This window comes from Chelonia mydas, chromosome 14 (assembly GCF_015237465.2).
Source record: "Chelonia mydas isolate rCheMyd1 chromosome 14, rCheMyd1.pri.v2, whole genome shotgun sequence".
In the NCBI taxonomy this organism is placed as follows: Eukaryota; Metazoa; Chordata; order Testudines; family Cheloniidae; genus Chelonia; species Chelonia mydas.
This window is the reverse complement of record NC_051254.2, coordinates 11,469,924-11,758,281: the sequence shown is the minus strand read 5'-3', so window position 1 is coordinate 11,758,281 and position 288,358 is coordinate 11,469,924. Positions and strand designations below refer to the sequence as shown.

The window sequence follows — 288,358 nt, the reverse complement described above, 5'->3', positions numbered from 1 at the left end:
TGACTATCTCTGCTTCCCTTCCTGATTGGTTCATCAGAAGGGAATAACTTTAAGTTGTACCTCTGACTTGATCTCCTCTTAGAATAACAGATGAAAATCAAAAATTAATATCCATCTGAAATTCACAGTGTTAATGGAGAAAATCCGTATGGTGGGGTGCTAATTTGTCACTGATATTGGGCTTATTAATTCTTCCTCCGCCAGAAAGAACAGTGTGCTCCGACAGTGTTCTTAGAATGGTCCACAAAAATCATGCCATTGGCTTTCTTTAAAATATTTATTGGGAACACAGAGGTGTTTTCCTCTTTATAATAAATATTTGGAGTTGAGAAGACAACAGCATATCACAACAATTAGAATGTTTCTGCTACATGGAGTTCCTTTAAGAGACAGCATTTACAGTATGCATTATCTGTGTGCAGTAGATAATGAATGGCCTATTTAAACAATGATAATATATCAGCAACCAATATAATTGCATTTACTTAATTTTAAAATTTACTTTTTTAATTAAAAATGGCTTCCTAAACATGTCTGGAAACTTTTATATCTGTAGTCACTTTGTTATTAATGGTTTCTTATACAGGTTAGCATAAGATTAGCAATAGCCAGAAAACATTATACATATTTTATATGGCATATATAGTCACCCATTCATAATTTATAACTTATGTTGCCAAACATTTATTAAACATTGATAGCTGGTTTTATGTTGTTACTAGTGTGTATTATAAATAGAATAAAATTTCTCAAACATGTTCACAACCTTTCTATCAAAATTCACGTATTGTTAATATTTTTAATTAAAAAAAAAGGTTGAAATGTGAAAATTTTCTATTGGCTGTAATCACTATTAAACATTCAGTAGACAAGAGTTTTTCCTGAGTGAGGTCTGGATGTTCAACCCCAAGTTGCCAAGAACCTTCTGTCTCACTGCAGTATCAAAGACAAAATAATTGCATTTCTTTTTGATTGCAGAATGTTACCTGCATTCAAAGGCCCTACAAACAGGGGGTTAATTCCATATGTAGCATCTATGTGAATAGGAAAATGACTTATTGTTATCCAGCATTAGGAAAGTGTAGGTTCAAAGTTGGAAGTCTGCTGGGTGGGACAGTGAGACTAGACAATCATGCAAGTGGCATGGTCATACTAATTATAAATCCTCCTTATCCTCAAAGGGACTGATCAACAGTTATGAATTAATTCTTACAAAGCTGAGGCTCAATTCTGCTGCAATTGACTGCTCTAGAGCAGGCTTGGGGCCTCCTATTTTAAATAGTGAATCGATATGGGTATTGTAGTCACACAGTGCGTGATTGTCCTCTCACTTAACCTCGCGTTAATCGGGAGTAACTCCCCTGGAGTTGATAGAGGTAAAATTGTGTAAGCAAGAAGAAAATTAGGTCTATGGTCATTGATAATGTTGGGAGCCTGAGGATAAAGAGTTCCCAAGAATTTACTAGTATATTTGTAGTATCGTTGTACAGAAGCCTGAAAGCATCAGAAAGTGGCATTTATCTATATTTTCAGTGTTAACATCTGTCAGAATTGAGCCTTGATTCTCTGATTTCATTCGGAGCTTGACATAGTCTTGCACCTATGTCCCCAGAGTTCTGAAACACCTTCAGCTGCAAGGTAAACGCCATCGCCAATGCATGTACTAATGCATGTCCGTGCACTTTCCAGCCTTATCAAATTGGTTTCTTCCTGTGAAAGGAAAATCTCACACCAATTTCTGCCACTTAGACAAATTGGATTCAGATGAACAGCCCCTTTTTTTCCTCCATCATCTCCTTAATGGGATTCAGAATCGCATGCACCTTACTCATGAGTCACATGCAAGATTAATGATCTTCCATACTTTTCACGTTCCTCCAGATCTCTTTTTTTAGCTAGTACAGTCTAGATTGCTTTGTGGCCTTTGCCCAGGTCCATGCATCTTGATTCTGACCATCCATTTTTATGAGCTCTGCTTTAATGTGCCTTTGCAAGTTTAAGTTGTTTTGCTGCAGTTTTGATTTTATGCCTGCAGAGAAAGAGAGTGCTTCTAAGGCCTGTGTAGGTAATTGGTAGATTGTGTATCGATGCCTTAGCTAGCTTCCAACAATATTCTTTCTACTGGGTGTTGGCATCTTGCTCCTTCATTCCTGTCAGAACACCTGCTGTGTTATCTCTACAATGGGGAGTGGGTATTTTGACAGGGTGGTCCTTTGGTTTTTTGCTATGTGCTACACCCTTTCAAATGCTTTTACCAGTGCCCTTGCTTCAATAATAGCCACTTTATGATAACATTTCAAAGTATTGTGCTGAAATTACGATAGATGCACATCCTCGGTTATTATTTTAATGACATCAGTGTGGATGCATCAACTGCTTTGGGAATATAACCCTGTTTTTTCATGCAATTAATCGGTGCCATTTTATGCTGTTCCAGTCCAATGCAGCCTCTCTGAGAAGGAAAATGCCACTCTGACAGGTGTTGATGGAGTTGGGACATAATGAAAACAATATGTATTCTCCATCTTCTAGGTGCAACTTCCTGCATCCTCTTATGGGCCGGGTTTAGTAGTTGTCAGAGCAGGGCTTTGGAGAGTAGGAGCCAGTGGAACTGGCTGGTATGGCCTCATTGCATGTGTCCCCTGTGCACTGCAAAGATCATGGGGGACTTCCATGGCTTTCCCCATGCAGCTGATGGGTCATACTAGGTGTGGAGGAAGAATGAAGAAAAGGAATGGGGAAAGGATATACACTATCCAGGTCCACTGACTGTCCACAGATCCTGTTATTGGAGGCAGAGCATGAGAGAGGTAAGAACTATGGTGGTCTAAAGGTACTGAACCGGTAAAACACCTAAACATGTGCATAACATTAAGTACCTGAGAAATCCTATTAAGTGCTTTGTTGGACAGGGGTCCAAGAGCAACAGTAACAGTCACAAATACCTTTGATTCTGTTCTCTAGTCTGCTTGGGAAGATTCCTCCCATCTTCTCCTGGTTACTTGCTCTTGGCATGGGAGAGTGGATTGAGACCTAAAGGAACTTTAGATTTATGATGAAAATTTTACAGGTTGTGACAAAGTTCCTCCTCTACCTTGGTGGATCTTGCGCTTATTGGCGGATTTGCTCACCTTGGAGCTTCATGGCAGCCCTCAGTTTGGCCGTTTCATGAACCCACAGTCCAGGTCAACTCCTCCTGTGTCTGACCAGGAGTTGGGAGTTTTGGGGGGAACCCAGGCCCGCCCTCTACTCCGGGTTCCAGCCCAGGGCCCTGTGGAATGCAGCTGTCTAGAGTGCCTCCTGGAACACCTGTGCGACAGCTACAACTCCCTGGGCTACTTCCCCATGGCCTCCTCCCAACACCTTCTTTATGCTCACCATAGGACCTTCCTCCTGGTGTCTGATAATGCTTGTACTCCTCAGTCCTCCAACAGTCCATGTTCTCACTCTCAGCTCCTAGCGCCTCTTGCTCCCAGCTCCTTACATGCACACCACAAACTGAAGTGAGCTCCTTTTTAAACCCAGGTGCCCTGATTAGCCTGCCTTAATTGATTCTAGCGCTTCTTGATTGGCTGCAGGTGTTCTAATCACCCTGTCTGTCTTAATTGTTCCCAGAAGGTTTCTGATTATTCTGGAACCTTCCCTGTTACCTTACCCAGGGAAAAGGGACCTACTTAACCTGGGGCTAATATATCTGCATTCTATTACTCTCCTATAGCCATCTAGCCCGACCCTGTCATAAGGTGTATAGGTGGGATGTTGTACCTGATAAGCACATATCCTGCTTGTAATAAATATGTTAATTATTGCTCTTGTTCAGTTGAGGTGATGTAGTTTATTCAAAACAGGGGAACTTAATATTAAAGTTGGATGAATAGTTTGCAACAGGTAACTTATTGGAAGAATATAGCACATTTTCCTCTTCAGAAATTGCATGGAATATGATTGTACTGATTTGTTCACTCTTTGAAATGGTTGGATTGAGGTTTCGTGGGAACAAATTTTGTCCTAGGGCTGCTTCTGAAGCATTTGCTATGTGTATTCCTTCAGATACTCACTATATACTTCTCAATGTGCAAGCTGTATTAGGAAGTAACCTAAGTCACATGGTACAATTTTGTTTCCTGATTTCAATTAAAATAAATTGAATTTAACCACATAATAAATGTGTAACAGGCCTGACACTTATTTTCTGCCCACACTGGTGTCAATAAACCTTATCTCACATGAATGTTATTAAAAGGGAATAAAAATCAAGTGTGATATATTTAGAAGTCACTGAAATGTTTGTAGACAGACTCCTGCCCTATTCTCCTTGTGTTGTTTACAGATGTGTATACATTTTAGTTTTTTTAAAATACCTAAAACTCGTTTGTTTTTAATTTCTCAAGAAATAAAATTTAAAAGAAGCCAAACAAAGAAAGGAAAGGAAATAAATGTTTGTATATTTTTCCATAGATTTGTTTAAAACAAATCACTTTCTTATGACAACACTTGCCTTAATTAATATCAGTTGCTGATGCTGTATCAGCAGTATTTCTATAAATCTCATCTAATGAATATAAAATGAAGTCTTTTATGTGTTAACTAACTGCAGGTTTGGGAACAAGGGTCCAATCCTGCAAACCCTTAACCATATGAGTAGTTCTGTTAAATTAATGGGACTACTTGTGTGTGTAAGGACATGCAGGACGGGAACTTTAATCCCTTACTACTCATGTAAGTAAGGGTCTGCAGGAACAGATCAATATTTGAGAAATGTCTACATTTTTATACTCTTCCATATTTACCAACATGATCAACCATAATTAGCCTTGGTGCCAGTACCTTAAAATGACTATTTATCACAGAGAGACAAGCAGCTGTATATCTGTCATTTGATTTTGTCTAATTGATTTTATCTAATCTATTTATATTACACTAATCCCCATAGTCCCTGATCATCAGTAAGAATTCTGCTTGGGGAGGCTGCTGATAGGTATTGGCCTCTTGCAACCTCATAGAGAGTTTTGAATTGGGTTTCTGTTTTTCAGCTTGTACCTAATTTTGCTAAACACTGAGAAATCTCGTCCCATAGATGCTTGAGGCGCTGATCCTCTATAGACATACACTGAAGTCAATGAGACTACTCACAGTTTGTAAAGATAAGCGAATGTATAAGTCTTTGGAGGCTGGGGGCTTAAGAATGTATTGAAACTGTTGGGACCCAGAATTTGATTAGACGTTAAGCTCTTGATTGCTAGACTAGATAGTAAAAATGATACTTTCTATCTCTAACAGATCACAGCTCTGAAATTTTAAAAATGTAACTATTTTCTCCTCTGCTCCCTTTTGCCCCGCTACACACACTGTGGGTTAACGCCATGCACTTGTCACTGGTTTAGGTTGCATTATTGTTGGTTCTGTGCACTGCAGTCCTCTCTGAACAAACATGATCTGTGCCCCTGGGCACACAGAATGCAACACAGTTCAGACAAACACACTTCAGACACATGAGATACCTCAGTAGATGGTACGGGGCTGAGGTGGTGAGGAAAGCCTGGCATGTGGCAAACTCTATTGAAAGGCTTCCACACGTTCATTTGTTTTAAGGAGACAGTTTCTAAAGGACAGCTCCATCTTAAGGGCAGTGTCTTCCAGTGGCTCTCCGGGTTGCTTGGTCGACACTTCAAAGTTTTGCCAGCATATCTATGTCAGTTAGCAGTGTGACTTTTTTACAACAGATCAATGGTAGCCGAAGCCCTGTGTCGATGCAGTTATTCTGTCAAATAAGTGCTTTTTTCAGTATAACTTATTTGGCATGCTGAACTGGAATAAAGTATAGCAACAAAAGCCTGTTTTGCGGGTATAGCTGTGTTTCCACTAAGAACATTTTGCCAGTAGAGCAATAGCAGGATAGCTACACTGGGAAACTTTTAAGTGTAAACAAAGCATAAGTCTTTTCTGAATAAGGAGCATAGTGTTCACTTCCATCAAGAAAGCTGGTTGAATAGGAGTCACTGAGAATTTTCTTTGTAGAACATCATATTTTCAGATAAATTATTCAGTGGATGTATTTTTCATTATTCATCCAGGTTCTACAAGGGTGGACAAATTTGTGAATAATTATGAGATTTGGACAATATTTCAAATAACACATCCTCAGATAACTTTGTATTTATTGATTTTGAAGTAGGGCTCTGGAGTGGGGGGAGACTCCCCGGTGCCTCCTGCTGGTCATCCAGGGAATTAGCTCTTCATCAGCACTGGAGCGCCCTCTGCAGGCCAGTGTCTCACCTGCTGCTGGCCTCGTGTCCCTCCCGGACCCCGGTGCCTCTTTATCTCAGGGTTCTGCCCCAGCAGTACGCCCTTGCTGGGTCTCACCACCATCTAGACCCACCTCGCCTCAGTCTTTGGTTACTGCCAGTCACCATCTAGCCCCCGCTACCTGGGGTGGACTGCAGTATAATTGCCACTCATCATCAGCAAGGAGGGTCTGGACCTGCTGCTTCTGCCTACCCCTGGGCTGCCCTCTGCAACCCCTGTACTCTTTTCCTAGGCCTTCATCAAGGCCTGCAGCCTGGGGGTTTCTCAGGCTGGAGCTCCCCAGCTCCTCTGGCCATTCCCCAGCCTTGCTCCACTTTAGGTACCCTGCTCAGCTCCCAGCAGTCAGGCCCCTCCCTCTCAACATCTAGAGGGAGACTGTGTCCTCCTGGCCCACTGCCCTGTTATAAAAGCAAGCTGGGCCCTGATTGGGGTGTGGCCGCAGCTGTAGCTGTTTCCCCACTCAGCCGAGCCTTGCTGCTTTCCCTAGCAGCAGCCCCCTCTCAGCCTCAGCCCTCTCCAGGGCTGATTTCAAGCCCTTCTGGGCACCAGCGTGTGACCACCCCGCTACAGGCTCTAAGGAATTATTTTCTTTATCAAACTTTTCAAAATATGATGTGTTTCTCCCTTGCCCCTCCTCCTCCTTGACATTAGGACATCTGTATTTATTTTCCTGGTGTTTCCTTCTCAGACTTGTCTGTTGTCACTTGTTCACAACTCCTTGGGGCAAGTTTGACAGCCATAATTTATTACAGAAATCCTGGTTTGGGTATATTGCTGATGCCCAAATTTGTCTGGATATTTCTTCCTGTGTCCCCTGTCTTATTTTTGAACAGTGTATTAATATTCAAAAGGATTTCTCTTTGTATTGCTGCGTCTCAACAAAAGAGGTGGAGAGTTGCAGACAATTGTACTGTGATCTTCAGAAGCATGAAGCCATTCATAGTAAATGCTGCCAATTAATTGTACTTTTTTTCCTTACTTTTTATGGATTTATAGGTATCTCAACTGATTAATGGTTTAGAGCAGTGTTTCAGTCATTTGTTGGGGACAGGTTTAGCACTGAAACAAACCAGTGTGCAATCAATATGGATCTCCAAGAGATGAATCTATCACTGTCAGATATGTGCTGTGCACAGGATTTTCAGCTGGCATCTAAGTAGTTAATGATTATATATTGGAAAATATTTCAAACAGATTGATTAGAACACCAGCTGCTGCTGCATTGCTACTGGTTTGAAGAGTTTGGGAGTGGACAAAAGACACATTGTTGCAAACAATTTTCTCGAGAGAAGAGCAGGAAGAGGATGCTGGCTTTCAAAGTCAGTTAGATTGCTGGTTTGGGACCAAATCCTCCTCTGACTTTCCATGCATTGCAACTCCATTGGACGTATCTCCAGATCCCAATGTCCTTATAATCTATGATTAAATAGAAGCATTTAGACTCATTGACTCAGACTTTAAGGTCAGAAGATTTAGTGTTTGTTAAGGAAATCCTAGTGGGTTCTTTGTGATACTTCAGTACACAACCATCCCTGTCTAATACCTCACCAAACTTGGTACTTTAAAAATTAAAATATTTCATTTATTTTTATGCCAATGCTGAACTATAGTAATAACACTGAAGAGCAGGCTAAAGGATGTTTGAATAGATGACCAGGTTTATTCTGGCAATACTACTATGAATAAAAAGAACCATTATGTGATGTATTCCATTAACAATACTTGCCATACATGTAATCCAAATAATAAAATTGACATTAATCACTGCTATTGTCATTCCATGAACACGAACCATTTAGCATCTCCAAATAGGGGGAAATGAATGCGTTACTTCAAAAAAAATTAATTCTTGATGTCTTCATGCCAGGATTGAACTAGTAATAAATTGCATATTGTACAGATTTTTCAATGCTATTAGCTGTCTAGTTTGTGGAATTGCTTTAACATGAACGTCTAACTCCCTCAACAAAAATCATCTTTAAAGGGTCATCATCATGATCGTTCCCATGCTTGGATTGTGTTTCTCAGATTTCTAATCCTTTCTGAATTGTGCCTTCTTTCAGTAGTGATGTAATATTTGTGAAATCAGGTGTTGGCTCTCCTATGTGGCTGGGGAACAGCTGTGACAATCAAACCCTTAATGGCAAGATACAAAGGAAAAGGGAGGACTTGACAGCAGAGAGATTAATCTATGTATGGAATTAAATAAGATCCTACAAATGCAGAGTGCTAAATGTCTTTTTTTTTTTGAACATCATTGTGTGCTTCACAAAATTAATCTGATTAAGTCTGACAGCAACCATATGGAGTAAATATTTACTCCCTCATAGCCATTGTGGAGTTGTGAAAACTCAGGCACAGAAAGATTAAGGGTCAGATTTTTACAGGTATGTAGGCACCTGAAGATGCACGTAGGTGACTAGTGGGATTTTTGGATGTGCCTAGGCACCTCACTCCCATTGGAAAATCCCATTAGGCATTTATCTGATCTCTAGGTACTGGAAAAAATCCGGACCCAAGTGTCCAGTTCTTGCCACTCCTACTGACATTAAGGTAGTAGTACTGAAAGCCCTGATTTCTCAAAGCGTTTAGGTCTGGATTTTTAAGGGTATTTAGGTACCTAATGCCTATTGATTTCAATGGGAGTTAGGCAACAAAATACGTTTTAAAAATCTGACCCGGAATCACTTGCTGGAGCCCATTCATACTGAGCACAGCACTGAAGCATGTGCTATTGAAAGTGAAATGGAACTTAAACACGTGCTTACATTTAAGCACGTATTTAACTGCTTTGCGGAACAGGGATGGTTCTCTGAATCAGGGCCAAAGTCCTTAGTGACTTGTCCAAGGTCAAAAAGCGAATCAGTGGGAAAGATGGGAATAGAACCTTGAACTCTTATCTTCAATCTCTTACCAAAAGACTAGACAATTAAATTAAACTCTAGCCTTCCTTACTGCTTTTCAGATTAATAGATTTCTCTAAGGGTTAGGCCAGCCAGTATGACTTATTTTAAAATTTATTTACACAGCTCTGCTAGCCTGAATTGCTGGTGGTAGCAAACTTTGCTTGCCTTGTTTTTTAGAAGATTTAGTGGGACCTATGAAATCAAGCCTGGAAATTTTGTATGCTGTGATTAGAAAAAGGATTGGGTTCATAATAACTTCATTTAACACCCCTTCTGACTTGGAAGAACAAAAAGTAATGGGGTTAAGTAGTAGCAGGGAAAGTGTAAGAGTAACTTTGTAGATATAAGAAAAGTTAAGCCACAGAACAGGCTCCTAACAGAGCTGGTGGGGAATCTCCTTCACTGGAGAGATTCAAGGCCAGCCCCAACACCCATCTGTGAAGGGTAGTTTAGGGATAACGAAATGAATCTTGCTGCACTGTAAAAGGCTGCAGCAGATGATCCTGCTTGAAGCCAGTTTTGGGAGGAAGTTAGGCAGGGAAATATCTTTGTACCCGTGAACTTAAAAAACAAGCTACTTTTCCTTGACTGAGAAGAAAGAACGGTGAGCAGCAGCAGATGGGCCACTACTCTGACCTGCCTCTGCAGCATACAGGCTGCCAGGCAGGTTTGTTCTGAAAGAGAATGAAATAATCTAGGGAAAATCATTGTAGTGGGTTGGGATCAGAAGAAGAAGCTGCTAGAGTCTGCGTGTGCCCTAATGGGTTCAGTGATGTCACAGCAGTTGCTGATGTGCCAGAAGCTACCTGTTGAGAGCTGCCATTGTATTAGTTTTAAAGCATTTTTTACGAGTTGGTTTTAATGATGTGTGGGTAAGTGATGAAGCCTCAGTGAGTCTTGTGGTCAAGGCACTGGACTGGAAATCAGGAGAGCTGGATTCAGATTCCACTTCTGTAGGTTTGCTGGGTGACCTGGGGCAAGTCATTTAGTCCCTCTCTGCCTCAGTTGTACATGGGGATCTGTGATGGGGTGTCCACCCCAAACAAGGCTTAAAAGGGTTAAATTGGCCAGGTAGGCCAATTACCTCCCTGGGCTGAATCTGAAGGAGGAGCCAGGGATATAAGTAGAACAGGCTCAGCTGGGCAGGAAGAGGTGGGGCTATATGAGCCAGGAAGCTGGCAAAGGGGGGTGGGTGCAGTCACTCTCTGGGAGAAGGGAGGTGTGTTCAGGACTATAGCAGGGAGTCCACAGTGACTCCCTGGGAGGAGGGAGTTGGGAAGCTAGCAAACCCAGAGAGCGGGAAGCCAAGGAGGTAGGAGAAGGCTTAGGGGAACAGCACTAAGGAATAGGAGTGAAGACCTGGGCTGCTGACTAGAGGGACCCTGAGCTAGGGCCTAGAGTAGAGGGCGGGCCTGGGTCACCCTACCAGCCGCTGATTAAGTGGCACTGGCGGGGCAGTGAACAGGAAGACTGCTTGAGCCCATCTGTCAAGAGGGTCTTTGATACCCTGGAAGGGGAGAACACGTATGGTGACCCAGCCAGAGGGCTGAGTCAGGAAGAGAAGGCTGTGGTTTCTGGAGTGAGAGGGGTCCATATGGCAAGAGGACAATGGGAGAGAGACTGCCAGAGGAGGGTGCAATGCATGGCAGAGCTAATCCCCAGGAAGGCCAGGAGGAGGCGCCACCTGCAGTGAGTGGACCCCATGAGAGGGTCATAATACTTCGTTTCCCTCTCCCTCTGTCTTGCCTATTTATATTGTAAGCACTCTCACTATGTGTTTGTGAAGTACCTAACTCACTGGGTCCCAAATCTCAGGTGGCTCATTTAGGTGCTACTGTAATACTCCTAATAATAAGGAGTTTCAAATCCTTTAATAAGTTTCCTCCTCTCTGCTAATCAGTGAAAGCTGGTTTTATAGGGTTTCCTGGCTTTTCCCTTTGCATTCCCAGCCCTGCTCTGTTACTCTAAGCTGGCACGCCTCTGCAAGATTCTAAGCAGGGAATGAAGTCTCTGTTTCCCCATGAGCAATTGGAGTATCGGCAAAGCAGGAGGAACAATGGGGCCAGAAATTGGCTGCAGCTGATGAGCAAAGAATCCTCCTGTCAGAAAGGCGCTCCTTAATAGTGCAGGCACCGCTTCCTGCATATGGACAATGCCAGGGGCTGGTACGGATGGGAAGTGGGTGTGATGGAGAGTCTCTAAGGCAATTTGTCACTGGTGGTGGGCCAGTTAAGGGCCTTGCTTCAGTGGCCCAGGTTGGTGCTGCCAGGAAACAGTTCTAACTCACTGAGCCTGAGCCTGGCCCTGAGAATGATCTGGCACTGGATCCCTGATTCACTCTGATGGAGCAGAGAGATTGTGCGCTCGTAGAGAAGGGGTAAAGGGGGCTTATGGGCCAGGCTAGGCCTGCCCTGGTGCACCTGCAGCCAGTGTCAAGTCGAGGGGGGGGCGAGGTGATAAAAGGAGAGAGTCTGGCATAGTTGAGGGCTGGCTGGTCAGGAAGGAAGATGGAGTACTGCCTCTCCGTCTGAAGGGAGCTTTGTCTGTGGAGCTGTGCAGGGATGGGCGTGCTAGCTGGAACAGCCACGGAGTGAGTGGCGCCCAAGTAAAAGACCGTTTGGGAGACTAGCCTGAAGGGAAGGATTAGCGTACCCTCTGTACGACTGGGGGGTGGCCCCGTATTGAGTAAGGTTTGATTGATTGTTTTTGCACTGTTTGGGGCTGAGTCCTTCCAACCCCCCAGAAGGGGATAAGACTGAAGGGACAATTAGCTGGTGGGCCAGAGCCCACTGAAGTGGGCACTGGAGGCAGAGACTTCTTCTGCCCCGGGAGACCTGCGGCCATATGGGGGCACCTGGAAGATTTCCAAAGGGCTGCTGTTCCCACCATGATACTACACACCCTCACAAGATGAACGAGAGAATCAAACTCAATAGCCTTCTTCTCTTCTTAGGGGAGTGTGGAGATCACACAGCCTTGCTTGCTGGTGCAATCATTCTTTTAAAATGTGAAATAAATCTGAGATTGTATAGCAGGTTACACTGATTACACGACGTACAGATATAATATGACATAGTTACTTATTTCCTATTGAACTCTTTGTAAACGTGAACAAGATTCAGAATTTAATGTAATATCCTTAAGTGGGCTGGAGATAAAACATATTATGTTCAAGTTAATACCACTCATTTGTTCCTGAGTTATATTAAAATGTCCTCTATTTTGTGGCCCATTCAGATGTACCTATGTATCTATTGTCGCCAATTCCCACTTGTCGCTTGCTATTCTGCCAATACTCCTTGTCTCACCCGTTAACAAGAGCTGGTTGGGATGATTTTTTTTTCTCAGAACAAATGTTGATTTTTTTTGGTTTTCATTAAAAAATGACTTTTTTCAGAATGCTGAAAAACTGTTGAGTGGTGTCAAATCTGATAATTTTGGAGAGAGCAAAATGGATTTGGGGGTGGAGGAGCAAGAGAGGATTTTCTCTTTTTATCAAAAAATTCATTTTGTGCCAAAATGTTTTGATGGAAAACTTTCAACCAGCTCTACTGTTGACATTACCATGTGATGAACGTCTGTATTCTAAATCATGTTGCCTCTTTCCCAGTCTGAGAATGTTGATACTTGATGGGGCCCTCAATGGATGCACATGCAAATTTATCATGAGCACAAAATTGAAGCCGTTGGAGGAAACAAACTCTCCCTGTGTCTCTTTGAGAGAGTGAGTTTGAGAAAAGTTGAATGATACTGCTTGAGATGCTCCAAATATACATACTTGACCTAGTAGCTAATGCAATGATATTTGTAATGGAAGGGCAACATCAACAACGTTGGGTAGATAAACTCTATATATTAAGGGTAAATTCAGACTTCAGACTCACTGAAATGTTTGATGTGAACAAAATGTATCTACCATCTGCCACTATGAATGGTTTGAAAAGAATGTGGAAGAATGGACACAATCCCATTCTGGAGAAATGGTGGGACAGTACTGGCAGGAGGTGTTGGAGAAAATTCTGAAAACCATGGGAATGTATTCTACCTCTTCCCTTTTCATGAAAAGCCAGTGAACAATATGGAAACCATGGCAACACTGGTTCCTGAAATAACGTATGCCACCAATGTATCAGTGCAGAAAAAGTTAATGCAAGATGGAACATGTAGTAACCTTCCTTCAACCCCCTTTCACTCAGGGTCGTCCCTTCAGGGCTATAGCAGTGACACTGTATTTTATTCTAAAACAGTCGGTCGAGTATTTCTTGGAATTACAGATTCTGGGCCATTGTCTTTTAATTATCTGTGTGTACATTGCCTCATGCAATCTGATATTTTTTTAGTAGGGTCGCTAGTTGCTACGGCTTTACAATTAAAGATAGTAGTAATGTTTTGGCTTCAAATATACATATCGCTCTGAAACTAGACGATGTGGCTCTGTATTTGCACACATTAAACAAACATAAATCCAGCTCCAGAGTTGAGAGAATTTTACTTCTTAAATTTTAAATGTAAGAATAATAAAGGCTTGAAAGTTCAACTTCCACTGAGTTATTTTCCAGAATTGCAAAAGGGTGAGGCAACCAATGAAAAACCCATTAAAAACAAGTAACTTTAGAACTTTACTGGAATGATACAAACATCCTGAGGCAGGGTGTTCACTCTGAAGTAGCCTTGCTTAAAAAGGTATCTTGAGATTTTCTCAGTGCATTCACAGATATAACTTCAGAACTATCTTTCACCAGCTTGACAGTCTTTTAGGTACCTGGAGAACACTCTGTGTGAGAGGATAGACTGTAAAATGTCTGCCAAAAACTTTTCCTGTTCACTTTCAAACTACCTTATCTTGCCAGAAAAGAAGAGATCTTTAGGTGGCCTAACAGAATTTGTGGAATTACAATGGGGATTGTTGAAGCTGAGAGAGAAGACACTTTTTAAACAGGTAAAAGTTTCAAAAATCCTAGGGCATAATGTGCAAATGAAGGACCCTGTTCAGCATATGAGCATGTGCTTAATTCCATCCCTATTCAGCAAAGCACTTAAGCATGTACATAAATCCTTTTGAAATCAAAACACATGCTTTCCCTTATTGTCCCCTCTGCCTATTTTAAGCAACGGAAATTGAACCCACAGAATCCTGCCTGGAAGGGAAATAAATGGAAGTTCGGAGTCCCACCTGGATAGGATTGTTTCCCTCTTTCCAAATCTTGTGGAAGACACTCCACATGGATCTGCACTGTGGAGAAGAGGGATCAGAGAATCATGTACCTCAGAGACCTGCAAAACTCTGCAGCCAAGAAAATGAATTTAATAACTAGCAGGAAACTCTGTGTGGAATGCGACGGATACTTGTCAATACAGTGAATATGGGATTACAATATTTAGGGAGTATGGGATTAGAGTATTTAATATTAAAAATAATGAACATATGGATGAACTGCCATTAAAACAAATAGTAATAATAAGTGCAAGAGACAGCTAGAGAGTATTTTGTTTTTTTTCTGGGCAAGGCAATTAGTGGGTGTGATGAACAACCAGGAATGTTGGATTCAGATAAAACTCAGTACTATTCTCAGGCCGCATTATTATTCTCATCTCCACATTGCTGAAGGAGAAACAGGCACAGAGAAACAAAATGACTTGTCCTGTTTCCTGCAGATAGTCCTGGCAGAGCTGGGAATAGAAGTCAAACAGGTTCTTGGTCCTACGCTATTTAACATTTTTATTAATGTCCTGGAAAAAAAACACAAAAACATCTGTGGTATAAAGTTTGCAGATGACACAAAAATTGGGGGAGTGGTAAATAACAAAGAGGACAGGTCATTGAGTCAGAGCAATCTAGATCAGTGGTTCCCAAACTTGTTCTGCCGCTTGTGCAGGGAAAGCCCCTGGCGGGCCGGGCCGGTTTGTTTACCTGCTGCGTCCACAGATTAGGCCGATCATGGCTCCCAGTAGCCGCAGTTCGCTGCTCCAGGCTAATGGGAGCTGCTGGAAGCAGCATGGGCCGAGGGACGTACTGGCCACCGCTTCCAGCAGCTCCCATTGGCCTGGAGCAGCGAACCGCAGCCACTGGGAGCAGCGATTGGCTAATCTGCGGATGCAGCAGTAGAGAGGTTATTTTCCCTCTGTGTTTGGCACTGGTGTGACAGCGCTGGAATACTGTTTTGTATTCTGGTGCCCACAATTCAAGAGGGAGGTTAATAACTTGGAGAGGGCTCAGAGAAGAGCCACAAGAATGATAAAGTATTAGAAAACCTGCCTTATCATGATAGACTCAAAAAGCTCAATCTATTTAGCTTCACTACAGAGGGTTAAGGGGTGACTTTATTACAGTCTATAAGTATCTTCAAGAGGAACAAATATATAATAATGGGGTCTTCAATCTAGCAGAGAAAGGTTGAAGCTAGACTACAGAAGTTGAAGCTAGACAAATTCAGACTGGAAATAAGATGTATATTTTTAAAGGTGAGGGTAGTTAACCACTGGAACAATTTAGCAAGAGTCATGGTGGATTCTCCGTCACCTACCATTTTTAAATCGAGATTGGCTATTTTTCTAAAAGATCTGCTCTAGGAATTATTCTGTGGCCAGGTCTATGGCCTGTGTCAGAAAAGAGGTCTGACTAGATGATCACAGTTGACCTTTCTGGCCTTAGGAATCTATGAATCCTGGTTAGTCAGCCCATGCTTTGGCCCTTTACCAGCTTACACTTCAATTTTCACTTCAGCTTCAAGAAAGCTTTCACACTCTTCAGGGGAGCGTATACTGTTCAGTTGCATTTCTCCAATCAGGGAGGTAAAGCAGCGACTATGCAAACAGTCTTTTTTTTTTTTTTTCAGGTGTGGGGATGGAAGTTGCGGCAGAAAGTGTCCTTCAGTGTGAATATTGAGCACATTTTTTTCCCTACGAAGTCAAAAGAGGATGGTTTTAGACATAAACTCTGAACTGAAGGCTTAGCTGTGACTCCCCTCCACCGTCACCTCCTTGGGTTTGTCTCTAAACCACATTATTGTCACATAGCTTTTGCTATGTGAACAGTTTTCTAAGATGGCAATTCAGATTGTGATTTTTTTTCCCCTGGGGATAGATGACAGCTGTGTGTATTCTTCACATGTACCAGTTCACAAATAAAGCCAGTAGCAGTCTTAGTCACTTTCTGTACATGAAAGGTGTTAACACTCTTTTGAAAATTCAGCTTTCACTGAATTATTGTCTAAAATCCCAAAAGGGGAAAGAAGACACCAAGAAAAAGTCTATAAACAACCAAGTTTGGCACTTATTCTCTGGAAAGGATACAAACTTCCAGAGGCAGCATGAATTCCAAGCCTGTCCACTCTAACGTGGGCTTTCTATAACTCTTCAAAGTTTTCCCCCAGAGTATACAGTGTATTTCTAATAGAGTTTCGTATCCAGCTTTCAGCAAACTTGACAGCCTTTCACATTCTCAAACTGTAGACTAAGAAGAGGTAGGGGAAAATCTGGAAGTTTTTCTGAACAAATTTTCCCTCTCCATTTTCAAACATTATGTCAGACTAAGTAAAATATGACACAAAATGCCCTGAAGGTAAGGGTGTTGAATGGTAGCAACACCTTGCAGCATAAGATAACTAAGAACAGCAGATAATTCCAGGAACAACTAAGATACCCTAGTATTGCAACCTTATAAAAATGAAGTAGATAGACAGCTTGATTCTGATCCTATTGTAACTGGATAAGCAAGTCATACATGGTTTGGCCTTTTGTGGCCAATGGTAATCCCTAGGCATGTGCATATCAGTTTAAAATCAGCCTTTGTTTGCCACAGGGCAGTTAAATTTCTTTCTTCCAAGCTACTTCTCACACACTCCCAGTTTAAGCTAACATCTAATAGCCTTATATTTTTAAGGCTCTTGACTGGCCCTCAGAAAATGGTTGTTTCTACATCTAATGTCTGTTCCATTCACAACTGTCTCACATAGCTGCAAACCGTATTCATATGCAACACTTTCTGAAACAATGTAATTTGTTACAATGATTTGGACTGACCTGATTTCATAGCAAAATTGGCCTCAAAAAAACCATGCTCAAATAGATGCACAAATACTAACTGAATAGTATTCTTCTGTTACATCCAGGGGACCTGGAGAAATATACTGAAATCAAGAGAGTTATGTATTTCGTCCGGGTCACCTCTTAAGGGTTTGTGATTAATAAAATGGCAATTATCCCACTGAGTCCAGAGTAGGAAGAGATGGATTTATGATAACTCTGGGATCTGAGGTGTGTGTTTGCGGTGAACTCACAAAGAGAGCCTGACTTAGTCGCTTTTATTGATGGCTTTCAGCGGAACTGTAAATGAATGCAAGCTGTGCTTTCTATGTATGGAAAAGAACAGAGGAGGCCAAAAACACTTCTTATTGTCTGGGATTTCAGAGCCAGAGAGAGTGCACAGCAACCAGTTTGATTACTCAGATCTCTGGTCCGAATTGGTAAAGGCACGTAACTCTGCCATAGCAAATATGCAGATCGTTAATTAAAAGATATCATTACTTCAGCTTGTGAAATTTGACATTGCAATGGTTTGGGCTAATGGCAAGAATTGACGGGATGGCAATTTGAACATGCTTGCAGAGACTGCTTTGCAAGGGTTTAGTCCTGCAAGGAGTTGAACATTTTGCTCCTTAGCCAGCAGAGCACTTCACCATGAGATTAATGAAAAGCAGATGAGTAGTCCCAGTAAAGCCAGGGGGGTGACCCCCATTTTTAACATAATGCATGTATGACAGATATTGCAACCACAGTCAATGATCCTTGGGGACCCTATTGTCATAAAACTGTGAATAGTTTATGTATGACTGTGTTCTACTCCAGCGGTTTAATGTATGGTGATGTTCTACTACCACAGTTCTTACAGGAACTGAAAACCGTGCAAGGTGATTAAGGTGAATCACTGAGACTAAAACAATCGAGAGGTTCCAACTCCTGGAGTGGTTTGCACAAACTGGTTCAAGCTGGGTGTTCCAGAGACTAGGACAAAGAAAGGGCTTTTGGTATAAAAGGATGAGCTTGAATTGACGCAGGACCATCTTTCTGACCCAACAAATGAAAGCACCTTCTGTCGAGTGGAATCACTAACACTTGTGGATGGATTGGAAAGACTTTGGCCTACTCTGGCCCCATAAAACTGATGGGTGACTTCTGGTAAGCTTTTCACACGTGTATAGGAATTTTTATTGTTTCTTACATGTTTTCTCTGTGATGCTTTTACCTTAAGAATAAAAGTGCTTACTTAGAAAGAGCTGTATGGTAACTTGTAACTGCTGTCAATACACTGTTTAGGATCCCCAGAGAGAAAGCAAAGTACAGGCGCTGGCTTTTAGGCAGACTGGCTTGCTGCGGATATCACAGTATAAGGCTGGGAGCTGTCCAGCCTTAAAACTCTGGTTAGGAGAGAAAGATATTAATGGGTCTGCATCCAAAGATGTGATGTCTGGGAGCAAATAACTTTGAGTGCCCTCGAGGGACCCTGAAGGGGGAAAACAGGTCCAGTTATCCTGAAACTGTGGCGGCATGCATTTAAATGATTTGTGGAATCACTCTGAGTGCTCGGCAACTTGCAAGATAGTTCACTGCTCCAGGGGCCTGATCCAAAGCTCACTGAAGTTAATGAGACTTTCAGTTGATTACAGTAGGCTCTAAGTAGAGCCCCAACCCTCAAGTATAGGGAAGACTGCCAAATTATGCTGCAGAGAACAGGAGCATCATTTGCTATGGAGCGGGCGGGGCAATTATTCCCACCACCACCACCACCACCACCCTGGTTCTCTGCTCCTGGCTTTTCATAAGTCTATAAGCTCCATTATGTCTTCTGTTTTTTTACCTTCCCCTTTCCCCCAGACATTGGATGTGCTCATTATGAAAGCAATAATTGCCTAGTTCTCTCATTTGTGGTGCTGTTTAGGACAGAGAATGTTCTATGTGCTAACAACTTTGGACCCCCAGAATTTCTCTGAAACGATGCCCCTGCTACAAACGTCAAAGTTGTGATGTTGCTATGGTTTGGCCTCTTAACTTCTGCATATTAAAACACTTAATAGTAAAATGGAAACCTACCAGAGCTCATATTCTTTCTTATTTGGCAACATTCTTTGTCTTATCTGTTTATTTTGCAATGTATCATCTTATTCCTCCTTCGTGCTTGAATTTCAGATTTAATTTTTGAGATTCCAAGGTTTTTTTTATGCATTTCTATAATTATTGATTAATTTGTTACTCCACGATGAGAAACATTTTCTATTCTGACTGCTCTGTAAATTAAAGAGGTAACGAACCTGACCTTTTGTCTATAAGTAATCATTGATTTATTTGACCAGAATGCAGGCTATACAGGAATGTGGTGTATAATAGAGAACATAGTATTTTCTGCAGTGAATCTTCATTTTAGGGGTTAGGGAATGTTCATCCACCCCACAGCCATGTAACTTGCTGAAAATCCCCACATTGTTTATAATGACTCTATAGAGGGATTTTTCAAAGTGGGACAAATTTTGGAAATAAAGAAAATGTGTACAAATGGTAATTTACTCTGATAAAATCCTTCAGATAGCACCCGGAAACAGGTGGGAGGGGTTGGGGGGAGTGGGAAAAGAGCAAAGCAACTAAACTGTTAACCTGTTTGAATAAGCCCTTTTTCCATTGCAAACTAGCCTAGATTTTGCACTTGTTATAATTCTGAGTTTACGAATCACAGTCTATTGCTGTGCAAATTATTGTGCCATTTCATATTTAGCCCTAAAATTTCACTGCAGGAGTAGGCTAGAGAATCTTTGACTCTCTCACGTATGGAGATTGAGTATCCTGTAAAGAATGTACCATGAACTTCAAGAGGTGGGTTTTTTTGTACTGAGCTTAGCCGACATTTAGGCCTAAATTCTGCAGTTCTGTGTCAAAACTCTCATAGACATCCATGTGAGGATGTGAATTCTAGAACCAATACAATTCAGATCCTTTGTGTTCTGCTTAATTCTCCCATCTCTGTTGTTGCTCTTATGTCTGCCATTGGAACTTTGCTGAACAGCCGCAGTAGCACGGGGGGGAAGCTCCTAAAAATGGTATCAGCTTTTGAAAACCAGTAATACTGCTGAACAAAAAGGCTCCACTACCCTTCTCCTTTTCCATGCCAATAGTAGTAATCTGGGTAGCAACATGGAGAGGGCACTGGTCGAGGAATCAGGAGGCCTGGATTCTCTTTTCCTGAGTCTGCCACTGACCTCCTGTCTGACCTTAGGCAAGTCACTTCACAGCTCTGTGCCACTGTTTTCACCCTCCCAGCCTTTGTCTTTTCTACCTGCTGGGCAGTCTCTGTCTCTAACCACTAGGTAAGACTGCTCACACCTTGGTCCCTGACAATGCGTGTTGGTTAAACTTACTTCTAGCATTGCATCTTTCCTAGCTTTGCAGGCTTTTCGGGGCACATATTGTCTCTTAGTGGGTGTCTGAACAGTGCTTCGTCCTGATCCTGATTGGGCCTCTAGGCACTGCGCTAATACAAATGTAATAGCAAATGGGACCAATATAGCAGCTAAAATAATTTCTCACAATTAGAGCTGATTGGAAAATGGTCAGTTTTGATTGAAAAAAAAAACCCTAAAGATTTCCCCCCAAATGTCCTTTATTTTCTTGGCCAGCTCTGCATGCAATCCACCATTCATTAACGCTAGTCTCGTTTATTAAGGTCCTGAAATGGGCTGGCCTGGACTAGGAGTGGAGCTGAAACTCATGAATCTTGTGAAGGCTCCAGAAGGGATTATTCACCTCTTTCTTTATCTGATTCTGCCCCCAGCCACCTCCTCACAACTACTTCTGTGTGGCTAGCATCCTAAAGCAGATTAGGAGGGAGCACAGAGACTACAGTTGTTCCCAGACCCTATGCTGAGGATGCAAAGGAGTGGAAGAGTTCCTTACTCCCAATTTTCTTCTTCCCCACACCCATATAGACACCCCACAAAAGAGCGTGCTTGAATAATCACAAATGAATTTTAAATGCTTTATGGTTACCTGCCAGAAATAAATATTTTGTTAACCACCACATGCAAGCAGGGGTTTCAACTCCTCTTGTCTCTATTTACTATACATGTATTAGAAAACCAAAAAATCTTAATACATTCCCAGGGCAGAAGGGACCTCTGTGACCATCAAGTCTGACCTCCTCCATAACACAGATCATAGGACTTCCCTGGAATAATTCATGTCTGAACTGGAGCATGATTTTAGAAAAGCATCCAATCTTGATTTAAACCAATCAGTGATTAATTACCCCCCCCCACACTAATATATGAAACACTAGCACTACAGATTAACAGGATTAGCTGAAACTGCTGTGTGTGTACAGTATAAACATAGTACAGTATAAAATACTGTAAATACATTCAAACATCAGGGGTTGGATTATTGATCATTAATAGCTATCTTGATTCAATGGGCTGGCTTGTTTGGATATGCGTGATGGTGCTTTTGAACCATTTGGAATTCATAGCTTTGGGGACCTTCTGACAACTAGCCGCTGAGCACTCAAGGGGCCAGTTCCCTATTGTGTTGCTGCAGTTTTATGCCCATGCAGTGGTGAAAACCAGCAGAATACGTGGAGCATCAGGCCTGAGAACTTAGATTTTTTTTTTTATTTCCTGCAGTCCATGTTTAAAAAAATGGAGAAGAAAAGGAGTAAGCAATACATAAGCAATGCAAGAGCTACTGGCTCTTCATCTTGAGGGAGTTTATAGTTGACAGAGACACGAAAAGGTACAATTGTAAGCTTATTTACTACATTTGTCAACCATCTGGGATGTAAAACCTCTGAAGTGAAGGAGCTGTCAGATTTCATTCTAGTTAACCCAGTGGAAGCAATATAGGTGATTTTAATTTGTTTGATCAGGCATGCAATTAAGTAACATCCTTGGACAAACTGGAGTACGGGTGCATTGTTTTTTTTCCTGGGACTTCCAGACTGTTCTAGCAGCTGGTTATTGACAGACATATTTGTCAGTAACCAATCAGATCCCTGCTGGAGGGTTGTTGCTAAGGTGGCATCGTTCCCATCCTTGACACCAGTACTGGAGTGCTCTGAAAGGCCATGGGGCCATGACGGAGGATTGTCCAAACTGGGCAGGAAACAGCAGCGTCCTCCTCCAATCCCATGGGTCTTCAGTAAGTAAATAAATGATGACTTATTAATCATAAGGGTATTCTGAAGCTGATTAAAACTGATTTAATGCTTACTGTAGAAGAAGGGGCATTAGGCTGCCACTTTTCCTGTTAAAATGGAGCAAATCAGTACTAGAGACCTTTGATGGAAACTCCAGAAATGGGGAGAGTAAACTACAGAGGCTGTTTCTTGCCTTGGATAACGTTTATACTCCCCTTCAATATGCATACAAAATTAATGGTCAGGATTTGTCTTCAGAGTTCCCTAAAGATAAAAATGCAAAAAGTACGAAGAGGAAATACAGAGGAGCGTGCTGATCCGAATCATGACAACCTAATGTAGCATAAATGTAAAGACAAATAAGCTCATAGAGATGAAAAGCTTTGGTAGAGAGGGTTGCTAAAACTCGCTTTGCTTTTGATTTATACCTGCAGAAACTGAGCAATGTTCTCCTTTTGCTTGGTGTTTTGCTCAATAGTTTTAAAAAATATATTAGCAAGGCCAGCTGGCTGTATGACTTTCCCTGGCTTCTTGAAGAGGCCGTCGAACACGTGTGAGTAAAGCTATTGAGCCAGGGAAATGAGTTAAGGAGAAGAAAAAGAGGGCCAAATCCTCTGCTGGAGTAAATTGGTGGAGCACCATCGACTTCATTGGAGCCGCTCCGATGTACCCCAACAGAGAATTTGGCCTCGGATACTGCTGCTTTGGGGGAGGGCGAATAGAGTCGAGCGGGGATTTCAGGAAAGAACGCTAATAGGATGGACTGATGTGGAACACATGGTCACATCGCGCACCGCCTTTTCCAAAGAGCACCTTGTTTGACACTGGGTGCCTTTTGTGTGATCTGTGCACTGGCAGCATTTGGCCTGTGGTCAGAGCTGTTTCTTTCTATCATGACAAAAATGTGCTCAGTGATGTGCAAGTTCTAAAACCAGATGGGAGTGGTGGGGCTGCTGCTGCAAGAAGGAAAGAAAGAGTGGATGTTTTAACCCTTTGCTGCATGGAAGTTTTGTGTGTTCTGCACCACTGAAAATCAGGTCACTTTACCTCAGGTGTCAAAATATACAGGTAGGTGCTTAAATGTAAATCTGGCCATGTCCCAGTTTTACGATCTGTGAAATGTGACACAGCAGTTTCAGCAAATCCTGTTAAACTGTGGTACTGCTAAGTGTGGTTTCACCACTAATACACCTACAAGGGCATGTATCATGCTAGCTTTACCCCATGGAGACTGAGGAGTCTGGAGCCACTGGAATTCTGTAGCTAAATTTTTAGGTTGACTGAAATGAAGTTATGCCAATTTACTCCAGTGGAAGATCTGGTCTATTCTTTCTGTGAGACAGCGTGAGAGACCCTCTGTTCTAGGGTCTTCCATCTCAGAGCCCTTCCAGATAGGTTGCAGGCCTGGGGGCTTGTCTACACTTGAAAGGTAACATGGTTTAAGGTAGGGTGTGGATTTAAAGCACAACAGCTCTTCCTGACCAGTTCCTTTTGTGGACCCCTTAGTCCGGAACAAGATTCGCTCACACTTGTTTATCTTCACCTGCCTTGAAAGTGGAACAGGATCAGGGATGACTCTGTGTAGACAAACCCTGACATGAGCAGGATTTGGCCAGAAAGCTTCATTTCTCTTTTGCATGCTAGACCTGTAATAGACTTTTATTGTTTCCTGTGACCTGGCTCATTTGCGAAGTGCAAAGACTCTGTGGGTAACCAAAAGACTTCCTGCTAGGCAAAAAAGAAAGTTTGAGAGAGATTTATAATTCCTTCCCTACAGCATTCTCTACCATTTAGTGTTTCATTCAACCTCTCAGCTGAGCTGCGGTTGTGTGCATGATAAAAGGAAATTTGTAACGCAGCCACCCTTCGTAGATGATATAATCCTTTTAGTAGGCAGGATGTAAAATTGGTCCCATAACCCATCAGGATCTCCTCAGAAATTCGGGCCAGGATAATTAATTTTTTCCTAACCACTGAGCAATCGTTAACTCTCCCACTGTCACTAAATGCCTCTGACCTTCAACCGTTCTACCATCCTCCTACAGAGGGTACACCTACAATCCTTCAAGGACACAGGCTGTCTCAATTACTGTTTCAAAGTGTATCTTCCCCTTAGGGGAAAGAGTCTTGTTTGAAGCAATTTCTGCTTGCTCAGTATATCCATCAAGGCCAATAATATAACATACTTTCCAGCAGCATAAGAACCTGTATTATTAAACAGAATAAAACTCAATTTTATTAACATAAATAATTAATAGTATATTAACAGTAACACTGTCGTACTGTAATATTGAAGGTATATCTAAAATGTTAATAATAGGAGAGGTGTAGTCTAATGGTTGACGCACAGGACAGGGAGAAGTAGGTTCTATTCACAGCTCTCCCCCACAGCTGCATGACCCTGAGGGCAACATTTTCACTAATATGGGTGGTTCAATTTTTGGATGCCCAGCCTGTCTACTTTGGGTCTTGTTTTCAGAAATATTAAATACATGGAATTGTTGTTTGTAGCCACTGGGAGTTTTGAAGGCTTGGTACCTCGGAACGTTCGGCCCGAGGGTTCTCAAGTTAAAGTATCCTAAATCAGAAGCTACTTTTAAGCATTTTGGCCTAAACCTCTCTGTGCATCAGTTTTCCCATCCCCCAACGTGGGGATAATGCTTGCTACCTCACTGGGGTATTCTGATGGGGTGTTGAGTAAAAGACTGAGTCATGATTTTCATGACTCCGAGCACCAATAAATCCCATTGACATTAATATGAGCTACAGATGCTTAGTAGCTGTTGAAAATCAGGCTAGGAGTTCCTGAGACGGAGAGTGCTGTAGACATGTACAATATTGTTTAAACTGAGGGTTAATATGTTATAGTTAGAATTAGAAATACAACACCGCTGTATGTTAGATGGTAAAGCAAACTCCATAATGAGTATGTCAGGCTAAATCCTCAGCTGCTCTCAGTTGGCATAGCTCCATTGACTTCATCCCTATGCCAATTTACATCAGTTGAGGATATAGCCTATTATATTAGTCCCTTTTTAAAATTAATTTACTTTTGAGACATTGATGCAATTACTTTAAATGATATGTATCATGCAGGTGCTGAGATCTTAATAGTCAGGTCACCCTGTTATCCAAAAATATTTCTACCTTTCCTTTTTGTTGTGTTTCAAGCAAAGCACACGGCAAGCCTTAGCACACAAGTCAGGATTTTATTTGCCCTCAGATCCATGCGTGAATTGGTCAGGTGTATCATATCTGCCATGTCTTCTGTACAAGGGGTTCCACTCACTGGAAACCTATTTCCTCAGCACAATGTTTTGCTTCCTTTTCAAACACTAATTATTGCGAGATGCAAAACTGTCTCTCAGCATCTCCAGAACATAGGAGCGGGCCTACAGTGAAATGATTAGGATTCTCAGACCTGCATATAGGGCATAGGAAGCCAAAGCTCCAGAAAACAGGCTCTTTGCAGTTATAGGCACATTCCCAATTGAAACATTATTGTAAAATGTCTGACTACACCATTTAAATAAATAATCACTGGAATCACATTTCCACTCAGTTGACAGACTGCTCCTTATCTCAGTAACTTTTATGGTTCCCAAACCAGAGATCCATGCACCTCATATACAAAATAATCGCATTAAGGCAAAGCGTTCTTTGCTGTCTTTATGAGGGGTACATTTTTTTCTACATATTCCCTGGGAAGGAATTCTAGTTAGAAACCTGGAAACTTTTAGTGCCATTATATTTGTTGCAGAAATTGTAATGAAGCAATTAAATATTAAATCATCAATCAGACTTGCTGCATTTCTATTTAGTTAGACCAGGAGCATCCCAACTCAAGGAGAAAAAATAATGAAACCATAACCAGCCAACACAGAGTTTTTACAGTGCTGCCTGCCTAAAAATAGGGCAGGCTCTGGTGAGTTTAGTGCCACCTATCTATTTGGATATAATGAGTCAGGACAATAAGCAAGCGACAAACTCAGTAGCACCTTACAGGACTTAGCACAATGGGGTCATGGTCTATGATTGGGGGCCTGTAGATGGTACAACAATCTAAATAAATAATCTCTATCTCTGGCTACCTCTACACTAGGAAGTAGGGGTGCAATTCCCCTGCTTGTGTACAAGTATTTGTGTGATCTCAACTATAAATAAAACTGTATTACAAAGTAAACAACTAGCCTGTGTCAAGGCTGCATAACAATGCTGGTTTCAGACCCTCTGTGTTGTAGTGTAAACACAGCCTTAGGCCCCCATCTCCATAATATCCAAGCACTTCACAATCTTTAATGGACTTACAAGCCCACCCCTCTGGCGAAGTAGGAAAGTAGAGTTTTACAGATAAGGAACTGAGGCACAGAAAGGTTAGGTGATTTACAGATGGGTCTACAGGAAACTTGGGGCAAAACAGGGACTTGAATGCAGGTCTCCCATATTTTAGGCTACTATCCCAGCCACTAGACCATCCTTGCCCTTGTAAGACTATTCCTAAAAACTTTGTCATAAAGACAGTATTGCCAAGCCCAAGAACTCAAAAATCATGCGTCAGGGCCCCCAAATTATGAGTGTGTTTAAAAATCGTGAGATTTTTAACTCAATCAATGAATTCCGCGTTCTTTTTATTTCCCTTTTAGTTTTTGAGCTGTCAGGGTTCACATTCTCAAGCTTTTTCTCTGCAACTGTGAGGACTAGATATTTACTAATTCTTTTAAAATGAAAGTTGCGATTGTCACATAATCTCACCCCTCCAATGGGTGGGGGCTGGAAGAACATCACAAACCTGTTGCCAGACTCATTATAAGATTATGAGAGCTTGCACCATTGTAGTGTTGCTCTTTTTGAGGCAGTATTCTTTGCCCAACCATGGTGCAAGTTAGTGTTCATGTCTGCCTGCTGGAATTAATCTTCATTTCTATTATAGATTTAAAAAACAAACCCACACACATTCAGAAAATTGGTTGAGATTCAGAAAATTCAAGAATATCAATTTTTGTGCTGTAAAAACTTTGACTTTCTGCATACTGGGGCAGATTCTCACTTATACTTTAGCTGCTTTACATCACTATGGCAGTGTAAAGGGCCTTAAACTGGGAGTATATTACATTTTCACCCCCTTTCAAGACTCTTTACGTGCCAGAGTGGTATAGTGAAGCGTTGGTATACATGAGCATCTGGCCCACAGGCATTATAGAAAAATACTATCAATGTTCATTTTAAAAATTTCAAATATACTCAGAATAGTGTAGTTTATTAGCTATGGGAGTGATTTTTTTCTATTCTGTTCATTGCACATTTATATTTCTGAGAACTCTTCCTCTACACACAGTTCAACAACCATTTTGAGAAGAGTTGCTGTGTAGCCTGTTATACAAGTGAGAGGGGGAGAGAGAGAGACTGTGCTCTCTATTTCACAGAGACTTTACTTATTTTCTTTCTCGTTGTTTTCCTTAATCGAAAATAACTCCTCTTAGACTGGAAGTACATGCTTTTTATAAGAAATAAGACTCATAAGAACGGCCATACTGGGTCAGACCAAAGGTCCATCTAGCCTATGCTGTCTTCCAGCAATAGCTAATGCCAGGTGCTTTAGAGGGAATGAACAGAACAGGTAAGCATCAAGTGATCCATCTCCTGTCACCCATTCCCAGCTTCTGGCAAAGGACAGCATCCCTGCCCATCCTGGCTAATAGCCATGGATGGACCTATCCTCCATGAATTTATCTTGTTCTATTTTTAATCCTGTTATAGTCTTGGCTTTCACAACATCCTCTGGCAAAGAGCTGCACAGGTTGACCGTGCATTGTGTGAAGAAATACTTCCTTTTGTTTGGTTTTAAACCTCTTGCTTATTAATTTCATTTGGTGACCCTTACTTCTTACGTTATGAGAAGGAGTAAATAATACTTTCTAATATATTTTCTCCATACCAGTAATGGTTTTATAGACCTCTATCATATTCCCCCTTAGTCATCTATTTTCCAAGCTGAAAAGCCCTAGTTTTATTAATCTCTCCTCATATGGAAGCTGTTTCATACCCCTAATCATTTTTGTTGCCCTTTTCTGAACCTTTCCCAATTCCAATATATCTTGTTTGAGATGGGGTGACCACATCTGTATGCAGTATTCAAAATGCATGGATTTATATAGAGGCAATATAACCTCTGTCTTATTATCGATCCCTTTCTTAATCATTCACAACATTCTGTTGCTTTTTTGATGGCTGCTGCACATTGAGGGGATGTTTTCAGAGAACTATCCACAATGACTCCAAGATCTCTTTCTTGAGTGATAACCGCTAATTTAGACCCCATCATTTTATATGTATAGTTGGGATTATGTTTTCCCAATGTGTATTACTTTGCATGTATCAACATTGAATTTCATCTGCCATTTTGTTGCCCAGTCACCCAGTTTTGTGAGATCCCTTTGTGACTCTTTGCAGTCAGCTTTGGATTTAACTATCTTGAGTACTTTTGTATCATCTGCTAATTTTGCCATCTCACTGTTTATCCCTTTTCCCAGATCATTTATGAATATGTTGAGCAATACTGGTCCCAGTACAGACCCCTGGGGTATACCACTATTTACCTCCATTCTGAAAACTGATAATTTATTCCTTCCCTTTGTTTCCTACTGTTTTAACCAGTAACTGATCCATGAGAGGACCTTCCCTCTTATCCCATGACAGTGCACTTTGCTTAAGAGCCTTTGGTGAGGGACCTTGTCAAGGCTTTCTGAAAATCTAAGTACACTATATCCACTGGGTCAACCATGTCCACATGCTTGTTGACCCCCCCCCCCCAAAGAATTCTACTGGATTGATGAGGCATGGTTTCCCTTTACAAAACCCATGTTGACTCTTCCCCAACAAATCATGCTCATCTATGTGTCTGATAATTCTGTTCTTTACTATAGTTTCAACCAATTTGCCCGGTACTGAAGTTAGGCTTACCAGTCTGTAATTGCCGGGATCACCTCTGGAGCCTTTTTTGAAAAAAATGGCGTCATGTTAACTATCCTCCAGTCATCTGGTACAGAAGCTGATTTAAATGATAGGTTACATACCACAGTTAGTAGTTCTTCAATTTCTCATTTGAGTTCCTTCAGAACTCTTGGGTGAATACCATCTGGTCCTGGTGACTTATTACTGTTTAGTTTATCAACTTGTTCCAAAACCTCCTCTAATGACACCTCAGTCTGGGACAGTTCCTCAGATCGGTCACCTAAAAAGAATGGCATCCCCGACTCCCAAGAGCAATGAAGAACAATTTCCCTTTGGTCTGGAATCCAGTCCAGATCACTGCAGAAAATAACTGAAATGCGTTTTGTTTTCTCTTCTGTTGACAAACTCCGTCTCCCCACAGTAAACAGAAGAGTTTTCCCATCCATGCCCTTTGTCAGAGATTTCTCAGCTTCCACCTGAATTGCTACACACCTAAAACCAGCCCCTGGTTATGGTTACAAAGGGTAGGTTAGGGGATTAAAAATAAGTTGGGAGTTCAGTATAAAAGGAAAATAAGGAAACTCTTTCATTGTGGTTCCAATACCCACGCGTCTCAAAATGTAGTTCTTTATGCCATTGCACATTCTCTTTCAGGGGAAAGAGCAGGTGACTCTCCTGAGTTTCTGTAATAATTCTGGGCTCATTGAAGTTTAGAGCACAGTGTCAGCAGGAAATCCACATTTCCTGAGTCCTCTGCTATGTGTATCCTTCTTCTGTCCTTTCTCACTGCTCGCAAAATGTGGTTATCATTGAATAAGAGAGTCAGTGATCAAAGATCATAATACTTAGCATTTATATAGCACATTTTTATCTTCAAAGTGCTTTACCAACATTAATTAAAAGTAACAAATGAACAGGAAAAAGTTCACAAGCATTTTGATGAGCCCTATGCAAAATTCCAGTGAAACAGTTGCATCGTGGCTGGCTACATCACAGTACCAATAGGTGTCAGCCAAGTGCCGTCAAAGTGGTTTGTTATCCCGAGTGAAGCTGCGATCACCAATTTGTTTCCCCTCCCTTGCAAGTCAGAGGAGTATTGTTTTGGGCAGAGAAAATGTGAGCCTCTGGGATAATAATTGGGTGAGATAATGTGGCTTCAGTGACATGAAATTAGAAGAGATGTAAGGAATTGTGGGTGCTGCTGTGCAAATTGCCATAAATGGTGTTGGGTTAGGCTATTACCACTGCATTGCTGAGAGGAAAGCCTTGTTGCTTAGTACCCTTCTCTGAATGTGTTTGCACATTTGTATTAACAATTAACATGTTAAATATTCGTTCTCATAGAACTGACTCTGACTTTCCCACTTTACTTGTCTTTATCTTTTAGTCTTCTCTGTTTATGGAGTCAGATTCTGATCTCAGTTACTTCAATGTAAATCCAGAGTAACTTTTGTTTGAAGTGGAGTTGCACTGATGTCACTGAGATCAGAAACTTTGCCTTGCAATACGATAGATAAAATAACATGAGCTAACTCAGGTTATAGTTTAGAGACTGCTTCATGTCACAAAATCTGATTCAAACATCCTGGAAGGTCCCTTACCAAAGGCTCTTAAGCAAAGTCTGCTGCATGTCTCAGCATGATAACTTGAACACGCACTGTGTCTCTGGGGAGAGAGTGCATTCTGTTCACTGCTTCTTTCATGTTGATTCTGTCACAATCGATAAGAATAACTGATCACATAAAAATTACTTGCACACAGTTCATGTGTGCCTGTTGGCCATAAAATAGCCCCAAAGCATTAAAAAGCATCCATGTCTTCCCTACCCTAATAAAACTTTAGTTTGTATATTTAATACTGCCATCTTTGATGGCTAGAAGTAGGCCAATACTGTATGTGGAAATGATAGATATTAATCCAGTTGAATTTTAGCGTACACATTAGTGGGAAATGTGGCATACAAATCTGAATATTTTGTGCTTCACTAGTTTCTTAACAGAATCTTAAAACCATCTTGATTCTATATAACATGATTTAAAATATCTTAAGAAATTACTTTTTAAACATCTATGCAAACAACAAATTTAAATTACACATATAGATGGTAACAGAGAGACTAGAAAGTAACGGATGTCAATCTGACACTTTGGGGCATTCCAACAGGCCTCTCTAGAGGGAGACAAGAGCTACAGAAATTAATCTAATAACCTATAGACTTCAGCAGAACATTTTCTCTTACCCTCCCCCCCCCCAAGGTTTTTTGAACCATCATTTGGAATTTTCCAGTAAGGGATATAATTCTCTATTAATTTCTGTATGGTGGCTTAGAAAACCTATGGAAAGGCTTTTAGTCTCTATTACATTTTGCAGAATAGACCCGGCAAGCAATGACTTTGTGTCCTGCTCTAACTAGAAACTATTTGAATAACTCCTCAATGTGTCTAGGTAATGGAACATTATATGGAGGCCTTCAGCACCAAGAGTGAAATACACTCCTATGCAGAGGGCCAGCTCAAGATTTATGTGCCTCTTAAATTCTGGAAATAGGGCTTTTGTGGGACTTAAGTGGTACGATCCCTCTGCATGGAGGGGAAATTCCTTCCGATAAGCGCACACTTTCACCATTCAACAGGAGGAAATAACTTTATTAGCAGCTTTCCATCCTGTATGTGGCTCTCCCATTGTGTGGAATATATGTTAACCCACTGTTTTACCTACTCCCTCCTCTAGACAAAACCAGCCCTGAACATCTGAGGTTCATGGACTTTCAAATGCCATTTAGGGTCCCATTTTACAATGAATCTGTGGTGACATACATACAAATACCATGTGTTGTGGGCAGGGGCGATCCACAGGACCCACAGCAAACCCTTAATATTTGAGCTAAAGAGGTAACTCTGCTAGCTGTAAACAGCTGGCTGTTATCTTTGATGTGGGGCTAGCAATCAGAAGGTGATCGGATCACACACACTTAGCCAGAGTTTTATGTATGGAATGTCATCAATACTTTCAGCCTAAATCAGAGAGTGTAATATTTAATAAAGAAAATTTACACCAGCAGAAGTTTAAACTCAATTCAGGTCATGTTCACTAACGGAGGTAAACTAATAATATGTATTTAGTGTTGCTCAAGATACAACATTATTGAGCCTTCTTCTCCTTTGCTCTCCTTAAATGTTGTTATGTTTGAAGGGCTGTTGAAAGCAAATGTTCTGATGATAGGTTTTTAGGTGCTTGGTAATTGTATTGTTGTTATAGTAATGGAACTCCATTCTTGCATGGCATTTACTTCACGTTATACCACAGCAACCTTCCTGGAGAGATAAGATGCCATATTTTTAAAGATCACGCTGTGTTGTTGCATTACATTTCCTGAGCATTTTGAAAAGAATCTTAGTCACGAAATACAAATGTGCGGCATATATCTGGAGAGTTTTCTATTATAAAGATTTTCATTGTGTTTGCATTTGTTGCTCACGAATCCTAAACTGTATTGATTCCTATGAAAGCATTTGGAAATTTACAACAACAAACATTGACTTATGCAACTATATAACAACTTGTGAACAAGGACTTGTGTAACTTGCTGTGAATGCTTTGGTCCTGGAAGATATTTGTCGTAGTAAAGTGTGAAAGGAAATTAATTACAAATTTATAGCAGAATACAACACATCAGTTGAGGCAAATCCAGCCCTCTCCTCTGGGGGGACCCCGATTCAGGAAAGCACTTGCACACATGCTTAAGTAAGTCCCTAATCAGGATCGCACTTAAGCACTTGCCTTTAAGCACGTTTCTGTCTCCTTGACTTCAGTGTGTACGTGCTGTCCTAAATATGGACAGACTGCTGTATCAGACCGTGGGTACATAGATCCCTCCCACAGGAGAAAGGTTCAGGAGTGGTTCTGCTCTATGGTGGGGGATTAGATTAGGATTGGCCAAGCAGGATCTGGACCAATTTCTCTGCAGAGGGCTGTCTGTGAAATGGCATGCCAGATTGGTGGAACCAGTCTACTGCTGCTCCACAATCTGTAGGGAGGAATCCACTTTACTTTCTGCTACAGAGAATCCCAATATGCAGTTGAGCTCCTCAAGCTAGGTGTTGGGGAGAGGATTTCCCCCCTTAATGCCTGTTACTATAGCACCATATTGTTGGTGCTTTTGTGTTACTTTAATGTAATTTTAACCCTAAAACTATTTGTTGTTTTTATTGTAGCTGATTTCAAAGACAGGCTTTCTGCTTTTACTTCCAAAATCAGCTGGAGAGAGAAATTCCACTGGCCATATACTCCAGTAGAAGGATTTCCTTTACAGAGCTGGGTGTCTGTGTAAGATGCTGGGACCATCAGTGACTTTATTCTGATACTCTGTGGAAGGGAAATTATGACATATGCTGTTGGCAGGCTCTCCAACTAGCTTGTTGTCTCTAAGGGGTGGGGTGGGCTATCAGAGTGCTCGCCCTGAAGATCCTGGTGGGTTTAGTAAGCAGTAGCCCACAAAGGATCTCTGTCCAGGCACAGTGTCACACATGTCTGTATGGGTAGTTTATTTGCAATTCAACTGTAAATGTGCTTTACCACATCCCAGCATGTAATCTCATCACATGGATTTTGCAGTGGATGCAAAAATCAGCTCAGATGTTCATTCTACTTTGCCATTCTATCTTAAATATGGCTGCGAACAAGTGTCAACATTCTGTCTTCTGGCTACGTGGCTGTCTAGGCAGCATGTGAGCCCATGTATCTCTAGGCTGTTTTGTACTGTAAATCTGAAACCACCATTTGAGATGATAGTTCACAGTCAGATTTCATGAAAAGAAGAATAAAGAGGTTGTGCCAAATTCTAGAGCTGAGCAAATAATAGTAAAAGTTTGTCATTATGACTTATGTGTTTGTGCGTTTTTTAGAATGTATCCAAAACTATTTAGACTTTTTTTTGTTTTTTTTTTCGTTTTTACAAATTTTGTTTACTTTGTTCTTCACGCTTCGAAATCTGACATTTGTGTGATGCTTAGTGATGCTCGGTCACATCAAATTGTTTCTGTTCCTGATTGGACGAATGTTGCAATCCTACAACCAGAAAGTCAGGTGCAAATGCTTGTGGAAAATGTATTTAAATACCCTTTCTGCAATTGCTGGGGTGTCTAAACTTAACATGTGTGGGATTTTTTGTGAACGTTTGTGGTTGTAAAATTGGATCACACAAATCTTGGTGGAAAGGGGGACGGTGATCATAGTGGAAGTGCATTTGTTTAAAATTCCGAATTATTTTTCATGGAAAATGCTTTGCCATAGTCTCCCATCTGTACAGAATGCACAGGAGTTATGCAAAATGGGGCGGCAAAATATGATAAAGGACTTAGCCTTTTTATATATGAGATAGAAAGAAGTAATAAGAATATTTTCAAAGTGCTTGACAACTATTAACTCATAAATTCTCACCACACTCCCTTGCAGGGAGGGAAGTATTATTGTTCCCACAAATTAGGTGGCTAGGTTACATGACTTGCCCAAGGCCAAAGAAGAAGTCAGTGTCATAACCAGGATTATTATCAATAATAATGATTTTTTAACAATGACAGTGCAACTGCTGGTTTCTATCCTTGTGCTGTCCATCAAGCTTTGTAGAGAGACAAGGTGGGTGAGGTAATATCTTTTATTGGACCAACTTCTGTTGGTAAGAGAGAAAAGCTTTCGAGCCACACAAAGCTCTTTTTCAGGTCTGGGAAAGGTACTGCCAGCATCACAGCAAAATGCAAGATGGAACAGACTGTTTAGTGTAAGTAGTTAGCACATATCATAAGGGGTCATTCAAGGTAGAGTTGCCTGTTAACACCCCTGCAGTCATAGGACAAAAAGAGGGACTTAGTGGGTAGATTGTTGTAATAAGCCATAAACCCAGTGTCAGACCTGAAGAAGAGCTCTGTGTGGCTTGAAAGCTTGTCTCTCTCACCAACAGAAGTTGGTCCAATAAAAGATCTTACCTCACCTATCTTGACTCTCTAGTATCCTGGCACTGACATGTCTACAACTACACCGCATACCTCAGACTTTTTTATCAGATGCCAGTGCTTCTGTCAGATGATGCTCCTTCAGAAAAGATTGAAGCTATTGTACAGACAATCCCAGCTCGTTAGCCAATTGGGTTGCATGTTTGTGACTTAGCAGAACGTGACCCATTGTCTGTTTTCACTGACAAAACAGTGGTTTTTGTTTGTTTGTTTGTTTGTTTGTTTGTTTTAACAGCAGGATAATTAACACACAATAGTTATCTTGCTATAAAATCCTAGTGGAGACAAGGCACAGCTAGTTTTTCCCATGATGTAGCTAGGTGAGGTCAACATTATACCCACCACCCATGGCTGACCTTGCCTAGCTACACACAGCGAGGAGATTGGTCTCCACAAAGGTTTTACAGTGACAAACTTAACGCATATTAGATATCTCGCTGTAAAACACGATGTTTTTGGCAAAGAATATATGGCCAGTATCTCTTATCCGTTGAGGAGTCTTGGGAGTACTGGTGGATACAAATTAGCCATTGATGAAACAGGTTACAAGAAGCTATAACAAAGCTGTCCAGTTTTAATCTCACTGGATGTATCTGTTTTTATAATGAATTGTATATCTACTGATAGTTACTCCCTCCAAAACTGTGTTTGTGTACCTTTTGCATGTTAATGTAGCTCTCCATGGGTGTTTCCGTGATCTTTAACAGTAGAAAAGACTGGCTAATTGAAATTTATTCAGAAAGGTTTATTTTCCATTTGGGCTGGGGTAACAATAGGAGCACGTGACAGCTGAGGTTGGCTGCAATGCTTGTGTTAGTAGAACTAGATTTTAACACTGAGTCTTGTCCACACTAGAAAGATCAGTTGGGATGGAGATTGATTAGTTTACACTGATTTTTCCACTAACATCCACATTAACTACCCTAAGTGAGTGACTTTCCAGTTTGTTTTGCTGATGGTGCTGGAGCAGCCAGAACAGAAGACCAGGCTCTCAGCCTAGAGATACTGCTTTGGGCTAAGAATGATTACTTCTTTCAATTGTGATAATACCTGGGGCTTCCAAGCATAGACCAGGGCCTCATTGTGCTAGGTGCAGTTCAAACATATAACAATGCCTCTCCCCTGCCCCCTCTCCCCAAAATAACCCAACACCACTCCTTGCCCCAAGGAGTTTGCAGTCTAAGTTGGCTAAAGAGAAGGCAGCTAACCCTTTTTAAAGGAGTGAGGTTACGCCATTGCTTTCATACACTTCATTGTTTTAATTTATTTGTTTAGTGACAGATTGAAGGGCCATGTTGTAGATTATCTATACATAGATCCTTGGGTGGTAGAAAGTGGCATAATTCCATTGCCATCAAATGACTTCAGGTAATTACAACAGAACTATGCTGATTTATACCATGTGGGGATCTGCCCCTCCATTTTTAACTAACATTTATTTTCTGCTTTCTCTCTATCCAGTAAGTTACTAATAAACGCAGCAGTACCCTACCCCATTAACACTTCGCTAATGTACCTGTTTTATAAAATGCAGTGGTCTCTGCCCACCTTTTAGCAAATACTTAATTGCAGAGTGTGCTGTAAAGAGGTCTCAGATTCCTAAGGGTTCATTTTTTCCCAAAATATAGCTCACAGTAACCTCACTAGTACAGGATGGTGTATTATAAATAATTAAAAGCAAACCACAGCTGTCAAAATAAATGAACACAATGTAATGTTGCCATTGCTTTTTAGTGTGTTTGTTCACAGACTCATTAATTCTCAAAACGCAGCAATCGAAATTTGTTCTCCCGGTCATTAGTATGAGTGAGCAAGGTGCTACTGCACTTTTAATCTGAGTCCAATTGGATTTGGTCTGTTTCATCTGGGGACACAACTGACTAATGCTTTTAAGGCAACAGAGCTCTCTGTGCTCTCCGGGGAGGCAGGGAACAATAAATGTGACAGCCTACGAATAGGTCAAGGACAAGGCTGTGGAGGCAAAAGGGTCTGTAGGTAATAGTGTGGGTACCAGCGCGCCAAGTGATCTAAGGGTACAGAACGTTCTCACATTGATAATCTTGCTATCTTAAAACAGGCTCGTTGCTATAGATCTTTCAGGAGGGCTCAGTGTAGCTCCATTATATTTAGAGGTAATAAGACATAAGCAGATCCTCAGCTGGTATACATTGGTGAACCTCCATTATGAAGCTATACCTTTTTACCCCATCTGAAGATATGGCCTAAGATCTAATCCTCTTTTTATTTCATGCCTAGAGAAATATACTTGAGTTTCAGGAGAGGCCTGGACTTTACAGACCGGGAGCCTTATAATTCCACTAGTCCTGTATTAAGAGAATTATCCTCACCCAAGCCTCGGTAACCCCTCAGGATAGCTGGAGATATAAAGGCTTCAGGACTGTGTACTTTTATGTAGCTCTTCATAAAAGCTATAGGGGGCAGCATGAGATAAGAGACCAAGGAAGGTGCCTCAGAGATGGTCCTTCCCGCCTTTCCAGACAGGCAAGGTTCGATCCGTGAAGAGAGTGTTTCTTTTGCGCACAGATCTGGGTGAGTTCCTGGTATACTCCTTTCAGAGTAGCAGCCATGTTAGTCTGTATCCGCAAAAAGAAAAGGAGTACTTGGGGCACCTTAGAGACTAACAAATTTATCTGAGCATAAGCTTTCATGAGCTACAGCTCCTGTGATTATGAACGGCAGTGTCTGAGGTTCCATTGGTGACCACTTGGATTTCACACTCTCTCTCTGTGGCTTGTTAAATCAAACGTGGACCTCGTTATTGGCATTTTCATACATTAACCTTTAATGCATTGAGATCGAACAATGTGTCATTATTTGACCTTTTCTGTTTGCTACCTCTTGTTTGTCATTTTCTCTATTGGGACTTCTTCAGATTGCTCTACAGAGGCCAAAATTAACACATTATTTTGGTGTGTGTATGTGCCCTTGCATAAAAACAGGTTGGTTTGGGGGTTGTTTTGTTTTTGTTGTGGATACTTTATTTTTTCAGAAGCACTTTCCTGCACAAAATTCTTTAAAAGCCACCACAAAGCTTTCTAATGTCAATTGCGGCAGGTGCTGTAAGAAAGTACTGTAGAAACTCCATGGCAATTGTTTCCATTTGTAATTTCGAGTTAGGAATTAGAGATGTGTGTATAGCTATACTTTTTTTAAAAATCTCCTTCTGTCCCTTTTTATATAAATGTTACTTCCCAGCTAATACTGCACATGGCAAAAAACAAAACAAAACAAATCCTGCAGTGAGAGATTAAATCTGAAAGCAAAGAAGGGATATGCAGTTTAAGTGTTTCTGCAACTGCAAAATTTGGGGCAGAGTTATGGCTCCTTTGGAAATTTGACCTACTCTTCCTAATTTTCATTTGTGTAATCTTTACTTTTGCTTTTAAGACCATAAAAAAATATCTTGAAGAGCCGTTCCTTGTGCCCTCAACTGCTGCAATGGAATCCAAGGACATGAAGGTCCCAAGATAGGTACATAAAAGAGGAAAGAAAGAGATTCTCTTGGAATCAGTATCTGCATTTCTTTTTCTTGTACATGAGCTTTTAACTTGGGGTTCCATCTATTCCTTCGCCCCCACCCCTGCCTCCTCAAACAAATCTTTAACTTATAAACTCTTCAGCATTGTCTTGGGCATCTTCAATTCATTTAGTCTGGGGCTATTCTCTGTTAAGAGTCAGTTATGATTCATACAAGCCTGAGCCACACTGAGGAGTGAGAAATGGATCCACAACTGAATGATGATGTCTGGAGGTGTTAAGTGTATTGGGCCAAATTCAATAGAGCTGCTCCGAATTTCAACAGAATTTGGCCCTTTACCTCTAGAGGTGTGTTGGAGTGCAGAGAGGGGCACCCCTTGTTACATCTGTTCAATGGGTGTAGACAGCATTTCCTGTACAGCAGCGTAGTGGTCTGAAGCAGGGTCGGGCAATGTCCCGCTGGCAGCATAAACTACACCAGTGCTCTCCTGTGCTGGGAGATAGATTCTGATTATCCCTACTCAGGCCCCACTGGCTGATAGAAGGGCTCCCTGTGATTTATCCACCCACTAATTCACCTGCACAGCGGAGGAATAATTAATCTCTTTCCCTTGATCGGTACAGCTTAGCATGGTGTCTATTCATCCTAGAAAAACCTAAGCTTTCAAGACAAACAGTGAAAGCGAAGAGAGTCAAATGTTAGTTCTTTGCAATTGCTCAAGTCAAACGTGGTAGCCGAGATGTTATTGGATTTCATATTGCATAGTGGCAGAGTGTCCCGAATCCTATTTAAGACCTGGAGAGTCATTTTGAAAGAACTAATTGAATAAGACCAGTCACGGCAGAAGAAGAGAATCCGAGACGGGGAGCCTGATTCTGAGAAGGAGGTAAGTCAGGACTGTTGGGAGGCCTGTAATGAGAAAACAGAGCAGGACACAGAGCATGAAGCAGGCATTTTAATGGAATGGAAAGTTACAAGGGTTGGGTAATGCTTTGGGATGATATGAAAGCACCAAAGCTGCAGCTCCAGAAGAAAGGTAGAACTAGGTCAAGAGGAAATTCAAAAACAGATCACAAATTATGAGAGTTGAGTCCAATGGGGTCCCTGATGACAGAACTCATAATACAGGTCAGACAAATGGACAGAGTGAAATGGGAACTATTGGGGGGCTCCTGAAAAACATATGGGTGAAGGGGCCAATGATGCAGCAGGGAAAAAGGGAAGGAGTCACAGATTTCTGGGGATTATGGCAACTTGGGCTTTATCTAGGCCAGGAGTAAAATCATGCAGCTCACAGCAAGTGCTTTTGTCTGAGTTGCTGTGACCAGCCTTCTCCAGATTCACTGAATTAGCACTTTGAATAACATTGGCATGCAATGCTGATTATTTTTTTGCTTCACTGTCAGGATTTCTGGTATCAAGGGAGAAGGAGGGACTAGCATTAAATATGCCCAATACTCTAACAGGAAACAGCTCTATTGCTTTCTCTGATGTGAGAGACTGGGACCCTAAAATATGCTGTATGAAAGGCCTGATTTTCAGAGCTGCCGAGCATCCAGAGCTCCAGCTGATTTCAGTAAAAGTAGCTGGTTGCTTAGTGTTCTAATGAGCAGGTCTCTGGGGCCCAATCCTACATGGTGCTGAGGGCTGACTGCCTTCAATTCGCAGCGACTTCAGCTGGACACCAGGTTGGTGAGCACCTGTAGCCTATAGAAATGATGTTTGTTTATGTTAAATAGAAATGTGCTCCAATGTAAGTAGAGAACAGGTTTGGGGACCTAAATTTAGGCTTGACAGTAATGAAGACTGGCAAATTGTGGGTGAAATAAAGTGAGACAGCTGAGAGGCAAGTTAGAGATAAATTAGGACATAACCCCAGGTCACATTGTAAACAAGTTTGCACCGACCAGGTTTTAACAAGCGTTTCAGACAAAATGTGAATGTTCTGGAAGAATGCTATGCATATTGATAGTTACTGAAATGGTATTTATGCAGATGTTAATTAAGACAATGTTTAATATTAGACTGCCAATGAGGGAGTTGAGGGTATTTTTAATTATGGTAGCGCAAGTACAGACATAGTAAAAGGCAGGCTTACTGCTAATTAACGAAGGGTGTTATTGTGAATGATTATATAAAAGGTAGCGCACTAATTTTACATTGGTATGCTCATCAAGGTACCATTAGAGAAAGGTTTATATACCCATCTTTTTCCTCCAGGGACTGGTGCACCATTTCGTCTTGGAATGTGAACATACAGTACACTCTGTGGTTATATTTTAATGTCTGTTTAACCAACTATTTTATGTTTAATAAAGTCTTTAATTCTATCACTCGTATCATTAGCAGTCCTCCACTGAATTACATCTGTAAATGCCCTGGAGGCTCAAACTTAAAGAATTCAATTTGGTTATTGATGTTATTATTTATATTTAAAATACCTATTGAAATAAATGTTACACACCTCTCCAGGTTGGTCCCAGAGGTACCTGAGTATTAATTAGTCTTCACACAGAACCATTTGCAAGGGATGGTCAGGGATGGGATGAGCAATAATGGGCAAAAGTGGTATCATACAGACTACCAACCTTTCTGAATGTGATAAAGTAGTCTCAGCAACATGGCAACAAATAAGCAGGTAAGAAAGCATTAAACTAACAAAAGGCTTGTTGGCCATGAAGGGTGAGAGGATTTATTAAACATTAATGAAATGATTAGCATCTGCCTCTTCAAAGAGTGTCTGAAAGATGCAAGAGGACAGCAGAATATTAACAGCTAAATAGGTTCATAAGCTTTGAAAGCCCTTTGGAATTATTTTTTAGAGAGAGAATGTGGTAACCCTTAAACTGGTCTCAGGAGTGAGCTACACAGGACCATCAGATCACACGGAACATTCAAATTTGTCAGAGTTTTTTAACCAGCTGTGGCTGGAAAGTGTAAAATTAATTTTCATCTATAACGTAAGTTGGGAATGTAGTTGTCGTCGCGTCAGTCCCAGCATATTAGAGAGACAAGGTGGTGAGATAAGATCTTTTATTGGACCAACTTCTGTTTGGTGAGAGAAACAAGCTTTCAAGCCACACACAGCTTTCTTTCACCCCTCCCCCGACTTTGCAGGATATAAGATAGTCACAAATACTCTTCTATATGCTGACACTGTATTCCCTCCCCACCCCGTGAATTTTTCTGAAATAATGCCCCTGCTTAAACCTCTCCTTTGCTGTGATGCCTGCAAAAACTTGACAATGGTCAGGCTGTTGGTGGGCGGATATCATTGCCCATCATGCTGATCAATATTGTCTAATTTTTCTCTTGTATTCCCCCTCTGTTTATCCATCTCTGGTCTTCGATTGCATGCTCATTAGGGTAGGAACCATCTTTTTCTTTTGTGTTTTGTGCAGTGCCTAGTGTCCTGAACCATGTCTGAGACTCCTAGGTGCTACGGCAACACAAATTAATAATAATAAAAGGGGGCCTAGTCAGTTCTCCGTTCTCAGGTTCAAGGCCCCTTGAATTCATTGGGACTTTAAAGAGTGCTGAACAAAGCCTGGAATCATGGTTCCAAAACAAAGCACCTGCTTCTGCAGTCAGAACCATTGCATTCACTGGACACATCCTTGTACGCATGTGTACCCCCACTGAAGTCAGCGATGTGTGCTCTCTCCTGTAAGGTGTACCAACATCTCTCGTCAAAGTCAGTTAGGTCCCAATGTGGGCTCAAAGATCCTCCTCTGCAGCTCTAATGTCAGGACTGGGGCTTGGTTGTATACTCCACAACGGAAGTACTGATTCTCATTTGCTAGAGAGCCAAAATTAAGTCTGTAGGAGAACGTCTTCCTTCAGAACAGGTTCTAATTGTGTTAATTCTAGTTCTTCTAGGAAGAGGAATTAATGTGTGTAGGAATGTGGGATTATCTTTTCCCATTTTCCTGTAAGTCTGAATCTTGCAGCTGAAATCAAATTGAATGTTTATTTTTTCAGGATATTAGGAATAAATATATGATTGAAAGGAGCAAGAGACAGTCCTTCATACCGACATTTCAAAATGGCTCATATGGAAATTTTGAAAGCACTGTTCTTCAAATATTTTAGCTTAATAATTGTCCATGCGTCCTTCCTAATAGTTGATTTTTAATGTATGTTCCATTGTTTAGCTATTGAGTGGTTGTTATTAGGTATGTTTTTGCCTGACAGACAATGACATTGAAAGTTTGACAGCAATCTGCGGCGCACATGTAGAGTGGTTGATTAAATTCCTTTGCCACTTCCATTAAAGTTCTCAAGCTCACCTTGAAATTCTGATCCCAAGATCCTCTGCTTCTGACGCTTGCTTGCTTTGACAGCTAGGAGCTCTGACTCATCATACTCTTGATGTGATTTTTAAATGGCATTTACACTGTGCATACGAAACACACTTGTATGAAACTGTGAGGAAAAATCAGAAAATTGTCCAAGCCAATTTTGCAAGAAATGGTAAATAGAATCACAATAGAAATGCATGACTAAAGTCAAAGGGTATTGAGGGGGAGCTATTCACTCTTCTCCATACACTTATGTGAGAAGCCAAGCAGTTCTAGTTTTTGAAGGATTATAAAATGTGAAAGAGGAGCTAATAAACTCAACCCCCATCTCTCTTTCTTATCTCCCTCTTCACTCTCCTGTTGCTCTACTTTCCAAACTGCAGCAAGATACCCTTCTTTCCTAGATAGCCATCATCTGGCCCTGCTCTCCAGAAACTTTACAACAGATCCATTTGGCAACACTTCCATTCCTAATTCTTGGCCAATTGTGCTGCACTGAATTCTAGCACCATTCACCACCCCCGACTCATGCTACTCCTGGTGTGAGGTCAAATGGGGAACCAGCCACTGGAGGAGCTGGGCCAAACCTCATATGAAGACCAGGTGCCTGGTGCGGTGGAAGTGGGTCAGCTTTGGGACTGATACTTCCCAGGAGACCTTACCTAGTCACTCATTCTCAGCACAGCGTTTCTTAGCAGCCTCACCAACAGTAGAGACTGATCAGTCTAATAGTATTGAGGAACTCAGGACCTGTCAATGCCCGGTAGGATTAATCCAACTGTGGCCTAAAGTTGTCCTGAAAAATTGTATCTATGATAGTAGGCAAGTTTAAATAAATTCTGTTTGATTTTTTGGTTGAATTTAGCTGTTATAAAGACAGTGACAGAGTCAGACACACATTTCCAGGTGCCTTGCCATGCCATTGCAAGGATCTTGGCTAAAATCTTCAAACACGGTCATTAATACTGGGTGCCTGAATTTTGGGGTGCCCAATTCAAGAGCCCAAGGTCCTGGTTTTCAGAGATACTGAGGACTCACAACTCCAGGTGAAATCTAGGTGAGCTGTGGGTTCTTGGCACCTCTGAAAATCTGGCCCGAGGAATGTCAGGTTGGTCCCCAAAAATTGGAGAGCACTTTTGAGAATTTTGGTGTTTGGCTTTGGAAGGCGGGAAGTTATAGGGCAGTAGATCTGTGGGGACAGAGGTGAAAAATAGTGCCAACAGTTTTACAAATATGCTGGGCCAGATCCTCAGCTGGTGTAAATTGTCATTGACTTCAGCTGAATTCAGTTTTGTCTTACTGTTCTTTCATAATACTTATGTAAATGCTTTGGATACAATGACAGGAAGTACTCAGTGCCCACCACTGAAGCCAATCTGCAAATAAAAACAGTTTATGCCAGCATCCAATTGATTTTTGTTTTAATTAGAACATGTTTTGATTCTGCAGAAGCTGTTGCATTTGTGTGGTGGTGGGTAGGCAGCAGTATTTGCTTTGTTGCTTCAGGATGTGTCCTATCCTGCTAAAGCAAGCATTGGTTCTGTCTGGCTTTGGCCGGTAGCATCTGATAAGGGCCCTTGCTCAGGCTTCTCAGTGAAAACCAGTGGCTGACCCAAAGGAGAAAGGAAAATACTCCCCAAATGGTGGTGAAGGCAGATGAGCTGCAACCTCAGAACCATCTGCTTCATGTGGAAGGGAGTCAGGAAAGGGGGCTGGTGCCCTCAAACAAAACCACTATGCTACATCTTCCCTGTCCTAAGGAGATAGAGTGAATCAAGGGGCATCCGATAAAACAAGGTCCACATTTGAGGCTGAACTCCATAATAGAGTCTACAATTGATTTAAGAAAATCCACTGCATTTGCCACTTGGAACGTATTTACCCTAACTTAGGCCTGGTACCAGGTTTTGTTAGTCTGAGTGAAAAGATACAACACTGCAGTTGCTGGCCTAACCGAAGTGAGATTAATGAAAAATGGTCAATGTTCTGTGGAGGATGCAAGCTTAATGTACTCTGGAGGAACCACCCACCTAAATGGGATGGCACTCATCCTCCGTCTGCCCTTGGCATCCACATTGTGGCACCTTATTTCTGATTGACTGCGGTATGCCAGGTTGCTGCTTTGCTATGGGCAGCTGTCTATGAGTGTAAACTTGCTCCTACTGAGGAAGCCACAGATGCTAATGAAGATGAATTCTATCAGTAGGTAGCTGCAGTGATGCAATCTGTTCTGCCACATAATGAACTTATTATACTTGGAGATATGAATGGCACACCAAATTGTCTAAGAAAATAGCTTTGAGACCATTGGGCCATTCGGCTTAGCAACAATAAATGACAGCTCCATGAACTTTCTCTCCCTTTGCATTTCTCATAATATTACCATCACTGGCGGTTGGTTCAGGCACTTAGATATCCATTGGGAAACCTGGATATCCCATGACAGCTGGATGGGGAAGGAGCTCGATCATATATTGGTCCAGAATTGAAGTATAGTACAGTTATATCACAATAACAGAGGTGCAGAAGCCCTGGCAAATACTGACCACCATCTCCTTGTTGCTAAAAATGGCAATTACCTCCAGGTTTAACAGAGGAGTGCACCTGTTATGCCACACAAGGCACAATGCATCTGTGAAAATTCAGCACTTGCTAACAAGTACTTTGTCACAGTGCATAACATTCAATGCACTAGGCGCTCTCCCAGGTGATGTGGCATCAGCTTGGACAGCCCTAAGCAGAGTCATCTGAAAAGCTGTATGTGCCATTTCAAAGCTGGAATGCTACAAGTGTTGCCCTTAACTATCTGATAAGACATTTCAAATTCTGCAAAAGAAATTTGAGGCTAGAAAGTGCCATGCCGCCACTGAACATAAATGTTTACCAGGTATTTTTCGGGTGAGCGCAAAAGTGCAAAGTGAAGCTTACTTTGAGAACTAGGTGGAAAAGGGACTAATAGCTAATAAATTACAACTTCATTCAAAACTATTCAGTCACTTTGATCCAAAACTGGACTTTGCCCAGAGTTTATGCCAATAAATATGGCTGATGGTAAACCGAAGAAGCCCTGCAAAGATGGAAAGAATATTATGAGACTGCACGTAACCGTCCTGAAGCGACTCCAGGACCACATCTGGCTGCGTTCGTAGTAGATGCAAGCCCTGACCCCAAACCTCTGTAGATGTACCCACACTGGAAACAGTTTGCTCTGCCATAAACTGAAGTGGGCATGCTGCTGGACCCAATAGCATAACACCCAAACTCCTCAGGTGCCCCATAGAACTTGTAGGTTTAGCATTACAGCAACTTTTTGTCTGGGCTTGGACTGCTGAGAAGGTATCAGTGGAGGGGAAAGAAGGGATCATCACCCTACAGATATAAAACCACCTTTGTCTCAAAAAAAAGAAAAAAAAAGAAAAAAAAAAGGCGGGAGTGGGGGACTGCAACCACTTTAACAATGCCACTGGTGTTTCAGATTTAAACTTTGTAGGTTTTGCAAGTTTAAACCTGGCTACTGTTGTTTCAAAGGTAAGTGATCCCTTCCCTTCCTTCTGCCCATTTGAATATAATGCAAATCTCAGCTCCCTATAGAATGCAAATGAAAAAGAAATGCAGCCATTGTACTTATTTCCAATAGTTTTAAACTCCTGTTTAGGGAGACAGGGTAACACATCAGTGTGCAGAGAGCACCTAGAGCTACAATTGTTTTATTACCCCGCACGACACCCGTACGAAGAATTATTAAACATGATTTTCAATGCAGGAATTTGGTATTTAAATCAGGATTGAAAGGACGGGGTTTTATGTGATTTATATGCCATTGCCACTTTTATAATTGTTTCTGAAAATGGCTGAAGGAGTTGAATCACTTAGGATCATTTGTTTCAGTGGAAAAAGCAGCTAAATTTTAAGCTGGGTTTATTTACGTGGATAGGCAGGTGATTCCTCAACCCTGAACACACCTCAGATTTAGGGTTTGATTGCCACTCTAGAATTAGAAAAGGGACATTTTTTTTTCAAGCAGAAGAACAAGCAAATACAAATCACAATTGATAAAAGCTAGGATTTATAAATGCCTTTAGAAATTTGGGCTTTCTATAGCTCTTCCATTCATATATGCAGGCTAAAATCTCAGCTGTAGCAAATCTGGGTAGCTCCAATGACTTCAATTTGCACCAGCTGAGGATCCAGCTTGCACATGTTTGCATTTTAACGAGGAGGCTGAGAAGCGAAAAAGACTTTTTGCTTAAGGGCTTTGTAATCAAATGCACAGAAGAAGACAGAAGCCTCACCGTGTCTCCTTATTAACAGGACTGAGATAGGGACAACTTCAAAGAGCATCCTAACCGGATGCTATTGGTACCGGATGTTGAGTCAGCATTTACTTTGGTCTAATGTGGAAAAACACGTACTCTTGGAATTTATTAAGTGCATTGTTTGTTTAGGGTCTTCAGAAGTGAGCAGTGGATACCTTTGAAACAGAATACAAGGTTTCAGATCCTCAGCAGGTGTAAATGGGCAAAAATCCACTGAAGTAAATAGTAGCTCCACTGATATCACCAGAGCTATGCCATATTACACCAGTTGAAATTCTATGCAAAAATGCACTTGATTTCTTAAATTGCTGTGTTCTGAATGAGGCTGAATTAAGTTTAAAGTTCATACCTCATTAAATCTCCATTCCAGTTTGAACTGTTTGCTCTGTGTGCATCTTGGTGCATTTTTTCTTTCATAGTTTCTCTTGCCACAGCATGATCTTTTGAGAGTTAATGTATTCAGTTTATGTGAAAAAGAAGCTGAGGTCCCAACCCAGAGACGGTGAAGAACCTCCAAGTGAAAGAATTTGAGAAGGACATGAAATTGCCAGAAACACAGCAGTGGAAGGGAGTATGAGCCCTCATAAAGGCTCCAGAATCAGCTCACTCACAGAGCCAGCTCATAGCTGCTACTTCTCCTCTGAGGAGGAGCTGTGATGCCATAGCACTGCTTACACATTTTGCTTGTATGCTCATCCACTTGCCTTGCCTCATTTGTGGATGCCCTACCTTTGCCAAATTTTCCATGTGGAACACCACCTCAGGCTTCCTTCCATTGCATGCAGATCCTCCATCGACTCAACCCCCATGTAGAAAAATTACAGTTTAAAGATGTGAAAATAAAAAGGAATCCTGCGAAAAGTGGAAATGTGGACAAGTTGCTAAGGCCCAGTACAAAAGAATAGGATAAGCATGTAGAATCAAAATCAGAAAGGCTAAGGTACAAAATGAGTTACACCAAGCAAGGCATATAATGAGCAATCAGAGCAGGTTCTATGAATACATGAAGAACAAAAGAACGGCAAAGAACAAAACATAGGTCCTCTACTTATTGTCACATACTGAGGTGTAGGTGGTGCACCGTAGTGGTCAGAACAGGATTCTGGCCTAGGGGTGAAGAAGTAACCTAAGGGTTAGAGCAAGGAGTCAGAACAGAACCAAAGAGCAGAGTTAGAGGAGTTGTCACAAGACAAGCCAGGAGTCAGAACAGAATCAAAGAGTTAAGCTGGAGTGATGGGCAGGAGACAAACCGGTGGTCAGAACCAGGAGTGCGGAGACATGCAGGGGCAAGGAGCTGTAATGGAGCAGGCAAAGGGTAGCAAGAGCTGGACAGGGAACACATGTGATGCAGCTACAGGTATGGAATGTATTGAGTAGCCAGTGGGTGCTCTTGCTTCATGGCTTAAATGGTGATCTGTTGGCTCTTCTGACCAATTAGAGAACACAGTCACTTAGTGTGGGTTTATTGGGCCCAGCCAAGCTCACTGGGTTGCTAGTTAACCGAGCCCAGAGGCAGCTGAGTTCCTGATACTTAGTGAGGGCAGAGAGCTAATAACAGATGGCATCAAGAAGGCTGAGGTCTTAATGTCCGTTTTGCTTCAGTCTTCAGTAAAAATGTTAATGGAGACCAAATACACAACATAATCGATATTAGCAACCAGGGGGAAGAAACGCAAGCCAAAATAGAGAAAGAACAGGTTAAGGAATATTTAGATAAGTTAGATGTATTAAAATCAACAGGGCCTGACGAAATTCATCCTAGGATACCTAAGGAATAGGTGAAGCCATCTTGGAATTGTTAGTGATTATCTTTGAGAACTAGTGGAGAATGGATGAGGTCTCAGAGGACTGCAGAAGGGCAAAGGTAGTACCTATCTTTAAAAAGGGGAATATTGAGGATCCAAGAAATTATAGAACAGTCTATAATTCAATACCTGGAAAGGTACTGGGACAAACTTATTTAACAATCAATTTGCAAGCATGTAAAGGATAATAGAGTAATAAGCATTAGCCAACATAGATTTGTCAAGAACAAATTATACCAAAACAACCTAATTCCTTTCTTCAACAGGAAGAAACTGTAGATGAGATACATCTTTTAATAAAGGATTTGACACAGACCCACAAGCCATTTTCGTAAGCAAATGAGTGAAATGTGGTCTAAATGAAATTATTATAAGGTGGGTACAAATCTGGTTGGAAGACCGTATTCAAGGTGTAGTTATCAATGATTCATTGTCAAACCGGGAGGATGTATCTAGTGGGGTCCTGCCAAGGTCTGTCCTGGATCCAATATTAGTCAATATTTTCATTAATGACTTGGATAATGGAGTGGAGTGTATACTTGTAAAATGTGTGGATGACACCAAACTGTAAGGGTTTGCAAGCACTTTGGAGAATAGGATTACAAATCAAAACAAACTTGACAAATTGGAGAATGGGCCTGAAATTCAATATAGACAAGAGAAAAATACTTCGCTTAGGAAGGATAAGGCACATCCACAACTACAAAATGGGGAATAACTGGGTGGGTGGTAGCACTGCTGAAAAGGATCTGCTATAGTACTGCTGAAACGTTATAGTGGATCACAAACTGAATATGAGTCAACAATCTGATGCAGTTGCGAAAAAGGGTAATATAATTATGGGGTGTGTTAACAGGAATGTCATAAGTAAGACACAGGAGGTAATTGTTCTGTGCTACTTGGCAATGGTGAGGCCTCTGCTGGAGTACTGTGTGCAGTGCTGCATACCACACTTTAAGTGTGGACAAACTGGAAACAGTTCAGAGGAGAGCAACAAAAATGATAAAAGCTTTAGAAAACTAGGCATGTTTAGTCTTGAGAAAAGAAGACTGCGGGGGGAAACCAGATAAGTCTTCAAATATGTTAAGGTCTGTTATAAAGGGCATGGTGAGCAATTGTTCTCCATGTCCAGTGAAGGTAGGACAAGACGAAGTAGACAAGAAGTAATGGGCTTAATCTGCTCTGTGCCTGCGTGGGTGTGCTGACTGGCATGCAGGAGGCAGTGGAACCAAGGCACCACCTTGGTTCCTCTACACCATTGCTCCTCCCTGCCCAGCTGCGTGGGGAATAGTGCCCAAAAATGCTGCTCACCTCTCTCCACAGCTACAGGTGTTATGAGTCGTCTTGGCAGGAATAAAAGAGGGATCCTTATGTGTCTTTACTCCAATGCAGGGGTGCATTGCAGGGCCACAGTTATGCCTAATTTTAAGAACTAAAAGAGAGAGTCTGAGTGGACTTTTTGGTTATGTCATCTTCATTTTTAGCCTCTAATTACATTTAATAATCAGGTTTTTTTTATTAATTGTCTCACTTTCTGCTGCTATTAAATCCTAAAGTGCTCACCAATTCACTTTTTTCTGAATCTGTGGCTGTAGTTTTGCAATGCAAAAAACTAATTACTCATGTATAGTCTCATGCATTTTGGTCAGTGATAGGGACAAATCCCCATGGACTGGCTGTATGTGTATGAAGTCACTTGAGCACATACTTGAAGTTTAATGTATATTTTTTTGTTTGGCTTATTCACCAACTTATTTTACTGGCTATTTAAATTATTTTATATATAAAGAAGAATAAAATCTTACTTTTAATTTGAGTAGAAATCTAATACAATGCATGCTATTATCTTTGCATGTAAAGAGAAAGTTTAATAGTAAATAATTAACATTAAGATTTATTCATGTTTCTCTAGTGGAAGAGAATTAGCTTGCTAGACACGGCAAAAATATTAGTCATTCTCTTATGGTAAAAACAGGAAAATGGATATGAGAATGTTTTGGCATGAACTATAAAATCTCATTAGCAGCAACATTCTGAGGCAGTTTAAGAGGTGAAATATCTGTTTTAGCCAGACTAATACAGGATGGTGTCATGAAAAAGCATGGTATCCTCTTTTTTTTAATTATTATTTTTTTTTATTTCAAGGTAGTAGATACACTATTAAAAACAAGTTCAGCTAAATGCACAATCTCGTAAGCAGACCCCACATTAGAGAACTGACTAATTTCCTCTGCAAAAATGGTTTGCAGACTGGCTTTACTCAGTGGCTTCATTATCTAGGACAAACCTCATCGTTAGCCATTGCTCTGAGTTTTAAGCTGCCTGGTTGGCTACACCCCTATCTAAGGATACATCTACCCTTGGAGCCGGAGGTGTAACCTGCTGCTTTAGTAACCATATGCCTGCTAGTTCTGATTACACTACTGTGCTAAAAAGAGAAGTGTAGCTGCAGCAGCAGGGGAGATGGCCATCCAAGTACTTATCTATGGTCCCAGGTGGGCTTGCATTTGGGGTGGCTAGTCTGTCCTGCTGCCCATTCTGCTACAGCTCTTTTTCTGAGATAGAGGTAATGTGCACATGTCTACAAAAGCTGAAAACTACACCTCCAGCTAGGGTGTACATGTACCCTTAGATTATGTTTAATACATACCACATTGTGGTATGTGCAGTCATGAGCCTTTAAAATTCTCCCCGTCTAGTAAGGGATTTCCTTTTGTTCTTCTGGGTGAATTCCACTGAGTAACATTAAATTCCTGTTAAAACAAAAGCAAGCCATTTCCTTCCCTTCCTGCCCCCAGGTCTTTCCTAAAGAACAGGGTGAATTGTAAAAGGCCAAGAGTGCTGTTACTAGGTCCTGCTCCTCTTAGTTATAACTAATAGTACAATGTATTCATATGTCGTATCATCCTTCCCAGGCGAGCTCAGATGCTACTAAACTAAAGTCCTGATTCTGCAAATAACTAACTTTATCCATTATGGATAGCCCCACTGAGGTCAAAGGGGCTATCTACAGTACACAGATCTTTGCAGGCCCCGATTCTGCAATTCACTCTGCGCAAGCACAGCTAGTACCCATGCACAGTGGTTTTTTTCAGTCGACAGGGCTTTGCGCAGATGCAGGAATGCCGCTGTGTGCTCAGTTGTAGGAGTGGTGTCTGATGTACTATCTGGCAGGGTCATTTTGACCACTGAGACCCAGGCAACTCTTTATTAAAATGCAGCAGAGACTTTATAGCATGCAGCAACATTAGACACTACTTAGGTCAAAGTGAATAACTTACTCAATAGAAACTGCATCAAGATATAGGTAGGAAAGTGTACTTTCCTGACCTGGAACTTACCTAAGACATAAGGGGTAATATTCTTACTCGTGTGCTACAGAATTTAAGGACCACAACTGGTTAGGACCCGGTCTTCTTTCTTGTCTACAGTATGGCATATCCAATAATATAGGTGTTTTTGGTTCAATGTTGATCGAGAGAAGCCTTCCTACTTCTGAGTCACAAACAAATACTGCTTTTGTCTTATGCATGTACAGCACCTAGCACCTTGGGATGCTGATATCAGTTGGGTCCTCTAGTCCCGATCATAATAAGGATGAAGAGGTCTCCTGCAGCAGGAAGATGTTCCATGGAGTCTCCCTGTTGGGCAAAAATATAATTACCTGGACCAATTTATAAGCTTGATATATGGCAAAATTCTCTCCACAGAATACAGTGTCATTAATCTGACTTTTTGCAAAGATATACTGATATATACAGTGATGTAGGCCCTAATCCTTCAGTGAACTCTACGTTGGCAGATGCCTTGGGAGAAATCTGGGCCCTACTGGGGTCAACAGTAAAACTTGCATTGACTTCAGCAAGGCCAGGAATGCACTTCGGAAGTCGTGGGTACTCCTTGAGGTTGCAGGTTCTGTCTGTGTGGAGCTTATGGCAGGAGAACAAATGTATAAGAAGCACCTAGATATCTAGGTATGAAATTAATACTCAGAGCTTTGTTTAAAAGTACAATAACAAGAAAATTCAGAATTGAGGCTAAGATTAGCCTCGGTCCTTAACCTACATGTTTCATAGAAGCACAAAATGGTATATATTCCACACACTTATTTCATACAGATTTAGCAGTTGCCTTTTTAATTCCTCTGTATGCTACATGGTGGTAGAGCATCATCTTAGCTGCCAGTAGTTTAGTGAAAATTGCATCAGACATCTGAGCCTGTAATTGCGCCTCTAAATACAGTTTTCAGAGTAGCAGCGGTGTTAGTCTGTATCCGCAAAAAGAAAAGGAGTACTCACCAGCAACCACACACCACACAACAGAACCACTAACCCAGGAACCTATCCTTGCAACAAAGCCCGTTGCCAGCTGTGTCCACATGTCTATTCAGGGGCACCATCATAGTGCCTAATCACATCAGCCACACTATCAGAGGCTTGTTCACCTGCACATCTACCAGTGTGATATATACCATCATGTGCCAGCAATGCTCCTCTGCTATGTACATTGGCCAAACTGGACAGTCTCTATGTAAAAGAACAAATGGACACAAATCAGACGTCAAGAATTACAACATTCAGAAACCAGTCGGAGAACACTTCAATCTCTTTGGTCACTCGATTACAGACCTAAAAGTGGCAATTCTTCAACAAAAAACCTTCAGAAACAGACTCCAGTGAGAGACTGCTGAATTGGAATTAATTTGCAAACTGGATACAATTAACTTAGGCTTGAATAAAGACTGGGAGTGGATGGGTCATTACACAAAGTAAAACTATTTCTCTATGTTTATTCCGCCCCCCCCTCCACACACCTCCCCCTCCCCCCGTTCCTCAGATGTTCTTGTCAGCTGCTGGAAATGGCCCACCTTGATTATCACTACAAAAGGTCCCCTCCCCCTCCTGCTCTCCTGCTGGTAATAGCTCACCTTACCTGATCACTCTAGTTACAGTGTGTATGGTAACACCCATTGTTTCATGTTCTCTGTGTATATAAATCTCCGCACTGTATTTTCCACTGAATGCATCCGATGAAGTGAGCTGTAGCTCATGAAAGCTTATGCTCAAATAAATTTGTTAGTCTCTAAGGTTCCACAAGTACTCCTTTTCTTTTTTCTAAATAGAGTGTTACATTATGTGGTTAGATGAACTGCCTGGTGCTAGACTGAATTTTTTTTCAAGCAATCTCTGGTGCTGCTCTAGAGCCTCGTTTTCTGAGGTCAAGCTGTATCTTGAGTGTTTCAGAAAACCCTGATAGAGAAGGTACGCCAGTCACTCACTCATCCAGCTCTGCTTCATTAAAAGTACTTTATACAGACTCCATTTCAATGAAAATTAAGCCTGATCTTCCAATGTTACTCATTAGTAGTCCTTATTACAGCTAACATTTTAGTCACATGAATAATCCTGTTGTGATCAACCAAATGACTTGAGTGCGGGTTGCAAGATCAGACTCAATCTGAGTTATTTCCTTACTAAGGACTGTTCGTATAGGGCCCCATGTCAATTTCAGTTACAGAATGTCCAAACTGTAAGTGTGTCTGTCTTTCTACAATGTACAGGGCAAAGGATCCTGATTGGTGGCTCTGAGAGCTACTGTAATATAATAAATACTATTAACTGTCTTATGTTAACATGCATCTTACTTCCTACTATGTCCAGTAATATCAAATCTCCGCCCTCTCCTTTTTGTTTTTTGCCTGCTTTTTTAACAGATATGTTTCCACAAACCTCTCATGAAGGACCAAGCTACTGGAAGTATTTTCATTGACTTTATTGGGTGCTGCATCAGGCCCCAGGCTGTAATCCTGGCTCCGTAAAGGTCAACTGGAGCTTTACCATTGACTTTAGAGGGTTCAAGTCTTCACCCAAAGACATTTTGACAATACCATTTTAAAATACTGTTGTATTTCTCCTGCCAGAGGTAGGAGAAACCTCCTGGGAGATGGTGGGCATAGGAAACCTTCCATGCAAGCTAAATGGGGGAACAGTGAAGTGCTCCCTTTGTTACAGAGAGCTAAAACTGGGGCAGTCACCATGCAAAACAGATCACGTGTATGGCTGCTCAAGCCTCTGAACTATATGAGGGAGGGGTTTCCGTGCAATATAAATGCAATCACAGGGGTTGGGGACTGATTTGGTTGCAGCTGTGTCTGTGAGTGTATATGAGAGAAGGGGCAGAAACATCACACAAGCAGCCACAGGAGAGCAAAGAAAAAGCCTAGAGAGAGATTTTGGGTAAAGTGCTGGTTCAAAGAGGCTTGGAATTGTGAGCAGAGACACGATCTCCTGTTTGAGTCTTATTGTGGTCAGGGAAACAGGACTTTTAACCTTCTCTGTAGACAAACTGGATTGCACTAAATACCTGACTCCATCATCAATTCCCTCTCTTATCAGACTCCTGAAAATTGATTAACTGCTCAGGTCAAAGGGAGTAACCATATATGGTATGAGCATGTTACAGAATCTCTTGAGAGAATGTCACATTTAGAGATTGCTTTGGCAAACCCTCTAGAAAGGTTGTAATGAACAGCGTGCACCTGTTTGGAAAACAGATCTGCTTTTCTGGAAGAGTTTTGTATTTCATCTAAGTAAGCATTAATCACACACACCACACATCTATATGTTTAAGAGCTGGAGGTGAGAATATTTAAAAAGAATTGCAGGTTCGGGGGCAAGGCAAAGTTTTCTCCACCCAGGGGCTCCCTTTCCTCAAGGAGAATCAGCAGGGAGTTAGTTACGGTTGCTTGTGCTGATAGAGCAGCCCCAAGAATCGGACTCATTATTACTATAGTATAGTATAGTACCCCATAAGATTGAGGGCATTTGCTTTGGCAAATGTAAGCATCAGCCTTATTTTTCCATCATGCTTATTTTTAAACAGAGGGGAGACTTTTCGTGAACTTTTTTTTTTTTTTTTGTGCAGTCTGTTTAAAATTTGCATGTAATTGACAGTTAACTTCAGGGCTGTCTAAACCAAAACAATCACTTCAAGCTATATTCTTAAAACATCCTCTTCCCTCCCCAACCTTTAATGGAAAAGCAGCTATTTGAATACATTGCCTTATTACTGTCTGACACGTCTCTTTCAGCAGCTTGTTCACCATCCACGTAGACACAGCAAAGTAAAAACAGAACAGCTATTTTGCCATTTTTCATCACTGACAACATGGCTAAACCTTCCATGAAAGTACTGTCTCTGGAAGAGCAGGTGCCTGACAGAGAAACTGCTTCTGATTGAAATGAGCAGAATTGCTTTCTCAGTTCTGTGGATTTTTATTAGGACAAAAATTCAATTTCCAGACATTTGTCCAGACACCTTTCATAGACCTTCCACTGCTCAGTGGCCATGAAGAATTCTTCAGTGTGTGGATAAAACTGCGTATGACCGACAACTACCCATGAGCCTTCCCTTTTAATTTAGGATTCACGGTGCTGGAAATATAATTTTACAAGTACAATTTTCAACAATCAAAGTCTTATGTGACTATAATGTGTAACAATGTCTTGGGTTCCTATAACATCACATGTACCCTGTGTGAGCCCGGGAAGATAAATGGAATTAATATGCCCACATCATCCTCCGCTTTGAGTGTGGAAATGATTTTTCTGCTTCTCAGGAACGCAAGCAAGTATGATCTATTGAGAGAAATGAATCAAACAAATTAGAAGATAGAGCCTCACGCAGCAAACCTGTATGATGTACTGGTGACTTTATAATTGTCATTTATGATGATACAACTAATCTGGTTATGTTGAATATTTTTAAGAACCATTTCCTCCCAAAACACACTGCATCAAATTCATCCCTGGCCTAGTACTGTAAAATCCATATGGTTGTAATTTTTAATCACTTCAGAAATGGGATCAGGATAGGTTGGCTGAAACATATTTATTATTACCTGCTGCAGGTTGCTGTGTTTTCTGTGAGGTTTTTTATCTTTGTATTTATTTTCCCCCAATCCAAAGTTTACATTTCATAGAACAGATTTTTTTTTCCCTGAGAATTTTCAGGTATTAATTAGAATAACGCTGTGTCTCAAAGCTTGATTTCATTTAGGCAACACTGAGCCACAATGGCTTTATAAGATATCTTGGGGAAACCTGTGGCTTTCCCTTGTTCCTGTGTATTAGACAGATTCTATCAATGTCTATCATTTGGGGGTGGGGGAATGGTTCCTTCCAACCTTGACTTCAGGCACTATCCTCCCTGTTTTTCATCTTGTCTCATGTTCTTTGTCATTGTGAATTTTAATCCATAGTTCAGACTGTAGGCTACGAAGCATGTCCCATGCCAGAATTTGCCAGAATTTTTATATTGATTACATCCTTGCTCTAGGAATTTGTTTTCCCTATGAGTCTAGAAGGGGCAAGATAGAAACTAGTTCTGCTTTAAGAACCTAGCATGACTACCCCAATCTTGAGATGTTGAGTTCTTGCTCCTCCTATTGAGAAGTGCACTCAGAACCTTTCAGGAGCAGGCCCTTCCTCCCCACCCCTCAGAATGTAAAGGTCCTATCACAGAGAATAATACCAATCCCTGCAAGTTAGATTGTAAACTCTTTGGGGCAGGGACCTTTTTATGTCCTGTGTTTTGTATGGTGCTTTGTGCAGTGAGATTTTGGTCCATGATTAGAACTCCTATGTGCCTCTTTCAAGCTGTGTAAGGCCCTCAACTCCCATTAACTTCCAGCTGAACTCAATAAAAACTGACATCTGTGGGAAACGAAGGCAATCAGAACTATGCAGAAGGCTTTAACCAAAGAGAATGGGGCCCTCAATCAGGGGTCTAGTAGAAATTTTCATCTTTCTCTTGTTCTGAATACATGTGTAGCAATAACCATGAATAAATATAGGAAACACTCAATCTGCTAGTAGATACTCCACAAGGAGACTCAACTTCATTGGGTAAATTACTCTTTGCAAAGCTCTTTTAATGAGTACACTGGAACAAATCAGTGGAACATTCTGCATGGATCTCAAAGAGCTGCTCTGTATAAAGTTAAATCAGTGAATGGTTCCCAGAAAACATTTATTGTAGCCTGCGCAGCATAGGACAATGCCCTTGGTGACAGAACCACCATGGTCTCCAGTCCACTTTGATTGTCTCTTATCCCCTTCAGCTGCCTGTGTGTTGTATGATGCTCTAATACAATACAAAAGCCAAGATGTAGTAAGGGATGGGGCTAATATTGTTGTTGTGATTTTTTTCCTGTGTACAAAATGATATACATTTGCATGGTCAGAGCACCTTGACATTCGAGGTCAGGGATCACTTCCTGTGCTGTGACTGCTTCCCTGATATGCTAACACACACACAACATGCATTACTGATGTTAAATGAAATGACATCTTCACATCAGTTTTCGCTGCAGATGATGATGGGAAGATTTCTACCCCGGGCTTCTTTTTCCAGGTAATAGTGTGAGGCTCTGTCAGGCTGAGGTGTTGAAATGAAGGTTTGGAGCAAATTGGTGATTTCAATGGCACTAAGTCAGCAGCACTAAAGTGTACTCATCCAAGAGTACTTGAGGTGTTACAGGACTGGAATCCTGAAGGAGTGGAAGACAGTCAATGTGATAACTATCTCTGGAAAAGTTACTGGGGCTAATGCTGGAAATTACAGACCACTCAGCATTGTATCTGTAGCAGGTAAATTAGCGGCTTAAAAAATAACTAAAGAAAGTTGTTGCTGGTCACCTAGATGAGCATGATATGATACAGATAAATTGGCATGGCCTCTTTAAAGAACATTGTGCTTTTTCAATCAAACAAACTACAGCTTAAGAGCACTGTCAAACAGCCTTGGATAGAGTCCCTCAGAAGAGTCTGTGAAGGAAATTAAAGCTCTGACATAAATTAGAAGCTGGTTAATAGGCAGGAAACAATCAGATGCAAAGTAAATTCCCATGGACCACCTTTGGATATTTTCATTCCCAAAAGGCTGGGAGAGGGCCATAGGGCACGGACAGCACTAATGAACGAGAGTATCTTTATTTCTCCAAACTAGGGTTTGCAGTATGTAAAATATAAGCTGATAACACCCTGTGGAGTTGGATGAAGGGAGGCAGTTTAAGTGCACGCGAGAGAGAAACACCGAAGAAGAAAAATTAACAGCTTTAAACTACATTCTTTCCCTCACAAGGCCAAGCTGCAGGGATTGACTCTTTCAACTCACTTTCTGGTGTAAAAGTAAACTGCATGCTGTTCAGCATCTCCAACTCACTTTTTTAAGAAAAGAAAATAAGGTAAAATTGGCTGCCAAATTGCTCCTGGAAAGCAAAGTGAGACTTGGGGGGTATGGAGTGGGGAACACGGCCCAAAAAGCTCATGGAACATTAGGAAAAAGAAAAAGGAGGTTAAAAAAAATGACAAAAATATTCAAATGGGTAGTGGGAAGTTATTCCCTATTGTCCTCATTCTACTATGAGCTACTTGCCATAATGAAAGGCTTCATTTGTACAAATCACCATTAACCTGTTTTTTAAAAATGTAAATATAATGAACCATAATCTAGTAGGGCCCGATTCAATACATTATCCCTGTTCAGGATAGCATTTAAGTATGTGTTAAGGCTAAAGTTAAACTCATTGAAGTCAATGGGATTTAAGCATGTGGCTAAAATTCAGCATAGGATTAAGTATTGTCCCAAAAAAGGGACACATTTTAAGGACACACTTAAAAGCTTTCCTGAGTTAAGGCTTTAGCTACAAGCCACTTCATTTATACATTAGTAGGTTATTGGTGCACTTCTCAGGTAGTTGGTGCATTATGAGACCAGGTATATGCCAGTAATTTACTATTGAATACCCTTTGGGTCTTCTTACTATAGTGGTTTGGAATTTGAAATTTCACGTGCACTTTACAGTAACCAGAACAGTGTATGGAATTTCCTTTTATCGGACTGTGGTGAAACATGCTCTCGCGTTATTCACACTTACACAGTGTGGGTCTCTTCCCCATTCCAGTAGCTACTGAGCTATGAAAACTGGTTCTTTAGCTGATGTAGTAGAGGCTCATATTTTTTTTTCTTATTTTTTTTTAAAGATCTAGACACCTCAGATTCAATCTCTGTTGCCCCCATCCCATCCAGTGAAAATTGCTTGAATAGAAAGTATTAAAATTTCACATCAGCTGTTCAGGACAGGCTGTGCTGGCAGATATTACTGTTCCAGCAATTATTCTGAATAACTAATACATTTGACAAAATCATGCTCTGTTCATGGACATTTGAGGAACATAAAATGAAGTGTGATGTGTCAAACAATTTGATACAAATTATTCACCTTCCTGTACTTTAACCATTTATGGAAATAAGTGAGTGGATACATAATAAATTTTTGTACTAATGGCACTGAAATTTGCAAATTAAGTAATTTTTGCAAAATATGCCATCAGATTTTATATAATTCCACTCCATTACTTTGCAAATCCAACAGAGAATAGAGAACACTTTCCCGTCCTCAGCACACGGCCAGCAAGGAGTTCATGGACAGAATGTTCTAATGTCCCGATAACTGCTGATATTAAGAGGGCTTTTTAATTAAATAAAGACAAAAGGTGGGCCCCAGCCTGTTCCTGTGTAACGGAGCAGCCTGATCTTTCCCGTGGTGCCATTAGTTACCAGTCAGTTAGAGCAGATGATTGATTTTTATAGGTGACCTAGCTTCAGATTATCTGCCTAGGTCCTTTTATTGGGATTCATAGACTCTGAGTGTTGTTATGCTGGGTATATGCAAATTGTTTTTTGCTTTAGCCCGTATCAGCAAAGGGAGAAAAAAATCTTCCCAAGATGAAATGAGGGACATTGATTGGAAAATTCTGCAAAGAAAGTGCTAAACTCTGGCATATTACATACACTTCTACTGTGGGTTCCTTTGTGTTCTTCAGTGCCCTCTTTGGAGCTGCTCTTTCTATCCATAATTCATTTGAAATGTTTCCTTTTTACTAAGTACACCTAAAACCCAATGAAGAAACAACCCAAAACTAAATAAATAAGTGAATTCCACTGCGTTCCCTTCCCCACAATAGGATTAGTGATTATGGAAGGGATATTTTGTATGGTCAATAAACACTTTTTGTGTGTGTGTGTGTGCTGTCACTTCCCACATGTGACTTTTGCAGTGATAGTGAGTTATTGCTCTGGCTTCTGTTTCAAATTACGTTAAAAGTCCAACTGTGCAAAATCAATATTTCAGTCAATCACATTTTAAGCTGTACTTGATAGTACATGTTCTTTCTATAATAATCTGGGTTATCGCCTTCAAAATTTGATAGCGCCAAAGCTCTGGGATGAGATAAGAAATATTAATGTAGTATGCAGTTTAAACAAATCAATGTAGCACTGTGCCCTGAATGCTGGCAAAGTAAACAGTTGATACTCATTTGGCATGCAGCAGTCCCACTACTTAGGCTGGCGAAAATTCTTGCTATTTGTTTTCATTTATGTTGAACAAGTAAAATCCTTTGCTCTGCCGTTAGTTGTTTGGAACCATTAAGAAGGCAAGTGAGATGGATTCAAATCTGTATAGGTACAAAAGCAAATTAATCTTCTTTGTAGGTAAAAGGGAAATTCTGAGAGGCTCAGAATTCTTCAAAGTCCTTTCCCAAATAAATTGTAAAAAAAAAAAAAAAAAAAAAAAAAAATCATCCAAGCACTGTTTTCTGCTTTATCTTAGCCTGAAAAGGGGAACTTTCTCTTCCTGACATGAACATTTATTTTACATTCCAAGTAGAGTGCAATGTTTTCTCAAACCAAACTGCCATTTATTCTTGTAGCTATATTTGGGGAAACTATGATACCCACAAAATAAATAAAATGCTATACATGGGAAAATATAGGGCAACACAGTCATTTTGAAGTCTCAATGACAATACAGTTAAATACCGTGTCTCAAAAAAGTGTTTTCGAGGGTGGAAAAAAAACCCTGAGTTCTGTGTCCTATTTTGCTTTCAGTGCATGTTGTCAAGCTTGGTGAATTTTTTAGCAGCTGTCAAAGTAAATTTATTACAGAAGAAGTCTAAGTTCTTGTGTAATCCAGAAGGGAAAAGCCCTGCTGGCTGGTTTTACTTCATCCTTGTCTTTACAACATTTTAAAAGCCTTGCCTAGTTAGGATTTAGGAATAGTATTAGTTGGACAACTTTCAGCTGCTAAAGATCGTAGTGTATGTATTTGAAAAAGAACTGCCTGATGGCTTAACTTCCAAACTACCTTCAGCTCCATACTGATAGAGAAGATAGCTATTCTAAATGTATACCCTGCTACGTATACATACTGTAATTAAGCCCACATTGGAATGGAATTCATTAGTTGGAAAGAGCACACTGGAAACTATTTTGAAACTTTGTGGATTTGTGCTGGAAATGGCTCTACTTGAGGATCACTTTAGATAAGCTGTTGCCAGCGGGGGAGTGAGGTGGGAGGAAGTTTTGTTTCATGGTCTCTGTGTGTATATAATGTCTTCTGCAGTTTCCACGATATGCTATGCATCCGATGAAGTGAGCTGCAGCTCACGAAAGCTCATGCTCAAATAAACTGGTTAGTCTCTAAGGTGCCACAAGTACTCCTTTTCTTATTTTGAAACTAGCCTTTTTACCGGATGGCAGTGATTCATCTTTTTGCTTACTCTAGTGTTAACCACTGTAAGACCATTGCCTTAATTGGAGTCACACTTGATTTACATTGGATCAGGCCCTTATGCTAATGGAAAGACTCCTCCTAATTTCATTGGGATTTGGAACAGGATCTCATGTACCCACACGTGAATGTGGAATAACACTTTTAGACACCTAAGAATTTTTTATGGATTCTCCACTGTCTCTTTTAGAGGTTGGTCATTATGGGTCATAACAGCAGAGGAGGAGGAACATTCAATTACTAAAATGTTGTTTTTACAGTCATGGATTTGCAGGCCTATTATTTTCGGACTAAAAGGAAATAGGCATGGCATTTTCAGGCTTGATTACTACAATCCACTCTTCCTGGTCAGAGGGTGAAGATCATATGTAGATTCTAGTTTGCACACCAGACAGCAGCATGTTTATCAAGCAAGAAAGATCAGTGAGGAAGCATTGTTCTGACTCCTTATGGTTCCAGATCCAGTTGACGGTCCTGCAGGACAAATCCTCAGCCCACATAATATGGTAGAAAGGAATGTTTTCCACCAGGCCTCAGAGGAGCTGAGCTGTTGCCTTCATTGTAGCCCTGAGGTTCCTTATAGAATTACATGCACTCCCTGCCTCCATGCAGTGGGACGCAAGAAGCCATCCCTTGAAGTTCTGTATATCCCCTTTGCACTGCAGGTCTGCTATGAGGACAAAGTCCACAGTCAAGAAGGTAGGAACAGGATCTGTATCCACCATTTATATTTTAAGAGTACTCCTGGGCCCCAAGTGAGGACCAGGGCCCCCCGTGCTTGGTGCTATACAGAACAAAGTTTCTGTTTTTTGGCCTGCTCTTCTCTTGATTTATGCTGGTGTAAGTGTGATTGGCATGAGGCCGTGTAATTCTGAATGGCCAATGCACTTAGAAACCATGGCCTCAAGTCTCATTTACATTGTCCCCTTTACACTGCCAGTGATATAAAGGGTCCTTACTGTAAATAAAAATCACGGCCTACCACACAATATGTGACCTGTTTTATACTGCCTGCCTGATTAAGGGATGGTCCTGAGGGTGAAACTCTTCTGTATGTTGAGGCTCTAGCTCCCAGCAACATTCCCTAGCCTGTGGATTTGTTACTGTAAGAGGTCAGAATGAGTCTCTGTCTAATTGTGTTCAAGGTGTGAGTCAGGAATATTTTTGCAAAAACCTTCCTACAGAATTAAAGTACAACACCTCATGACTCCTAGATCAGTGGTTCTCAACCTTTCCAGACTACTGTACCCCTTTAAGGATTCTGATTTGTCTTGTGTACCCCAACTTTCACCTCACTTAAACTACTTGTTTACAAAATCAGACATAAAAATACAAAAGTTTCACAACACACTATATTACTGAAAAATTGCTTACTTTCTCATTTTTACCATATAATAAAATCAATTGGAATATAAATATTGTACTTACATTTCAGTGTATAGTATATAGAAGAGTGTAAACAAGTCATTGTATGAAATTTTAGTTTGTACTGACTTCGCTAGTGCTTTTTATGTAGCCTATTGTAAAACTAGGCAAATATCTAGATGAGTTGATATACCCCCTGGAAGACCTCTGTGTGCCCCTAGGGGTCTGTGTACCCCTGGTTGAGAACCACTGTCCTAGACAGAAGGAAATGAGAAAATAGAGGGGGATGACATAGGAAGTGTGGGAGAAGAGAGGTGAAGAAAAAGCAGATAGTGTCTTTGGTTAAAAATAATTTGTGTTTCTTAACTCTTCTTTGTACATATGCCTAGATATTATGTGTTTAGATTGTACTGCTATCTAAGGCAACATGTCATCCGTGGGTAAGTCACCAGGAGCAGTGAGTCAACTTCTGGATTTAAAAGTGTGAGCTACCTATGCTAAATGACTCGGGAATGTTAACACAAAAGCTAGTAGCAGACTCATAAAACTTTATACTGTCCAGCCATTAGAGGAAGACAGATAGCCATACTGTGTAAGCATGTGTTACACTAAGTTCTACCTGCCTCCCATGTCTTTCAAATTTCAAGATGCCTCACAACATTAGGATTAATAAATGTTAAGCATAAAATTTTAAAAATTACTTAAGTGATTTAGGAGTTTAAGTTCCATGTGGAAGTCAGTAGAGCTAGGACCCAAGGTGAATTAAGCACTTTTTGGAAATAAGACTTAGGTGCTTTTGAAAATCTTACCTAGGGTTGCTACAGACTGCAAAATACAAGACTGAAGTTAAAGCCAGAAAACAAAGGGCTAAATTCAGCCTTGACCTAGGCATGCAAAACGATATGAACTACATTAGACTGAATTTAACCTTAGGTTTAAAATATAATTTGGAAGTTTGAGGTAAAATTTTACAAATTGTTCAGCGGTAATGGTTGCTTGCTCATTGATTTTAATCAATCAAAGATATTTCCTAAATGATGAAGTATGTACATGACAGTGCCTCTTCATAAGGTTGTAATGGAATTCCAGGTGCTTTCATTAAACCAAAAAGATCAGCTGGAGTACATCATCTTAAATACAGGAGCCTCGTAAAAGGGAGGTTGAGGATTTCTAAGAGAGTGGAGCCAGATTTTCATTTTTTGAAGACTTTTATTTCTTCTACACTCTTTTCACAATTTGCTTTCATAGCTACATTTTTCTCATCTCATAGAGCCTCTAGAGGACACAGGCTCTTGCTCCCAAGTAACACAAAAATCTATTTCCAGCCCTTAGTAGACTTCAGCATTGACACTACTTGCACCCACTGAACCTGCCACAACATTTTCCACTCAGAAAAGGATATTGGACTTGAAACTATATTATGTTTTGTAGAGACAGAGACATGTTTAAATGACCAGGCAGCCAGGCTGCTGGAAGGAAAGAATTATGCATATTTCTTTATATATAAATTCTATAAACTCTTAAAATGACTTGGCTCCAAGGCAAAAACAGGAGACACTGCTATCTGTTGAGGAAATAACCCAAAAAGTAGCAAACCCATGGGTCATGTCCCCCCAAATTCAAACAGCTGGTCAGGGCTTTTTAAATAATTACAGTGACTTTAACTGGTTCAGGGCAAGAAAAATAAGAAAAATGAAAAACACCATAACCAAATCAAATTAGCTGACTGGATCCTTATTCACCAGCTGCATCCAGCCCACTTCATTCCTGGATTCAATCCGCAGCCACCACCAACATGGTATCTTTTCCCACCCAGCCAATCTTTCTACTAAGAATGGTTGTGACAGGGTTACCAGAGTGCAACCTGGGCTGTGGGGCTGCTGGGCCCTCTGTCCCACCAACCTGCGGTATCCCTCTCACTCTGTGATGCTGTGACAAGTCCCACACCTCTGACAGGTACTGCAGTTACACAGACATCCACAGGCAGGGACATACCCAACTGAGTTACATGAATGCTTTGCCAGCCACTCATGAACCAACAATAGAGAGGCTCCAGCCAATTCCCCCCCCCCAAGCCTTGCACCCCAGAACTGTACCGTCTTGCCCTGGTCAGAAGCCTGGCCCATATAAGATCATTACCCAGTCCGTCCCACCCTGGATGTGGGGAGGACACACACTAGCCTTTGTAAACTGAGCTGATACTTCCCAAACACTTCAAGCAAAACGCACTGTCTTAGGTAAAATACAAAACAGATTTATTAACTACACAAAGATAGATTTTAAGTGATTTGTAAGTAGCGAGCGGAGAGATCAAAGTTGGTTACCTAAGAAATAAAAGTAAATTTGCAGACTGAGTTCTACACACTAAACAGGATTTGAATCAAGCAGTGTCTCGCCCTGACAGATGGTATACTTCCTCAATACACTGGCTGAGACTCTTTTCCAGTCTGGGATCACCATCCCTAGTTCAAAGTCTTTGTCCTCCAGACACGTTTCTAGGTATTGAGTTGTGGGGGGAAGTGAGGCCCAGTAATGATGTCAGTTCCCCTCTTTGATAGTTTCTTCTAGCTTGCTGGAAAGATCTTTTGTGTGTGACTTGGGCATCTGACGCCATTGGTCAAGCAGTCTTCTTTATCTACCTACTCTTTCTGAGAAGTCCTCTGGGATGGCTGTTGGAAAAGTAGATGACCTTGAATGTGCGATCATCATGTCTGGCTACTCCATTTTTGTATCTGAAAGGCTGGTTGTGGGTATTCCCAACCTCACGACATATTTCAGTAACCCACACATAGCAAAACTTCATAACTTCACATACAATGATAGCACATAATAGCCTGTTGGACTGTAATGTTCAATGGATCAAAACTTCTAAAATACTTCACAAGGCATACTTTGTATGCAACATGTAATTATATGGCAGTGGTGAATATGGTTTGGGTGGCAGGGTGTTGCTTTGAGGTACAGAGTGCCACAGTGGTTTAGACCAGTGGTTCCCAAACTGGGGTTCATGAACCTCTATGGGTTCATGAAATGTTACAGGGGGTTCTCAGGGAAAAAATTCCCTAATGGCGGACAGAGCTGTCCCTAGGGACCCCGGGGCCAGCAGCCCAGAGCCCCTGGACTTCCAAGAGCTAAGCAGATCAAAGCCAGCATATCTATCACACTGAGGAGATTTAAACTTCAAGACTCCTTATAAGAAATGCAAAAGGAGGTGGATATTTTTTTCTGTTTTTAAAATGAAACAGGCAGCTAGTATTGTTTTAAAAATGATGATGAAGAACAAGTTTAAGCTTTGTTGTAATGTGCATGGTTTGCCTGGGCTGCTCAAGACCTGAATGCTTGTGTTGGAGGAATTCTTGATTTGAGCTGGCTTTTTAAATCCCTGCATGCTGTTTCACATCTGATAGTCCTTGATGAAACCTAGGAGCCTTGTCTTATAACAGGTTTATTCAAAGTGATACAAGCGATGGAAGTGAGATCTCGGAAGAGTGTTGCCGTTTTCATAATGAATAAAGATACTGTCATGATAAATAATAATTAATAATACATAGTGTGTAATCAGCACGTCATAAAAACCAATTTTATATTTCCAAGATCACTGCTTTTCTAATTTATACTCACATAAAGGAGAAAACCCCTGGAAATGTTCATTTTTAGGAGGGGGTGCACGAGACTTGACATTTTAGTGAAAGGGGTTTGTGGGTTGTTAAAGTTTGGGAACCACTGGTTTAGACCTTAGAGATGTAGTAACCATTCACAATGGCCACCAGTTTTTAAAGTTTCATACACCATAGGGCTACTATAGTTATGCCACAGAATGTGAACGTCAGGAGACACACACAAAATGGAGAAATATAGGTATAACCCACATGCTTATACACAGCAGTATTTTGTGTGTGTGTGTGTGTGTGGAGGGGGTTAAGTCTAAAGAATGGGAGAGAAACAATAGTGAGGAGACATGTATTTTAGTTGAATCTTCTGGTCTCTCTGCACAGATGCTGAGGGTAGGGCAACTAAGTTAAAAGAGCCCAGAAACATCCAGAAGTAAGGGCTGGCAGTCGGTAGGAATACGTAGCTATTTCTGAAGCTGTGCAGAGGGTTTCTGTTGAGGGCAAGCAGCTTTGCAGATTCCAACATTCACCATCTGAGAGCTGAGTCAACAGGAGATGCCAGGAGGAGGGGGTGATATGGTGGATCAGCATAGGACCAAGGGATGTGTCTTCTGTGAAGGCTGCATCCCAAAACCTGTACCACTTTGGATGCACGCTGCAGATTCCCAATCCTGGTGGAAACGAGACAGTTGTCTATCAGCTTGAAGTCGGTAGTAGGGGCTGGCTGTGAGGATCTTCAAACTGTTTTGCTGAGGCAATTCTGGAGTCTTTGGAAGGGACTGAGAGGCAGCCATTCTTCTAAAGCTCTGGAGAATCCAGGTCAGAGACTTGTACATTTTGAGGTCACAGTCAGTACTGAGAGATCATCTCTGTAAGATCAGAAGGGGATATGTCTTTGTGTGTATAACTTTTTTTTAATACACTATGTTTTGTAAAACAGTGACATATGCAACAGCAACAAAATGGGGAAATCTGCTTTTTAAAAAACAATTTACTGGCTTATAGCTTTTGTTTTAAATGTTGTTCCTGAGTACTTTAAATACTATTTACAATGTTTGTGTGTGTATTAAATCTTTCCTTTTATTTACTAAGAAATTGCAGAACTTTTCAGAGTCAGATTCAACATGTAAATGCCTACATTCGGGGGTTTTATCATAGCTCTGAGGCTAAATTCTGCATAATACCGTGATATTTGGAGCTGCTCTTAATTTATGAATATAATATGTTGGCCTGGTTATTGGGGTGTTACACTATGAGTATATGGAGTTAACTCAATATAGGTCCGTTTGAAGGAGAGAAGAAACAGGCAGGGAGGAAAACAATAGCTTGAGATAGTCACCCCTCAGCACACACTTGGGTCTAAGGACTCTGCCCTGATTTCCTGCTGAACCTACTGCACTGGTTTTGACCAGAGGGCTCAAAACCTGGGAATGCAGAAGAACAAAAGAATAGCTGGGCTTAAAGATCCCCTCACTAGAAAGTGGTGGTCATTATTTGAGGGAACCAGACTGAGATACAGGACCGGATGGGATGCCTGAAGAAATTAGGCCTATCTGGGTTACCATCAAGGAAGTAAGACTTTAGGTAAGATAGGCATACATGTAGCCTGTGTGTTGTATGTAAGCGGGGGAATAGTCCCGCTATTGTGGGGAACTTTCCTGGCTTCTGCACTACCCCGGTGAAGTGGGCTAGCGAAAGGATCTGAGTCCTCGCTTCCACTTCCTTTACCCAGTGGCCTCCCTGCCCTTGAGGACTCCCCTTCCACTCTCCTGCCTGGCAGAGTCCTCGTAACCCCAACAAGGCTGGGCCCAGGATTCCTGGGGGGCTCAACCCCCAATCCTGCTGTGGTCACCTAGGACAGGGGCTAGGGTGTCCCCACTCCGGGGTACTCTCTCTGCACTGGGCACTTCTCTGACCCACTGACCATTATGTACAATTTAAAGCAAATGCAAGTTATTTAATCAACAATTAATTTTAAAAAGAATAAGGAAAAATGGGAAAGGTTAAAGGAAACCCATCACCCCGCTCTGTGGCAGGGAACTTCACAAATAGTGTCTCTGGAATGTCCGGGCAGTTCACAGTCTGTTCCTTGTAAGTCCCAGGCCTTCTTCTCAGGCCCTGGCTGGGCTGCAGGGATGCTGTGGGCTGGACACTCGCTCTGGTGGTGACCACACGCTCTCAGGCTCTCAGTGGTAGGACCCTTCTTCCCAGTGTCACCCCCGCCCTGTCGGGGTTACAATCCAAGCCTGGCCTGCAGAGCCTCTTGGCTGAGGCGTCTCCCTGTGCTGGGCCCGCTGCCCAGGGTCCCCCTCGCTCTCCCCAGCTGCTCACCGCACCCAGCTCCGGACTGCTCCAGCCCCAGCTCCACCACTCCGTCTCAGCACTGCTGCTGCTGCTCTGCCTCCAGCTCCCTGGGCTGCTTCTTTGGCCCCTCTGCCTCCGGTTGCTGCAGCTCTGCTCCCAGGACAGGTCTGCTCTGCAGGCTGCTTCTGTGACTCTGCTCCCAGCACTGACCTGCTTCCTGGGCTGCTTTCCTGGCCCCTCTGGCTCTGGTTGCTGCAGCTCTCCTCCCAGGGCAAGTCTGCTCTCTCTGGGCTGTGCCTCTGGCTTTGGGGCTGCAGCTCTGCTCCCAGGACAGGGCCTGCTCTCTCTGGATCTGGCACAGCTCTGCTCCCCAGCTCAGCTTGGGCCCCTGCTTTCTCCTTAGCTCGGCCCCACTCTGTCTGACCCAGGCACATCCAGCTCACACAGAGAACGGGACATCCCTGACCTCCTGACTCCCTGATTAGCCTGCCCACCCTGTCACTCAGGCTGACTTGAAGCATTGGCCTCTCCCCATTGTTCCTGGGGGCCGTCAGTCTCAAGGTCCTGATTCCCCATTGACCCTTCCCCTTTTAGTACTGGAAGCTAGCAACCAAAACATCCCCACTGAATGTTAGTAAGGGGGCAACAGTCCCCTTACATGTATTTAAAATCCCCTTTTTTTCCCTCTGAAAGTTTTGTCTCCACTGCAAAATAAACACTTGTTTTAAGAATGCTGTTTGGTCACTCTACGCCACTGTCTGATGGGCAGGATAAGAATAATGGAGACACAGGATACTGTGGCCCATGGCCTGGTCTAAGTGGGAGAACTGCAAAATTCTACCCGGCGATAGGTCTTGTGTCTTTACCTTACCCTGAGGGGGGTGCATGTAGGGACCAGACAGAGGTGCACTAACCCAGACAGAACTTGGGCCTGTGGCTTCAGCAGAGAGGGAAACTGCAATGCAGGAAAAGGCAAGGGTAATCGTTTTTATAATAGTACCTCCACATTCCTCTTGGCTGCTACACAGAGATATATAACTTTTATTAGTAGCAGTTTATGTGGGCATCATACATATTACATTGGCTCATACATATTCATGCATACGGTGTGTATGTGACCGTAATCTTCTGCCAGTTTGCCAGGGGCAGCAATAAGGGCCAGGTTCCATCTGTCTAGGGTCTCGCTCTTCCTTCTAGTCACTGTTTCCTGGAGGTTTTGCCTCCCTTGCAGTCCTTGGGACTATGGAGTCACAATTGCATTTTTGATTTTTGAGAAGAGGGGAAAAGTCAAACAAAAGACACACTAATTGGGTTTGTTCATTGTGTTTGTATCAGGCGCGTGGTCAACAGGACAACTTCTGGGTATTAATTGTCCAGCTTGTTGGGATCCAGAACTCTTAAGCATACAGCAAACCATACTTAGGAATCCTGTTAGACACAGTGATAGTCAGGGAGCATGAGGGGTGGCTCAAGGGCTGCTCAAAAACTTTCTGAAGGAACACTTCCGTTGGAAAATACCAGTTCAATGAAAATGATGCAGTCCATAGGAAAATGCCAATTCTATTGAAACTTGAGGGGAAACAAGGCAGGCTAGCCAGCCTTCCTGGTTTTCTGGTAGCCTGGGCTTGTCAAGCTGCCCTGCTTCTTGGGCAGCTGCTTCCCAGGGCTGCTAGACTCCTCAGGCATTTAGCTCCCTGGAGAATCAGGCAGCTGGGCAGAAGTTTTTTTTTTAAAAAAAACCCACAAAAATGTTCAGTTCTGCTGAAATAAGGACATAAGAATGGCCGTACTGGGTCAGACTAAAGGTCCATCCAGCCCAGTATCCTGTCTGCCGACAGTGGCCAATGCCAGGTGCTCCAGAGGGAGTGAACCTAACAGGTAATGATCAAGTGATCTCTCTCCTGCCATCTATCTCCGCCCTCTGACAAACAGAGGCTAGGGACACCATTCCTTGGCTGATAGCCATTAATGGACTTAAAATGGAAATGGAACTCCTTCCCACCAAAAATTGATTATCTGCTTTTGGGATGAATTTTTTTCCCCCAAAATTGAATTTTTCATTAGGAGGGAAAGTCCATATTGTGGATAACTCTAGTTAGCTCTTTTCTACCTCTACTCGAATCCAGAAAAGCCCGCACCACCAAGCCCTGCTCCAAAGTGCAGCTACCTCGGCCAATTCTGCAAAGTCAGCTCTGCCCAAACCTGCCTGGCGGAGCACTGTGAAGTCAGCTCTGCGCAATCCTGGCTGTTTGCTTAAACTTAAGCAAGTGCATGAGTTGTGCAGGATAAGGGGCAAACCAGTCAGCTTTGTTAAACCTGGAAACAGAGCATAATTATAATAAGATGGGCAGAAAAGACTGAACATAGAATTTACTATGTTCCTGTGGAAAAGTCACTAAGTACACTTCTATCATAATTCATTTAGATGAGTATATACCTGTGTTCCTGCCAAGCATGAATTTTGCAGGTACTGTATAATGTTAGAACTCCCTCTACTTCCCCTCCCTCAGAGGAAAGAAGATTAAGTATTTCAGTTAAGCTAAATGAAAAGAAACTGAAGAAAGAATGAGTAATTTGGATTCTAGGATGATGATCTCTTTGATGCTTGGAGGGGAATTGTATTTGCAAGTCCCCCATGCGCTGATAGGATTGTGAAGAGATCATGTGAACAAACCTAGACAATACAGTTTGCTCTTCAATAAAGAGTCCAGCACCATGGAAAGTTGCTGACCATGTGCTGAAGCCTTTTATCTTGGTGCATTCATCCTTTGAACATCTAGATGGATACCCCTGCTTGACAGCATTTAAATTTTTCATCAATGTCAGCCTTTCAGAACTTGAAACACCCTACAACTTCCCTTCTGAATTTACAGTTATCTGTGATCATCATACTTGGGTGACTTGAAGTTTGCCAGTTCATTTTGATAGTAGGTTTAATTTAAATGAAAGCAGGTCAGTACAATCAATCCGTCTCAAACTGACTTTTTCGTCAGCAGGAGGTATGAATGATTGGTGGAAAAAAGATTAATTCTACATGAAAGGTTGCATAATTTGCTATCCAACACTGCTAATGAGATTAGCTCATTATTTCCCCCTCCTCCCCATTTACCACACTATATCTCTAAAAAAACTGAACTAACATGATTTCAGAGCTCTTTTTAGTACTCGTTGCAATTGTAGGTAGGGGAAATTGTCACTTGCACAATAGTAGTATTTCTTTACCCTTATTGTTTGTATCGTGGAAATTTGCCGTGTTACATGTAACTAAAAGTGCCTGTCTGAAAGGCTGAACTATATTTTCCTAAAATCATCACTTGAAAAGTTGTGTATTTCACTGATTTTTCCCCATCTCCTTAGATAATGGTTGCTAAAATATTCACAGTGTGAATCTAACTTATAAGGATGGAATTTTCAAAAGTGCTCTGCACTGATCAAATTCTCTGCCTATTGGAGTCAATGGTAAAACATCAATTGATTTCATTGGGAGCAGACAGAAGTCAACACTATTGAAAATACCACCGTCGAGGAGAATAGATGCGGTAAAATATTCCAAACCACCTAAGTAATTTAGGAGTATAAGTCCCATTAATTTTCAATAAATCAATACCTACCTTGTACTGGACTTGTGCTGAAATAATTTAAAGTTTGAAATAGACATTTCACTATTTATTGTCATGAATCTAAAATACAGGAAAGTGCCTCACACACATTTGGCAAATGGACGGTGTGGGGTGGAGGGGGAGACTTTTTACTGACTTCATTGGGCGGTAGGCATTATGTAAATGACAATTATAATATTGCCAAAAAATAATCATGGACTCATCTTTCCTTCCTTACAATTACCCACACAAAGGGGATGCTCTTGGGAGAACTCTCCTATGCCATGGGGAGGTGTTTATGTACCCTCTGGTTTGTGTGTATTATGTATCCTCCTCTGTGCCTTATCCACAGAGGATGACTGCCTGTTCCACATTCTTTAGCTCAAACTTGAGAGAATTGCGGGTTTAGCTCTGGAGGTTCCATGTTCAAACCCTAATATTGGCCAAGATGGCAACTTGAGAACCAGCTGTCACACTTGGACACTTTTGCACCACTAAGCTGTCCTGGAACCTGTCATACGTAGATAGAACTGCAAGGAGGCAAGCTTCAGATCACCCCACTGATTAATCTTATGAAAACCCTGTAAGGAGAACTGTTTCCTTCCCTGTGCTGATCCTTGAGCAGTGAACGAATGGGTGACCTCATTCATAGGGTAGGTTATAATTGCACCATCTGCCCAAAACATTTAGGGCAACATTCAATTATCCTTATTCACCTTGAATATCATGGGACTTCTCATGCAAAAAAGTACCATTCATTGTGCGGAAGGGTGGCAGGATGATTGTTATTACTGTATGCATTGTATTAACCTGGGGAGACTGGAAGAATGACTTGTCTAATGTCATAAAACAAACTTGCCCATCAGCCAGAATTAGAGCTCCAAATCCTTCCAGTTTTCAGGGCAGAAACTCCCAGTGAACTCCAAGAGCCAAATTCAGCCCTGGTGTAACTCCATTGACAGTGGCGTAATGGCTACTTACATCTGGGCTGAATTTGACCTGTTGGGTCTGATTCTCATTAACCTGAGAGCCATTTTACATCACTCTAGCAGTGGGAGGAAGATGTAAGCAGGGGTCAATGGTATTTACAGCCGCCTTAGGACTCCTTTACAATGGCAGAGTGGTATGAAGAGCCATATGTAAATGCAAATCGGGACCATTGTGTTCTATTCAATCTCAGTTCATAGCCCTGAAAGTTATAGATTTGTGTCCACTGTTTTCATCAACTCCTCACTAAGTTTCCCCATCCCCTGCTTTGTGTTATATAAATTTCCCATGGTTTTGTCCCTAACCTTATTACCTCCGATCTCTGTCTTAAATTGCCAGAGCCCAAGCTGCTGTCTAAAAGTCATTCTCAACTTTATTGCCTTCCAGCTGTGTACTGACTCCCTCATCCTTCCATCACCCACATTCACCTCCACTTTTGCATCCTCAGCAAATTTCATTCCTTTACTGCGTGTTCCACCTGCCAGGTAATTAACATATAAAGTGAAAAAAATTGGTCTTAATACTGACCCTTGTGGCATCCATTTGTCAGCTCCCTCAATCTCAAATGGCTTCTACACAAGCGCTCTTTTCATATCGTACAGGCAAAGAGCATTTGGTGTAGAAATTGTTGGCGATTTTTCATTGAAGGGCTCAGTTCCTACTTACACTACACTTAATGCTGTGTGCATTTACCAAACACTGTTCACTCTGAGATTTAAAAGCATAGACATTGTAACCCTGAATTAATTCAGTCTCTGAACAGTCTGGTAAGGCAAGTAAATTATTATTCCCATTTTACAGATGCAGATGAGATTGGGAAACCTGCATCATGTGACACTGTGCCTGCCCCATTAGGCATTGCAAATCCTTTCCAAAGCACGCTGCAGCCACTTGCACACTGGGATAGCTACCGCAATGCACTGTTCTCTGTGGCATTGCAAGAGCTGCTAATGTTGTCGGACATGCTCCACAGTCACAAGGAGCAACTGTTTTTGTCAGTAAATTCAGAAACTGACAGTGTATACCTGGGGTTGGCAAATGCCTGTTAAATGGCTTCATTACCACTTGAATGGCTCTTTAACTGTTTTGGTGTTGTGCTGATAGGTCTGGCAGACTGGAAGGCTTTTTCACTTTTAAGTTACTAGATCCCCTCCAGAGGAAGAATCACCAGGCTGCAGCAGGGTCAGAACAGGGATAGGTGGGAGGGTGGACACTAAGACGCAGGGGTGCCCCAAATTTTTGGGTGCCCTATGCAGCCACATATGCTACATATGCCTAAGGAAGGCCCTGTACCTCAGTTTACCTGCTTGATATTCTGTCTACATGGACAGACAGGATGCTGTTAGGAAAAAAGCAGGAAATGAAACAGTGACAGTAATAAGATCCCTCCACAGACCATACCAAGTACTTAAGCGAACACTCGGTGGGCTATTAATTGGTAAATGCCTACCTGCCCGGCTCCAGTCAGTCTAAGAAATTATTTTTATAGGCTGGGGACTTGAGATCAAGCCATGAAAACCCTACCTAGTGCCTATAGAGGAAGAGGAAGGGAGGGGATGGGCAGCAATTGTTTGATGTGGGGAGAGTCTGTGGGAGGGACACTGGGAGAGGCAGAGAATGCAGGAGGCCAGTTTGCGTCTCCCAGCCCAGCAGTAGGAGTAGCTGGTTATGATGTGCTATACAAATCCTGCCCCAGGCAGGAAGGGGTTAAGGAGTTGCCCTGTACCACCATACCTGCAAAGCATGTCAGGACCGGAGAAAGTTTAAAAGGGGAGAATCCCTGCTCAGCAAGAGGCATCTCTGGGAGAAGAACAGACCTCGAGTCCCTTTGGTTCCTGGGGACAGGCCTGATGGAGAACTGAGCATGCTCCCATGCCTATGGACTGTCTGAGCACCCTGGGAGAAAGATGGGCCAGATCACAAACAATTACCAAGCCACATTCTGGTGGCTGACCAGAGAATATTGAGCTGGATTATGGCTTGCCCAAGGCCCTCTGAAGAAAGAGTGGTCATTGGCTTTTTTGACAGGTTGGTGGTTCCTTTTTTCCTTGTTGTCTGTCTTTGTTTTCTCAGAATCTCAGAAATGGTAAATTCTGGAGGTACCCAGATAGAAGGCTGAGTTTCCATCATCGAGCTGATGATGCTACCTGTCCCAACCTGCATGACAAGAGCCAAAGTGATTACATGACCCCATCACAGCCCATGGGCTGCAAACCAGAGATACAGTTTTAGAAGTAGTTCAGCTGTGGGGTTCCACCCTAGAGACAAATGATGGAAGGGAAGCTTGTCACCTGAGGGCTGTACTTAAGAGGGACTGGCAAGGGGGTAAAGTGCAGTTTGCCACGTAACCACCACAGTGCCTCTTTTCAAGTGACTGTTCTGCCTTTCTACACATCTTTCTGTTAAAAAGCTATTGGACTATATCTCTTGCTGTCCACAATTCTCTCCCACTGCACATCTTTGTGAACCAAAGGCCTATTCACAGTCACACCTATCTGATCTACGCATGCACAGATTTTACACACAGGCAGAAAACATACTATCTACTGTGGTTTGAATGCATTTTAAAAATACAATTCCCATTTTTTCATTTGTCCAGCCTGAGCCTCTTACCTCACATCATTTGAAACGTGCAGCAGTCATCACATTATTAAAAACCTTCCCTTTGAATTATTGGCTCGCTCTCTCAGAGTATTAAAACCAACCAGCCAAACCCAAGACACCAACTGTACCACTCTAGTGACTACAACTTCATCATCTAATAATCCACATATTTCCCCAAACCCACCAAAAAAAAAGTATGCTTTGCAGTATTCCTGAAAGGTTGAAAATATAGCTCTGATGAACTGGAGAGTCCTAGAGACTGCCTCTCTACCTGTGGAACAATACAACACTTACAAAGATAACTGCACTACATTAAGCATGTGCTTTACTGAATAGAGATGTGCTTAAACATACACTTAAGGTTAAGCATATACTTAAATTACTTTGATGAATTGGTGCCGGACCCTTAAGAAATAGCCATTGCTTGCATCTCAGTAATCCAGACCTCACCCAGAGTGTTGATCTGGGTTGAACAACTGATGCACCTTTGATGAGAAAAAAATTAGCCAGCTTCTCAGCTGGTGTATATTGGTGTAAATATACATCAGCTCTGCTGATATGAATATGTTCTTAAGACCAGATTTTCAAACTATCTTTCAATTATGCAAAATAGTTAATAACAAAATGGGAATGACAACATTTTGACACCCAGGCTCACCAAGAAACAACTTGGTAGCCCATAGTGCAATTTATGATCTAGCCTATCACATTAACGACGTATTGTGCTAAATAAACTACCTGCTCTTTTTTTTCCATTTTGTGCCATTGGCATGAACACCTTGCAGACAGGAAAAGTATCGAAATTCGTCAAATGAATTATTCACTCAGCTCAAATATTTATTTGAAACAAAACTCAAAGCTGTCTTGTTATAACACTGGAAACGGAGTGCTGTATTAGAAAACAGTTCTTTCTGGACAGATTGTGAAAGGGAGAACAATGCATTTGACGGACCTCAGAATGTAATATTTGTCAGCAGATTGGAGGGAAGTACACATTGTTGTATACTACCACAATTAGGAGCAATGGGATGATATTGGATGGGACTAGTTCTGACATCCATTCTGTGTGTCCAAATCTCATTGATTTCAAAGGCAATCACATGCAATATCAGGAAATTTGGTCGAATTTTTCAAAAATGGCTAGTAACTAGGGGCGTTTATTTTTTTGGGTACCTAACTTGAGACTGATCTTAAAGTGGTCTGATTTCACAGCAAATGAGTTCCCACCTGTTCTGCAAGTCAGGCTCTATTAAGGTGCCTGCAGTTGGGTTCCCAGAAATGGAAGCATCCCAAGTACCTGCTGATAATGTAGGTCCTTATGAGATTGTGGGATGGCCTTCCAAGGAAAGTAATGGAAGCCAAATTACGTGAGACATTTATAACTGAATAGGAGGAAACACTCAAAAGTAAAAGGTGCAATTTTCCAAAGTGACTAAGTTACTTAGGTCCAGATCCTCAAAAGTATTTAGGTGCCTAACTCCCATTTATTTCAGTGGAACTTAGGTGCCTAAATATGTTTGAGGATCTAGGCCTTAAGTTCCACTGAGACTTAGGCTCCTAAGTAATTTAGGAATCCACTGCACCACAGCGGTATCGTGGGGGTGTGAATTGCAGATTGCATTGAAGTGTTGCAATCTAATTGCCCATGTGGATGCTGCTGGTGCAAACTAAAAGGTACCAACTTCACGACATGCTATTAGATGTTATCAAAAATGGGACTTATGCTATTGTGTCACTTTTGGACTTTTGAAAATTTTATGCAAGTTGTAGGGAACAATCATGCAATGGCAGGGGGTGGCCAAAATGGCTGTATATTTCTGGTTGTGTCCATGTCTGTGATTTCTTGCTCACTTGCAAAGGAAGAAAGAAGAGCCAGTCAAGTTGTTCTTTTAAGGCTTGATCCAAAGTCCACTGCAGTCAATGGGAGTCTTTGCATGGACTTTAATGGACTTCCCTTATTTTACATAGATCATCTGTAGAAAGATGTTTTCCTTCCCAAATTATTTCCTTTTCAAGCATGCATAGACTAATTTATTGTATGGATTTTTGCTTTTATTCATAATGAGCCCAATCCTGTACCCGTTGACTCCAATGGCTGCAGGACTAGCCTTGTGCCAATTTGAAGCCACTTTGACATCTGTGAATTTAAAAGCTCGTGGCCTGACTTTGAGTCCAGTTGGCTTGAAATGGAGGTGTGAGTGCTCCAGCACCTCTGGAAAATCAGGGTGTGCTGAGGTAAAAGGTAAGTGCTTCAAGTAATTCCTTATAATTAGTCTGTCTTGTTTCTTACACTGCATAAGGCTTACATAATGCAATTACACAGCATAGGATTGTTAGTTAAAAATGCTTATTGAACAAAGGATTGATTTGGTGAGGGGCCCTATAATATCCCCACTTATTCCCCAGGGAAATATTGTGAAACCCCCTTGAAATAGGAGGAGGGAAACTACATCAAAGACATGCTGCAAACAACTTTAAACTCATAGCTATCTTTCTACTTCATATCCCAGAGGTAGATACAACAGAATTTCTCATGCATTGAGTTTTTGACCTATTTTTTGGCTAATAGTAAGTGCTTAACTGTTATTGCAGCATGGAGAGGGAAATACTGAAGTAATTTACTGGCTTGTCATTCTGCCTGAGGGTTACTTCAGCATATTCACTCAATAACCTGTTTTTGTTTATTACCTCAACCATATTCTGAAGCATTCTTCTCCCCGCCTAAATTACTTGCACATCAAACTTTTATGCACAGTGGAATATCCAAGCAAGCTGCAGTCTGTGAAGATATGCCTTGCAGTAAATTCTGAATAAATTACCGATGTAGTTCATGCACATTCATACGGGCATTAAACTGAGAAGTAAATTTATTGTAAAAGAAGGGGAAATGTATATGCTTTAATGCTAAGTACACAGGTTGGCATAGTATTATGTTTAAATGTATTGGCTTACCAGCCATGCATATATTAAAATGAAAACCTTCAAACAGAATTTTAATACCGCCCAGTTTAGAGGTGTCATTACATGAAGTCAAACATTTATATCTCTAAACTAAAATGTCTGATATTTAGATCTGTGTTGATGTAGAAAAAAGAGCTGTAATTCCATATATTTTGTTGATATTCCTGTTCATTTTTTATAAGCTAGCCAAATTGTTGTGCAGTACCTATGGTTGCTCCATACAATGTGTAACTTTATACTCTACAATCTACTTTTGCAGTGTATTGACTGAGTGGGATTTTAAAGACTGAACATTTTCCATCTATCTTTGCTTATGTACTTAATTACTTAGAATAATTTAAAAAGACATGTAAAAAAAGATTAAAAGGAGACATCTTTGTAGTTTACATACTATGAATGTACAATAGTTATCTCAAAAATCTCTCATTGCTGGGTTAATCAAAATCTCCTAAGCCCTGATCCTAAAAGGCGTTGATCACCTGTAAATCCCATTGAGGACAACAGAGGTTGGAGGAGATTAACACTCCCCAGGATCATGCCTTTACTTTGACACTGATTTTATTTAACTCTGAAGTAGCACTGAACCAATTCATATCCTCAGTGACTTGGCTCCTCCCACTTTCTGCCTCGGTGGAGTCCATACGTCCTACCAGGAGAAGCAAATCCAGTTGTAGGCCGTAAATGCTTTTCTAATTTAGAGCAATGCTTTGCGGCACTTTGAGTAAGACTGGATGGATGTCTTTGTAACAGATACACAGTGCAGGCTGGAATTTTTTTTCAGCAAAGAATTGAAAACTGAACATTTTTGTTCGAAAACGTTGACATTGGAAACACCACTGCATTGCTCACCTGAACTAGGATTATTGTGCCTAATCCCTCTTTCTCCAGTATGGCTGAGATCCCTGGCAAAATTACATCTCCCAGGGTGCACCTTTTTTTCGGAGCTGCTACAGTGCATCGTCTAAGTCTCTTTCCCTGTTGTGCTATGTGAAATGTAATTTGGCTGGGGAACTCCATGGGTTAGATTAGCAGCATGATGAGGCTGAATTTCCAAATCAGTTTTTTTATTATTATTATTTTATTTAGGCAAAAAACTGAAAGCTTTTCAGTATTTAGATGTTTGATTTACATCAAAAAACAGCTTTGACAGAAAATTATCAACCAACCCTACAGGTATGCTCTAAGCCACAGTTCAGTGGGCTAGATGCAGTAATTACTGGGAGAAATGTGTGTTATGCAAGGGGTCAGACTAGATGATCATAATGGTCCTTTCAGGCCTTAAAATCTTTGAATGTGAATTATTGAGCTGGTTGGAAAAGAGAACAAATGTTCTTGACATTGTCTTCCTGTTTTTCATTTAGATCTAAACTTGCCAGAGACGAACCTTTCACAAAATTAAGGTGGAGAATCTAGCAAAGAAGCTGTAACAGTTACGATATTAAACAAAACCCTTAAAGATGCCAATTTAAATAAGTAAATAGGCTATGCATGTCATATTTTTTCAGTGCCTGATTGGATAACAATATTACGCAAGGTGAGAATTCTTGCGATCTTTCAGTAATTTCAGTCTGCACTGCATCCGATTATGAGATGGTTGGTATGAGTTGAATTTGAAATTGGTATGAGTTTAGCTATTGTAAGTGAGATTGTGTGTAGTCCTTTCAAGGATAACCTCTAATTCCCTTTCCTTTTTGAGAATGTTGGGCATCATATCTGTTTAAATGAAGTGACATGCATTCGCTTTCTCTGAGTTATCACAATGTAAAGTATGGGCTTCTCAGGTTTGAACTTGCTCGCTCACAGTGCGTGGTGTGATAAAACATTCCTGTGGAGGAGGAACATGAGGTTTTTATTACGCCTGCTGAGTTCCAACATGCCAAATGCTAAGGTTAAACCAAGAGGAAGATCATCCGTAACAAGCAGCGGAAACAGCTGGTGGCCTGAGCCCATCACTCTGTGCGGAGAGCTGGCTGATTCAGACTTCACCACCCCAGCTGTATGCTAACAAACAGTAAAGGAGAACACATTCTTTGTGGCTAACAGACAGCACGTGCGCTTCAAGATCCTGCTACCACTTAAATTAATATAGCCCATTCTTACATAACTCCTCCTGGTAGAGGGTCAGGCAGAGAGTTTCTGAGATCAATCACTTTTGCTTTTTACAGGAAAAATGGGTCCTACTGTGGTTGGAGTTTGTCATCATATTCAACGTCTTTGTCCCACAGGTTTGTTTTGAAATGTATCATATTATAATGTAGCTTTTTCTTTCTTGTGACATTATCCTCTTTTCTCACAGTGGCCCAATGGAACATATCATTGAGATCAAATTAGCGGCTTCAGAAAGTTTTGAAAACTCCAACTCTGATACATTTCCATTGAGAATGAAGTGATAGTGGAAGAATAATTTATGTAGCAGGAACACCAATGGGATTTTTTCCCCTGTTCCAGTTGGGCTGTCTGCTTTCTTCTTTGCTTTTGTATAAGTATAATAGTTTGATCCTCTTTCAGGATGAAATCCATAGTGAATTTTTGGGCATCAGTCCGATCCAAAATGAACTGATATGTCTGATTAGATGATATTTCGTAGCTTAAGACTGGGGTTTGGCTTGTCCTCTAGGTATCTCAGGAACAAGGTGAATAACTAGTGCCCCATTCATCACTGTCACTGGATAACTCATATGTAGAATAATACATAACTAGCCTGTTGTTTGGCTTTTTCCCTTAGTTCTTACTCAAGGAAAACCCAGTGGAAGTAATTATCACACTGTCTGGAGTGGCTCATAACTATGAGTGCCTACCTTGGGGCCGACTGCTAAAAGCAGGCCAGACACCCCAAACTAGTAGTATGTTCTATAATTAGATTCCACTAAGTCAGTAACAAATGTGAACTTCTTCAGTACTACAATATTTTATAATGGAGTGTGATGGGGCGTCTGCCCCACACTAGCCTATAAAGTTAATGGAGCCCTAGGCAGCCTGTGTGAAAAGCAGCCAGTAGGAGAGGGGCTGCAAGGAGCAGTCAGTCAGGGCTGGACAGACCTATATAAGAAGAGCTACAGGGCAGAGCAAAGGCAGTAGCTTCCTGGAGCTCAAGGAGGGAAGTTCAGGCTCCTAGCAGGAGGAAGGAATGCCAGCACCCTGGACAGAGCAGTGCTGTTAGCAGCGACTGGGAGAAGGAGGGGCTAAAGATGCTCCTAAGTGCCTGCAGGGATTCGCAGGCTGAGGCCCTGAGGCAAGGGCAAAGAGAGTGCTGGGGGGCTGTGGAGAGGTAGCCCAGAGAAATAGACTGAGAGGTTGGAGGGGACACAGCATGTGGCTACCATCTACAGGGTTCCTGGGCCACTACCCGGAGTAGTGGATGGGCCCGGGTTCCCCTCCCCTCCCCCATCCCCACTCGTCACTGAGAAAGTGGCCAGACAATAGGCTGCGGTTGCCACTGAAGGAAGTGGCTGGACAGCAGACTGCAGTTCCCCCAGAAGTGTGGCACAGCCAGAGGGCTGCATCCTGAAGAGGATGTTGTGGTCCTTGGAATGACACGGATCCAGAATTGGAAGTGATGGCGGTGAGACATTACCAGAAGAAGGCACACTGACTAGCAGAGCTCATCCCCAGGACAGCCAGCAGGAGGTGCTGCAGTGGTGAGTTGCACCCCATCATATGGAGTCACAGACAATCTCCTTAGACTAGACTATCTATCTTGTCACCCAGGCAAGCTGGACTATGTGATAAATGGTCATTTACACCAAAAAAATCAAAAAATATTTCAGGTTGCAAGAGGCCAGTACCTCCGCCAGGTCAATTTGCATCCTAGATCTCATACCAAAGACAACACTGTAGCCTATTCTACAGTAAGCTAACTAAAAGTTTATTAGCTAAGAAAAATAAATGAGAGTTACTGAGAGGTTAAAGCAGGTAAAAATATCTGTACAGGTGAGTCAGTCTATAATTCCAAATTGTAGCAGAGATGTAGTCATCTGCCAGTTTCCCAAAAGTCTTTCAGGGCTACCCAGAATAACACTGGGGATCTTCGTCTTCTTGTTCAGTTATTCTTCCCTGTTGGAATCCAAAGAATCCAGAGATGAAGAATTTCTCCTAGTGTCCATACTTGTAGCTTCTTCTCCCAGAAAACAAGCTGGCAGGGTAACTACCCACATGGGCTCTTTCTTTGATGGTGGAGTGTGAGGAATGTATTTAGAGTCTTTGATCTCTGATCATCACACAGAATGATCACTTACTTTGAAATCAGCACTTTCCTGTTGAAGTTCTTCATTTGCATTACACAAGCGTTCTTTCTTGTTTGATGGGTTGTTTAGTTACAGGGGTATTTGCAATGTACATGTTTGCTATTCCATTATAACAGGGTACAGATAAGTAAAAACAACGCATGCAGCATCTCATTCGTTTGAGTGAAATTTAAACACTAAATATGTTCTTATACATTTTCAGATTATTTTGATCTACACTAATACGCAAGTGAATTGGCTTGGCTTCCAGCTATGCATTTGTAAGTGTTCAGTGAGGCTTGGGGCTTTGGCATGAGCTGGTACCTGGTCTGCCAGTGTCATATTGTTATTCAGCACCTCTAAGCATTTCCTCCATTAACTTCAATGGGAGTTTTGCTTGATTCAGACCTAGAGCTGATTGAATACTATTTAAGTAATGTATTCAATGAATTTTGCAATCTTTTAATAACAAACAATTCTATGAATACTCACTTAAATAAAACACTTCGTTATATTAAGGGCTAATAGATTGATCTGCAGTTTCTAATCAACAGAATCAATTTTCCTTATTCACTTTGAGTAGTATCTTCCTTTGAGTAGGACTCCTAGTCAAGTAAAATGATGAGATGTGGTAGAATCTGCCCCATAACCTTCAAAGAGCTTCTATAGGACTCAATCTTGACGCCCCCCCCCCCTCAGGAAACTCCTTTTGAAGTTAATGGGAGTTTGACTGAATAAAGACTTAAGAATTTACCTTTAGAGCTTATAATATATTTATAAGCTCTATATTATATATATTTTTATTTATATATTTATATTTCTTAGTGTGTCACAGGAGCTAATATTACAGTAGATTTAATTAGAAGTGAATGCATACTTTTTGTGGCTGTACAGGTGTAGAAGAGGCATGTCTGGGTCATCCCTGTGCCCTGGTGAGTTGTTAGTAGATGGTCCAGTTTAGATCTGCAGGGACAGACCACCGAATGTGTCTCACTCTGTCTAGCTTCCTACTCTATATTTACATTCTGATCCTGCTTCCATTGAAGTCAGTGGGAGTTTTGCCATTGATGTAAATCAGTGGAGGCTTGGTCTCTTTATGTAATTATCTTACAGTGGTATAGACCTTACATATGCAAATGAGCAAATTTACATATATTTGTGTAATATATTTTATCAAATACGGAACAAGATTTGGGCAGGGAGAGACAGGGACATGAGAATTCAATAGTGCAGTAAGAAAGAAAAATGATGCAGAATAATTAAAACAGAAAGTAGTAGATGACTAGACTAGAGCACAACAATGGTCCAAGAACTTGATCCAAAGCCCATTGAAGTCAATAGGTGACTTTCCATTTACTTCAGTGATCTGGCCCTACATGACACAACAGGATGATTTCATGAATGCAGAGGAGGCACTTGAGCAGGGACAGGGTGAAACACTTTGTAGCATAAAGAAAAGGAGTACTTGTGGCACCTTAGAGACTAACCAATTTATTTGAGCATAAGCTTTCATGAGCTACAGCTCACTTCATCGGATGCATACTGTGGAATACATCCGATGAAGTGAGCTACAGCTCACGAAAGCTTATGCTCAAATAAATTGGTTAGTCTCTAAGGTGCCACAAGTATTCCTTTTCTTTTTGTGAATACAGACTAACACGGCTGTTACTCTGAAACTTTGTAGCATGTCATATATTGTGTTTGGAGGCACAATGACTAGAGGTTATACCAAATGAGCAGTTTATGATCTACTGCCAGACTAGACTCATTTGGTTTTTTGAAGGCCAAGAGGAGGATAGCTGTAGCTTATGCAAAGGCAGATATGTTCAGTGTATCTTGTCAGGATGAGGCATGGTGCAGACTTTGGTCTGGAATCTCAAGAAACAAAGCAATGTATAAAACTCATCAGCAGGCTTTTTAAATAAGAGAGGGTGAGATAAAGTTCCAAAAGGGGGTGACATTTGTTAGATGTACAGCAGAAAGGGAATAAAGTTAAAGGCAGTAACCAGCCTCTGTGTGTAACCTTTATTCCTGACAAGTTAATTTAGGACAACAATCCCAAAAGCAGAAATATGGAATGCATGGGAAGAATGATATTTCCCCATTCACATCTACTACCACTGTGATGCTTTTGGTTTCCTGATTAATTTTTGTTTCACCTTTAAATTAAGCACCTTCCCCAATTCAGCAAAGCATTTAAACACATGCTTAAATCTATTTCTATTCAGCAAAGTATTTAAGAGCATGCTGAATAGGGATGTACTGCTGAAACAGAGCCCCTGTGTATAAAATTCTGTATGCAATCCCTTCTAAGAGATGCCGCAGTCTATCAGGGAAAAGAATACACTCTGTGGTCGCTCATGGATACATTTAACTTTTGTTCTTTCCCATATTTGTTTTCATTAACATAAAACAAAAAGTCACTCTTATACTGAAAGTATAGGCTTTCTTTTTGTGTGTGAAAACCCATCATTATGAAACCAGATATACCTTTACCACCAAGAACACTGGGGAATATTTTCCCCCTGAAAACATTTTTGATAAAAATTGCTTCGATCCACATTTTTTTAAACAATTGGCTTTATGTTAAAAAAACAAAACAAACAAAAGAACCCACCAAACCCCCAAACTGATTATTTTGTTTTTGGCCAAACCAAAAATTTTTCAGTTCAAAACAAAAACTTGTTGGTTGCTAAAAATCAAAATATTTTCATTTTAAAGTTTGTTTGATGAAAACCTGAATGTCTTACAAATGACCATTTTCCCCCCCATAAAAACTTCGTTCATCAAAATCATTTCCTTTAGGAAAACAAGTTTTGGAGGAAAATTTTCAACCAGCTGCAGCTACCTTCCTATGTGGCTAACGAGACAACAGTTTGATCTCACAGTTCTGGGAGGCACCAGAAAGTTTTACCTGACAGTGGTGGATTGCACCGGATTTGGACTTCCATATCATGGAGATTAAGAACCAGCTCAGAGGCTAATCCCTCCTTAACAAAATGAAATCTGAAGCTCTACCTGGTGCAAATCAAAGTAAAGTTCAACTACAGATAAAAAACAACAAGTAGGTATAAGAACCTAAAGGCTAGAATGAACCTTGCTAAGCTATTGCTAATCTAGTGTATGAATAGGTAACCATATCATTATTTTTATTCTGTGCCCTTATTTCAGACACGTGTGCAGCACCCTACATGTAGTTTTAATAACTCTGGTCCATACGTTGCTATCCCTGCCTCCCCGTGAGACCAATGGAAAAAAAGAGTGCAAAAGCTCTATTGCACTTCTAGAGCTGAGGGCTGAATTGCTTTAGTCTAACTGAAGTCTGTTGGGGCTTGTTATAGTGGCAAATGAAATTTAATAGTCTGTGATATGTAGGTCAGACAGATGATGAAAGACACGATGCTGTCATGGTCCTGTGTAGCCTTAAACTCTATGAGGCTGTAGTTCAGGTACATTATCCCCCAAGTCCAGGTGGCTGATGTGGGCAGTGCAAAGCAATATAATGGAACCACAGGAAACCACCAGTCCTGAAGACTTTGGAGAGACTATTCCTTGGTATTCTAGTCAGGCACCTTCCTCGCAAGGATGGGGGAGATCAAGAGAATGGAGGATATGTCAATGCTGCTCTAACTCTGTATTTTTTTAAGAGAGTAACAAACAAAGAGAAATAACAGTGGTATCTGAATTAAATAGTTGTCTGAAAGTTTCCCATCTAACTTTCCTTCAGTAAATGTGATGGAATGTCCTGTAGCCAAATGTTCAAGCAGCCAAACAGTATTACTGTCTAAAACGAGATTTATGGGTCTGGTAATAACAATCATCCAGATTAAATGTGTTTAGGAAGATGAGGTGCAAATTCCAGATCCTGCTAATACTGAATAATTCCAGGATTATATTAAGTTTGTGATTTAAGATGAACACACATAAAGAGCTTCTGAAAGCTTTTCTTGAAAATGTACTATTAATGGGTATCTGTCAGCAAGTGGGATCATGGAAACATGATTTAGGAGGCAGCTACTAAAAACACAGATGAGAAATGACTTAGTCTTACGTATAATTTTCAATATAACAGGATAAATCAAGATTTTTTTTAACATGTAGTTCATTTTGCTAATAGGTTGAAATTCACACCCATATGTAGCACAAACATGATGCCTATCCCCCACATAAATCCTAATTTAATTGGATTCAGATGGAATTTAGTGATTTATGCTGCCCATCTGCACAGGGGTGAATTTCACCTACATTCCCTTTATCTTGAGGCATGACTTTCAAAGTCCATACCAATGGTAGAAATTCATTTTTCTGAATAATCTCCCAAGGATGACTAATGTAGTTAGGCTAAATGCAGAGCTCCTTTGGGCTTGAGTACCAGTTGCCCTGTGCATTGCAGGGGAATGAGAATACGTTATTTTTGACAATTGCATTCACTCTTCCCTTTAAATAATTACATCAGTTGAAGACACTGAGGGCTTTGTCTCTTCTGATTCCCATTCAGGTAGGGTTTACCCATAGTGCCTCATTGACTATAAACTGGTAGTAAAGACAAAAGTATCCATAATGCGGTATTTATTATAGTTAACCATTTATGTTGCGGTGGCTCAGAGATGCCACTACTAGGTCAGGATGCCATTATGCTAGGGACTAGAGAAACATATAAAGCCTAGATCCTGCAATCACACACATGCTTAACTTTTTTGAAAGTGTCCTTTCAAGCACAGTGCAAGTTAAGTTTGTTACAGAAATAAGCAGCTGTATGTGCAGCTATATGTAAAAACAACTTCCTACCCTTTTCAAATTCAGTGTTGTCTTTTCTCTTTCTGATGAAATCTAGAGTGCCTACCAAAATTAGAGGGGATAAACGCTTTAAAAGTTTGCAGCCAGAAAAAAATGTTCCCTATTAAAGACAATCCTATTGAGCTTTAGACTAGTTTGTGTTCTGCAATCCCTTTTCAGGGCAATGGAACTTCTAAGTCATGTTGACAATTGGAATTTTCAGCCAAAGGGCGTGAGCACATTGGAATGGTGCAAAGATGCAAGTTCACTGCAGAATACTCCAGATCCTTTCTGTGTCTGACCTTTTAGTTTAGTAAAACCATATTTTAAATTAGATTATCAGCACGTCACATAGCAAATTTTGAGGTTGCTTCCATGTATGGAGCTGTCGTAATGCTTCAGTAAAAATTTGGTACCACATTATGCATGGCAGTACATATAAGCACTGTCCTCAGACCAGGCAAAGTGTTTGATAGTGTTTCCTAAATCTTGCCCTTTATGGGGGCAATGGGTAGAGGAGCAATATGAAAGAAAGAAGGAATGCCTTCTCTATTACAAGGGAAATTGACTACTTTCTTAGGATATGATATTGATGTCAGAAAAGGAATATGAAAATAAATCAAACTGTAATTTGTCTGAAATGATTTTGGCAAAGATCTTATGCGTTATCTCTTTTTTTCTGTAATTTTCAGAGAATCCAATGTCCATAAAAGGTATTGGATTGGCAGCTGAAGGTACTGGAGCTTACCTGAAATTTTCATCTGGTATAAATCTGTGATCTTTCAGACAAATACTGTGTAAAAGGGAAAATATTATGAGAATGGTCCCACTAACCTCAGCAAAGCTCTAGTGAAGCAGCAATTAAATAAGTTGTAAAACTACCCCAGGTTTAAGTCAGTCCTGTAGTCTGTATTCTGTAGTCACTCATCATTCCTTAATCAACTGTTGATCAAAAATAAGTAGGGAGTGATAGAATTAGGCTCTTAGTTACAGAATCACCAGAAAAGTGTGACCACTTCAACAAAGTTCAAATAAATTCCTTCACCTCCCTTTTCCCTCATCCCCACTTACCCACCAACCAGCAAGAATACAATTGATGAATAGTTTATCCTAGGACTACTCCAAGAGTGCCTAAGGGCCAGATTGCTAAAGGTACCTAACACCTAAAAATGCAGATAGGTACCTTGTGAGGATTTATGAAAGGTCTGAGCAGGTTAGACACCTGTCAGTGGGAGTTAGGTGCCTAATCTGCTTAGGAACTTCTGTAAATCACAGTAGGCACCTATTTGCATCTTTAGGCATCTAATAACATTTATAAGTCTGGCCCCAAGTGATTTAGGTGCTTACATGCCATTTTCAAAAATGACTTTTGATGAAACAGACTCCTAAGTCAATGGGTCTGAGGCTCCAAAGTCATTTAGGTGCTTCTGAAAATTTTACCCTAGTCTACAAGCCTTCCACCCTGTAATGTGGCCTAAACATGCGCTCACTGGAATCAAAGGGAGTTGTGACTGTGACACTGCACCCCACACTCTTCATAGTGATGTTATTATAATATGATTACAGCATAATTATGATGTATTTTATGCAAGATAAATCACATGAGGTGTCATTGGAAAAGTTATGATTTGCTGAAGATGATTATCCTATCTGTATGCATGTATCATTTTTGTATCTGAAGTTAGGAATATTGACTAGGGACCTGTATTTCAAATGGGCTTACTCTGGAAAACACCCACAGCCAGCCTTTCAGGTACAACAATGAAGAAGCCAGATGGGGCTGATGGCCCATCAGCAAAGACAATGGACTGTGGAATAGCTTAACCTTCCTGTGGGCATTTTGTCCAGCCTGTAAGCAATAGCAGCTATAACACTGCAAGGTCATGTGACCAGGCCACATGATTCTGGACTCCATCTTGGGATGTCAGTATTTTTCCACAAACCGGTCTGGGAACTAAGTTTTGAAACAAAGGGTTCCTGCCATATGCTAAAGCTATATAAGGCAGCAAGTGACATCATCTGTGGTTCTTCACTCCCTACACAAGAAGACTCCTGGAAACAACCGCGGAACAAAGACTGAACTGGGGGAAATGCTGGACCCAGGCTAAAGGGATTTCTAGTATGTGTATGAAAGACCTGGGGATTCCAGGCTGTAAAGCAAGTGCAGCTTGCCCCTTAAGGATCTGCAGCCTGCTTGTATCATTTCTGAGGGTGAGAATCTGCTAATTCATATCCAATCTATTTAGTATATTAAGGTTAGTGTGCTTTTTTTGATTATTTGCTAGGTAATCTGCTTTGATCTGTTTGCGCTCACTTATAATCACTTAAAATCTATTTTTTGTAGTTGTTAAATGTATTTTATGTTTTAATCCAAACCAGTGAGCTTTGACTGGAGTGCTTGGGGAAAATCTCCACTTGGTCACCACAAGTGTGCATTGTTCTCTTCACATTGAGGGAGAGGTGGACCAGGTATTAAACCCATATACTGGCTAGATTTGACCAGGGCAGAACAGTACTGCTCTGGGGTCTTAGGCTGGGAAGCTGGTGGTTAGAGAGCCTGCATGTAACTGCAGCTGGGTGTGTCCCTACCTGTGTGAATGCTGGTGAAAGTGCACACTGGAGGGCTTTGCCACTTGTCACAGCAGCACAGTGTGAGAGGGAGCCCAGGCTGGTGGGTCAGAGGGCTCAGCAGTACCCAAGTTTCAGGTAGCACCCCAGGGGAAACCCGTCACAGTGATGTTGAGTTGAATGGGAACATGAATTGGACCCTTTGTGAAAAATAAACATTCAAAACCCTAACCTGCTGAACTCTTCACTGTGCTTTGCCTGACAATTTGTCACTTTCAGAAAACCAAATACTCAAACATAGTTTATATCCCAAATCCAGCTTTAACTTTCTGTAATTGTTTCTTTGCACTGCAGCAAATGGCAGTTAGCCGAATTGTTGCGCTGATGTGTGGGTTGTGGAGTAAACCATCTGCAATCAATATTCATTTAGCATCATTTGCAGGCAATATCATCCCTTCAATACATCTTCTCTTATTTTTTAAACTGTTTTTACCTTTTTAATCTTTCAATCCATTAAGGAACTCCTCACAACTCAGACTCTACAGAGACTTGAAAGAAAAAGCAGAAAATCTTCAACCAGCTGAACTCCTAGTTTTCTCTCTGCTACATTATTGCTCTGTGTTGTCTTATCAGCCACCTGGAAGTTCATGCTCCTACGAATTTCCATGGCCTGTCAGTGCTAAGGGCCAGATAAATAATCCATGAGGAACACCAGCCAACAGACAGATATTCTTATTCTTCCATGTAATTGTCCATAAATATACCTTGCAGTATTAGCCTACAGGAGATGTTTTCCTTCTCAAAAAACACATTGGTCAAAGACTCTGCAAAAAAGACTGCTCAGAAATCCAAACAGAAGAGAAAATGGCTTGAATATACAGCACCTCCACTGTCTTGCACCTTTTGTCACCATTTACACTCATGCAAAGCAGGTCGAAAATACTGCTACTCATGTGAATAAGTGGAAAATTCTCATTTGTTAGCATTTGCATAGGTGGAAATGGTTCCACAAGCTGCAGAGCAGAGGACACTCAGGCCATCAGCTTTTGCCAGGATCTCATGAGGTTTTAAATGATGAGGTTCATGTATTTTCTCTTGCAGTAGTTGCATGATGAAAGTCTAATCCAAGCCACCAATTCTGTGGGCTAAAGCATAGTTAAACACAGCCATAAAATGCTCAGGGCACCTGTATAACAAAGTATATAGCATTTCACCTTTGTAATAAATCTTGGTTTGAACAGTTTAAAGAGAAGCATTGGGTTTTTTTTGGGGGGGGGGAGGAGGGGTTGTGTGCCATCTAGGAAGCTCTTACTGCTTTACATGTAGTATTAATATCAGTATTAGCAGAAGTGTTGTATGTAAGACATGAGAAGTAATGGTCCTGCTCTGCTTGGCCCTGGGGTGGCCTCACCTGGAGTACTGTGTCCAATTCTGGGTGCCACACTTTGGAAAAGATGTGGACAAATTGTTGTTACTGAGTGAGAAAAGGGGCATCTCTGGCTAAAAAGTATGCTTTGTGTAAAACAAATCAGTTCAGGCTTTGTGGAATCATTTTCCATTGTCCCCAAAACATAAACAATGCATTATCAAGCAATTCTGGCATGGAGTAGCATTCACTATATGAGAGGATATTATGATAGTCTCTAACCTCTTTATCTTCTAGCACTCCTACCCACTGTATCTCAAATTCAGTTCTGGACCGGAGCCAAAACCCTAGATGTAAAGTTTCAGAAAATTCACATCCAGATTTTTGAGTCAAATTTCGTGGGTGGCTCCTATTTGTGTGGAGTTAAATCGTGGCTTTACTACAAGCCTGGAGCAAGTGGCAGCACGTTGGTCTTCTCCAGACACACTCCAGTTTTTCCCATGCTGTGAGGGGAACTGTCCTGTCTGAGGTCTATTCCTAGTGCAGAGTTTATCCCCCTCTCCCCCCTGGCCCTGGAGTGTGGGCACAACTATGTTGTCTAACACTTTGAGGGAGGGGAACCATAGCCAAGCCTCCACCCATTCCCTTACCTGTCCCACCAGTTCCCGCTCAGCCTCCGGAGGGCTGCTATGTCCTCACTGCCCCCAGGCATCTATGTTGACATGTTTTGCTACCCAGGATAGGAGTTTTTCACGTTCCGTATGCCCTTGCATGGCAATGCTAACCCAGCCATGTTTAGGCACACAAAGGACTGAACCAAAATCCTGGTCTCAAGCCTCTAAAACGATGGGAAAGTTTAGTTCCAGTGTTACTCCAGAATATGACAGTATAGCTGTCAGCAATTTTGTATGTTCAGCCACTGCCAGCTGAAAACCAAACATCACACAGCTAGGAAAATTTTAGGCCTTTGTGAGGCAAGGTCAGACAGCTGCATACTTGCAGTTCGCTAATCAAAATAAAAAAAACAAAGCAAAAAGTTATTAAAGTAAGTAAATAGCAACCTTGGTTTTAAAAGCCCCTAACCTATTATAACTAAAATAAAATAATTTATTAAAATCAATAAGCCATTAAAATTACTATGTTAACCTACTAAAATCATATAGGTTATGTATTTTATTCAAATTAACTATAAAAATAAATAAATAAAAGCAGTCCAAAAAAGCTTTCATCAGGCAAAAAGCTAACTATACACCCCATCAGCTAAACAAAGAAAGGGCTCCAAAAAGCCTGGCTAATCATCACTCGAAACCATCTCAAATTATAAGTAACTATATCAAAAATGTCCCAAACCTATTGCATATATGTGTGCTTAAAATCTAATAAATAATACTTTTAAATAAAAGCATGCTTGCTTGTATCAATCATTTATCAAACAGATAAGCTGTGCCCCCTATTAATTTATGCCTAACACCACCTAAAAAAATATAAATTACCACTGCTTTGAGTTCTAAAAACCCCCTGGTAACAAAAGGTTCAGACTTTGTGGTTTAGGCCCAGCTCTAATTGAAAAGTGTTGTACTTTTTGTTTAACGCCTTATGAGATCTTGATGAAGCTGTTGGAAGTGAATGAAGTGAGCTGTGGCTTTTTTTCTTTGATTATGTCTAAATACTTCTTCCTAAACTGTTGCAGGCTGCCCTTGAAGAGATGTGAGATGTTTTGAAAATAGAATTCTAAGTAGGATCAATGAGTACAAACCTGTCTTTCAATTTCATGATGAATACAATAGGAAAAAAGATTTCCCCCCTTTTCCTCCCCTTTTTCTTTCCAGAACAGCAATCCTTTGACTTTAGGAAGTGAAGCTCAAACTTATTTTATGCATTGCTTTGAATGCCTGTATAACACAAGTCATTTTAAATTCTGTAGATTTACATCTCATGTAAATGTATAAAAATAGGAGACAGAATACAAAGCTCAAGATAAAATTCCATTTCTTAAAACTCAAACTCTGTAATTTTTCAGACTGGTTTTACTCAAAGTGATAGTGACACTTTTATCTCAGTAATTTGACAAATTGTTCTTTCCCGCCCTCCGTTCTCTCTGGCAGTGACCATTCTCATTGACATTCATGATGTGATGTATGCATCTTTGAATTTTACAGCGGCACTCCACTAATAGTGGGACTGTGGGCATCTGACTTCCTCTCCGATCTAAGTCAATGTAGAGAAATATCACTAGAAAAGGTTCACACCTTACAGATTGCTACAAATTAGGTGAGAAAAAAGAGAAACTTTTTTAAGTTTCTTTCTTTCGGGGCTAATCCACACAGACCCACACAGACCCAAACCCTTGGATCTTAAGAACAATGAAAAAACAATCAGGTTCTTAAAAGAAGAATTTTAATTCAAGAAAAGGTAAAAGAATCACCTCTGTAAAATCAGGATGGTAAATACCTTACAGGGTAATCAGATTCAAAACATAGAAAATCCCTCGAGGCAAAACCTTAAGTTACAAAAAGACACAAAAACAGGAATATACATTGCATTCAGCACAGCGTATTTTACCAGCCATTAAACAAAAGGAAATCTAATGCATTTCTAGCTAGATTACTTACTAGTTGTTTACAGGAGTTCTGAGCTGCATTCCTGATCTGTTCCTGGCAAAAGCATCACACAGACAGACAGACACTTTGTTCCCCACCCCCTCCAGCTTTGAAAGTATCTTGTCTCCTCATTGGTCATTTTGGTCAGGTGCCAGCAAGGTTATCTTAGCTTCTTAACCCTTTACAGGTGAAAGGGTTTTGCCTCTGGCCAGGAGGGATTTTATAGCACTGTATACATAAAGGTGGTTACCCTTCCCTTTATATTTATGACACGCCCCCCAGATCATGGATAGGGTGAAGTACTGGCTGTGATTTCTTCCTGGAGCTCTAGGAGAAAACAGAGTTAATAAGACACATGCACCTTTAAATATACTACCAAGTGTATAGAGACTAACAATATTTTCCACATCTCAAGGACGATTTTAACCAGTTGATTCTGGGAAACTTTCACAGGACAGTGCATCAGCCACTTTGTTAGAAGCTCCTGAGATGTGTTGTATGTCGAAATCAAAATCTTGGAGAGCTAAACTCCACTGAATAAGTTTTTTTGTTATTTCCCGTGGCAGGATGAAGCCACTGTAGCGCAGCATGGTCGGTTTGCAGGTGGAAGTGCTGTCCCCAAACATATGGGCGTAGCTTTTCCAGAGCATAGACAATGGCGTAACAGTAGATAAAACAAATGAGGCGCATGGGAGGGGTTCTGCATTAAAACCTACCTCAGGGTGAATGCTGAGGCAATTCTGACTCAGGCAAACTGCCCCTGAAATCCATGGCCAAATCTGCAAACGCTTACTCATGTGGCTAAGGACTTCCTCACGCAACTAAAGGCTTATCTACGTGGAGTCTTAGTGAATGGTAAGCCAGGGTGTAAATCTACAGTGCACTAGCTTGCTGCACAATAACTGGCTGTGTGGACCCTGCTTCTGCACACTAAAGGTTTCATAGTGCCATTTAGAACATCAAAACATTGGCTTGCTGCACACCAAGCCTTGTGTAGATAAGCCCTAAGGGTTTACAGGCTCTTGTCCTGGGCAAAGGATCTCTGCATTTGTTCCATTCTCTTCACAGAGAGTTTTGCCTGACGAAGGCTGTAAGATTCAGCCTTTAGACTGCAAAGGGGATATCCACCTTGCAATGGAGTCTCTTCCTCTCCTCTTCTCAGAAGGTGCTGATACTCTTCATACCTTCCCTGTTGTTCTGCTACTACTGGCAGAATTCCTTAGGTTTATGCAGCTCTCTGATACGTTTATTAATTGTATCCACGGGACCAAAGTAAGGGAGCTTAATCAAACTGTAGAAAATATCTTCCTTGAAAACCCATACAGCTAGACAATACTCTTTTTAGCTTATAGATGGGATTTTCAGTGTGAATGGTTCAGCTGGCTCACCCACCATTCTGATATATGGCCAAGTTTCCGAAGGTCTGCAATTGCTTCTCAGAAAAAGCTCCCCCTGGTGAAGACTGAAATTACCTACAGCTCTCTTATATAGGAGAGCCAAGAAAATGAAGCAAAATTTCCCAGTGATTCATTGGATTGTGGTGCCAAAGAGACATAAAATGGTAGAAGTGGGAAAGAGATCCACCTAAATTAGTAGAAGTCCCTGTGTGTTGAACGCTTAGGATGTTACAAGAATCCCCATAATATCCTAATTCAACTTCCATTCAAATCAATGGACTAGATTCTCATTTGCTTCAGTGTAAATAGGAGCGGCTAAGGATTAATTTACACCACTGACATAATGTCCCTTGGTGAGTCAGGGCCATACTTTCCACAACAAATTATTTTTATTGTATTCTTTTTAAATGGGGGAAGTAAACCAATAGTGACCTGTCTTGCGTATTTTGACAGTTATGTATAGCTGAGAGAAATGTTTTCTTGTACATTTAATTGCAATCATCTCTTAGGAAAATTCTCTGACCTTGCAGAATGCTGATACCACTGAATCATCCATGCCCTACATTTATCCTCTTCTTTTGACTGCATCATTTTTAATACTTCTGATCAAGGCAGCACTAATTGGTGAAATGTACCTTGATGGATTGGCTTTTTCTTAGATCAGATTACAGTATTTGACTTTGGTTCTCTGAAGCAAAAGAAGTAGTATTATACCTTTTCTTTGCTGTCAATAATACATGAAAATCTTGAATGCAGAGGGGTCTGTGTCAGTCATGAAGATTCTGGAATCCTGGTGAGGAACTTCACTTTCTAGAAATTGAAATACAAGTTTGCCTGAAGGAAAAAGCTTGTTCTTGCTGAGAGAGGAATCAATGGTGGTTTGTTGCCTAATATACTAGACTTTAAGGGAGGTGAGAGAGACAAAGAATAACAGCACCAAGCCGTGAAGCAACATTTTTCAGATATAATGTATTGCAGACACTCATACTTTGGCTGAGTTTCCCCTCCTGTTACCCTCACTTGTAAAACCAATGTCTGATATTTCTGACCCACTTTGAAGGTAGCAAAAGATTAACACAGCTCTCAGACATAGTTGTGGAGAAGATAGACTGCTTTCATTATCTGGAGTCCACAGTTAAATACTCAAGGCAACTGTTGAAAAATGACTGCTTGGGATTTTGGCCATGTGATATGGAAAGAACATGAGAGCAGCAAGTGACTGTGCAGCTCATTTTGTCAGACAAACAGACCACAGTAAGCTGAAGGTCTGTACGACATGTAATGCTGGGATAAAAATAAAAAAGTTACAATGGACAGAAAACATAGGCAAAGAGAATCCCAAAAGGAGAGAGAGTCACATGAACGACCCAGATGACAAAACTAATGATTAGAAGAATCACAGAGCACTTCTAAGTCCAGCTATTATTTTCAAGATAATAACAGTACCAAAAATATTGCCCACCTTCATCTAAATGTTATAATAGTAATGGTACTAGTTGTTTACATTGAGATAGGTCCTCTCATCCGGAAGGATTTGAACACTGTTTACTAGTTATGGGTCTCATTCTGCTCACATTTCTCAGGCAAAACCCCCATTAACTTCATTGTAGGAATGTAGAATCAAGCCCTATATGTTGTGGATAGGAATCACTTCACCTACCACTAAAATACACCCATCTCGGAGGTGCTTACCTCTCAATTCGCCATGGCTCAAGTGTGGAGTGCAATGTGTGACAAAGACCCAAAATGAGGAACATGTTACGTTCATACAGGGAATTTAAATCTGTGCAATTTATTCATTCAGTGTAAATGACTCTCTCCATAACTTCAGGTTTCTGAGTCTGTATTTCTGACATAGATAATCTTCAAACAAAAATGAGGAGATACTAGATTTGTGTGGAATAAACGTAACTTGGAGACTAAAATGAGTGACGTTCTTTGACATGAGGGATATCTGAATGGTATGTTGAGATGAAATACAGCAACTGTTTAACAGGTTGCATCAACACTTCACAACAATTTGGGACAAGCAGTGAATAATTTCTTAGTCAGTTGATACTAATGGGGGACTTCATAGGAGCAGAAGACTCGGAACTATACCCCAACTCCTGTAAAAAGTGCCAGGGAAACTTTTATAACCACAGATGGTCCAGAACTGAGTTTTATGTCTCATATGAAAGATGACAGCATCACCACCAGTACGACGCTATTGAGTCATTAATGTACAAATGTCAGAGGGCAGCAGGGTAACTATCTTGGAGAATATTTCCAGTGCTTGGGGAGATGCAGAAGGACAGCCTAACCTCAGTGCAGCCTAACCTCTTCTGCCACATAAATTATACTCTTGTACTGATGTCTACTGGGGGAGCTTTGTTTATTTTATGAAATAAATGCTACTGCACTGGGCCTAAGATTCAGGACATTTTTATCTACACCTGAAACATCTTTACTTGTGGATTACCCGCTTTTTTGGATGTGGGGGCAGCAAATATTCCCCCCTAGGTACAAAAACATCCCTTTGGTATGATTTTTTTAAAATGAATGTCTTGAATTTTTTTAGATCTGCAGCACAGTAGCAAAGAGAATGTTAGAAGATCTAGACACCATCCAAAAGAGAGAGACAGTTCTGTTTTAGATAAAATATGTAGTGCTAAAGGTAATTCTGTCACACAGCTGTAGGTCTGTCTTACTGTAAGTCTCATTTCTTTACTGTTTAAATCTTACTCTGTAGATTTATATGTATTTTCTGGCCACATTCTCTGTAAAACAGATGGTATACGTCTTAATAATTGATCTGTTCTGAAGTGGCAGTGCAGAACACTTCCATTGTAGTAAAAAAAAAAATGTTTAGAAAACTCCCGAGCTTAGCCTTTTGGGTACAAAGACAACTTTTTGTGCAGTTAGTTTTATCTTTGCTTAAACTAGTATTGATCAAACTATCAAAGATTGCATTATGGTTTGAACAGCTGGTCTGGAAGCACCACCAAGAATGATGTTGTGCATCTAAATGGCAAAATCAAACCTGATCTTTTTGAATATCAATGTTTAAACTACTTTTAAATTTGATTATTTTTCTGACCTTGTTCAAGGCAAAAGGACGACGGTTCCAAATACTTCTGTACTTTCTTTTTACGATTAGCTATTTTAAGTAGTGTAAACCTTTCACTACTTCTTTCTTCTCCCAGGCAGTGAAAGCAGTTTCTTTTTCCCCCCAAAAGACCTATAACATTTCCTGATTGATTTTTCTTGTTTTTAATCCATCTGATAATTTACTTAAAGTATGAAATTTGAAATTACAATTTTTAAGGCTATTGAGATTATCCCATTCTAGATCTTTTTCTGTTTTTTTTTAATGTTTTATGTTTAATCTAGGAATGGATAAACTTCAGGATATTGTAACTCCTACCCCAGAAAGATTTTGATTATGGGAATATAATATCAAAGGAAAACACAAAAGGACACAAATACACCGTGCTTCCTCTCTGGAATCTGTATGATGTGGATTATGTGAACTGATGTGATATGCAAGGAGCTCACTTTAAAAATTTACACTACATTGTTTTCTTTCAATTCCCTTCTTGGAACTCATTTCATTTGAGATGCCTACAAAGCACTTGACAACGGTTCAGCAGCTGAGACTGCTGCTTAGTATGCTAATCAACCATTGCTGACAGCTTGCAGGTCCAGTCTGTTGTGTCTTCTTGTTGTCTCTCATCCTACACTTAAATTGTAAGGTCTTTGGGGCAGGGATCATCCTTTAATGGGTTTTACAGCATTTAGCAGAACGTTTGGGCCTATAGGTGTTGTTACAATGCAAAGCATAATAATAATAATTAATAATAAATAATGTCTTCCATCCAAGATTCCTTCAGAAAAGTGGGAATTCAGTGTTTACTGCTTCTTCTTTGGCTGCCAGATCATTCACAATCCCTAGACTGACTCTGGAAACAGCTGCAAACCAACTATTTCAAAACTGAACGGCTGAACTTACCACATAACTAATCTTTAGCTCATTTATCCAGACTGATAATATTGCTGAAGGTAATAGGGTACAGCCCTCACCTTTTACCCCATCCTTAATGGAAAAGGCATCTGTAAATCTCTTCATGCTCTCTTCATGATGCAGTATGCATGATGCCTGTGAATCTCTACAGCTTGCCAAGAAAGGCTCCTAAGAGGTTTTTACGTGCTGCATTTCCATCACAGACTGGACAAGGTGCTGAATATGGTTGAAACCAGGAAATGAATCTATGGCACTGGGCCTGATTCTCCTTGCATAGGCACTTACACTGCTGCAAAATCAGCACAAATGGATGTAAAATGATACTACTGTACTGGTGAAGTGAATAGACAATTCTGATTTGGTAGCATTGCATACCCACTTTGTGCTGGAGTAAATGCCTGCACAAGATGCAAAGCAGTGGAGAATCAAAGAACTGTTTGTCAAAGTGAAAAATTTAGAGCATTTTTTTAATATGAGCATGCACATTTGTGCACAAATGTATCTTTAATTGCATACCTCTTCTACATATAATCATGACTGTGTAGGTTATTAGGACGTTGTTTAAATATTAAAAATATCTATTTATAGATGGTGTGATCATTGCAATTGCACATTAAAGGTGTAGTTTCACACATGGTTTTGAAAAACGTTGCCATGAATATAGTCAGAGTTTAGTAATTTCCTGTGGTTTTTGAAATGAATCGGTGGTCTTAGTTCCTTTCCCTCCTGACAAGTGTCCATGCCCAAACCACTATGTTGCTGATGTCAAACTAGAGAAAAAGAGGCTAAGGACTCAGTTTGCATGGAGAATGAACTGCCCCTTCAAATTGCTGTGCTCCCTCCATAATAGGGAAGAGGTACATGGACTTCGCTGAATAGATTTGAATTGAATCTGTAGCCAGTCTAATTCTGAGAGGTCACTGACTTCTAGGAGAACCTTTCAAAACATTCTACAGAAAGCAGGAAAACCACAGCAATTACCATTCCAGATGAGACCAGTGGTCCATCTAGTCCAGTGTCCTGCCTCTGACAATGGCTAATTCCAGATGCTTCAGAGGAAGTCCTTGTATGGGACAATTAGGAAATAAAATGTCCTTATGGAAGTTGCTTGCTGATCTCAGGCAGTTAACAAGTGGTATATGCTTTGATACATCCCTTCTATACTTCAGAGTAGCAGCCGTGTTAGTCTGTATTCGCAAAAAGAATACAGACTTTCTGACCTAAAAGTGACTATTCTTCAACAAAAAAACTTCAAAAACAGACTCCAATGAGAGACTGCTGAATTGGAATTAATTTGCAAATTGGATACAATTAACTTAGGCTTGAATAGAGACTGGGAGTGGTTGAGTCATTATACAAAGTAAAACTATTTCCCCTTGTTTATTCCTCCCCCCGCCTCACTGTTCCTCAGACGTTCTTGTTAACTCCTAGAAATGTGCTGGAAATGGCCCACCTTGATTATCACTTCAAAAGGTTTTCTCTCCCCCCACCCCATTCTCCCGCTGGTAATAGCTCAACTTAAGTGATCACTCTCCTTACAATGTGTATGATAAACACCCATTTTTTCATGGTCTGTGTGTATATATATCTCCTCACTGTATTTTCCACTTTATGCATCCGATGAAGTGAGCTGTAGCTCACGAAAGCTTATGCTCAAATAAATTGGTTAGTCTCTAAGGTGCCACAAGTACTCCTTTTCTTTTTCCCTTCTATACTCTTTATTCTCTCTCATATATATCTCTGCATATTCTTATTGACCATATAAATGTCTAACTCTTTCAAAAATCCTTCTTATCTCTTGAACTCTGTGGCATCTTGTGGCCATTAAGTTCCACATGCTAACTGTGTAAAATATATTAATAGGTTTTAAATGTATTGCCTTTTTAATTCAGTGGATCCCCTCTTATTCTTGTAATAGAAGAGTGGATGACTAGGACCCTCAAATTTACCTTCACTATATGATTCATTATTTTCCATATCTCTGTCATGTCCTCTCTTATTTTGTCTCTTCTCTGAACTAAGCAGCATTAATCTTTCCAGTTACTCCTCTTTTGCAAGTCTTTTTGGAGGCCTTTAATTTCCATTGTATGTGTCCGATTCTGGGATCTATTTCTGCAATGTCTTTTTTGACAAGAGAGATTGGAATTAAGCTTAGAGCCAAAGTGGCAGGCAGGGCTTCAGTGTATATAGTTGCATGATCACAGTTTCAGTGTCATGGTATTATCCATGCCATTCTTCATGCATTGTCATATTTTGTTTGCTTTTTGGACTACAGCTGCATATTGAGGTTTTCACTGAGCTGTCCACAAGGCGCCCCAGGGAAAGATTTTCAAAAATGCCTAATTCCCATTTTCACAATGAATTTAGACATGTTAGAAGCGAAATGCCTTTGACTTTCAATTACAATTAGACTCCTAACTGTGTATGTCACTTTTAAAAATGGGATTTAGGCACTTGTATACATTCACCATGAGTGTTTATAGTCCATGTAGAAGCCAGCAATGCGTTCAGGTAGTTCTAATTATTTCTTCTGATGTGCCATAAGTGTGCTGTATTTTCCAGCAAGGAATTTCATGTGCCATTGTGCCGCCCAGTTACTAATTTGACTAGGTCCCTCTGGAATTCTTCACATTCTTTTTTAATCTTGACTTCTCCTAAATAATCTGATCATGTTTTAAACTCTGTCATATGCATATATTGATACATTTTGATTTAATTTTTTTATCATATTGTAAGGACCAATTCATAGCACGGATGGACTAATTGGTTTGTCATTTACTCCAGATTAGGTCCAGAGTAATTGTAGTCAGATTACTAGAATTAGTTTGGTTGGATTGACAGAAAGATTTGTTTCAAATTTCTCAGCTTCTTAGGGCCAGATTTTAGATCCTTTACTCATACTGATAAGCATTTACACAAGCAGACCCTTTGATTTCAGTGGAACTACTTCAGTGAATAAATGATCTCCAGTGTGAGTAAGGGGCTCATAATCTAGCATGTAATAAATAGATGTATAGAAGAAATTAATAATGTATAGATATATATCCTGAGAGAACTGGTGAAAAACCTTGAAACATCTTAAATATTTTTTAGTATAATGGAAATGATTCAATCATTGCATGTGAGAAACTGTAACTGGCTTTTTGGAGTGAGAAAAAATGTAAATCTCTTAGCTGAGAAATGTACAAGGTCTTAGAAGAGATTTAGAGAGATTTTAGGCTCGAATCTCCCATATAAACTCAGGCAAGGCTGATTCTCAGCTGAAAACTGGGTCAGGGCAAGAAGAGTGGTATTAATTACAGCTAAAATCTCTGGAGAACCAGTCCACAAAGCTACAGATATAAAGGTAAGAAATTCAACTGAACTGAAAGCTGTGATTTATACTTCAGCAAATTGTTAAACAGATTAAAAAGAAATTAAATCTAGCCAGGAAACTTGCAAAAACAATGGATTAAAATGCATCCAGAGCGCTTAGACCAACTCCTGGTGAGACTCACATGAATGTTGACTTATTTCTGATTATTTTCAATCAGCAGGTTTATGTTCTGCTGCTACTGATATAAATGGGAGGAAAGGTACAAACCTAATCCACTGAAATCGTAATCTTTAATAAAACAGGAAAATGTCTCTACAACTAGAAAGCCAGGGGAAAGCCCTTACCCATTGCATAGTATGCTTATTTGGTCTGTTCTGCAGCAATCTGTGCTCATGTCTGTATCTCTTTATTACAGCGGTTATTCATTGTTAGAAAGCCCTGGGCCAGATCTTAGCTGGTGTAAATAGGTGCAGCTCCATTGATTGCAACAGAGTTATGTCTGTTTGTTTACATCAGCTGAAGTCTGGCCTTATATTTCAAACTAAAAATGCTTAGGTAGTGAACTTGCTCAATAGGTACCAGGCAGCAGATTTATCAGTGCAAAATCCATAGCCACTCTGTAAACTGAAACCCAATGGATTGGGATATCTGTTATTAGGTTTGTCTGATAACTTACCTGGGTTTTCCAGTAACACTTGATTCATTACCTCATTCTATTGCTCTTTATCAGATAGGTACATGGAAAGATAAGAGGACACAAGAATCAGCAGAATTAATTTGTCACCCACGTCATGGAGTTCAGATTTGTATCTGCATTTCCCCCAAAGCTTTGGGAGAAACCAAGGACAATGGCTTCTCACAAAAAGTCCTGGCCAGCCACACACAATTTCAATCCCACAGATACTGCTGCAAAAATGAACTATAGTACCTCTGGCCTTACATGTCACCCATCCTGCTGGAGACTTCCTCATGGGCATGGTGAATTCCACTGATTGATTCACACTGAGTTGTTGTTTTATGTATGTATTTATTTTATTTTTAAATACACTTTCTTGGAGATCAGTGGAATCTTAAGACCAGGACTGTGGATAGTCAAATGTAGAAACAAGAGAATAATTTAGTCAATGACAATGCTAAAGTGAGTAAAAGGTACAGATTTGTGTAAGTGTTTTCATGTTGTAGGGCCTAAACCTGCAGTGAAGGACACCCTATCTAACTGAAATTTACAGGTCACATTTAAGTAACAGGATTCTGTGAGAAAGCAATGGGTAACTCATATGGTGAGAGCAGGAATTTCCTTGTATTGTTCTCAATAAAGACACTGGATCAATCCCTCAGCTAGTGTAAATCAATGTATCTCGATTGACAATAATGGAGCTACATCGATTTACACCAGCTAGGGAATTGCCCCAGAATTTTAGTTCAAGGAACAAATAATTGGAATAAAACACATGCTTAATATTAAGGGAAAAGTCTGTTTGTGGTCAGTGTACTGGAGAAGGGTTTCACCTTCATGTAAAAACTGACGCTAGAGTAGTGGCTAAAGAATACACAGCAGAAATTGCTACTCTTATGTCACTATACATGGGATTTGTTCCAGTACATTTGCCTCAAAATGATCTGAGAATCAGAAATCTTATATCCATATTTAAGTGCCTTTTCCCAAAATAGATCTGTAATCTCTAGCTTTAGTAAGGAAAACATGCAAATGTTTGTCAAGGGGACCACTTTAGTAAACTGCATTTACTAAAGATTTAACGGAGCAGAGCAGCACCTGCTGGTCTAATATTTCATTAATATTAATCATGCAGCATGGGGGAATCTACTTAACAACTAGTTTGCTGTGTGCCTGCACTCAATATACTAAATATAACCCCTTTTTCTTTTGTTCTTTGCTGCAAGAACACTATATGTTTTGGTAATCATTGTCTCATTATGTTTGGATTGGTATCATACCAGTGATACAAGGTATGACTGATAAACAGGAATATTTAACAACTTTAATTTTGATGGAAAGATTTATAACTTTTGCTGTGATTTAAATTTATCTTTCAAGACACCAATATAAGAGGACAGGTTACACAGCTAAGATTTTGACATATCATTGCAAGAAGTCAATTGTCAGACTTGGGGTCAAGCTCTAACGTTATCTGAGAACATTTTCTTTAAATAAAGTGGGGAAATTTATGTGCAAAAGCTCTGGCTAACGCAATGAAGGATGTTTTAAGACATTGGACAAAATAACGAGATCTGGTTTTGTTCGTGGCTTTACCCCATATCTCCTCTGTGATCTGAGTCAAATCACATAATCTCTCTGTGCTACAGTTTTCCATCTGTGAAATGGAGATACTTCCTTTCTACCATGCTGTGGCTGTCTCATCTTTTTAGAATGTAAGCCCTTTGGAGCAGGGACTCTTTTACTGTATATTTGTACATATTTGTATATTTGTACAGTGTCATGTTCAGTGAGTCCCTACTCTTGGGTGGAGCCTCCAAGTGCTATTGTAGGACTAGGAACTATAAGACAAGGGCTAACAAGTCAAGTACTCAGAAGTCAAGATATTAAAAATCCCATATCAACCATTTCATTGAGGGTGAATTGGAATAACTGGGAAGAAAATAGGGCTCGATTATGTAAATTTAATAAAATGGCAAATTCTATATTCTGTTACTTAAACGTAGCTTCAAAAACTGCCCACAAGTTGTTATATTTGTACCTCAGTGTTAAATAATTTTTCTAAAGAATAAAAAAAAAAATCAGAAACCCTCGGAACTTCTGAAACTCCCTTCTACAAAAAAGCTAAGAAATGTCTTGACTCAACAAACAACCCCTGCAAGCTAAAATGCCTATATTGCATAAGCATGCAGCTAGAAAAAAGGTGTAAATATGTACATCAGAATATGGACTGGTGAGGTGAGGTACCGTATATTGATATCAATGTGGGTTTCAGATGGCTGAATTATTCAAGTGAGTTAGGTAGGTCTTTGTGACAGGGTGCTGGGCAGGGACAGCCGAGCCAGCCCTCTGTCGCTCCAGCCCTAATTAAGGGAGGTAAATTGGAGTTGGCTAGAGACACCTGTACCTGATTGACAAAGGGGAAACAGTTGCCAGCCCAATCAGCCTGGGGCTATATACAGGCCCAGGGGCACACTAGAAAGCAGAAGGTTTTCTTTCATGGCTGCAAAGGCTGGGAAGGTCTTCAGACCATAAACCCATATGGTGAGAAGGTGGTGGGATTTCACGCTGTAAATAAACTGCACTGGTGATTGCTGAGCCAGAAGGTCTCTGAGTGGTGTTTGGAGCAGGGGTAGGAGCAAAGGGGGCCCTGGTATGCCCTGTTACAGCCATCTTATGCTCATACTGATACAACCTTTATATAATACCACATCATCTTGTGTGTGTGTGTGAATATATTGGGGGACCCATGTTTTAGGAGGCCAACTAAACTATGGGAGCACACCCTTCTAGTCAGAATTTTAATGACAGAGAAATTGTGATGAGTAAAGGCCTCAATCTTATGGTAACTGCTGATCTGACTGATTAACATTCCTTCCCCTAGTACCACCCCCAAGTTCATAAGCTTTTGGACTAATTTTATTTATTTTGTTTTAAAGTCAATGTTTTCTTTGATTTTTAGGAAAAATGGTTGTACTCTCTCCTGTGACTTTCCTCATTGATTTTTGTCAATTGCTCTCTATGTTGCTGCAACTTCAAGATAGATTATATGTGTGTCCTTGGAATTGCTGTTGTTGGTGGGACTTTGTGAGCTGTGCGTTATTAAAAAACAAAAACAAAAAAAAACTTCATTGCTCTTACCTTAGAGAGCAGCACTTTATGCTGATAATGACAGTGCAGAAAACAGTGGGTTTATCAGCCTGAAAACCTTTTCATAAACAAATCAGTGTGTTCTCGTCGTCTCCCTGTATTTCTCCAGACTTCCTTTTCTCTTCATGCTACCTACTTTGTTGAATTCCATCTTACTCTTTCTTACTGTCCTTCCTTTTGTCATCTTTTATTCTAATTTTCTTATTCTATTTCAGTTACTGCTCCCTGTTTCCACAGCGTTTCTTCCCATTTTTCTCTCTCTTCTCTTGTAATGTTATATCTCCTCTCTTTTGAGTTCTAACTTCTTCTATTTTCCTCTTCTTCTTGTTTTGATCCCTTCACATTGATTTCCTGTTGGTCAGCAGACTCTTAGCACCTGTCTAGTAGAAACTTTAGATCCTTCTGTAATCCCATAAGAGTGTGTGTATATAATTTAATAACTAGTTTTAAAGCTTACTGATTTTTAGAAATATTCCCTATACTTAAAAATGGGGGCACAGGTAGAACGGGTCATCTCTCAAACTGGAAGAAACATTTAAAGTGAGACTCCTCTCTCTCTCTGTGAGAGCTTTAAAACTAGTAGCAATGTTTTAGTGCAGGTGTGTCTCTGATAATGTACCAATAAATATCATTATTTATACACTAGCCCCCTGCCCAGCAAAATACTTGAGCTCCACACAGCAACTAAAAAGGCAGTCCAACTCCACACGTGACTGCCACCAAAGACAAAATTTGGCAGAAAGCTTAAAAAGGACTGGGCAGGAGTCTCGCTGCTCTCAAGCACCAAACTCAAAAGGGTCCCTGGGATTTGTGGTTCCTGTGACAACTTGCAAGGCCTTTCTCACAGCCACCAGAACTTGAAAGTGATGGCATTGTAGTGTGTTTTTTTTTTTTTTTTTTCTTGAACTCTCTAACACTACTTTTTCCCCATTTTGTCCCCCTTGCTTTTCTTCCATCCCCAAGGTCACAGTCCTTTCCTTTGCACACCGTCCAGAGCTTTCCAGCATTTCTCCTTGTGCTGTGTGGGGGAGGGTAGGAGATTATTAGCATCCATCAATGGCTGAGCATGCTGAACTAAAGAGCTACTTCCTTGGGATGAGAATTAATTGCATGACCAGTATACTCCCAAAGCAATATCACTATTTGAGCTGCTAAGCAGAGGGGCTGAAATAAATGGAATCTGATTTGACTGGGGGTTTTATTGCTCCAACTAGGTGCCCAAGATCTGTGTGGGGGAGAGCATGAACTTGGGCTGAATTATTTGGTCTCTTTATGGGGTTTTTTTTTGTAGAGGCTAACTAGAAATTTTCAGATGCCAGCTCTATTAAGTGCGGTAACATATGATAGGATACGTATCATATCATCAGCTTATGAGCAGCCTATGGCATGTAATGGATTTGCAGTTAATTTTTGTACCCTGTTGTGTTTTAAGCAATAAAGTCACCTCCTATTAAACCAATTGTTTGAGTGAGCAGTAGGTGTCTCAGAGCGATGAAATAGTAATTCATCTTATTTTTAAGTACTGAAGTTGTATTCTGTGGGAGCTTCCTCACGCATCAAAAGGTTCAAACACCTAGAGAGAACTATAACCCTTCCTATGGTGCATCAAGCGTGAAATGTATTCCTCTGAACTTATTGTTACTCTCTGCTAGAATGAGAAATGAGCAAGAATTAAAATGATCTCCCACTATACATAAATTAATCTCATAGCTGACCTCTCTTGTTAACCATTTATGCAGCAAAATTAATCTTGAGTTGAGACTAATTTTTATAGTATACAAACCCCCCCCCCGCTACACACAGAACAAATGGGATCTGTTATAGATTTAACGTAATTCTAGTTAGCAACTCCTTCAAGCATTCCTTGCCAACATGGTGTATTATTACATAGTCCTGCCTTGATTGCAGGAAACTGGACTTGATGACCTACTGACATCCCTTTCGGTTCTACACGCCTATGATTCTATAATCTATGCCCCCAATCCTCTGGTCTCAGGTAATTTGAGTTCAGTTGCTGATTACTCCACTAACTTCCCTTGTGATCTTGAGCAAGCCAATAAGGGCAACATTGTCCAAAGCACCTGGTGCTGTTTTCAAAATTGATGTGGGCACTTAGGAGCCTAGGACATAGACATGTACGAGTGGAAATTTTTAAAAGCACTCAAGGGTCCAACTCCAATTGACTTAGAGGATCTGGGTACCCTGCTGATCTGAAAATCCTGCAAGGCACTTATCTGTATGTTTCGGTGACTAAATGCTTTTATAGATCTGACCCTAAGTAGCTTTTGAAAATAGGACTTAAGCTCCTAAGTCATTTATGCATTTTTCAAAACATTTGCCATTAAAACCGTGCCTCAGTTTCCCATTTGTAAAAATGTTTAACAAAGAATAAAACCGATTGTATTGCTTCCCTGAACCCCTCCACGCCCAGTAGATTATTCCACTCTCCTTAGGTATCTGTACCCATTGTAGGAGAATTGTCACTAATTTAGGATTCAATCCTGCAAAGTGCTGAGCACTTTTGCCCAATCTAGTAAAGTGCTTAAGCATATGCTTAACTTGAAACAAATGAGTAGTTCTATTGATTTTAATGGGAATACTGAGGTACTTCAGCAATCTTTGCAGGATCAAGCCCTTTGAACTTAAATTAAAATGCTTGTCCATTGGCAGTAGATGGATTAGCTGGAAAAAAATAGTTTTCCAACTGAGGATTTTAATGTCAGCAGTGTAGCAATCTCTTTAAAACAAGCAAACTTACAAATCCCCCCCCCCCCCCCCCAACAAAAAACAAAACAATCAGTTTTCTGCTGTTTTTAACTGTTCTCTCTCCATTCCAATTTACTGGAAAGGAGGAGATTTTAGCATACAAAATTATTTCTGCCCCATAGAGAGAGCCTTGCTGAATCAATGAGACAGAAAATAAATAAATAAAAGCTACCTTTGTCTTGGAATACAGCTCTCTAATAATGTTCCCTACCAAATGTGTGGGTCCTGATTTAGAGCTGGATGTCTGCCCAGCTTTGTACAAATCGCATATGAAATCCAAAGGAAATTTATTGATTTAAGTTTTTTTTAAAAAAAGAGCCTTTGGGGAAAACTAAAGTAAACAGTTTTTAATTACTATTGAGGTACTGAAGACAGTGAATCAAATGAGTTTGTTTCCAAAGTGTTATAGAAAATTCAATAAGCATGAGAGTTTCTGAAATATCAGTTGACACCCAGACGCTGTGAATGTCCTGTAGTCCTTGAAAGCACAAACACAACAGTGCTTTATCCCTGTATCCTTGGCTGTACAGCTCAATCTAATCTCTGTAGAAATGAAATCACCATCCAGGAAGCAGCGATGGAGTGGATCATAATCCAAATCTGAGAGAGAGATTCCTGACACATGTTAAATGAGAAGTCAAACTGCTTCCTTGAGAGAGGTTTGACTGAAATGTTGGGAGCAGTATGCTGTGTCACTTCAGAAAGCCAAAAGAGCCTTATGCTTGAAGATGGTACTGATGGGTCTTGAAAAAGTATTGAACTCAGATAGGTGGAGAAGGTAATTTCTAAACAGCTGCTTATGATTATAATTATGGTGCTATTTTGGCAGCTCAGAACACCAAGACAATTAGACACAACTACAGCAAAAGGGAGTGGAGGAAGAACAATCCCATACTATTTACCGATAAGGGGAATAATTTATTTTCTTTAGAGTCTGTTTAGGTTTTCATTAAATCTGAGTCCTCTCTCTCAGGTCTGGATTACTATATACTTAAAAGCAGCTCTGCCACCTGGAATAGACTCATTTCCATGGAAATTAAAACCAGATCTCATACCCAGGACTAAAGCAAAACTAGATCTTTGTTTCAAAGGGTGCTACAAGAAATTAGCCTGATACAAAGATGTATTTCAGAACTTTTATGTTGATTGTATTTTCAGTTGACAATTTTGAAAAATATTGCTGTATAATGTATTTGGTTCACTATCAGAGTTTGCTCTCTAGTAATTACAATTGGTTCCCCCTCCACCTTCCCAGTCTTGCACTTTTCACTAAACACATCTGAGATCTCTTCTCTTCCTCCCCTTGTCCAAAATTACTTGCAATTTATTGCCTTTATGTTAGTGTTGCCTTTTAATACCTGGATTTTAAGTCACTTCATCAATAGCTAAACTTCAACATGGTTCAAGGGGTGAACTAAAGTGCTGGTGTAGGCTGAGTATTGTATATTTGTGTTCTGGAAAATATTTTTAACCATGACATGGCAAAAATAGAAAATGAAACAAATTTATTTAGGATTGTCAAGACTAGAGAGGAATGTAAGGAATTTCAGAAGGAGTGGGGGAAAAAACTGGGTGAATGGGATACATGACAGCAAATTAAATTCAGTGTTGAAAAAGACAAGATAATGCAAATTTGAGTACTTCAAAATTACGGTTTCCGACACATTAGAACCCATCAATGGAACAAAAAAAAATACATGTCATTATGGACATCACAGTAATGACTTCTGGTCCCTGTCCAATGGTGGTCAAAGAAGCAAACAAAATATTTGGATGCATTAGTTTCAGTATTTTCTATTCCATTCCTATGTCACAGAATTGATATATCGCTTTGAAAGAGTGATGTGTGTGTGTGTGTGCGCGATATGAAACCATCCTGGAGGGCACTGGCCATCTTCTTTGGAGCTGGTTTAAGGGAAAATGGGTCAACTCTTGCCTTTCCACCACTGGGTGGTCCCTGGAAACCCTCTGTTTAAGGGGCACTGGTATTGGGCAGACAATAACAGGACACTTCCTGTAAAAGGTTGCCCATAAATCCCAGATCTGAACACATCCAACACTGAAGTTTGGTTTCAGATCTCAATCCAAACTTTGCATCTCTCTCCTAGATCTAAAGTGTTGCACATAACCACAAGATTTCAGCTCTTTTGAATAGCTCCTCCCCCTGCGTCCCACCACATGCAGGTATGCATTTGAGGTACCTAAATATCTCTCTGAACTCTGGATTTCCATTGGTGGAAGTAAGTGAGGAATTGGGTCAAGAGTAACTCTAGCTACTTTAACTGAAATCAGCAAAGTCCCTCTGGATTTATACTGAGGGTGATGAGAGCAAAACGTGGCTCTTTTTTGGAGTTACATTTTCAAAAAGAGTCTCTCAAACAATTGCCTGAAACATTAGTGCACGTGAACCTCTCCTTTGCATGTAGAAATAAGAAGTTGTATCCTGGGAGTCCTCCTGAGACAGAGAGAGAGAAGCAGATGAGAAGCATGGGGAGGTCTCTCAGGCCAAGTTGCTGCGATGGCATTGGCATGTAGGGGTGAGGAAGTGGCAGCTGTATTCTAAACAGACGGGAGTTTGGATTATGGAGGTGAGGTCCAAGTTACCTAGCCAGGCTGTGACCGCTGTAGCAAGTGACTCAGCAGAGCTTTGCCAAGGTAGTGGTGAAAGCATAGAAAATACAACCCATGCCCTTCACTCAACATTTGAAATATAGGTGGTAATAAAAGCACCTCTTCTATTCCACCAGATCCTGGGAAGATTATATGAACACTCCCTTCCTGACTATATTACACCTACTATATTTTGATGAGTGCGGATAATAAGCCTGCTGCAAAGGTTAAGCATGGCAGGTGTTGGACAATTTTTCTATTTTATCTAATTGCTACAGGTTTGCTGTGCCTGTGCTTCAATAAATGAAGAGGAGGGAAAAGAAAAACCGCACAGACACCACACAACACATTACAGGAGGATGCAGAAAAATAAATTCTCACTTCCCAATGTGATGTCTGATTATGACTCAGACTGGGCCAACTCCACAAGGTGCTTGACTTTAATGGGAGGTGAGGGAGCTCAGCATTTCCCAGCAAGCATTCAGGACTTTGCAAGAGCAAACCCATCATCAGCAAACTCCAACCTAACCACAAGGGAAAGGAGATATCCCATTTCATTAAGAGTTTAAAAAATTCCAGTGCTCTAGCTTGGAGGGTGGAGGGAGTAGGCTGACGTCATGGCAACATCTTTCACCCTTTAAGCATAGAAGTATTTAGAACAAAGCAACGGCAAACTATCTCAAATCCCTGTTGTCTTTATAACTCGATCTTTTGCTGCATGAGCAATAAATGCGTGGTAGAATGTCAATCGTATTTGTATTTATTTAAATGAGTCGCTTCATGAGTAAGGCTACGTTTTAGTCATGGATATTTTTAGTAAAAGTCAGACAGGTCACGGGCCGTGAATTTTTGTTTTCTTCCCGTGACCTGTCCGTGACTTTTACTAAAAATATCCATGACTAAAATGTAGCCTTATTCATGAGGCGACTCATTTAAATGAGGAGTGGGGGTGGCTCAGGGGGCTGGCCCTGGAGGGCACCATGGGTAATGGGGCGGGGGGTGGTAGCAGACTCCCTACCCAGCTCCTGGGAAGCGGCGACCTCTCGCTCCATGTGCTGCCTCCACTCTGCCACAAGGCCCGGTTCTGTAGCTCCCATTGGCTGGGAGCTGAGGGGGGCGGTGCCTGCGGGTGGAGGCAGCATGTGGAGCTGAGGGAGGGGAGTTCCTGTCGCCATTCCGAGAGCCCTCCCCCCCAGGTCAGCACTGCCCCCCGCACCCCAGCCCTGATTCCCCCCCCCCCCCCCAAACTCCTGCTGTCGGGAGCCAGGGGACCCAAGACTGCACCAGTAGTGGCTGGTGCGACTGGCCCAGGGGCTGCCAGAGCTGCTCACGTGGCTCCCGGGTCATCCACACGGGCTGCTGCAGAAGTCACGGAGGTCACGGAATCCATGACCTCTGTGACAAACACGGAGCCTTACTCATGAGCACTTTTCAAGGGAAAGCAAGCATCTGATACAGTGAAAAAACAGAGCGTGGGAAGTGGCAAGAATACATTCAACCCTTATCTTTAGTAATGAGCATTTCAAGAGAGAGACACAAATTCCAGCACTTCTGGGTAGCCATCAGAGTATAGTAAATAATATATCAAATAAACAAATCTAATTTTTATAAACATGGGTCTATTTTCCAACTTTGAAAAGTTGGAGAGGAAAGAAATACCTTGAGAGCAAGCCACAAGACTGGGAATAAGGTCTCTATTCAGATCCCAAGAAAGGGAACCTTTTCTGTCCTGACTGATGGATTTGTAATGGAAGATGGGGGTCAGAACTGACAGCACTCTTCCCAGATGTTAGGTATTCTTTGGGCTGACATCATCATGGTATGATTTATATGGGGATTAGATCAGGCTCTCATGTTTCTTTCTGACATTCCAGGAAAAGCCTTTTCCTTTTGGATTCTTGGATGTGCTGTGACCTCTTGCCTTTAACTGAAGGTTTCCTCACATTTTCTACATTTTTTTTTTAAATTTGTTTTTGTTTTCTCTGTTCTGCTCAGGATCTGATCATCTTCTAAGTGAAAGAGAGAATCTGGATATTATTTCATGTACAACTTACAAAGGGAACCCACTAGTACGTCTCAACAGAGGAAAGTGACTTATACATGCCCCCAGAGTAACCCCGGAATGACACCTGAAGCCAGGTTTGAAACTGTGAGTAGTTGCTATGGAGGACAGAGCTGGAGCCAGATACATCCTCAGCTCTGGCCTTTAAGGCCATGCCTTCTGGGACTTGCAGTTCCCCTGAAGGATCATGAGATTGTAAACTACACCAAGGCCTGCTGGGAAAGAAGGCCCAAGCCATAAAGGAGCTCACGGTTGCTCAGACACATGAGAGGTTGTGGTTTTGTTAAGATTTGATGTATGGGTTTGCTGAAGCAGCTGTGGAATAGGAGGAGTTTGTGTAGGTAGGATAGCAGGCCTTAGAAAAGACCCTAATAGGACAGTCAAAATGGTGGGAAAAGGACCCTCAGAAAGGCTGGTGCCTGGGGTGAAAGCTAGAGAATATGAGAGGTAGGGTAGGGATTTGCTTCTCCAATGATGAGATGAAAGACCAGCAGTAGGACAATAAGGTGAAGAGGCATAGGTAAGAGTCTGCAAGGGCTCATGAAGTGGCCCGGAGGCATGCCTTGAAAAGATTCATTTGGTGGAGCACTATTTGGGAGTCTGAACCCAGAGAGTTTTGAAGCAAAGGTTGAAAGCTGATTGGAAAGGGGAGGGCTCTCTTTGGCTTGTCTGGAGGGCTCAATTATATTAAATGAACTATGAAACTGCTGAGGGGACTGCTGTCCTGGCTGTGCGTAATGCTGGAGAGAGTAAATGATGGTGTTTCACTCTGCAAATCTTCCTGTTGTTTTTTTTGCTTTTTTTTAGAAGAGAAGATAGTACTGTTAAGGAACCAGAACACTACCTTAACCAAGTACTTTGTTAGTGAATTGTCATAGCTGCATGATATCTACAACTCATTAACTTCTTCAGCTGGGCACCCAACATCATAGGATGTTCATGAAAATGTTGGCAAAAATATTTGAAGCATTAACAAGACTAGTCAATACCTCTTGTTATGTTTTGTTTTATTTTTGAAGGACTCCTGCCTTGACGTGTCATGAGAATTAATTTGGCCATGATAGAGTTTTCATATAGAGAAACCACTGGTTAGAATTTCATTGATACTATAGCAATGCTCAAAGGACATAATCGGGATTGAGGGTTTTTTGACCAGTTTTACTGAACATTTCCCCTCACCCCCCATGTGTATAATAAGACAGTGCTATGAACTAAGTGTCTGAAAGGTCACCCAAAAGAAAAACTGCAGGTATTTTAAAATATCCACAAGACGAATGTAGTAGAGCTCAGGTCTGTGTGTTAGCGGTTTTCTAAACCACTCTGATTCTTTTGAAAGTCTTTGTTAGCTTTACTTCACTGACAATGAAGTTGCAGTGAGGTCAATTTCTACAAGAAAACGAAGCCTCTGGTTTTCTTTTTTCTCTTTGAATTTGAGTTAAATATACTTAGATGGCTTAGCTTTATTCTCCATTTGATGACCTGAAACACAAGAATGTATTTTATTCTGCTCTTTTGAATCTTTACAGTCCTGTTCAGATCAGATTTCTCTTAAGGCGTCTAAACAATAATCTCTGTACAAACAAGTAAGTTTCACAAGGAGACCTCTTGGGTCTTTACATACAGGATATTCTTTGCTATCTCCACCACTTTTTACAACAACTGAGATATGCCATACTGAAATATGCTAGAGAATTGCAGTGGGATGGGAGCTTATTTTCTTATGCCAAGGAGATGCAAAAGTGATTTATACAAAGAAAGCAAAAAAGGGAGTGAAAGCAAATGGAAACTGAAGAACAATAAAGCCACAAGATTGCTCCATGCAAATCCTTGTGCGTCTCATTTTCCTTAAGACTGTGGTAATGACTGCTAGGCAGGTGGCATGTTGTGACCGCTTTCTACAGTGCAAAACAAGCTTGCATTATTGTCATTCTCTCCCTCCGCTCCCCAACCCCATTTCTCTGTTTTGTTCTAAACCTAGATTGTGAGCTCTCTAATCCAGGGTCTACCTTCTTATTACCATGTTTGTACGATGCCTAGTGCTGTGGGAACTGGATTCTTGATTGGGGACTCTGAGGTCTACAATATAAATAATTCTGAAAGTAGAAGCCCTGAACTAAAACCTTGAAATCCAGAGAAACTATATAGGTAGGAATTTAGGGCTGTGCCCTTCTGGCATTGGAAACCATGTTGAAACTTGCATCAACTTCCTTTGGAACGAGACTAGGCCCTTAGGATGAACAAGTTCTCTAGTGCACCTTGCCTGTATCTCATCCCTCAGGGTATGTCTTCACTACCCACCAGATCGATGGGCAGCGATCGATCCAGCGAGGATTGATTTATCGCATCTAGTCTAGATGCGATAAATTGAACCCCGAGCACTCTCCCGTCAACTCTTGTACTCCAGCGCCATGAGAGGCACAGGCAGAGTCGATGGGGGAATGGCAGCAGTCGACTCACTACAGTGAAGACATCATGGTAAGTCGATCTAAGTACATCAACTTCAGCTACGTTATTCAGATAGCTGAAGTTGCGTAACTTAGATCGATTTCTCTCCCAACATCCCCCCCCCCCCCCAGTGTAGACCAGGGCTCAGACTAATCAAGGAGTCCCTGGGAGAGGGAGAATACTTGTTAGGTTTGTGAAGACCAGATTAACCAATCAGTGGCCACTGCAAAGACGAAGTATTGTTACACACCTTTAAGCTTGTTTTCATTCTGCAGTTCAGTGTGACTTTGGTCATCTGTAAAACATAATGGCGCTCTGGCAAACTGATCTCCCCCTACTGCTACTCCTGTTCATTTCTAAATGACCAATTCCATCAGGCACATGTACAATACAAAAGTGGGGTGAGTATATTAGAACAGGAAGCCTAAATGTTTTATCTTCCATTAGTTAATAACAGCAGTAATGACCTCAACAGCACAGGGCACAGTCTGCAAAATTAATAACCACACGAAGGTTACTGGCCCAAAGCAACAGACTCTCCCAGACAGTCATTAATCTGCCTTGATTATTATTACTGCACTACTGAACACAAAAGCCTCCTTGCTGGACAAGTAAAAACTTCCCTTCAACTCCTTTTCCCACCTCCCCCCCACCCTTAATATAACCTCTTCTCGTTCTCCTTGTTGTATAAGAAAATGTGAGTAGAACTCCTAAGGTAACTGTTGTGCAAACTCACTTTAAGCTGATGTTAAGAGGCCTCTGGCTTACAAATAGTGGCCCATTTTCCACCTATCTACGTGGAGCTTTAAGCCATTTCTTATCTTTCATAAGTAGTTATTGTCAAGGGAAGTAGCACTGTGACTTGTGAGGCATGGCCTTTCTGGGAAGGTTATGAATGTGCCTTTTCAGTTAATTGGCTGGCAGCATCTGTCTACCAGTAAGTGTTTAAACCATGTTCATTCATATAGATTTCACGTCTTATTTTCAGATTGAAAGTGAGAGTTTAATCTACTGTTTTTAGCTGCAAACATTTCATCCTCGTCAGTATATTTGGGTCTGTATTTAGGCACCATAGTTCAGTGTGAAATACTGAAGTTGAGATATCCACAACAAAATATTGCATGAACAACAAACTGCTGCCATGAATGGAAATCTCTGAAGTAATGTAGACCTTACATTCACATAATCTGACCTCTTGGAGCAGTGCAAACATGTGCTTTCAGAGTTTTATCATTCTACACATCTTTTTGTTGGCTGTGGTATATAGAAACTTCGACAATCCCCACAGATTAGCCTTTTTCTTCCTTTTTCATCCCTTCATTCCATGACAGTTGTGTACATTAACCTTCAGATCTCATTTCCCTCCATTTCATCATCTTTGCTGCCAGGATTAATTTTAGTTGGACAATGATTAACATACCATGTGCACTGCATAACCAGCTCAAATTTGGGTAGGTTATTGGACCTCTCAAATCTTAGCACCTAGCTACCAGCTTGAACTTCTAAACAGCTGCAGTTAATGTGTGTTTCCTTGCAGCACAGATCCTGCTGCAGAATGGATAAACTGTAATACATTTCTGAAAAGACTGTGCCTTTGTTCAATAGAAAATATAAACTGTTGACACATCTGTTCTAGTTTGTTGGTTTGTTTTCCCTTTGAGAAATATGTGATGCCTGGCTAAGATTTATTGATTGATTGGTTTTTTTTAAAAAAAACCCTGTAATTAGCAATTAAAGGTGGGAGACCTTTTGGAAAATTTCACAGGAGCAGCCAGACTTGGGCCAGGGGAGCTTAACAAAAGCCCCTGTAGTGTCTCAGTCCCTCAGGCACTCGAAGGTGGATATGGATGTGTGGGGGAAGAGGGGAACTGAAATTGTAAAACAAAACAAACAAACAAACAAGCCTTAAAATCAGTCCCCATTGCATCTTTCCCCTGTTCTTGGAATATATGAAATGAAGTTGAAAGAAACCTACTCAACAAGGCTACATCCATACAATCTCCCTTGTGCCAGCTAAAAAAATGAGTTTCCATGAAAAAATCAGCAATAGCGATAACATTTAATAAGAGATCTCATTCTGAAGGTTACTTTGGTAGGGGCAATTCCTGTGGATCTTACTCTTGGAGTAATTTGACATAGTTCGACATAATCATGGATTTCCATTGGTGCAATTTCCTACTTCCTTGTGATCATAAGCCCTAGTGGGTGATCAATAGTAAACTTGCAAGCCTGAGAAGAGAGAAGCTGTGGCAAAGAGACAGACTCTACGGAATGGCTCACTATGTGTATAGTGATTATGAAATCTCATTTCATTACACTACTGATTTCCAGGGAATGAAATTATAAACAAGATGATTACTGAATGTAATTTATGGCCCATTTAATTATATAGCTGTCAAAGCAATGACTCCAGCTGAATTGGCGTCATCTTTGTTCTTTTTCTCAATTTTTTAAACAGAATGGATCTGTACTTTTTTCCTGGTCTACTGAGTTTGTTAATTGTCCACAGCTGAAAATATATATATTCCTATTGCAAGATCAGCAACCTTTGGTTTGAGAATCTAGCTGTAGCCAGTTATAATTACCTTTGGACCTGATAGGAAATTTTGCCTATGGGGGTCAAAACCCCTTCAGGTGATGAAAAATTACTTCTCTTTCTAGCTTGCTGGTCGATAAAAAAGAGAATTTCAGCTCTCTGAAAAATGCTGGACTTGTGCAGCAGTAAATACAAATACTTGTTAGGCCTATTTTTTTTAATTAGAAAATAAGGCTAAGATTTTGTTTATGAACAGCAGGCAATCCTGAATGCACCAAGTAAATACCCAAAAATCTCTATTCTCAGTCTTGTTTCAGAATGAAGATTCTGAACACTTGCTTTTGCTAGGATTATCAACAGCCTGTAAATAACGGTATGATTAAACAATGAATTTCAGAGACCTACGTTTGATTGCTTTTCAACAAAATTCAACAGGTGCCGATAGGAACAATCCCATAGTGTCACCTATCTTTGCTGTTTGAAAAGCCCTCGGCATATTGTGGGAGATACTGCAAATAAATTAACTGATATAACTTACAGATAAAGAATGAAATAGCAGGAGCATAAAATCTACTGTTTAATAACAAAATGATATATTGCATTTTAAAGGACACTAGCTGTATCTAAACCTTTTTTTAGGTTTTTGTAAAGATAGAAGGGTTTTCCACAACCTGCTATTGGGATAGGTTCTCAAATACAATCTATCCTGTCCGCACACTGGTGGTATATGGTAATATTCGGGCTGCAATGGGCCAGCTGACAATTTACTTAGCAAAGAAGAGAGGCTAAAGCCAGCGGCATCAAGTTTTGGGCCTATTGCCCCTACACCGTGGCAGAGAGGATATTTCAGGTGAGAGAAGAGCAGAGGCTTCACTCATGTTCACTCATAAGGGCTTCTCTAATTGTGTGGTCTCCTAAAGTGCTGTAACTCATACTGGGTCTGGTGTAGACTAGCTCAGAAAATGAGTCAGCCATTCCTGATTTCTTGATGACCCTCTCCCGCATATGCAGAAGAAAATATAGCCCCTTGACTAACGATTCTTTGACAAAGTGATGGGGAAATTTAAATATTCTCCTGCAGTGCTAATAATCCAAACACAAAAGCAATATTGTGTGAGTGCATGAGAACTAGAAAATCACCGTGTTTTATAAATACAAAAGAAGAAATTCCCACCAGTGTAAAGACCGCCCCAAGACACAGCATTGGTGAAGAGATGAATGGGTCATGTGGTGAACATTTTCACTGGTAAGTGCATTTCACCCCTAGTGCTCAAGGCTATAGGCTGTGCCTACTTCACTGAAAATAATATAAAAACCATGGTAAATTATACAGTGGGGGTTCTTCCAAAGTTGCAGTATTTGACAAAAGAGAATATATACTTATATAAAATAATGGAGACAGATGGTTATGAGTTTTCAAACTGACAAAGTCACATCCCTTCAGTTATGACAAGTAACTTTGGAATGTAGTTACCTAAGGTAGGGGGAAGGGGTTTGACGACTCTCAAAGAAAACATATTGTTATAATCTGCTGAGAAGTGTCTATACTTCTCCATCACTGAGTTTTTTGTGCTTAGAAACTTTAATGGAGACAAGTTGCTGGACTAGATGGATAACTAGTCCTATCCAGTGAGGTCTGTTATATGTCCTTAGGACTTTCACTATGTCCTATAAAAAAATCCCTCTACTGCTGAGAAAAACAAACAATTATCTCCGTGTCTTTCATTAATGTGGTTTGTATGGACTTGCATTTGCTTTCCTCCCCCAAGAATAGAGTTCCCATTTGTGTTCACTATGTGCAATGATGTCAATACTAAAGTCAATGAAATTTTAGCAGCTCCGGTCTACTATAAAAGTATACATTTCTCTGCAGCACAGAGAAGTTTGTTTTATGAAACTGGATTTTCATAACAATCCAATTGGATGTATTCACCTTCAATCAGTGACCCAGGCAAACTCTTGTTTTGTGGAGAGACAGGTTCACCATAGCTCCAGTCAGCACAACATCCCTCTATTTTTCTTTTTAATATGTCAATACTGCAAGTCCCCTGTACCTTCAGGCTAATCATCAGTGCTTGTACCAGATGTCATGTGAAGAAACAAGAACATTTGTTACCCATTCAAAAGGCTTTTGGCAATGCCTTATACCTTTTCTTGTTCACCTGGTGCTTAACTCATTAACACTATGTTGAATCAACTCCATCTGCCAAGTGTGACAAAGTGCCAACTTCTTGAAAATCAGGGCTCAAATTATTGATGAGTCTCCACTCCATAAAAAATGCTTATCTTTTCAGTCCTGAGCTTTCTGTAGATCAAATGCCAGCTACAGAATAATGGTGGCTTTATGGGCTGCTATCCTCACGAGCCCTGCCTCCAGGGCATGTTCAACTCTTTCCTCGTGCTGACCTGTGTCTGAAATATTTATATTGTAACATTTAGAAGTTTTTGTTTGTGCTGGTCCCTTTTATGATTAGTCTTTCAGCTTGTTCTTTAGGTACCTTACTAGAAGATGGCTTTTGTGCTTCGAGGGTGAAATTCACTGCTGTGCAGAGTACCAGCGAAAGGACTATACACTATGTAAATCCCACTTAAACCCTCAAAATAGAATCATAGACTCACAGACATGTAGTGCTGGAAGGGACTTCAAGAGGTCATCTAGTCCAGGCCCACATGCTGGTATACGTAGACCATCCCTGCCAGGGTGTTTGTATAACCTGTTCATAAACCTCCCATGATGGGGATTCAACAACTTCCCTTAGCATCCTATTCCAAAACTAAACAATCCTTATAGTTAGAAAGTTTTTTTCTAATATATAACCTAAATCTCACTTGCAGATTAAGATGATTACTTCTAGTCCTATCTTCAGTGGATATGGAGAACAACTGAGTGCTATCCTCTGTATAACAACCCTTAACATATTTGAAGACTGTTACCAGCTCTACACTCAGGCTTCTTTTCTCAAGCCTAAATGTGCCCAGTTTATAACGATTCTTCATAGCTTTGGTTTTCTTAACCTCATCACTTTTGTTCTCTTCTGGACTCTCTCCAATTTAACATCTTAAAGTATGGTGCCCAAAACTGGACATAGTACACCACTGAGGCTTACTAGTGCCAAGTAGAGCAGGACAATGATCCTAGATATGACACTTCTGCTAATATACCCCAGAATATTAGCCTCTCCCCCCCCCAACTGCATTACATTGTTGGCTCATGTTCAATATGTGATCCACTATAACCCCCACCCCCAGTCGTTTTCTGGAGAATTACTGTGTTGCCAGTTAACTCTCCTTTTGTATTTGTGCATTTAGTATTTTTCCTTCCTAAATGTAATACTTTGTACTTGTCTATATTGAATTTCTTCTTGTCAATTTCAGACAAATTATCCAATTTGTCAAGGTCCTCTTGAATTATAACAGCATCCTCTAAGGTGCTTTTGCCTCCCCACAGCTTGGTGTCATCTGCAAATTTTATATGCATACTGTGATGGGATGGCTCACCTATGCAAGGCCTGAGTAGGGAAAAAGTGCTAATTAACCCCTCACAGGCTGCACCTGGAGGAGAGTCAGGGTTACTAAGCTCTAACTGATGATGAAGCCTAGCTGGGCGGGGCAGGCTGAGCTAGTAAAAAACAACAACAAAACCCCCAGGAACTAGCCTCCCTGCAGCCCCCTCTTGCTTGCTATCTACAGTCACTCCCTCGGGAAAAGGGGTGTTTGTGGCCTTAAATGGGAAGTAAGCCCTGGGATCCTTCTTGAGAATACGGGCTCTGGCAAGAACGTGAGAGGGGGTGAAATGGTAATCCAGGCGGGGGCCAGAAGAAAGAAAGGGAAAAGCCTAGGGAAACAGCAACAGGGACAGAGCTTAACATGGTTCATCTGTGTTGCTGGGTATAGGGTCCCTGGGCTGGAACCTAAAGTAGTGGGTGGGCCTGGGTTCCCTTCCCAGCCACTGGGAAAGCGGTATTTGGTCTGGAAGACTACCTGATGTGGCATGTGGACAGCTTCGTTAGAGGGATCCTGATGCCATGGAAGGGGAGGACTAAATAATGACTTTGCTAGAAGGCTAAGTCATGCAGAAGGAGTAACCCACTTACAGAGAGAGACCTGCCCAGGGTAAGCAACTGAAGAACTGGGGATCAGAGTGGTTGAGAGTTAATCCCCAGATGCACCATAAGGAGATGAGGGGTGAACCCTGTGATACATACTCTCCAACTATTATCCAAGTCATTAATGAAAATATTAAATAGCACTAGACCTGGGTCAACTCACTGTGGGACCACACTAGATAAACCCCCCGCCCCAGTTTGACAACGGTTGAGTATAGTTTTTCAATCACTTGTGCACCCACTTGATAATAATTTCTCAAGACGATATTTACCTGCTTTGCTTATGAGAATTCATTAGGGACTGTCAAAAGCTTTACTAAAATAAAGATATATCATGTCTACAGTTTTTCCTCCCATCCATTAGGCCAGTAAGCCTGTCAAAAAAGGAAACTAAATTGGTTTGTCATGGCTTGTTCTTGCCAAATGCATGTTAGCTATTACTTACTACCCTTTAAGTGCTTACAGACCAATTGCTTAATAATTTGTTCTAGTCTCTTTCCAGGTAATGGAGTCAGGCTGACTGGTCTATAATTCCCCATGTCTCCCCTTTTCCCTTTTTTAAAGATAAGTACTATGTTTGCCCTTCTCCAGTTCTCTGGGACCTCGCCTGTCCTCCATGAGTTCTTGGAGATAACTGTCAATGGTGGTGATGTTGCTTCAGCTAATTCCTTAAGTACCCCCTAGGGTGCATTTCATCAGGCCGTGTCAACTTGAAAACATCTAACTTATCTACATGCTCTTTAACCAGTTCTTTCTCTATTTTGGCTTGTGTTCCTTTCCTTAGTGTTACTTAACACAACTAATATCTGGTCAAAATTAACTTCTTTAATAAAGACTGAAATGAAAGAGGCATTAAACACCTCAGCCTTCTTGGTGTTCTGTTATTAGTGCGCCTTCCTTGCTAAGTAGTGGACTTACGCTTTCCTTCATCCTTCTCTTGCTCCTAATGTATTTATAGAACCTCTTATTGCCTTTTATGTTCCTTGCTGGTGTAACTAATTTTGTGCCTTTTAGCATTTTTTTATTTTTCTCCCCAAGTAGTATCGGGCCTCGGAAATAGATTTATGTGGAATATAAGTGCTGAACAAGGGTGAATTTCACCCTTACAGCTTTCTTACAAGCAGAAGCCTCTCCATAATCTTAACAGCAATTATAGGTAAGTGGAGCCTCTTTAGAGCTTGTTGACAAATTGTTTCAAAGTTGCGGTTGAATAACCTCAATTCCATCTCAAACCTGGTGCACAGTGTTTACTTAACGTTCAACCTGTGACCTAATCTGTTTTATCTTCAGGTCTAACAATTGGTAGGATATTAAACACTGACTTAAGGAAATGCTTTTGTGGAGTTTTGTTTGTTTTTAAATGAGATCCTAAAAGGATAACCTTTAAGTAAACATTATTTCCAATGTATTTATTTCCTGGGATTTCCCAGAAGAAAATCTTTTTGGTTGGAATGTGGGGGGTTCTTTAAAACTTGCTATTTCCACATATTTTTATTCCTATAGATTTATGGATAATTTAGCTGATTGAATTTTCATTGGGGAAAAAGCAGTTCAATAAATGATGACACATCTACTTGTCATTCTTATAGTCATCAGATTAATAAAAGTCACTTTGCTATCCAAAACTGTCTGTTAGGTTAATGCATTATACGGGGAATCTACATACTCAAGGCCTCTATAGAAGTACGTTTGCAAAGTAGTAAGCACCCTCCTTTTACTTAAGTCAGTGAGAATCAAGGGTATGCAGAAACTCTCAAAATTGGGCCCTTAGAGAGGATGGGAGATGATCTTTTGTCTGTCTGCTGTGACAGACCCAGACCAGTGAGGTACAGGAGTCTGGTAGAAGGCAAATATATACTGGCCACTGGATGAATAGTTTTCTGTGCCCTGAGTGACCAGAGCAGGGGCTGCATGAGAGCAATCAGGAACCTGCTAGAACCAATTAAAACAGGCAAGCTAATTAAGACACCTGGAGCCAATTAAGAACATACTGGAATCAGTTATGGCAGGCAGACTAATCAGGACACCTGGTTTAAAAAGGACCTCCCATCAGTTAGTGGAGGGGTGCAAGGAGCAGGGAGTGAGAAAGTGTACTGCTGGAGGACTGAGGAGTACAAGCGTGATTAGGCTTCAGGAGGAAGATCCTGCAGTGAGGATAAAGAAGGGGAGCCATGGGGAAGTATCCCAGGGAGTTGTAACTGTAACACACATGGTACAGGAGACGTGGACAGCTGCTATCCGCAGGGCCCTGGTCTGGAACCCAGTGTAGAGGGTGGGCCTGGGTTCCCCCCAACTCCTGGTCGGACACAGGAGAAGTTGACCTGGTCTGTGAGCAACACCAGAAGGGAAGGTCTAAATTGGAAAGGGATCTGGCCTGTCCCCGACCCACTAGGTGGGTCAACAGAGACTGTGGAGATTGTTCTACATTTCCCCCATGCTGGCCAGTGATGAGGTTAGCTGAGTGAACGGCAGGTTTGAGCCTGTAGCAGAAGCAGCCAAACTGAGGGATGCCGGGAATCTCTGAGGTGAGTAAATCTGCCAAAAAGTGCAGGACCCACCCAGGAAGCGGAGGAACTTTGTCACGCTGCATAGAACAAAAGAAACAGAACCTGTTGTCTGTGAAATTCGTCCTCTTACTGCTGCTTTCACTTCTGCATTTCATCTCTGCCTGGAAACTTACCAAAAGCTTACTTCACTTTCATGCCCGTGAGCATCCTAAATGTTTGATAACACGTCCTTTCATGGTGCTGCCCAAGTGTGCCAACCTACCACACTTGGGCAGCACCATGAAAGGACGTGTTATCAAACGCTTAGGATGCTCATGGGCATGAAAGTGAAGTAAGCTTGAAACGCTTGCCCCGTCAGACCACATGTGAAACAAGATGCTATGGGTGGAATCCATGAAGGCATCTACACCTGGACTTAGGTGCCTAAGTACCTCCACTTCCATCCACAGAACACCCACCTAACCCTGTAGCTCAGTGCCTAAGTTTTTGCCTCTTGGCATGAGCACTGCTGCTGCACTGTGGGGTTGGGGCAGGATGCCCCAGCCCATCTTAAGACTTTTAGCCCAGGGTTTAGGGCACTCACCTGGCATGTGGGAGACCCATGTTCAATTTCCCCCTTCACTGGAAGAGGGGGAGGGAGGAGGGCCCCTGTTCAAATCTGACCTCTCAGGACAGTGTTTCAACCCCTGCACTATAGGATATTCTGATGTACTTCGCTATCTCCTCTTGAAGCTGTTCCACAGTGGATAAACAAGTGATTGGAGTAGGGGGACTTGACCCACAGTCTCCTGCTCACACAGATGGGTGCCTAAGCCACTGGGCTGCAGTATCATTCTCTGGCCCAACGACTCTTTCGTTCTGTATCCTGAGTGGAACAACTTCGAGTAAAGACAGAGGGAGCCCCACATGAGAATGTCTCCGGGCAGTGTTTGGAGGTAGGATGTGAACAGGGATCTCTCCTCTCCCAGGAAGGTGGGTATTGAACCTGAGTCTCCCACATCTCAGGTGAGTGAGGGGCTACAAGTTACAAGGTTGGCAATGGCATCACCAGCCCCATTTTGTGTGGAGTGAGGCAGGCAGCTAATTGGTTCTTGCACAAAAATACATAGGTGCCTAAACCAGGAGATGTGTTCCCGTTTGTGGATTGGTAGCAAAGCTAGGCACTTCCCTGTAGCCTGGACTTAGGTGCCTAGCTCTGTGAAAGGGGTAGGGCTTAGAACATGGCCTCTCCTATTGGCTAGCTTAGGCGGGGAGCTGGCACGCTAGCTTTCATGGATTGCATTTTAAGGCATCTATGTCTTCCCATTCATTGTATAGGGGTCTGAGGTGCCCAACTCTGCTTTGGGCATTTCAGTGTTCCTGTGACTTTTCTAAGTGCAGTGATAGAACATTGGAACATTTGTGGGTTTTACCTTTATTAGTGGGTCTCATTCACTAACAAGAATCATGCAACTGTAGTTGTACCAGTAGTAACATTAACAACTCTCTGACTTCAGTCTTTGGTATCAGCTGGACAAAGCATGGGAAAGAGTATTAGGAAACAGCATTTGAGTTCTATTTTTGTACTAATTCTTTTCTTTTCTCTTCTCACTTGGATCTGGACTGTTTTGGAATGTGCTTAATCTTTTGTTCTATAGTATGCTATGCAGGATCTCCTCTTTATTGAGGTAAAGTGCTACCATCTCCAGCATCAGTTGCACTCATGTTCATTTAAGCTTTGTAAATGATTAGTTGATTAGTGGAGTTGCTTCATTTTTGTTTCTGGGATTTTAACATTTGCTGCTTTAATACTGTGTAAAGGATTTGGTCATACATTCCTTTAGCAATTTTGCATGTCTTCCTTTCTAATGTTAACAACTTCAAAACACTAAGAAGCAGCCTCTCAAATTAAAAGTAGTCAGCCCTTGTATCAAACATTATGGAGTACTGGTGAGAATTACCCCCTGTTTGGTCAATCTAAATTAAACCAAATCAACTTTAACCTTATATTTAGCTAATGTGACCCCATTCGATTAAATCAGAACTGTTACTTTTCAGAATATTTTAGATTGTATCATGCACATAAACCCAAACTTCCAAATCCCTAGTAATGTGAGTAGTCTCATAAATTGGTTGAGTAAGGACAAGGCGGATTGGCCCTTGTGCATTTAAAAACCTTGACCCACTACAACCTTCGTTCCACAAGCTATAGTAACATTACTGTTACTCAAGACAGTGTGTAAATTTGGCCTTTTATCACTTTCTCCCCATAATGAGCTAAGAGTTGTTTTTATTCCATCCTGAAGTTGCTCAGTATCATTAAAGCTGAGCTCAAGCTGACCTTGAGGGGGTGGAGGAGTGGGGGAAAATATAACATGGAAAGCTCTGTTGCTATGGAACCTATTAATGAAAATCTCATGAACTGTAAGTGAAGTTAAAAGTTAGAGATTATTATTTTAAATGTGGTGCTTGAATTAACAACAAAATTTTGTGGTAATTAACAACATAAATTGTATTTTCCCAGATGAGCATTTATGAAAAGGTTATCTAAAACTGGCAAGTGGAAGTCAAAATTCAATCATCTATTTCAGATGCATTGTCTTTTTATTGTAGTATGTTTATAAGTGATGTGTGTGTAGCTAAGGAAATTGTAGTGGGAGTTCTGTACATAATATATATATATATATATATATAGTGGCTGCCATTTAAAAAGCTAACATCGACTTATGGTTCCCACACATTGTTGAAGTCTGACAAATTCAGATTAGAAATAAGGAACAAATTGTTCCATTAGCTAATCACCCCCATTGTTACAAACTAACAACTGAAGGAGAGGATTTGCTGTCTCTGGATACCATTCAAGAAGAAGTACTTTAGTCAAACAGAAGTTATTAGGCTCAACGCAGGAGTAATTATATGGCCATGAGATGGGGTGTACCAATGCCAGATGAGGCCTCAAGGGGTTAATGAGAGTGTGTGGGCACAATCAGTCTCACCCTGCTATATCTGCAGAAGTGACTCAGCTGGGGGCTGACAGGGAAAGAGCAGATTGCAGACTGTCACTCGGCATGAGAAGGCTAGCCTGCAGAGTCTGCCGAGCTTTAGGGAAAAGAGGCCAGCTGAAGGAGAAGCTGGCGAAGTCCCTGTAGCTGACTAAAGTTAAAATAGAGCTTCAAGGAGGAGAGCTGGGAGACTCCCATAAGGAGGGAAACCAGGAGGCTGTTTGGTATACAGCTGAGCTGCTGCCAGAGAGGAAGCTCCTGAATAGCTAGCTGGAGAGAAGCCATGAATCCACAGTGATATTCGCAGAGCTCTGGGAGGTACTGACAAATGGGGAAAGGCAGAAGTAGCCTAGGGAAGTGGTATAGGATTGAAGGAAGAGTCCTTAACTGCCTAAACAGGTTCCTTGGGCTGGGCTCTAGAGGAGAGGGTTTGCCTAGGTTCTGCGACCTCTTCCCCAGACCAAGAGGGGTAAGTTCAGGCTTCAAGACTGAAAGAGGCCAGGAATGAGATGGGGGTTGAGGGCCTGGCACAGAACCCACAAAACTGTGGGGTTTGTTGAGCTATTGACTGTCCCTGGAAGGGACAGGACTCTAGGTGACTTCGCCAGAGGTCTGAGCTGCAAGAAGCAGACTACTGTAGAGCTGTGCGCTTGCCCACAGGATGTGCTACAGGAGGAGAGCCTGCTATGCTATACCCAGCCATTGCGGGTGTGCTAGCTTGAGAGTCATGCCTACAGGCCTGTGTTATACATGAGATCAGATTAGATCTAATGATCCCTCCTGGCCCTTAAAAATCCATGGTCTATTGTTATCTGAGCATAGTTCTTTCCTGTACTAAGCATAGGAAACTACAGTGCTCTCACTACTGTGTGATTTCCTGCTGTTGATAAACACTAATTCTTGAATGGTAACCACTGCAGTAGAGATGCACAGATAATAAATAGACACATGTCGAATGGGTTCAGAAAAATTTGGGTACTTCTAACATAGGATGGTTTGGAAGCCAACAGGCTAAGGTGAGGAATTCTACCCAGAGATCACTGTATAGGTAGATTAGCCATAGTCATGGGGGGGCGGGAGGGGAGTTGGTTTTTTTGTTGTTGTTGCTCTGCTTTTTTTCCTGAGGTGTGCTTTTTCTTTCTTTCTTTTTTTTTAAAATCTGGTTATTCCACAGCTGGTGGTGTGTGTTTGGTTGGTTGGTTTTGGAAGAAATAGAGCAATGTCAGCGGTGGTCTGGGGCAACAGTAGACTTGTGTGTCCTGTTCTCCAATGAATTAATCTCATACTTTCAAGTGAGAAAATAAAGCATGTGCTTTAGTCAAAAGCATTTTATTGCAGGTAAAATGGCAAAATTCAATTCCCTGGATTATGCAGGTTATTGGACCAAACCTAATGGTCCCACCTGGCTTTAAAATCTAGGATTTATTTTAGGGAAGGGTGCTTTCTAGTAATGATGCAATTGTGCCAAACAGCTATTTGGTGACTGGGAGTGCAAGTCACTGGTTGGCTATATCACACTGGCCTAAACTTTGAAAAGAAGGAGCCTTTTTTTCCCCAAGGTTACCGTTGTGGAAGGTGTATGTGTACTCTTGCTGCTTGAATACCAAAAAGGCTGGTTTATAATGCTTTGGGGAAATTACAGAATTGTAATGTGGAATTCTATAATCCTTCTTTAATGCTGCTCATTGTTTTTGTTTTAAGTTTGCATTTTGAATTTCTGTAAAACTTTACAGGTGTGCATTCTCTGTACCTGCATAGAGAGGTAATGTATTAATTTTAACTATCTATGATAATTCTTCAAAGCTAAACATATAGGAACTGCTCAGCTGATGGCTTAAAAAATAAATGGGAAATGCACCCATGTCAAGGTTCCTTCCCCACTCTGAACTCTAGAGTACAGATGTGGGGACCTGCATGAAAACCCCCTAAGCTTATTTTTACCAGCTTAGGTTAAAACTTCCCCAAGGTACAAACTATTTTACCTTTTGCCCTTGGACTTTATTGCTGCCACCACCAAGTGTCTAACAGATATATAACAGGGAAAGAGCCTGCTTGGAAACGTCTTTCCCCCCCAAAATCCTTCCCAAACCCTGCACCCCCTTTCCTGGGGAAGGCTTGATAAAAAAATCCTCACCAATTTGCATAGGTGAACACAGACCCAAACCCTTGGATCTTAAGAACAATGAAAAAGCAATCAGGTTCTTAAAAGAAGAATTTTAATTGAAGAAAAAAAGTAAAAGAATCACCTCTGTAAAATCAGGATGGTTAATACCTTACAGGGTAATCAGATTCAAAACATAGAGAATCCCTCTAGGCAAAACCTTAAGTTACAAAAAGACACAAACAGGAATCTACATTCCATTCAGCACAGCTTATTTTATCAGCCATTTAAACCAAACAGAATCTAACGCATCTCTAACTAAATTGCTTACTAAGTTCTAAGACTCCATTCCTTTTCCGTTCCTGGCAAAACATCACACAGACAGCGAGAGCCTTTGTTTCTCCCCACTTCCAGCTTTGAAAATATCTTGTCTCCTCATTGGTCATTTTGGTCAGGTGCCAGCGAGGTTATCCTAGCTTCTTAAGCCTTTACAGGTGAAAGGGTTTTTCCTCTGGCCAGGAGGGATTTTAAAGGTGTTTACCCTTCCCTTTATATTTATGACAATCCATTATTCACCACTAGTCACAACTTGACATTCTCTAATCAAGAACTGCTTTCCCATCCATGAGCAGTTCAGATATATGCTACTCTCACTTGCAGCCCCTGTGCTTGGGTGTACCATTGCTGTGTTTCCTATCATGGTCAGACAGCTGAGAGTATGCTGCAGCCTCTCTACCTCAGGAACCACAGTGAGACCAGGGATGAAAAGTTTCAATCAGAAATCTCTTAGTTACGTGACAAGATTGCTTCTATGAACTCCTGAGCATTCAGACTCGGAGTGTGCCTGCATCATGAGAGAGACCCCTCACATTGGGAGGCCCTCCGGTGATTATACATGACTAATTTTAAAGATAGCACCGCAATATATTGCAACCATGATATAAATATACCTCACCAAAATGGGAAAGGAGGTAGAGAGGCGATAGCGTGGGACAAGGCAGCATCCTCTCTCCTTGTACAGTTGGAAGATCAGAGGCAATATTGTGCTTCAGAGGCACAGTTACCCCTTTTGAGGATGCGTTGGGGCAGAAGGCAGAAGGCCACACAGAATTTGGCTCTGAATCGCCAATACCTACGCTGAGACACCAGCTTTCCTGGTGTGTGCTGTAGTGCTTGGGTACTGGAGATTTAAGCCTCAAATAGAAATTCCCTAGGTTTTGTGAAGATTTTAATCGTCATAAGTTTACTGCAATGGCTTTTTTACGTAAACATTCTGGTGACGCATAGAAGAATTCAATAAAGTAGAAACTTGGTTTCATTAGTTAGGGTAGGGCAAACATTTCAGCATATATAGCTTGTTCTGTATCTCCTTACGCAGTTGCAGCGGATGCATTTAGCACTACTGCTTTCATCTTTATTGGCTGTTGATAGTGTTGTATATTTTTGGGTGACATGGTTAAAGTACACTTTCTGATATTCATAAGCCAAGATGAGAGATTCAGAGAAGCTTCTGATAGTCTACGTGTCTCATGCCAGTGATATCGACTGTGAGGAACGTAAGAGAGAAGTGGTGTGATTCTTTAAATGAGTTTTACAGAACTAGAACAATGTATACACTCCACTTTAAGGATCTTTTGTGAGAGGTTCACTATTGTTCCTTGTTAATTAGGATTGGAGATGAGAATCCTGTGGTACTTCCAGTACTAGTATGTTAATGCAACATACATCACTTCAGCAGTGCCACCTCTGTGTTGATGCGTCTAAGAAAAGACAAGATGTCAAAGGCAGAGTAGGTCAGGGTAGGGTCAGGGTTCTGTCAGCCAGTGCTGCATGTACCATTCCTGTGCATCATGGAGACTTACGGTAATAGACATCTGCAAAGCTACCACATTATCTTTCCTAACTCCCTCCTTTGTGCTGATTCCTACAAAACCTTGGCAACTGTGAGGCTGCTGGTGTGCTAAGACAACTGCTTCTCATGCCGACCAACTGTCTGTTCCTTTTTACTTACCTCTCTTTCTGACTATAGCCATTTGTTCTCTCTTCTCTTACACTTAAACTCTTGGAGGCAGGGACCATGTTCTGTTCTGTTCTGTTTGTATAGCATTTAGCACAGGGAGGTCCTGGTCCATGAGTAAGGCTCCTATGTGTTACAGTAATCCACATACTATTTCTAAACTTGTATTTCATGAAGAGCCTGATCCAACGCCCACTAAAGTTAATAGAAAGATTCCAACTGATTCACACGGGATTTGGACCATGCTCTAAAGTGGCAATGTTGATTAAGACACGTAACTAGTTGAAGCCAATATGTCCTGTTTAACAGTTCAATCTTTCACTCCAGAGCTGAGTGTCTCTAAACCCAATGAAGTACAAGTAGAAGTGGCTGTCCCCTTCCACGTTCTATTTTGTATGCATGAAGCAACACATGGTTTCTTCATCTCCCTAGACAAAGCTGTAGAACACTGTTTCTCTACCTCTTTTTTAAATTTTCAGACCCCTTTGGGAATTTGAGTGGCAGTGTGGATCCCTTTGGAAATCTATTGTCTGTATAGATCACTATATTCTGTTCAGTCAGTTTTCAGTCTGTCTTTCATGGAACCCATTAGACATAGTCTGGACCCCCGGACCACAGGTTGAGAACCACTGTTATAGAGGACCTAGAATATGTTTCACAGATTTGTCTCCCTATGCATGCTCACCTTTTGCTTGTAGCAAGCTATGAATGTGCTGCCATCTCATGGCAGGTGACAGTTTAATTGGAAATGACATACCATGCAGGACAAATTAGTATTATGTAAATTTGACCTGCTCAAAGATAACTAACAAATTGTCAGCCTGTGTTTTAAGACTAAGGATATTCTGAGTATTTTAATGTAAGTGGCAGAACAATTGTAGATGAACCGATTGTACATCCCGCTACTTGCACTCTCTTTGCATGCATCTGATGAAGTGAGCTGTAGCTGACGAAAGCTTATGCTCAAATAAGTCTCTAAGGTGCCACAAGTCCTCCTTTTCTTTTTGCGGATACAGACTAACACGGCTGCTACTCTGAAACCTCTCTTTGCATGCCTTCAGTAAAATAAGACCTTGAATGCACAGTTTTAATATTAAAGATGCCTGGGACTGTATAGTAAATCCCACTGAACATTACTATCAGCACTAGTCTTTCCTTCTCAGAAAAGTTTCTTTGCATTTCAGCAGCAAATACTAGTGTAAATGGTAAAGAGAAACTTAATTAAATCTATTACGGTGACTTGTTAAAGAACCCAAGCGTCTGAGAACACTAGAGGGGAAAGGGAAGCACTTTGTCTTTGTAGACTCATGTTTTATTTTACAGGAAGCTATCGCTGTGTCTCAATTTTCATCTTAGAATTTTTAGCATAGAAGTAAAATAAAAAGGTATTACTCTGTTTTTTTCCTCTCTTATACTTGGGTTCTTATAGTGAACCTGTCTCTATGGTATCTGATTGCAGTCATTATAGTAACAATAATTAGTCAGAGGCTTCAAGTGGGATCAGGGATACTTACTGTGGTCTCTTAAGAAAAGTGTCATCTTGTACAGCTATCACTGAGCTCCTTTTAAGGGTCTGATCCTGCAAGATTATGAGCTCATTTCCCACTTCAGACAACGGTTTGGATATCTGCAGTATTAAGGACCTGTTTTGCAAACCTGAAATCTGTGGGGCTCCTTGCACCAGTAATCGTTTGGAGGATTTTGACCATAAAATGTACCTTCCAATAGCAGATATTTGCTTACTAATGGTCTACTAAGTAGAGAAAAGGAGTACTTGTGGCACCTTAGAGACTAACCAATTTATTTGAGCATAAGCTTTCGTGAGCTACAGCTCACTTCATCGGATGCATAGCTCACGAAAGCTTATGCTCAAATAAATTGGTTAGTCTCTAAGGTGCCACAAGTACTCCTTTTCTTTTTGCGAATACAGACTAACACGGCTGTTACTCTGAAATAAGTAGAGAATGAGGCATATCTCAAAATGCACATATTTAAAAGGCACAATGTATGTATCTAAATCTTTTAACAGAAAACAAGTAGTTAACAACCTCTGCTGTATCTAAAGCTTAATAAACTTGACATGAAAGATCTTGCTTAGCCTTCTTGTAATTTAAAGGCATAACAGTGTACTGGTACTCTAATGCTTCTGTGAGGGGAAAATCATTTTGTGGAACACCGTGTTATATTGGACACTGATACCTCTTTGTTCATATTTCTAGCCTATCATTTGATTGGTGATAACACTACCTTTTCAGGAAAGGTTGAGTACAATTTACATCTGCATTTTTACACTCACAACTCAGTGTTAGAGTTGAACTACTCCGGCTTGCACTTTCAACTCCTTTTGTGAGCACAATAGCTTTTGCACATACATAGCACTTTTTCATGTGGGGATTCAAAAATGTCTGACTAGTGCCATTTTACAGATGTATGTTAGTTGTGATCTACTTTTTTTTTCTGTGGGGCATTCTGAATAATGGAGGAACTGTGTTACAAACTTATCCTGTAACCTTAGAACACAATCTGGGTCTCAGTTACTGTATTTCCCCAGTTTGTAGATGAAGTATTTTCCTCCTATGCTTAGGTATGTGAGGATTGGCTATGTATGGGTTGTGAAGTACATAGACTTATGACTGACCATTGAAAGAGGTTGGAAAAGAACTCCTGGCTCACAACTCAGTAGTCCTTCCTCTAGGTATGTTGGTGGTGGAAGCGGGAAATCGAGATGGCAGGATCTTTCTTACCATCTCCTGTGATTCTCCAGCTTCTGAGAATTTCCAAAAGGTGATCCAGGGTCTCTTTCACTGCGTAAATAGAAAAGCCTGGCACTCCCTAAGTAACTTGTTTTTTAAGCTGATGCTTGTATCCAGATCTAAAAGAATGTTCACAGTCTAAGACTACACTGCAAAGTACATTTTTAAAACCCCTTTAAAGTTCAACAAATCACAACCAATTTTCACCATTTCCTGTAAGCATGATGAGCCAGCACTATTGTTTTAGTTTTTTTTTAAATGCACTGATGAATATGTATTGAGACTCAGATATTCACAAACTTTTGCGAGTGCTGCAATTTGCCTTCCAATTTAATCTGAAATTTTCCTTTTCTCCTGGTGAAATTAGCCTGTAGATGCCCCAAATATATCCTGAATAAATACTGCTGGAAACCCTTTGATGACAACGAGGGGACTAATAGCAGGAAATCCCAAACTACTATCATGTGTGTTCATAAATCAGAAAGCATTGCCAATTAGTAGTTTAGGGAAATTAAGGGCCTGGTTTTTCCCACTGCCTTAAACTTTACCTCTCCCACCTTGTCCCTCCAGATAATATCTTATCTTGGGCCAACTTCTGTTGGTAAGAGACAAGCTTTTGAGCTACACAGAGCTGCGCTCTCTCTCTCTCCCCAACAGAAGTTGGTCTAATAAAAGATAGTATACCTCACGAACCTTGTCTCTCTCATATCCTGGGTCCAAAGCAGCTACTGCAACCTCGCACCTTATCTGGTCATTTATGCTTGTGCAGTATGGGTATAAATCAGTAATAGTATTTTTACATATTACTGTAGTATATGCAGATCTCAACCAAGATCAGGGCCCCAATATGCTGGGCGCCATAGAAATGCATCATGGGGAAACACACCCTATCCCAAAGAGCTTACTACCAAAACAGACAAGACAAAGGGTGGGAGTGAAAACCGAGGCCCAGAGACGTCAAGTGGTTTGACCACTTGACACAGCAGGTCACTGGCAAAGCTAGGAATAGAAGTCTGAATTCCTGACTCCAATTTTAGTGCCCTACACACTAGACCAAGCAGCCCTTCTATTTTGAGAGGCTCAAGTTGTACAGTATTGCATTTAATAGGAAGCATACTTTTTAAAAAACATTCTATTGCGGAGGACTTTTTCATATGACTATGGGGATTAAGAAATAAAATGTTATGTCAATATGCATCGTTAGGCTTTCTTCACAATATCAAAACGCTCTGTAAAAGGCCCCACAAACATTAGGCTGAAAGTATTTTATCTTTGCAGAAAATCTTTTACTGGTTAATGCCCTAGTTCAATGCAGAAACTTCAAAAGATGGTTGAAAACAACATAGTATTCATTTTTTAAAATCTGTCTTGAAGCCAACCTCTTCTCCTAAAATATGCTTTTTAAATGAAAGCAATACTAATCATTGTTCTATTAGGCTCAATGGTCAAAAACTTGACTTGATATTCATAAGGTTAATACTGCACTTCTCCTTTAATACAAAATAAAGTGTTTTGAAGGAACAGATCAAGACATAGGGGGGAGATTTTTCGCAGGAGCGGGTGGGTGAGATTCTGTGGCCTGCGTTGTGCAGGAGCTCGGACTAGATGATCATAATGGTCCCTTCTGACTTTAGTATCTATCCGCTATCTATCTTTAGTATCTATCCGCTCCTCTTTGAATCAAAGGCTTTGGGGAATAATTTTCCATTATAAATAGTTTGTGTGACACAATGCAGTAAAATGAGGTATGAAAAAATAAATTGGTTACACAATTTAATTTTTCCTGCATCCCTAGCCTGCCACTAAGTCTTAAAAATATCCTGTCTCATTCTCAGCATGTGTAAATCAGTATAGTTTCAATGGAGCTGTGTTGAGTTATGGCCTGCTGAACATCGGACCTTCTAAAGTTTCAAATATTTGAACTCATTGGATCCTTCCAATGTTCATGTATTGGAACCAGTATTCTGGTTGTGTCCTTTTCTCAATGAAAACCCCCTTTGACTTCACTGAGTTTTGTTTAAGTTTGAACCAATCTTGCAGTACTTTGGGGTCTATTCCTAGGCAGGCTGTGGGATCAGCCTACATACACACTCTTCTCATGCACTATTTATTAACTCCAATATTCTATCTGGCCTTTTCTGATCAAGTGGCCCTATTTGATGTAGGGGACTGTGTGTGTATGTAGGGCCTCCGATAGCAAATTGTGGGCCAGCTCAGTCTTGTGGTCCTTGCTCAATCAAAACTCCTCATAGGTAGGCATTTCAAAAGTGATCATCATTGGCCTAACTCTGCTCCCACTGAAGCAAATGGGAATTTTGCAATGGAATCAGGAATGCTTGTGAAAATCCCATAGTGCATGTCTACCCATAGTGCCTCTTTTTGGTGGCTTTTTCTTTCCATCTAAGGTGCCTCCCAGATACTATGGTAATGAGAGTCATAAGTACCTCACAGTCTTAACCATATTTATTCTTGCAACATCCTTGTGAGATAGGGAGAGGCAGTGTGGCCTAGTGAGAGAGCACTACACTGGAACACAGAATACCAGGGCTCCATTCACTGCTCTGCCATTGGCCTGCTGGGTGAGCTTTGCAAGTCACTTCATTTTTCTGTCTCAGTTTCCCAATGTGTAAAATTGTGGTCATTGCCTCCTTTGTAAAGGGCTCTGAGATCTACTGATGAGAAGCACTGGATAATATCCTGCTCTTATTGCTATCCCCTTCTTATAGATGTGCCACCAGGCACAGAGAGACTGACTTGCCCAATATCATATAGGAGGTCTGTGGGAGAGCAGGGAATTGAACCCAGGTCACTTGAGTCAAAGGCTAGAGCCCTAACTCTGGGACCATCAGTCTTCTGTGAGAAGTAGGTGGGGCTTGAACTTGTGATCATTTACATACAAAGCAAGACATTTTTTTCTTTTTCCTCTTCAGTCCACACATAGCAGCTCTCCCTTGAGTAGAGGTGAGTGAAACTGTCTGGAAATGTTGTGATGCCTATGAATACAAACGTAATCAGAAACTGTAACGGTTAGGTGTTTTGATTCTCTAATCACTCTAATTTAGATCTTCCCCAAAATCGGAGTGTACAGTACCAGCTAATATTGTTGGGTCAATGCTACCAATGTTTAAATACAGCATTTGTGGATGAGACCCCAGTGTCTGCCATTAGTGTAACTACAGTTTGAGTGAGTAGAGTAGTTTAGTGTAATACTCATTAAGTACAGTAATAACATCTCATCAAGTATAATGGTGTGTATTAGGAATAATGATACTTTACATGTTTATGGGGCCTTTTTATAAAGTCTTTTTTTCCCCTGTAGTTAAACCTTCAGCAGTAGATCAAGAAAATCTGCTCAGATAATTATCTCTACGCAATTTAAATTAAGTATGAAATGAGTCACCATTATTGGATCCTCTGGCTTCTGGGAGTACCGATAACTGCAAAAATGACAAAAGCATAATGGGTCAAGCCAGGATTTGACCAGCAGATACAACAGTGTGGAGTGGGATAACGTGCCAAATTCCATGAATTATGTATCTCTTACCCTATCCTGATGCTAACTCATGAGTAATTTTGTACTAATGAATTATTATGGAGTAGTTTTTCTGCTTTAAGCTCACACTTGACCTTGATTCCAGAATAGCTTTCATCTGCGGACAAGCCCTGTGCTTTTTCCATGATTCCCTGTATGCCTGCAAAAACCTTGCCATACGTGAACTTGATCCTGCAGGCTCTCTCTGTGTGGCATTCCTATGCACGGATGGCATGCAGGATTGGGCCCAATATGTCAGGCTTCCTGCTCTTGCCTTTCAAAACAATTCTGCAAACTCACTTACTCCACCACGCACGCTCTCTGGAAAGGTCACGCCATGCCATGTGCTTTCTCTCTAATCTGTTCCAAAATATTGTAACAGCTTGTCCTAGGACTACAAGCCCTCTGGGGTAGGGACTTTGTTACTGGTTTGGCCCACTACACCTACTACAGAGTGTGTTGTACTTCCCACACAAAATAATATATTAAAAGAACTCTAGGTCTGAACAAATAACAGCTCAAAAGTAAAGAAAAGGAAATCTAAGATTGCCTGCATGACCTTAACTCTGTCCCTCTTGCGTATTACGTTGCAGTACTGTGGGCCTAAGCTCATTAACAAGTGCTTCTGTCAGTAGTATGTCAGGCTGGTTAAAAATGAGAAAACAATGTCCTAAAATTCACTTTTCTCTTTCATAGGCTTTGAAATGTACCTATTTTCTATTTTTATTTAAATAATTCTCAAAACATTTAATGAAAACAGTGTCTGGTAAACCCCAAAAAATTAACAATTGTGGGGGGGGAAATTCAGTGACAGATATATTGGAAAATTTTGACCAGATCTAGTCATAAGGGTTTGGGGGATTGGGCCACTCCCCATCAATTTCCTCTTGAGTAATTATTACATGTGTGAATAAGGATTGCAGATTCTCATTTCGTTGCATATATGGGTACTTGTAATGTTTCATATTTTATCTTAACACTTGGCACACAACTTTAACACAACACTACAAGCAAGTGCAGTGGGGCCCAATCTTGCAGCCACTGTTCAAGTGAGCATCGTTTACGTTCACAAGTATTTCCATGTGGCCTGAAACAACACATCCTTGGCTATTGGCCATAATACTCACCCCCAATCAGAAGCCACTTGAAATCACACACACACACACACACACACACACACAGGACTTCCTGGGACAACCCAAGGGCTCAGCTGTGGCTTTGCCACAAGCTCAGCATTAGGAGTGCCCTTGAATCAGTCCAGGGGAGATGATGTGACTGGGGAATCACAACTCTTTCTCCCAATCTTCCCTGTACTCCAGGGAGGGAGCAGGATGGAGCACACCTATACCACTGACACCTTGGGAGACAGCATTAAGGCTCCACCCCTTTCGGCCCACCTGCATGGAAAAGGAACGTAAGTTGCTCTGTGGCACCTGCATACCTTCCTGCACTGCTACCTGTGATATGGGTAGCCAACATAAGAATGCGGGAGTGGGGTGTCTTCTGTTGTCTTGGATCCTTGCACTGCCATGTAGCCCAGCCATGGATTTGGCCCTAACTGGATAAGTATGTGTGTGGCCCACAAGCTACCGAATTAAGTTGCTTTCAACAAACATTGTTATAAACTGCTTTTGCCTTCAAAGTAGAGATGTGCATTGGGGTCTTTATCAATAGTGTGGGGTCTTACGGTAATCAAAAAAGCCATGTTGAATACACCAGTTTAGGTTTGATCTTGTTCCCACTGCATAAGTCTCCTGCTATTGACTTCAGTAGGAGACTTGGCCTCTTTGTGAGCCTAATCTGACTCTCATAAAAATCAATGGAAAATACTTCCACCCTTGCCATTGTCATTAAGTGACACTTTTCAGTGAGACAGATGCCACCAGTAAGATGCTGACAAATGCCAAGTGTAAATTGTATATTGGACTTCAGTGGATGTTTTGGGTTAATGGGAATGCAGTACTGGCGCATTGATATTAAAATATCTCACTTTATTACCGCTGAACAGTGCTGCTTATGTCTATCCTCTTTCAGACTGCTGGAGTGAGCCAAATAGGTTTTCTTTCAAAGGCCAGCTCTAAGGTGGAGATGTGTTATGGCAAAATTTACCACACATCTATGTCAAAACATCTCATTTTTTCTAGCCTGCAATACCCACGTCTTCCCCTCCCTCCAAACCTGGGTTCTCCCTGGGCAGAGAGAGATATTATATCAGTAATAACTTATTTGAAGGATTTGTTCCCAACTTTGCAGGTCTCATTTGGGTCATACCCCCACTAAAACTGCTTTTGTTCACTGTTAATAACTACAGTACATTCACTTCATTTTCTGAAAAGGTGGATATTATAGATCTTTTTACCATTTAGACAAATAGTACACTTTTTTTGCAATACTTATTTTAACAAAAGTCTGTTTTCATGCGTTTCCACCTTTGCTAATGTCTAGCAATTACTTTTTACCTCAGATCACTGCACTGTCCTAGTGTCCGTAATTCCACCTATCACACGCTTTTCAGCTTTCTTCCAGACTATGTCACTTAATTTATCAAGTAAGTTGTTGCAGAGGTTTTGTGGAGTCCTTGGATTGCTCTTACCTGTTGCAGGTACCCTTAAAAGCAACTCAATATCAAGGCCCTGAAAATGAGACACCCCTCAAAATGCATTCTCAGGAAAACTTCTAATGAAATTTTCTTTGTAACAATTAACAATTAAAACTGGACTTTGAATGAAAAAGGCCTTTGAAAATCCATTTTAAAAGAAGATTAGAAATGTTGATATTAAGGAATCATCGTGTTTTCTGTAACCTCCTCACCAAATAGATTAAAGGGGTGTGATATACACATACTGAATATGATACTGAAATACAAAAAAGGATTGCTAAATGGTAAGATTAAGAACTTTTGTTATATGTTAAGACTTGTCATTGTGAATAGCGAATGAATTTAGATGAGGTAATGCTTGGGCCAAGGCCTTTCTGACAGAAGTGTGGTTTTTGCCGATTCTTCTTGTACATAGAAATTCCTGATCTGCTTAAAATGATGTTGCTGACAAAACAAAGGTAACATGTTGTGCTGCAAGTTTTGAAGTGAAAGTACACAAACTTGTAACTTGGGTGGCCTGTGATGGGATGGGATCTGAGTTATTACAGAGAATTCTTTCCTGGGTATCGGGCTGGTGAATCTTGCCCACATGCTAAGGGTTCAGCTGATTGCCATATTTGGGGTCGGGAAGGAATTTTCCTCCAGGGCAGATTGGAAGAGGCCCGGGGGGGTTTTTGCCTTCCTCTGCAGCATGGGGCATGGGTCACTTGCTGGAGGAGTCTCTGCACCTTGAAGTCTTTAAACCATGATTTGAGGATTTCAATACCTCAGACATAGATGAGAGGTTTATTGCAGGAACGGGTGGGTGAGATTCTGTGGGCTGCATTGTGCAGGAGGTCAGACTAGATGATCATAATGGTCCTTTCTGACCTTTAAATTCTGAGTCTATAAATTCCAGGAGGGCAATTTTTTCTGAGTTTAGGGGTGAGTCTTAGGGTGAACACTTCAAAGGTATGAATGACAGATGGAAGGTGAAGTCCCAGTGGTTTTCCATGGCAGAGGCACCTAACTGCTCTTTGTACCTTTTTGAAAATGTTTCTCCACCCATCCCATGACTGTTTCTTGAGAATGCTGGTGACCTCCTGAGAAGCACTGAGCAGCCTCAACTTTGCAAATTATTGGAAGGGAAAATTTTATTGTGGTGGATCTAGCCACTTTATGGTCCACAAACAGAATTTGATTTTTACTTACAGACACTAGTGATCTTCACAGAAGTCAAATGGCTTTGGGATCATCTGTCCCTCACTCCACAGTATGTACATACGTGTACGTACACACACACTCTCGCTCTGTTATGATTGCATTAGAATTTTCATTTATGTGTGTATTTTGGTGTGTGCAAATATACAGAGCGGTTAAGTGTATGGACGAATAGCCAATCTTTTACAAATGTTGACCAAAATAAGTCTCTGATTGAAAATTAATGATTTATTTTGGAGTCTTTGTCTATTCGCAAAAAGAAAAGGAGTACTTGTGGCACCTTAGAGATTAACCAATTTATTTGAGCATAAGCTTTCGTGAGCTACAGCTCACTTCATCCGATGAAGTGAGCTGTAGCTCACGAAAGCTTATGCTCAAATAAATTGGTTAATCTCTAAGGTGCCACAAGTACTCCTTTTCTTTTTGCGAATACAGACTAACACTGCTGTTACTCTGAAATTTGTCTATTTGATTGCAGGTGAAAGCCAAACAACCTTGGCATGAGCCTAGCTGTTCTGAGTAGTGTAGGGTGCTGCCTCGCTCTCTGAAAAGCTTGGAAGGAAAAGCAAAATACTGATGGCACTAACCTTATTAGCTTCTGCGTCCCATGGTCTTATTTATAAGGAGGATCGATGCTGGCCATTTGCCCTTTTCTGTATGTTTTGGAGGACTATTCTTTCTTTCACATTTGAAAACTTCCTCCTAGTTTTGTGCCTTCTTTTCTGTGTCCTCCACAAAAATGAAGTGTGTAACTTTTAAAACACCATCTTGTTTTAAACATTTTTTTAAAACATTCCCTGTCAAACAGCAGAGGCAATTCTGGCTAGCTAATTAATTTTTTGAATATACTTCTCAAAACTTTGCTACTTTGCTCCAGCCTCATGGCTCCCCTCCTCCTTCCTGAAGGTCGTCTTGTTAGCAGTGTGGCCTTAAAGATTGGATTTTATCACCTTGGGCAAAATGTACCCTTTGACCTTCAGCTTCTTCTTCCCCATGATGATCCTCAAGTTCTCAGTGTTACAAATTAGAAGATCCTGTTTACTGGCAAAACACGTCTCTTGCTTTCTGGTGAAAACTCGTGAAACTAGTTAACAAAATGCCATAGCCCTCACCCTGCGTTGCCTTGCCCCCTCATGCAGTCATGATGTAGGTGTAAAATTCTACCATTCTTATTCAACAGCATTTTGCACTTATTCTGCACTGGTGTAAAAGATTATACAAGGTGCATGGTAAAAGAGAACTGGACCCAATATTTTAAATTCTATTTTCCCATGAAACCAGCAAACAATGTTATTTCTCTGGCCTGTTGGGACCTTCATTCTCAGTTTGTATCTTGTATTTCTCCCTCAGACCCTCCCCTGGACTGATACATGGAGGACAGCTGCATGTACATAACTAATCGACCCTGTATCTTAAGTGGTAGAGGTCTATGCTGAAGGTCCTGCTTCCAAACCCATAGCCCATGGAGGGGGTTGTGACACTTTCCTACCACTTGGTCGTTGGAAAATAATTGATCTGGCTGTGAGCAGTGTGATAGGATGACAGTGTAATCCCAAATTAAATGACACACATTGCAATTAAAAATAGGTGATCAACTGGCAATCAATAGTCTAATACTATCTTTAGTGACTAAAGAGTACTCGTGAGGAAGGATTGGCTACACTGAGCTGTTGGCTTTTTATTTCTGTGTGTGGTCTGGTGTTGAACACTCTAATTGTGTCACAGGTTGTCTTATTGTTCATTTTGAATCTAGGCTGTTAGGATTTGCATTACCTACAAATATTTAGTACAAGCTTACAAAGAAAATGATCATCCCCCTTTTCCCTTATTTGAAAAATTGTATAGAATTCAACAGGGATTAAGCCAATGGAATTTTGTAGAAGGGACTCTAAAATCTATAAGGTTTAAGCAGAATAAGATTGCTGCTGCAGAATTGTATAGAATGGGTAAAATAAACCTACAGAGAGACTGTGTCATTTTTATTTAAATTCTACAGGACTTTTTTCTCTTACGGTTGAAATTAGGATGTACAATATTGTAAGAAAACTGAAAAAAGAACCAAATTAAATAATATAAGTAATTATTTTCAGTAATTCCTAGGACCAAAGCACAATAGGAACCTACCATTTTAGTTGTAGTTAAAAGTAATTTCTGAAGTGATGGTTCATTCACAAAAGACTTATATGCTTTTAATGCCTCCCTGTAAAACACGTTTTACCATGATATCTTATAAATATTAGAACAAAAGGCTTTGCAGAACCAACAGATTTGAAGCCATAGAAATATACAACAATTCATTTCATATATCAGTCATTCAATAAATTATTCAATAATAAATCAGTCATTTCCATGACCAGGAGGTGCATTGCAATCCTACTGCACTAGGAACAAAAGTCAAAATATTCCCATGCTGGGAAAATATATCTGCAGCATGTATATTTTAAATTGTTTTAAGGCACTGGAACTCAACATGGCTATATCTGCATATAGGGGCAGATCCACTAAAGCACTGTGGTAAACTTTTCCTGCATGGTTGCTGAATGTTCTCAGCTCCTTTATACCTTGTCATTTTTATTTGGTGTGGGGTATTTTTAGGGGTACCTAGAAAGTACTTGGCACCATAAAGCATCAGGCCAATAATTTTTCTCTTGAAAAACCAAAATGTGCCAAAAATGAAAATCCAAAATATACACACTGTTTTTAAATATTTTTATACAGGGCATGGGGCAAAGGAAATGGGTGTGTTGCAATTTAATAAAGCATAATGTTTCATATTTTTATAAAATTCAATTGACATCCACACAGAATTGTTACAGCTCCTACCCCGGCATCTACAGAACCTATGATTCCTCTGAATTCCAGTCTGTATGAAGACCAGGCTCACAGCAATGGCTCTTACAAAGGACAGAAATGATTGTAGGCTGACTTAAAGGACTTTTTCCACTAGTTGCACTCTGATGTTGGTTGGCTAAATTATATTGACACTGCTGACTGAGGGATCCTTCCAGATTGATTGATTAAATCTGTGATGTTCCTATCTATCTGTGCCCTGTTGGCTTGTAGCGTAAGCTATTTTACACGTGGGAGTGATTCTTCATTGTCTTGCGCACTTGCAAAAAAGAGTGTAAAGTGGATCGAAAAATTCTGATTTTGGCAGCTCTTTATATGTACTTTGCATTCCTCTTGTAGTGGTGTAAATGACTACACAAGGTGCAAGACAATCAAGAATCAGGCCCGTTATCTGTAACAACCATATGCACCTGATACCCATTTCTACAAGGTGTTTTGAGCTTCCTGACGGGTATTGACTACCTTCAGCTTCCATTGTAATCAATGGGAGTTGAGTGAGGTCAAAACCTCTGGTTTGGTGGCCTCTGATTGGTAAATGCAAATACCTTCACTGCCTGTAAATTCTTCATTGGGATCACTGAGTCCAGTATTTGAAACTGGAATTTGCTACTCAAACTGCCTGATGGGTCACGGAAGTCACATGGTATTGTTTTGGTTCCTTCGTGAGATACAAACAGGAGCAGCGCCTGAGCAAATCAGAAGCTATGAGTGTGTGTAAAGAGGAGTTCTTTAGGGAGAGAGATGAGGAGATAAACATGCCTAAAGAATGTCAGGACATTTTAAAGCTTTAAGTGGGATTGTGGGAAAACTGCAGATTTCCACCTAGTCATAACTTATGAAGTACAAAACTGAACACTTTTCTTAGCACAAAAACAAGTTTTCGTAGACAGAATCACAACTTCCTATTTACTGGACAATACTATGAGAAACAAATGCTTTACCTTGTTACCCATACCATCTTAGTGACTGCCTTAAAGAAGCATAATATGGCTTGTAATCAGCAACTATAATTGGTGGTCTCCATGCTGTGTTCCTGCTGCTCATAGGGAAATTGGTATTGGGTAGTGCTGGGTAGCAGTGGTGGGGAACTTTGGAATTGAGTGTGGGGTTAATTTATTTCAGTTGACTTGGGAAGTTGACAGTGTGTTTTATTTTTTGTGGTAAGGGTACTTAAAGCTTTGGATGGGCTGATCTTTTATTACGCTCCATATACATTTAAATACATAAATCTCATTTGAAGTCACCAGTAGCAATAGATCGTACATCCCATTACTTTATATGTGATTTCCCCCACACACACTTGTTCATTTGTAAGACTTCGTTTCTTGCCAGATACCCTGATTAAGTACCCACAAGTTAATTGCTGTCCCATCATGATTTACTATGGCATCTAGTCATTATTTCTAGTTGATCCAGTCCCAGAATGACAATAAAAAAAGATGTTCCAAACTGGATGCGAGAGAAAAGAAATCCAATGGAAAGTGCAAAAAAACTTAGTAAATTTACTTGCAAATGGAAAGGCTGCATACACAATTATTAAACAAAATTGGTTCATTTCTTTTATTTCATACTGTGGATAATTGAGACTTCTCTGATCAGAGACTACCAATTTATACAAAAGCACTCATACTTGTCCCCTATCTCACTTTTATTTGTCTGGTATCTAGCTGTTGCATTTTGTCATACTCTTAGATTGTGATCTCTCTGATACACGGGACTGTCTTTCCATTACTTGTTTTTACAGTGCACAAAGGGGCCCTGATATCTGAGAGTGGCCCTCCAAGCCTAACTGCAATATAAATATAAATAATATGAATAATACAGATTGTTGGTGGTTAGGTTGCAAGCATTGCATAAATTTTCGTATCACAAGTATTTCCTGAAATGCTGGCTATGCTACATTTTACCTGTTACTGCAATTTTTTTTGCAATATTGCCATGTCTCTCTGGAGTCTCTGGATCTACTTCTGATCTCATGCTTGTTTTAGGCAGGTGTAACTGCTGCCTTCAGAGCAGTTATTCCTCATTTACACCAATGAAAGTGAGAGCAGAATTAGAATCTGTCTTCAATAGAGCAACAGTGTAACAAATCTAGAAAATGTGGCAGGCAGGTACATCTTTCCCCTTTCTCTGAATATCAAAATTTTGATGGTAATGTTGACTATCAAAGCTCTTTGGATATCAGACTGTCTGGCTTATTCACTCCTCAAAGTTTCTTGAGAATTTTTGAGGTGTAGTAATAGGAATAATAACTCCAGCCCATGCCTAATATTTACCTCGAGAACACTGGGTCATAAAAAAGAGCTCAAAATTTATTTGACCTCAGATTAGATTTGAGGACCTATTTTCACACATCACATCTTTTAAATGTACACTGTCTCTGATTCTTTTTCTAAATTGATTTGCAATACACACAAACATTTGTGGAGTAAATGTTTGCACAGAGCTTGGAACAGCGTATACGCATTTCCTATCTAAAGAAGGAAACTTGACTTTATCGTTAGAGTAATTAATTAGATCCAATTGGTGAAGTGTGTCTTGTTAGCTATCTTCTAGGATTCTACTTAATGGCTCATTAGTTGTAAGCAAACAGTCTGCTATCACTTATAGTGCCATGTAAAACACTGAGTGAGATGGAATAGCATAAGCAGGAACAAATTAAAGTGGTGTTCGTTTTCACTTTTTCTTTTTATTGTACCTATCGTAAAAAAATATGGTTCCTCTTTAAGCGGGAACTATATTTGCCTTGGCCCACTGACAGTGCTTGGATACCCCATACCTTTCTTTGCCAGTCCTCATGGGATAATGATTTGCTAAATGTGCTGGGGGATGGATGGGCTCTCCACAGCCATCTCTGATTGGCTTACAGTGCCTATTCTCCAGGTTTACTGGCCCCTCCAAGTACCTCCTAGCACTGTATAATCGTGATGCAGGGAGATGGGTTTTTAGTAGTTAAGGGCAGCAGGCTCACTCTAAAGCCCTCCCTGAAGTAGAAGGAGGTATGCAAGGGCTGGCCACCTGAGGAGGAGAGCCTTTTCCTTTCCAGGCACCCAGGCGAGGATATTTGGCTTGTAGTGGTTGCTGTTGAGGAATGTTTGGGGTGCCCTGGTGTCACCTTGTCAATCATATGGGTGTAGCACTAATTGCTTGATGAAGTGCCTGGATGTTTAATCTCCTTTGACAACTGGCTTGGTCCAAGTTGTTTGTCTGAATGTTACTCAGTGCATCCAGTCAGCCTCTTCCATCCTTTTTGGTATGCCTGGTGCCCATTGGGGCAGATGTCATTAGGTTTGTGTTAGAATGGTTTACAGGTAGCTGGTTGTTGGAATGTCTACTGTGTTTGTTGTAGGTTCCCTGAAGTTGATTAGATGTTAATTTCGCTGCTCTCCACAAGCCATGCTCATGATGGATAGCTGGCAGGGCCAAGGGAATGTAGATAAAAGCACTGCTGGGAATTAGGCCTCAATACTGTGACAGCTGAAAAAGAGATCCCCTTGTGTGGTGCCCAGTGCCTTCCACAAGTGTAGAAATGATGATGTGGGGGGAAGCAGAGGCATGGGATGTTTTCCCTTTAACGAGGGTCTGTGCCTTAGTGAATGGTTTTCATCCATCAGGTAATGGAATGGTGACCTACCGGTACAGAGCAGCAGGAACCCAGTTAACAGCCTGAATTGCACATTTTGTGTTCTAATTAAGTTGATATACATCGGGTAACTTGATTTATTATTCTGTTCTTTGATTTCAGAGCAATGCAGGGGGAGGGGGAATCTCAAGGAAGTACTCCAGTATTCAACAGCAATCATCCTCGAGGAGTACTATTGTAGGGTTCCGATAGAATGCTGGAGATCTCTTCTTACAGTTATTCTTTAAACCGAAAGGCTGCTAACAGGAATGATACCATAATAAAGATAATGGTTTATATGCCAGCCTATTTTCATGCAGTGCCTCTATGGTAAATGAGGCCTATTGTGTTAACACTGAACAAGTACTACAATTTTCCAGGTGGGCAACTTTGATTAGCCTTATTACCATCTGCCTCTTTCTGCAGATATTTTACTGCTAAACAACATATTGTTAAATGATAATAAAATATTGGTGTCTGACTTAGCATGCTGTTTGAAATAGGATCGTCTTTATAAATTGTCTATCTAGTATGCATACAGTAATAAAAGGTTTTGGTTTTGTCCAGCAATCCAGGGTATACTGGTGTCACAGATCCTAGAGAGCACCCTCTTCCAGGTACCCTCTAAAACTGCTGAGTGTGGAATCCAAGCCCTTGCCACTTTGGATTTTCTGGCGTGTTTCAGGCTCCTGGGGCCTGAATGGAGTCCAGCCATTCCTCCAAATCTTGGGGGCCCTAGGCATACTCCCAGGGCACAGACCTTCTATCTGGCACCCCTCCTCCACTTCCCTCCTGCCCAAATGTTGGAACCTGCTGTCCAGCCGCTTACCCCTTTTGGGCACAGTGCTGACCCTTCAGGCTCCCCAGAATGTAAACACATCCCTCTCGCAGAACTCCACCTCAAAGATGTGAAGCTTCTGGCTTACAGTTTAACACTCTCACGGGCACACAGTAGGGGTGTGTGTGTGTGTGTGTTGACTGCTTCACACTTTGCCCAGTCTAACGTTTTCATGCCCTTTTTTCCTTAATGCTGTAAAGTACAGGAGAGTATGGATCATGCAAAACAGTGAACACCAGAAACCATGATGTCCCTCACTTTCTAGCTCATGCTTGCCTTGTGAGCTCTTGGGAAACCGTAATCTGGGTCCAGGAAGACAGGTAGGTGGGCATGGTTTCTCCTGCCTCATGCAAGCTGTTATGTGGTGAATGGTCTCTCCCTTCCCTAATGGGGAAAATTGGTCCCCAAGCAGACCAGCATCTGCCCTTTTAAAATGTTCAGCCATTTTGTGCCAGGGGACACCCTTGCCAGTTTCCCCACACGAGTCCGTCTTGTGTCAGGTGACTTTGTTGCCAAGGTGACTCTTCCCCCTCCTCCACCTCCTCCCCCCTTTCCCCCCCCCCCCCCCCACCTTCCCAAACCAGTTTTTCTGGGCAGGGAACAGTCTTCTGTCTACAGTGAATAGATTTCCAATGACTGGGTACTTAAGAGTCAGCTACCCTCTATTGTTATTTTGCCGCCAGCTGTTGGAATCCCAACACAACATGGAGGCAAATGGACCATAGAGAGGGCAAAAGGCTGCACATTCAAAATGAAGTTTGCAACCTGACACAGACACACAGGGTACATACTCTCACACAGAATTAATAAATTGTACAGGCATGCTCTCAGTTCATCACCACTGCCTGCCTCGTTTGATCTGTTTAGGTATTTACACCTTCATCTCTAGTGTATTAAAATACCTTAAATTTTTTTCAGACATTTTATTTGAGGTACTTTGTTATATTTTCCTTCCGTCCAAACTTCTGGTTTGTTTGTTTGGTTACTTGTCTGCAGTGAACCAATTAATTCAAATGTATGAGTTTTACTTTTTGCTCTGAAGGCAATGAGATTTGTGGTTTCTGGGAGTGCGTTCCACTTGCCAGCTGCCAAGAAAACTGTTAATCAGTTTGTCCTTTCTGGTGGACCGTTCCATTGCACTGGTAGAATGTAGCTGCCCTGAATGATGAGAGAGGGTGTGTGCATGTGCGCTTTAGATAAACTGGGCCAATCCCAGGCAGGACTCTGAAAAACAGGAACAGACCCTTAAATTTGATTATTTACAGGGAACTGCTGCAGTGAAATGAATACAGGGGGCTATGTGGGTCTTGGGAGCAGCTCTAATCAGAAGCCTCATTCTTTGGTGTAATGGCCTGGAATAATCAAGATGAGCGATTATGAATGATTGGATCATTGTGTTCAAATTGGAGTGAGTCTGAGAGTGCAGTCTGCTAGGCTGCTACGGGCAAAAGAGAGCATTCTGAGCCGCTGTTATCATAGGGAAGAACTCCTAAGGATCTCAAAGACGGAGATAACTTTTGAATGGAAATTGTCATTAGGGGAGGGTGATGTTATAGGTGAGGTGAGTTCTTCAAAATACATCCCTCTCCCCATTAACAGCAGATTCCATTTGAACCAACCATTCTTCATTCATGGTGACAGTTCCCAGGCACTGAGACAGCTGGGGCACAGTGCTATTTGTATGTAACGTTTAGAGAAACGTAGAGCTGGGCATCATCTAGAGCTCATGATGTTGCACTCTATTCCACAATGGTGCCATGTATGTATTTAACAGCTTAGGGGAGAGAATTATGTCTGTGGGACTCCATGGCTTTTTGGGAAGACTATACAAGTGAAGACCGAGTTGGACATCATGACGCTACATCTCTGGATTTGATCCAAGAAGAACTCCATGTCCTTGCTGGATGCCTGCTTGGTAGGGATTGAGGATATGAATAGGAGACCGGCAGTGTTGTAGGCTGACCTTTGTGAGATTCTTCATTAGTTTTCTTAGACACTGGGAAGCTGGATCTTGAGAAGTAGTTTGTGAGACCAATAGTAGGCAGTGATGGTTAATTCACTATTGGCTGGATTATTTAATGCTGTAGGGTGAGTAGTAGATCTTCCTCATCACAGGTGATGGTGACAATCTGTTAGCAAATGTCTGATCTTCTCAACTCCCTTTCACTGGGCAAGAAGGACACAGATTTGCAAATGGTGGTTTGGATATTTTTTCATTAGAGCTACTAGGAATCCTAGAATGAAAATATAAATTTAATGTATAAAGGGTTTTCTCTGAGGTATGCTGTGGAGCTAGCAACTGTGTTTTACAGAATTCAGGGCTTGATCCAACGCTCTTGGAAGTTATGAAAGGTCCCCACTGACTTCCACGGATGTTGGATCAGACTCTGAATGTTTTCCAGATTCTTGCTTTTATTGCCCATACTGTGAACAAAGAAAAGTTACCCGTGTAACATTGAATTTGAGAGGCCTTGGCATACAAGAATAGGGGAGAGGCAGTTCTGAAATTCTGTTTCTTTGGCAAGGACAAGAAGCATGAAGTGGGTTAGGTAAAAAAAAGCTCCAAAGAGGATATCTAATTCTAATATCAACCTAAAGAAAATGATCCTAATGCCAACTTCTGTTGCCTTATGATTAAGTCAGATGAAATAAGCTCTAAAAATGTTTTCTTTCTCAACGTAAAAAATACACAAGCTAATAGTCACTTGGGATGGGGTATACAAACCTCATGCTGGCTTGAAGGGGTTAAAAGGCAATACTGAATGCAGGTAGCCCCACCCCTCTGGGCCTGCTGAGCATGCTCCAGCTTTAAAAGGAGCTCAGAAGTTCAGGCAAGGGGTTGTGAACAGGAGTCCTCCTCTGGGAAGTCAGATGGAAGGTGGAGTCTGAGAGGGGACCACAGAGCGGTAAGGCCCCAGGCAGTACTTTGTCCCACCACCACCCACTTTGAGAACCAGTGGGTCTTGCAGGGTCTGCTCCTTTGGACTTGTTGTAATGCTAATGACTGTTTGGACTATAGGTGCCATGCCCCAGACTGAAGGAGCATGTAGGTAGGAAGTAGCCCAGGATGGCAATCTCTCAACAGGGAGGAATCTGCTAATGTTACTTCTCACAGGGACCAGGTCTGGGACCCAATGGTGAGGGAGGGCCTGGGTCCCTTTACCACCCCCCACTTCGGGACAAAGGTCCAAGTGTGTGTGTGTGTGTGTGTGTGTGTGTGTAGGAGGAAATATGCCTGGCTTGGGGTCAGGCATCACTACCATTCTTCTGAGAAAGAGACAGAGGGTGGAGATCAGGTGCACCAACCGTAGGCCACCTGGCCCTCAGAGAACCCTATCATATCATCCTTTTAGCTTCCTTCAAAATGTGTTATTTCCTTGTGCTTTATGAATATCATTGTTCTGGTTTAGTCTGTGACTTTGCTTCCTGAATTAGCATCTGAATCTGATTTACTCTTGATAATAAATAGTTAGAGCCATGATGAAGGTATCCAATAGGGCTTCATTACATTCACTGGCAATTTATTTTAAAGACCTGTGAAATGTGTCCTTTCCAGGCAGAGCTGATGCTGTTCCATACAGCATATCTCAGGGCTTTTAAACCCACGGGGGAAATTATATTTTAAATTACTGAAGGGGGAAAAAATTGGCATGGCTTGACACTAAGGATTAACTGTTCCTACATACATTACTTTGTTTTAAAGATGTGATACTTTTGGGGTATTGATGTGGATGGTTTAGTTATTTAGCTCGTGCCTCATAGGCAAATTCAGTGAAGAGTATGCAGATACTTGGCTGGATGTTAATATTTAAGAAGAATTAATGATGAAACAAATACTAAAATCATAACTGTTCTGATAATCTGGAATCTTTGAGATGTGGGTGGAAAAACTGCAGAAGCGTAAAACAACGTCAGTGCCTCTAAAAGCAAACAAACAAGTAAACAAACACCGCGTGCAGAGAACACAGTCTGTGACTTTGTTATCCATCTGCTTTCTACAAGTTAGGGTGAGGCTTTTACAAGTGATTCCAGAGAGACATGGGGCTTTTTGGCATGTAGGAAGCTTTTACTCATATGGAGTATTCAATAGTGTGTTAACCAAAACAAATATCTGTCTCAGATAGAACCATTAATTAATCACTAATCCATGGGATTTTGTTTGTAGGCTTATCTTCCCTAGTTTTAGAAAGAACAAAAGGGGAATTATTCAGTCTCTAGAAAGCAATTCCTTCTCTGACCTCTTCCTAGTCAGACTGACGGTCTCCCTTGCTATGTCCAGAGAGTTCTCTCCTCCTTCCTCACCTGACTTGCTATTCAAATCATGTCAGGGTGAGGCTATTTTGACACTTCCACAAGGAGTGTTTTATCAAGGAGTATCATCTGGAGGTAAAGCAAAATTTGTGTCTCCCATACAAGAACTCTAATCTTTTCTGGTTTTTCCCCCTGCCCCCTTTCTGTCTTGAAGTCCAGCATTTCACAGCATTTGATCTCCATCTCTCCAGGCATGCCTCAGAAAGCATGGTTCTTGACTTTGATTTGCATGTCCATTGTTCTCAACTGTAGGAGTTAGAATACACCCTCCATACCTCTTTTAAAAGTCTCTTCTCAGTTTGCCCTTACCATTAAATATAAATTGACAGATCCTATTTGAGAAGTCTGCCTTGTCTATCTTTTTAGTATTTTATTTTGTATGTCAAAATTTTAGTACATGAATACATATATGAAGTAGCCTATGCTTGTCTAGCATAACATGCTTTAGGATACTATTGCTTCTACAGACAGGGAAGATTGCATGACTTATTTGGTGATATTATAAGTAGATATGTATGTTCACTATCTCTGACCATGCAGCAGCCACTGATCAACCCCTCCCATCTCTCCCCACCCTACGCCCCATACCTGCAGGGGCCCGACAGTTTTCATGCTATGTTTGCTCCAGTGGGCTTCCACAAGGCTGTGGATTGGGAAGACTAATAGTGCAACAGTTTAACTCCCCTTTTCTGTTGGGTTTGAAGCATTTCATTCCCTTTTCTCTCTGTTGCTCATCTCTCTGTAGCACAGTGGAAGGCAACATGTGAGCCACTGCGTGGTCCCAGAGCTGTTTTCATAAAATGATCGCAGAAGGTGTCCTTTGGAAATGACTGAAATTATTCGCAGAATGTTTTTACTCGCAGAGAACCACATAGGAGAGACTTCTTTAATAACCGGCTTTTTGGAAAACTCTTATCTACCCATAGTCAAGTTTAAATATTTCATTGTTTCCCATTTCTGTAGTAGACAATATTAATGGGGCTGATATTGCAATGACAGGGGCAGGGTTAAAACTCAGCAGGGGGTTTTCAGGTGTTAATTTCCTCATGCCTGGGTTTTATTGTTTTTGAACTTGTTCTGAAGCCTTATGTAAGTCTTCAGAATCTCTCTGAAAGATTAGCTGATCCCATAAACACAAGGCTCTAATTTAAATCTGCAAATAAAATCTTTAAATACTCTAAAATGTTGAAAGTGAAGTGATGGCAAACTTGGTTCTTGTTTTGCTATTCAAAAACAATAACATTCTAAAACTCTTTAGAAACCTAGAGGTGAGGGGGAATGGGTGGAGTAATTGGCAGTGGGTTGAGTCAGTTTTCACTGGATGTTGAAGGGAAGTAGGTCCAGAGACGCTTTACAAAAGCAATTTTAAAAAGTTTCAGATATACTTGATGGATTTCAGGCTGTAGACACTATTTTTGCAGTCTCAGTGGGAATCTGGTTTGACTAATTAATAATTACTGACACCACACAGTATGAAATTGAGTGAAGATTGTCAGGATAGAGCCTAAGATGAATAGCCACTTTGTCCAACACCTACGGGAACTTGTGGAATGGCGTTTTTTGTAGTTGCTAGTTTGCTTATAGTTGTGATCCCCTTGGCTAATAAACTTTCCTGTTAGATATCCCCTTGACTAATAAACTTTCTCTGTACTTAATAATAGCAATTAGTTTTATTTAGCAGGGACCATTTGCTGCTCTCTGCTCCTTCCTGTCCATTTCAGGAGCATAGAGATTTTGGCATTTTTTTTTAAAAGGTTTCATTTTATTAGACGTGGTCTCGGTTGTATTTTTATTTGCAAAGTAAATGTTTTGCTTTTCTCTATCCTATTTTTTAATTGCCAAATGAATAAATTACATTTCTTATTCTTGTAGATTATTGCCCTAGAGTTATGTAGTTTCCTATTGACATTTTGTGTTGCTTGGTTTCAAAACACCTGTCACTTTCCCAGCATTTGTTTCAGTGTGTCAGGTTTTTTGGTTTCCCTGTAGAATTCTTTCAACTTTCTTTTTGATCAGAACAATTATTTTGTTTGTCTCTGAGCTGTTATGCTTCTTTTGCTGAAATGCGTGTTGTTAATATTCCCTACAAATAAGTCTTAAGGGCTTCCGAGATATTCTGGGTGATGTAACAGACTGCATTAATAGCATGCTACTCATTAATTTTTTTTATAATTTTTTAGTCCAGGATCTCTAGTTGTAGTGGCTTTAAAAAAGGCAGAAATTAAATGTTGTTTTTTGACAAGCATGATTTTAAAAGATTGGGTAATATTTTCTGGAATTGATGGCTTCTAAAATGAAATCTGAAATATTTTTGTACAACACCATGTCCTAAGGAATTATGAGAATAATTGTTGAGGAAATTGTCTTTTATAGAGTCAACTTCCACTGCAAATGGCTTATATAGAGAACTGAACAAATAATTGACATTTTGGTTTGATGGCCAAACTGAAAAATGGGGTGGGGGAAAAGAAAGGAATCCATTTCAAACTAAAATTGATTTTTTTTCCAGTTTTTTCCCCCCCGAAGTAAAAAAACTGAAAAACTAGTGTTAAAGTCCAAAGAATTGACATTTTACAACAAAACCGTTTTGAGTTTGACCCAAGTTCATGAATCGTTTCAATTGCTTTGAAACTGCATTTTTGTTAAATTTACTATTTGCCAAAAAAATTCAGCCCAGCTCTATTTATATAACACTTTACAAACATACACTAGCAGTATAAAGGAGAAATAAATTAGATCTCCACACACAAAAATACATCACTGTGGGTCTGTTGTTTCTAGCATGGCACATCCCAAACCACTGCACTGTCACAAATGTTCCAGAATTCAAACATGTAGGAGACAGCTTTCTTGAGGACTAGCCAAAGACCATGGAATGAACTCCCACAGAAATTAAGGACCATCACAAACCTCGCCACCTTCTGCTCTGAGTGCAAGGCACATTTATTCAACCTGCCTGTTCTCAGGATATAGCAGTGTGTGTCTATAAATATTAAAGTCTAAAACAAAACACTCCACTGCACACACTTCTCCCCCGGGAACAGAATGAGAGAACAAACATGTGACAGATGTTAGTCATGTTGTTTTATGCACTATTGGAGGGTGCAAAAGTACTATCAGTATTGCCAAATTTAAGAGATCAAAAATCATGAGTCGGACCTCCCCAAAATCATGACACAAAAAAAAAAAGATTATATTGTGGGGGTTTTTTAGGTCAGCCTCTTGATTTTTTTGAACTCCCCCTGCCCATCCCCAGGATGTGCCTGTGACAATTATTGTTGCCCAGCACTCCTGCATCTGCTCAGAACCCACCATCAATACAGCCCCACACCCCATCAGCCCCCACTCTTCTCACTTCCACCCCAGCCTCACCTCTGCTCCTTATGGTTCTTCACTCTTCCCAGGCGCTGGAGGGTCGGGGTCGGGGGAGGAAAGGGGCTGAAGTCGGCTCCCCTTGGAGCCAGCCTTAGGGAAAATAGCACCCTGGGCGAACTTGTATTTTGGCGCTTCCCCCATCATCCCACCCCCAGGGGCTCCCTGGGGTTCCCCCTTCACCTCTGGACCCCACTGCCTCCCCCAGTGTTTAATTCACATTGAAAGAGATGCCAGAGATCAGCCCTGGCACAAATTAAGCACTGGCAGGGTGGCTTGATACCGGCAGGTGCTGGCCGATTGCCCAGCTCTGAAGGCAATGCCAGCAGCAGAGGAGAAGTAAGGGTGGTATGGTGTATTGCCACCCTTTCTTCTGTGCTGCTGTGGCTTGTGGTGCCAGGTGCTTGGCAAGTGGCTCAAGGCAGGTTTCATGCTGTCATATGGGGGCTGCATCTTGCCAGAGCCCATGGCCCTTCTGCAGCCCTCTGGCCACTCCTGGCTCACTGGGGCACCATTTCAGATTTTGGGGGGTGGGAGGAAACTTTAACCATGTTTCCAGGGACTACCTAGGCACCTGAAAACTCTAGGATTTTTTGCAAATAATAACTTAGGAATTAGTTGACAGGAGCACTGTATCTAATTGTTATATAAAGAGAGAGAGAAAAATATATATATATATATTTATTTATTTATGTTTAATTGGAGTTCATTATATATAAGGAACTCCAATTAAACATTTAAAGTCTATGTGTAAATTTAGAACAATCAGGAGAAAATACAGGAAGACATTCCTGATCCCAAGCCTTGAACTTTAACACATATATCAGAAACACACATTAGTGTACAAAGTATCAATCTTTAGTAGAGATAAATAAAATCTGCTAACTTTCTCTAACAGACACACTCTGTGTGACTGCCATTATCTACTCTATTTTAGTCAATTTTGTTTTTCATTCCACTAAAAACATACTTAAATTTTAACATATGTGATTAAGGGTTCTTTTCTATTTTATGAAGAAATGGAATTTATTTTTCTAATTATTTTGGCATTTATGCTTACCGATCACAATCATGTATGAGACTCACTAATATTTGACTCCATCATTGCTATCGGCATCATAGTTGGAACTGCATTTATTTTCAGGCAAATTTTAAGTTTTTACAGATATAACTAAAAATACAATTTGAAAATAAGCAAACTTCATCTTCCCAGTGTCTAAAGTTATGTGTTTGGTTTTTTTAAACTGGCACTGCTACGGTTAGTACAAGCTAAGGTTACATTCAAGAAGGATACTACTGTTTGGTTGTATCACTTTAAATAATGAACGACAAAGCACTTTATGATAATAAAAGTAGTAATAATTACTCCAGCCAGGACAGGTTAGGCATTTTAGAATTAACTAGAATTAAATGTAAGCATAAGAGAGAAATTAAAATTATGGAATTCATAGATAAGTCAAAAAAACTAAACAGCATTTTGAAAGAATAAAATTACAGAGAATATATGTGTATTACAGGAAGTAACAATAATACACGTATGTATTGGGGGGGGTGAGAGGAAGAGACTGTGTGAGAGAGAGAGAGAGAGGCAGATGCGCTGCCCCTTTAGGTAGATCAGCACTTACCAGTCTGAAGGCTGCTTGTTCAGACACAGCAGCAGCCACCAGAAGCTCCATTGCACTCCTGAACTCTGTTATGTTCCCGCCAGGCTCTGCGGAAGTAGGGGGGAAAGAGGGCACCCTGCTATCAGCTCCCCCCCCCCCACGTTTGCACGTCAGAACTGGCCAGGTGCAGCTCCAGGGATGCAGAGCAGTGGGGTGAGGGGCACCCCTGCTCCAAAGGAGACCGGTTTATAAAGGTGCCCCAGCCTTTGCCCAGTTCGCCCATGCCTATGGCTGCCCCCCCCACTCCCACTTCCCACGCTGGCAAGGGAGCTGTTGCCTGGGGCTGACTGCTGGAGTCCCAGCTGTGCCTGGGGCACGTGACAGAATTTCAAAGTAAAATTAAGTCTCACTTTTTAGAACTCTCAAAAATCTCAGGATTGGTTTGTTTGTTTTTTTAGTTGATTCAGTTGTTTGTATAAGGTTTGGCCCTCTTTCTCTCCCCTCCCCCCCATTCTATCTCCCATGAAGTTTCTCTTCCCTGCTGCCTCTTGTTAGTTTGATTAGCTTTGTTTTTCTGATATGTAAATGAATTCTCATGGTCTTTCAAAGTATTTGGGAATTCACTGCTCCGTGGAGAAACCACATTCCTTTGTTTAGGGTGGGGTAACTCCTGTTTGACTGGAAACACATTTGTGCTGCAGCTGAAAGAAAATAAAAATCCTGACATTTGAGAGTTCTCTCATGAGATCAAGAGTGAGGCTTCATTTTACTCAGAAATCGCTACTCACGATCCATTCGTGAGAGTTGATGTGTCTGTACTACCATGATGAGTGCAGTATAAGAATCTTGAAAGAATACAATAGAAGGGAATAATATCAGAATTCTAAGATTAAATCACATTGTCACCACCCCCAAAATTTTATAGGTAAGTTCCCTCTTACATGGTCAAATGGAGATGCATTAGGTTGCACTGGTCAGAATTTGCCTTGCCTCTCTGATCCTGTGAATATCTCAAATATACTTAGTCCCAAATTTCAGAGTAGCAGCCGTGTTAGTCTGTATCCGTAAAAAGAAAAGGAGTACTTGTGGCACCTTAGAGACTAACAAATTTATTTGAGCATAAGCTTGTGTGAGCTACAACTCACTTCATTGGATGCATGCAGTGGAAAATACAGTGAGGAGATTTTATATACACAGAGAACATGAAACAATAGGTGTTACCATACACACTGTAACAAGAGCGATCAGGTAAGGTGAGCTATTACCAGCAGGAGAGGAAAAAAAACCCTTTTGTAGTGATAATCAAGGTGGGCCATTTCCAGCAGTTGACAAGAATGTGTGAGGAACAGTGGGGTGGGGGGTGGAATAAACATGGAGAAATAGTTTTACTTTGTGTAATGACAGATCCATTCCCAGTCTTTATTAAAGCGTAATTTAATGGTATCCAGTTTGCAAATTAACTCCAATTCAGCAGTCTCTTGTTGGAGTCTGTTTTTGAAGTTTTTTTGTTGTAATATTGCGACTTTCAGGTCTGTAATTGAGTGACCAGAGAGATTGAAGTGTTCTCTGACTGGTTTTTGAATGTTATAATTCTCGATGTCTGATTTCTGTCCATTTATTCTTTTACATAGAGACTGTCCAGTTTGGCCAATGTACATGGCAGAGGGCCATTGCTGGCACATGATGGTATATATCACATTGGTAGATGTGCAGGTGAACGAGCCTCTGATGGTGTGGCTGATGTGACTAGGCCCTATGATGGTGTCCCCTGAATAGATATGTAGACACAGTTGGCAACGGGCTTTGTTGCAAGGATAGGTTCCTGGGTTAGTGGTTTTGTTGTGTGGTGTGTGGTTGCTGGTGAGTATTTGCTTCAGGTTGGGGGGCTGTCTGTAAGCAAGGACTGGCCTGTCTCCCAAGATCTGAGAGTGATGGGGCGTCCTTCAGGATAGGTTGTAGATCCTTGATGATGCGCTGGAGAGGTTTTAGTTGGGGGCTGAAGGTGACAGCTAGTGCTGTTCTGCTATTTTCTTTGTTGGGCCTGTCCTGTAGCAGGTAACTTCTGGGTACTCTTCTGGCTCTGTCAATCTGTTTCTTCACTTCATCAGGTGCGTATTGTAGTTGTAAGAACACTTGACAGAGATCTTGTAGGTGTTTGTCTCTGTCTGAGGGGTTGGAACAAATGCAGTTGTATCGTAGAGCTTGGCTGTCGACAATGGATCGTGTGGTGTGTCCTGGATGGAAGCTGGAGGCATGTAGGTAAGTATAGCGGTCAGTAGGTTTCTGGTATAGGGTGGTGTTGATGTGACCATCGCTTATTAGCACTGTAGTGTCCAGGAAGTGGATCTCTTTTGTGGACTGGTCCAGGCTGAGGTTGTTGGTGGGATGGAAATTGTTGAAATCATGGTGGAATTCCTCAAGGGCTGCTTTTCCATGGGTCCAGATGATGAAGATGTCATCAATGTAGCGCAAGTAGAGTAGGGGCATTAGTAATGAGAGCTAAGGAAGCGATATTCTAAGTCAGCCATAAAAAATGTTGGCATATCGTAGTGCCATGCGGGTATCCATAGCAGTGCCGCTGATTTGGAGGTATACATTGTCCCCAAATGTGAAATAGTTATGGGGGACAATGTTATGGACACAAATCAGACGTCGAGAATTATAACATTCAAAAATCAGTCGGAGAACACTTCAATCTCTCTGGTCACTCAATTACAGACCTAAAAGTTGCAATATTACAATAGAAAAACTTCAAAAACAGACTCCAATGAGAGACTGCTGAATTGGAGTTAATTTGCAAACTGGACACCATTAAATTAGGCTTTAATAAAGACTGGGAATGGATGTGTCATTACACAAAGTAAAACTATTTCCCCCTGTTCATTTCCCCCCTCCCCCCACCACTGTTCCTCACATGTTCTTGTCAACTGCTGGAAATGGCCCATCTTGATTATCACTACAAAAGGGTTTTTTCCTCTCCTGCTGGTAATAGCTCACCTTACCTGATCACTCTCGTTACAGTGTGTATGATAACACCCATTGTTTCATGTTCACTGTGTATATAAAATCTCCCTACTGTATTTTCCACTGCATGCATTCGATGAAGTGAGCTGTAGCTCACAAAAGCTTATGCTCAAATAAATTTGTTAGTCTCTAAGGTGCCACAATTACTCCTTTTCAATCCCAAGTAGTCATTCATCATTTTCACCAAGCAGTCAGTTAAGAATTTTATTTGAGAAAAGGCTAATACATGGAATTACTTTTCCTTGAGTATTTTTTTCCTTCCAGATAGATGCGTAATGGTCATCTTTTCAAAAGTATTTAGATGCCTAAGGATGCAAATAGGAATTAAGCATCTAAACTGCTTAACCGCTCATGTAAACTCCCTTTTGCATGTTTAGACATTTAAATCATTTTGCAAATCTGGCCCTTATTATTCTTTTTTGTTTTGTTTGTATCCTGGTATTTTCTCTGGATACTAGGTGAGATATTGGCCCTGCTAAAGTGGGAGTTTTGCTGTTTACTTGAATAGGACCTGGATTTCACCCATTGCTTTTGCTGGGGTTGCTGGTCTTATAAGCTGTTCTCTAAAATATTGGTAAAGTTCTACCTTGAATCTGTGAGAATTCCAGTCTCATTAAGAGACACTCTGAAGCATTTTTTTTAATGTACTGACAAGGCCATTGGTGCCTTATGAGTACATACAGGGGAGTAAGAGGGAATAATATTTCATGGTTGGCCAATGGTTTTTGTGGGGGTTGGAGGAATAGCTTCTGTTGTTCTGCTACTTCCTCAGCAGCACAGGTTGAGTTGGTAGACTTTTTTTTTTTCAAAGTGGAGAAATTTTGCAGTTGATTCCATTTCACAGGGTTCAAAATGGGAACACGTTGCCATAATAACGGCGGTGAAGAAAGCTTGGTCAAACTTGGTTAGAAAGTTCTTCTCCAATCAATTCTTCCATGCAGAGGTGGTCCTATGGTACAATCTTATTTTAAAATTGGTGGCAAAACCTTGATGTGGAGGAATTGGATGGAGACAGGAATTATGACACTGTCGCAGCTAATTGACGATGATAAATTTCAACCATTTGTAGATCTTCAGTCTGGCTGCTCCAGAGCATGGAGATATCTCCAATTAAAGCATTTACTTAGAAATGTATTTGGACCATCTGCATTGAGAGCTCCAGAACTTTTATTAGTTTGGAGGAAACTTTCTGGATTTACTCGGCCAGTGGTATCCATTTACGATTTTCTGGCACAAAAAAACTCTGCCAAAGATTGATAATTTGAGAGCTGCTTGGAATATATAGATTTGGATACACAACTATCTCTGACTCAGTGGAATACCATTGTATCTAATGTTTTTAAAAAAGCAGCTGTAGACCTGAGACTACAGCTTATTCACCAAAAGACACTTTTTTGAATATACTGGTCCCCGTATAGGCTAATGGGAATGGACCTCAGAAATGCTGACCATTGCTAGAAATGTAACTTCCTTGGTGCTACATTAGTTCCTATGTTTGAGGAGTGCCCCTGTATCAAGAATTTCTGGTATGAGATGGCTCAAAGGAGCAAATTGATTTTGGAAGCTAAATTGGAGCCTTCCTTCGTTATGCTTCATTCTTGGGAATTACATGGTAACAAGGCAGCATGGTTCCAATGTGCAGCTGCGGTAGCTAAAGAATTAATCCTGCAAAAATGGGACAGTTGATGCTGTTGATGTCTGGCTTGATGTGGCTAGCCTCGCAGATAGTGAATGACTGGCATTCCACAGAAAAGGAATGCCTGAATTATTCAAAGCAATTCGAACTGACTTTCTTTAGAGGTCTATGATTAATGTAGACCCTGAGATAGATATATCACTTCCCCCTCTCCTGCCTTTATCCTAACAGTCTTTATTTGCTTAGTATATTATGATGAATCTGGTATTTTGGTACATTTGTATTTGAAAAATTAATGAGAAATTATCAATATAAAGGGGACTTATTCTTCATTTAGAAATTTTCATGAATAATTTAAATATTTTTATCATTGAAATGGCTATACATTGTTAAAATTCTAATGAATTTTCAATCTAAATGTAGATGTTAAAAAAATTGCAGAAAAGGTGGTGGTGGTGGTGGTGGGGAGGGGGGGGGGGGTCCGCTAAATCCTTTTTTTTTTCCCCGAGAAATACCATTTTTCCAGTGATCTAACTTTTAATTCCACAAATGGATTCCAGCTCTAGTGGGGACTGAGTTAGCAAAGTCCAAGAATGTAAGGGTCTGTTCAAAAGAAATCGTCATGAGCTGCAACATTTTGATATGGATTCAAATTTCCTCCTGTTCCAAAGAGTGTGTCACAGTCCTGTGGGTGTTTTAGATCCGACTTTTGGTTCAGACCAATCTGCAGTTGTAAAAACCATTCTTTCTGTGGACCACACACATTTTTAGACAGATCTTCCACTCTCATATTTTTTTCCATTTCAAGATTGTAGTTACAGATCATGCCTTTTCTTCCTTCAGTTTCTGTGGTGACTGATCACTTAAAAATATGGACCTCTTCATTAAGAAGTGTTTCATGTCTGTACTTTTGTAATATTCTATTCTTATTGAAATAATTATGAAGCTCCATTATAATTGGTCTTTTCCCATTTATTCTTGTTTTAACATATGCCTAACTTAATACACTGATTTTGCTTTTTAAAAGGACTCTTCATTTCCTCGCTCAAGATAAGTTGAAGTGCTCTCTGAAGCAGCTCAGTTACATTTTCATTCGCTATTTTTTTTCCCCCTCCTGGAGCCCCATCCAATATTTTTCATGAGGCTGCTGCTTGCTTTGTTTTCCAGATCAACATCTTCCTTTTCTAAACATTTTACTTGTTCATCTACCAATTTCAATGTGATGTAATTTTTCAGCCATATAAGCAAGCTGTTTGGCCACGTTTTTGCATCTATTCATGCTCTCAGCTGTTCTATATCACTCTGAATTCCTATGATGGCTAATATAATGCAATTGTCAGAAGTGCTTAGCATCTACCAATAATCACAGAGAGCAATGGTAGCCAGTGGTTGCTGAGTACTTCTGAAAATCAGGCTACTTCCATTAGGTACCTAAATGGGAGTACAGCTCTTTTGAACATCTGGCCACATGTATACCACTTGATTGCCTTAGCTAAAACTGTAGTGACCATCTTGTAATCTCCTTCAGTAACGATACTGTTCTGCACGTACTACATTTTAAGGGCTTTCGTTTGGTTTGGATATGCTAGAAACAATGGCATTGTTAGTTGTAAGCAGATGCTGATTGTTCCTGAGCATTTCTTTATAGGCATTCAGTATAAGCGAGTCTATAGGACATTGACGCATCTTTGTCAAGCTCCTCAGACAAGCCTGTGTTGCCTTATGGGATTTACCTTCTTTCAGCTCTTGAATCTCCACTATTTTCTCCCTGTTGATAGCCATTTCAGTCAAAGTCAATTTATGTAGGGAAAGACATGTTTTGAAGAAAGTCCGCCAAAATAGGTAGGGCAGGCTGCTTGGCACTTTTATGGATCGTATGAAAATAAGGACCATTCCTTACAGTTGGACTCACCTTGGAAATGGAAAATAAGTAACTAAAAGTCTCTGCGCACCATCTTCTTTCTTGGGCCAAAGCTCAGCAAAAGGTCTAGGCAACCTCTTAAGTCCCACTTAAGCTGTCAAAAGAGATGCAGTGATCTCGTCCGCCCCTCTCCACAGGGGTGAATTTCACCTTAATAAGACAGGGCCTGATTCAGTTGGTGTAACCCTTCACCTTGCTGGAGTTATGCCTACTTACACTAGAGTTGAATTTAGCCAACCGTCTCTTTGAGCAGTGACCTGATTCTCTGTACATTGAAATCAAGAGGAGGTTTGACACTTTACTCAACAGAAGCAATGTCAAGCCTCCAAGAAGGAATTGCACGTGACGCATTGCCATGAATGACAAGGGGAGATGCAAACCTCAAGATCATACCCTCAGAATTTACTTGGAGACCCTATTGTAGACTGCCAATTAACTGAAGATGCATTCAGTGAAAATAAGAACAATTAGAACACAGCAATGGAAGTCAATACTAATGAAATATTGTAAAGTAGGCCTGAGGGAATAACAAAAATAGGTTAACAGATTAAACTGTAGAGAGGTTGTATGGAATGATTAATAATCAGCCAAGTGCAGTGGGCTCCAGTTCACTTTCTGGTGTGGGTTCTGGGATGTCATTTGGCTCTCTCCTTTACTGGTGTCTCCAGCTAAATAGACCTAGATGGGCTGCTTCCTCTCATTGTGCTGGTGCTGTGTGGTACAGCTGACCTCTGGGTCAGATCGGATGCAAAGCTGAAAGAGAGTGAGAGCAGAAGGAAAAATGGTGGGACAGAAAGGAGCACACAAGGGAAGGGGAGACAAAGAAAGATCTGGAGTGTCCATGGCTGGAGTCTCCGCTTGTCTGGCAGTAATGGGCTGGTGACCCTGCCGAGGTCTGGACTCAACAATGATGCAGTGACCTTCGGAATTCCTGAGAGAAGGATCAAGTCCTTGAAGCAGAGTAGGGGATGGGCTATTCCATCCTTCACCACACTTTCGGGGGCCCTAAAAAGACATTTGCGGCTGGGGATGGGCAAAATAACTGGGGGAATTCCTGGAGAAGGGAAAAGGAATTCCCCCAGTCAGTTCGCCTTTTTGTCCATTAACTTCTGGTCCCAAACTTCCTTGTTTAGCAGGTATGGTCTCAACACAATCCTTGGGTAATATCAGTAGGCCTTTTTGTGTGGACTAATTCCAGTTTTCTGTCTTGCTTTTGCACTTTTTTACATTAGCATTTGTTGATATAAGTTATTGTGACATCTTATGAACTTAAGCTCATATTTTACAGTTCAGCTCCCAATTAGGGTAATGCATAGGCACAATTATTGCAACAAAATGTAGTATATTTTAGATCAAAATCTACACCACTGGCTTCTCTAAATAGAGAGCAAATTAATTCATTTTATCATCTACAGAAACAAGTAATCTCTTCCCCTTTTTTATATTCTTCATCAAAGTGGAGAGCATTGGAACAATGGGATTATTGTACTCAGGGATAGTAACATTCTATTAGAGATATGAGGCTTGTTACTGTACAGATAAATGGTCACTGGCAGACTGCTTAAAGTCATGCAAAGGAGCACGAGAGCCATCCACGGCATCATAACACAAAATGGGTGGGAAGTTCAGTCAGTGGCTTAAAGGCAGGTCGGTACTTGAAGGAGAAAATATTTCATTTGTTTTGCACGCAGTTAGCAAGGTAGAAGTACAGTGAATCAGTGATCAGACAAAGCCTGGCAAATAGACTTGTCCTGGCAGGCTGTCCCTGGATAATTTAAGGGAAACGTATGGTGAGGTCTAAACTGTACAAAGATGATAAACATCCAGTCCTTCAAATAGATCAGTAGATAGTGGCTCTACTGAGCCAGAATAAATAGCTGCAAAAGTCGCAACAGAACAAAACTCGAATGGCTGCTGGTATGAACGGGAAATTCCAAAGCAATATAAATGTGCTACGAAACTGGTAATAACAGTGGCTGTACAACTTAAACGTACTTTGAATGGCTTTAAATTAACAGCTCTTGCAAATGCACCTTGTAAAAACCTTGCTCATATGTGACTTCATTCTGTTTCATTCCTGTAGTATAAACCGTATGTTGGCTTCATGAAGTTAAACATGCAAAACACATTCATAAAGGGAAAACAACAAGCCAATGGGTTTGTTTCACAGTTGAGATGCAGCGGTTAAATGAGACTGATGATCGTTATGATGGGTATTTTCTGAATGAAATGCTACTACTGCCTTGCAATGATAGGACTTTCTTTTGAAGTCTGTATATGAGAACAATCTGCTTCAGACTAGATATCTGGAGGTGGGGTTAGGTGGGGAGAAAAGAAGGGAACATGCTGCATTATCACTGGTCACCAGTATTACTTATTAACACAAATATACTGAGATGAAGATGTGCCACAGTTTCAGGGAAATATTCGTATAACTTTGGCTTGTTGGAGCTGCAGCCTTTGATAGCTTAGTTAATCCAGTAACGAGTGTGAATAATTTTTTTAGCAAGGGCAAAAATCCTTATAATGAGTCTCTGAATTGGAATTAATTTGCAAACTGGATACAATTAACTTAGTCTTGAATAGAGACTGGGAATGGATGTGTCATTACACAAAGTAAAACTATTTCCCCCACCCCCCACGGCTCCTCCGATGTTCCTGTTAACTGCTGGAAATGGCCCACCTTGATTATCACTACAAGAGGTTTTCTTCCCCCCCCCCTCCCCCGGCTCTCCTGCTGGTAATAGCTCATCTTAAGTGATCACTCTCCTTACAGTGTGTATGATAACACCCATTTTTTCATGTTGTGTGTATATAAATCTCCTCACTGTATTTTCCACTGAATGCATCCGATGAAGTGAGCTGTAGCTCACGAAAGCTTATGCTCTAATAAATTGGTTAGTCTCTAAGGTGCCACTAGTACTCCTTTTCTTTCTGTTATCCAGCGACAACTTCTTCTTCAACTTAATTAGTTAGAAAACAGATGACACCCTAGTCCCCAAAATACTTGGCTACCTGCTTCCCAGACCAGGCCTTCTGATCCAAACCACTAGAGACATAATACTGCACTCATACGGAAAGCAAGACTCACTCCTGGCAGTTTAGTGTTCTGAGACTTAAATAATCATCATCCCTAGTTCTCTCCTCCTAAGGACTACACAAGCTTGCCCAAGAACGTTGTGTAGGTTGGTGCATCAACGTCAGCAGAATTGGAACAGACAATTACCTGCACCTGCGGTGTAAATCACGGTCCGTGACACAGAGCCACCACCTCTGGCGTATGGTGGACCGTAGCAATACCATGTACAATGCAATAGATGGTTAATGGGGTTGAATACATTCTGCACATACAGGAAAGGCAAAACACTGAAAATGAGTACTACCATCATGCTTATGGGAACAACTATGTGGTTAAATTAGATTTTTTTTCTAATTAATTGACGCTTTAGCTAGTATGACAGGAATGGCTACAGAGCAGAAACGTTAAGTGAAGTGACCAGCTTTGTTTATAAAAAAAAAAAAATTCACTCAGTTCAAAATTTCCTTTTCAGCGGAAACCTGTGAAATTGCATTTAATTTTCCTCCCATGTGCATCTTAAAAATCAGGGGCTTGATTCTTTTCTCATCTCTACTAGTTTTGTATTACTGTTGCCTCCATTGATTTCACTGGAGTTCTCCTGACTTACATTGGAAGAGGAGAATCAGGCCCCAGATTTCCAAAATATCCATGATAGAAACTGATCCACTTTAGAAGAGTTCAGTACCATTTCCTGAACTTCTACAGAAACTTTGACCTTCTGAGAGAGGGTGGCGCTGGGAGGAAAATCATCTCTTTACAGCCTACAATTTGGAAACTTGTGTATCTTTTTAATGTAATATACTGAATCCTTTCCTATGATGTAGACATTGACATAACCTTTTGGACAGGAAGTGCATTGCTGCCTTCTTCCCCCAAATTGTTTCCAAGCACTCTGCATTGTATTCTATCATACTAAATTTAAAAGCATTAACTATGGGCTGATACACAGTACTAAACCCTTTGGACTATGGGTTGTGAAATTGTGTACTATTCTGGGGAAATGGATGGGGCATTTTTCAAATTTTAAAAATAAGGTGTATATATTTTTGTAAGCCATATTTGTGTGTGTGTGCTTTGCTTTGCTTTGCTTTAAGAGCCTAGGATGCTGTAAAGGTTAGTGTCTATCACTTGTCCTATAGAAATAGCCAAAAGGGTTGACTGAAAAGCTGCTGTTATAGCCAAGAAACCATTAAAACTATGACAGGTTTCAGAGTAGCAGCCGTGTTAGTCTGTATCCGCAAAAAGAAAAGGAGTACTTGTGGCACCCTAGAGACTAACCAGTTTATTAGAGCATAAGCTTTCGTGGGCTACAGCCCACTTCATCAGATGCATAGAATGGAACATATAGTAAGAAAATATATTATATACATACATATACAGAGAAGGTGGAAGTTGCCATACAAACTGTAAGAGGCTAATTAATTAAAATCTGGTGTCTGACCTTTGTGACTTTGTCCTCACCCACAACTATTTCACATTTAGGGACAATATATACCTTCAAGTCAGCAGCACTGCTATGGGTACCCGCATGGCCCCACAGTATGCCAACATTTTTATGGCTGACCTAGAATAACGATTCCTTAGCTCTCATCCTCTAGCTACTCTACTTGCGCTACATTGATGACATCATCATCTGGACCCATGGAAAAGAAGCCCTTGAGGAATTCCACCATGATTTCAACAATTTCCATCCCACCATCAACCTCAGCCTAGACCAATCCACACAAGCGGTCCATTTCCTGGACACTACTGTGTTAATAAGCAATGGTCACATCAACACCACCCTATACCGGAAACCTACTGACCGCTATACTTACCTACATGCCTCCAGCTTCCATCCAGACACACCACACGATCCATTGTCTACAGCCAAGCTCTACGATACAACCGCATTTGCTCCAAACCCTCAGACAGAGACAAACACCTACAAGATCTCTGTCAAGCGTTCTTACAACTACAGTACCCACCTGATGAAGTGAAGAAACAGATTGACAGAGCCAGAAGAGTACCCAGAAGTCACCTACTACAGGACAGGCCCAACAAAGAAAACAACAAAATGCCACTAGCTGTCACCTTCAGCCCCCAACCAAAACCTCTCCAGCACATCATCAAAGATCTACAACCTATCCTGAAAAATGATCCCTCACGCTCTCAGATCTTGGGAGACCGACCAATCCTCGCTTACAGACAGCCCCCCAACCTGAAGCAAATACTCTCCAGCCACCACACACCACACAATAAAAACACTAACCCAGGAACCTATCCTTGCAACAAAGCCCAATGCCAACTCTGTCCACATATTTATTCAAGTGATACCATCATAGGACCTAATCACATTAGCCATGCTGTCAGGGGCTCGTTGACCTGCACAGCTACCAATGTAATATGTGCCAGCAATGCCCCTCTGCCATGTACATTGGCCAAACCGGACAGTCTCTATGCAAAAGAATAAATAGACACAAATCTGACATCAGGAATCATAACATTCAAAAACCGGTAGGAGAACACCTCAACCTCTCTGGCCACTCAGTAAAAGACTTAAGGGTGGCAATTCTGCAACAGAAAAGCTTCAAAAACAGACTCCAACGAGAAACTGCTGAGCTTGAATTAAAATGCAAACTAGATACCATTAACTTGGGTTTGAATGGAGACTGGGAGTGGCTGGGTCATTACACATATTGAATCTATTTCCCTATGTTATGTATCCTCACACCTTCTTGACAACTGTCTAAATGGGCCATCTTGATTATCATTACAAAAGTTTTTTTTTCTCCTGCTGATAATAGCTCATCTTAATTAATTAATATATATATATATCTTCTTACCATATGTTCCATTCTATGCATCTGATGAAGTGGGCTATAGCCCACGAAAGCTTATGCTCTTATAAATTTGATAGTCTCTAAGGTGCCACAAGTCCTCTTATTAAAACAATGCACACTCCCACAACTGGGTGAGGATTTGGGAAGTTCGTTCTGACCCCCATCAGTATTAATTTATGCAGTTTTTCAGCTACTCAGTGAACATTGCTTCTCCCGCACCCTCATACTCCTCACCCCAAACCACTTCTTGGAATAGGAATGAGGTGGCAGATACTTGATTCTCTACCACTTTTATGCTGGTGCCAAAGGGGTGTAAAATGGTAGCAAACCAGAGGCAGAATTTTACGTTACCTTTATAGTCACTCTTTGCCCAGCTGTAAATCACTACACAGAGTGCAAGTCAGTGCAGAATCAGGCCCCATGGGAACACAACTCTCTTGCTGTTGCCAGGCTGACCTATGGTAGTGGGAAGGTAGTGCAGAAGCATCTGAACAGATGGCCTTGCTCTCCAGGAGATCTATGATCCATATGGACCATGGAAGATCCAGGGGGTTAGGTGCTGAATTCCTGCCACTTCTTTAGAAGGAGGAACAATGGACAGCCTCCTTCTACATAGAACTATCTGGTGGGAACTCCAGACTCACTACATTTCCTGTCCACTACTCTGGAGTAATCCCCATCTGGGCTGATTTGGCCCTGATCCAAAGCCCACGGAAAGATTGCCATTGACTTCAATAAGCTTTGGATCAGGCCCATACTGTAGTGCATTTCTCCTGAAAATCCAAGAGAGGCTACATAACTCAGTTCGTTCTTCCCTAGAGTAGTGGGAGACATCTTCTCCCTTCTTTTTCAAGGTATAGTTTGCTGAATAATAGCCATAATCATTATTGCTTTGTGGTATATAGTACTTGCAATAAAAGGCTATCAGGATTGATTAAAAGCCTCAGCTTCAACATTTAATCAAACTCTGCAGCCGTTTATTGCTGGGTACGACAAAACAGTGAGATTATCCCTTAAATATAGTGCAATAAACCAGATTACTCATAAATCAGGTACAGTACAGTATATCCCTATATTGTCTTTCCTTTTTATTAAGTGAGATGAGAATACACAATCTGAAATGCACACAATAATTCTGTGCTGTGATCTTAAATTTCAGCAGTACATAAAAAGGTCTTATTTCTCTCTTTTTTCCCTCTTTTTTTAATGTGAGAGAATTATTGTCATGTTTCTACAAGTTTAAAATCAAAGCTGCTGTAGATTAAATCTACTAAAGAGCTCATGTTCACCAAGGATTTTGCAGGGTGTTTTTTTTTGTTTTGCTTTAAAATTGCCAGGAAAAGACTAATGGAATCATTAACCCTCTGGAGTTATCAACCTATAGTATTCTATAGAGCCAACACTTCAGAGTGCTTTTGGACTGGGTTCTATGAGCCAGAGTCTGGTCCTGTTTAGGCTAGGGAAAAGAGGTGAGTTTAGTAGCCATGTTGCCTAAACATTTATTAACGTGGTTTTTAAACACCAGTTAGTAGCTAGTGTCAACAGTGATATTGAAAAACATATTGAGCATGACTAGCTAATGTTTTTATAAAAACAACTGTCTCTGTTTATACTAAGTGCTATTTGGTGTGTTTAATTTGTTAATGCATTTGCTAAGCATGCCATATTTTCCTAGTCTAAATAGGGTCTATATCATTCTCACATACGTGTTGTAGTACCTAAAACACATGCGCTCCCATTCATTTCACTAGAATTTGTGTGTTTAGTAAGGTATTACTCAATATGAGCAAGTTCCTCAATTTGCACCTGCAGTTATGCATGTGAATGCCCTTTTTTTTTTTGACATGTAAGTTTTCATAGCACCAAAAAATCTGTGTGTCGTGTTCCCCATCCCCTCCCCCCCCGTTGCAGCTCACTTTTCCAGGGTGTTCCATGCACAAAGCGAAGAGGAGATGGAACAGTATTGGCCTCTATGGAATTCCATATTGGTGATTCTTGAGGAACATCAAAATGAATGGTTTTGTGAATTTAGAACAATCAAAAGGAAAAGTTCCCAACAGGATAAGCAAAGCTGGTTGAAAAAACGTTTTTCTTCTGAGAAATTTTGACTGCAAAATCTTAACTTCCAATTTTGTGATTTGGGGGGGGAAAAATTCCACAAATTTTGAGACAGACACTTTCATTTTTAAATTGACACTTCATTTTGTTTGGTCTTTAAAGTGAAAATTTATATTTTCAGTTGATACAAAAAAATCTTGTTCCAAAGGTCTATTCAAATTTAAAAAAAAAATCATTTCAAAACGTCCTTTCAGGAAAATAAAAATATTTTCATCCAATTGAGACTCCCACAAAATGAAATTGGGTTCAAGAAGAAGACCCCTTTTGGGGTGGGAAAACTGTGTGTCTGTCTGAAAAGTTTCATCCATGTCTGTGGATCTATTTTTGGACCAGATTTTGATATCTTTATTTGTACTGAATATGTTTCTCCACAAGTAACCTTACTGACTTCTGTAGGACTGTTCAGTGTATAATGTACTTTTTAATATGAGTAAGGGCCTAACCCTTTACAAAGGCAGCAAAGGATGGAATAGCCTATGAAAATATTGTACCAGGATAGGTATTCTAGGACCAGTAAGTTTTGCAATCAGAAAGTCAGCTGTCAATTTGTTCAAGATGACATGTTTTGAGAAACATGAAGAAAATGTGCTAGGTTGTTTTAAATAGATGGAGATCTTTTAATCACATGCCATTGTCAGGAGATGCTGCTGCAATTGTTTTTTTACTGGAATTACTTTGTGCATTTGATGTTTATAATGTGAAGAAATTGTGGAGCGTTCATTGTTTGTTTAGATTCCAAGTATTGCAAATGAATTTGTGGCACATAATTTGCATTTTCTGCCAGTACCTGCTGATTAAGCATCAAGATGTATTCGGCAAATTCTCCAGGCTAATTGGTAAACAGGAAAAACTAATTGTAGTTTCTATATGCGGAGTTGAGCAAAAGCAGATCTGATTGGAGGTGGGGAGAAACTGTAGTCGTTCTACAATGTCCTTTAAAAAATGTTACTGACTGTCCCGGCCCTTAGATATAAAACACGACAGTAAGTCACATTCTGTCTTTGGATAAACATACATGGCTTCTGTTTACTTCATTGGGAAAACCTAACCATCCATCCAAGAATAAAATTTGTGCCTTTCTGCTATTTTTATACAACTGAGCCTTATTAGTGCAGTGCCGTTCACACAAATTGAATCCCCTCATGCTTTACCGAATTAAGAGAGTTAGAGAGAAATCCTAGCAGAGAGAGAAAAGCCACTACGGAGAGGTAAGGGAAAACGTACTTTCAGCAGGGCTTTGCAATGAGGAGGCTTGGTGGGGCATACAGATAAGCAAATGCTGGTCTAGCTTGCAGGAAGGTGCAGGGGGAAAAGGCTCTTGCACCAGCTTGTCCATGGGACAGACACAGGGTTAGTGATTGTCTACAGGAGGGATTGAGTAGACTGGCAGGAGCCTAGGTTCAAAGTGTAGATTAGAGCAAACCCATTGAGGATTTTAAAAACCAGAGAGACTGGTTGGAATGGGGTCCTGAAATGAAGTATCATCATTGCCTGAGGAGGTGGCCGATATGTCATTGCATCTCTGTGTGAAGAGGTAGGCCATGTTTACTGAGGAGATTTTTTAAACAGGAGTTTTGTAACACTTTATCTTAGCAAGGAGGTGAGGGGAACTGGTGTACATTGGGTGCAGACTCATGAGTTAAAGGAGAAGCTGAATCCTTCCCATTCTATCAGAGGTTGGTTCGGACACAAACAAGGCTCTGCCAACCCTGTCTTTAGTGCTGTTTGGCAGAAGGCTTAGTCTTTGTGTTTCTATAATTTAACTCTTCTTTGAGGATGATAGGTTGTTGGCCAATTGCTCAGCCCCAACCTGGAAGACCAGTGGACTGCTTTTGATTTGGCCCTACCAGGAGGGCAAACTTCCCCCTAGCATAGCTCTCAGGGTCATTGGGACATACAAGCCCCCTCAGCGTGTTAAGGTGCAGTCCCCTGGGCAGATGTTGAGGAAGAGGGAATCAATAAATAATACTTTGCATTTATATCTCAGATCCTTCAAAAATGATCATTACAGTCCAATAAATAAATAGGTCTAGGGCTAATTCGCCTCAGTTACAAGTGAAATTACACTGGCAACTGAAAGGAGAGATGTTGAAACATTTAAATTTAATTTCTAATATAAAGGCAATAAAATCCTCCTACGCTGCTTTAGAATACTAGAGAATCAAGATATTCAGCTAAGATCCATGTTTGCCAGACAAATATGATGATCATGATCAGCTGTGGGCATTACAGGTACCTATCTGTACGGAGCAAGATAGATTCAGATGGTGGTAGGCCTAGCTACAAACTGTCCCGGAAAGACACAAGATTAAAGTGTGGTAAAGATGGAGGCTAATGTATTATCTTAGACCCTGCCTACAATTGCAGTGGTGTGTAGGATATATGTAACTTGACACCACAGTGGAAGGCAGGCTGCATCCACACTCACTCCAATGTGTAGCTACACATGGCAGTGAAAGCCTCTGGCCTGCGAGAGGCAGCGGGGAAAGGCTCTGGCAGCTTTCCCCAGCTGGAGTCTTTCCCCGCTGCCAGAATCTTTTGCTGTGACAGGGAAAGGCTCTGGCAGCAGGACGTTATACTGCTATAAATAGCAGTGTGGATGTGGAAGGCAATGCTTGGGCATGCATAGAGCAGTGTAGGATATAGACCTTCATGTTCAGGTGTGTAGGGCACTCTGCTCTACTTGCCCCTAAGCCATGCTCACCATCCACACTGCTATTTATATCCATGCTAGCTGGATGTGCAGAGTCTGTATTCTACACACCACTGTAGTATAGACCTACTCTAAGGTATATGGCCCCCACTACCATAGTATCTGAGTGTCTCAGTCTTTAATGTATCTATCCCCTCAGTGTGCCTGTGACACAGAGAAGCATTATTCTTCCTTTTTTACTGATGGGGAACTGAAGCATAGAGAGGCTAAGTGACTCTCCTAAGGTCACACAGGAAGTCAGTGGCAGAGCAGGAAACTGCCCCTAGGTCCCCTGAGACCCACACTAATGCCCAAACTGCTCCATCATCCTTCCTCTATGAAATGTGTTAATTACTATATTAATTTCTCTCTGAAAATATTAATTGCAAATAAGTAGTGAATCATTAATCATACAAGGATAATAATCAGGGATTAAAACTTAAAATGAAGTGCTACTTTTGGGGATCAGGAGGATGTGTACAATGAACAGGACTGAGCTTTAGGCTGATTTCCACCTTCAAACAGGAGTTAGAAAATCCTAGAGACACTGGGGACTGGAGACATAACTGGCAGAGCTATGCAAATACTGTGGTATTTGAGGAGATCTAATCTTAACTAATAACCATACTCCACTTAGGGATTGCTAAACTCAAACAAAAATGCCAGCTAGTTAATTGACATTTTGCTATGCTGAAGACAAGAAGAAGCTTGAAGAAAAAGAAATAATCTGATTTCAAACTTCTAAAAAAGGCAAATTCTTAATAAAAGAAAATGATTTCATAGATCTATACGCAGTTTTCCATCTTGAATGAAGAGAGAGACAGATGACTCTGGGTATGTGATGAGACACTAATCCCAGGTCTTGACTGCTTGTGATCATTAGTATCCCAAAGAAAAGGAGACACACACAAGATAAGAGACTCACCTGAGGCCATGAACCAAGTCAATGTCAGAGTCAAGATTAGAACATCTGATGCTCACTGTATCTCATTCACATTGCAGTTCATTCCCCAACTCCCATCCATGAGACTAGATTTGTTAACTTTCTGGTACGGTGCAAAATCCATCTGTTTTCTAGGTGTATTTAAGCAATAGGTGAATTGAAGGACATTTTTTTTCTTATTAGCCCCTAGAGCAGTGGTTCCCAAACTGGGGTTCGTGAAATGTTACAGGGGGTTGTCAGGGAAAAAATTCCATAATGGCAGACAGAGCTGTCCCTAGGAACCCTGGCCAGCACGGGGCCAGCAGCCCAGAGCCCCTGGACTTCCAAGAGCTAAGCAGATCAAAGCAAGCATATCTATCACACTGAGGAGATTTAAACTTCAAGACTCCTTATAAGAAATGGAAAGGGAGGTGGATATTTTTTGACGTTTTTAAAATTAAATAGGCAGCTAGTATTATTTTTAAAATTATTATGAAAAACAAGTTTAAGACTTGTATTGTGCGTTGTTTGCCTGGGCTGCTCAAGACCTGAATGCTTGTGTAGGAGGAACTCTTTGAGTTGGCTTCTTAAATACCTTCATGCTGTTTCACATCTGATACTCCTTGATGAAACATAGGAACCTTGTCTTATAACAGGCTTATTCAAAGTGATACAACCTACGAAAGTGAGATCTTGGAAGAGTGTTGCCGTTTTCATAATGTAATAAAAATACTGTAATGATTAATAATCAATAATATATAGTGTTTAATACGCATGTCATTAAAAACAAATTTTATATTTCCAAGATCACTGCTTTTATAATTTATACTCAGGTGGAAATATTCATTTTTAGGAGGGGGTTCGTGAGACTTGACATTTTAGTGAAAGAGGTTCACAGTTTGCTAAAGTTTGGGAACCACTTCCCTAGAGTGATATGGAACTATGTACTTATATGCATTGTACATGTGTTTAAAGATACTTATCATGTACTGTCTTTAATGTCATGTGTTTCTACATTTATTTTCAAATTACTATTTGCAACACTGTATTATATTTCATAACTCTGTTTCTTCCATTTGCCATAATGTATGATGATAAATCCTCATGCTGGAAATCAACCGATGCAGATTTATGTGTTTTGGTCACATTAGATGTAGCGATGAAATTAACCTTGAGAAAGTTATTGTGGAAGGAATTGTGGAGGATCATTGTAGTAGGGGATGACCAGTGAGGAGATAGATAAATGGTGTGTAGCAGATCACTGGAAAGTCAGCAGCTGACCTACCAGAAGTTATGTCTTCTGAAAACGCTGCTATGATATTCCTGATATTCGGACATGAATAAATGAATTTTTATGATACACAATATGTGCAGTATGTACCAGAATAAGGTCTAATTTAGAGTTAAGATCTTTATTTACCAAGTTTTGTGGCTGTTTTCCTCTTCTCCCACTTTTTCTGCCATAAGGTGATGTTGACTGTTTCAGAACTATGGGGAAAAAATGAGACAGAAGGTGGGTGAGGTAACATCTTTTACTGGAACAACTTCTGTTGGTGGACGAGACCAAGCTTTCGTGCTTCATAGAGCTCTTCTTCAGGTCTGGAAAAGGTAACCAGAGTGTCACAGCGAAATACAAGATGGGGCAGCTATTTTAAGCAGAAAGGGTTAACACATGTTGCAAGAAACTATTTAAAAGGAAGTAGGAAAATTACACCTTTGCAGTCATAGGACAAGGGAGAGTTACTGTATGTTACAAATTGTGATGAACCGTAAAATCAGTGTCTCTGAGACCATGATTTTTAGTGTCTAGCAGAACTTCCCCACAACTTCGACAACCACCACCCATCCATCAAACTCTCTCTAGGACACTTCTATGCCATAATCAACTTCCTGGAGACCATGATCAGCTTCAACAATGGAACCTTACAGACAATTATATACAGTAAACCCCCAGATCACCACACCTACCTACCTCCACAGCTCCAGTCACCACCCTAGACACACCAAGAAATCTGTTATGTACAGTCAGGCACTCAGATACCACAGAACACGTTGAAGGGAAAGTCTGGGATATACATCTTAATGCATTTAAACTGCCTTCACCAAACAAGAACACTCACCAGAGAAACAGATTACATCATGAAGTGGGCCACCCAAATACCTCAAGAGAACTTGCTTCAATGCAAAAGAACCCCTGTCGACCACACACCCCTAGTTGTCTGCTACCATCCTACAGTAGAACCCTACAGGCTATTATTAAACAGTTACAACCCATACTCAATGAGGGCTACATCCCCAAAAAAATCTTCCAGGAGCCCCCTCTTCTGGCTTTCAGACAACCCCTCAACCTTGCCAAGCTCATCAGAAGCAAGCTCCCTGCAGATGAGGACCAACCAACTCAAAGTGGCCCCAGACCGTTCCAGAACTACAGATGCAAAACCGGCAGATACATTGCCACTGCTATGGTGATCAGTACCCCCCACAACATCTGTCAAGATCTATGGGTCCTACACATTCTTATCACAACATAGGTGTACCTGCATCCAGTGCAACTATTACTATGTGGGTGAAACCAGACAATTGCTATGCTCAAATGAACTCACATAGAAACTGATAAAAGACCACATCATCTGTGGGTGAACACATTTCACACAGTGATTTCTTCATATCTCACTTCTGTCTTCACCCTTAAAGGAAACCTACATAACACCTTCAAAAGACAAGCCTGGGAACTTAAATTCATAACTCTACTAGACGCAACAAATTATGGTCTCAACAGACACATTGATTTTATAGCTCATCACAACAATTTGCAACCTTCTAACCCTCCTTTGTCCTATGACTATGGCGGTATTAATTGCCTACTTCATTTTAAGTGGTTTCTTGCAACACGTGTTAACCCCTTATGCTTAACCATCTGTCCCACCTTGGTATTTAGCTGTGATTCTCTGGTACCTTTTCCATACGTGAAGAAGAGCTTGGTGAAGCTAAAAACTTGTCTCTTCCAGCAACAGAAGTTGGTCCAATAAAAGAGATTACCTCCTCCATCTTGTCTCTCATATCCTGGAACAATATGGCTATAATAACACTGCAAAATAAAGGAAAATATTTGACATAACATTGTTACTAAAGAAACAATTTCCAATCAAGGGAACACCATAAATGCATTCAGAGAATCACTGATTCTGCTAATGGAGTTGTGGGACTGGGCAACCTTATATAATGGACTGTGTTTTTCCTGTATGTGTGGACAATGCTAGCACACTGCTGGTGTTGCACTCTCAGTGGAAGGAAATAATTCTAAATATTTCTTATGCTTTTCATTATCAAATTGTTTTTCAGACATTGTCTAGAGGGGTCAGAAAATTAGTTACTTTCTACCAAAAATTTTAATTGAAAATTAACATTTTATTTTTGTAGAACACTTACATGGAAAATTTTTGAGGTTTTGGTGGTGGTGGTGGATGGGATTTTTTGTTTTGTTTTTTGTTTTTGGTGAAAAATAAAAACCAAAACCATTTTGGTTTTTGGCTGAAAACTGAAAACGTCTCACCTTGGGGCCTTCAGGTTTTCAATGAAAAATGTCTGTGGGAAACCAGATTATTTTTAATAAAAAAAAAAAGCCTTGTTTTGTTGAAAGACCAATTTTTGGTTGGAAAAGAGTTGTGATGAAAATTTTTCAGCCAGTCCATAAAGCTCTAAAACAGAAAGGTATTTAAGCATATGCTTAGCCTTAATCAGGTAATCGTTTTGACCCAAGAGATGGAACATCTGTCACCTGCTGTTGTAAACTGAAGCAGATATCCTCAGATAGAAAGGCTGATGATTATGTAATACCTGAAGTACCCAAATGGACATTCTATAATATGACTATAGCATTTTTCTCTGTAAGAGCAAATTATATGTTAGTTTTTATTATAAACATGTTTCGCAAACTGGGGAAAAATCAGGTGTCAACGATCATGCTCTACATTTATTAGTGCAAAATTTGAGTATTAGTGCAGTAGCAAACAAGCTGTGTACTATTGCATTGTTTGCCACTGTATTTATAGGACACATTTCATTTATATTTTGAAAGTATCAGTTAAGGAAAAAAACAGCCTTTTCCTTATAAAACTTTGATATGAGAAAACACTGCAAACAGTTATTTCAATTAAGCTATTTACTTGGCTTATTCGTATCTGGGATTTTACCCGCTATTGTCAATTAACTCCTGTTGAAATCACAAAGCTATTTCCATGCAGAGAGTAAAGCTACCAATAAAATTAAATAGTATTAAGAATTTGTTGATTACTGTCACTAAACGCATGGTAAATCTTTCAAAGTTTATTCTGAAAAAAATATATTTTATTGCTGTTTTATTAATTAAACAGTTCAGTGTACACAGTCACTTTGAGTTCTCTTTAAAATTCCAGAGGTAAAGTATGTGCTTAAAGATGATGTGAAGCAAATATAAAATGGAGAAAACTTATTTCCACATTATGTGATCATTAGAGATAATTTCCTTTACTACTACATTTCCCCACTATAATTCTATTACATATAGGCCCCATTTAATAACATTTATCTATCTAATGTTAAACTGGGCATGACACAGCTAGCCCTGCAGAACCTTAATGCTGGAGTGCAGTTTACCAACAGAACTTGGCAATACCAAAATAGTATGACACAAACCTTGCCTATGAATTAATCAGGCACTAAAGCACCTCATCTGAAAATACTAGGCCAAACAAGTGCACAACGGGATTTCTAATGTTTAAAAAGTGAGCAGCAAAACAATGGATCTGTGGAAATAGCATTCTGGTCCTGGCTTGAAATGTCATGTTAGCAGCTCCAAATGAAAAGGAAAAAGAAAGCTAATTATATAAACTTTATATACATACTTATAAAATTCAAGAAATACATGTTAATCTAGGTAATATCTCAGCACATTTCCAGTGTTAACAACTGGAAGGATAAATACATTGTCTTATGCGTTAATCCTCACCACCCCTGTGAGGTAGAGAACTATCATCTCCATTTTACAAATGGAGAACGTTAAGGAAGATTAAGTGACTTGCCCAGTACAGGAAGTGGAAGAGTCAGGAACTGAACCTAGAGCCCCTGAATCCTGACATGTCCCTGATGTATGACAAATGACTCTTTTTGACAGTTTCTATTGGTGCAGAATGTGCAAATGCTGCAAACATCAATGCCAAAAAATACCAGCACTTGATATTTGATGACAGACCTTCAGTGGATGTAAATCAGCATAACTTCACTGAAGTCATTGGGACTATCCTATTTATGTTGACACAATAGATGTTTTTTAATATGTTTGTTTTACTATAAAAGATTAAAAGTTCATGTTTCTTTATGCTTCTGTATCTTAGTGCAGTTTTTAAACACTGGAAATATATGCAAGAAACTTGGCAATAAGATGAAAATGTAACTTTAAAAAGCTAAAAGGGAACATAAATCTTCATAGCTTCATTGGAACTAGAACAATTTACACCAGCTCAAGATCTGCCCCAAAGCTACTTAATTTCACTTAAACTTATAAATGGTTGTGAGCAATATAGAATCATTGCTTGGGGCTAAATTCCGGGTTGTTTTTTTTTTACTAACCAAAGTAGTTCAGTTACTATTTGCATGAGCAAACAAGGAGGATTTGGTCTGTCTTATGCATCCTTGTTTTGGAAGACTATTCAGAGTTCCAGATTTTTCTTTTTTCTTTTTACTATTGTCTTACTAATACTGTCTAGTGATTATATATCTTATTTATTATATTCACAGTATACTGTGAATAGTAGAGAGTCTCTGCAAATTTTAGCACTGTTATAATAAGTATAACCACAGTCCTGCAATCTAATCTGTGAAGAAATATCCAGGTGTGTATATGTGGAGCCCCGCTGACATCAATAAGGGGCTCTGCATGAGCACAGGGGTCCGCCCATGTTCCTCTGATTGAACATTTGGGGCTTCAGAAAACTGGAGTCTAGTTACCTTTTTGGAAACAATATTTTCTTGTGTTTTAAGCCATGATTCTGCAATAGTATCCACGTAAGTGGAGTATGCATAGACTTCAGTTAAGAACCGCTGCGCCTGTGCGTGATAATGCAGAAGTTAAATATTTTTTTAAATTGAAGTAAAGTAAATGATACTTAGTTTGAACAGAGTAGCTGCTTCCAACACATATATTTCAATACATATTTTTGTAAATGTTTATTACTTTTTTGTTTTCCTTCAATACATGCATATATTGTTTTGCTAATGAGTGTACTGCTAGACTGATTATGCTTAATGAATTATTTATGTACACCTGCAGTATTTTACATACTTAACCTCCAGAGGTGAACATTTTTGGCATGTTTACTAGTAGCTGTTGAAGCTAATACATTTAATAACCTGAACAGAAATGTAGGGTTTAAAAAAAAAAAAAATTCTGGGAATACAGGCATCTTTAACTGGGTCTTGCTGCAAGGTACATTTTAGACACAAGAACCATACAGCACAGAGTCCAATACCATAGTGCGATAAACAATGATTTATCTGAGCTAGGGCTGTCAAATGATTAAAAAAATTAATCACAATTACTTGCACGATTAAGAGCACTGTTAATAATAGAATACCATGTATTTAAATATTTTTGGATGTTTTCTACATTTCCAAATATAGTGATTTCAATTACAACACAGAATACAAAGTGTACAGTGCTCACTTTATATTTTTGATTACTAGTATTTGCACTGTAAAAAAACAAAAGAAATCGTATTTTTCAATTCACCTAATACAAGTACTGTAGTGAAATCTCTTATCATGAAAGTTGAACTAACAAATGTAGAATTATTTACAAAAAATTAACTGCATTCAAAAATAAAGCAATGTAAAATTTTAGAGCCCAAGTCCACTCAGTCCTACTACTACTTTAGCCAATCGCTCAGATAAACAAGTTTGTTTACATTTGCAAGAGATAATGCTGCCTGCTTCTTGTTTAAAGTGAAAGTGGTGTTAAAATGAACAACATGTGGTGGGTCATCATCCGAGACTGCTATAACATGAAATATATGGGAGAATACGGGTAAAGCAGAGCAGGGGACATACAATTCTCCCCCAAGGAGTTTAGTCACATTTAATTAACGCCTTATTTTTTTAACGAGGGTCATTGGCATGGAAGCATGTCCTCTGGAATGGTGGCCGAAGCATGAAGGGGCATACGAATGTTTAGCATATCTGGCACATAAATACCTTGCAATGCCAGCTACAAAAGTGCCATGCAAATGCCTGTTCTCACTTTCTGGTGACATTGTAAGTAAGAAGAGGGCAACATTATCTCTTGTAAATGTAGACAAACTTGTTTTTGTTTTTGAGTGCAGTTATGTAACAAAAAATCCCTAAATTTGTAAGTTGCACTTTCATGACAAAGAGATTGCACTACAGTACTTGTATGAGGTGAACTGAAAAATACTATTTCTTTTTATCATTTTTACAGTGCAAATATTTGTAATAAAAATATACACTTTGATTTCAATTACAACACAGAATACAACATATATGAAAATGTAGAAGAACCTCCAAAATATGTAATAAATTTCAATTGGTATTCTATTTGACACTGCGATTAAAACTGTGATTAATTGCAATTAATTTTTGAGTTAATCACGTGAGTTAACTGCGATTAATCGACAGCCGTAATCTGAATGTTAGAAGATCAGCTATTGGTGGTCTGAGAGATGAGGCTACCTTTCAATAGCGTATATATGCTCCTAGGCACTGTGCCCCTGAGGATATGGGTCAGGCAGAGCACATCTGTGGAGCGAGAAGAGATAAGGTGTGAATGTTGTTACCCTTAACTCAGAGGGGGTGGGTTTTTTGTTTTTGCAGTTGTTGGTGTAGTGCTACGGCTCAGTATTAACACAGAGTCAAATTTTTCAAATGGTTATGCAATCACAATTACACTGAAATCCGCGGTTGCTGCTGTCATGTCTCTGCTCAGAATATGATCTTCATATTATTGCAGTTCCTGGAGCAAATCTGTCCAGAATGCTGGTGCTGGTATGCTGCAATGGGATGTGCTGATATGAAGTGTCTTGCCCCTTACACTCAACTGAGCAATATTAATAGGTCTCTGCTTGTAGCCCCTCTCTCTTGCTTTCTCCCTCTCTACAGGTAGGCTTCCTCCCTCCCCATCTTCTCACCTTGGCGGGCAGCACACAGTGCCTCACTGAGAACAGGATACTGAGGCCTGCTGTCCTTCTTGGGCCTGCTCCAGATCTTTGTGAGCTGCTTCCTCTTCACGTCTCCCTGTTTGTGTTGAGGAGAACAGGAAAAGGAGCCCCAATAATAGGTAGTTCTCTGTGGTAAAAAAAAAAAAAAAAATCCTGAAGGGAAGAAGACAGACAATTCCAGACAGGCTGTGTGGGCCACGGGAGCAGAGGGCCACTCAGTGACCCCCTCACTGGCCCCACAGTGGGAAGTGGCTAGCCAAGCTCAACAACATGTGGCCCTGCGGGAGAGGGTAGGAGTGGGGATGTTGGTACATTCTGGCCTCAGTTGGTGAGTTTTGGAAGTGAACTTTTTTCCATTTCCACTATTGGACTTAAGATTCCTACAACTTCATGGATTCCTATAAGGCTTTCATGGCTATTAATTTAATAGCCATGAAAGCCTTATACAAGCCCTGTAAAATCCAGTATGGACTTCATGAGGAATGCACAGTCTAATTACCATTGCAGCAGTTTCTTACTACTATAGCTAGAGTATAAGGACCAATACCAAGCAAGTCAATTATTTCTACCTTCACTATTGAGAAGAGTTTCAGAGAAGGGAAGAGTTCCCTTGGTTGACTGATAAATTTTCTAGCTGACAGTCAACTCCAAAGTCCCTAGAGGGAGATGCTGGGGGAAAAAATAATATACTGAGTGAAGTACAATAAAAAGAGTATCAGTGAAAACTAGCTGTGTTTCGCCAGATAAGTTCTCACTGTGCTTTAGGCTCTAGGGTGTTACTTCCCCAACCAAATATCTAGCAAGTAATTATGTTGCATCTAGAGCCACAGTTTAAAAGCATAAAATAAAAGCAAGTTCTGTAAGAGTGATTCCACTAGCCTGCTTCTCAGACAATTAGGGAGGAAGATCCATGTGAACTCAAGTGGAATCATGGGCTGGATCCTCAGCTGGTGTACATAGGCACAGCTCTTTTGAGTTCAGTGGAACTAAATTGATTCCCACCTGGAGGAGGATTGGCCTGTTCAGTTCAAGAAGAGTGGTTGGAATGACATCTTATTTTTGATGAACTCCACTTTGATTTATTCACAAAGGATCCTTGGGTGAATGCTAAACTGATGAAGTGGAAATCTCCCATCCATCCACCTCAAATGAAGATTTCCAAATTCCCATTTAATTCAGATTTTAGAACAGCAGACGGATTTCATCTTAAAATAATCCTACTTGAACATTGCAAACATCTTTACAGAGGTTTATATACCATAAAAAACCATAGCAGAGATGTTGCTCATCAATAAATAACTGAACTGTGCTCTTTGATTTTATTCAGACTCATCCCTAGCTTTTGCTGCGGACATGAACATGTTCGCTAAACCTCCAACATTCAGGTGCTTGCCTACAGGTGCCTGCCACCTATACATTGAAGTTTTCTTTAATCTGGAACATACCCTGCAGACTCCCTGTATCTCTCTCTCTATATAAAGTTTTGGTTTTGCCTGTTAGTCCCCTTCAAAGACCTAGCACCATATATTATGCTTACTTACCTACCATCTCCTCCTCCAGCACCTCAGTCTGCACCACAACATATAAGGAACTCGGTTCCAATTCCTCCTCGTGGGCGCGTAGTGAATGTTAATATTCGGCTCTCCTGACAGTGCAAGTCTCCCATTGACGTCATGCTGTCTTTCAGAGATCTGCTCTCTCCTCACGTCCAAAATAGCAGCTGCATGTTGCCAGGTGGATCTGAGAGAAGAGTCTGGGCAGCCACTGGCATTCCTAATGCTATGTATAATGCATGTTGCAGGTTTATTTTCTGTAGCTGACCATTCTTATCCTTTTAATAGCTGTTTTTGTTGCAGAGATGATTTTGGGAAAAGGATCAAGTACACTGGTACTATCAGTGATTTGCCTGTCCTTAGACTTTTGCAGTGGGAGAAACGCAGAAGGCTAAAGCAAAAAGTATTTACGCTTATCCAGATCTGGGGTAACTCCATTTAAGCCAATGACTACAGAATTTTGCCTAGCTATTAGTGAGCAGAACTGCGCCCAGAGATTCAACAAAGTGGAGCCTTGTTTGAGAGTTTGCAATATTATTTAACCTCAAAGGGACTTAATCCTCCATTTATATTCCTTCACCACAGATTCAGTCTAAATCAGCACCTCGCAGGAATGGGCCTTATGGATATGTCAATCAGCCTTTTTTCATTCTGGTGCAGGTGAAATTTGAACGAAAATCCTTTTCATATTTTTCCTCCTGGCATGTATTTACTTCAAACCTTGATTGCTTTTTTACAGTGGGATTGTTTATTTTAAAAGATTTCTCTGGCAGCACAGTTAAAAGGCCACAAAGTTGCCCTCATCATTGGGTGTGGCCAACCTGCCTTTGGTGCCAGGTGTGTGTAGGGGAAGTGGGAGGTGGGGGGCACTAAGGTCATTGTGCAGTGTTGGTGCTAGCTCACTGAGGGACCTAAGCAGGAATATTTTGCCCTCCCCCCTACACATACTAATAATTAATAGAGGGCCCCCTTGAGCTGCTCGAGGCCCTAAGCTATTGCCTAATCTGCTTATGCCTAGCACCTGCTCTGATCGTATGCCTTCTTTATGCCACCAACAAGAACCAATTCCCAGTAGAAGTAGGAGGAGCCTCAGCACTGCTCTAACTTGTGCCATCTTGGAACATCCTCTTAGGAGCTGTTAAGCCAGCTGAAGGTGGCCAGAGTGCAGCAGCACTCTTACAATGCTCATCTTCCAGCAATACTCCTATGGTGTATTGAGGACTGTTTGGAATTGCAAGCTGTTAGGATAGAGATATTCAGGCCTGTCTGTAAAGCACTGTACTCTAAGAATTTAGGTGTATTCTTATCACTTGGCTAGTTATAGAGGTATAAAGAAAGAATCAAAATCACTGTCTGCCAGTGTAAGGTCCTTCTCTTACTGTGACAGTCTGAGGCCCTGTGCTTAGGCTAAGGCCTTTGGCTAAGCTGCAGAGGCAGCCATAAGCTGGGAAGTGACCGGTCACCTCCTCACATTCCAAACTAGTCACATTGAAAGAAGGTGCTATTGGGCTGTTAGGAATACAGTCCTGTCCTGATAATGCCTATTGCCTCCAGAGAAAGGGAAGTGCTTAGAAAATGTAAAAGGAAACTTAGTTTGATAGCATCCTGTCTGGCAAGAGCTCACTTATCAATAGCTGGGATGTGAAATCCTCATTTCTGTGTTTGTTCTATCACTGTAGTCCCCATTTCCCCATTGTTTGTCTGTATAATCTCTGTCTGGTTCTGTGATTGTTTCTGTCGGCTGTAAAATTAATTTTGCTGGGTGTAGACTAATTAAGGTGGTGGGATATAATTGGTTACATAATCATGTTATAATATGTTAGGATTGGTTAGTTAAATTTCAGGAAAACGATTGGTTAAGGTATAGCTAAGCAGAACTCAAGTTTTACTATATAGTCTGCAGTCAATCAGGAAGTGGGTGGGTGTGTGGGTGTGGGAAATGGGAACAGGGAATGGGGGTGAGGAAATTGGAATCATGTTTGGCTAAGGGCAGGAATGGGAACAGGGACACAGGTGTAAGGCTCTGTGGTGTCAGAGCTGGGAAGGGAGACACTAAGGAAGGAAACTGGAATCATGCTTGCTGGAAGTTCACCCCAATAAACATCGAATTGTTTGCACCTATGGACTTCGGGTACTGTTGCTCTCTGTTCATGTGAGAAGGACCAGGGAAGTAAGTGGGTGAAGGAATAAGCCCCCTAACACAAGCTATCACTTTAAGGGTGTTGTTTTCCTTCCTGATCGTGCTTGCAGGGTAGGGGGGTCTGTAAGGTAATGTGTGATCAAAGACCATCTGGGAAGAGCCTGCCTAGAACAAGGTGGGGGTGAGTTGTGTTTCTCTGCCTGAGGGAGCAGCCTTCTTTGTTTCTGTCTGCTTTTGGTTACTGTGTCTTATCATTTTTTATTCTAAGAATAAAAGTAGTGTTATGTTGCAAACTTCCAGCAAGATTTTGATGTTTTTATCTTACTTCTTTGTGTATATGCTATGAACTTAACACTCATGACAGCTGCTTCGCCAGCTTGCCATCAGCTTTATGGCCCTTTGCACCACTGGAGTATCATAAGAGGGCGAGAAAGTGGCTGAGATTCTGACCGGCTATTGTTAAAGAAACACTAAAGATGAGTATTACACAAAATCCACTTTCATTATTTAACTTCCATTTGCATGCATGCACTATTTGGGTGGTTTTAATTGAGATTGTATAATGGGCTCTTTATAAGGGGCCTTTTGCTACAAAAGATTTGTTTGATTGACAGAAATAATTTTGATAGCCCTGTCATTTACACAGTGGGATTAAACACACTGAAAAGCCAATATGGTTCGCGGATTATCATCACAGTTTGGGGGCAAAGGATTATAGTTTATGTTACCAATCTGTTTTTATGAAAGCCAATATTTTGATATTTTCCCATCTGCTGTCATCTAATTTTATATTGTTCTGCCTCTTCTTTTTCATGTTCATCATTTATAGATGGGTAAAATGAAGTTACAGTGCATCTGATTGTCCTCTCACGCAATTTCTACACTGGTGTAAATTCATTGATGTCAAATTATAACTGACATCCACAGATGTGAGAGAAGAATCAGGCCCAATATGTCAAAATTTTAGTTTTTACCTCCTGGTGCCTAGATTTTAAGCATTAAGACAAAAGCAACCAGATTTTGAGAGGTTTTGCGCATCCACAGCTCCCTATTGCTGAGCATGTCTGAGGGTTTTTGATCCAAGTTGTCCCAGTTACCAGGTTACTTCCACCTCTTGTGTCCCATCCCCCCAGTTTCCTTGGGTGCATCCCCCCTCAGTTCTCTCGGGGTAGAATCACACAATTCTCCCTCTCTCTCAGACCAGGTTCTAGGCTGGAATCCCATCTGATCAGCAATGACTAGCAGGGCTGACTTATCTTCAGTACCTGCAGCTTGTTTCCTTCCAGGAGGTATGTCAGTGCGATCTAGTAACCAAACAGCCTTCTTAAAGCAAAGTATTTATTTTGAACAAAAGCATCATAGAGAAAACTGATCTGAAAACCATAAATCAGTCTGTACTCAGGCCTCTCTAGTTAGAATTTACCATACTCCCAATGTTACCCTGGCAGGCCCAATTTCTTCAGACTCCCTCTGCAGAACCCACCTCTCTCTCTGGTCATCTTATCCCCCTAGGCAGCCCTGACAATTGATTTGCACCATCACTTCCTCTTCTGGGAGGGTTTTTTAACTGTTTAGTATCCTTTGATTTCCAGGTTCCCAGCCTGCAAAACAAGATTTACATCTTTGCTGGAGGCAGGACGCTTGAAGTTAATAGTTTTCCCTGTTGTCTTTCAGCTATGTGCCTAGATGTTCTTATTTGGAGAGCCATTGTGTTGCATTTCTTCTTTTTCCAACAGCTCCCATTGCCCCTGCACCTGGAACCCCCAAACGAGTTTCTGTGCATTCAGATACCCCCCACACCTAGACCCCCCAGCTGGGTTGCCTGCATCCAGATTGTCCCACACAGAATCCTCTCATCCCACACCTGGATACCCTCATACTGAGCTTGGATCCTGCCTGATTGAGCCTGCCTGCCCCAGACCTGGTGCACCTGGCCCCAGGGTGTTTCTGGGGTAGGCTCAGGCCTTGTGATGTCAGGGTTGGGTGCAGCCTCACCACTGAGTCCGTGTTCCGGGGGTGGGGAGATTGCAGGGTGATCTCCCACCTTCATACAACCAGTGGCCTGTGCTCCCCACTGCCATGCTGGAGCCTCTGCATTTATTTATTGACAAATAAAGCTTGCAGAATTTTAAAATATTGTGCACAGAATTTTTAATTCTTTGATGAAGAATTTTTATTTTTTTGGTGCAGAATGCCCCCAGGAGTAATCTATGTAACTATGTAATGCGGCATTGGCTCATAAGTTACTAACTATGCATACTTGTTTAAATGTTTGCAGGATACAGACCTATGTCTTTACCTAATTTCACTGAGGTTTTCACTGAAGGAAAAATGTGATCCCCATATTCAGAATATATTTCATTTGACTCCCTTCTATACCATAAAAATCAGTAAGATAAGGTATTGAGGAGAAAGAATGAAAGAAACAAGCAAATTTCTTCACAATTCTAACAGAGATTGTGATATATTTTAAAGATGTGCTAAAGGGAAGAAACCTGTATATACGGAGCTGTGTGTGTCAATGATTCTAGATGTGGCCCAAGAAACTCAGGCCTTTTAATTATGCTTTAATTTCTTTAAAAAATAGATGGTAAATTTTAGTCCATCCAAAAAATACTCATTTGTTGATAATGACTGATGCAGCTGTTTGTTTGTTTTTTTTTAAATAACAGTACAGTTGTATAAAAGGTTTCTGGGGTTTTAGCCTAAGAAACTATTAGTAAGTATGATAAAAGGGAAGCGCTAAATTTGCCTAATTAATGAGAGAACATTTCCCTCCTGCAATTGCTAGCAAATCTGATTGGGCTGTGGGGGAATGGGGATTTCCTCAAGTGAGCCTGCTTTTGAAAGAACTGCTTAGTTCAAAGTAGGTGTTGAGATATCAAGCAGGTGTTTGGGCAAAATGACAGAGATAGTAAGGGGATTTTCTCTTTAAATTATGATAAATAGAAGCAAGCAGGAAAAATAGCCGGCAGCTAACGAGCCAGCAAGAAAGTATAAATAACAATGGGCATAAACTACTGCTGATGCTCTAAAGTTGGTAAGGATTTTGCAGTCTTGCTAGTGCTGAACCATAGGAAAGAGGGCTTAAAATTTTTTTTTAAAAAAAAGGTCTAGGGCATTGCAGGTGAAGGAAAGAAAAAAGGTGGCAGAGAGCAAGAGAGCTGGGAATACGTTTTGAGCCTGCTGAAGCAGAGGGGGAGAGATCTGGAGGAATACTTTGCAGAAAGCTTTGCAGAACATTTAGTCAAATGCGGGAGACCAACTACAACACCATTTTGGTTTAAGTAACTAGTTATAGGCATTAAGGATGAAATTTCCCAAACGATCGACCCATTTCAGATGCCTCTGTTTTTGGGTGCCCAGCCTGAGGCACTTCTGACAAATGGACAACCAAAGTGAGTGACTGCTCTTGAAAATGTTGGCCTAATTTTTACTTTTTTAAAATCTCTAGAGATGAAACTTTCCCGCTAATTGTGTATGAGCTGACAACTTCAGCAATGGGGGCCCGTGTGTCTTAAAATGATTGAGATGTTAAATACAAAATGGGGGAGGGGGCAAGGGAGGTTTCTTTGGGAATTGCTAAACCCTGATTCTTCCCTGCGTGGCAAAATAAATATAATGCCCGTCAAAACTGAGTATGAGGATTCGGTGTGTGATTATATGATAGTTTCTTCCTGACCCAGAGACTAAGCTGAGCTGACACACTCTTTGTTAACCAATCCAGTTGCTTTCAGCAGTTAGGATCGTTTAGACCCATCAGTTCTGTTTCTAGTGATACACACTGGCTTGTATGAAGGAATTGCAGGCACATAGTGAGACTTGCTGCTTAGACATAGCCACCCTGCCCTGGGGGTGATGAGCAGCTGCATGACTCCGTTGGGCATTCGGGGAGGGAGCTTGCCCATGTAACCCACTGGACAGTGTATGTTCTCCTCTGTGTGATTCAGAGAGGATGTGAATCTGTTACAGCCCGTAGCTGCAGAGTCTGGTTCTTTGGCTCCAGTGGTTCAGCTCTGGAGATTCCTGGTTCAATCCTCAGTGCTAGCCATCACTGTGTACCCTAGAGGGCTCAGGAAGGGAAGAGTCTGTCTGCTCTGTGGCACAAATAGTTATGGAACAAAACAATCTTAAAGGGGGCCTAGGAGGAAAATACCTTGGTTGAAGGGGGCCTCCCTGGCAGATGCAGAGCAGGATTTTTGCTCTTCTTCTACACTTGTAGGATCCCTCCATCACACAGAGCACTCTGAGATCCTGATAGAGGTGGGTCAAGCGTGGAAGATGGTGTGATAGGTGGGTTGTTGCCTTTCTAATGGCACAAAACTAAACACCCTTGCCCCGCCCCCAGTCACTCCATCCCCCTTCCCTCTGTTGCTCGCTCTCCCCCACCCTCACTGACTTTCACTGGCTGGGGGGTTGGGGTGCAGGAGGGGGTGAGGGCTCTGGCTGGGGGTGCAGATTCTGGGGTGGGGCCAGAAATGAGGGGTTCAGGGTACGGGAGAGGGCTCTGGGATGGGGTGGGGGGTTAGAGTGTGAGAGGGTTTGAGGGTTGTGGCTGGGGGTGTGGGCTCTGGGGTGGGGCTGGGGATGAGGGGTTTGAGGTGCAGCACGGGGCTCTAGGCTGGATCCAAGGGTTCGGGGTGCAGGAGCAGGCTTACGGTTGGGGCAGGGCCCTAATGCAAAGTCATAGCACCAAAGACTTAAGTTAGGGGAACTATCATACCCAGTGCTAGATGGGGAATTTGTTAACAGCAGAGCTGGATAGGGGAATCACTAATGCTATCCTTAGCTCTCGGTGCCATAAACACTACATTTGTATGCTCCCCACTTTAAATCATAGTTGGCTTTGCATTTCCAAATGACTTTCCTCTGTCTATTCATTTAGTTACAACTTAGACTTCCTAATTTTATTCATCCTTTGATTTCCATTGATACTTCCTTAGGTCTACACTGCAGCCTACTTACTGGCTATGTGGACACAATGCAATGGTAAATTATTATTGAAATTCATGACCAATCTAGACTAGCATAGTGTCTCTAATGGCTGAAATCTCTTCAAACCTAGGCTATGACCCCGTAGACCTGGTCATGAACACTCCTGTCTGCTGCCAAAGGAACCACAAAGTATGTATCTCATTCCTTCTCCACACTACATCTTTTATCTCTGACAGGATATGTTTTTTCCATTTTGGGCTTATTTAACATGCTCTCCACCTACTATCTGTGTTTTCCTGGTGTATTTTAAATGAGCAATGAAACAAACAGGTACAAATGAAATACATTTGTATTGATTTCATTATGTAATATTAATGGAGATCTATGTAGTTTGTTTATGATTAGGTCTCTTCCTATACCAGCTAGTTATTATACAGATAATTTACAAAACTGTGGGAATAGTAAAAAAGTATGAATAATCATTTGATTTGATACACCCTTATTTGTAACCCTTTTGTGTCTGCTTTCCATGAACATTTACATTTTTACTAACGTGAATACTCATGAAAAATACATTTTAATCTTGAATATTTGCTATGAGATCTTTAAATTGTATATTTTACTGTAAAACGTATCATACGAGTGGCGTCCCACAGGGATCGGTTCTGGTTCTGGTTCTGTTCAATAGCTTCATCAATGATTTAGATAATGGCATAGAGGGTACATTTATAAAGTTTGTGGACGATACCAAGCTGGGTGGGGTTGCAAGTGCTTTGGAGGATAGGATTAAAATTCTAAATAATCTGGACAAACTGGAGAAATGGTCTGAAGTAAATGGGATGAAATTCAATAAGGACAAATGCAAAGTACTCCACTTAGGAAGGAACAATCAGTTGCACACATACAAAATGGGAAATGATTGCCTCGGAAGGAGTACTGTGGAAAGGGATCTGGGGATCATAGTGGATCACAAGCTAAATATGAGTCAACAGTATAACGCTGTTGCAAAAAAAAGCAAACATCATTCTGGGATGTATTGTAAGCAAGACACGAGAAGCAATTCTTCCACTCTACTCCACGCTGATTAGGCCTCAACTGGAATATTGTGTCCAGTTCTGGGTGCCACATTTCTGGAAAGATGTGGACAAATTGGAGAAAGTCCAGCGAAGAGCAACAAAAATGATTAAAGGTCGAGAAAACATGATCTATGAGAGAAGATTGAAAAAAAATGGGTTTGTTTAGTCCGGAGAAGAGAAGGCTGACAGGGGACATGATAACAGTTTTCAAGTACATAAAAGGTTGTTACAAGGAGGAGGGAGAAAAATTGTTCTTCTTAACCTCAGAGGATAGGACAAGAAGCAATGGGTTTAAATTGCAGCAAGGGCGGCTTAGGTTGAACATTAGGAAAAACTTCCTAACTGTCAGGGTGGTTAAGCACTGGAATAAATTCCCTAGGGAGGTTGTGGAATCTCCATCATTGGGGATTTTTAAGAGAAGGTTAGACAAACACCTGTCAGGGATGGTCTAGATAATACTTGAGTGCAGGGGACTGGACTAGATGAACTCAAGGTCCCTTCCAGTTCTATGTTTCTATGATTGTGTTGGTTGGCTATATAAATCATCAATTCAGGAAAGATAAATAATGTAACTAAGCAACACAGCACAAATCATTCTTGTGATTTTTTTTTTAAGCTTGTGCCTGGGATTTTCAAATGAGCCCAAGGAAGACATGCACCCAAATCTCAGGCTCCTTTGAAAATCCCAGTCTATGTTTTTATAGCACTGACACAGTTCTTGTTGGCATTGTGAAAGAAACAGAACTCTTTTTTAGGGGAGTTTTCAATCGAGAGTGGCTAGTGACATGGTGGACTGGAATAAGAGGCCTTTCCATTTTAGGGGCAGTCTGGAACTTAGAAAGTGCATCTTAAACTTTTAGACGTGACTGGTGATTTTGAATCTCTCAGTTGCTTGGGTACCAATCTTGAGACACCTTAAAAGGGCCTGGATTTCAGATAGGGAGGGTCCGCCACACTTTTTGAAAATTAGGTCTTTTTAAGGTGTCCAGTTTAGGCACCCAAAATCAGTAGCTGCATATGAAAATTTAGGCCTACACTTTTTGCATATACTATTGCTAATATAGAAGTACTGATGGGGACTGACAATATTCTCATTTAGAGGGAAAATAATTAGAGGTTTCATGCATTAGTGGTTCTTAGTTTGTCTTTGGAGAAGCAATGACCGACAACGTCTCTCTTACTGAGTGTAGTTTCCATAGAAACAAGCGGACTTGTAGCATGTTCATGTTCAGGCAGTGGCTAAAATGGTCATTAACCACATATCATGCTAGGAGGAGCAACAGTCTCGTTAAACATAAAAAAAGCTGTCCATGGGCTAATATTAAAGGGTAGCATGCTAGAGACTCAAAACTCCATGCACAAGCCTTCCTAGAATTGCAGTTAAAGTACAGCCTGAAGGCAGCATATATAAGAAATATATAGAGGACAGAGCTCAGGCTTACACAGTAAAAATTGCTGTTGTAAAGGTTATAAAAGGAGTCAACAATGGGAAATACCACATACCAATGCTGCAGATTTCAGGAATTATTGCCAGCTAAAGGTCATGCTTTCAAATCAAGGGACAGTACGGTTTTTTCCCAATAAAAGCTGAAATCTGTCGGCTCATTAAGTGATTTTTGCTGAGGAAAATGACCTCTCTAGTCAGTAGAAAAACAATTTAGAGAATGTATTTTGAACTGAGTGGTGACTCCTTTCCATCTTTATTTTTTTTAAAAAGTAGTTTTTTCCACAAACTTATAAGGATATTTTTTGGAATACATTAGCACTTAACCCAAGTCAGCTACTACCTCTGTTTCGGTGCAGAAAAATGTTCTAAATGAAGGCTGGGTCTCCCAGAATTCCTCTTACAAAATAAAGCTCCAATCCTAGAAAGACTTCCAGGTCATGCTCTGTTGCTTCAGTCGCATTGAGAGCAATAGGAAATTGCAGCCTTGTTGAAAGAATTTTTGTGGAATTTTCTTCAGAAGAAACATTTGCTTATGAAGAATAATGACAAAAAAAGACAATTTTAAACAAAATTCTGCAAATGTAACAATGCACTGGATTTCTGAGTCTTAACTACATGGGAAGTTAGTCTGCATTATTAAGATGATCCAGAACAAAAGCATGGTCTGAAACAGGATCCTAAATTTTTTAAAGAACCCGTTTTTAATTATTTGTAACTAATTAACTGACTTGTATTTCAGAAAATTCATTTTGTACTCAGTGCTGTCATTTTGGCAGAGAATGCCCTTTCTGTATTCTTCGTATCTAACAGTGTTGGAACCATTGCTGTTAGAGCGAAATTCAATTCAACCTGTACTATGGAACTGCAACATTTTATCTTTGTGTATTGTGGGTTACCCGGTATAGGTGCTTCTAAATGTAATTTTTGCTCTGAAGATTGTGCGTGAACCCTTTGTTGTGAGTTTTTGAAATTTGAACTGTATTATTTAGTTTTTATTGGACATATAGGTCACATGATATTGATTCTGTTCCCTGACTGGATGAACATAAGTCTTAGTATCAGATGTGTGAAAATGTGGGTTTAATTGTTCAAACTCCACTTCCCACGAATCTTTTGGTTCCTATTTGCTTAACATTGACTGCTTTCATGAACATTGCTGTTTTATTAAAATGTTTACAAAAATGAATATGAAATGATCAGAGTGAAATAAAATTCAATTTTTTATTGAAACATTTGTTGGAAATGTTTTGAAAGTATTCACCCACTTCAGATACTCACTTACTTAATCAAATTTTATTTTAAATGGTTATTGGCCATTGATTCTTATTCTTTTATAGCTGATGATGGAAAAATACTGCACTTTTTTCTGAGTAGATCTTGTGCAGAGCTTTTCATGAAATGGTGAAAAGGAACCTTCCATGTATTAGTTAAGCAAAAAGAGAAACGTATATACCTGACCACTTTAGAGGAAAGAATTGTCTATTCACCCTTTAGGTTGCAGTAAGGGGAAATTAATTCTTCAGGGTTAACTCAAGATTTGTATTTTGTTTTAAAAACTAAAGTTTGGATAAAAATTCAATAGAAATCAACTTATTTCTCTCCCTAAACATCCTCTAGAGAATTATGGCAGAAATCCAGAGATAAGACACGCTCAACTTGGCAGCTTATTTATTCTTTTATCGATTACCATTCAGAGAACAGCAGCACTGGTGAAGCACTCAGTATAGTTTTCCATCTCTTTAGTCTTGTCTCTGTCCCTCTGTGGATTACTTTCTATAATCAGTAGAAAATTCAGTTGTGCTGCTATCTTGTGATTCACAGAACAGTACTGTAATTTTAGGCTATTTAGCGGTACTCTTATTTAACGCATCAAGGCTAAAATAAAATATTTTCAACAGTATGTTTTTTATCTGTTATTGAAAAAGTAAATTTCAGTTTATGTAGAGCACAATGCACATGGTGGTCTAGAGAACTAAAATGCCTGGCTAAGGTTGCTGCTCTGGCTTATAATATTTTGAGTTTTTACAGTAGCAGTACAGATATTGGTCAGTGGGACTGTGGGTAAGAATCTTTTCAGCACACATAGCTTGTGTAAGCGACGTGCTTGTAGGAATGATTTGAAAGAGCTGAGGGGTGTTTGGTGCAGAGGTTGATGGGAGGCTCTTCCCAAGACATGTGGCAGCTTGGGAATAGTCACATGGTCAAACGAAGGTGAGGAAGACAAATGGCACACTTGAGAGAGAAGTTCGCATGGAGCATAGGTGGAAATTCTCTTGGAGTGAAGTTGTGCAAAGCAATGGTTCTCAATCTTTTCCTCGCTGTGACTTCATGTTGCTGCAGAGAAAAGTGTTGGCATGTACCTCCCATCTAGCCATAAAGGAAGGGGGAAGATGGTAGCGATGCCTTGAAACCTCTTTAGTGCCCCCAGATTTAGAATCCATAGTGCAAAGCGTTGAAGATGAGAAACTTCAACAGTGTTCAGAAGATGAGCCCATAGGGAAGCTTAGGAAGAGACGTAAGAAGAAGAAAATGATCTTTGTAGCAAGCTTTTGTGTAAAGCTCTTAGGGGAAAAAATCAGTGAAATGGGGGCTTCCTGCATAGTTATGTACAGTTTGGTTTTTGGGACAACTGGCTTAGTGAAAGGGTATGAAAGTTGTGGTGTTTGTTCTTTCTCTCGCACTCACCCAACCCAAGTTTAAAAGCTCCACTTAAGTTTTTTGTGAATTCTGGTGGAAAGGGCTAGAAAGAATAGCAACCCAATTAAACTACTTAATTTGAATTCTAGTGCATTATTTTTATTTTTATAATGAAATGAACTCCTCTCTGTTGAGTACCTCCTTAAAGGCTATAGTACAGAAAACATCAATAGAGCTGAAAAATTGTCTGGGCACTGTTTGATGGCATATTCCTGAAGAAACTCCGTTTGTGAAACTGCATACATACAGAGAAACCCCGCTCTAGAACTCCAGAGCACCATTCAAAGAGGCAGTCGAGCTGAAGTTCTTGTCTGTTACACAATCACTAATTGGAGCTGTGCAAAAAGCTAAAACTAAACAAAACTGAAATGTTGTTCCCTCTATTCTGCTCTGCACAATCCATCATTCAATATGTAAAAGTTGTTCTCTCTTGCCACTAGAGGCAATGGGCTCAAACTACAGCAGAGCAGATTTAGATGATATCTCAGGAAAAAACTTCCTAACTGTAAGTACAGTAGGGCAGTGGAACAAACTGCCTAGGGAAGTCGTGGAAGTTCCTTCACTGGAGGTTTTCAAACGGAGGCTGGAGAGCCATCTTTCTTGGATGGTTTAAACACAACAAATCCTGCATCTTGGCAGCGGTTTAGATTAGAGGACTCTTGCGGTCTCTTCTAACCCTGTGGTTCTATGATTCCAATACTGGAGGTCTGATACTGTTTGCAGGACAGGATGTCGTCTCAGGCAGAGCCTCCTTCATAGTTCTACAAATGATTCATCAGCTTTTCAGAAGACCGTTCTTAGACAGAATTCTACATTGACACCTTCCCTATTCTCTCTTTGCAAAGTCTTCAGTTTCTCAGCCCACTTTGGCAAGAAACTTACACTCTTCTCCTTTATTCTGAATATCATTAGTTTTTTGATCAGTGGGGTTGGACTCAATGCTATATGATACAAGTCAGTGAATTAGTTACAAATAATTTAAAACTGATGACAGGTCCAAAAAAAGACTGACGCATAACAATAAATGAATGAATAAAGCACTTATTAACAGATATGTCAAAAAGTGCTGCCGTTTATTGAGAAAGCACTGACAGGACACTTGAATAAGTTTGAAATATGCTCAGAATGATTTCTACTAGCATAAAATCACTGTACATAAAAATATGGAATGCTGAGTACCCTAAGGAAGATCCAGGACTAAGGTTGGAGTACCTCTGGGAAACTCTAACCAGAACCATGAGGAGTAGGGGATTAGTTTTCAAGATCCACGTTAAAATAATATAAACACACACCCAATCAAAAGAGATGAATATTGGAAGAGAAGAAAGAGATCGATGGTCTTTCTGATTCTTTTAAAAGATTTGTTAATTAGAGCTGTGCCAAATTAATGAATTAAAAATTAAGCTATAAGAAATGTTTTGATTTTGTGTTTTTCTAGAAAAGTTGAATCTTCAAGTAGAACTGAGCGACTTTTGTTTTTCTTGAGAATAGAAATCTCACCAAGAAATACATTTTTTAGGGGGCTCCAAAACTATTGGTAAATCCAAGTCAAGTTAAATCAATCGTTTTGCCTGAAAAAAATCAAAATGTCAAAATATTTCATTCTGACCATTTCAGAAATGTTTAAATTTGACCAAATTTGAAAATAAAATGCAGTTTCAAATTAAACACAAACACATAGAGAACAAAAATACCTCTCCAAAAAGTCGATTCAAATTGAAAAACCAGCAAAATTAGTTTTTAATTGACCTGATATATTTCAGTCAAATCAAAATGCTTATTACTTTAGTTTTAGTTTTTCAATTTGATTGAAAAAAATTGAAAAAATTGGTTTAGGCTAAATTCAAACTGCATTGTTGGGGAAGATTTTTCAGTTGGACCCTGACCTGAAATATCCATTTGTTCAGCTCCGCTCTATCTTCAAGGCTGTTGATAGGGATCACCAAGGTTAAGAGAACTTCCTGATCAGCCAGAGCTGATTTATGCTTTGCATCATCATGCACAATGATCGATGTATATGTCATGTCAAAACTGGGTTATTGCAATTTACATTACCTGAGGCTGACAGCAGCCTGACTTCTAAGCAGAGCAGAGTGGCACAAAACCCTCATTCAGGGGTCTTTTTATTTTATTTTATAAAAACAACTGTGCTGGGGATGTTTTTCCTTCCTCTTGTTCCCCCTGGAAAAATTAGCTTGGTCCTAGGTGCAGTATGAGCAACGTTAAGTCCTGGATCAGTGACAGGCTTCAGTTCCAAAGTGTCTTATTCTGATCTCATTTACACTAGCTTAAGTCTGCTCTTAATTACACCATTATATATCTAGAGTAACTCTGCTGAAGTCAGTGGAATTACTCTCAGTTTAAATCAACATATATGAGAACAGAATATGACCCATACTTCAAATTAATCATTAACTAAAGGCTTGTGAAAATATAGATTATACATTCCTTCAAAGCCCAGGACCACTGTATATAGTATGGTACCTTATTTGTTTTGAAAATACCAGTTCTGAAAAGTATACAACATTCGGAAGAAGGGTTAAGGCCCTGGACAGGAGATTGGGGTCCAGTTCCTTTTTCTGCTACAGACTTCCATAGTGCCCTTGGGCGAGTCACTTTATCTCTCTAGTCCTCAGCTCTCTGTAGCTAAAATGGTGGAAACAATAAACTCTTTCCTCCCACCCTTGGCTGTTTTGCCTCTTCAAGGCAATGACTGTCTCATGCAATATGTCTTTATGCTGCTCGGAACATCTGGGGTCTAATATCAAGTGGGGCCAGAAGGCACTATTATAATACGTATTTTGAAGAATAATATACCTTTAAAAACTTTCGAATGCATTCTTGTAAACAGTGAAAATTACAGGCTACTGTGTACTGCACATAATTAATAAACACGTGCATTTTACCCTAATTTCTACAGGGTATCCTTGTTGAATCTCACAGGAGGCTTTTTCTTTTCTGTTAGAAGCAGAATTTTAACTAACATAGTTTTCTAGGCTGAGTGTGTGTTATCTCATCTCACTTCTAGTATCTCTTTTTTATAATTAAGTAAACCTAAGGGTAAGATTTATTCAAATGATGCTGAAATTACTCATTTGATCAGAGTTCTGTTCCATGTCTTGTAAAAGATTCCAAAGCTTGTTCAAGATTGAATATTTCAAAGCACTGATGCTATATTTCAGCATGGCTTATACTTTCTTTAAGGTTTAAAGAAGTAAATACAACTATTTTTATGCTTCTGAAAGGTTCCCGATTGTCTCCAGCTATGTCAGAAGCCTTCCATTTATATATAATATATATAAAATCTTTGGGGCCTGAAGAAGGTATCATATTTCATCATCTATTGCTAGTCTCATTGGTTTTTAATGCTTATAAATGAGAAATTCTACTATCAAGGGACGTACATGCAGCGAGGAATGGAAGACAACCCTCTGTCCATAGACTAGCCCCTGGCAGTGCCATGGAGGTATGCATGCTTTCTGTAAAACACTGTCCCTCTCCCCCATCCCAATGTGCACATCCCTATGCCCTCTGGAAGGAGATCTGAGGGTAGGAGTAGTACTGTTTCCCCACCCAGTCATGACGGAGGGGCATCCAGGCCAAACCTGTGTGGCGTTGTGACCTCATGTGCCAGATTGCAGTGTCACTTGGTTTTGGGTGTCTTCTCAAATGAGGGGCCCAGGACAAACTGCTGTTTTTGCGCCCCCATCCCGGATAGCCCTCTAAACACTTTGAGGCTGGTCACCAGAAACTGGGAGGGCAACTGTCCCAGAGAAGAGAAGTATGCTCTTCTATGGAGCATACTTTGATTGGCCTGTGAAGAAGACAGAAAGAAAAAGAAAACTGTCACGGGATAAAAGAGGAACTTTACCTCTCTGCTGAATAGAGGAGGAACTCTCTCTCCATCACTGCTGGCGTTTACTACTGGGGAAGAGATCGACATACTCAGACACTTGCCAAGGTCTTCCTATACTTTCTGAGCTGTAGGGGAAAGTTTAGGTATGATAGACATGCATATAGACCTTTTATTGTTGAGTAATCCTTTTTCTCTTATGCTTTGTTCCTACCATTAGGATTAAACAGTACTTTAGTTCTCCTTCCAGTGATTTTGAACATATATATATTCCACAGTTAGTATATGTCTGCCCAAAGCACTTGAGTTGGAGACTTTGACCAGCAAGTTACTGTAGGTGGCACAGATGCCTCTGCTATTCTCCTGTGTGGAGTCAAAGATATAAAGGGATAGTTGCTATCTCCTTCTCTAGCTCCTCCTTACAGCTATGGCAGCAGTTGGAGCTTCCTTTTGCTCTTGAGGAGGTAGGACATCAATTGGACAAAATTAGTGGCATAGATAAGATTGTGGTTGAGCTTTTCAAAGCTACCAAAGAAGCAAAACTCCCATTGTATTTACTGGGAGTTGTTACTTCCCTGGATGGCTTTGGGAAAAACTCTCAGTTTATCTATATTTTTGTCTGCTTTTATTGCTCTTTCTTTTTCTTTCCATTTCTGGCAGTGGTCCTGAACGGCTATGAATATTATTAGTGCCAATCAATTTTAGGATAACTTAGTTTGTGTATGACTCTGAGCCCTGACTTTTACAAATAATTCACTAGCGGAAATCTGAAGACATTTTGATGTCCTCACTTAAACAATTAACATTTAAAATAAGCAGAACAGTAAACTGCTGCTATGGATTAACATGGTTATCCAGTGTCTACCTAATGCCTTATCCTCAAGACAGTGAGTCTTAATGGAATAGAGAATGGCAAGACATGAGTCTTCTCATGACTGGAATTATAGAACAGAATCCAAAGTCCTTTGAAATGTATAGGTTGACTTCAGAGGGGTTTGGGTCAGATGCATGGAGAGTCCCATACAAGATGTCCCCACAGATGTGTCATAAACTGAATATAGACAATGTGTGTAACTTCAAGTAGATGTCATATGGAAATACAACAGGAGTTTCCAAGATTCTCTGTGTACAGTGTCATCATGTAACACACAGTGCGTCGCATATAATTTTTTTATGGAAATGTGTGGGAGAACGTATTTACAGTAGATTAAGAGAATACATTTTGTTGTTCAGCGGGGGGGTGCAGCTGAAGAGAATTGCTCTCCTGAACAGTGGTTCCTTCTGCCCTCTGGGATTCCTGCTGGAAAATTTCAGAGATATATGACATCTTAATAGTCATTTTCTGCTTTTGTTCCATAGCCATTTATTCTTATGCATAGATAACAGGCTGTATCAGTTACTTTAAAAGCAACCTTTTCTTTAAATTTCTGATGCCATGCCATATACACGTTAATTTATAACTGGCTATTTTGCTCCAATCCAATTGGCATAGATTATATTTCCCTTCACTTACGCTACTGTAAATCTGGACGAATCCCACTGAAATCAATAGAGTTGTACCAGTGCAACAATACCATTGAATTACATTGAGTTATTCCCTCATTTATAGCAGCATAATTGAGAGGGGAATCGGACCCAACAGTGAGCTGGTCTGGCATTTTTATTAGGTGAAGTGACAGCTGTAGAGTCTGTCTGTAAACCCTAAGCATCTGAGACTTGTATTTTTATTATTATTATTTGCTACTATGTGGTTTTTGAAAGGTGCCTTTAATGCCTTTTCTGTTGGAAAAGTAAATGCTATAACAACAAATCAGAACACTTGTTTACTTCACTTCAAAGTGAATTTCCAGTAGTCTGACTTCTTGGGCGGAATCTTGAGCAGCTCCGTATTTCATTTTTACAGTACATTCTCCCAGATCCTTGCTCAGGAAACAATACACTAATGCCGGCTTGCACTCCCTCTCTACAGCACTGGATTCAACAGGAAAACAGTGGTGAGCATCATGTGCTTCTATTAAAAGCAAGCTGTTTTATATGTAATGCATATAGTGAATATGTGCCTTTGTGGCTGTTGCTCTGTAGTTTACTATGATGAAAAATTCCAGCACAGAACACTGCCATTGGTAGAGTCCCCAGTGAGTCAATTCACAGAACACCTGAAAAATCTATTTGGTCTCTAAACAAGAACATATTTATTATTATGTATCGGGGTAGCCGTGTTAGTCTGTATCCACAAAAACAACGAGGAGTCTGGTGGCACCTTAAAGACTAACAGATTTATTTGGGCATAAGCTTTTGTGGGTAAAAAAAACCCACTTCAGATGCATGCAGTGAAAATTACAGATGTAGGCATTATTATACTGACTGTTCTTTTCATTTGTTTCATATTGCTCAATCTCATATCTACCTCTGTCTCCTAAAAGAGTGGTTCTCAAAGCCAGTCCGCCGCTTGTTCAGGGAAACCCCTGGCGGGCCAGACTGGTTTGTTTACCTGCCGCGTCTGCAGGTTCGGCCGATCGCAGCTCCCACTGGCTGCGGTTCGCTGCTCCAGGCCAATGGGGGCTGCGGGAAGCGGCATGGGCCAAGGGACGTCCTGGCCGCCCTTCCCGCAGACCCCATTGGCCTGGAGCGGCAAACCGCAGCCAGTGGGAGCTGCGATTGGCCGAACCTGCAGACGCAGCAGGTAAACAAACCGGTCTGGCCCACCAGGGGCTTTCCCTGAACAAGCGGCGGACCAGCTTTGAGAACCACTGTCTTAAAACACCTCACCCCAAACACAATTCGAAACTGACCTTATCCCTAAATTCTTACAAAAATAAGCATAGATTACTATTACTCTTATTTTTCTCCTTTATTTTACCAACGTAACACTGTTCCAAGAACAATATAGCTTAATTTAGGGACAAATTAGCAAATGTAGTGAGGACCTGTACGAAAGCCCATTGAGGTCAGTGAGAGTCTGTCCATTGACTTCAGCAGGCTCTGAAGCAGGCCTTAAATGGGCTAAATTCAACTTTCCATCACATGGGTGCAAGTCTGGAGTTACTCAATTAAAATTCTGGATCACAAAGTTAGAGAGTTAAGTGGAGTAATTCCAGCTTTTTGACCCAGGTGCTGGAGAGCAGAATTTGATTCCATGCTTTTTAATACTGTATTAAATTTGCCTAAAATATTAGTGTTCAGAATGGGCTTTTTAATTCTATACGTTATATGGGAAAATGAAGAGAAAAGTACCGCTGTATAAGCAGCCTTAAAATACTTTAGTAACTCTGTTTGTACAGCACCTAACACAAAGGAGCTCCTATCTCTGTGGGGCCTCTAGGTCATACAGAATATAATTACTAATGGAAAATCGTAAAAATCAAGGATATAATTTATTAATAACATTTTCATCCAGAGATCTCAGTTAAGAAAAGGGGTGGTGAGCTTTAGACCATATATGACAGGAAACCTTTTCACTCCAAAGCTTATTTGGAATATGGACTTGCTGCTGAAGAAAGTGGTTTCATTACATAATTATAAGACTGCAATGGATGAATGCCTGAAAATTCATAGCCTTTCTGGACTGACCTGCTAAAGGTGGATTGGATGAACCGGGGTGGCACTGCTTAGAGATTTAAGAGGCCCATGGTATCGAAGTTATGAGTATATCCCATTGATCAGCATTTTGTGGCACTGCCCTACATTGCACGTATTTAAGAGGTTAAAGGTGAGGGAATTGTGGCAGACCTTTTCACGTCAATTTTGACATGGAATATCTTTGGGCCAGATCATCAGTTGGTGCAAATAGGCACAAATCTACTCAGTGTAGGATCGAATCCAAAGGATAAAACAGGAAAATCTTTCCAAACACACTAGTGAATGGAATGGAGATTAAAAAAATATAAACATGATATATCCAGGATTAAGTAAAAGGCCTTTTAAACTCTCTGCACAAGTTCCCAGTTCATTACTGTTAAAACACTTTCATGACTCAGCAATACTATGTCAGAATCTGCATTTCTTGAGGCAACAATTCCTCTGAGTGGCTGGCTGGAGGGAGCAGCTTCTGGATTCAGCTTCTGGGAAGCAGACAACTGGTCAATTAGAATGACAGGAGCTGTAGTTAGCCAACAGTGCTCTGACTATCCTGCCCTCCTGCACCTATTGACTTGATCCTGTTATCTCAAAACAGAAACAAACTGAAATGGCCAACCTGATCACATGGCTGGGAACAACAATTTATCATGGAAGGGAAACACCATAAATGATTCATCATGTCCATATTTCTCCTACTTAATTCCTGTGGGTGTAGAGAAACAGGGATTTAGAAATGAATGGTGATGCTTCCTAATCACACAGAGCTCCCCTGCAGCTGAATTTACTGCTTCAATCTTTAAAATTAACTCTCCAGATGCCACACTCAGGAGCTGAAGTCTGAGATCTTTGAACGAGTTTCAGATACACAATGGAGAAGGGGAGAGCAGCAGCCCGGAGCAGCAGTTAGAGAGTGCTCCCAACTGAGAACATTTTAGGAAGAGTGGAGAGCTCAAAAGAAAGAAGTATCTTTTGCACTGCTGGCAAAAAGCTAAGGGAGCAGGCAGTTCAGATGGGGGCTAGAAATAGCTAGGACATCGGAGAGCACTACTGTAGCCGGAGAAGCTAAACATTTCAAGACGATATTTGAGTTCCAGAGGTGAATTCTGGTGGATGATATAGTGTCCACGTGGACCACTACTGTCCAAAAGATCGATGGCTGCTTCAAGGAGGTGAGGCAGGGAACATTTCTATGCAGTCTTATGGGTTAGCAGTATGCTATTTGGGCAGTATTGTGGAATCTGTTTTTAGGCGTAAATCTTCCCGTGCAGTCAGGAATGGCCCCCTTGAAGAAATTGTTGGATATCCCGGTCTTCTGCCTTGTGACAGGGCCATGTAGTGGTCAGGGAAGGCTGCTACAGTTTATGCGGGAAATATGTGTGTCTCGCCACTCTGCCTGGGCCCTGCCATGAGGGTTTAGCCCACAGTAAGCGCAGTGATTGTGAAACCTGTTTATACAGGAGCTTTTCTTCACTGTAAGAGGTCTCCCCTGTGCTGATTTGCCTTGGGAGGCAGCAGGTATCACTTAGAATGCTAAGTGTTACATTGCACGGTGACTATCTCCTTTCCAGAGCAAAGGAAGAGAAAAACGTTGCCTCAAGCCTATGGCGGGGCAAGATAAGGCGAAATTCCTGAGTCGGAGCAGTTCCACAGCTCCCACCACCAGAGAGTGAAGATATGTGGCCTGATTCTTCATTACTTTGCATCTTCTGTAGTCATTTTATATCTATACAAAGTGGGTGCAATACACCTATAAATTAAAAAGATGGCATGTATATACTCACTTTGTACTTGTTTTGCTCAGTTGTATCATGGCTACATAAGGTGCAAGGCAAGAATCAGGTCCTGTTGTCTCCAAATGTACCCATAAGCAGAGGGGTTGAAGAGAGGCCCTGCCACCACTCCTGGGGAGATGGGGAGGAGATTTTTTGTCAGGTAGGTTCTCTCTTGGTATAGTACAACTCTGCTAATAGTGTGATGTGGTGGTGGGGGGAGACATCAACAGTACTTCGCTGTAAGAGGGCTCCACAGTACAGGTCAGATCTGAGCTGGTGCAAATCTGTAAAAGTCAATGGAGCTGAGGATCCAGTAATGCTTGGTTTCCAAACCATTTGACGCATACTGTACGTGTGGCTTATATTACCTAGCTGGAATTCCGATATTATCCTGGAATTCAAATTTTCCTCTGTGCTGTTTGCTGAACAGTGTTTACCACAGCCTTGTCATTGCCATGTGGCTCAAATGAAAAACGCTCCTTGCTACAGTTTTCCTTCAGAAGTTGCTATGTTCCTTGTGGCAGAGAAAAGAATCCGTGCGCTTTTGTCATCTTATGAAGCTTTCCTCAAAAGTAAGTTGTCGTTGTGGGGATTCAATGGCCGCTGATTTAGTTTTTGAATCACCCAGCGAGATTAAAAAAATGCTTTAATCTCCCTGAAGATTCCCCGAAAAGTCAGGAAAATCATTTTGAGATGAAACGCCAAATAGAGAAAAAAAAAATGCAGCAGCAGAAATTTAAAAAGGAATATCCAGCAAGGCAAACACATGGGGAAAAACCTGACAGCGTGAAGGAGCATTAGGGCCAAAACGTTCAGTAGTGTCATTGATTTTGCCATTTTTTGGTTGGCCATCTTTAGACATCCTGGCCCCATTGAAGTCAATGGGAGTTTTGCCACTGAGGAATGGAGCCAGAATTTCACTCCGAAACCTCATTTTGAAGAATTACCGATCACCCCCGTCGTTTAAGTTAGCTGCGAGTGCTCAGTTCTTTTGAAATTCTGCCTCTAATTAGAGGTGCCTGTTGATAAATTGGGCCTAAATCACTAATTAAATATTCACCCACTTTATTTAATTAGAGACATGCTGAGAGGGAGCATGGTTGACATCTGATTTCAGAAAACAAGTATGTTGTAGGTAAGTGTGTGGATGCCATGGTAGACCAATCAAATTATTTCCTTTGGGCTTTTAGGTTTGTGTGGCATGTAGGGCTCACTTCAACAGCGTCTGTCTCAACAAACATTTCACAGATTGCAATCAATATGTGTCACCTGAAGTCACAAGGTAGTGAGTACTGATAAATCTAAACACTGTCAAACAGTAGCCCCATTTGGCCCTATATGATGGCCAATCAGCTGCCAGAAACTGAAAAATGAAGAAAAACACACTGTTTGTGAATTCTTTGTTCATCTCCAACTAACATTTTCTAAAAGTAAACAAGGGATAAGCTAATATTCTGAATATTTAGAGAGAATAACTCATTGAGTGGTTAGGGCAGAAGACTAGAAAGCAAGACTCCTGAGTTTGCAATTGATTGTACCATCCAGAGCCCTATTAAGTATGTACCTTTACTTCTGCATCTGACAGAACTGGTGCTCTAGAGTCTATTTTTGCCTCTGCAACTGATTGGCTATTTCACCATGGACCGGGGTGGTGATGATGGAAACCATGTATTTGGTGTTTGTTATAACTACTTCAATCCAGGAGATGCGGCACCACTCCTAGTTCCAGCACTATGGCCATGGACACCTCAGTTTAGACTCCCTGAGTCTCAGTTTAGGAATAATAATCCTTACCCACTCTAGAGAGATGTTGCCAGCTTAATTAATTGTTTGAGATCCTCAGATAAAAAGGTTCATAGAAATCCAAAGTCCTTTTTATTAGAGAAAGAACAGATTGAACAATATTTGTCAAACGATGTTAGAAATTTATACTGAATAAAATATTCAGTTAATATTTTGTAATTTTTCACCTAACCTAACTCCCTTACAGAAGCTTTTAAATTAAAGAACAGTTTAAGATGATAAAAGGTAGGTATAGTAATATTGCACCAATAAATTCTGCTTATACTAAGGTAAATTCATAGCACTCCATTCGTTTCAGTTAGAGAGAAGCAAATAAATAGCAGTGATTAATTTACTTGATGAATGTAGCCACTTTTTTCTGCTCAGAGAATAGCCTCAAGCAGATCACAAATTCCTCACATTAATTCCAGTGATTTACTCAATAGTTATTTTACTCCATAGGTTGACCACATCCAGATCACTGAAAGTATTTGATACAGCATTTTCTGTTCCCTGACTGGATGATCTTTACTCACCACCTTATCTAACTCACGTTCAAGCCATTGGGAGTCTTTCAATTGAGGAGTTGAGCCTATAGTCAGTACAAGAGAATGAGAAAGCCACAGTGAATCTGAATCTCTTAGGGGGAGGTCACAGATACATGACTTAGGGGTCACACTAACCTTGCTTGAGACATCATCCTGAGAAAGACTAGGGTGCTGCAAATATATTGGTTGGATGCTGAGGTTGAAATGACCTTTCTCCAATTACATTCAAATGAAGTAATTACAGGTCAGTATTGGATCCTAGTCGCGAAGAGCACACACGTTATTATCTTGCTCACTTAATTGCTTCTATGTTGGGAGTCTCAGGGATTTTGAGAAGCCTGTTCCTTGCTTTGGTATGCAGAGGACCCAACTTATGTGGGACATAAGGCAATGTGGCCTATTGGGCATTGGACTGAGGCTTGGCGGACCCAACGTTTCGTCTAGTATAGAACATACCATTTGTGGCACAAATACTCCTGCCTGTTACTTTAAAATGCACCGTGTCACAACTACTGAAGCGTACAAGCTTGAGTGTTGGCACCAACGGACGCTATCGTTATCAAGTTTCAGAGTAGCAGCCGTGTTAGTCTGTATTTGCAAAATGAAAAGGAGTACTTGTGGCACCTTAGAGACTAACAAATTTATTTGAGCATAAGCTTTCGTGAGCTACAGCTCACTTCATTGGATGTAGATGTAGCTCACGAAAGCTTATGCTCAAATAATATCATTATCAATGCTCCCTGCATCTCCGCTTGAACCCCATGCACAGTGCTGAGCTATAGTTCCCCCTGTTGGCCACTGTGTGCTGCTGTACAGCCTGGCTTCAGGCAATTACGCTGTGTGTTTTTGTTTTTTTCCCCTGCCTTTCCTCTGGCATCTACCCTTGCTGCTGGATGAGGCAAAGCAATAGCTGACAGCTGCTACAGGAGGGGCAGTGGTGGGACAGAAGGTGAGGGGGGCTCAGTAATAGCCTGATCCCCCTGCCAGATCCAAAATCAACCCTCTGCCCCCCAGGCAGACCCCTCCCTGCAACCCCAGATACCCACCCCCTACCTGCCCTGCCCTGCCCTCCTAGGTGCTAAGTTTTGTGCAGCTCCACGTCCTATCTCCATAGCTCCTTTGGGGTGGGCAGAAGGTGTATTGGAAATAGGCTGAAATTTAAGGTAATTTGCAAATTGATGTAACTTGTTAAATAATGTGTACCGAGTTGCCCTGAACAGCTATACTGATATTTGCATTGCGGTAGGGTCTGGAAACCCCAACTGGGGAGTGGGCCCCATTGTGTACGGTGCAGGAGTCTATACACATAGTAAGAGATGTTAACTGCCAAAAGAATTTACAGTCTAAAGCCTCCTGATCCTCCTATCACCTGTATGCATGCTTAGCTTTTAAGCACCTGAGTATTTCCATTGACTTCAGTGGAACTATTCACATACCTACCGGATCAGGGCCAATATAGACAAAGTAAGAGAGTCTGGGGAACTGATGCACACAAAGATTAAATGGCTTGCCTACAGTCACACAAAACCTATGGCACAGACAAGAACTGAACCCAGATTTCCCAAGTTTCAGTCCAGAGCTTTAACAACAAGACTAATCCTCCTCTCTCCGTTGTGTATATAGAGCTGAAGAGATCTAATTTTTAGTGCAAGCAAATAAACATGGAAAAATACTTGCCTATCTTTAATGGAGTTATTCCAGATTTATGCAGGTATGATATAACTGAGATCAGAATCTCTCTCATGAGAGAGAGAAATATCACCAAGAATTGAAATGTGCAGAAAGAAGATCATAGAATTTATCACTGAACACTTAGGAGCTTTGCAGACTATATATGTTTGGTTATGTGTCTGAATGAACGATGATTACATTTTAGTCATGTTTGCCCTGACTGCACGGTCTCTGGAATAGTGTTTATTGCAACTCAACATTTATTGTAAATCTTTCCAGCTTCACTGAGTGATTTTTTTTGTTTGTTTATTTAAGTAACTAAAAAGTGGTGGCAAGTTTATGTCCAAAAATGGAAGAATGTCTGAAAACTATTTCCTTCCATTATTTTATTTTTTCAATCCCAAAATGAGCTTGTCATCTGTAGGGACACTACATTTTTCAGGGGGTTATTTCAGGTCCATCACTGTGCCTATGTTAGTATGGTAGTTTCCATTACTTCCTGGTTTATTTCTAGAAAAGGTGCTGTAACAGTGCTAGCTGCATAATTTCCGTAGGAATATTGAGTACTCTTATCTGTTTCTTGCTTACCCTGGCTTTGTACAATAGTTCCCATCTTTATAGAGTCGGTTCACAACTCTGGTAACATATGCATCGTGAACTAACAGCATTAAGGTATATTATCTCCGGTTAGAGATGACAACAGCAGCCTATGACTAAGGCCCTACTTAACATGCAGTTTGCGGAAATTGCAGGTTCTGCAATATCAGGCGTTCACTGCAGTTTTGACAGCGGGAGCCCTGCCGTGTGCGGGCTGACAGTGGGAGCTCCGGTTGCACCAAGGCTGAGAGCAGGAGCCCCTGCTCTCAGCCCATGTTCCTACTGGCAGCCCTGGGCCCCCACTCTCCGCTCCGGGCTGCTCACAGTGGAAAATCGTGGAAAACCAATAATGGACTTTATTACCGCAAATAATGTCTATTATTACTTTTCCGCAATTTTCCATGGCTTGTCCACAAATCAGAAGCAATTTTTTGACAATCATCCCACAATTCAAGTAGGGCCTTACCTATGACCAGTGTGCACCTCTCCTCACCGCTTTTCTTTCTAAGTAATTTCCCTTATTGTTAAATAAACAGAAACATTTTCTACATTTCATACTGCTATGGACTAACCACTAAGCAAAACCTTTGTGGTTATGATGAAGCTTTTCAAAGCCCCTACTATGTAATTCCTTGAGGAAATGTACTAAATTTTAGAACAGAGATCAGCTTCTGTCTTTTGCTAATTCCCTATTTGTTTCTAGTCATGATAAGTGACCATAAAAATGGATCTTTATTTATTGTATTGCAGTAGCATCTATGAGCCCTAGTGATTGACCAAGACTCCTTGGTGCCAACTCAGAGTTCCTCCTACCCAAGCACTCAGGTCTTGAGCAGTCCAGGCAAACAACGCATGTTACAACAAAGCTTAAACTTGTTCTTCATAATAATTAAAAAAACATTATTAGCTGCCTATTTAATTTTAAAAACAGTAACAAATATCCACTTCCCTTTCCATGTCTTGTAAGGAGTCTTGAAGTTTAAATCTCCTCAGTGTGATAGATCTTGCTTGCTTTGATCTGCCTAGCTCTTGGAAGTCCAGGGGCTCTGGGCTGCTGGCCCCATGCGGCCCGGAGTCCTTAGGGACAGCTCTGTCCACCATTAGGGGATTTTTCCCTGAGATCCCCCTGTAACATTTCACGAACCCCCAGGGGTTCACAAACCCCAGTTTGGGAACCACTGATATAGAGAGTTAGGGTCCCTTTAATGTCTAATCCAAACTTCACATGCTGAACTCTTTTGCAGTGCACTGATATATATAGATGTGCAAACAGTGTACTCCAACATGTTAGGTCTGTATATTTCTAAACTGTACTGGTCATATCAGTTATACAAGCGCTATATAAACCCATTGTAAAGCCAAGCTTAAAGCTGAAATTCTGCTATGCAGAAAGGGAAATAGTTTCTTTTGATATCTCCTAATACTGTTATAATTCTTGACAGAATAATCATTTACCAGCACATGAATTCCTAAAGGGAAGAACCATATTGAATTTCTCAGCATTTTATTTTTCATAGAATGCACATTAAGTAAGGCTTAACTTAAATAATAATAATAATACAACTTGGGAAGAGTAACTACAGCAAAATATTATATTTTTTGTTTACTGCTTCTGTACCATACTAGTTTCCCCAGGGAAATAAAGACAAGGAATAAGATCTTCCCCCCGTTTTTTTCCTTTTGGTTTTATTACCAAGTTAATATTCAGTGGTCACCATTTAAAAATCAATCAGAGAAATGGTATCACACTACGGTCTCTGAGATACCTCAGCTATTTGCTAAACAAATAGAAAAATGTTACAATATCTTAGATAAGTGGATGGTAACTATTGTTAACTAACCTTTTTAAGGCGTCTCCTGTACCCATTAAATATATAAAAATAAATGGTAGGATTTTACAAAGCACCTGCATGAGTTAGGAGCACAAATACCATTGGTACTTCTGAAAATCACACCTCGTTATACGTTTTCCTCTTTGAGTGAAATTCTGCCCTATGTAGACAGCCAGCACAAGGCTCCTGTATAACCCAGTGGTCAGCATGTGCTAGGGTTTCCCAGTCCACTGAGGAGACGAGTCTGTTACAACCCTTGTTATGGAGCCTGACTCTCTAACTCAAGCTGGAGAGAGAGAGAGAGAGGAGGGTTGGTGAGAAAATAGGAATTCTATTTCACAAAATATTTTGAGGTTTTGATAATTTGTGTTGGAATTGGTGTGTGTGTGTGTGTATATATATAAAAAAAAAAAGAGAGAGAGACTCCAACTCCAGAGATTAGGGCATTCAGCAGAGTCAGAGCAGGAATGTGAAGCTGGGTCTCCTATGTCCTCTGAATGCCCTAACCGTGGGGCTACTGACCAGCTCTTGTAGAGGCATACGCTTCTAGCTCTGGAGGTGCCTTAGTCCCTGGTGTGTTGGCTAAGATGGTGGCCCTCGTATGCACCAGTTAAGGTTCACTTAAGATCTTAAGTTTCATATCGAATGAAAAGAAAGAAACTTAATCAGAGGCGAGTGCTTCTAATGTGGTATTGTTCCTCCAGCAGTGGCTGAGAACTTCAGGAAAAAAGTAGGGAGGGGGAAAGAAAAACCCATTGTACGCTGGGTCATTTGTACCATCCTATGGTAGGAATAGATGGAAGGAAATTATTTTCCAGTCCCTGTAGACTCATGGGACTTGAAATTTCTTAATTTTTTTTTTTATTTTTTTAATTTGATCTAGCATATGTGTGACATAGCTACAAATGTGTGAATTATGTAGAGATTATAATTTACTTAATAAAGCAGTGCTTAGTATACTCAGTTAATCCTCTAGTCATCTCACTGGTTAAAGATTAAAGTAAATAGATCATACTCAGAGCAAGTCTACTTCAGCAACAGCTAAAGAAACTGGAGCATCCACTCTGAATAATCTGAATTAAGTATAGAATGACCCTATGAACTGCCATATAAGGAATAAATCTGTGCATGTTTGCTGTGATTAGATGTGAACTATTTTATTTTTATATTTGGCAACGACACTGGTGTTAATACACCTGTTCTAGCAAAACATGTCATCTTTAATAACCACAGATAGTCAGGATGTTCATTTTACTCTCATCCATCTCCGTTTGGAAAGACTTAATATTTGTTTAGATTAAGTAAATCATCATTTTCTCTTCTGTCACGCTTAATCTCAATGTATTACACAAGCAAATGAGGTTATTCATTGTGTTTCAAAGTATGCTAGCTATAAAGTATTGCTTCATAACTAATGGTTGGTGGAGGACTCCCGCCAATGCAGGGGAATCCTTGAATGGCATAGGGACACACCGTAGCTCCTATGCCCTCTCTCAGTCCTGACTGATGTTTGGCGTAGGGGCTGTGGTGAAGGGAACGGAGGCACAGTCAGAGCATCAAAGTCAGAAAGTGTGACAACTTGCAGGGAAGGTTTCCAGTCTATCTCATCATGTCACACCATTCCTATGCACACACTCATGCATCAGCCACCTATACACTTGATCTTAATTTTGTCCACATACATTGACGTTAAATACTAGAACTGGCTGGAAAAAAAAGGCCCAGAATTGTAAAAAACAGAATTGAAAAATTTTGGCTTGCTTTACTAAATTCCATATGATGTATATTTCTGTCTTTTATAGGCTGTGTAGAAAACATATACCCTAGGTTTCATAAAGGAATACAGTATAAGACATTATTGTGTTTTGCTAGAAGTGGAATATTCCAAGTGATATTTACCCCAGAGCAGAAGTCTCTCAAGGCCACACGCTTCAGTATGTTCTGTTTCAGCCTTTAGGCCCTGATCATAGAAAACCTTTTTTCTTTGCTTAACTTTATGCACTGGGAGTATCCCCATTAGCTTTAATGGGGTTATGTATGTGCTTATGTGTTAGCAGAATCAGGACATTAAAGTTTAAGTGGTGCATGTGGTTTTGGGTAATTTTTAACTTAGCTGCTTTATGTACCATCATGTAATGTTGCAAAATCTCTAGCTATCTAAGCGAAGAACCTTTTTTCCTTTTCTTTTCATGTTCCCATATCTATGTTTTTGGAAGCTTGTGTTTAAATAGTTTAGGCCTTTTCTTTTCTTTTGTCTCTGTCTGACTTTGAATAACCTTGCCTTGTGGTCAAGAAAGCAAATGATTAGTCCAGGTGTATCACGTAGAGAAATGCTTAAGTTCTAAAGTCAATGTAGGAAATAGTGAATCATCCGCGACTGCAGAAAATAAGGTCATAAAGTTCAAGGTTGATCTGTTGTATGCAAAGAAATACTAAAAATACTGTAGGCTTCCTTCACTAGCTAGATATTTCTACCAACTATCAGAGATTCTGTGGCATTTCAGAAACCACCTGGGATATTTTTTGAACCAGATAGACCAAATAAAAATCACTACAAAGAAGTCTAGATGTTCACAAACTGCATCTTGTTGGCAGCTCTACTTACAAAGCTAATAGAAATGTGAATCATGTTAGCTGACGGTACATTTTATATAAGGAAATCAACACTGTGGGACACATTAGCTTTTCCCTCTCCTGCTGTACTTAATATAGTTTTTGCACACTACAGTTTGAGAAAACTTTATATTGTAATAAATCATAGGCCATCTAGGAACTCACATTTGGGAACATCACAGCTGCTCTGAACTTCCCAGTCACACAGTCGATATGTAACAGGCTAGCCTTCCCCTTTAAGGGCCTGACGACTTGGGACCACCCAGCTGTGGTTGATTATCCGACCCAACTGGGAAGGGGTCAGGTGTTCCGGCCTGAGGGGGTTCAGTAGGAGAGAAGATGGCTCCTGTGACTAGCCTGGGAGCAAAGAGATAGGTGGAGGGCAGGAAGCAAAGTAAAAGGCCTCCGAGAGCTGGCAGCCTATATTGATTATGACTTTTGTGTTCCTTGGTGAGTTTTGTTTGAATTAATAAAACGGCGCCCTGGAAAAAGGATCTGAAAGACTCTGGGAATGGTGGTGTGTCCTTCATGGGCTGGGGAGACAGGCCTGCACCTCACACGTGGTGTAGACTCTGGGCAGGTGACTGGACCCTGAATGAAGGGAAACTGAGGCTAGCAGCTGGGCTGAAGCCAGACCTGGTAGGTAGCACTGGGACAGAATTCAACTCAAGGTTCTCCTGCTCCAGAATCACTGACTACCCAGATACTTGAGCTTCCACATGTATACAATAGAACACTTCATACTCCATCCTGTAGAGGGTAGTGACACACATACACAGTATTTTGAGATGGCCTTGAACTGACACATTATATCTAATGCACATGCACATTTTTGGGAGGGAATTCAGTGGGTTTTTTTGCTGGGGACTTGGCTCACACCTGGAGGATGTTTGTCTAGATCAATTTCTGATGTGGCCCCAGTAGTACAAATTTTGAGTCCAGCTGCTTTAGTGTGATTTATTCCAACTAGGCTAAAATTTTGTTTGTTTGGAATGAGAAACTTCAACAACACAACAAGCAAACAAGCCCAGTGATTCTGCCTCGAACCTTAAAGTTGGCCTGTATTTTTATCCTTTGGGGGGGGGGGGGGGAATTGCTTAGTGACAGTGTATGCATGTCTTCCAAAAGCAGGCTGTAGTCAGTTGTAAATAGCTTCTCTGAATAAGGGCCTTCTACACTCTACAGCCATGAAATTGTTTGCTGACTTCGCTTATTCATCTCTAAAATGTTGATAGTCGTGGACAGTGAAGACAGGCTATTGTCATCTCCCAGCATCACATGCAGACTGGGGTCCTTCCACGCAAATTGCTCTCACAACATTAAGAGGACTTCAAGGACTACCTGTCTTGAGTCAACAGAGTCTCTGAAAGTGAAGGTTTACTATGGTATTGTGCTGAATGTAATGAGCTTCTCATTGATGGTAGGATGAATGGAAAAAGTTAACCGTGGCCATCAGAACCAGTTGAGTTGGCCATCAGTGTTGTGCTCTGTTTTGGTCATTTACTCTACAGGTAACAGAACCCACAAACTTTTTCAGAGGATGCTGCTGTGCTGGAACTGAATTTATCTACGTCAGTACTCCTTTTGGGTTGACAGTCTGAAACTGGGAAATGATATTACACATTTCTGCTACAATTATTAGGATTCTGCTGTGGTTTAAAGTCTTTTTAGAGTAACAGAGACTATATTTCTCCATTACAGAACTGGGGCTTACGCATCCAGAAACAACTGGAACCATTCAAATTCTCTTTCCATAACTTTAGAAGAGGAGAATTATTTTCCACCTCACCTGTTTTATATTGGCTACATGTACAGTACCAACACATCGAAGCCTCAGATTAATTCACTTGTCCTCAAGAGGAGCATAAAAGCCTCTATATTGAGAGATGGAATTTGAAGTGCACTCCAATCAGAAAATACTCTGACTTTATCTTTTATGCATACGTATAACACTGAGGTACATTCAGCAAAAATACTGCTGTTTCGATTACTTCTAAAGAGCATAAAACATGTGAAGTAGTCACAGTAGTGACAATTATTTTCGGCTGTTTTCTGGGTCAACACATGCATGTTATCATGGGTTATTACAAATTAATGTCATTTGTGATTGTGGTGCTTTTCAGTGGAAATAATAACTTTTATGTAATACATGAAATGATACCCTATCTTATATCTGCTAGAAATAGCTTGGAGCATTATTTAGAGGGGCAAAAATAAAATTGCTAGTTTGAAAGCTAAAATGACCATTTCCCGTCTTAAGACTTCAAAATACAGTATTCATGCATAGTATACTTTGGAAATATGGATATCCCTGTATTCATGGGGAAAGTGAGGCAGAGAGCCATTAAGGGGCTTTCCCAAGGTCACCCACTGAACCAGCCTAGAGCTGGCTCCCAGTTTGGTGCAAACCTGGAGAGATGACATCCTTACAGACGGTCCCACCTATATGCCTCAGCCTAATTCTTGTAGGTTTTAGAGGGGGGTTCAATTTCCAATACCATTTAAGGAAAAATATGAAATGAAAGTGGATAATAATGAATTCTGTAACATGTCAACTTCATAATGGATCATCTCCATTAAACCAAATGGAGATAATTTAAATACTAAAATGCATGGCATTTTGTCATTAAATTATAAGAGACATAAGAAGGTAGGGTCTTTTGTGTAATTCAGGATGAATATACCCCTAAAGGTGTTAATGAGACATGAATATATGAGCCTGAGGATATTTTAAAATGTATATTGAAGCAATCATTCTTGATATGTTGTAGAATATGAATCATGTGATTTCTGACATTCAGGGATAGTCCAGGCTCTTCATCAAATATTCCCTACTGTCACTTTTCAGTGGAAGACCCATTTCATCAAGGAGCTGAATTTGACAAGAACATTTCTATCCGGTATCAAAGCAACACTCAAGCTTCCTTGGAAACATTATTTTAAAATGTACAGCTCCCTGACCCGTACTTACCCTTTCCTCAACTAGTGTCTCTATGTGCACCTTTCTTCTTTGATTGAAAGGTCTATAATGAATCAGAAATGGATATGAACCAGGAAAATTACAACAGGGAGAATAGGGCAAAAGCTGGGTTAGAGAACACAGCTGTATTTTTAATTACCTTTTCTAAAGCAATAACTCTGGAGTGCTGCTGATCCACTTGATGAAGGCATTTGTTGTATGTCACAGACGATTCGTAGTATAAATTCAAGGAAAATGTTAACAATAACATTGCAGTGCTTGAGTCAGTCTAACAAAGATAAAGACAGTTTGTTTTTAAATCTGCAGCTCCCTGTTTAAATTTCCCTGGTGAAATTAAAAAAAAAAAAAAAGCTGTATAATGCAGGGTTTGGACACTAATAGGAAGTGATTGGAGCTATTAATTTTCTTTCACTATTAATACTGCAACATACCATACCATTAATTCTCATAGACAGAGAGAGACTCACTCCTGCAGAGGGGTGGCACAAGCCTATGGATTACCTAAGTCTCACCTAAAATCTATTTTGAGGCCTGGCATGAGATTTAAGGAATTCATAGGCCTTGTGCTGACTCTTTCTCCACGGGAGTGAGTTTCACCCATAAAGGTATTTCTAATCCACCACACAGTGAGACCCAGATACTCAAATATGGGCACCTACCCACACTGAAATCATTGGGAGATAGGCACCTGAATAACTCTGAGGATCTGTGCCTCACTGACTTGCATTGGGGTACCTTTGCATCCCTTTACTCCAGCTGTCTCGGGGCACTGTGGCCTGATGTTCAATCATTTCTCAGGTATGGGAATGGATGTGTCTTGTGCTGTGGATGGTAATAGCATATCACTCCTTTCATGTAAGGATCCTTCTTAATCTTCTTTACAAAAATTAAATAATGATGCTTCAGAACACCTCAGACAGGTAGATCTAATAATATCTGTTTTACACATGGGGAGACCAAGGCCTATGGAGCTTATGTGATTTGCCTATGTTCATGCAGCACGGGGGCCTCTGATCCACTTAGTGCTTACAATGGTTGTGCCAAGGGTTGACTGGCAGAGCTGCCATGCATGAGTGCCTGCATGTCTCCTGTGCACTATATAGCTGGCCTCCAAACTGGCGCATGCAGAGCTAATGCAGAAGGTCAACTTGGAGGCAGGCTGTGAGTAGTTCAGGATACGACATACAGGAATGGTTATGTGGATACCCAAGTATATGAATCAAGTGGCCCCAGTGACCCATGCAGTGCTTGTAGGCTGTAATAGTTGTTGTGGAGGGGTTATGTGGCAGCCCTGGGTTTTGAGCGGTAGTGAATTTCACTTCAGCCTGGCCACGCTCCACCTGTATAGTACCCAAATACCCACCAGTATGTTGATGGAGTGGATTTCATCATAGTGAGCGAGGAATAGAACCCAGGTACTCACGCTTGTTTCCCAGTTTCAGACTCTTCACTGTCTTTGTTGTAAATATATGATGACACACTACCATAAATGTGGCAGTGTGGACTAGTGCTTAGAGTAGTAGACTGGACTCAGGACACATTGACTCTATTCCTGGCTCTGCCACTGGTCATAGGTGATCTGGGACAAGTCACTTCACCACTCCGTGCCTCAGTTTCCCTATCTATAAAATGGGATAATGATACTAACCTTTGTAAAGTGCTTTTAATTTTAAAGTGGTTTATGTCTTTATATTCTCAAATGTTAATTAAGCTGATAAGCTTTCTATGAGTGCCTTCAATTTACTTAAGTTCAATTAGGCAGAGTATTCAGTGTTCTTGGAGATTTATTCTAAATTCTGATTACTAGAAACATCAGAGTAATTTGCACGCACAACTTCACTGCGTGTAACAGACCATAGAGTCTATCATTGTTGTTTGCTAAGAAGCAAAAAAAGCCTTGCTGCCAAATTGTTGGAATCCTCACTCAATGGGAAAAGATCAATATATGATTTATACTATATAAACCAAACCTTGTATGATTTAACAATTTTTTTGAAAAGTTCATAATGTTTATATTACCTAGAAGGCCATATTGTACCATTTCCTTTTTTCTTCAAGAAGCTGTTCTGCTCATCACCATGAATTATAATTTATATCCTTTAAAATAGAGCCAGCTGAAATCTTTCTAATATTTTCTCATTGAAACAATAGTGATATTAAAACGCAACCCAACAACAAAACTCAAAATTTATTGTCAAAACTTTTATTTTTAAAGTTTTCCTTGTTTTGACAAACTCCCCAAACAACTTTTTTCATGTTTCCCTCCTCCTTTTCCACCCCTTTTTAAATTGTGCGTGTGTGGAGGGGGGGTGGTAAAAAATTATTTATTTTTCATGAATGTTTTGAAACTTTTTCTTCCATAGTTCAAAGCTTCATTCATACCAAATGTGGAATGAAATTGTACAATCAAATAAACCCTGTTTGGGGAATTAAATGGGACTGAAATAGTGAGCTGATTTTCTTCATTGGAGTGTGCGATGATCTGATTCTCCCATTTCTCTCCAAGAAAAAAGAAAAAGAGTACTTGTGGCACCTTAGAGACTAACCAATTTATTTATCCGATGAAGAGAGCTGTAGCTCACGAAAGCTTATGCTCAAATAAATTGGTTAGTCTCTAAGGTGCCACAAGTCCTCCTTTTCTTTTTGCGAATACAGACGAACACGGCTGCTACTCTGAAACCTCCCATTTAAGAGGGAGCAGCACACCTGTGGCTGGTCAGCTGACGCTGTTTAGGTTTAAGAGGGGGCACCTGGGCCTACAGCCTGAGGGGGAGTTAGTGTGTTTGTAGGAGAGGGACGTTCCCTAGGAGGGGAGATAGTGGTAACCTGCTGGGGAAAAAGGAGTGTCGTGGGTGTCACTGCTTAGTGAACAGAATGCAGAAGATTCCGGCAGGAAGCCCTGAAGCAGCGAGGGCTGAGAGGTAAAGAGGAAAATCCCCAGGGTGGACTGAGGAACTAGCTTGAATAATTTGGCCTATGTTGGTAAAATAAAGCTGCCTGGGGAGAGTCTTTGGGTGTGGCAGTGGGCTGTTTGTGAGCTGTGGAGAAGGCTGACCTATTACAGAACTCGAATAGGTGGTGATGTTGATGTGGGGGATGTCTAGCACCAATTTCTACACGAGTATCCTTTGCAAAGATAGCAAAGGCACTGTACAACATGGGACTGCTGTATATGCTGCACACAACACTTGCCCTGAATTGTGTGATTTATCACTTATTTTCCTACAACCGCCTGCCTAGCCCAGTCACTGCGAGTGTACTCCCTGCAAAAGAAGAAAGCTGAACAAATTCTTCTGATGTCTCTACACTGTTATAATTCTTGACAGAATAACTATTTATCAGCAAATGAATTCCTAAAGGGAAAGAAGTACATTGAATTTTTCTGCGTTTCATCTTTCATAGAATATAGCAGAATCCTCAGTATAGATATCATTGGAAAGCAGGGAGTGGCCTTATTGAATTGAGAGCTAAAGTTCAGGTTTTTTTAATAATTCATAAGTGGTTTTTTTTTTGTTTGGATTTTTTTTTAAAAGTCAATCTACTTACTTTTCCCAGAGAAGCTGAAGTGCTGATACACTTGTGGGCTTATTGGAGGTGCTCTAACATACCTGCTGGAGGAATGGGTGGTTTTGGAACGTTGGAAACATAGCAATCCAAAGAAGTTGGTAGTATATTAAGTATTTATGGGATGGTAGAAACTGTATGACCTGTTGTAAGACAGTGGCATTTGTAGGGGTACAATTCAAAGGCTCCCTTTCCCCTTTGTGAAGTGGGGGTTACACCGTATGTGCTTTACCATTTGGTTTGAAGTTTTGCAAGCATCACTCATTCCAGCAATTCTCTCTCTATCAGAGTTGTTGGTGGACAAGACATTCATTCAGTAGGAAAACAGACATTACCCAACTGTACCCTCGAATACGTGTTTTCCCATAGTTACACCTATATATTTGCAGTCCTACTTCTCACATCTAGGTCCCCAAACTGGCCAGCCCAAGTCCACATTTGGGTGCTGTAGTATGCAAATATTTGTCTTATACATCTAATTACCTATTGGATCATTTAAATATGGTAATGAAGTGTTCAATTTAGGATTTTTAAAAAGGGGTCTTCCTATCTGAGTGTTTGCAATCCACAAGAATCTGCCATTTTTTCAGAACCCGCCAGCTATAACAGCATAATATTGTATGGGATAGCTCAGAGGATATATGGGATAGCTCAGAGGATATAGAATCATAATTTGGAACCTCTTACAAACACCCGGTTGATGACTTAAGCATGAAATTTTAGGTGTAACTCTGTTTCTTCATCACTGGTGATGAATGGTTACAAGTATAAAGTCAAATTGTCACCCTAGAATTTCCATGTCCCCTTGCCAACATAGATTTTTAAATCAATCTGTTATAATGAAATTAAAGAAAGTTAAAAATTCTCTTAGCAGCATTTTTCCATACCCCAAAAGTTTTTCACCACATACTATAGAACTGGAACTAAATATTCTACAGTATTTAGGCCTTTAGTACTGACATACTTTCATATTCTAAGAGATGACAATTCATCCCTTTTCTTTAGAAAACCGGTTTGTGTCTCATTTACCTTGTTTCTGTGATGTTGAGTGGGAAAACAAAAAGCAATTGTATGTTTTCCATTCTGTCATATGTCACTTTAAATAACTTTGCTCTCTTTAAAAGAAAAGTAAATAATGACATAGAATCACAATTATGGTTAACGATCACTATATTTAAACTCTCCCAATACCCTAGGGAGACAGTTTATCCTGATTGAGTAAGGTTTGTTTCCTAAATCATTTTGTTCTATAATATCTTAATTTATGGCTTGCCTTAGCATGATTCCTGGAAAGCCTTTTAGACTCCTTGATCTAACTGCTGGGTGATGTGGCTGCCGCAAGGAGCCCAGGTACTGTACTTCTGCCGCTGACCAATTACTTACTGTTGAAAGTCCCATGTTGTGCAGTGCAAGCAAAGGACTCCTCTTTGCAGGCTGCCTGGTCTATAATTTTTGTTTTTAGAGTTCTGTGCATATATGGCCAAATTACTGCCTGGGGTGATAGAAAACCAAACAGCGCTGCACTGTTTATCTGCAGAGCACAGGTATAAAGCTCCGGCCAGAGTGTTTTCAAACTCTGTCATCAGTTCCCAAGACAACAGCTTTCAGAGTAGCAGCCATGTTAGTCTGTATTGGCAAAAAGAAAAAGAGGACTTGTGACACCTTAGAGACTAACAAAGAAAACAGCCTTATCCCTACAGGGGTGTACAGTCTAGTTTTTGCATGGGACATAATCACTCAGTCAGTGGATACCTCTGATCAAGCAGGGCATTGGGGGCTTAAAAAGAGACATTTCCCTGTAGCAATCTAAATAAATAAATATTGCATTGTGACTATGGTGGGTGCGCTAAAAGCTTTGCAAACAGCTTGCCAATCAATCTAGTCCTCTGGGGACCTAGCCTTTGTCTTTCATAGTGGTCTGAGGCAATGACTGTGCTGAAGATGAAGTGTCAGGCCCTGCAGATGAGATTGAATGAGATGCTGGATGTCATCAACTAAAACACTACTGTAGCAAAAAGCATCTTCCAGGCTCTTGAAAGTGATGGCAGTTAACACATTTTCGGCTACTGGAGATTTGGGATAAATCAAGTTTAGGGTTTCAAAGTTCATTTTCACATCCTGCCCAGTAGATGCATCGGGGGGAAAGCATCAAACTATGCATGCACTCAGCTGCCCATGATACCTTGCATATTTGTATGCCCAAGAGATGGCAATTAAAGGTCAGATGTTCTATAGACAGTACTATTTCAAAACCAGTGTCAAGGAAAAGTGAAGGGCAGGGGGAAACTTGTTGCAGTGTGGGATGCTGCTGAATTTGAAAGATTCTGAAGATTTGGGGCTAGATTCTCAGTTGGTACAAATCAACATAGCCCCATTGGCTTCAAGGGAGCTATACCTTTTTTCACCAGCTCTGCATAGGGACTTTTAGAACTTCCCTATTTTTTTCCCCTGATTTGCCTATTGTGTCTGTCATAGAATTTAAGCACAATGGTCAAAACATCCCTTTTGTCCAATACATAGTTAGAAACATGGTTACTTGATAACAAGATCACTAAGGCAGCATTACACTTCTGTCAAGAAAACTAGACTGAAGCCAGCACAAATATAACCACATTGTCCAAACTTATGCATCAGACATGACCATTGTAACAATTCTCAGTAGGCTCAAGGAACTATTTCCCTCCTGCACCTGTATCTTCCAGGAAAGTGAAGTGCTACCTTCAGAGAAGATGTAGCAAATGGACATACTCTCCACTCTGCTGGTGCTAGAGATGTTCCATCTCCAGGAACTCTAGCAATCACAGTGCATTTGCACATCTCCATCCTCTCCTACCGTTGGCTAGTGCCCTAAATATAAATAGACTACTGTGAAAATTTCAGAGTAGGTTCCAGGTTCAGCTAACATCACAAACATCAGCCCCGCTTTTTGGGAATGTTCTGAAATGCAGACTTTCTTTAAAGGTTTTACAGTGATCTACAGCATACTGTGTCTAAGAATACTTTACATGACTAGTATGAATGAAGTATCCCCATGCAAAGGTGAAATCCCTTGCCTGCCTCTCATACTGCACTCATTTACATCAGCCTGCTATTGAAATATGCAGCCCTATTATTTATATTTAATGACTTTCTTATTTTTCATGTTTATTTTACTGAAGGAATCTACTCTGTTTTCACAGCAGGGAACTCAAGTTTCTCTGGCAGTCAGGCTCGGGGATTGACATCACAGCTTGCCTCAATAGAACCTCCTGTCTTATTCTCTGTGAGGTACAGAATATAGATTTCAGATACTTAGTAGCTTTTCATAATGCTCTCTGCATCTGCCTGACATATCCGTGTTCTATGTACTGATGTACCCACAGTCTGAATTAGAACTTAATAAATTGTCCATGGGAATTCTGACTTGTGAAAGCACAGTGTTACAGGGTAGATGATCTGTTCCCAGATGCAGCTTCTCTTTCTCTTTGAGAGGCCGACTAAGGGCTTGTCTACATTCCCACTTTTGTCGGTATAACTTGTCACTCAGGGGTGTGAAAAAACACCCCCCCCCAACAACGTAAGTTACACCGACAGAAGAGCTGGTGTGGACAGCACTCTGTTGATGGCAGAGCTCTCTCCCATTGGCATACGCTGGCCTGGTGGATGGGGCCGCTAACCACTATCAAATGGAGAAAATTGGTTTGGTTTGGCATGATTTGTTCTTGACTAATCCATGCTGACTATTCCTTATAATCCTGTTATCCTCTGGGTGCTTACAAATGGATTGTTTAATAATATGTTCCAGTATCTCTCCAGATATTGAAGTTAGGCTGACTGGTCTATGATGCCCAAGGTCCTTCTTGTACCCCTTTTAAGAGATAGGTACGATGTTTCCATCTCCAGTCTTCTGGGACCTCAACAATCCTCCAGGAGTTCTCAAAGATGATTGCTGACAGTTCCAAGATTGCTTCAGCTACTTTCTTAAATACCCTAGGATGAATTTCATCAGGCCCTTCTGACTGCAATACATACAACGTATGTAAATATTCTTTAATCTGTTCTTTCCCTGTTTTGCCTTGTATTCCTTCTCCCTTGTTGTTAATATTAATGTTGTGAGTATCTGGTTGCTATTAACCTTTTTAGTGAAGAAGGAAGCAAAACAAGCATTAACCACCTCTGCCTTCTTGATGTCAGTTATTAGCTCTCCTGTCCCCCCAAATAGAAGACCTGCACTTTCCTTGGTCTTTCTTTTGCTCCCAATATATTTAATACAACCTCTTGCCTTTTAAGTCTCTTGCTAGGTGTAACTCATTTTGTGCCTTAGCCTTTCTGATTTTGTCCCTATATTCTTGCACTATTCTTTTGTACTTTAGCAAATTGGTTGGTTCCACTTTTTGTAGGATTCCTTTTTGAACTTGAGGTGATAAAGACCCTGATAGGAAGAACAGAAAGAGGCCAATATGGCTCTCTTTCCTTCACATAGGGATAGTTGTCAGATGTGCCTTTTAATATTGTCTCATTGAGAAACTGCCAGCTCTCCTGAAATCCGTTTCCCTTAAATTTTCTTCCCACGGGACCTTACCTACCAGCTCTGAGTTTGTTAAAGAGTCAAGTCTAAAATGCCTCCCCCTCCCCCCCGTCACTTCTTCCACTTGTCACTTGTAGGAGTGTTTGTGACACACATTCACTAGAAAACTATCTAGGGTTTTTGTTTTAGTCACTGTATGTGAATTGAGGAGAAAATATTTATATATTTAAATGGGCCCACTCCTCAAAACACAGTGACTTCAGTGGAAGTTAGGGTGCTCATCACTATTGAATTGGGTCCTTTAAGTTTGTCCTTTTAAGCTTTTTAATATATGTCTTAATGAAGTGGAAACACGAATATTCTGTATCTTAGAAACAAAAAGGAATTGTCTTTTTTTAAACAAGTGTTCTCATGCTTGCTCCATTAACTGAATATGCCTCTGTAGTCTGTCAGTGTTAGTGTTTGCTATGAGTCAAATCTAGGTGGTGGAATAATAGCAGCACTAAAGGTAGACAGCACAATAGGTCAAATGCTCATTCTTCAATATTGCTCAATAGCTAACTTTATCTGGCAGAAAATTATTTCTGGTCATACAAGACCACTGTAGCAATTCACTTAACTGCATTAGTCTGCAGCCATAATAAAATGTCACACAGAAGAAATATGAATAGGTCTTTTAAAACTGTTGGTATCTTTTATGAAAAGTAAGCAAAATATTATAGGACAAGCTGCCTAGGTTTTGTCTGGTTCATTGTAAAAATAAACCTACACTTTTAAGTTAACCTTGGGAAAATTCTTTTTTTTTTTTTTTTTCAGCAAGAACTATTATTTTCTCCAATGTGTGGTATGCTGGGGTGGCAGATGTACATGAATTATTTAGAGGCTTGGCTATATGAGCAACCAAAATTTTATAGACCTCTCTGAAACTTACTGAAATCCCTTGAGTCTGCACAACTGGTGTGTACTTTAAGGAACTATGCAGAAACATTGCTGATAGGAAGATTTCTAATGCTTCCTTTACAGTCTGGTGATGATTTTGGGTATCTTTGCTTCTCATTTTGGAAGGAATCCAAAAGGGCTGAGACACAAAACATGAAGATCATTTTTTAAAAATTGTTGCAAAGGGTTTTGAAACCTCAAAATTTTCAACGAATTTCAGGTTGATTCTTTTATCCAAACTGGTTCACCACTCCAGTAAACCCTGTGTGGGAGCCATTGCAACCTGACATTTTACAACAGCCCTCACACTGTTCTAAGCTGCGCTGGAAGCCAAACTGGATCTTTGTTGCCCGCACGGTTGAGAGGGTGGAAAGGTGGTGGAATAGACAAAACAGGAAATAGAAAGACCGTAAGTAACAGCAATGCAAATGAATCTCATTCACTGACATAACTTAGTGTTGATTCCCTCTCACTTTATATTTCCTTATTTTTAGGAGTACAACAAAATATCACAACTTACCATGTTGCAGAGCTGTACTGATGCTATAGACATATAATCTATTTAAGCCACTATAATAAAGTTTCCTTTAAGTCAAGATATTCTAGTCTATGGTATATTACTTTGCTTGAGAGCTTAACCATGTATACTTCACTGGCAACTCATTCCTATTACACTAAATAACTTATATAGTATCATGCAAGAATATTTTACGGTAATAGCTGTAGGCTTCCACTACAATCTACTATATCATTTCAAAATACACCATACCCTAGTTAGACTTCCATCAGTATCAAACAGTCGTTATTCATTCATATAATGCTGTACTGGCTATATAATCACATTGCATAATAGAGGTACTAAATTACACTTTCCTAGAAATGCATTAAGCCTCCTCTTACGTGCTCCAGTACAGTGTTCTAATGAGGCTACCAGAATGTCAATATCTTAAAACTGAATACCCTTTTGAGGGAAACCTAGAGGATGTTGCTGAAACATAGAGGACAATTTGGCTCCCAGACCAACTTAGAGTAAACTCAAGGCTGCTCCAAGTGCTTTCTAGCTGCTCTTGAGTCCAAGGGACCATTCTAGGTACAAGGATCAGTCCGGCATAAGGTGACTTGAATAGAGGAAGTGATACAAAGCAAAATGTCTTCTGCACGTATTTATTGCAACTGTTTGTACTCCTTTTGTACTGGCTTTCTGCAAATATCTATGTGACAGGTTCAGTCATAGAGACCCCTTTGGGACTGTCACCTGACATACTGGAATTACCTCTGACCCTGTTTTCCCTGTCAGCTTGGGACTCCAGAACCCAGCCTTGTTGAGCCAGACACACTAGTCTGCTGCAACATAGACCCAGGTCTGGTCCATGCCCCCAAAGCTGCAGACTTTAACCAAAACTGCTCAGCAAATCACCTATTTCCAACATCCAGACACCCAGCTCCCAATGGGACCCAAACTCCAAATAAATCCATTTTACTCTGTATAAAGCTTATACAGGGTAAACTCATAAATTGTCTTCCCTCTATAACACTGAGAAACACAGCTATTTGCTCCCCCAGGTATTAATCACTTACTCTGTTTACTAATAAACAAAAGTGATTTTATTAAGTGTAAAAAGATAGGATTTAAGTGGTGTCAAGTAATAACAGACAGAACAAAGTAAGTTACTAAGCAAAATAAAACAAAACACGCAAGTCTAAGCCTAATACATTCAAGAAACTGAATACAGGTAAATCTCACCCTCAGATGTTCCAATAAGCTTTTTTCACAGACTAAACTCCTCCCTAGTCTGGGCCCAATCCTCTCCCCGGTACAGTTCTTGTTAGTTTCAGCTCAGGTGATAACTAGGGGGGTTTCTCATGACTACAGCCCCCTTTTTTCCTGTTCCAACCCCTTGTATGGCTTTGGCACAAGACAGGAATCTTTTGTCTCTGAGTCTCCAACCCCCCTTCTAAATGGAAAAGCACCAGGTTTAAGATGGATTCCAGTACCAGGTGACATGGTCCTGTGAGACCCCAAGCCTCCATTCTTCCTGGCCTGACTCAGATGAACACAGGCTTACAAGTAAACAGAGCTATTTACAACCACTTGTTCTGGATAATGGAAGCCATCAAGATTCTAAACCACCATTAATGGCCCACACTTTTTGCATAGTTACAATAGGACTTCAGAGTAATATTTCATATTTCTAGCTTCAGATACAAGAATTATACATGCATACAAATAGGATGACCACGCTCAGTAGATTATAAGTTTTGTAATGATACCTTACATGAGACCTTTTGCATAAAGCATATTCCAGTTACATTATATTTACACTCATAAGCATATTTCCATAAACATATGGAGTGCAATGTCACAATCTGACCGAATGCATTTACTGGCTAGCATGTTCACCAAAACGATGTATTTTAAATTAATTTTGCAGAATATTAGTTGCAGGCCAATTTCAAATTTATCATTGAGTACTCTCACCAGAAACTATAATCTGTCCCCAATAAACAAGACTCATTTTTGATGTATTCTTATTAAGGCTATGTTTTAATCATGGAGATTTTTTTGTAAAAGTCATGGACAATAAACAAAAATTCACAGATGTGACCTGTCCATGACTCTTACTATATATCCCTGACTAAAACTTGGGTGGAGGGGTGCTGTGGGTGCTTGGCCTGGGTGGGGGAGGAGGGTTGGTGGGGCTGGGCACTTTCCCTACCTGACTCCTGGGAAGTGGTGACCTCCAGCTCCTAACTCCATGTGCTGCCTCTGCTCCACCCCAAGCCCCGGTTCTGCAGCTGCCATTGGCTGGGAACTGCGGCCAATGGGAGCTGTGGGGGTGGTGCTTGCGGGCGGAAGCAGCTTGTGGATCTAGGAGCTGAGGGAGGGGAGTTCCTGTTGCCCTTCTGGGGAGCTCCTCCAGGTAAGCGCTGTCCCACTCCCCAGCCCTGAGCCCCCCACATCCAAACTCCTGCTGGGGGGGGGTGGAGGTGAGGGGGAGAGAGACTGCCCCAGCAGCAGCCTGTATGATTGGCCCAGGGGCTGTCTGAGCTGCTCAGGCGGCTCCTGGGCCAGCCGCATGGGAAAGTGCACAGAAAGTCATGGAATCTGTGACAAACACGCATCCTTAATTATTATGTATGACTTGTATTTGAAAGTTGGCAGCATCCCAAGGTTCCCTGTGAGAGATCAAGGCCCTATTGTGCTAGGTACTGGAAACACATGTAATAAAAAGAACAGCCCTCCACCCAAAGAGCTCACTATCTTAGCATAGGATGAGACACATCAGATGGATACAACAGGCAAACTGGGGAAGGAACAGGAAAGGGAAATGGAGGAATTACCATATTTAGTATGACAAGAATGTCACAGCAGTCCAGCCAGCGTTGAGCTTGAGCTGTCCATAGGCATTATGGCAGAGATGAGTTTTAAGGAAGGATTTGAAGGAGGACAATGTAGTAGCTTTATGGATTTGTACTGGGTGCATCTCCCTTGCACAACAGGATGGCATGGGAGAAAGCATGAAGATGAGTGACTAATGGACAACGAAGGCAGAGATGGTTTATAAAGCAGAGGCATGGCTTGAATAGCAAATACCTGCAAAAATCTGTTCAAAATTAAAGTTCCAGACAAGCAGCCTCTCCCCCTGCTCAAAAACAAAACAAAAAACACCAAACTATTCACAGAATGTATTCCATGAATAATTTCAAATATGTTAAAATTATAATCTGTTTATGGAAAACATATTAACAGAAAAAGGCAAAACACAGTGAATATACTGTTTGTTAGAAATTTATTACTAGTTCTAATGTTTTGCTGCAAAGATACAAGAATGCAAGTACAGAGTTATGGTAAGACCTGAAGATAATACTCTTTGGACCTAACACTACAACTGAAGACTCCTCTGTGACCTAGTTGTAGTGTAAATTTCCCCTGTGAACATCACATGAAGGAAACGTGACCTTTTGTTGCTTCAGCTTTGACACTATTTACCATGAAAGGTTGCAATCTCCCTCATGCTTTATCTGAACTGGAATCATGTTAAACATCTGGGATAGAGACAGCGTGAGATCAGCTTGGATTCCTAAGGACTTTTTCTATTTTAATGTTTCATAAAATTCCTCAAAGGGAAGTCAAATGCTATGCTTAATCACCAATTTCACCAAGGCCGATACGCCTTGCTTCGATTAGTAAACCTAAAATCCGACACATTCTCCTTTCAACTTTTATAAGTAATGGGATAAAATGTCTTGTACAGATTTGTGACATCCAGGTATGACACGAATTTGAAAACAAATATTTTGGAATTTTTCAGAATAGATTCCACCCCCCTCGCGCCCCCTCTTACTGAGCTATCCCAACGTACCCTGCAGGAATCATGGGCCTAGTTTCCCTCTCACTTAATACTGTCTAGATCCAGAGTCACTCCACTGAAGTCAATGGAATAAGCAATTCTTGATCTGTAGCTTGTTTGCCAGCAGTGTGTTAATGGGCATATGATACTGGAAATTTTAAATCTCGGGTGTGTTGAATGGATGCATACCGGTGGAGATGTACACCACTGTAACCTCAGAGCAGAATTTGACCTTTCTTCAACACAGTATATCTGCAGTATTCTGGCTTTGACCTCATTCTTGGCCAAATTACACGCTCTGCAGTTTTTACTCATGGGAGTAGTTTTATTAGTTTTACTGGAAGTGCTTTGTACAAACTCAGCAGGGTCTATCTTTGTGAGGTAGGACTGTCCATGTGAGTAAGAGCTGCAGGATATTTCAGTGGTTGACTTGTAATTGGAACTTCCTTGTTGCTGGAGTGCTGCATTGATGCTCACATGTCTGTACCTGAAGTTTTAAAATGCTGTGTTAGAGAGAATGTCATGCCATCGGAATTGTAAATATTGGAGATTAAAAAAAAAAAAGCAGTGTTGCAAGTGAGACTAAAATGCCAAACGTATGCGTATATCATTGGAAAGATGAATTGTATGTTGGAAAATCTGACAAGTCTGTCTCCTTCCCATAAAGAGAAATCCCTCTAGTAATCATCATGGATTTCCACTTTCTTTTAAACATGAATATTTTAATATTTTCCATGTATTGACTTATTATGTGTGCTCTGGTCTCTAGCAGGAGTTCCCAGTGAAATAAATATTCTCAGGTAACTATCAATAGCTACATAGTGTGTGTATGTATACATTTACTTTAAATTATCCTTAATTTTTACTGTCATTCACAATTGTCAAATTCCCTTCAGGCATAACTCCATTGACTTCAGTGGATTTATGCTAGCACAGAAGTTGAGTCTTTCTGTGTGTGCTTGAGATGTCCAGATCTATTCATACATTTCTACAGTTTATCCTCCATCAAATATACTTATTTGCATACATATTATTCTCCCTTTGCACATGCTCTTATGATTTGGCTCCATTGCACTGAGACAGCAAAGAACTGCAACTCTTCTTTCAAGTTCCTCACCAGCATAATTATGCCTAATATGACGTATGCAATGTGTTGGGTCAGGGAGGTAAGGTGACAAATCCCCTTGCTAAGGGCAAAGAATGATGATTTGAGTATAGGACCTCTGGATTTGTTCATGGAAAAAATCTTCAGTCCAGCTGCTAACTGAGCTGATTGGGTCATTGGCATTTGAAACCTAACCATATAACCTTAATCTCATTAAAACACAGACTCTGATGCTAATGCCTTTTTACCGGCTTTTTCCTTTTGCTGTCATTTGCCCTATGTCTTGATCCTTACATGCATTAACAAATCAAAGATCCAGTTTTGACAATTGCGTACAAGTTCAGACTTCATATTTTTATCCACGGCGTATAGTGAACAACATTGTGCTCAATCTGCCTTTGCTGTTGCGATCAATGATCGTCTTTTTTTACTTTCAGCAGGGGAATGAAAAGGCCAGGAAGCTTTCCAGTATGCTGACTGTCAACTTGAAGATTCCTCAATTTTCAGAATAAAAGGATTATAATTCAGATGTGTGTCTGAATTAGGATGGCCAGGTGCCCAGTTTTTAATGAGAAACTCCAGTTGAAAAGGGAACCTGACAGTGTACGGTCAGATCTACTGTCCAGTTTTGGGGACTGGACACCCAAAATCCTGTTACTGCTGATGTGGAAGGCACTCGGTCAACACCTGTGCCAGCCCCTACTTGCCGGGGCCGCCTCCTATCTGCGTGGAGTGGCTGTAGCTCTCAGCCCCAGCTCCGCAGGTGAGTCCCTCCTGACCCGGGCAGGGGGTTTGGAGGAGAAAAGCAGGGAGTGATGGGGGTGGAGACTTGGGGGAAGAGGCGGGGCAGAGTGGGGCCTCAGGAAGGAGAGGTAGGAGGGGGAGGTTCCGGCACTTCTGCTGGAGTGTCTGGTTTTTGAATATTACCAAGTTTGGCAACCCTTGTCTGAATAAATTAAGTCTTGGCATTGATCAATAAGGATGTATTTGTGATCTTCCCCAGTCCATCTCCTCTATCTTGTTTTGTGAGCTGAAGACAGAGAAACATATTTGGGGAACGGAGCATTTAACTACTATGCTCCTTGTTTCTGGAAATCGCTGCCACAATTCATTCAAAAGTCAAGACCAAAACCTGTAGCAATGCAGGGAAATCTCTTGTTAAAATTAATGGGAGTTACAAGGATTTTGGCTGAGTAGGATATGGATCACTGAGACCATGATGAAAAGTTTTAAAATGCCTATTAAGACACATTTGTTTTGCCTTTGATTAAATGTGTCTGAAGTCTTGATAAATATTTCCTGCAAAGCTCATCTGGAAGGCCTTAATTCCAAAACAGACAATCAAGTGTATAAAGCCATTGATTTATTTTGCATTAAACCTTAGCATTAGTGTGTATTGTATAACCCCATCTGTATACCCCAGAAAAATGTTGACTATGTCTGAGGATACTTCTACTATGGGAGGTGTCACTATTCATCATAATCTAAATTTCACGCGTGAGCAAATTTTCAGTCTTCGGAAGACCTGCTGTGTGTTAGCTTTCGGTATGCAAGACTCTGGGTGAGAAGCAGCACTCCTTGGAGAGGGAGCTGTGTGAAGAGCAGGAGGATTTGCTCTCTAGGTTGGTCTCTGATTAGAGGCAAATCTTGAAGCATCTCTGGTGTACTGTGTTAGGCTGAGGTTCCTGAAAGAAGAGAGTACCTGCATGCTGTTCGACCATCTCTGTTGGTATATCTGTGTAAATAAAACGAGTTATGTTTAGAATGTACTCTGACTCCAATGGGAAGCCAAACTGCAAAATCCCAGACGTCTGCTAATGCTCAGCAGATACTGCACAGGAGGGCTAGAATGGCAGAAAAGGGCTCTAAATATCCCACTTCTGACTCCGGAGGGATTCCTCCTGTGCAGCCACTGTGGAAGACAGCAGTAAGGCCGTCTTCCAACGACACCCTTGTAAGCCCTGTCATAGAAGGTATGCCGGGGTGAGGTTGTGTCACATAGTACTACAGAGATTCTGGGCAGTGCTGGAACCCACAACTCCAGGGAGGCTGCTGTAATTTAGACAGGTTCCAAGGGCTATCTGCATTATGCGGGATGCCTCTGCAGCCCCTGAAGCAGCCCAGGATTGGGAGGGGACAAATGTGACGTAGCAATTCCCCTGCTGGGTTGGTAGTTCTGTGCTGTACCTCAAGGAAGTACAACACAGATTCTCACCCATAGGATTTGCATAAACTAACATAACAGTGCTATATAAATATATTATTTAGTGTACACAAATCTTTTGCACAGTTTGTTATATTGACAACACATACTTCAGTTCTGCACTAGCGAGCCCTGTGCTTTATTTTCTAGTCATCTCATAGCATCCATATCTTCAGTTAAATAGATAATTGGAAAGCTAACTTTTAACAACAGAAGCGCAGCTTGCTTTTAGACAGCACTTTACATCTTACATCTGTAACACTGACCCTTCCTGTGCCGGGCATTTATTCAGAAGATAACCCCCTCCTGGCTCAGGCGTTCAAAGCTTCAGATGGTGAGATCAGAAATTTCTCTTAACTAATTCGGTCAGATGTGAGTTGGGTATTGCAGGAATTGATTGCTCATTGTGCTTCTGCACACGTGGAGAAGCAAAATATTTATGGGATGGTTGATATTTACAGTTGTAATCTCTGGAGTGACTGAACTGCTGCAATGAGACGTGAAGATGTACTATCGTGTAAAATACAAAGGCTGCTTATTACTGGAAGTCCTGTTGTGCTAGTTGTTCTGATGGAGGTTGTTCCTCCTCATGCAGCAGGTCTAGCATACATTTATGATATCTCTTGAATGAATCTATTATGTGTTCCCCAAGAAGCTTAGCAGAAGCTCCAAGAATGTGTCAGGAACAGTCCACTGTTTACTTTCCATCACGTCTCAATGACGGAATCTTTAGACCAGATTAATATTATACGTGGTATGTTTTTTTTCCCTCTGATTCATCTAAATTTAGTGAAGATTTCAAGAAGCCTTATGAAAAGAAGAGGCACTTGGAAGACAAACCTCCAGAGATGAGGGATAGAGACTGCACTATTGATGTCTGGATTAGAAGGAAGCTGCCCTGCTCTGTAGGGCTCGATCCTGCAGCATTGAAGTCCGTATGAGTTTTGCAACTGATTTCAATGAGAAAAGTAGTAAGGCAATATTGCACATTAGCCCCATGCCACATAATTCTTGTTATGCCATTGCTGGAATATTACTTGAGACGTTTCGAACCATAGCAAATGCGATGTGCCAGGCACTCAGTTGGGAGCTACCTTCACTGAAACGTGATAGTGATATACTTGTGCACTGTCCATCTGGCCCCTTATCTGTCTTAAAGTTCCACAAACCACAATGTCAACTGAAGTTATGTTGGGGCTCACCTGTGAAACTAGCAACTTGGTTGGGTATACGTTCTCCCCTATGGAACTGAACACAAGATTTGATTGATCGGTGGGGGATTTTTTTATACATCGGATTTTAAAAATGTAGCTGACAAATTTGTTACCTTCCTCCAACCCCAAGATATCATATGTTCTATCAAGTAAAGTGTAGTTACTAGCATTATACGAAGCAATTACGCAACTGCTAGAGTGGATAAAAGTCTGAGATTGTCTTCAGCCTTCACCAAACATAGTAGTAACTCATTGCAACTCTTGACTGTGCATGTTTGCTGCATACCCATGCAAGCCCATCTTTTTTTTTTGGTTATTTAAACAGAATCAAAAGAAGTCCAAATCAGAGGGCTTGATTTCTCTAATACAGACTATGATTTTACTCAGTTGCGATTCCATTGAACGGATTGGAGCGCCGCCTTATTTATAGAGGGGCTCAGTGAGAAAAGGATTAAGCGAAAACTGTTGCAGTGGTAGGGTCATTGTGTTTGTCAGAGCTTTTGTGTGCACACACTCGGGGCCTGATTTGCATAGACGCTGAGCACTGTCAGCTCCCATTGAAATCAGCTGGCTTCTGGGGTTCCAGCAGCTCTGAAAATCAGGTACTTAGAAGTTATGCCAAAGTTAATTGGTTGATCAGGATCAGGGTGTGACAGTTATTAACTAATCATGACTTGTGTTAAATAGGATGCTTTCATTCATTCCACAGCACATCTATCAGATTGAATTGCAAGAGTATAATCATAGTTGCCTCTGTTCTTTGGCTGATAGACCAACTTTCTAACCGATCCTGCAATCAACCAGATGAAATTCAATAATGACAAGTGCAAAGTACTTCACATAAGAAGGAAAACTCAAACACACCACTACAAAATGGGGAATAACTAGCTCGGTGGGGGTGGTAGTACTGCTGAAAGGGATCTAGAGGTTATAGCTGATCACAGATTGAATGAGTCAACAATGTGATGCTGTTGCAAAAAAAACCTGCCAATATCATTCTAGGGTGTACACAACAATGCTATTAATGTAATACAAGAGGTAATTGTCCCACTCCACTCAGCACTAGTGATGCCTCAGCTGGAGTACTGTGCCCAGTTCTGGGTGCCATACTTCAGGAAAAATGTGGGTGAATAGGAGAGAGTCCAGAGACCAACAAAAATTGTAAGTTTTAGAAATCCTGACCTATGAGGAAAGGCTAAGAAAACCAGGCAAGTTTAGTGCTGAGAAAATAAGACTGGGGAGGAAGGTTACCTGAAAAGTCTTCAGATGTGTTTAAGGGATATTATAAAGGAAGACTTTGGTCAATTGTTCTTCATGTCCACTGGAGGTAGTCCAAAAAGTAATGGGCTTAATCTGCAGCAAGGGAGATCTGGGTTACATATTAGGAAAAACCTTCTAACTATAAGGGTAGTTTTAAGCTCTGGAATAGGCTTCCTTGTGGAATCCCCATCATTGGAGGTTTTTAAGAATAGGTTGGATGAACATCTGCCATGGATGGCCTACGTTTATTTGGTCCTGCCTCAGTGCAGGAGGCTGGACTTGATGACTTCTTGAGGTCCCTTTCAGCCCTTCGATGCTTTCTATAGAGTTTATTTGAAAGAATTCACTGTAAAGAAAATGGTAACCAGCCTGTGCTGACACATGTTACAGCAACATGAGAGCCAGTTGGCTCCAGTGAGGAACACTCTACACTGTTCACAGGAGTGACATAATTGTCATTGCATAACTAGAGTGTGACTAAGTTTGCTGGTAGGAATAGGTAGGTAAACAAAGGTTCATGTGGATCCTACTTGTACGAACTGATTTTGAATTTGAACTGTCCCAACAGTGTGCTTGGGCTTTAGTGTGTGTGTGTGGGAAAGCAGCATGCTTGCATGCTGCGTTCAATCATAATATCACTTGATCCTTCCGTTTTGGCACTGCAACCGAAACCTCAGTCGTAGACCAACTGAAAGTAGGTATATATCGATCAAGTTAACTGTGGTGACTTGTTGATAGCCTCAGAGCAAAATCAACTTGTCAGCAATGACCATTCTGGGATATTGGCTTCTCTCGGTATGTTTTGGGAGCAGGCTGAAAATAAGATGGGAATTGAAAACATGTTTCTGAGGAACAGCAAAGGATGTTAATGTGTTCCTGTTAGAACTGGAAAATGTGGAGCATGGCCTGGATGCATGTGTCAAGCGAAAAAGAGGCTAGCCTCTCAAGGCCAGATTCTTTCAGTCTTATTCTAAGTAGTACTTTCTTCTGATAAGTCTAATTTGAAATGAATAGAATACTTTATGAAGTACTTAACATGAATAGAGGATGAGGTGGGGGAGAAGGGGGAAATATTGTCCCAAATGTTTAAAAGGAACCTTGACAAAGTTTATGAAAAGAGTAGGAAAGATCTGAAGAAAGATCCTGGACAGCATGTAAGAAACACAACCATTCTCTCCTTTGCATCTCTGCTAAAGAGGAAGGCTGGATCTTGTCAATATTAGTAGGCAAAGCTATAAATCTTACAGGTTTTTCTAAGCACCTACCCTCCTTTCAGCACTATATAAATGATGATTATGAATAAGATTTGTCTTCTGGCTGCCATCGGAGTTGCTCAAGTTACTCTAAAATTAGCAAAAGACACCAGGCTTTGCCTTTTCATTAGAGTAATGTCAATTCATTGTTGTGCTCAGCTTCCTTTTTATAAACCTAAACCTCAGCTATAATGGACGAGTCTCTTCTACTCTTCTTTTCTCCTTTCCCCACTCCAACAAGAGCACTGCTGTGTTGCCTTTTCACACATCCAAAATCATTTTACTCTGGCTCTTTCCCTCTTCTTCCAGACGGAGACTATTAGCAATTTGAAAACATTCTGTGTGTGTGTGTGTTGGTTTTTAAAACCAAAGTATTGTGTAGAAAGACACCCACCTAACTATTTGCTAACTAGGTTAGACATTTTTTTTTAATTGGAAATGACACAGCTCTGTTTATCTAAATACCTCTTCTTTACCCACAGGAACTGCAGTCATCCTGTGTTGTAGATATAGAGATGTAATGTGTTTTTGGATGTCTGTCTGGAGTGATTGAGAAAGTATGAGACTAGTTTCTCTCCCAGGATTTATAGGAAAAAATAGTGTTTCAAAAGGTGCTTACTCCCCTAACACTGCGCTTAGAAATGGAAAATAAAGCAATTCTGGTAACTTTTTTTGCATGAATATTTTTGAGATCTATCATCCTGAGGATTTGGTGTAGCTAATTGTTTGACAGGAGATGTACTCCCTTTGCAGTAATCTTGGCATTACAACCACCTACCTGCTCTGATTTTCAAAGCAGTTTAATTGAGTTCCATAGATGATATAATTTAATATTTTAGTACTGTGGGTTCAGCTACTAAACATCTTGCTATCCACCTAGGGAGGAGGTTGCCCCTGTTCTATTTGTATCTCTTACCCTAGTCACAAATGAAGAGAGTGTGTGTGGGTGTGTGTGTGTTGGGGAAGGATACTTAAAGGGAAGGAAACTTGGGATTTTCTCAGGAGAAGAGTTCTTAGCACAAAATATACAGGGCCTGATTCTCCACTGCCTTGTGCATTGCAAAGTTTTTTTAAACCTATCCAAGCTGGATGCAAAGCATGCCCAGATCAGAATTCTGCACCTACTCTCACTGGGGGCAGCAGCACCTGTTCATATGAAGACACCCCTTGGCTCCCACAAGCACATGAATGGGTCCACGGAGGATGTCAAGTTGGAAGAGCCATTTGAAACATAGAAAATTCTCCCGCCAGCTGCTGCTGAGAGATGGTGTGTGTGAATGAAGCACAGAAAAGAGAGGAACTGATTGTGTTTCTGGCTCAGAGAGCCACAGAAATAGTGTCATGGATTCTTGTAGCTTCGCAGCCTCTGGGTTTTTTCCCTTTAGGCTGTTCACAGTTCTGTCCTAGTCCAGTGAAAGAAGGGAGAGGATGCGGCTCCAGAGTGGCCTTTTAAAGCATACAGAGACTTTATTTTATTCTTCTCACATTTCTTTAAGAGGAACATAGAATGCAAAGTGCTTAGTGGACTCTGCTAGGTCAGCTTTAATCAAACCCAGTTCCAGCTCTGCAATGGACTTTCTTTGTGAGTGACCATGGGCAAGTCCATTAATCTCTCTCTCTCTCTCTCTCTCAATGGGATTATTCATGTGCTTAAATCTTTGCAGGCCTGTAGCCTTAGACGTTAAGTCTCCAAGTTAGGGACTGTACCTTACTATCGGTTTGTACAGCAACTAGCACCAAAGGACCTGATCTTAATTGAGGCCTCAAGGCCCAATCATAACATTACTAAATATACTCCTATATGTCACCACGATTCAGGTATGATGACACTAACAGTCACCTGCCAAGCTAAATTTTAGCCACTTACTAATGTTCTTTCATAATTTTCCCAGCCTGTAATAAACAATTCTTAGCTAATACTTTTTTAGTCTTTAGATAAAATGCTGCATTGACAATTTTTAGCTTTTTTTTTTTGGGGGGGGGGGGGGTGGAGGTAGAGGTGGAGGTGGAATGCCAGTATATAAAAGGGCTGTAATCTTTTATGACCAACTGTACAAATGTTGTATTACTTTTAATTGCTACTTCCGTGAAAGGTTTGGGTGTCTATTAATTCTCTATTGTATGGAGCAATTATCTTTACACCCTAATATGTACTTGGTTGTTTTTTTCTTTGCTTTTAAAGTAAAAGCAAAGGGTTGTTTTTATTTTTGGGGGTTTTTTTTGAGAGGGACAAAATGTACCTTTGGCTAACTAATGCAAATGAGCAAAGTCATGCTCCACTTGGTTGATGACAATAGTTTTAGTAGGGGAATATTTGTTCCCTGAAAGGAGAACCACTTGAAAATTCTTCTAAATCTCCATCCTGTGGTGGAGTTGTCAGGTGGGGGGGTGGGTAATTTTATTTAACTGGTAGATTAGCTAGCTTCTTCTCTGCACTTAATGTAGGGTGCTGCTAAACTCGCCTTGCAGAAGAAACTAAAACAAAAGTGAAGAAAAATTTAGTGGGGGGGGAGGAGGAGGAGGATTTTTTTTCTTCTTTTCTGGTCCGCAACTACTATGAGGGGAGAAAAAGCATTTTACATTTGCATCATCCATTATGTTCCCCTAGGCATAACATTTTGCTTAAGATTTTGTAGACGCAAGTGCATAAGGGTTGTTTCCCTCTTCTTGCTAAAACTCACCGAAATGGAAAGAGCCTGGTACAGAGTCTGTGCTGCATTTCCCAGGATGCACTGCTCAGAAGGCATAGCCTTAAAGAGGAATAGGTAAAGCTTTTGCAACCTTCACTACAAGGTTATGCCTCCTGTGAGGTGCAACATAGAATCTGGCAAGGGGTCTCCCTCTGAGATTCTGGGTCTTCCGTCATGGCCCCTCTGCTCAATCAGACCAACACTGGGGCTGCTCTAATTTAATGCAGCTTCTCCACAGATGATATTAGGTTGCATTTCAGCCCCAAATAGCTGGAGCCCAGGGCATTATCCCTATGCTGCCTCTGCACTAGGGAAGTTCCCCAGGGGTTTGTTCCTCCCCCTCTTCCAGTGGCATAAAGGGGCCATAGTGAGGACCAAAATCTGGTCCCCCATAATAGAGGGGCACATGGTCAGAGACAAAGCAGTAGTGTGTCATTTTTCTGAAGAGAAATTTAAAATAGGGCTAACCGGTAGCATTTTGCTTACTACCCAGTGATGTAGTAACGTTGTTGGTGGTATAGTGTAACAATCTGAATTGAACTGCTGTCCAGTTTCATGTTTCAGTTCTTGCTTATGCTTGTTACAGATGGGGAGATTCCCAGATTTATAGCTATCCTTGTATTGTCTTTGAGTAGCTTTTACTAAATAATTGTGTTTTGAAATGGTGGAGATTTTTTTCACCGCTATAAATACAGCTAGTGATCTTTAAAGGAACCATCCTATTTTGAATCATTGCATTTTAAATACAAGATTAAACCCAGGCCTGAGTCTAAACTTGCATGACTGCAGCAAGCTGTCAGCTTGCGAAAAACATCCCTACTTCATTGACTAAACTCAGTGATAACCTGCGAGGTATGGATACAGCAGCAGGCTTGGCATGCTCCTCATTGCTATTGTAAGTTTTCAGGTTAAAATCTGAATTGACTACTTTGAGCATTGAGATTCTGTAATCCATGCAGAGAAGATGGTTTCCTTGTGTAATCAATAGGCATCTGACTCTTCCTGAGCCATTGTAATGGCTTCCACACCGAATATAACCTGCAGAACTCTGGAGATTTATCCAGCCTAGAAGAGAAAAATAACTCAAAAGATAAGTCAGTTCAATCAACATAAATCTCTTCAGTAAGAACCTAGCAACTTTCTTGGTTTCGTTAGTGACAATCCCTCCTTTTTGCCTTTTTTCCTCCTTTTGGCCACTCCAGCCTGAATAGGTTCTCTGTCAGGTCAGCTGATGGACCAGTGGGCGGGGGGACACGTGGTAAAAATCCTGGTGGTTGCTGACGCATTGCTTATATTCGTGCTCTCAGCATTGCTACTGCCAGTGCAAAGGAACCAGAACTAGCCGTGATGTGTAGTGTAGCCAAGGCTAAGGATTTGGTGACAGACTTAGGGACGTGGACCCAGGAGATCTCAAATGTTTGCTGCAATAGGAAACTCCAGTGTGTGAAACTTGTCTTGTTTGTAAGATTCAGAATTCAGGCCAGGTTCAGCGTAAAGCTGGTGAATTTATTTGGAGAGACTCAGGGCTAGTGTATATTTTGCACCGTAACTATGCAAAATGTTCAGGCTTTTTTTAACCTTTTTGATGGAAAACCCCACTCTTATCCCTATCGCCTCTCAGCACCCTGCAGTAGAGGGTTAAGTGATGTGACTACCATCTATCACTAGTGGCTTGTTCCCTTTCTGATTTGGTTCTCAGGGGTGAGCTTATGTGAGAGATGATGGATAAACCCTACACTGGAGAGATGAGTGAAGGAATAACTCTTTGCCTAGGAAGCCCCACTCTGGCAGGCTTGTTGGGTGCCCTCCAATTGAAGGAGGCACTTAAAAGGGAGTCTCTTCAGCATAGTGGGGTGTGGGTGGAGAGAGACCGGGGTGAAAGTAACTTAAAGGACTTAGAGGTACTTCGTAGTCCTGAGCGGGGGGCGTGGCCTCAACCGGAAGAGGTGTGGCCTTTAAATACCTGGGCCCTTTAAATCAAGATTTAAAGGCCCCAGGGCTGCGGCTCGAAGCCCCAGGGCCTTTTAAATCACCCCCAGAGCTACCAGCTGCAGAGGTGGCTGGGAGCCCCAGGGCAATTTAAAGGGCCCGGGTCTCCGGCCACCGCTACCTCAGCAGAGCCCTGCCGCCGCTACCCCGGGGCTCCAGCAGTGGGGCTCAGGCGGTGCTTTAAAGGGTCCGGGGCTCCCCGCAGCGCTCGGAGCCCCTGGCCCTTTAAATCACGGCTGGAGCCTTGCCGCCGCTGCTCCGGCAGCTGGGCTTTGGAGGCGACTTAAAGGGCCAGGGGCTCTGGCCGCTGCAGGGAGCCCCGGGCCCTTTAAATTGCCAGCCTAGGGAAGCTGGTCTGGTCCGGCACGGCATACTGGCTCTTGCCGGTATGCTGTACCAGACCATACCAGCTTACTTTCACCTCTGAGAGAGACAGACCTGCACTCACTCCTGTGGTGGGATGGTGCCAGGAGAATTGTGACATGAAGCCAGGACTCCCCAGCCTCAGAGGCCTGTGGGCTGTGTTGGAAGGGACAACCGCCAGCCGCAGCATGCCCTGAGGAGGGACAGAGTGGTAGGAAGAAACCCAGGAGAGGGTATTAGCTGGACTGCAGGGGGCCAATGCCCTCCTCTGTCCAGGAGAGTCCTGGGGTCAGAAACCGGAGGAAGGGGTGGGCTGAGGTTCCCCTACCTTTAGGCTGCTGCCACAGACTCTAACTGCTAGACAGAGACTCAGCCCTGCCCCAGTTGTGCAAGTTAAACTCAGTGGTTTCTACTGAATTTGGATTTTTGAGTCCATCAGAACATGGAACAAAACTCGGTGATTGCACATCCATGTGCATCAGAATCACATAAAATATTCCTACAAACCTCTGTAGGATGCTACAGTTGAGGGGTTGGGGTTTTTTTTTTTTTGCCCAGGCTTTGTGCTAACAGTCAGCCCTTGGTCGAAGCACTGTGCATCACTGACATCCTAAGACGAGAAATGGTTAGATAAGCCTGGTCTGTGTTTATCTGTCTGTTTAAAATTGTGGATGCAATGTTTTTTGGGGCTTGTGGGCTATATTGTTTTACAAGCTACTGGAAAGTTTTATGTGGGGTTTTGCTACAGACGTATTTAGCATCATCACTCATGCCTGGGATGCCATTAGGGTTTTTATGGGGGGTATGTAATATGTGATTTGAAAATACTATTGATTATCTTTCTTCCCAATACACCCTGGCCTTTGTACAAGGGTATGTGCTAATAGTAAAAGGAAAGGGAAATATGAGGAATTAAGGAGAAGACTCCATCACAATTCTGTCCCTGCTTTCCTCTTACCCCTGGGGGAAAACAGCTATGCCAGCCCTTACCCTAGCCAAGGTTACTTCCCATCCGTACTGACTCAGCTGTGGCACTGGTCGAGTCAAGGCTGTGCCCACTCCTGCCTGTCTGCATGGGATGTGGAGTAGGAGTCCAGAAGTGGCTTCTCTCCCTCCTTCCCTCGTGCTTCTACCCAATCTATAGGTTAGAAGTGCTTGGGAATAAGAGGACTTGTGCGCACCAAAAGGCACTTTCTGTCCCACTGAAGGCAATGAAGTTCCTCATGGAATAAGGTGTTACTCAGTGTAGGTGTACCTCAGTCTGGTCCTAAAATAATAAAAGTAATAGTTATTGACAAGAATGTCTACAGATGAGATAAGGCGGGGATAATAAATAATGTATTTACAGTTACAGATAGTAACAATCCAAGTGAAAATTTACCTGACCATTGATCTAAACCTTGAGACAAAGCCATCTGTTGAAATTCAAAAAGACGACGTCCACATCCTGTAACTTTCCATTTGCATGTGTCTGTGGGACATTTCCTTGCGACTTTTTTCCATGGGCTGCTGGTTTTATCTGTGATCAGATGCAGAGATGCCCAATGACTGTGAGTTAAGTTGCTTTTGTGCAATTTTTGACCTCACAGAAATGTGCGGGGAAGGCTGTTGTGTAATTTCCAGCCTGCTTGATCAGACCCAGAGGGCTAAGAAACGTCTGAACTTTTGTGTGCTTCTCTCAAACAGACCTCCAGAGTTTGAGATTCCAGTCTTCTCTAGTCTATGGAACTAGGAAGACACCATGCCTGTTTGGTGTAGGGGAAAATTCTCTGGCTCACCTTCTTCAGAATGACTCTCCAGAAGTGTTAAGAGGCTCTGGAAAAAGTTTTGTGCTCTGTTATTTATCAGACACGCTTCTCAACATTGTTTTGAGGGGAACCTTTGTTTCACAGCCTTGTTTGTTATATTTGCACAGCTCTGATCTCTATGCCTTTATAACTACTGTGATATTAATTCACGCTCCCTGTTCATCAATAATTTGAGCATGTTGAAATATTTTTGGATACTGGTCATTCTTGAGGAAACAGAGACTCTTACACCTGAGTTAAATGCTTTTATTTAACTAGATAAGCAACATCAATGAAACTGCATTTGGTATCTCTGAGAACCCCTAACAAGGGCTGGTTGAGAATTTTTCAATGACATTTGCCAAAACAAACTTTTCAGGGGAACATCCCAGCTTTGACTAATCTTTCATGAGGAGTTTCTCAGGTTCAGGGTGGAATTTATGAACAGTGAGAGACCCCAGAATAGCCAATAGCCTGATGGGTCAGGGCAGTCAGCCTGGGATGTGAGCAGGAACATGAACCCGGGTCTCCTACATCTCAAGCTGAGTTCCCTGACCACCAGACTGTAGAGGCATTCTCTTGCTTTGTGTGAAAAACTGAAAGCTCTCTTGTCCAAAAGCAGAATGGGACCATTTTGGGAAATCTTGAAATATTTAGTGGGACAGGGAAATGACTTATTGCCTAGTTGTACCAATAACCCTTGCCTGTGTCCTTGTGTGTCTCTCTCTAGCCTACTTCCTGTTACATACCTGTAGGGTCCACAAGATGGTGCTATACCACACAGAACTGCTAATGCTTGATTGGAGGTGGTGATGGTGATATTTGGGGAGACGGATGTGAATCAATTTTCTCTCCCATAGTAACTGCATCCTTGTAAAAATTAAGATTGATGGGCTAACTGCAGTGTAAATCTGAAGTAACACCAATGACTTTGGCTTTCCATTGACTCTGCCAGCTCTGAGTCTAAGAGCTGGCAGAGTGACTGCATAACGAAAATCAGCTGGGTTAAAGTAAATTTATACCAGTATAATTGAGAACAAAATTTGACCCGATATCTCTTAGTACGTTGAGTTCCCATTGCCACTTTATTCCAATCTCCTACTCTTTAAACAATATTGGATGCAGTTATTAAATAACTTTTCATTCAAATGTTGTTACCTGTTTGAGTCATATCAAATTGTTCTAAAAAATGCTCATGAGGGATTACATTAGATTACAGATCACATCCTAATCAAAGGGAATAAGGAAATGCATCACTGTTCCAGTAAGCATATATTGCACAGTGTAAATTTTCTCTCTGAACTCTTTTGCCTAAATGAATCAGAGACAAAGATGCAAAACAAATAATTTTGTTACCATTTTTAAGATACATTAAATTAACCGGGGGGGGGAGGGAGATACAGCACCTTCACTTCTTGGCATTATACCTGTTGGAATACCAATAGGACCTTGACTCATACACTTTTTCAGTAGCTGTCATAATGTACATGGATTTTTATGATTGATGCAGAATCAATAACACTACCAACTAGCCTACCTGATTTATCTTGCAATCATCAAGGGGAAATCATTTTGGGCTTATGACTTGGTGGATGTCAAGAAGTAAAGCTCTCACAAGAATGATTAAGGCTAAAGCTAACTTGCCTGCTCAGCAGTAATGGGGGTGGGAAATGCACAGAAGAGGTACTCAGAATAAAGTATCCATTTTGTCATCAGTAATAAAACAAAGTGCAAAAAAAAAAAGTCAGCAATCAAATTAGATATGCCAAGGATCAGATAATACTTTGAGTTGGAGATAGGACAACCCGAATTGCCAATTCACCTATTATAATTCTGTAATTTACCTCTTTATAATAAATGCCATTTAGTCTGATTATTCTGACATCCTATTACAGCAAACATTGAGAACAAACAAAGATATCGCAAACCTAATTAAAAATCTAATTAAAAGAATATGGGTGAGGGTAAGAGACTGTTGGTGGGATAAAATGATCTATCCAAATTAATTCTGAGGTTTTATAGTAATTACTAAGAACAATAAAAAAAAAAAAAAAGCTTTCTGGCCTGTTTCATGGTAAGCTTAGAATCTGTTTTACAGTAAAATTTGTGATTACAATTTTTAAGTCCTTTTCCCCCCACTTCTCTATTCTGTTGTCATTGAATCAGAAACTATGGCATTATCCTGACAGGCAAAACTTCTTCTGAAGTCAATGTGAAGATGACTGACCCCCGTGGTACTTCTGCCTGCCTGATCGGACCTATACTGGAAAGATTCTCCCACTACTTCTTTGATTGGGAATTCAGGTAAAGAAACTGACTGATTGCCCTCGGTGATGAGGACCCTATGACCATGTAGTTACCAACCTGAAAGCTGGGTGTACAAAGCCAAGGCCAGCTCCTGAAAAGCTTTATCATCAGTCCCTGCCAAACAACATTTGTACATATACAGGGTAGGGATATAATATGCTAGGGACAGATTGTCAGTTGTTTGACCTCCACGATCTGGGCCAGTTTTTCTAATGAACTTAACGTGGGAAAAGTAAATGGTAGCTGAATTCTCTGGCTGTCAGTTAGGCCTAATGTTAATGGAATGAAGATACTTTTATGGTGTTTAATCACTTCCTTTAGAGATTTTTCCGGTCTGTTTAGACTACCTGAGGAATCCCCTCTCTTATTGTGCAAAACTGCCACAGCTGTCATCAGCAGGGGTGTCTAGGCTGGATCCCCCGTCACTATAAAAGACAAGAAAACAAGGTAGGGCATTCTTTGTTCTGACTCCAGGACTCTGTAATTTGCTCTGCCACCCTGGTATGAAAGAGTTTGAATTTAGTGACCTTCCAGGACCTTGGATATGTGACCTCATGATATATATATACTGCACTGCCGTTACCAACTGTTACGTTTAGAGGCACTGCAAAAGACACCTGTTTGACTGGGTTTATGGAGAAGGCTGAGGCTGTGCTTCACATAAGCATGAAGGGGTGGACAGGAATCCTTGAAGGTGTTTGTCTGGCTGGGTTTCTGCAGAAATGATTGCTTTAATACCACTGGGATTTTATTGTGGATCATTAATGATGTAGGGGTGCCTGGGGCCTTGTAGAAAGGTGTTTTATTTATTTATTTAATTCCTGGTCCACTGAGAAATCAACTCCTGCTGGGATTGATGGCAGCTTGTATATGGGCCTGTAAGGGAAACAAATTCTTATGGTCCTGATTCTTATTTACGCTAATGTCTTTTTACTGCTCTGGCAGTATAAAGGGACCTAAAAGTAAAGTATGAAGCCATTAATGTTCCTTTCTTAAAAAGAACTGAGACATTTGTTTACACCCCTTTTTCTGGAATGTGCACATAGGACTAAGTACAACTTCTGAAGTGAAATTCTGTAGGTCATATTAGATTCTTACGGCTGTCAAGGTATTCCTATCACATAGTGCAGCGAATTTAAATACTATAATAAAAAGTTAATTAAGCATAATATGCAATATATATCTGAAGTATAAAAATGAAGGACTAAAATTAATAGTGCAAGAATGCGATTCTTTCAATTTTGAACTAATGGGTTTTACATGATATCTTGTATTAAACTATAGGCTCATTTGGGGGCTGCAGGATAGTAAATTTTTATCAGCACTTAATTTTGTTTAATTTAGAGCAGAGTTCTGGAATAACATTTATCAGACATTTCTCAAATTAGGTTAATTATGTGTGTCAATTTTGTCCATAAATCATTTTTAAAAATAGACTAGGGACACAAGGTGGGTAATACACTACATTAGCGTTAATGTCTTCTCATAGCACATTTTTATTCAGATAACAACAATCTGATGCTGCTGTAAATCATTTGTTTGTGAAGCCTGTAACAATCACAAGTGCAATAGGAATAAGGTTTCAGGAGAGGTCTTAAGATATTGCAGGGCATATTCTGCAGAATGTCTATAGGTGTACACCAAAATGGGAGATTATGCTATGCCTTGGAAACCATGTACAAAGTGTATCATCTTGTATACTTCTTCACAATGACAGCAAACGGTCTTTATTGGACAGCAAACATCAGTCATTTGTATTGCACTACACAAGTCTGTCTATAAGTGTCGGCATTTCACATTGCGTTTCTCAGCTACTGCATAACAAAGGGAAACCACCTGAGCTGCAGGTGTGCTTTTATTGATAGGGTGGTTTAACCAGTAGTGCATGGAGTGAATTTGGAGAACAAATTGATCTAAAGAAACACTCTGCATTGAAAGATGTTTCTTTATATTGCTGATAGAGGCCATGGTTTTATCTGTACAATGAAAAATTCCTCAGACAATGTCCCTTCCTCCAAACCTAGAAAACGTCATTTAAAAATAAAAATAAAAAAATGGTTAAGGGTGTAAGGTGACTGTGGCATACTTACCTATCACATCCTTTACAAAACTAGGGAAATTAACAGCTAGGAAATGATTAGTTAAGGGTATCATAAATCTTAAACAAACCACATAATAAATATAGTGGCCTGGATCCAGTCCTTGCATCTGCCCAAGATGAAGTCTATAGATTATCTGGGCAGGAAGGATGTAGGTGGCTTTGCATTCCTCTGATTCTGCAGTTAAACAGGCACCTGTTCTGCTCCCCGGGGCAACCTAGAACAGTCTCAAGGCTACACTAAATTACACCTGGCTGCCCATGGCACCCAAAGGCCATTCCAGTAGCTAAGGATGTCAATGGGACTGTAAGAGGGAGCTGGTATACAGCTGACTATAGCAGCAATATGTCATGAGATGATTTCCCCCACCAATGCTGGGAGAATCTTCAGGAGGCTAATTAAACTTGGTTTATGGCCCCTTTGCATTGCTAAGGAACTGTAGTAGGGCTAAGAACCTGACCCATTTTCCTTATCAAGTATGGAGAGAGATTTCTTCACAAAACCTTAACTCTGACCTATGAATTTTTTAAATGAGGTACGATGGTTTTTTTTTCTTTCTTGATTTCAGTATCTAAGGCCTCTTTGGAATGAGACTACACCAGAGTGAAGTTAAGAGCAGATACTGCACAGCAACAGGGTCCATGCAGACAGTCAGTGGAGGCTAGCGCAGAGTACCCTTGCTTGCAGTGAACTAATTGTTTATTTAGACAAGCCCTAAGTATTTTCTTTTATGGGATGCTCTTCAAGACAGTTGGGTCCAGACTCTGTGATTCAGGCCCAACTATACGAAATACTAGTATTTTAGCTTTGGCAGAGTTGGTAGTATCTGATGACGCTAAAAGATGAATTCAGATCCACATAGGAGAAGCTCATTCTATTCATAAAAGGACAGAATGCATATGCGAGTTATAGGTCATTTAACTGTGGATCTATCTGTCTAGTTTATCTCCTCAATTTTATCTATCTAATTTTATCTTCTTTAACCTACCTATGATTTTTCTAAGATACCCATCACTGTGGTATCTAAGAGGAGAAACTGAAATCAATAAATAAAATGGCAAAAAGTGGTTATTGTATTTAACTTGAATTTACTGTGCTTTTCCTTTTCTCATATTTTGCTTTCTTCTTAGTATGCCAGAAAGCTCTTTTGGTTTTCTTCTATACAGATCAGGAACAGATAAGCAGCTATATCAAACAAGACAATTGTTAACACGTACTGATCCCAGTTCTGCCCTTACACTGCAGCTAATTCCATTTACTTCAATGGAATTGAAAGGGATACAAATAAGGAAAGGATTAGCTCATTGTGTGTCAGCATCTGCCTTTAGGTGTAATTGTGCCAACTCCTGTGAAAAATAATTGTTGGTGAGGTGTGTATAAAGACTATAAAGTTGCATATTACAGATGTTATGGACAACTGTAAAAATATACTCTGGTTTGTCTGTGGAGTAAAGAGCTATGGTTCAAAGAAGTAGGAAGTAGATATGGTGGAGCTCCTGTTGACACAGGGCCAAAACCTCTCTCCACCTCCAAATTCTTGAGCAGGTACCCACACAGCAGCAGAGCTGCCACAATTCCATTTTGCATAGAATAATAGAATATCAGGGTTGGAAGGGACCTCAGGAGGTCATCTAGTCCAACCCCCTGCTCAAAGCAGGACCAATCCCCAACTAAATCATCCCAGACAGGGCTTTGTCAAGCCTGACCTTAAAAACTTTTAAGGAAGGAGATTCCACCACCTCCCTAGGTAAAGCAGTTCAGTGCTTCACCACCCTCTTTCTGAAAATGTTTTCCCTAATATCCAACCTAAATCTCCCCCACTGCAACTTGAGACCATTACTCCTCGTTCTGTCATCAGCTACCACTGAGAACAGTCTAGATCCATCCTCTTTGGAACCCCCTTTCAGGTAGTTGAAAGCAGCTATCAAATCCCCCCTCATTCTTCTCTTCCGCAGACTAAACAATCCCAGTTCCCTCAGCCTCTCCTCATAAGTCATGTGTTCCAGACCCCTAATCATTTTTGTTGCCCTCTGCTGGACTTTTCCAATTTTTTCACATCCTTCTTGTAGTGTGGGGCCCAAAACTGGACACAGTACTGCAGATGAGGCCTCACCAATGTCGAATAGAGGGGAACGATCACATCCCTGGATCTGCTGGCAATGCCCCTACTTATACATTCCAAAATGCCGTTGGCCTTCTTGGCAACAAGGGCACACTGTTGACTCGTATCCAGCTTCTCGTCCACTGTAACCCCTAGGTCCTTCTCTGCAGATCTGCTGCCTAGTCATTTGGTCCCTAGTCTGTAGCGGTGCATGGGATTCTTCCGTCCTAAGTGCAGGACTCTGCACTTGTCCTTGTTGAACCTCATCAGATTTCTTTTGGCCCAATCCTCTAATTTGTCTAGGTCCCTCTGTATCCTATCCCTACCCTCCAGCGTATCTACCTCCCCTCCCAGTTTAGTGTCATCTGCAAACTTGCTGAGGGTGCAATCCACACCATCCTCCAGATCATTAATGAAGATATTGAACAAAACCGGCCCCAGGACCGACCCTTGGGGCACTCCGTTTGATACCGGCTGCCAACTAGACATGGAGCCATTGATCACTACCCGTTGAGCCTGACAATCTAGCCAGCTTTCTATCCACCTTATCGTCCATTCATCCAGCCCATACTTCTTTAACTTGCTGGCAAGAATACTGTGAAAGACCGTGTCAAAAGCTTTGCTAAAGTCAAGGAACAACATGTCCACTGCTTTCCCCTCATCCACAGAGCCAGTTATCATAGAAGGCAATTAGATTAGTCAGGCATGACTTGCCCTTGGTGAATCCATGCTGACTGTTCCTGATCACTTTCCTCTCCTCTAAGTGCTTCAGAATTGATTCCTTGAGGACCTGCTCCATGATTTTTCCAGGGACTGAGGTGAGGCTGACTGGCCTGTAGTTCCCAGGATCCTCCTTCTTCCCTTTTTTAAAGATGGGCACTACATTAGCCTTTTTCCAGTCGTCCAGGACTTCCCCAGATCGCCATGAGTTTTCAAAGATAATGGCCAATGGCTCTGCAATCACATCTGCCAACTCTTTTAGCACTCTCGGATGCAGCACATCCGGCCCCATGGACTTGTGCTCATCCAGCTTTTCTAAATAGTCCCAAACCACTTCTTTCTCCATAGAGGGCTGGTCACCTCCTCCCCATGCTGTGCTGCCCAGTGCAGTAGTCTGGGAGCTGACCTTGTTCGTGAAGACCGAGGCAAAAAAAGCATTGAGTACATTAGCTTTTTCCACGTTCTCTGTCACTAGGTTGCCTCCCTCATTCAGTAAGGGAGGTAATGCAATGAGAGGAAGTCTCAGTAGAGGGTGTGAGTGAGGATTGCACATCATATCCTGCATGCACTGGAGTAGTGTCATGGTGGAGTTCTTTTTGGTGTGTAGGAAGAATGGTTGAGGAATGATGGGCTATTGACGATGAACATGTTACTGCATGGATTTACTGGCCAAAATCCCCAGAAGGGCTATACTCCATGCTGCTAGGCTGGGGAAGGATATATTCCCCAAACCAAGGCCATTTTCTCTGACTTTCCATATGAAACAAGAACTTGGTTCATAGACAAACAGCCAAATAAACAAATACCTCTTTGTGTTTTTGTGCTTTCCCCCTCCAGGGCTGTCAGCTGGCATGTGGCTTTACTCTCCAGAATGTCCTATTCCTGTATGGGCTTCTGTTCTGTCACATTATCATGATATGCACTTGTGCTTCGTAAGACTCCCATTTATGCGAATCAGCGGCTAGAGATTATTTATTTATATAGTTTGGGTTCTCGGTGATGAAATGAGAAGTCAGCAGGATTTGGTCACTTAACTCTGTTGGAATCCTATCAAATGCCTAGTTTACTACACCACAGGTAGTGTGGTCTAGTGGTTGGAGCACTGGACTGGAACTGAAGAGACCTGTGTTCTATTCTCTGCTCAGCCACTGGCTTGCTGGGTGACCTTGGAGTCACTTCACCTCCATGCCTCAGTTTCTCCATGTGTAAAACAGGGTTAATGATACTAACCTCCTTTGTAAAGCACTTTGAGATCTGCTGATGAAAAGTACTATTTAAGAGCTGGGTGGTATTATTATTTTATTAGTAGGAGGCTCTTTACTTCAGCAGGCAAGGACATAACACAATCCAGTGTCTGGAAATTGAAGTTGGAATAATTCAAAATGGAAATGAAAAGCCATTTTTAACAGTGGTGGTAATTAACTATTGGAAATGCTTATCCATGTGGTACATTCTTCTCAAATCTTGATTTTAATGACTCCGAGTAGAGATGTTTCTAAAACACGTGCGGACAGACCTGTAGATGTTAATCATTGAACTCAATGGAGCTATTCCTATTTGCACCAGCTGAGGATTTGGCCCAGGCTGTATTTCAGCCCCAAGTTGTTGGGCCATATGCAGTAGTTACTAGGTAACCTTCCATGGCTTGGAGATCAGACAGAATGGCCACGGTCATGACTTTGTGCCTTCAAAATCTGTGAATGCATAAAATATGATTTATTACCAACAGAGTGGACCAGGAAATAGACTTAAAACAAGTTGCTAAACCTTCAGTTTCTCACCAGTTGTTAGGCAGCCAAAAAAAAAAAAAAAAAAGGCCAGGCAGATGGGCTGGCAAACGTTACCTAATTTTCATTCTTCAGGGAAACTCAGGTTTTTTTGAAGAGTTTTCAAATGCACTGGCACTTCGTTAGCTTCATGTTCTGATAGGAAGAGAGTGTGCACTCCTTCTCTATCTTGCTTTTAGTGAAGCATGTTCATGCCAGTCAAGATCCTTCGCTGGAACTGAAGGAAAGACTTAACATGAAACAAAATTCTCTTCATGAAAAGCTTTTTTGCCCCTCCTCCTTCCCCAAAAACTACTTTAGAGCTAATACATTAATAAAAGTGCTTAAGAAATAAACTACTATTCATGTTTCTCATCTTTTGTTACTGAAACCTATCTGCATATCCACTTAATTTTCTCACCGCCGAATACAGTGCTGCCTGTTTTTCAGATATGAGGCTTTACTGCTGGAATAATATTCTATTCATTATCAGAAGGCTGATAATGGACTAGAGGTAAGTTCTGTATGAAAGTAATTTTGGCCTTGAGGCACTGTGATCTTCGGTAACCAATACTTTTAATGAAGTTACATATGGCTCGTATTACTTAGAAATGTATGTTTATATTTTTTTTTTAAAAAAAAAAACCTTCAAGAGCATGAATACGCTCCATTGAAGGTATGACTCTCTGGAACGATATTGACATCCAGAGGCAGAGATTTCAAAAGGAAGTCTGCCACCAACATTTACAGTCGCAGCCACTCCATGTTCAAAATCCGTGTCCTCACTGTTAAGGCTGTACTGCTCTTCCTCCGCCCACTCTTTTCATCTCCTGTCACCCCCTACCTTGCCCCCTGTGCTTTGCCTACACTTCTTGCTTCATTGCTTCCTTGTTCTCTTCCTCCCACTCTCATCTCTCCCCCCCCCATCACTCTCCTTAGCACCAAGCATATAAATCATTCTTGAAACCCACTTCTTTCAGCTTGGTTTCCACTACCGCTTTTCTGCACCATTGCCTTCTCTTGGCTTCCTCTACCTCTGCCTCTGTATAAAATAGGGTGACCAGACAGCAAATGTGAAAATTGGGACGGGGGGGAGGGTAATAGGAGCCTATATAAGAAAAGGACCCCAAAATCGGGACTGTCCCTATAAAATCGGGATATCTGGCCACCCTAGTATAAAACAGTAGAACTGATAAAACTCATTCACTGTGCTCTGAGTTGCATTAGACCAATCTGATTGATCCCTTGTTGTCCCTACCCATCTCCCTCTTACTTTGCTCCTTATCTTCATGTTGTACATTTGTCTATTTAGGTACCGGTATGTTTTTTGGGAGCCACATGACTGTGGTTTTTTTGTCTCTGTTAAATGCCGGACAAAGTTATGTTGCTTTATAAAAAGTTTGCTAATATTATTTAATACCTGCACTGTTTGGTGCATGAGAATTTTACCTATAGTGAAGACCAGCACTAGATCAAGGAGTGAAATTCTGGCCTCAGTGAAGTCAATGGCCAAATTCCCACTGACTTCAGTGGGGTCAGGATTGTGCCTATGGGACTTGAGTGAAACTTTGTTTGTAGATCAAGTGCTGGCCCTCTGCTTGGGGTGTGGGATGGGATTCCACCACATCAGCTGCTTTTAATTATCTGGCATTGCAGTATTTTTGAACAAGCATTTAGGTGTGAACAGTGCTGAGTCCAGGATTGTGGAGAAAGGTCTGTCCATTCTGAAGGAAGACCTCAGTACTGCAAGAGTAATGAGATCAACTTGTTCTTGTCTTCTACTGACTTTCTGATTTGCTTTGAGCCATGGCTAAATTCTAGTCTGAATGATTATATTCTTCCTAACTAATTCCCCCTGTAGTGTCAGTTGCATATGGTATGTTTTCACTTCCCTTTGTGTAGTGTTGCTGAGTGCTATTAAACAGTTGCCACATTTCACCCCAGAGTTGGCTGCATTTCAGAAGTGTTTCATATTGGTTTGTAAAGCATCCTGGAATTAATTTGGATTAAGTGTGCTGTATAAGCATGAGAACATTTTCATCCCTTCATTAAACAGACATTCTTCGTACCCTATGAATCTTAGAAAATATTCAGCTAATTTTTCTTCTTTTTCCACATTTAGTAATGTTCAGAAGTCACCCTTTTCTCCCACAATCCTTATGCAAACCATATTCTCCTGCATCTAAAGAAAACAGATCCTTTGTGTTTCGTCTTCTGAGCCATCACACAAACTGCAAGACTTATAACCACCTCTCTATCTTTAATTCTTCTCTCTAGCCCCCATATGAAAGCAATATGTCTAATGCCTGTCCTACAGGCAGTGGGAATTAGGAGTTTTGGTTGCTGCCACTGTTTCATTGTGTGGCCTTGGGCCTCTAATGGAAGAGGCTGAAGAAGTGCAAAATATTTATTCATTATGCCCTACAACAGGAGGAGGAAGGATGGCCTAGTGAGCAGAGTACAGAAACAGGATTCAGGAGATCAAGCTTCAGTTCCCAGCTCAGGCACAGACTTTGGTCTGCCCTGGAAGTTTTATCTACCCAGTGCCTTGATTCCTTAAAATGGGGGAATCATTCTTCCTTATCTCAGAGCATGCTGGGACGACAGTCATGATGGCTAGGTGCTCATCTAGTACCATGATGAGAGCCAGATAAATATGTAGATAGAACCCCCAAACCTACTTTGTTTAGTAAGCATGATTTTGTACTCATTCATACTAACAAGAAAATTTGCTGTGTTTTTCTTATGAAATCATAGTAATTTGTCAGTTTAAATACCCCAAAGCTGGTCACGTGATATTATCTACTTGAAATGAGAATTTGGTTTTGCAGTTCAAAATTGGCCAATAATTGGGGAATTATATTTGAATGAAGGAGTAAAGGGTTTATTTAGGAGTTCCTGAAAAGCTCATTAAAATGAAGTTATAAAACCAGCAGTGCAACCAGGAATACAACATAATAGATTGGAATAGTGGCACTTTTTCCATTAATATGCATGACTTTTACTGCTGCTATTTAATAGTTGAAAAGTCACTCTTAAGATGCATTTATTTTGTGTTCTTCCCCTTCTGGACTTCCACTATGGCATTTTGGATTGTACAAATAAATGTATCCAAACAACCTTTCCAAAATCTGCCTATCAGTCTCCCTTGTTAATTTGAGCTTAAATTCATCCATTTGTTTGGTGGTCCCTTTTGGCCTTAGAATCTACATTGTGCTGAGGAATGAGGCTTCATAAAACAAGGAAAATATTGATTCTTTCCCTGTTGGATATGAAAAGGTTTGTTGCAAGTGGGGCTCCAGTAAAGAGGAGTAAAACCACTATTTCGGTCAGGATGATATCGATGCATCCTAATTTGTTTCACTGCTGGCCAGTTATTGACCTATCCTATGTGTCCATGCAGAGAAGCAAAGAGGGGCAAGGTGTCCCAGTTCTCCCTTCTGGCTATTTGTCATGTGGATAGCTGCTTGGGAGGTAGATCAGCCTTGGTAGAGCTGCTATTTTTTCTCCTTTCCTGTGCATGTGGGCAGGGAGGTGAAAGGAATCTGCAGAGACATAGCTTCATTGCAGCATTTGACACAGTTGTTCCCATGCTGGAAGATCTATCCTACACTGTGCATCAGCCCTATACTCGGTGCATCTCCCCCACCCTTGAGCACAATGGGAACACCGAGGCAGTTTGTGACTCGATGGGCCACGATCTGCTTCTCAGTCTACAACAATCTGCTGCTCCATACATGGGTCCAGTATTAAAGCTGTGATCAAACTCTCTATTAGAGATCATTACAGATGTTTTGTACCTTCCTCTGAAGCACCTGGAACTGACTGCTGTCAGAGAAGGGATACCTGTATGGTATCATTCTGCTCCCTGTATGGCAATTCCTGTCCTTTTGTATCTAGTTAGGATACAGGAGTACATTAGATATGAATCCTGTAGAGCCAAATTCAGTGGTCTTGAACTGAGAGGAACTCCCAATTATTTCTGTCTGTCTTTTCCTTCCTAAACTTGCTATTGCAGAATTTAGTCCAGAGTACCTAATAGTATAACACTAGGATCACAGAGAACTTCAGTTTTGGAGCATTGATATCCCATCTTATCCTATAGTGGGGTAACCCATTATTTTCCTCCGACAGAATTCCATTTTGTTTAATGAAATTCACTCTGCACATCAGTAATCCCTTCCAGGACAAGTACGATTTATTATTTTTAAAGTCTGCAGGGCTGTAGATGCTTTTTGGGTCCAATCTAGAAAACCAGATGAGAACCCTATCCGCCACTGAAGTCTGATTCCTGATGCAGACTACTCCATGCGGCCCCTTTCTATGAGAAATATCTATGGAGGAATAAATGAGGGATGCATGATCTTGTCTTTGTCTGCAGTATAGTGGCTTGCTGTGTTTCTAAAGCTATATTATAGATGTTTGTTTTTGAAAAGGGGGGAAAGACAGAAATGATGAAGATAAAAAGAATATTCTAAATTAGCCCATTTGTAGAAAGCAGGTTGTTTTGACAGGTTTTTTAAATTACAAAGGGGAACAAAATCAGTCCATAAGTTATTCTAACCTTTATTACATGTCATCCTCCTGTTTGCACTGCTGGTTTTTATAACTTTCCTGCCCTGTCTTCTAGACAGGAATGTTACCATCTTTAAAGCTGATGTTCCAAAAATATCTCATGTTAGCAGTAGCTTCTGTCACAGCTCTTGACAGGAATTGCATTATGTTTTGGCTATTCTAGAAGAACTATCGGTACACAGAAGGTTAAAGTTTTGACTGCTGTTTTCTACAATCAGTCTTTTTGTGTGTGTGTGGTTCTACAGTACTCTCCATCGGAACCGTGGCAGTTACTATGGCACGTGCAGCATATTATTGCGGTTTATGGATTACACATTTGCAGTAGAAGAATTTAGGGAATGTGGTGGTAGAGTTTTTATGTTTACATTCCAGTGTTTGTGTGGCCTTTGGCCTCCAATGGAAGAGGCTACAGAAGTGCAGTGTTTTTTTTTTTTTTAATAAAAGGAGTAAGAAGGATGGTCTAGTAAGTGAAGCACTGGAATAGGACTCAGGAGTCCAGGCTTCAGTTCAAAACTCAGCCACAGACTTCCTGGCAATCGTTACATACTGTGGTTACTCTTATACCTTGACAGTTATAATGCCAGGACTTCTAAATGTGTCTTGATTCATTGAGGTACTGATCCTAAAAGGAGTTTCCTATAGGCTTGGGACTCAAAGGATAAATCTTTTCCTTTTTGACAATTTCTCCTTGGAAACCTATGGCCCCAAAATCAATGCAACTAGCAGAGCCCAGATTTTATTATACAATTATTATTGATTGTCCTTATGAGGGTAGCACCTAAAGACCAGCAAAGACTGGGACCTGATTGTGCTAGGCACTGTACAAACACCGAACAGTAGAGAGTCTCGGTGCTGAAGAGCTTACAATCTAAAATAATTAGTGAAAGATGAAACCTATGGTAATGATTTAAATAGAAATTGTGACTCTATCAAGGCTTTTTATGAGCATTTCAGATTTTTCACTGTCTTGGGGGTGGGGGAGGGAGTTGTTAGACAAAATTGCAGGTGACTGATCACCAGGAATGATGACAAAAACCAGCCAAGTCTACCTTAGATAAATAGACAAGAACCCTTCAGTATTACACTACTCCCAGTCATGTGCTGAGCACGCACTCAAGGTTTATGTATCGCTGAAGTCCCATTTAGACCCTGTTATGAGACCTTAAGCAATAGCTCTCTGCACAGGGATAAGTTTTACTCTTTAGGAACAGGAAGTACAGAGGAACCTTTTAAGGCAAAATTGTCAAGCTTTGTCACTGTAACACGGTTTTTATAACATTGGGAAGTGATTTAAGGAATGCAATAAAAATAATCACATTAAGTCACCGTGGATTTTTTTGTTTGTCTAATGAAAGGACAGATCATGGCCCACCTAATATTCCTGCACGACAGGGGTAGGGGGTGCCCTGTCCTGGATATCCCCGGTGCTGTAAACAGCTGGGGAGGAAGCAGCCTCTGCAGAGCAGTTACCCTTTTCCCGCACAAGTTGGTGCAGGGCAGGGGCAGAACCTTGGATTCGCACCTCAAACTGCAATTTGCCTGGTAATGCAACTGCGCTGGAGTGCCAAGGGACATACACTCTACCTGGCAGAGGGCTGGGTCCGGGGCCGAGTACATTCTTCCCCAGCCTAGATGGGGCTGATTGTGACCCTCTGACTAACTGGTTCCCAGGTGGCTTCTGGAGCAGCACAGCAGACCAGTGCCCCTTATATGAGACCCATGGCAAAGCCACCATTTAGCCTTCAGTATTCTCATGCAATCGCATGTGCCTTGTCACGCAGTTGCTATATTGGGTGAAATCCTGCCCCCACTGAAGTTAATGGGAGTTTTGTCATTGACTTCAATGGGACCAATATTTTACCCTCCTTTCTTAGAAGCGAACAGAATTTTAGTTAGGATCTGTGTACATTTATTACTTTACTTCAGTGTTTTTGTTAGGTAAAAGTGACAAAAATGTTAGCAATACTGCAATAAACTAGCAAAACCTTTTTTCTCTGTGATTTATTGGGTAAAATTTGCCTTAATTTCTAGTCACAGAAGTGTTGTTTCTATACAAAGTAATTAAAAAAAAGCCATACTTTAAAGGCTTTGAAATGAGTTGTATTTGAAGTAGGAGGAAGAAAGTATATTTACTACAAATGCCAATGAGAGTCAGGTTTATTACTTTTCTCTCTGGGAAGATTAAGATAAAATTTTGTTTGCAATTCTTTAAAAACAAAATACCCCCTACCCCCCAAGAACAAAAACAAACACAATCCATACAGCTAATGTAGGTTCCTACTTTCTTCTGGTTTGCATTTGGAGAGAATGAAATGATACCCATTTCAGAGGAATATTGTGATCCCGTGCAGGAGTTTGGCCTCTTAAATTGAACACATAAATGAATTATTCATAACTGATTATTCTTTGCAGTGTGGGATTTTGGAGTGTTTTCCAAGGATAAGGCGGCTATCAGGGGTTCATATTTTCACAGCATCTTCATCCCAGAGGAACTTTGTTTCTCTAGGGAACTGTGATGGGGCGTCTGCCCCACACTGGTGGAGAAAGGGCTAAAAGCAGCCCTGGGGAGGCTGCACAGCAGACAGCCAATCTGTGAGGGGCTGCAAGGAGCAGCCAATCAAGGCAGAGCAGGCCTATATATAAAGAGAGCTGCAGGGCCGAGGAGGCAGCTCCCTCTTGGGAGCACAGGGAGAAAGGACTGGGTCCCTGAAGGGCTGAGGGAACCGCCAGCACCCTGGACAGAGCTGGGCTGGGCTGGGTCAAGGTAGCAAGAGGGAGCTTCAGCCTGACTGATGGAAAGACTGAAGCCCAGATACAGGGGCAGAGAAGGTACTATGGCTACTAGGAAGTGGCCCAGGAAAATGGACGGTGGGGGTTGCCGGAGACACAGCATGTGGCTGCTGCCTAGAGAGTCCCTGGGTTGGGAGCCGGAGTAGTGGGTGGGCTCCAGTCTCCCCCTCCCTCGTCCCCACTTGCCACTGAGGGGAGTGGCCAGTGAAGGGCTGCAGTTTGCCACTGAGGCAAGTGGCTAGAACCTTGGGCTGCAGTCGGCCACAGAGGCGAGTGGTTGGACAGAGAACTGTTGCTCCCCCAGAAGGGGGGTGGGGAGAATGGAATGGGGCACAGCAGAGGGCTGTGTCCCGAAGAGGATGCTGTGATGCGGGTCCGGAGCAGAAGTGATGGCAGGCGAGACCCCACCAGAGGAGGGCACCCTGAGAAAAGACTGAGCTAATTCCCAGAATGAACAGCAGAAGGCACCACGGTACTGAGGCAGAACCATTACAGGGACTTGTTAGCTTAGCTGGATATTACGTAGAGACACAAATCACACTTGAGGGATCAGATCCTCAGCTGAAAATCAACAGTACACACAAGCTGAAAATCTCGCCCACTATACTTTTGAAAAAATATATGTAAAAGGGGATAGTGATCAGTCCTTTTCCATGTCCACCAAGGGTAGGACAAAAAGTAATTGGCTTAATCTACAGCAAGGGAGATTTAGGTTGGATATCAGGAAAAACATTCTCACTGAAAGGTTAAGCACTGGAACAGATTAACTAGGGAGACTGTGGAATCCACAATCCACGGGAGGATTTTAAAGAACAGGTTAGACATCGGTCAGGAATGGTCTACATATACTTACTCCTCTCTGTGCTGGGGCATGGACTAGATGACGACTTGAGGTCCCTTCCAGCCCTATGATTCTATCTGAAATTTGCATTTCAATGTTTCATTTCTTAAAAATTTTGAGATTGCAACTTTGTCCTAATTTGGGATAATGAAGAAAATTATTTCAGATTCTTATGGGATGGGAAAACTGGTTTTGCTCAGCTCTCCTCGGAGCAGAATTTTTAAACTTTTTCTCAGTGAAAGGTAAATGTGATAACTGTATTTCCCCTTTTCTGGGATTTGCAAATAAATTGTGAATATCCATAAAGTCTCAACATGTATTGGATTAGTTGCCTTCCAGACATAGATTTATTTACTATTGGGTAATGCATTTGCGTGCTTGCCAAAGTACGTTGTCATCCTTGCCAATAATGCTTTTTCTTCAAGGGCACCATGTGACCTGTGGTGTAGTCCAGATTTTAAAGTAACAGATGAATAGATTTTAACAGTAATAACTGTAGATAGAGGATGCTGCCCTATGTGACATGCCATATGACTGGGGGGATCGTCCTTCATAACCCTGCCCTACATCATGACAGAGGCTGGGAAATAACTACCAGTTTCCTAGCAGCCCCACTGTGATCTGCACTTCTCGCTGCTGTGGGTATCCATGCTATTAAGTATTAATAAACCTGTTCTATGAAGGCTTGCAAAGTGCTGAGCATTCTGGTCCTGATCTTGCATAGCACTGAAGCATGTGAATGGTCCCACTGTGAAGTCAATGGGACTATTGATCAGCTTGCAGTTAAGCACATGCTTAAAAACTGTGCAAGATTGGGACTAGTATTCTGCATCTTCCAGGATCAAGCCCTAAGTTATAATACAGTGCTTTGTGTGTTCATACACTTCAGACGCTTCACATTAAATAAATCAGTCCCCTTACAAGATTACACATTGTAATAAAGCATTTAGTAGCTAAAAGTCTTCAGTTTTTTCATCTTATACAAGCACCATGAAATCTTAATGTTATTAGAGATTAAATCATTTATTTTGCTTGCATAAGAGAAAATGGCACAGGGTATGCCATGGGCTCAGTTTGCTTGGTTTTTATCTTAGTGACAAAGTACAAACAAAATATATTTGGATCAGGAAAATGTCTTTTCACCAAACAAAAACAAACTGGAAGAAAATAACCAAATAAATCAAGAAGACAATTTGAAGAATAGATATTGTTGCAGAAGTGCTCTGTTCTTTTCTAAAGTGACGCTGTTTTCTCCATGTAATAGTAGATTCATCAGTCATTAAGAAGTACAAGTATTCTTTGTTCTGCTTTAAACAAATGCATTGCATGCCAATAGAGAAATATATGTGAACCAAGACTTTATGGCACCTCCTGCCCCCAGTTTGCTTGAAAGATTTACAAGAAAAGTTCTCTGTTATTTAGGCGGAAGTCTTAGTGATTTTTTTTTGTTGTTGCAATGTTGCACTCATCAACAAGGAAGGCATTTAGACATGAGGCAAATGTTATTTATAGATCTGAAATTACTAAGGAATTTAGAAAGTCCTGTGACATGTCTGAGAATAGCTGTCTGAGCAGATAGTTTAAATCCCCTAAACTGTGCAACAGAGAAACAAAAGGAGAGAGGAGATAAGCCAGTGTTGCTGGATTTTTAATTTGCTGATTCACTTTTCATGTAGTGCTGTTCTTTTAAATGCATTCTTTCAGAAAATTAAATCACATTATGTTAGTCAATAACGTAGTGACTGATATTAAAATTAGAGAAGGACATGACCTTTTGGGTTTAGACTGACATTTTCCCAAAGTTAGGAGGCATTCAGACTGGGTTCTGGTTCAGGCCCTCTTATGACTCAAGGATATGAACTGCCCCTGTGTACTGAAAGTGAAATTTATCCCTCTGTAAAGAACCCACACAAAGCCTCAGGTCTCACTTAGGCCCTTGAAATAGGGCTTAAGTGTATCTTCAGAGGTGTATGGGCCTTGTGGTGGAGAATTTCACTTTGGAATCACACTGGAAGGAATGTACAGGGGCGTGCACATGGCTGAAGGAGTTCTGTTTGGATCTGCCGGAATACTTTGGGACTCCCAGGTGAGTCATGCTGGAGTAGTATCTCTGCCTACAATAGAGGATGCAGCATCCTTCGTGTTATGCATGTGACCAGCTTCACGAGTTACTGTGTGCGTCAGTAGTGGAAGAGACAGGAGAGAGTTAATGAAGCCTCTGGCAGCACAGCTCCTATAGGAACCTACTGCCTAGGAGCTGCTGAAGTTTGATGAAGGTTCTGAGGCATGTGGATTTGGAACAGACCCCCCTCTGTCTGAAAGATGCTCCTCAGATCTGTCAGTCAGGGTGGCAATGTGGTAGGGTGACCAGACAGCAAGTGTGAAAAATTAGGACGGGGTAGGGGATAATAGGAGTCTATATAAGAATAAGACCCAAAAATCGGGACTGTCCCTATAAAATCGGGACATCTGGTCACTCTACAATGTGGGGTTTTGACACCATTGTCATCCCTCATACCATATGGAAAAGGCTCAGTGGGCTGAAACTTGCAGAGGATTCACTCCCTTCTACAGATTATCATGATAATAGAGCTCAAGGTTGGGATCAGCTCCCTAATGTTGAGGTACTTCTCTGAAGTCTCTCTGGTTAATAAATTACTGAAGTACAGGGAGCGAGAATGAGAGAAACCCCTAGTCCAAATCAGATAGAGCAGGGACTTGAACCTGAGGATCCCATATGCCAGGTGAGTACCCTGACCCCTCCCCCAACATGCGATGAAAACTCTAAGTGGGGGATGTAAAAATATTTACCGGTGCTCCAATCTGGACAGCTCCCGCTGAATTTAAGCCCTGCCTTTGGCTATTTTGTTGTGGGGCCCCTCTCACGTTTCTTTTTTTTTTTTTTTTTTTTTTTTTTGAGGGAAATTTTTGCAAGGTCTCATTTGTGTTCCAGTGAGGAATGAAAGCGTATTTCAAAACCTCATTTTCTGTGTGAAACAGAATTCTTGTTTTCCAGCCAACCTATAAAATAAAGCATTGTGAACTTGCTGGACAATCAAGTAGCAAAAGAACATTCTTTGGTTTGACCAGTTCTTGTTTCTCATCAACCAGCACCCGGTATCACAATATAAATTGTATTGGCTGAATTTTGAGATAAACATGTCTGCCAGTTTGTAGTAAAAATTACATTTTCTGACAATACACATGCTTGCTACAAAAAAACCCTAAAGCTCATATATTTGTATGATGAGATAATTAATAGTGTTCATTACTTCATCTGATTAAAGAGATTAAAACTGGAGTGACTCAAGAGAAAGAAGTAATTAATACAGACTGACAACTGCAAGTTTTAGGAGGGAGATAAGTTCAACAGCCATAGTGTTTAAAGAAGATATAATTAACTTTAAAAATTAGATTTTAAATATTTAGCTACGACTAATTTATGATGCAATACTTGATAAATAAGTACCCAGCTAAGACATTATGGCTACAAGTAAAATTCAAATAAAATAAACCGATTGATATCCAGTATTTAATACTGAAAACCATAGGCCCTATCTGTTTAATAAACATAATTTTGTTATATACCCTTGGAAAAATTTGAATGACATGATTGTTAGGAATTTTTGGCATCAGTTTTCTTCCCTTTTTACTTAACAGCATAAATATATAATGGTATATGAGGGGAACTTAATCTACACAATTATTATAGAGAATCCCATGTTATATCTCTGCGCCAGAATGTCAAAGGGCATCCTAAAGTGCATGCACAATTACTTGACTTGTGTACACAACAGCAGCTCATTGTGAAGCAGAATTCACCAAATGTTGGATTGTTCACCCACTAAGGGACCGTGAGCTGGGTTTAGACTGTCGTGAGGCAGGTTAGTTTTACCCTTCTGCACGTTTAAACCTCAATGTGCACATTCTTGAAAATGTCACCCTCTGTATATATAAAGGCTTTGGGGGGGATGGAGTATGTGGAGGATCACTCTGGGTTAGTGCAGAGGTACAGTGATGAATAGATGTCTGGGTAAGCATCTTTCCTTGACATTATCAATTTCTATTTATTTTTAATTTTGGTGTATGTGCCAAGAGTTTATTGCTAAGTGCATTTCATAAATATAAATACATTGTACACATGAGGAAACTGGGACACGGAAAGGTGAAATGACTTGTGCAAGGTCACACAACCAGCCCACAGCAGAGCTGGGAACAGAATCCCATTCTTTTGTCTCCAAGTACTACATCATAACCACACAAAAAATCCTTTCTATCCATGCCAAACCACTTGTATGTAGATGAACATTGGTGTATCTCTGGAATTGGATGCCTGTGTATTGAACCAGGCAGTTCTCCCTTTCAGGAGGGAGCAGTCAAAGAAGTTTGCAATAAGTGCTGGGCCCCATCTTTATTGAGTGATCAGTTTCCTACCATTGTCAAAAAGCAGGCACTACGGACCATGAGGGAAGCCAAGTGAGCCAATGCCTCAGGGAGCAGAGGTTGAGTCTCCAATGTCATACTTTTCCAAACTGTCATCATGAGGTGGAGACTAAGGCAGATGTTGGTCTTCCGTGTCTGCCAGGGAGTTAGTGAACTGGATTCAGGCAGCGGGGAATACTGTGTGTGTGTGTGTGTATATATACATACCTATGCGTGTGAAGAGACAACTCAGTACTCTGAGGCCTGCAGTGCTGATGGAAATCTAACTGGTCACCAGGAGAAGGATAACCTGAGATATAGCAGAGGAATACCAACCTATTTGGCAAAAGGTTCTGTGTTCTGCTGATGTTTTTCACCTTGGAAAATGAATTTTCCGTCACTAAGCAATATTGTGCCTTGGCTCTGCAAATATTTCAGCACTGAGGAAGATTGCTTAAAGTTCATGTATTTAATTAAACTTGTCTTTTCACTCTGCACAGATCTGCCAGTCTCCCCTGATATGACCTCTTTCTCATAAGTACATTAGTGAAACTTCCCCAAGGACGCATTTTGGAATAAGAGCCTTATAAGTTCCATTATCCAAGGGGTTATACTTGGGTAAATAGCATTTATTTTATTATAGATATATATAGAGAGAAAAGTACATTTGCCCCCTTTGCTAGGTAAAAGTCTCTAGTTACCTGCAGTGTTCTTTGTCTTTTTTAAAATATATTTATTCCAATTTTGTCTTTCTATAAGCACTCTCTTCATATTGTATCTAGGTCCCAGCTCAGCTTCCTTTTTAGAACCTGATCCAAAATCCACTGATGTCCTCAGAAAGACTCCAATTAACTTCAATGGGTTTTGAATCAGGCCTCATATCATTAAAGCATCCCTATTCATGACAGAGCCTAAACTCACGCTTAACTTTAGGCACAAGAGTTAAAATCCTCTTAAAAGACAGTGGGATTACTCATATTCTTCCTGTTAGGCATGTAGCTGGCTGAATTAGGGTGTTAGTGAATTGGAGTTTTGCCAAAGTTTCAGTGTGAACAGGCTTCTAAACTAAAAGGAGGAAGGATGGTTCCTTCAAGGCTTTTTAAAATGTCCTCTGACATGTGACTCATAGATGGCAGCTCAAGCTGCTTGATCCTGTGAGGTGCCGAATATTCTCAACTCACTCGGTACTTTGCAGGACTGAGCTGGTGCACAGGAAGAGGAAAGCAAATCCTTATTTAGGGCCTAATCTTTCAAACACTTACTTCTATACCAAACATACTGCTTAAGACCATACATAGTTCTGCTCTGCATCTTCTGGGAGGTACTTTGCATCCTCAGACTTCTTTGGAAACCACAGGAGCTGTGACTGCACATCTTGTCACAGGATGGGGCCAATGGGCAATTTGGGACCAGGAAAGAGAAGCATTAACAGTCTAGTGATATTTTTGTATGCATTTCTAAAAGCATCAGCTCCTGGAGTCAGGTGACTACAACGGAATCTCAGCTTTATTTTTTATATGTGAGTTCCTATCTTCCCAGCTTCTGGCAAACAGAGGCTAGAGACACCATCCCTGCCCATCCTGGTTAAAAGCCATTGATGGACCTCTCCTCCATGAATTTATCTAGTTCTTTTTTTGAACCCTGTTATAGTCTTGGCCTTCACAACGTCCTCTGGCAAGGAGTTCCACAGGTTGACTGTGTGTTGTGTGGAAAAAATATTTCCTTTTGTTGGTTTTTTAAACCTGCTGCCTATTAATTTCATTTGGTGGCCTCTAGCTCTTGTGTTATGAGAAGGTGTAAATAACACTTCTTTATTTACTTGCTCCACACTAGTCATGATTTTATAGACCTCTATCATATCTCCCCTTAGTCATCTCTTTTCCAAGCTGAAAAGTCCCAGTTTTATTAATCTCTCCTCATACGGCAGCCATTCCATAACCCTAATCATTTTTGTTGCCCTTTTCTGAACCTTTTCCACTTCCAATATATCTTTTTTGAGATGGGGCAACCACATCTGTATGCAGCATTCAAGATGTGGGCGTACCATGGATTTATATAGAGGCAATATGATATTTTCTGTCTTATTATCTGTCCCTTTATCAATGATTCTCAACAATCTGTTCGCTTTTTTGACTGTCGCTGCACATTCAGTGGGTTTTCATCATTGAACAATTGAATTTGGCCATATTGGCCTGTCAAGAGTGGGACTTGGCTACTAACAACCTGATCTAGTCCCAGATGCAGTCACTGGGCATATTTCCACTGATCCAATGTCTACTGAAGTCAGGCTCTGAGTACCCAAGTGAGGTGCCAATTTGAAGAGCCAATGATCGGAGGTGCTATGCGAAGTACATGCAAATAAATGGTATGCTCCTCCCAGGATGGGACCCTCAATGGTTGACTTGAATGGTCACCTTTTGCAAGTGCCTCCACACCAGTGGTTCTCAACCAGGGGTATGTGTACCCTGGGGATACACAGAGCTCTTCAAGGGGGTACATCACTCATCTAGATATTTGCCTAATTTTTACAAAAGACTACATTAAAAGCACTAGCAAAGTCGGTAAAAAGTAAAACTTCATACAGACAATGACTTGTTTATACTGCTCTGTGTACTATACACTGAAATGTAAGTACAATATTTATATTCCAATTGATTTATTTTATAATTATATGGCAAAATGAGAAAGTCAGCAATTTGCAGTACGAGTGTGCTCTGACACTTGTATTTTTATGTCTGATTTTGTAAGCAAGTAGATTTTAAGTGAGGTGAAACTTGGGGTTATGCAAAACAAATCAGACTCCTGAAAGGGGTACAGTAGCCTGGAAAGGTTGAGAAACGCTGCTCTAAACAGCACATACAGCACATTGCAAGATCTTCTAGGATCGGGCCTATGGGGAACGGCTAAGACAAGGTTAAAAAGAGCTAGTCTGGTTTTGAAGGACACAAGAGCAAAGCTATAGGTATGGAAAGCCTCAATGTGAGGAGGAATAAGATCTCGAATCTGCTGTGGAAAAAGAAAACGGAAGCCAATAAGGAAATCTGAGAATTTCAGTGTTATTTTTAATCTTTAAAGCACTTTATAAATATTAATTTTTAATCATGTATAAACAGATTTGAAAAGCCTGCAAGTGTGTATCTAAAACTGAAAAACATTAAACACCAGAGAAATAGTCCTTTTCTATAATAGCCAGCCTCTTCCAGATGAGGAGAAGGGACAGCTGAATCGCTCATTTGTCTGACATGAATAAAAATTTCAAATCACCAGCCCAATTCAGTAGTAATTCAGAATAGGAGGAAACTTGTTTCCAATGTAAACTGTACGATTGAGAACCATAACACGAGATGAGTGAACACAGCCCCCCTGAGACCCGTTTAATGCACAGTCAAAATGCTGCAACAAAAATCATCCACTGGCATGATACACAAAGGCAATATCCCTTTAATACTTCAGAGCCTTGCTTTTGGCTCTGGCACTTCTGATCCCAAAGGAGTTGTAATGAAACAATATACAGTAAACTGGCCCATTTGTTTTATTCATCATTGCTAATGCAAGTGGGACAGAAAATCCACCTGACCTTTAACTGCCTAGTTTACAGAGACTCAAGCAGCTGACAATTAACTTGCAATCAATAAGGATTATCTTTAGCTTGCTGGTCTTTTTTTTCCCCATTAAGTCATCTTTGTCTCCCCCTACCTACTTTTAAACCACAGAGCTCCATGGGATGAGCTCTACGGCCACTCTGAGGCAACTCAATGGCAGGCTGCAGGCATGGCTAATACAGCTCAAATCTTAGCCCAAATATTCAAAGGAGAGAATGGGTGTGCCTCTGTTTTCAGATGCTGAATTTGAGATGCCTTAAAGATACCTGATATTCAGAAAATAATGACCCACCTGCCCTCTGAAATCCAGGCCCTGTTAAGGAGTCCTAATTTGGACATCCACAAATTGAGATGCTAGACCTCCTATTTTAAAATTTGGTCCTTGGTATAGAAAACAAGCACAACTGCTTCCACACCTTGGGAATTACTGTCTATAATCGTATGCATCTGAAACAATATGTTTAACCACAGTTTGGTCCAGTGCCCTCAATTTGCCCTGATTTCAGTGAGAGTTCAGGGTATTTGGTACTTTGAAACCAGGCGTGCTATTTGTGATGGCTGAGCCTGCAGACTTCCCAAGGCTGATACACTGGAGTGGCTCTGGTAGTATAAAGGGGGTGGCAGCTGTCCCTGGGAAACCCCCACTACCTAAGCGTTCCCCCAGGCAGCATGGAGCTGGCAGAGTGAATCTATATTGGCCCCCTAACGATTTCAAAGGTAGAGGGAGCTGCTTAGGGCATATGGGACAAGGAGGGGACCCAGGGTAGACTATGATTGTTTTAGCATAGAGGTTGCCTGGGCAGACCTTCAGATGGCCTCAGAATACAGGAAGTGTCACGGTACTTCTGTCATCCCTCCATTCCTGCCCCTGTGCTGCAGCAGAGCAATTGAAAATCAGGATCCCAACTGCTGCAAGTATCTTCGTTCAGTGCAGAGTTCACCCAGATTTGGAGTGATACTAGGTATTAGGAGCATGCTCTATTTTAAAAAAAAAAAAGACTCCAGTATATATGTAGCTAGTTAATAGAGCACCATCTACTGACATAAAAATATGTACACTGTCTATAAATTAGTAGGTTCAATAAAGTAGTAGTTGTGTGCAGCTCTTAACATGAAACTTTTAACACTATGGACATGACCTTTACCCTGTGTGACAGGGTCGGGCCAGATGGCTACAGGAGAGTAATAGAAGGCAGGTGTATTAGTCCCAGGTTAAGTAGGTCCCTTTTCCCTGGGTAAGGTAATGGGGAAGGTTCCAGCACAATCAGGAACCTTCTGGAGACAATTAAGACAGGCTGATTAGAACACCTGCAGTCAATCAAGAAGCTGCTAGAATCAATTAAGGCAGGCTAATCAGGGCACCTGGGTTTGAAAAAGGAGCTCACTTCAGTTTGTGGTGTGCGTGTGAGGAGCTGGGAGCAAGAGGCGCTAGGAGCTGAGAGTGGGAACGCGGACTGTTGGAGGACTGAGGAGTACAAGCATTATCAGACATCAGGAGGAAGGTCCTGTGGTGAGGATAAAGAAGGTGTTGGGAGGAGGCCATGGGGAAGTAGCCCAGGGAGTTGTAGCTGTCGCACAGCTGTTCCAGGAGGCACTCTAGACAGCTGCATTCCACCGGGCCCTGGGCTGGAACCCGGAGTAGAGGGCGGGCCTGGGTTCCCCCCAAACCTTCCAACTCCTGGTCAGACACAGGAGGAGTTGACCTGGACTGTGGGTTCACGAAAACGGCCGAACTAAGGGCTGCCATGAAGCTCCAAGGCAAGCAAATCTGCCAATAAGCGCAAGATCCACCAAGGTAGAGGAGGAACTTTGTCATACCTGCTAGGGCTTATATGCAAGGTACGGCTCCCAGAGTCTTTTGTTTGTTGGTGTCTGATCAGATCCTTAATGTTAATTGAACATGGTGTGTTATACTTTTAGATGAGAGGTCAATCTAATTGCCAAGTAATTGTCTGATAATTACGTAAGTAATAAAATATAAAGTTGCAGTCTTTGTAACTTAGTATCAGGCTGGTAGGCAACGTTTTTGCATTTAATTGACATTTAATAAAATAATTACAAGTGGTTCAGGATAATTAGACTACATACTGTATTTGCAAAGTGCTTAAAATACTAGTTGACCTTCAGTAAGTGTGTTAATCAATAGCAAACATATAATTTGCTATTATGCAATGAAATGCTTCCTTGTTGCTTTCAGATATTTCAAGACAAAGGTTACATTAAACTGCCTCAATGGCTTCTTTCCAATGATGTGTCAGTTTCAGAGAAACCAGGCAAAGAATCTTACAAAACTCGCCCAGAGATCCTAATGATCACTTGTGAAATGTACTGTGGAGATTTCTAAATGACGTCCCCATATGTGAGATCCTAAGATATGTAGGAGAGTTGAGCCTTTCAGGCACTCCCCAAGCATAAGATAACTCGTTTCAAAGCATGTCGGTGTGAGTGCGTATTGTGCATCACTTCTCCTACAGCATTCTCTGTGCTTCCAACAGTCAGAGAAATAAAGTATCATGAGTCCCCAGCCTGAAAAAAGGTTCAGGGCCTGGGGACCATGAGGGCCCAGTCATGGGGGAGATTTGGGTATCTTGTGAAAATTAGCACTCGTCAGAGTGCCTTACGTACATTAACTAATCTTCACAATGATTCCTCCTGTGTGGTAGGTAAATATTATTCTCACGGTTTTACGGATGGTGAAAATAAAGCAGCAAGGTTAAATGAATTCCTATGGGAAACAGAGGGAGTTTGGGTTAGTCGTGGAAGTACACATTATCTCAGTCTTTTGCTAGGCCCTTAGATCATGCTATTGAGCCGATCGTCTGTGCGGCTGGACTTCACACTGGTCACTCGGCAAAGAAGCTTGCTCAACTGCAATCATCTGTCTGTGGGAGTTTATACAAAGTCCACACATTCTATGAAGTAAAACCCAGTGGGCAGCACACTGAAAGTAGAAATTCAATCTAATTACATTATTCCTTTAGTGTAGCCCAAATCCTATGCATGAAGGCCCAAGTTCTGCTCCGTTACACTCCTGCAATCTTACTGAGGTCGCACAAGTAGACATTGGGGCAGAATTTTTCCATAGCGTGTATGAGGAAGCAAAAGGGTTAATATTAGAGATGTAGTTATTCGAAACAAATGCAGTATACATGGTGGCCAATTCATAGGATTGAGAGTCAGGAATGCTCTGGCACTGGACAGCTGGGTGATCTTGGGCAAGTCACATCAATGCTCAGTGCCTCAGTTTCCTCATTTGTAAAATAGGGATAATGATGCTTGCATCCTTTGTAAAGTGCTTTGAGGTCTATGCCTGAAAAGCACCACATAATAAAAATAGTAGTATGTAGCTCTCATTCTTCTCAGCTCTGTCTGGGTAGGAAAACTGCTGCATAGAAACTTCCTATAAATATGTTACCTGAGCATGCTATATTTCATTAATCATTTTCTTTAATTTCTGGTACAAAAAGAGCACCAGTACCTAGAGCTAAGTCCCTGTTAGTAGTAGTGCCATCCCTAGCAGTAGGTTTCATAGCCCTTATGGTAATGTTGGATGAAATCTCATATGAAGCCAATAGATATCTATAGAAATTACTACACGGAGATTATTAGAGAATCAACACCTTTCTATTAGTTAACACTTGCGACAACAGGGCCTGAAGGCCATGGCTAGACACTGTGTAAATTTAGTAAATGAAAGTCCCAGAGTGAAAGAATTTTTTCGACGATTCTATATAATTTTATAGCAAGGATATAATTCACTATCAAATTCAGTATTATGGTCCCAAAAACCTACAGGAAAGCTATCATTTTCTTTTAAATTATGTAAGAAACTTCTATAAGATGCTATCCTTATAGATTACGTAGAACCCAAAAAAGCATCACACAAAAAGTGGAAACTAGGTCAAATTACAAAAATTTTAAAATTTATGTACACAGTATTTTTAAAATTCTGCATATTTTATTTGTCAAAATAACACAATATAATTATGGCAGTTTCAATTATTTTGGTAATTTATTTCAAAATACTTGTCCGCAAGTATGTCTGTAACAGTACAGACAACAAAAAAGATTCAGGAAATGTTTTTTGACAAATAGATTCCTTATTAGGCATATTAATACAGAACTTTGAGTAGTGATTCATTTAAACTACAATGCAGAAACATATTTCCCACACCCCTCAGAAGCAGTGTAAAGGCTTAGGGGAGTCGGGTAACACAGGAGCTGAGGGAGAGGGAAGTAATTGCTAGACAGGAGCCTGGAAGTGAACCTGGAGGGTAGTTGGGTGTGGATGAAAGAAGCATGGAACAGGTTTGCATGTGCGTGGGAGGGAGGATTGTTAGGGAGTTGAGAAGTTTCCCCTCTGAAGACCGTGGCTGACCACTAGCCTCTACCTTTTAGTCACACACATCTACCCCTGTCACACACATCTACCCCTGTCCCTGTGTGTCCTTGCATCCCCACTCCACATTCAGCCAGACATCTTTGCACATGTCCCCATGTGGCCCTGCACCACTCCTTCCCCGCATCCCTATGTGGCCCTGAACCCCCATTCAGCCTCCCTTCTCCCCCATCCTAATTGTGTCCCTGCACCCCCTCCCATTCAGCCCCGGGCTCAGTGCTGTCACCCCACTAGCTCCTGTGCCCCTGCCCCAGTCTGTCCCTTCTGAACTCCAGTCTGTGAACCCCAGCCACCCTGTATGCCTTGTTCTGTCCATCCCCCCCATATCCCATACTTCCTCACCTGGCCCAGTGGGGCGGCACTATGTGAGGAATGCAGCCTTGGACTCCCCTCTCTTTCCCCCTCTGCGTTTGGCTGTTTCCGCCTTGAGCCAGCTGCCCTCTCTGGCACCACAGCAGCCCCTGGTGGGTGAAAGGTATAACTGAAGCACCTCTCCATCAGAATATATTTTTTTTTGTAGGGGGGGAGATCTGTAGGGGACATGAATTCTGTATGTTCACAATGGCATAGAATTCCCCCAGGAGTACAAGATAAGTAACATGCCACATAGATTGGTTTGACATGATTTGGTCTTGACTAATCTAATATCCTTCACTGACAGGGTAACAACTCTTGTGGATAGGAGGAAGCAGTAGATGTATATCTCAACTTTAGTAAGGCGTTTGATACTCTCATGTAACTTTTTCATAAGCAAACTAGGGAAATATAGCCCAGATGAATGTAATAGAAGGTAGGTGCGCAGCTGGATGGAAAACTGCACTCAGGGAATAGTCATCAATGGTTGACGGTCAAACTTAAAGGGCATATCAAGTGGAGAGCTGCAGGCAGCTGTCCTTGGTCCAGTTCTGTTCAATATCTTCCTTGGTGATTTAGATAATGGCATAAAGAACACACTTATAACGTTTGTGGATGATACCAAGCTGGGAGGGTTTGCAAGAGCTTTGGAGGACAGGATTAAAATTGAAAATGATCTTGACAAACTTGAGAAATGGTCTGAAATAACTAGGATAAAATTCTCAAATGACAAATGCAAAGTACTGCACTTTGAAAGGAATAATCAGAAAGGCTGCGAGTCTGTCATGGATTTTGTGACTTTTCTGGACCGCCGTGACTTCTGTAGCAGCCGGTGCAGCTGGCCCAGGGCCTGCCTGAGTAGCTCAGACAGCTCCTGGGCCAGCCTCACTGGCTGTTGCTGGGGCAATCTCAGGCTACCATGCCCTCTCCACCCCTCAGAAGCAGCAGGGGTTTGGGTGTGGGAGGGGGCTCAGGGCTGGGGCAGGGTGTTGGGGCATGGGAGGGGGAGAGGGCTCTGGGTTGTGCTTAACCTGGGGGGCTTCCCAGAAGCAGCAACATGTCCCTCAGCTCTGTCCTAGGAGGAGCCATGACCAGTCGGTTCTACGCGCTGCCTCTGCCTGCAGACACTGCCCCCAAGGCTCCCATTGGCTGTGGTGCCTAGCCAATGGGAGCTGTGGAGCCAGCACTTGGGCAGGGGCAGCGCACGGAGTCCCCCTGGCCGCGCCACCGTCCAAGAGCTGAGGGAATGTTGCTGCTTCTGGGGAGCTGCACAGAGCCAGGTAGGGAGCCTCCCAGCCTGCCAAGTCCCCCACTTTGCCCTTCACAGCTTCAGGGGTCCCAGGCTGCAGGCCACCGCACGGTCCCCCCAGCAGTTGTAGGGGTCCTGGGCCACTGTGTCACCCAAAGCACCTGCTGTGCCCCCTGCCCCCACCCCCGAGCACCTGTGGCGCCCCTGGCTGCTGCCTGCCCCAGAGTACTCAAGATTTAGTCAGGGGTATATAGTACAAGTCACAGACAGGTCACAGGCCATGAATTTTTGTTTACTGCCTGTGACCTTCCATGACATTTACTAAAAATACCTGTGACTAAAATCTACCCTTAATAATTAGTTGCACAAATACAAAATTGGAGATGACTGCCTAGGAAGGAGTACTGCAGAAAAAGATCTGGGAGTTATAGTGGATCATAAATTAAATGTGAGTTAAAATGTAACCCTGATTCAAAAAGAAAGTGAACATCATTCTGGGATATATTAGCAGGAGTGTTTATAGCAAGACACAATAAGTAATTTTTCCACTTTGCTCAGCACTGATAAGGCCTCAAATGGAGTATGGTGTCCAGTTCTGGACACCTTGTCTACATCTTTCCTTAAGTAAACTGGAAAAAGTCTAGGTGAGAGCAACAAAAATGATTAAAGGTCTAGAAACCATGACCTACAAGGAAAGATTGAAAAAATTGGGTTTGTTTAGACTGGAGAAGAGAAGACTGTGGGAGGGGGAACATAAGTCTTCAGGGACATAAAAGGTTGTTATAAAGAGGAGCATGATAAATTGTTCTCCTTAACCACTGAGGACAGGACAAGAAGTAATGGGCTTAAATTGAAGCCAGGGAGATTTACATTGGACATTATGTAAATCTTCCTAACTGTAAGGGTAATTAAGCACTGGAACAAATTACCTAGGGAGATTGTGGAATCTCTGTCACTGGAAATTTTTAAGAACAAGCAAGACAAGCACCTCTCAGGGATGGTTGAGATGTACTTAGTCCTGCCTCAGTGCAGGGGACTGGACTACATGACCGATCAAGGTCCCTTCCAGTCCTATATATCTATGATTCTATGAGTCTAACTGATTCACATTACAAAGGTGAATTAAGAGTGGGTCAGATCTCCAGCTGGTATAAATCAGCATCTCTTCAATGAGCTACACAGATTTGCATCTGGCCCAGTGTATTTTAGAGAGGGGTACAGTGGCTTGGTATGGTCATTCTCTCTCTGTTTCAAGACCAAACACGTTTCTGACTATTCATAAAGGTCAATGGAGTGTTAAATTGAGAGCGATTAAAAATAGAGGGGGAAAGAAATGGTTCAAAGACCAAGAATCACAGTAAGAAGGCAAATATGAATTAGAGTGCAATAAAATTAATGTAGTAACTGAATTAAAAACTACATTCAAGCTCTGATAGTCAAAATCTGGTCTCTCAAGGAGACTTGGGAGGAGTAATAATACAGACTTGCAAAGTTCCTCCTGGCCAATCACTTCTGATTGAGTTTCTTTTCTTTTCTTTCTTTAATGGCCAAGTGAAATATCATCTGTCATTGTTAATATCATCATCAGAGCCAAGGATGATGAAAAGAACTAGATAAGTTCATGGAGGCTATTCATGTTCATGGAGATAAGTTCATCAATAGCTATTAGCCAGGATAGGCAGGGATGGTGTCCCTAGCCTCCGTTTGCCAGAAGCTGGGAATGAGTGACGGGGGATGGATCACTTAGTGATTACCTGTTCTATTCATTCCCTCTGGGGCACCTGGCATTGGCTACTGTTGGAAGACAGGATACTGGGCTAGATGGACCTTTGGTCTGACCCAGTATGGCCTTTCTTATGTTCTTAAGGATGGATGAGCAGATTTGGTGCTAAGCCTGGTAGGTTTTCACAAATAAACTAATTACAAGGAGCACAGGTGGAGTTTGACACTCCGTAAGTCAGCATTCTACCGCTATATTACATGTGAACAGTGACAACACAGTTGGTGGAGCTGGTTCAGATAATGCTGGCACACCTGCAGCCATAGGAAAATCCTGGCTCATGGGGGCTCAAACACACCAGGGACAGTTTGAAATATCACGGTGGTGTTCATTGTTATTGCTGTAGAGCCATATGGCATGGAATAAGAGCCCATTAGGTTCATGACATGAGCTCCCTAAGGTATTTGGGAGACTTCCCCTTTTACATGGCCCTGCCTGGGCAGATCTATAGGCTCCTCCTGTTTAACAGGAAACAGTCTATATCCCTCGTCCATCTCACAGGACAAAGAGGTCTCTTCCCCCCACCTCCACTCCAGTCCAGCTAACTTAACATAAGCACTTGGGGGCAGATGGTGAGAGAGAATTGCATACTGAATCCTGGGTCATGCAGTCAAGGGGTCAAATCACATATCTTTGCAGTGGGCCCTTCAGTTGCTTGATCCTGTATGGGAAACAGGTCAAGAAGGTTAGGACAAAGAATGTTGCAAATTTCCATTGATTTAAACCAGCTCTATCTTCATCATGGGGTTCTGAAATATTATGAGCTTTTACAGAATTTTGGCTAGGATCAAAGATACTCTGTCTAGAAGAAACAAGATGATGAGCTCAGTGATGCAGAAAAACTTCTTCTCTCCCAATCCTTGAACCCTGTTTTGCCAGGAAAATACCTTTTCATAGCAATTTTAGACTCATGGCTTCTATTCCTGGTTCTGACACTGACTTGTTGTATAATCTTGGACAAGCCACTTACCATCTATTTGCTTGGAATGGGTGAAACAAATAATATAGTTTCTAAGGAGCATGTGAACTGGCTCTGTTCTCAGAGACCAATTTTTCCATGTAGCAACTGAAAAATATTTGGCCATTGGGATATTGGTTTTGGATTCACTGTGATATTTGCCCACTTTTGTTTCCATCTAACCAACACAAAGTAATTTACCTCCACTCAAACTAGATCTAGTATTCTGTCTTTCAGAGTTTACTTCATAGAAACAGAGTCCATACTTAATGTCCTAGATACAAGAAAATAGAGCCCCTAGTATTCCCTCTTAAAGGGCCCAGGTCCCCAAAACCTTCCCCCTCTCAGTGAAGGTTCCCATTTTGCTTCAGGGCAGCGTTATGACTCGGTACTATTCCCCCTATTAACCCATAACATTCCAATACACCGGAAAGGTATGACATGGAAAGGAAGGAAACAAACCTACCAACACTTCCTTGAATATTCATGTGTTCCAAGGAACTTGAATTCCACTTAATCAATTTCTATGACTCTAGTCACTGGCTATTCAAGTTAAAAGGCCAGATTCTGCTCCCGCTCCTCACTTATGTTAGGAAGTACCTTACTCCATAAGTATCCAACTCCCACCAAAGTGAATGGCAGACTTTCCAATCAGGTTAATGGAAGTTGAATCAGGGCCATAGTAAGGACAGCAGAACGCTAAGTGTTTAAACACGTTTCAGTGCCTTGGGTTCTATATACGCAGAAATAAAAGCAAAGATGCATTATCAGTATGAAGCTAGGTCATACAAAGAAAGTAAAACGTGGTTTTCTGAGCCCTGAGCCAACTGCTGATATCAATGAGAGCCCAAAACTCATTCTTGATGATGATCATTGATGCTAATAATAGATACATATATGTTTAAGATGTTTGTATGTTGTTTTACCTGCTGAAAACAATTAAGTTACAAGTATTACAAAAAAGAAAAGAAACTGGATTGCTCTCACATAGAAAGTTCATTTGGTTTTTAGAGCGGTTGCCGGTTCCTTCAGCATTCCCCTTTAAGGATAGGGAATCTTTCTCATGCTGGAGGAATTTTTCAGGATGAAATGAAGTTTTCAAGTGCAACCACTTTACATGCCTATTGTAAGAGGCAGAAAGACGCTAATATCGGTCCATTCATTACACTTCTTTTATGGGATTGTTTTATGTGAACTGCTTGAGAAAAAGGTTAGCTCCCCTGCCAGTGAACAGGCAGCACGTACAGTAAGACTGACTGACTAAGATGTGGCCTGCTGGGATCTTTTTAATTTGCATTGACAACTGACAGTCAGCTATCTATAGTTTAAACTACCGTTTCCCAGTAATATCTTTCCTAGGCAGAGAGTGAGCATAATTACTGCCCGGTAGAATTATATATACTTCTTTAGAGCTATGCCTGCTTTACATCAGCAGAGTTCTGGGTGGAGATCCACTCTGTAATTATATCTGCAACTACTCCCCCATTCTCTCCACATGCCTTCTGTCCTCTTAAGAAAATGAGTAAGGCACAGGAATAGGGAAGAGCAGTGTTAGCCAATGGCTGCAATGTCTGACTGAGTTGCTCAGCACTTGGTCCATAGTATGTGTTGTTTCCATTTGTATTAACTAAAGTATGGGCCAAATTCTGTCTGATTTAACTTATGTTCCTGGCACTTGGGTAAATCACTTCAGCTTTCTGTGCTTCCCCTCTCATTCGTTGTCTGTCTTGTCTATTTGGGTTGTAAGCTCCCAAGGCAGGGACTATCTCTTAATGTGTGTTTGTACAATGCCTGGTGCATTGGGGCCCTAATCTTGATTTGGGACATTCGATTCTACTGTAATGCTACAGTGGATTGCACAGGTGATAAATCAGCACAGAGTCTGGCCCTTCACCTTATGTTTTCTCTCTGTTACTGGCTCCCAGCCTTCTGTCTAGGCACGTTTGCCTCACAATCTGAATATAAAGTTTTGACTAAAATTAGAATTAAATCAAAAGTGAGAGACTCCACAGTTGAAGAGCTACATCTCATCAGTTCTATTATGAACACTAACTGTAAATCTTGTAGCAAGCATTAGCAAATACACAGGCATTACAAATGCATCAGGGATGCAAAAACCATGGGACAGCTATAGACCATAATGTTCACAAGCTGCAGGGGAAATATGTTGTTGAATTGGAAGCAACTGGGAGTAAATTAACCACAATGGGAGCTCGGTGTCTAATTGTCCCTTTCTATTGCTCTGAAGATGGAATTACTTAACGGGAACAATTGTTTCCGTGGCAGAATAGAGGGTAGTCATGAAAAACTGAAGGTATTTTATATGCTAGAAACAGATCAATAATTTAAGATGACTTCATGACAGGCCTCTTTATTTGCCACTGCAATCAAGAAAAGGCAATGCTTTTTTAAAAAAGAAAATATCAGATCCTTAGCTGATGTAAATCAGTGTTGTTCTATTGACATTGCCCGTTGTCATGAGTGATGACCCTAAATTTAAATCTTCGTCCCTTACATGAGCCAAAAGAATAGTTTTAGGAGCATTCTGTTTGGAACAACCTCTCCAGTGTTGTTACAAAAGCCTCAAGGAAGAGATACAATCTCAATTATTCCTTCTTCATCTCTTCCAGTATTTGTATTGAAGCCTCAAGGAAGAGCTACTGTCATAAATATAAAGGGAAGGGTAACCCACCTTTCTGTATACAGTGCTATAAAATCCCTCCTGACCAGAGGCAAAATCCTGTTACCTGTAAAGGGTAAAGAAGCTCAGCTAACCTGGCTGGCACCTGACCCAAAGGACCAATAAGGGAACAAGATACTTTCAAATCTTGGGGCGGGGCAAAGGCTTTTGTTGTGCTCTTTGTTTAAAGGTGGTTCTCTCTTGGGACTGAGAGAGGCCAGACAGAAATCCACCTTCTCCAACCCATCCTAATCCAAGTCTCCAGTATTGCAACCAGTATAGGTAAGCCAGGCAAGGCAGATTAGTTTATCTTTGTTTTATGTGAATTTTCCCTGTGTTAAGAGAGGTTTATTCCTGTTGTCTGTAACTTTAAGGTTTTGCCCAGAGGGGGATCCTCTGTGTTTTGAATCTGAATACGCTGTTCAGTATTTTCCACCCTGATTTTCCAGAGATGATTTTTATCTTTCTTTTTTTAAATAAAATCCTTCTTTTTAAGAACCTGACTGATTTTTTCCATTGTTCCAAGATCCACGGGTTTGGGTCTTTGATGATTTTGTAACAAATTGATTAGGATATTATTCTCAAGCCTCTCCAGGAAAGGGGGTGCATAGGGCTTGGGGGGGGGGGTATTTTGGGGGAAGATGTCTCCAAGTGGTCTCTTTCCCTGTTCTTTGTTTAAAACGCTTGGTGGTAGCAGCATACTGTTCAAGGACAAGGCAAAGTTTGTACCTTGGGGAAGTTTTTAATCTAAGCTGGTAAGAATAAGCTTAGGGGGTCTTTCATGCGGGTCCCCACATCTGTACCCTAGAGTTCAGCGTGGGGAAGAAACCTTGACAGCTACCATTCTCAATTATTCTTTCTACACTGTCCCCAATATTAGTACTGAATCCTAAAGGAAGAGCTACCACTAATACCTCGTTTCTTCAGTAGTAAGACTGAACCTATAGAGTTTTAAAAAGAATAACTCAGATTTAAAATCTGGATATCCCCTTCTGTGTGTGTGCAGGGGAGGGGTGCACAATAACAGAATTTGGCTGATTTATTCCATTAGTTATAGAAGATCATAGACGAGCCCAGATCCTACCACCTACATTGTTGGATGTGCTTTGCGGTAGCAGGTCACAATCTGATTCCTGACATTTTGTACTGAGCAGAACGAAGTGAAATTTTTCAGCCAACTCTCCTCCCCCCACCCCCTTTTTTAAACTAAAAATGTAGATTTGGGTTGACGAAAAACAGTTTACAAATTCGTATCAGTTTTGGCAAATTGTTTCAGTCAAGGGAAAAAATACTGGAAACAGCTCATTTTGTCATTTCTGAAATGAAACATGTTGATTCACCAGGAAACTTAGGTGCCATTCACAAAACAAAGGATGAGGAGGGGGTGATGGTGCCACAGTCATATACCCAGTAACCCAGTGGTTAGGGCACTCACCTGGGATGTGGGAGACACACATTTGACTCCTCACTCTGAAGCATGGACTTGAAACCAGGTATCCCTCCTTTCAGGCTAGTGCACCAACCACCGGGCTACAGAGTCATACGCACTTTCTCTGGCTCAATGAAAGTTTAATTACTTATACCAAGTCAGACAGGAGAGCTTGAGAAAGGTCACCCCAAAATAACCAGTAACCCAGTGGATAGGGCACTCAACAGGGAAGGGGGAGACCTACTCCCAAGCAGGGATTCAAACATGGATCTCCCACATCCTTAGACACTTGACTAGAAGTTATTTGGAGTGGGTGGTTCCCAACACTGCTCCCTGTTTTG

The 288,358-nt window shown here is 41.0% G+C and overlaps 1 long non-coding RNA gene across 6 annotated transcripts; it reads left to right on the top strand.

Moving 5' to 3' along the window:
* The first annotated feature begins 107,718 nt into the window (after positions 1–107,718).
* LOC122462910 lies at positions 107,719–255,409 on the top strand. 6 transcript variants are annotated; one of them, XR_006285809.1, is made up of 8 exons: positions 113,610–113,765; positions 115,783–115,936; positions 152,137–152,256; positions 196,403–196,461; positions 207,249–207,339; positions 237,624–237,949; positions 252,135–252,249; positions 252,574–254,526. It is a non-coding gene; the product is annotated as an uncharacterized LOC122462910 (long non-coding RNA). The 6 variants fall into 6 exon arrangements; XR_006285812.1 differs by having other exon boundaries at positions 252,112–252,249; XR_006285811.1 differs by having other exon boundaries at positions 252,112–255,409.
* The last annotated feature ends 32,949 nt before the right edge of the window (positions 255,410–288,358 follow it).